We start from the raw sequence: 256,318 nt of genomic DNA, 5'->3' as shown, positions 1-256,318 counted from the left end.
TCTATCCAGGCAGGAGGGAGCAGGATTTAAACCCACAACCCTCTGGTCTTGATAGGAGTCTGCAGCAGAGTAGCCGGGCAACGAGCCAGAACCTTAAACATAAACACAGTGCTTTAGAGAAACGGTTCAGCCTTTGAATCACCTTTCGTTCTACCAGGCTGCCCATTCCCAATTGATCAGAACCAATATCATCTATTGATTTAGAAGGTTCTGCCCATGGCTCAACCTGGCATTTAGGATATGAAACCACGACCACCTGTTTTGATAAATCTTTTGGGTGAATTGTGAAATTGAGAATTTGTTTTCTTTTTCATTTTCATTGTTGACTGCATTCTGTATGTAAGCAAAATAAATCCCCTGGCAAATACACATGCACGCACACATGCACATGGACAACAAGCAGACGAACATGGCTCATGGTTTTAAAGTTATCAATGCGCAAATCAAAGATTCAGGGAAATCTACTGATCACAGCGCTGAACACAATCCCCTCGGCGGACCACTGGAGCTGTGACAGGCCCAGCGATTAACCTTCACATCCAGGCCTGGACAGCTTTAAACTGATTACCTCCACATCCAGTGGACGCTCTGGTTTAAGTGATTTTACCAAAAGGAAAGTCTTATGATACAAAAGTCCCAGACAATTTGTATTCACACTGAGAATCTCATAAACAGCCACATCAGATTCAGATTCAGAATCAGATTCCCAAACCCTGTTCACATTGACATTCCAATCACATTCCCCTTCCAATTCACTTTGGTGTTAATATGAGAGGGTTTAGCCCAGTTGGCAAAAGTTTGACACAAGTATATTCAACCCCATTTTGTGGCTTTACATTAGTGGAATACATTATGGTTCTTGTTCAGTCACTTTTAATTCTAATCATTTCAGCTGGCTAAAATACATACAAAGGAATAGTCCTGTGGATGAAAACAGCACAATATCTGTGTCTATTGTGAGGGTCTTCAATAATTGTTCATACACTTTCATGTGTATCTCTTTATGCTCACCAACATAACACTGGTGTCTTCAACTAGGGCCTTTTCTGGACTGCTCATTTGTGTCAAATCGTCCACAAAAATAATTTGTTTAAAAAACGAGTGCACTAACCACATCGGAAACATATCTTGTAGCAACCACCATAATTGCGTTCAAATGCCGTGTCAACACCAATGCAACGTTACTCCCTGTCTGAACAAAGACCACGCAGGTCAAAGACGCCACACGTCTGTTTCCCCCTGATCTGCATTTCCATAACTTTAAGTTTAAGGCTTAAACCTAAACTTAAAGCTAACCAGGCAGCGCACAGAACCCCCCCCCGTGCGCTGAGACGAAGCGGGGGGGTTAGTCTTCTGGCCCCTCTAGCGAGCAGGTCCCGAGAATCTGTTGTGCGACGAGGCGACCCCCTAAACGCGAGTTTGTACATAACCCCCCGACGGCTGCTAAACGTCACCGCGGCCCCTAGAGGGCGATCTCCTCGCCGTGCTTTGGCCGCCTGGTCCTCCAGCGCGCCCGCAGCTTGAGCAGGATACGGCTGGCCGGGTCGGTGTACTGCCGGTTGGCCATGCCCAGCACCAGTGGCACCACCGCCATGCTGGCGACGCCCGTGCACGACAGCACGATGTGCACGGTGGAGCTCCAGCGTGTCTCGCTCAGCAGGAATGCCACGCACACGTGCATGTAGATGACGTAGGGCAGCCAGCACGCCAGGAAGGTCAGCGACACGGCCGCCAGGCAGCGCGCGTACCGCAGCTGGAGCCGCTGCTCCCGGTCCGACGCCGTTGCGCCGCGCTCCAGCGAGCGGTGCAGCCGGCAGATGTCGCGCAGCTGGCCGCGCGTGATCCACAACACGCGGCCCGTCATGCCGGCGATGGCCAGGATGGCGGGCAGCACTAGGCCGTACACCTCCAGATAGATGAAGGCGTTGGGGAACACGCGGCGGTACGAGCAGCAGAAGGACGAGGTGGCATTGGCCGCGCACGGCGCCTCCGCCCGCCTCTCCTCCATCCGCCCCCCGACGCCTGTGGGGCAGCAGTAGTCCCAGTCCGGGGCGGACCAGTTGTTCCAGCCAAAGGCGGGCAGGGCGGCGTACAGCAGTGGCGGCGCCCACACCACCAGCAGCGCCAGCGGGAAGCGGCGGTGCACCCACAGCCGGCTGTAGTGCAGTGGGCTGGCGATGCAGGTGTAGCGCTCGTAGTGCACCATCACCAGGTTGAGCAGGAAGGCCAGGAACAGGAAGTTGGGGAAGACGTGCGCTACCAGGCAGGAGCTGAAGCTGAGCTGGCGGTTGAGGCCCATCCAGGGGATGAAGGGCAGGGCCACGCCCGTGCACAGGTCGGCCACCAGCAGGCTGAGGAAGAAGTAGTTGGGCGTGTTGTGCAGCTTGCGGTTCAGCGCGATGCCCAGGATGATGAGCAGGTTGGCCAGGATGATGGAGGTGGACAGCGGCACGGTGATGGCGTAGATCAGCTGCTTGGCCGAGAGCAGGGGGGAGGGGGAGGAGGGGGCAGAGGGGGCGGAGCGGTTGAGCTCCATGCCCGGGGCGGAGACCTCGCCACGGGACGGACGGGGCAGGACGGTAGGGGGTTGTTCTCGGACAGGGGGTTGGGGAACGGGAAAGGTTGACCCATTCAGAGGGCGTCTGTCCGTCTGGCCGTCGAGGTTTTGGACACCTGGAGGGAAGCATGGATATGATTTGTTTATATTTTTAAATAAACAATATTAAGGTAAAACAACAATCAGGCCAATAGCAAAACGGCAACATTTTCCAGCCAATTGATTTTTTTCTATTGCATGTGAATTCTACTACAAATACATGATCAAACTGATAATGAGGAGCACAGGTGAACAGAATGAGTGATCAACACAGCTGGCCCTCAGTACCCATCCAAACACTGCTTTACATTTACATTTACATTCGGGGCATGTAGGAGGCTTTTATCCAAAGCTACGTACGTTTGTCAGAAGAAGGAGAAACAGTAAGGATGTTCATAGAACCACAACAATCACTAGGTTAACCCATTTCCCATATACAACAGAGATAGCTAGGATAAAATGCTACACAACTAAGTACTATAACTAAGTGCAATACTAAACTGAAAGTGTTTGGCTCAAGCACCGGTCAACTATCCAGCGGAGTTAACCCCGCAACCCAGTCTCTCTGCAAAACAGACCATATATATAGACAGTATATATATATATATATATATATATATATATATATATGTTTTCATCCATTCAGCCTTTAATGTTGCTTTGTGTTTTGTGTTATTTTATTTGTTAAGTCAATGGTGTTCTGAATCATGGTGGACAAGGGAACGCCAACCATGTGTTTCACCTGGACCCGGTCACCATGGGGACGACAGAACAGCAGGTCATGGGGTGCAGGTAAGGGCCCGGGGCCATCAGAGTCCTACAAGTGACACTGAAGACTCTGGGGTTTAAACCCAGAGCCTTCGGGCTGGGAGGGGAACAGCCCTGACCTCTGGAACATTCACGTCTCTGACCGCCACCCACCCTCGTACACCACTGCCTTTCCTTTTGGCTGCTGAACACGTTACACGCGGGTTGTTTCGCAATGATGAAATAATCGTGAATTAACCAAAGGTTGTGTAATTTGGCGGGTAGAATAAAAAAAGTGGATTGGCTTGCAAAACGATAGATTACGGAAAACAAAATTACGAAATGGTGACACGTGTCACATTTTTCCGGGGGAGGAGGATGTGGTTGAAGGAAGTCAGATATAGGACAAGCTAGCGATAGATTTCACATTAAGATGAAGAGATAATTGATGTGTTAACGTAGAAAAGAATGTCGTTAACACATAAACCCAGAACGACACTAATATATGAATACCGGTGATGCCAGACACCCATGTGATACAAACACAGCAGCGAGGTTATTATTCAGAAAAGTTTTAAATATAGCAGCAGTGTTTATGCTCCACGCAGCAACATAGCCGGACTGTTCCACCATTAATCACATGATACCATTCTGTTACAAGACCCTCTGCCACCAATGCCCTCCCAGTCACACCACACACATTGTTCTGTCGTAAATCTCTCTCTCTCTCTTTCTCGCTCTATTTCTCTACCATTCTCTCGGCCTACTTAGTCATGGCTGACATGTTAGTGTGTGTGCACAAATAATTGTGTGTGTGTGTGTGTGTGTGTGTGTGTGTGTGTGGTGTGTGTGTGTGTGTGTGTGTGTTTTTGTGTGTGTGTGTGTGTGTGTGTGTGTGTGTGTTTGTGTGTCCACATGTGAGTACATTACGTCAACCAGAGTAACATGCGGAATCTCGACAAAAACTGGGGACAGGAAAATATGGACCATTAATTAAAGATTAATCTGTACTCTGGAGTTACATTCAGCTTTCTGTATGTTGTCCGTTACGAAGCCACTACAGACCTTTGCAGGAGGAGGCTACTGCATCAAGCACTTTGATATCACACAACACACACACACGGGCGGGCGGGCAGATCTCTGACCATCCAGTCCTTTGATAGGAACACAAACGCGTCTGTGTTACCAGAGCAACAGTGTTTGAACAAGAATAAATATGGGTAAAGCTTTGAGAATTAACACATTATTACAGAGTTGAGGTCTAAATCAACATTCTGTAAAGAAAATAAATGGTCTACATTATATTTGATATAATGTATTTTGTATCCATATAATTGATATACATTATATAAAGGTTTATTTGTCTTTATTTGTTTAAACCCCTGGAGTCAAGACTGGATATTGGAATAAGAAATAATAATTGCTCCTCTTAAAAATGTTATTATTAAGACTCATTTCTAGAAGAAGAAACAAAAGTTTGCTGTTGGTCTTATTGTATGTTGATAAACAGTTTATTTTTCTGTATGCTTGCCTCGCTTCATTTGATCACCGCTTTATAATCTCAATACTCGTCTGCTGTCTCCTGTGATGTATTGCTCCAGTTTAAAACCAACCAATGTTTTTTCAACCAGCTACAAAGCCTACTATACAAAAGCACAATATATGCTTAAAAAAACACAGTTACTGTCTTCAGTACTGTTCACCGTAGTTATTATATTCAACAAACTAGTACACCCTTACCTTCAAAGGGGTAGATTCCGCCTGCATATAACTTTTAAGAAGTATAAAACATCCAGAATTCAGGGCAAAATTTCAAAGAGTCCCTCGGTCCCCATCCAGACACTTCCTTCTGCTGCAGCACTAAACTGAAAGGGTTTGGCTCAAGAGCCGGTCAACTATCAAACGGAGTTAACCCCCGCAACCCGGTCTCTCTGCCAAACAGACCTATCGAGATCCTGAGAGAGAGCGGGACAGAGAGAGAGAGAGAGAGAGAGAGAGAGACAGAGAGACATAGAGACGGATGGAGCTATGATAGAGGTGTGTGTTTGTGTGTCTGTGTAGGTGTGTGTGTCTGTGTGTGTGTGTGTGTGTGTGTGTGAGAGAGAATGTGTTTGTGTGTGTGTGTTTGCGTGTGTGTGTGTATGTGTGTGTATTGTGTGTGTGTGTGTGTGTGTGTGTGTGTGTGTGTTTTTGTACGTGCGTGTGTGTGCTTGCGAGTGTGTGTGTGAGATGTATATATATATATATGGAGATAGAGACAGAGGTATGCAAGAGGGAGGGTAGTTCCATGCGGAGAGACTGTCTGAAAGAGGAAGTGCCCACTAGAGCACGAGGGGCACTTCCCCCTCATGCATCCTCATCCCCCTCAGGAAGAGCACCTAAACAATGTTGTTTTGGGTCCGACCGGGGCAGAAGACATGTCCCGCTGGGTGTGTGTGTGTGGGGGGGGGGGGGGGGCAGGCCTGGTCGGGAGACACAAGGCAGCATCCCCGTGTGACGCAGGCTGCACCTCTATCAGATCTGGATATGTTTGTGTGTGTGTGTGTGTGTGTGTGTGTGTTTGTGTGTGTGTGTGTGTGTGTGTGCGTGTGCCTGCGTTCGTGTGCACACGTGTGCTTGTGCGTGCCTGTGTGTGCGTGTGCGTGCATGGGTGAAAGCTTGTGTTTGTGTGTCACATCTGTGCTACTGTCTAGTGCTCGGGATGACTTCGACTCCATGAGCTGACAGGTTGTGGGTTGAAGCCCCAAGCGTCCACAGGTCTCCATGTAGACATCCTTAACGAGCAGGAGGCTTGTTAAGGATGGCCCAATCCTCTACCGGCTGCTTGATACAGTCATTGATAGTCATATGGCTTAGTCCTATGAGAGGGCTTCATATCTTATTCACTGTCTTTATCTGTCGAGGTCTACTGTATCTTACCCCCTTACCACCAACGCAAACCTGGTGCTGGTTCAGGGTTGGTTCTATACTCCAACTCCCCAAGAACCAGCTTGATTTTCCACAGACTTTAGGGCTAGAGTAGAGTCACGTCAAAGCGTCAGAGCTTACAACCCGTTGTCCTAGCAACGCGCCAGGACGTTAAAATTCACGATAAATTAACGTGTAAAATTACGCTAACCCAGTACTAGACATTACTGGTTCTTGTTTCTGGACCAGCGTGGAGTTGGTGCTGAGTTGGAACCTTTTTGTCTGGCCCGGAGCCAGGCTTATTTATGTGGAAAAGCCAATAACCGGTTTGAGATTGGCACTGGCTCCGAACCAGCAGTGGAATCGCATTGGTGGAAAAGCCTTTAGCCTTAGCTCGTAATGCAGTACTATGGACCCTTGTCCGCATTGGCTAGCCAAGTTATTTTTCCTTGCATACCCTGTTGCTTTATGTGTTCCCTAATTGTTGACCGTCTCTGCGACGCTTGACGATTGTCATTTCGTCATTTTGTAGAGGGAATGTAGTTGCGTTACCAATAGTGGTCCTTAACGGTTAACATGGCCGTCTCTACTAATGACCTTGCCTGTATCAACAAAGGGGTTTCAATAGCAGCTCTGCTAAATGACTAAATAGTTCAAAGTAAATAGGGACTGTAGGTTGGTGGTTATGTTTGTGTGTGTGTGTGTGTGTGTGTGTGTGTGTGTGTGTGTGTGTGTGTGTGTGTGTGTGTGTGTGCGTGCGTGCGTGAGTGCGTGCGTGTGTGTGCACGCAGCTGCGCGGGTTTGTGCCTGTGCTTGTGCATGTGTGTGTGTGTGCACGCGCATGTGTGCGTGCAAGTGTGTGTGTGCCTTTGGGGGTTGTACAATGTGTGGGTGTAAGGGAGAGGGGGTTAGATCCCAGCATTATCTCCAGACCCTCTGGTTACTGAATCAGGTCTGCAGGTAGAGGCTGGGATCCTGCTCTGGATTGCCTACACAGTAGATTGTGGGCATTTTGGTTCAGAATCCAGATTGTTGATAAGAGTCTGCCAAATGCACTAAATGTATATGTCAATTTGGTATTATGATTACAATATGTAGCCATAATATCTTTGTTCATATAATGCACACCATTTCTAAATTTGACCAAACAAAAAGTTTCCCTGCTTGATCTTCAAGCCAAAGACGAAGATGATTCGGGCAACGTATCGTGTACTCAGACGCAGACGCTTTTATCCAGAGCGACTAACAATAAGTACATTTGTCAGAAGAATGAGAAACAACAATATATCGCTGTCTGAGAAGGTGAATGTTTCATACACACTCTAAGGTCCTAGATGTTGATGATAAGCTGTGTTTCCCTTCAGGGAGATAACTCATTCATACCCCATTCATCAAAGCAAACATTTAGTCTTTACCATGTCCACGTCCTGTGTAGTCGTACACGTGTGTGTGGTGTGTGTGTGAGTTTGTGTGCATGTATGGGTGTGTGTGTGTTTGTGTGTGCGTGTATGTGTGTGTGTGTGTGTAAACCTAAACACAAATTAATAACAGTTGTCAAACATGGCTGATATTTAAACATACCGGATGGAATGGCCAGGAATGGTGGACGGTTGTGTGTTGATGGCCAGACGTGGCCATAGTTTGGACTGGGGGAGATGGACCTGTTCTGGTTAGATAGCGTTATGTATACACCCTACACACACACACACACACACACACACACCACTCTCCTCAGATGAGACAGAGGAATTTTACCCTGGATGGTGAAGTCTGGAAACAACAGCAGATGTTGAATTCCTTTGCTAACCGTCGGCTGTTGTTTGGCATTACGTTGGTAACCAACTTACTAAGTTTGATGTAAAGTGAATTACGGGTAAATATGTTTATTCGAAAAGCCTCCATATGTTGTTAACAAAGCTAAACTGGTCGGTAGCTAGTGGGTTTTGTGGGTTTACAAAGAACATTTGCAGCACAGCATTTCAGTTGTTTTCCGTTATTACGTTCCACACTTTAACTGAATTAAAACCTGAGTTTGTCCTTGCTCCTTCTTTCTCATGTTGTAATGTGGAACTGATCTCTCAGCCCATACAGGATGTGGCCACGCCGGGCTGAGAGAGCTGCAGTGTGCAACATGGTGATAACCCCAGTCTTACATCATCCTCCCACGCTGACCTGGCTCTAACCTCTGACCCCGACACAGTCACAGACCATGGGAAAGAATGAGAGGAGAATGAGAGTCTTTACACCCACATAGTGTACTCCCTCCGGTTTATAATGCATTTCCACTGGAGGGTGCGGTTCGGTTCGGTTCGCCTCAGTCCGGTAGTGAGGGTGCGGTATAGCCCAGCTGAGTTCCGAGGTCGCGTTTCCACCACCGACAGTACCCTGGTAGGCAGCCGGATGTCGATTGCCCGGCAGCTACTTAAACATCGTGACATCATAGCAAAGCGACGCAGTGTAGCCTGCTCAATAAAAACAATGGAAAAGAGGACCGCAACACATTAAACCAAGAGCTACCATGGAAGTCGTCCAGCAACAGTTTCAGAACGTCTCCACCTCCTTGTTCGCCCAAGCTAAAGTTTTGCGCGACATGTCTATTGTCCAGAATAATACCTTGTGGGTACTGTTTGGAGGGCGTGTGTAGCTCGAACTTGCCAGCACCCTTTCAGGCGTCTCAGTACCCCAATGGAGGAGTACTGTGAGACGAGTGCTAGACGAGTACGGCTCAGTACGGCTCAGGCCGGGTCACGCCAACTTTTGGCGGTGGAAACGCGATCCGTGCCGCACCATTGCGAACCGAACCGCACCCTCCGGTGGAAACGCGCCATAAGGCTGTCTTCTAATTGGGCCACTTGTGCACTAGATAGGGCATGATATAGTGCCCTATATAGGGCACTATCAGAATCAGAGTCAGCGTTACTTTTATTACATCTCATTGTACACAAGAGTCAACTGCTTAGGTCTGGCTCCCAAACAGCCACATAGCAGCAACAATACAAGATAAACTAAATAAAGATAAGTAAATACAAATATGTAAAAAAAAAAACATGTAAAAATAAGGAGCAGCATATAGATCACAATAATAAATAATAATACAATTAAATTAAATAAAGTAAGTAATAATAAGATAAGCTAAAACAATGGTAATAATAACAGGTAATGAGGTGTAGTAAAGTTTAAAGTGTAGGGTAGAGTGTTTAAGTTGTAGTGGTAGCAGCCACAGTTGATTGTAGTGCAGTAATACTGTGCAAATTACAGAAAAATATCTAGTGCAGTATATTTTTGTAATGATTTTTCCGAAATATGATAGTCCTCGGCTGGCTGCCTATGAAATGCCCTTCTTTGCTGCAAGTGCACCGTAGAATAAGTGTTCACCCCGTGCACACTTATCTGCCCTCTAAATCCCGTGATGCCTCGCTGTATACAATTAGATAATTCCAAAAGAATCATCCCATCAGGGCTTGCCACTACACACTGATATACTTCATATAGTAACATCTGCAAAGTGTACTAAATAGTGTTAACTAGATACTAGGGAACGAGAGAATAAGTCAAAAGGAACCAAGCCCTCGTCTTGGGCCAGGTCAGATGCATCCGGGAGGACGAGAAAAGACTTGATCCACTTTATTGTGTTTATACAAATAATAGGTGAGGCCAACGTGAGAGAGCAGCAGATCACACAGGATGTATGTGAGGAGATACCATTGCTTATCTTGTCTCTAAAGGTCCCATGGCATACTACTTTATGGATGCTTTAATATAGACATTAGTGGTCCCCAAACACAGTATTTGAAGACGTTCCCGAAATTCAGCCGTGGTGCAGAATTACAGCCACTACGAGCCAGTCGCAAACTGAGCTTTCCCCAAACGTAACGTTTCGGTGTCTGTAGCTTTAATGCAAATGAGGAGGAGAGAGGCGGGTCAAGGAGGAAGGTGGGGGTGTGGCCCGGAGCAGCTTGCTGACACTGTACCATGCGCTCTGTTTACAGTGGATGTATCGCAATAGCGAGGCGCACACAGCCTTTGGCCGTGTTCTGTAAATATTCTAGAACACTCTGGGTGCTCCGGCGGGAGTCCTGGAGCTCTATATCTAAATAATATCATATTATACATAGATATCTATATCATATAATATATATTATCACGGCCAAAAGCTGTGAGCCTCCAGACGATAATATCTCAAACGACTGCGTTGGGTTCTCCGACGTCTCTGGTTCTTCCACGTCCACATCAATCTGAAGTAGACTGAACCACGACATGGAGGAGAAAGGAATTGTTTTCTCCCGCAGGAGCCTCACTGCCGAGGGACCACTGCCTGGGCAGCGGTCAGCACTTAGGCACCACCGCCTCCTGCAGCATGTAGCGCCGAGGCGGTGGTCCCTCGGTAGCGGGAAGCGGGGCTCAAGCGGGAGACATTTGCGGGCAACAATCCCTTTCTCCTCCATGTCGTGGTTCATGTACTTCAGGGAGTCAAAGCCAAAGTTCCTTTTCCCCAATTCCTTCTCAACCATGGCTGAGATAACCCCCACTACGAGTCTCATTGTGGAAATACCAGAGACGAGAGTCCGACGTGTTATGAGCCATAACACATATGTGGCGCTCGCATGGTCGTATCTCATTGGTGGGCCAAATTCTCTGGGCTGGCAACATACGGGGAAAATTCCAAAACGGCGCGTCTGAGCTTCGTTCTTTCAAAGGCGGAGCAGAATGCCTAGTGCTCGATTTACACTCAACAAAATTTCTAGCTACTGGGGGAGCATAGGTAGGCTAGGGGAACTCATATTAATGTTAGAAAACCTCAGAAAGTGAAATTTTCATGCCATGGGATCTTTAATTCAGCCCGAGTGGCCTATTCCATGTAATAAAGCCATAAAACATATTGAGATTACCTCAGTGTATATAGGCCACATAGCTGTTCTCTGGGTCCTATTAAAGAATAACCAAACGTTTTTGGAATACATTCGTACAATTATATACCAAGACGACCACAGTGGTTGTCTGTACTGCGGAAAATAGGTGACATGCAACACGCACATGCGCACGAACACACCCGCACGTACACACAAGCACACACACACACACACAAACACAGACACATGCACACACGCATGCACGTATGCAAACTCGCACACACACACACACACGCACGACGTACGGACACACACACACACACACACACACACACACAGATGAAATATGCAGCGGGCCACTCTAAACAGATGTAGGTAAACCCACTGACAGCTGACACGCGTTTCCTTTAATTGTGCAGAAATAGGCACGTAAGACATATGCACGAAAGTAACAAGTGGCTTCCTTCTTAATCTTGGCCGAAAAACCCATAATCTATCTGCCTGCATAGACAATTAAATATTAATGCATGACGGATAAATATATGTTGGCTACATGTAAGTTTAAATATTGGAGGTTCAGGTTCAGATACATTTTCCACATGTTTTAATATGAAGAGGGGGTCCAGTGTATTTGTATATACATTAGTTTTAAACAAGGTTGCCTCCACAAACCAGATCCTGTGTGAACTTATAAACAGAAAGGTTAACAAGTTGCCATTCTTTATACACACGTGTTAAACCTTTACCCTCGTCTGGAAATCCAGTCTGATTAAAAGCATTGTCTTGGCAACAAGCCCTCACATCCGGGTACGCATTTTCTGCCTGAATGTCTGCCTGTCTGCCTGCCTGTGTGTGTGTCTTTCCAGGGCATAAGGCATTGTATTGGACAAATACTTCCTTTGCGATTTGCAATTCAATAAGTCATTACATTATGCAATTGACAATTCATTATGCAATTTATTTGTAAATACGTTATTCAAAGTGTATTTTAATATGCAAAGTGACAATGAAATCCTCAATAAAATTTGCAAAAGTTATAACAATAAAAATAGAATAACATTGTCAAAAATTTTGAGTTCCTTTATTCAAATTGAAAAGCTATAGCGTCCCCGTGATTGCAATGCACTTCGCCACGCTCCGTGTTTTGCGAAATTTAAATAACATTTCAATCCTTAAACCACTTTGCTAAATCTTTTGCGGATTGAAATGTAATTTGAATTTCGCAAATTGCATTGCCATTTGAATTTTGCTACATATATGCTTCCATAGTGGAAGTGTGGAAAGTACAAGTCTTGTAAACAAAATGAGGTTAATCAAAGTGATATGAGTTAAAGGGTGTGGCTTTATTGATAGCATTATTGTAATCAGTGTCGATCAGCATTGGCTACAGGGTCGTCCAGGCTATAAGTTACGAGCTAGTCGATGGCTTCTTGAAGCCATTCTGTCCTGATGTGAAGCAGCACCATTGACTTAAGGCCACATTTGGTTTACAAGTGAGTGCATATTTTATGATGCTGAGGACTTGAGGACGAGTGCTTGGTTTCCAGTAAAGCCAAACTAGGATCACACTACTCCATGACGCGATGGTCAAATAAGTACATGGATTACTTGGTATCGCTAGTGAGTCTATTATACATACTACTAAACTGACCCCCATTTACAACCCACCAAAATGTGCTGTTACTCGAAGAAAAGGTAAATCGAACAATGTACTAATGTAATAACGTAATGAGATTAAAGGCAAGCTAGAAGTTGTTTCTTTGATGCCGTCCATAGCTAAACTGAACCAATTGAGATTTAACTTCAAGAACCAGAAGGAACAAGACAGAAAAGATTCTTAAAACAAAGCTAAGTTGCAGGCTAAACTGAATTAAGTACAACTAAAGTGTACTTCTGTATTTCTATAATCGTTGCCTTGTGCTACCCCTGATGACTAAAACCGCTGAAATGACTAAAAGCGTTTATGTCTGGCCTCAGTCTGTTAATTGAGCCACTTGGAGCAAATGACAACATTCACTTATAACATCGTTTTTCACGGAGGGAAACTTAAACGCTGGCTAAGAGCTTCAGGACAAACAGACTAGCCAGGTTTAGCTAGAGTGGCACTTATTTGGGATGGATAAGGAAGAGACAGAGACGGTCGGTATGCTAAGTATTTTAATTGCTTTTCAATGAGGACAGAGATCAATATTTACACTGGAGTTGCGCTGAAGTTAAAGGGGGGGGGGGGGGGGGGGGAGTATGGTGGTCAGAAGCGAGTGGACAGTTTGTGCTGAATCATCGTTGAACACGTCGAACACATCTTTTGGTGGAGGATTTCAAATGAAAGAATGGGAACTCAATGTTTTGGGGGTTTGTTTATTTAAAATGATATGAGCAAAGAATGAGCACTTTAGAGTTATGATCGCCGGTAAAACATCTTGAAGAGTTACAGAGTGATGCTGAGTCACTGGGGACAGGAAGAGAGCAGGTTTCCCTCCTTCAGTTTCACCGCTCAACTTATTATTTAGATGATCTCTAGCTACAGAGAAAAAATAGAAAAAATACTGAGCGGTTTGACGCTGTGTGGCTAGGACCCGGTTACCACAGCAACCCCATTTTCTGTTGTGTTGGGGAAATTTCAAATGAACCCCAACGACATGTAAGACCCTCACAAGCAGTGTTGCCAGATTGGGCCAGAATCTGGCCCAATCTGGAAACACTGCTCACAAGAACACTATGAGAGGAGAGGAAGAGGGGGGCGGGGAATGAAATGATGAAGAGCTCTTCTCCACAGAAAGCCGTCCGTTGTGGTCTTTCCTCACGGACCTTTGGATCTGGTCCACCACCCCACCCCCCTCCCCAAGGCAAGGCCTCCTGATCCCCCACCAGGTGGGACGCGATGAGTGGATTTTAATGGTGGATCGACGTCACACCTGGTGGTGAATGAGTTGGAGGGGCCTATAATCTACAGTCAAAGGCCCCTCCCCCCAAACTTTATCGGTCTGGGCGTTGGAGGCAGAAGACCTTCGCCTGGTGGTCCCCCGACGCCGTCACCACCATGGAGGAATCCCTACACACAGAGACAGACATACATTTTTGTTCAAATTTGGCTCCCTTATGAATATAAAAGTATGTAAAAATCTAAAAATAAATAAATAAAATTTAAAATAAATGTTAGTCAAAAAAAAAAAAATCGAATTATATATATTTATTACACGGGTCTTCTCAATGCTGTGGAACGCTAAGCATATAATGACGGCTGTCAAGGAAAGTGGATTTTTTGCCTCTGATTCACGTCTTTGGTATCACTCCGCAATATTTAGTCATTTATCAACCCCAGTGTATTCGGTTGCTAAGCGACGTCAACGTCTTTGGAGGACTATTTCTCTGCTGATCAACACTACGAATGGTAATTGTAAAAAGACACACGTGTGAAGTTATTTTTTCGTTTTGGCAAGTAGCCGTGTAATAAGCGGGATAATGTATAGAACATCGCCGGTAATTCAAGGTGAAGCAAGACACCTCCGCTTCGCGTCGGTGTCCTGTTTGCCCTGTCGGGGCTTATTTTCCCAATAATGACCAGCGTTCTATACATTATCCCTTACATACTAGTAGCGTAACGATTAATGCGATGCATCGATGAATCGATTGTCAGTCCTACCGATTCAACTAAATCGATCTGCTAAAATAAATAAATAGAATGAATCGCTTTGGCTTCACCAATAATCGATATAAATGCTTTTAATCGTATGAATCGCGATTCTTAATTATGATTAATGTTTTAAGACTTAGTTTATACATTTTTTTTGTGAAATGCAGTTCGGTAATCCGTAACTCTGTCATCACCTAGGCAGCCTGCAAGGAAGTACCGCCAAGAGTTTTTTTTCCCCCTCACCCTCTGCTGGTGCATTTCAAACATGGCAGGGAGCGGCAGCGAGATTGTTAATGCACCAGCAAACTTGAAATCAAAAGTGTGGAAGCATTTTGGCTTCGCAAAGAAAAATGGTGAAGTTGACAAAACGTCTGCAGTGTGTCGAATTTGTAAAAGTGCAATTAAATACCACGGGAACACTATAAATCTAGCCAGCCACCTTTTAAGGCAACACGGTATCACAGAAGCGTCTGCTTCAGTAGCTGCAGCTAGTTCGGCTAACCCTTCTGCTAGCGGTAACGTTGCTGCTAACCTTTTTGAGCAAAAGCTCGGAATAAATACGCCACGGGCTAAAGCCATCACTGCGTCGATTGCAAAATTTATTTGCACAGATTTACGTCCTTACAGCGTAGTAGAAAATGCTGGATTTAGGGAAATGGTAAAAACACTCGAGCCAAGGTACAAGATACCCAGCCGCCAATTATTCAGTGACACATGCATTCTGAAGATGTACGAAGACGTCAAAACGAGGTGAAGCAGTCCCTCTTTGAAGCGGACCGGGTGGCTATCACCACAGACGGATCGACGAGCTGCTCTACAGAGGGGTATGTCACCATAACCGCACATCTCATTAACAAAAAATGGGCCATGCAAAACATAGTTCTCCAGACCAGAGTGCTGAACGAATCGCACACCGGAATAAACATTGAAGGCTTACTTCGTGACGCCTGCCAGGAATGGAACATCACGGACAAGAGTCCGGCTCTAGTTACGGACAATGCCCGCAACATGATTTTGGCTAGAAGAGCTGCTGAGTTCAGTCCCCATATTCCCTGCTTTGCACACACTTTAAATTTGGCATCGCAGAAGGCAATGCGATTGAACAGTGATGATCGATTGTTAGGGAGAGTGAGGAAAGTGGTCTCATTTTTTCATCTAAGTCCTTTGGCTACCAACTCCATGCGAGAGAAGCAAAGATTGCTCGCCTCGCCACAGCACAAGCTGAAAACTGATGTTTGCACTCGATGGAACAGTTCCTGCGAGATGCTGGAACATTTTCTCGAGCAACAAGCGGCAGTGGAGGCAACACTGATGTCTAAAGATTTCCGAAAGGGAGAAGAGGCAAACACCCTGAAAACTGTGACATCAGTAACGCAGAAGATGCAGTGCAACTTATGACTCTAATCAAGTTTGCCACCACCGTCATGTGTGAAGTGCAGCAGCCGACCGTGTCTGTGATTGCCCCCCTCAAGGCTAAACTCCTGAGCCATCTTAAGCCTAATGAAGACAACTATGCCATTGTTAAAGAAATGAAGAATGTGATGGTCAAGGACCTCTCTGACAGATACTCAGATGTCAATGATAGTCTTTACAAAGGTATGCCTAAGTTATGCATTTTTGTCATGAATAACTTCTGCCTTACCATATTTTATAATGTGTGTTTGGTTGTGTGTGCACATATGCTCAAAAATGTCTGTTTTTAATCAGCATCAGCGTTGGATCCGCGCTTCAAGGAATTGCCTTTCCTTGAATTTGAGGACAGAGAATATACTTATGCTAAAGTAGCTGTTGAGGCGGCTGACATCCATACCAAGGTAGGCCTGCTACAACAGATCTTGTAGATTTTCTCTAAAATGCTAGAAATTGGCCACAATTTAGCTACTTTTGAAATGGCTCATTAGGCTCTCTCAGAACCTACTGTAGGAGCATGACAGTATATGTATGTGCTAGACCTGATTTGGTAGACTTGTTAGAGTTGTTTGTTCAATTTTGTTAGAGCTTAAACATTTTAACCAATATTCAACCAATCTTATATATTGATTAGATACCAGGAGATGTGGAAGAGGGATGCTCACAATTGCCTGAGCCTGAGGGAGAGACAGGTGTGCTATTAGTATATCTTTAAGTCAGTATATGATATTGCAACTGTGGCTCAGATCTGGTCTGGCTAAACTAGGCCTGGCTTGTCTTTTCTTTTTTCTCAAACACTGTGATCTACCATGTTAAGCAGCAACTAAGAAAAAACTGTTCCAGTATAATTAAACAAACAATTCTGGTTTCCATCATATATTTGCCAAATGTATAAAGTTTACCATATGTTTTAATTTTTATGATGTTTTTTCTTTTGTTTGTTTTGTTTTTCAGATGAGCCGTGTCCCAAAAAAGCAAAGTCATTGGACATGCTTTTTGAGACACATTTATTCAGGTGCAGGAGAGCAGGTCCACTGCTGATAGGACCAGGGAAGAGGTTGTCAGATACCGAGCAGAGGCTCCACTCGCACTGACAGGGAGTGTCATGGACTGGTGGAAGTCTCACGAGGGGGAACTGCCATTCTTAGCTAAGCTAGCTAAAAGATACCTTTGTATCCCAGGCACAAGTGTCCCCTCCGAAAAGGTGTTTAGCACCGCAGGTGACATAGTGTCTTCTCAGAGAAGCACTCTTAAACCTGAACATGTTCCTGAAGAAAAATCTGAAGTAGAAGTACAGACTGTAGCCTATTGATAAGTAGGCTACTAGTACAAATTTTCAAAATAGCTTTGTTACAGGGCTGAGCAATTCATTTGTTTAATTACATTTTTGTATTCAGCATAAAATATTATGCAGGCCTACATTAGTAGTAGAAGTACTTGTGTAGAATCTACCCACCCACTCACTCACTCACCCACCCACTCTCTCCCCTGCCAGCATGTAGCTTATTGAAATTTTTTCAAAATAACTGAGCAATATTTAATTACATTTTTGTATTCAGCATAAAATATTATGCAGGACTACTTTTTTTATAGAATAAATATGTTTAATAAGTAATTCTGCTGTCTGTTTATTTTTTCACCTTTCAGAAGAATACAGATAGTCTCACTCACATTATTGCATGTTTATTTCATGGATATAGAATTTTGGTTGAAAGTTACTGAATCGAATCGTGGTTTACAGAATCGAATCGAATCGTTAAAAAAAAAAAGAAATCCTTGAACCGAATCGCCAACTACTAAATCGTTAATCGAATCGAATCACTGAAGCCAAAGATTCACACCCCTATTACACATATATATATATATATAAACTTAGAACAAAAAGTAAGGAAATTTGTGTTTCGTTGATTATTCCTCTGTGGTAACAATGCTTTTTGGCAATAAATGCGCATATATGAAAAATTGCCAAATCTTCTCTGCCAATGCCAAACAGCTTATTCTGCCATTGACTCGTTTGGTGTTTGGTGGATTGGATGATTGAAGTTTGAAGAAACAAGACATATTGGCAATTTAACAATTTATTCATCTCACAAACAGGAGCCTCAGTAGCGTGTGGAAAAACCATACACAGCCACAACAGCCTGGCACCTCCTCCTCATGCTGGTCACCAGCCTGGTCACACACTGCTGTGGGATGGCATCCCATTCTTCAACCAGCATTTGTCGCAAGTCAGCCAACGTGGTTGTGTTGGTCACTCTGGCACGAACAGCACGCCCAAGCTGATCCCACAAGTTTTCAATGGGGTTGAGGTCAGGACTGCTAGCAGGCCATTCCATCCTCTCCACTCCCATATTCTGGAGGTAGTCCCTGATAAAACCCGCCCTGTGGGGGCGAGCGTTGTCATCTTGGAGGATAGAGTTTGGTCCCAGACTGTGGAGATATGGGATTGCCACTGGTTGCAGAATCGCATCTCTATATCTCTCTGCATTGAGATTGCCTCCAATGATGACAAGCCTCGATTTTCCAGTGTGGGAGAGGCCGCCCCACACCATCACACTGCCTCCACCAAAATATGTTATTCTATCGGTGCAGCAATCAGCATAGCGTTCTCCAAGTCTTCTCCACACTTTGACACTTTGATCCAACTGCCGTAGGCAGAATCTGGACTCATCACTGAACATAACGTTCTTCCACAAGTTCAGGTTCCAGTGCATGTGTTGCCGACACCAGCGCAAACGGGCCTGACGGTGAAGGGCAGTCATGGCAGGACTCCTGGCAGCCCTATGAGGCCCGAGATTGGCTGCGTGCAGTCTGTTCCAGATTGTCTGGGCAGAGAGCGGTCGGCCATATCGTCCTGCAAACCTTGACTGCAAATCTGTAGAAGACAGCCTACGGCACCTAAGTGCTGACAGGGTGATGAAATGGTCTCTTGGGATGCCCACTTCGCGGCCTGTCTTTGACATCCCCCGTTATATGGAACTTGGCCTTCAGTTTGGAGAGGGTACCAGGGCTCACTCCAAATAATGCTGCAACTTGGTTTTGCGGAACACCAGCTTGAAGTTGCCCTATCGCAAGGACCCTATCCAGATCAGTCAAACGCGGCATGCCGATTCTTGGAGCAGACACTTACTGACTTAAAGGGTAATTCCGGTGTAAAATGGATTTGGGATATGTTTTGTATGATAACGAGTTGAAATGTTCGTTTTGGAGCACAAAAAACTTATATAGTCGCTTTCTTCAGTTGGCTGTTTATAGCCGATTCATCAAAACACTATAAACTTAGAACGATGGGGGCACTGGTTAAGGTAAAAACTAAATCGCTATTTTAAACCACTTAAAAGGCTAAAAGTAGCCCGACACGTCTTTGGTAGTATAATAAGGGTCTTAACATATAAAACGAGGCATTGAGAACTTTGTAAGTGTACAGATTGTCTATTAAAAAATACATTTTATACACACAATACCATCAGTAGATCACCCATCGACGCCATTTTGTTTTTAAGACTCGATAGGTAGATTGACGAACACAGAGATTGTGACATCGGTCAGCAACACGCAAGCTCTGTGTTCGCCAATCTACTTATCGAGTCTTATTTATCATGGGCGCAACCCACATACTCAGTGTTGCTGCTCATCCCACAAATGCATGTTCCTTACAAATGGGGCACCATTTGAAAGGGAACTAAACAGGCTTTCCAACGGTATAAGATTTATTGCCAAAAAGCATTGTTACCACAGAGAAATAATCTACCAAACACAAATTTCCTTACTTTTTGTGCTAAGTTTATATATGTATATGTTGAAAAATGCAACTTTATGAAGTACCATTTCATTTAGTTTCTAATGTGTGTTTCGAGGCCCATTGGTCGGTGGGCTGGTTGCTAGGTTACCGATTGAGGGCGAAGGCGAGGACCTCGGCAGCGTGCCCGCGGTACTCCGACACCAGGTTCCCGGAGCGCCCGTCCCACTGCCGCAGGGCGCCGTCCAAACCGCACGTCGACACCAGCGCGGACGACTCCTCCCACTGCATGTGCACGATGCCCGCCTTGGGGGGGAGAGAAGAATCAACCTGATCCCCTGTGTGTGTGTGTGTGTGTGTGTGTGTGTGTGTGTGTGTGTGTGTGTGTGTGTGTATGTGTGTGTGTGTGTGTGTGTGTGTGTGTGTGTGTGTGTGTGTGTGTATGTGTGTGTGTGTGTGTGTGTGCCCTCACCTCGTGTCTGCACCGGTTTCGGACCGTCTGGGTGGCGAGGTCATAGATGACCAGGGTTCCGTCCAGATAGGCCACGCCCACCAGAGGCAGGCTAGTGGGGGGAGGAACAGGAAGTGAGTGACTGATGATGTACCCTGACCCTTTCTCCACAGACCCAAACACACACTTATTTAGTATTCATTACTCAGAGGGGTCCTTTAGGATTGTTTATATTGCTGGGTCAGTTCTAAGCTGTAGACAACTTCTGTATGCCTGCATACAGAAGTTGTCCTCAATTTGTGAACTGTAAACAAAGTCAGGGATCCAGTATCTTGCTTAACAAAGCCCTCATTGAGATTCACACCTTCAGGTCAGGTGTCTTTGAGGAAGGTTTGAGTCTGGTCCCCTTCCCACCTCATGGTGGCAAACAGAACACCCCAAGGAACACTCTAAGAAGCATACCAAGGAACACGCTAAGGAACACGCTTATGGAACACACTAAGGAACATGCCAGGGAACACGCTAAGGAACACACCAAGGAACACGTCAGGGAACACGCTAAGGAACATGCCAGGGAACACGCTAAGGAACACGCCAGGGAACACATCAGGAAACACGCTAAGGAACATGGCAGGGAACACGCTAAGGAACAATTCAAGGAATACGCTAAGGAACACTCACGACACACTAAGGAACACGCTAAGGAACACACTGAGGTACACACTAGGGCTGGGCGATATGGACCAGAAGTCATATCTCGATATATCTTCAAGCAGAATATCGATATAAGATAAATATCGATATTTGTCGACGGGGGGCGGCACGCCCTGCGTGCTGCGCGCCAATTTACCATTACTATTCCTACTAGGGCTGCTCGATTATGGCAAAAATGATAATCATGATTATTTTGATTGATATCGTAATCACGATTATTAAAGATGATTTTTTTTAAAATTTTATTTTATTGAGAACAAGCATTTATTGAACTTTTAACACTGGTATTTCTTTTAACACGATAAGTTTGAACTGAAAAACAAGAAAAATGCAAATAAAGAGAAAAATATATTAGTAAAATGAATTAAATATGTAAAAATATACACAAAAATAAACACTATTCAACCTTTCAGCCTCTTCTGAGGCTGAAAGGTTGCTAAGGTTACTTGTTTATGTTTTATGTTTGGGTCTCGCGGAGTGAGAAACCTTGAAGTTAGTTACTGTGGAGTTACCGTTATTACTATACCTACCTACCGTTTGGATTTACCATTACTATTCCTACCCATCAGAATTGAATACAGTTTGATGGTTGAATAAACCGTGGACTAGACACTGCCTCCGCCTCGTATTTGAGAACATTATAATATATAATATCACGGCCAAAAGCTGTGTGCGCCTCCGGAATATTATGCACAGAATTTCAACCCTTTGGTTGCGACAGTTTTTAAGCACTCTCTACAAATTACGTGATTTTGTAATTCGTCAGACACCTTATATCCAAACCATTTCCATACTATGGAGCCGTTGGTCTTTCGCTTACAAACAAGCGCCGCTTGTGCAGGCGGATTCCATGTTTCGCGATTTCAAAAAGTGACGTGAGTGGAAGGGGGGGGGGGGGGAGGGGCAGAGACTGTGTGTGTGAGCCGGAGGCCGAGCGGGAGAGACATAAGCAGAGTTACGAAATAGCAGGCGGGGTTCGAAACTGCTGTTATTTGGAACAAATGTGCTGTAATTTCAACGCAAATTAAATTATATCGATGTTGACGATATGGTCTCGTTCCATATCGCGTTTGAATAAATATCAATATATTTTAAATATCGATATATCGCCCAACCCTAGTACACACTAAGGAACATACTCAGGAACACACTAAGGAACACGCTAAAGACCAAGCCAGGAAACACGACACAGAACACGCTAAGGAACACGCTCAGGAACACGCTAAAGACCAAGCCAGGAAACACGACACAGAACACGCTAAGGAACACGCTCAGGAACACGCTCAGGAACACGCCAGGGAACACGCTAAGGTAAATGCTAAGGAACACGGCAGGGAACACGCTAAGGAACACGCTAAAGAACACGCTAAGGAATACGCTCAGGAACATGCTAAGGAACACGCCAGAGAACACACTAAGGAACACGCTAAGGAACATACTCAGGAACACGCTCAGGAACACACTAAGGAACACGCTAAAGAACAAGCCAGGAGACACGACACAGAACACGCTAAGGAACACGCTACAGAACACACTTAAGAACACGCCACAGAACACGCTCAGGAACAGGCTAAGGAACACGCCAGGGAACACGCTAAAGGAACACGCTCAGGAACACACTAAGGAACACGCCAGGGAACACACTAAGGAACACTCTCAGGAAAACGCTCAGGAACACACTCAGGAACACGCTCAGGAACACGCTAAGGTACAGGCTGGGGAACACCCCGCTTCTCTCGTCCTGAACCTCCCAGGTTATCTGAACGCTGGAGTCCTTGCTTCCGTTGGGAGCTCTATAAAGTTTTAACAGCTGAATCAATAATGTTCAGGTGGGGGCTTTAAACGTTTGCTCTGTGTGTTCTGAGTTTTTATTAGGGTGGTCCGCGGCGAGGGGAGGATTTCAACACAGGGAGAACAAAAAACAATGGCTTTTATTTTACTGTTATTCTTTTTGCTGCAAGTGCATGTCAGCCACTTTAAAAACACACGTCTATCGAAATTATTGTCACGAGAACCGGCGAATTAAAATGATTCAAATAGATTTATAGATTTATTATATAGATTTATACAGAAATGTTTTAAAAAATGTATATGGGCCAGCAAGATACCCAAGCACAATTAAAAGCACTTTCATCATTAAATCATCTCCAAAATCTTTAATTTCATATCATATCAAGGTCTAGTTTCATTTTGTTTAAAAGAAAACCGTTATCCAGAGCATTGGGAATCAAACCCCTAACCTGGCAGTATTAATGCCTTGCTCAACCAGTTGTTGCTAGATGCAACTATATTACTAAAACCAAGACCCTTTTACACACACGTGCACAGTGTTGAAGTGCACTTGGTTCACGTGCACAGTGTTGACGTGCACTGGGTTCAAGTGCACTACTCACATGTTGCAGAAGCCCACAGACTCCACAGAGTTGGGCTCCTCCTGGCTGGTGGACCCAGTGCCCCTGAGCCCGTCAGCGGAGAACACACTCACCATCTGACACACACACACACACACACACACACACACACACAAACACACGTTTGTATACATACAGATGGATGCTTATGCACCAAAACACAAAATGACTCCTATAGTGATTAATACAGGGTTTATACAAAAATTCTTAAGTTGAATTTACTACCTTTTTTAATACTTCACCATATTTTGTAATACCAGCCCGACTTCAAGAGAGACCGTAGGAGTTAGATTAATCAAGATGTCCCAACGGGACTTAGTCCATAGTTTTTAATCAATATGTCACAAAGTAGACATAGACAGAGAGTGCCAGAGAGAGAGAGTTTTTGTGGCCAGTGTTGAAGTTAAGTTATAATTACCTTGTTAAAGATTGTTATTACAGTGTAAAGGTTTTACATGAAAAAGTACCGCGTAGTAACATGTTACACACAACACTAGCCGTGTTTACATGGACACTTCTGATGCGATTATATTTCTAATCGGAATAGATCTATTCCTATCATGCAATCCGAATGTACTGTATATAGGCCTATGGCATTTACAAAAGTGGTAAGCTTACGTTCGTATGTCTCTCGCGCACAACCGTTATGTTGGTCTGGACTTATATGATATATGTTAGGGATAAAGTTGTAGTACAGAACGCCGGTCATTATCGGGTAAATAAGCCCCGACAGGGCGAACCGGGCCGCGATGCGAAGCGGAGGTGTCTTGCTTCGCCCTGAAGGGAATTATTTTCGATATTGACTGGCGACGTTCTATACGTTATTACACGGCTCCTTGCCAAAACAACAGAGAAATAGTCTGCCAAAGACGTTGACGTTGCTTAGAAACCGGACGTGCTGGGGTTGATAAGTTACCGGACTACTTACGGAGTGCTAAGAAAGACGTGAATCAGGCAAAAAATCCACTTTCCTTGACAGCGGTCAAGTTCGGTATGCATAAAAGTACCGACTGACCAATTGCGAAATACTGCAACTGCTGATGCCATCTCTCTAAGTTAAAAAGTAGTCGCACCCACCCCAAACCAATCGGAATAAGTGTATACATTTCAATTATAGCGGACTACACCACCTCTTCTATTCCGCATGGAATTATATTCCGATCAGAGAATTGTATTCCGAATGAGCTGTTACTTCCACTTCTAATCAGATCAGAAGTGTCCATGTAAACGCGGCTGTCTACCGGTCACACAGTAATGTCAAAATCCATACTGTAGCACAAATTCACACCAGTGTACTTTCTATAAAGGGATTATCAGTCTACGTCACTCATCGCTCTACGAGCATGTCATATGCAGAAAGAGACGAGAGCGACAAGAGCCGCAATCATGTCTTGTTGTGTGGTTGGTTGCACAAACCGTTTTAATAAGACTGATTATCCCATTTATTCTACTTCTTGCTTGCCAACATAATGAAACCATTCAAATACTTTAATAATTATGCTTTTTCTTATTCGTATTGCATGCTTATTAAATGTATACTCTGTTTGAGTTCATCTCCCACAAAAAGTAGTCCCCTTGAATTACGATCGATCAAACATTTTTTTGACACCTCGAAGGGCATTATCCTGCTTATACCATGGTCACTTGCCAAAGAAAAGAAATTAAGATCATTCATTTATATTTTTATGCGTTTTACAATCCAAATATAACAATTTTCACATAAATAGGACGGACCTTAGCTATGACTTGGCAACGGGAGGTATTTTAGTCAGCTGAGCTATGAGAGCTAACGTTATGGTTTGTACATATTTATAATTCAAAATTCTTCCCAGCCTTTATACCACAGATACTCTAGGGTCTATAGCATATATAGCGTTGTCTGATTACAGTTTAATTCATTTTTCACAATTGACCAGCTCTCATTTTGAAGAATAATCACTGCGCCATTCGATCCATGGAAATCGCGACGTCTATACTTTCAACATAAAGTGTACATATTTATAATTCGAAATTCGTCCCAGCCTTTATACCACAGATACTATAGGGTCTATAGACATCATTGATATCGCTCAGGTCCTACTCGCAACATAAAAATAAATCCACGCAAGTTTTAGTAATTTTAGGAGATAGGCCTGCACGTAAATTACACAAATTGAAAACCTCATAGGCCTTGTTAGAAATGTAATACCTCGTCAGATGACGTTTATTACTTTTTAATGGCCTTAATTTGGGCTTATTTGATTTACTACCTTTTAATACCTATAACAACCCTGTTGAAACCCTGTAATAACAGGGTTACGGTTTAAATATCTATCAGAAAAAAAACGACTTGTTTTATAAACCCTTACAATAAATCCAGCGAATGATCCCCTTAACATGAATAGTAATTGACATCCACTCATTCACTATGTAATGAGTTGATGAGGGTGAGTCACCCAGACTCACCTTGCCTGTAGCGGTATTGATCAGCTTGGCAGAGCCGTCCACCGACCCCGTCACCACCAGAGAGCCGTCCTTATTGGACGCCAGGCACGTCACCGCCCCCTGGTGCCCGTCGCGACCTGGTGCACAGAAATGTTACAATCGTTTAGGGTCGTCCAAACAACTCCGCACTATTAGACTAACGACATAGATCAGAACGCTAGTTTGCCGAGTTTAGGAAAATACACATTTATCAATAATATAAATGACGCAAATGGATTCAGAAACATAAATCATAACGTTTAATAATATTTCCAGGTCAAATTGAAAGCTCGATTTAGTCTTCTACGTTTTCTGGTTCATATAAGAGAGTTGTACAATACGTCATCCGCACATGGTTAACATCCCCAGAGGTCACTTAATTATTGGACGTTTGGCTCAGAATCGCAGAAGAAGAACCAAACAAGTAGTTTTAAGCAGAGTTATAATTCTTTTAGACCCAGTGTCTCTCTCCTCACCTTTGATGACGTGGAGGGAGTTCCCCTTCTTCAGGTCCCACACGCGGACCGAGCCGTCCTCGTAGCCCACCACCGCTCGCTTACCTAAAGACACATACCATCAGGCCCTGAGTTTGAGAAAGTCTTTCTGAGTTAACTAGTTCAAAAAAAAAATCTGATAAAAAGAAAAAAAGAAAAAACCCTTTTTATATGTTAGGAATAAGAAACATCTTTCTGATGGCCTCCCTCTCGTACCGTCCGGGAGGATCTTCCCGTTGCCGTGGCAGGCGGGGCTGGGGAAGGTCTTGCACTCGCCTCCCGGAACCTTCCACATCCACATGTTCCCGTCGTCTGTTCCCGCCAGCAGCACTGGCGCGCACGGGTGCCACTCCAACCACTGCGGCGGCCGCACACACGGTTAGAAAGAGCGTTAGTACATTTGACTTCCCGGGTCGTTTCAGCGGTTGAATCCAAGGCGGGTCACAGTGAGTACAGATACATGTGGTTCAGGTTCAGGGAATCCATCTCACCTTTCAAACACAAGTGTGTGAAGGGAGGGAGCAGAGAGGGAGGGAGCAGAGAAGGAGGGATGGAGGGAGCAGAGAGGGAGGGCAGTAGCTCAGGAGGTAGAGCTGGTTGCCTTGTAACCGGAAGATTGCTAGTTTGATCCCCGGCTCGAGGTGTCGAGTGTCGAGGTGTCCCTGAGCAAGACACCGCACCCTGACTGCTCCCGACGAACTGGCTGTCGCCCTGCGTGGTCGACACCGCCGTCGGTGTGTGAATGTGTGCATGAATGGTTGTAAATCACTTTGGATAAAAGTGTCAGCAACATCCACTAAATGTAAATGTAATGTATACTGGTTCAGGTTTCAAAATGTTGCTCTCTTCTGCTCCCTCTCACACACACGTGCACCCGCCTACCTCCAGGTCGCTGACTTCGAAGGACCACACCTCCTCCTTGGTGTCCACCTGCCACACCTTGATGATTCCGCTCATGTCCCCCGACGCTACCAGCGCTGAGTCGAAGCTGAAGCACACACACGTCACAGAGTCCTTGTGTCCTGAGAGAGAGAGAGTCTTGATCCATTATTATCGTTGATTGATAATTTATCATTATTAAGTCGTCAATAGAGTTTGTGTGAGAGCGAGAGCGAGAGAAAGAGAACAGGGGTAACCCACCGGTACACTCAAAGAGCACCTCTCCATCGCTGATCCTCCACACGTACGCCTTGTCGTCTTCACCCCCGGTGACGGCCATGGTGTTGGTCGCCGGGTCGAGACCCACGCAGAACACGGACCCTGCAGGGACCCACGGAGGTGTACTGATGTTTACTGGGTGAGCGATTATTACAGACGGTTCTATTCGCTCAGTGTAGCCCTTTATTCTGATAAGCTCAGGGGCAGGATACTGGTTAGGGTGATCCTGCCAGCCAAAAGGTTCTGAGTTCGATGCCCAATCTCCAGTCTAATTCTAGGCATGCTTGAGCAAGTTCCTCTAACACCTCAGAACAGTAATAGCCAAGTACTGTAAAATTGGTTACAGTAGTAGTTTTTCAACTGTAAAATAAAACACAATAATTAACTGTTCAGAAACATAGTAAATCACTGTGGATTTCACAGCCACTTTTTACAGCGAGGGCCATATCCTGGGGAGATGTGTATGGTAAAGTGAGGGGAGAGAAGCATTTACATTTACATTTAGGGGATTTTGCTGACGCTTTTATCCAAAGCGACTTACAACCATTCCTTCACACATTCACACACCGACAGCGGAGTCAGCCACGCAGGGCAACAGCCAGCTTGTCAGGAGCAGTCAGGGTGCAGCGTCTTGCTCAGGGACACCTCGACAATCTAGCTAGGAGGAGCCGGGGATCGAAATAGCAACCTTCCGGTTACCAGTCAACCTGCTCTACCTCCTGAGCTACTGCCCCCCCGGAGCAGGGGGTCGTACCGGTGTGTTTTGAGAAGGTGAGCTCGCTGTCGTCCTGCTCCACCTCCTCCATCTCGTCCTCCGTCTCCCAGCCCTCGTTGTCCTCACCATCGCCGCCGTCCTCGAAGTCCACGTCCTCAAGGTCGTCTGCCAGATCACCTGAGGGGAGGGAGAGGGGAGAGAGAGAGGGAGGGAGGGAAAGGGAGAGAGAGGAAGCGAGGGAGAGGGAGAGAAAGAGAAAGGGGAGAGATGGGGAAGGAGGCGTCAAATTGTGAAAAATCGTTGATTATTAAAACAGTTGGCTGACCTTTTGGACTAGCAATGACTGTCGTGTCAGGTTCATCAAGATCTAGATATTTTTGTGTCTACCTAGGTTAGGTAAACGGTTCGTATTTTGTTATGTTAAAAACAACTTATAGAGTTGTTTTTACTTTTATAAATATAAACAGTAGGTCAAACAACCAGAACATTTCAATAAATATACATGGGACAATTAGGAAAGACATTTAAAACACGAGCAATCCTTATTTAATGAGACTTCAGTCATCCCCTTGACCGTCTTCATTGAGACCAGTTGCTCCAGTTTGAGTCCTGAAGTTTATTCCATCTGTCAGGAGCATAGAAGTTAAATTCAATCTTTCCTGAGTTGCTACTGATGGAATGACCAGTCTGATGTGGGACTGAGAGTTTGATATGATGTACTGGTGACATTATATAGCAGTGAATATAAGGACATAGGGAGCTCTCCACTTAAGGCCTTGTCAATAAATAAAATACAACAGGTGAACACATACCAGGTCCGGGCTCTGTGTCGTTCAGCTCGATCACTTCGACGATCTCCTCATCCCCGTGCAGCATTATCGAGTCTTGATCCATTTTTTAGCTGGATTGATAATAAATCGGTATTAAAGTTCGATCAAACTTGACCCACGAGACAATCCTACCTCCCGTTACACGTGTAAGACGTCAAAAGAGTTTAAGCAGAATAATGGAATAAATACGACTACATGTCAACCACTATGAACCCATGTTCTGCATCACGCGTGTGTATGTGTGTGTGTGTGTGTGTGTGTGTGTGTGTGTGTTGTACCTTGTGGACAGCCCACGAAGCTGTCGCGCAAGTATGACGTGAAGGACGTGGAATTGGTGTAGTATTCTTTCCAGCCGCTAGAGGGCGCCGCGGTGCACCACAGATGGGTTTCTGCAACCGAGGTTTTTGTCAGCGTCAAACTGACAAAAAAAAATAGCATATTTTGTTTTATTTCCTTAATAATTATTATTATTTTTTAAGAGAGGATTTCCTCAATCGGAGTCTGTATTTTAGTCTTTTTATTTTCCTTAACTTCAAGTGGCAATCGAATAGTTGGCAAACATCTGCTGCCACCGCAGGCGTGTGATTGTGTGTACCTGTGTGTTTGCGAGTGTGCATCTGTGTATGTGTTTGTGTGTATGTGCGTTTTTACGTGCGCGTCTGTCAGTGTGTGTGAGTCATGTGGTCCAAGTTGTGTGTGTGTGTGTGTATGTGTGTGTGCACCTTTGTGTGTGTTGAATTGTTTGTGTGTGTGTGTGTGTGAGTTGAGTGGTTTATGAATCTGTGTGTGTTGGTTTTTGTTTGTTTGTGTGTGTGTGTGTGTGTGTGTGTGTGTGTGTGTGTGTGTGTGTGTGTGTGTGTGTGTGTGTGTGTGTCTGTCTGTCTGTGTTTGTGTCTGTGTCTGTCTGTATGGGTCTCTTCTGTTACTGTAATTTGAATGGTCTGGTCTGTGTGTGTGTGTGTGTGTGTGTGTGTGTGTGTGTGTGTGTGTGTGTGTGTGTGTGTGTGTGTGTATACTTAGATATGCTTATAGACTCAGATACTGACATATTGTATACTTAGATACAGTTACATGTACTAAGAAATACTCAGGTATTGGAGACACACAAACACACACACAAACACAGACACATACACCCACACACACACACACACACACACACACACACACCTACACACTCACAAACAGGCACAGGATATTATATTGTCATTGTTGATATATTAAAGCTACCAAGCCCATTCACATATGATGATGATGATGGATGGTTGTTGGACGAGTGATGGACGGACGGATGAAAAGAGACAGATGGTTGGGTGTGTGGGTTGAGGAGTCAATTGACAACTGCATGCGATGAAGGGGAGACAGCCTTCCATCAATGATCATACTATTGTATGTTCCGGGCGACATGTAGTCCATAAATAAAATAAACATGTCCGCCTAGTCTCTTCTTCTTCTTCCCCTTTAAGATTCTCAGGGTCAAGAGAACACTGTAAACAACAAGGAGTACGATGGGAATCCACACACACTCGACCCAGGCCACCGTATGTAGACAGTATATAGTATAGTGCAGGGGCGTAGGAATGAGTTTAACATTGGGGGAGACACATATCGGAAACCTGACAGATCCGGTATAATTTTTAGGTGGGACAAATGTGCCTGTCTCCGATATTGGAGGGGACACGTCCCCTCCGTCCCCCCCCCCGGTTCCTACGCCCTTGGTATAGTGTATACTGTATATACAGACCAGCAGGGGGGGAATTAACCATTAAACTCAGAACCCATGAAACCATTACAGTGTGTCACCGCACACCGGCCCGCTAGACAGGAGCACTAGAACAGAACAGGACCACTAGAACAGGACCACTAGAACAGAACCACTAGACCAGAACCCCTAGAACAGGACAGGACGACTAGGACAGGACCACTAGGACAGGAACAATAGAACAGGACCACTAGGACAGGACCACTAGAACAGGACCACTAGAACAGAACCACTAAGAAAGGACCAGTAGAACAGAACAGGACCACTAGACAGAACAGGACCACTAGAACAGAGCAGGACCACTAGAACAGAACCACTAGAACAGGACCACTAGAACAGAACCACTAGGACAGAACCACTAGAACAGAACAGGACCACTAGAACAAAACCACTAGAACAGGACCACTAGAACAGAACCACTAGGAAAGGACCACTAGAACAGAACAGGACCACTAGACAGAACAGGACCACTAGAACAGAACAAGTAGAACTTGACAGGACCACTGGAACAGAACAGGACCACTAGAACAGAACCACTAGAACAGGACCACTAGAACAGAACCACTAGGAAAGGACCACTAGAAAAGAACAGGACCACTACAACAGGACCAGTAGAACTGGACAGGACCACTAGAACAGAACAGGACCACTAGAACAGAACAGGACCACTAGAACAGGACCAGTAGACAGAACAGGACCACTAGACAGAACAGGACCACTAGACAGAACAGGACCACTAGAACAGAACAGGACCACTAGAACAGGACCAGTAGACAGAACTGGACCACTAGACAGAACACGACCACAAGAACAGAACAGGACCACTAGAACAGGACCAGTAGACAGAACAGGACCACTAGAACAGAACAGGACCACTAGAACAGGACCAGTAGAACTGGACAGGACCACTAGAACAGAACAGGACCACTAGAACAAAACCACTAGAACAGGACCACTAGAACAGAACCAATACGAAAGGACCACTAGAACAGAACAGGACCACTAGAACAGGACCAGTAGAACTGGACCAGTAGAACTGGACAGGACCACTAGAACAGGACAGGACCACTAGAACAGAACCACTAAAACACAAGAAGTTTTTTTGTGGGTGATTTAGATGTAAGCGTATGATCAAATACAACATAATAGACAGCCATGCAATACCAGGGCAGAGCTGCATGCAATATACATATTTATTTTGTTGTGTGTAATAATTTTGTTTTTTTATTCAATTTTTTGGTTGTACTAATTTAGTTTTTTAATTTTATTTTGTTGTGTGTAGTGTAATAATGCAATATATATTTCAGAAGATGTTTGAGGGATGGATTTAGTGATTTGATGTATCCCGGACAGTGTTAGGGTAACAACTGCATAATGACAATGCACAAATTGAATACAACTATTACAAATAATAGATTTCAATGACAGAATTAATACACCAACATTTCCCCCAATCTCTCTAATCTGTCTAAACTGTCGAAACATAATATGATAAATATTGTGAAACTCTCATAATATTATATTTACAATACACTGCAGTAGCTGCTGCATACTATAAAACCTATATACGCCACGTTTTGTAAATAGTACATTATAACATCACTGTAGCCCTATTTACTTCATCCACCAAGGATTAAGTAATTTAACTAATGTTTGGAGAAGCGTCCGGAGCCTGTCCTGTTTTACACCACACACACTCTTTATTTCCACTGTTCAGTGTGAAGGGGAGACCTTGAACCCATGTGTTTAAATAGACTACTACAGTACATCTGATCAGTATTACAACAGCAGTGTTTGTTACGCACACTGCTGCACACTACAACCGACTATTTAAATACTAAATACAGCATTTTTGCACGAAAATCAACCTTTTACACTTTACACCTTATTTCCACCTCATTACTTATTATGATTATTATTACTTATTGTCACTGTCTTAGTCTCTTATTATTACTTTTTTATTTTATTATTATTATTTATTATTGTAATCTATGCTGCTACTTATTTTTACTTAATCTTTACATATTTTAATTGTATTATGTTTTTTACTTTATCTTGTATTGTTGCTGCTATGTGGCAGTTGAGGAACCAAGCCTAAGAATTTTTCTCATGTGGACTTGTACAATAAGATGTAATAAAAGTAATTCTGATTCTGATTCTATTCATCCTCAAACCACATAGACAACTATTACACCCCACAAGCCACGCCCCTGTGGTGACGTCAGAGCGCGAGAGAGGAAAAAAAAAAATCCAGTATGGCGGAATCTGTCAGAAGATGATTCTTCTCCTCGCGCTGCGAAACCTTTACTGATGCACGAGGATTGAAGGCGTGAGACATGTCGGAACACCTGGCCCGCGCGCGGCCCGTCTAGGGGAGCACAGGTGCGTTTTTACGGCGGGACGGTTGGGTTTAGGTGCGTTATGATAGAGCGAAGGGGATGCGAAGAACAAGAGAGAGAGAGAGAGAGAGAGAGAGAGAGAGAGAGAGAGAGAGGGAGAGGGAGAGGGAGGGAGGGAGAGAGAGGGGGAGAGAGAGAGGGAGAGAAATAGAGATACAGAGAGAGAGAAAGGGAGGCAGAGAGACGCGAGGATTCATCAAAACAATGTCCGGTTGGAAGTTTCCACTGGGGCTGTTTTCGCCGACCTTTCGCCGGAACTGTTTACCGTACGTTTCCTTTACGTTATTTGTTAGTAACGTGTATTAACGTAGCGCGAGCGGTACGGTTGTTCGGGTTCAACGGGACTGGGCGGGAAGTGTGCGGGCTTCACGAGACGGCGGCGCGCGGTATTTATGATGCACGCTCCGTACGCCGATTGTTCGCGAGCTATTTTTAGACCTCGCTCGGGCGTTGCAAGTTGAACGTGATAAACGCGTCCCGCTGTGCGCCAAACACCCGACACACGCTAAAGCTCGCAGTCTGGGAACGAAATTAGGTTTTAGAGCGGAGATAAAGGCCTATTTAGCGGTACGTGTGTGTGTGTGTGTGTGTGTGTGTGTGTGTGTGTGAGTGAGTGTGTGTGAGTGTGAGTGTTTGTGAATGGTAGGAGATGGGCGGTGGTAATTCTCTGCATGCGTCAATCTTTTTTTTTTGTGAATGGAGGAGTGCGGGACATGAATATTGAATACGGAGAGCTGTTTTTCAGTCAGAGATAACAGCCCATAGTCTCGGCTGGCGTCAGCTTTAGCTAGACTAAGACTATAATAATAATACATATATATATAATTAATATTTATGAATAGTTAAAGGGAAATGATAAGTTAAACAACGTAAATGCCCGTTGCCTCATTTTTACTTAAGGACTCTCGGCTTGTCTCCCCAAATCTGTCACCCCAAATCAAGAGACAATAGGACACAAACACATACACACACACACACACACACACACACACACACACACACACACACACACACACACACACACACACACACACACACACACACTCCCCCGCACTCTACAGACAACTAAAGACACTTAAGGTGTGTGTGTGTGTGTGTGTGTGTGTGTGTGTGTGTGTGTGTGTGCACGGGCACACATGTGCGTGTGCGCTGACCGACTTCTGGCAATTTGTCCTGGGGCTTGTGCTGTCTGGGCCTCTGTTGTCTTGAGAACGCGATGTCAAACACACACACACACACACACACACACACACACACTCCGTGCCCTTGGGCGGTTTGCCCCCCCCCCCGTGGAGGGCCTATCCAGAGGCCACGGCCTTGTCGCTTCTCGCATTTAAAGTCAAAAGAACTACACACAGGTTACACACACACACACACACACACACACACACACACACACACACGCTCTCACACACATACACACATGTCTCACACACAATCTCATACACACAGGTCACTCACACAAACAAGTCAGACACACGCACACACACACTCTCACACACACAGGTCATACACACACACATACACACGTCAGACACACACACACACACACACACACAAACACACGGATATAAACGATTAAAGTAAATCTTTCTTCACAGCTGTCATCGAAGGCCTTCCGGCGGAATGCGTCTAAATAATGCATCGGGGGTCGGGTTTGGTGGCGGAGCGTCTAGAAGACTTTAGTCCTGCTGGCTGTCTTCAGTAATCTCAAATGGTTCATATGACAGTAGGACTTCAGTGATGTAAATTGTATTCCCTGCTGTGCTCGTTTGTGATGTGACAACGGTGTATACCGGTTATTTACTGTTGAAATGGAATATGCTTGTTAGCTTAAATAGCAGCCAACTAATTACATATTATTTGGGACCAAGGAACGCTGAATTAGCTCACCGTTCATGCATATAACACCAATACTTTTACGATCTGTGAAAACTATGAACAACGTAGAGGTTGTGCGAAAAGACGCAGTGCGGGAGAAAGCTACCGAATTAACCCGTATTCCGAACTCCAAAAGATTCTGTGGTTCGACCGATGTGTCTTCTTTAAAGGGACACTGTGTAGGAATTTCTCCCATCTTGAGGTTACATTTTATTTTGCATTCAAACGAATAGTGCTCTCCAGCACATCCGTTTTTGGGATGCGCTGTGCGTTGCAACCTGGTTGCAACTACTGTAGGCGGAGAGTCTATGACAACATGACACGTTTTCTGAATTTGCCGGTCACGTTGCCTTTTTAATTCACTTTTTGTCTTTTTGGCAACGAGGAACCCTTCTCCTGTGGCATGGCATAAGCCTGATTTTGCATTATGAACGAAAGTGCAGTGCAGGCTTTCAAATTTGCCGGGGCAGCGACAGGTACGTCTCGCTGAGCTCCTGCGTTTCAGTCACGCTGTCTCTGAGCGAAAACACATTTAGCCTGCTAGTACCACCTAGTGCTTTATGTCCCTCTCGGCCGTTATAGTTTTTCATAGTCCAGAAGAACATGGATGCCTCCTTAGGACATACCCGTTCAATGTTAATACAGATAAGAAATTCTTCGCTCAGGAGGATAAGTCAGATTATTTGGCAGAGGTGATTTTACACCAATGTGGACATTACTTAAAACTGTACACAGTGTCCCTTTAAGTCAGGACAAAAGTGTAATTATCTTCTGGGGCGGCAGTAGCTCAGGAGGTAGCACGGGTTGGGTGTCGAGGTGTCCTTGAGCACCTAGGCACCTAACCCTAACTGCTCCCGACGAGCTGGCCGTCGCCTTGCATGTCTGACTCCACCGGCGGTGTGTGAATGTGTGCATGAATGGGGAATGTGAGGCAAAATTGTAAAGCGCTTTGGGTGGCCAATGGTTAGTAAAGCGCTAAATAAATATCGTCCATTTACATTCGGCAAATCAATCATATTCCTGCTTATCTCTGATAAGCGAGCGTGTGGCTTCCATCCGTAATGAAGTGGTCCAACTCTATGATGCTTCTCTGCCGTTAGGCTGGACAGCGACACAGCCCACCCATTGGATTACCTCAATGAACCGCTGAACGGGATTGGCCGGCCGCTGGACATCTGCTTCCTGTTATAAACCACCGGGAGGGATTCTTCATCCTTGAGGGTCTGTCCCGCACAGCTGAGGACCTGTGTGTGTGTGGTGTGTGGTGTGTGTCCAGCAGGAACAAATACACTAAACTTAACAAACACTTAGCAAACACACACGTTTATCCACACACACACACACACACACACATAGAAGCAGGCACCAAGTCCACTCCAATCATCAGTGCAACTCAAAAATTCACGCAATTATTCCTATCCCTCACACACACACACACACACACACACACACACACACACACACACACACACACACACACACACACACACGCATCCTGTACAGCTGAACGACCATAGATAGGCCCCGCCCCCCTCACGCCCCTCCTCTCGACGGTGGACCCCTGGGTGTCAGCCATGACTTCTCACACTCATCATTCAGGTAAGCTATGGATCCCCATCAAGCTCTCCTCCGTGCATTCTCTCACAACTCTGTTTCTTTTTTCCGAAGCAAAAACTAGCAGCCTTGAGCTCCAGTGTCCCCCCCCCAATCCCTGCTCCTTCACCTTGTTTCACTCAAGTCACTGCCCGAGCCTCTTTATCCAATCTTTGAATAACGCTTTAGTGCTCTGTCACCAGCAGATGCTTTTATATTTAGCTGTTGCATTTTAGCAGGTAGGGGTTAGGGGGCATCTTGCCCTAGGATGCCTGTAAGTAGACTGTGGACATTCAGTGGTTCAAACCAAGAACATTTACATTTAGGGGATTTTGCTGACGCTTATCCAAAGCGACTTACAACCATTCATTCATGCATTCACACACTGACGGCGGAGTCAACCACGCAGGTCGACAGCCAGTCGTGGTCACCTGGTGCCCGGCCGCTGCTCAGTCAATAAGACGGAGAGGCTGCTGGCGTTTGAAGGATGGTCAACAGTATGGGCTTGAGTAGATTAGGAGGTTTGCTGGTTTGATTTGGACTAGCGCAATTAGCTCTGGCTACTTTTCCTCACAGTGCGGAATGATACGTGGTGGTGGAGTCTGATACATGCTGACGTGGCCGGTGGTTGCGTTTAGGTATATTGGTATCAGTGTTGGAGGTCTGGTGTTGAAGTCCTTCTGTTTCTGGGGAGGGTTGCGGTGTAAAGGGTATAGATTAACTTTTAGGTAGATCCTTTATTGTTTTCCTGCAAGAGTCACTTTGAAAAGTGAACTTCGATGTAGACCAGAGTTTATGGGGTCAGTTGTTTTGTGTTTGCATTCCTTTTTTTGTCGTACTGTGATTCTAACCGGGGCTGGTGTGTTTATAGGTATCATATACTTCCTGTGGTGTCTTATATTGTTCGGTCAACCATTAAGGAAGCTCTGCGTCACCGTTTACTACACTACCGTTCAAAAGTTTGGGGACACTTTTTTTTCAATGAAGAAAACATTAAATTGTCTACAGTCTACAGTCTAGACATTGTTAAAGGTCCCATGGCATGAAAATCTCACTTTATGAGGTTTTCATGCATAAATATGAGTTCCCCCTATGGTCCCCCAGTGGCTAAAACTTGCGTTCGGTGTAAAATGAGCACTAGCGGCCCTATTTTAATGGTCTGAAATGCAAGTGAGAAGCGCGAAGCGCAAGTAGCTTTGTGGGCGGTTCTATGGTGATGTTGCTATTTTACCGGCGCATAAATGACTCTTGCGCCCGGCGCAAATCTAAAAAGAGTTGGTCTAAAGTTGAAGTAGCCTAATTACCTGTAGGTGTGGTTTGGGCGTAACTTGCAATAAACCAATGCGAGTGCCATCTCCCATAAATTTCGGCAAAGAAAACTTAACACACATATGATATGCGGTAACTGTGGTTCTATTTAATGATATACCCAATACATTAACAAACATCGTTTCTTACCAGTATTGTATGCATTATCGTTATCAACTTGTGTTCCTAATATGCATGTGTCCTCCCGTTAATATACCTACATTACCATGGACTGTATTATGCGTTACGTGTTTAGTTTGCGTGTGTTTAAACAAATGGATGCACACACGCGCGCCCGCTTTTATTAATTATTTTACACATACACACACGCGTGCCCGCATTCATTCATTCTTTTTAACACTCACTCGTGGTAAAAAACAATGTTTTCTCACGATCAAATACTCATCAATCCTAAAAGTTATGGGCTTGTACACGATGTCTGTGTCAAGAAAATATGTGTTTGCTGTACAGTGTTTGCAGCATTGATTTAAAAGTAAAACTTATAACCGCTGTATCAGCTGTTCTTTCCCAAATAATTTACCAAGAATGTGTGGCTAGGTAGATGAGAGAAGCAAAGTGTATGCGCGAGGTGCACAAGCAACATTATGCATGCGCCCTTAAAATAGCATCTGAACAACGTGCCACTGACTTTAAACCAGCTATTTCCTGGTTTGTGGCGCAATTGTTTTCTGAAACTGCAAAATAGCACCAGGGATGTGGCAGAACACGCCTCCTCCTTTCGCCGAACCGCCCCTTGGGCAGCAAGATCATTCCCTACTTTACAGACGCGTGGCGGTGGAGGAAAAAGAACGCTCTGCGCCAGTTGCAAACTAGCAACGACACATGCGTCAGTGTAGAAAGTCAATTGCGCCGGATGCAAGATAGGGCCCTAGGTGTTCTGCTTGCCTTTGAAAGAACGGAGGTTCAAGCGCGCTGATTTGGAATGTGGTCCCTTATGTCGTCATAAGGGACCACATTCTCTGCCTTGCCAGCCCAGAGAATTTGGCCCGCCAATGAGACATGACCGTGCGAGCACCACATGTGTGTGTTTGTGTTTACACACACTGTAACGCAAGTGTTTGCTGTTGGTATTATGGCGCATAACACGTCGGTTCTTTGACGTCTCTGTTATTTCCATAACGAGACTGTAGTTGGGGTTATCTCAGCCATGGTTGAGAAGGAATTGGGGGAAAAGAACTTTGGCTTTGACTCCCTTAAGTACATGAACTGCGACATGCTGCCTGCCGCCGGTTGCCGCGAGGCACAACCGCCGTGAAGCACCACCACTTGGCAGCGGGCAGCGGGCAGCAGGCAGCGCGCGGTTCAGTCTACTTCAGATTGATGTGGAAGTGGAAGAACCAGAGACGTCGGAGAACCAGACAAAGTCGTTTGTGATTCATAATATTGTCTGGAGGCGCACACAGCTTTTGGCCCTGATCATATGTATTATATGATATATATATATATATGTATTATATGATATTATTTAGATATAGAGCCCCAGGACTGTAACGCAAGTGTTGTATACTTCCTTGTTATTTGGATAACCGTTCTGCTGTTGTTGTTATGGCGCATAACACGTCAGACTCTCGTCTCTGGTATTTTCACAACGAGACTCGTAGTGGGGGTTATCTCAGCCATGGTTGAGAATGAATTGGGGGAAAGGAACTTTGGCTTTGACTCCCTGAAGTACATGAAACACGACATGGAGGAGAAAGGGATTGTTTGCCGCGAATGTCTCCCGCTTGAGCCCCGCTTCCCGCTGCTGAGGGACCACCGCCTCGGCGCTGCAGGAGGCAGTGGTGCCTAAGCGTTGACCGCTGCCAAGGCAGGGGTCCCTCGCCAGTGAGGCTCCGGCGGGAGACAATCGCGGGCAACAATCCCTTTCTCCTCCATGTCGTGGTTCAGTCTACTTCAGATTGATGTGGATGTGCAAGAACCAGAGACGTCGGAGAACCCGACGCGGTCGTTTGAGATTCATAAAATCATCTGGTGGCTCAAACAGCTTTTGGCCGTGATAATATATATTATATGATATACATATCTATGTATAGTATGATATTATTCAGATATAGAGCTCCAGGACTCCCGCCGGAGCACCCGGAATGTTCTAGAATATTTACAGAATACAGCTAAAGGCTGTGTGCGCCTCGCCATTGCCATACATCCACTGTAAACTCATAGTGCTCATAGTGGCTGTAATTCTGCACCAAGGCTGAATTTCGGGAACTTCTTCAAATACTATGTTTGGCGCCTACTAATATCTATATTAAAGCATCCATAAAGTAGCATGCCATGGGACTTTAATGTGGTAAATGACATGAAATAAAATTCTTGCTGGAAATGCAGATTTTTAATGGAATATCTATGGCCCATTTCCAGCAACCATCACTCCTGTGTTCTAATGGTACATTGTTTAGCTCATGAGTTTTAATGGAAGCATTAAACTCTCTGGTTGAGCCCAAACTTTTGAGCTGTAGTTTGTAATCTTAGAAAGTAAGAAGGAGAGAAAGGAAAACAATTCAAGGTGAGCTTGCGAAAACCCTTAAGTTATAGCTAATAAAGTGGTATCTGGCTCTGCGGCCTCTGCTAGCTGGACGGTCAGTAGACCTAGTGAGGCACCGCTGACAATCTGGTCTGGTTCCGACTGGCCACAGCCTGATTGGTTTAGGGCTCTCCCCTGACCGACGAGGTCCACTTCCTCCTCTCCGGTCTGCGGTGAGCGGGGCCGCTGTCGGCCATGTTTGCTCTGCTCTTACAGTGTGTGCACTATAAATACCATTGCACAGTAACGGCCGGGAGGCCCGTGGGAGTGGCATGGCAACAAGTGTCTGCTCGACGTACTCATCTCTCAGGACGGGTTTCCTGAGAGATGGAGAGACGAGACCCTGACTCATTTGTATTACAATTTTATGAATCATATAAATTCTAATTCAATCTTAATTAAAAGCATAAAGCAGTGTTTCCCCTATATGCATTCAGCAGCGGCGCACCGTCTGCGCTGGATTGTCAGCCACTCCAAACATTTTTTTTTTTTTAATTATTTTTCTTTTTGCAAAAAACAATATTGCAAAAAAATAATAATTCAAGGGACATTTTCTCTCAGCAGATACCTTGACTGTTGGTTGTTATGTCATATTTGGAAGCTTAATCTGTACATTTTTCCCAAGAAAATCTCACTAGAAGTAACCATTTAAAGGGTTATTTTTCAAAATTGTCTTCGGGGGGGCATGTCGCCGGACCCCCCTAGGATTGCTAGGTTACCAACTAACAGCACCACTGCTACAAAAAAGTCTGGGGGATACACTGCATAAAGTATTCAGAAACTTTTGTTCTGTACCTGCTGTTTTGAGTTAATCTGGGAGTTGTTGTTCAACCCTTCATCACACTGTTCCACCGGTGAAACCGCTTGTGAATACAAAAATAACTCCTGGTTTAACAAATGGGTACTTTAAATAAATTTCATGAAGAGGACCTTAAGGCCTGACATCATGAGGACTCTTTTGAGGAAGGTCCTTGGTAGGAGTGTGAATAACAGGGTACTTCACGATATGCAATAAATGGCCCCGCGATACCGATGATATCGCGATACAGCGATTCTGCAATAATCAATATATTGTTAGACAATCCTATAACGATACGTCACGATGGTTGTCTAACGATGAATACCAAATGACTGGGAAAAGGTGAAGTGCTGGATTTCAGCCTTTATTCACGGTCCAAACTGTGTTTTTCAGTGACTCGTCAATGGTAATTTAACTTCAGTTCAAGTTTCCTTCTTTCATGTGTAGTGATCGACTGACATATCGGCTGGTCGATATTATCAGCTGATATTTGAGTTTTTTACGTGTGTCGGCATCGGCCGATTTTTTCGCAGATTTTATTTTTATTTTGTAATTATTATTTTTTCTGTATATATTTTTCCCGCAATGATTTACAGACAGTTTAATAAATGTTCCTTTTTTAAATTGAGACTTGTAACATTTGTTATCATCATTGTGTAATTTTTATGATGTAAATTGAGGGAAAGGCAAAAGCAGTATTGGCTCCAAATATCGGCTCAAGGAAATCGGTATCGGCGTATTGGCCAATACCGATACGCCTGTATAAGGCTAAATGTAAATGTTCGGCTAAGGCTGATGAAAAAATCGGCTTTATAAAGGCCCTAAAAAATCCATATCGGTCGATACCTATGTGATGAGCGAGCACCACCTCGAGAAGCAGGGAAATATATTCAGAGCGCCTTTTTTTATTGATTAAAATATAGATATTTGTGGGGAACGTGTGAATGAATGCTTGTAAGTCACTTTGGATAAAAGCGTCAGCAAAATCCCCTAAATGTAAATGTAAATGGATACAGGTGAGGCCTGTATCCACGACGACGAAGCCGTCCATGCTTCCATTTTAAACGACTTTGTTATCGATCGTCACCAGAGGCAACAGAGATCTTGGGAGGACAGGAAGTTATCACTGTTTGTGAACTGATCAATGTGTACCATTCTGAATGCGACAATTGTTTATCGTCCTTAACAATGCAGGCCGGCCTTTGAGGGAAGCTAAATGTATTAACCATCTGTTGGATTACAACAGCATTTGTGTAGACATCACTAGTCAGCAGGGGATTCACTGTGTGTGTATTCATTAGCAGTGTTTACCTTTGTTATATCCTTGATTCATCTTTTAATCTTCCTCTTTTGCTGTCGACTTTCCTTTTGTGTATTCGTTTTATATATATATACATTTTTTTTTTTTCACACAGTCGTGTGTGTAGTGTACACATAGGACATTTTAACCTGTTTGCCTTTATGTTATTTATTAAATGATGAGATCGTATTTTCTGTTTACTATTTTCTATTTACGCTGCTCAAAAAGCAATCTGTTATGTTGTCAGTGAGGGATGTTTGATCATTGTTTCGTAAGTAATCATGAAAGGATTCGTGATTATTGGGAGACATTGTTGTGTTTGCAACTGCCACAGCATTTCTCATGCGAGACACAAACAAGCCAAAAATCCCATGATGCACTCTGCATCATGGGATTCCCCATAGACCTACCCTAAAAAGTATTTGTGCAAAAAAAACAAACACACAATATATTCAATAGACTCTGAGAAAGTCCTTCCCACGTGCAGGCTACATTTAATTCCTTTTATTAATTATTCTGCATGCTGAGTAAGCAGAGCGCTTGGTCTGCTGGCGTCAGCAGGGCTGTCTTTGTGTGTTTGTGTTTTTGTGTTGGCGTTGCCGTGGGTTGGGTTTCTGAATGTGTTGTGTCGCTACACCTGGATGTTTGTAATGTGTTGAGAAACCACATAGGTGCACGCCTCTGACTGTAGAATAACTGTGTTACTGCACAGGCGTGAAACACTAGCCGCCCTGAAAAGGGATCGATACACAGGACACACGCATAGTGTACACACTGCCGGGCTGACACAGACACTGCTGCACTCACACACGCACACAAACACACACACAAACAGACACACACTCAATCACACACACACACACACACACACACACACACACACACACACACACACACACACACACACACACACACACAGACTTGGACCTCCCTCTGACTGGCGGTCCGGGTTGTTCCGTCAGCTTGATGTTGTCATTCTGCTCTGTGTGGTTCCCACATCACAGCGGCAAATCCATCCAGACACTATTTCCCAGCAGATATCCAGAAAAAACCTTCTTAAAACAGGGTTCATAGAGAATACGGATCCAGAACAGTCCCCCTCGCTCAGACCGGTTAGATTTTCAAAGAGTTCTGGTGACCAGAGCCAAATCATTGTTTAGCATTCGGTTCTGATGTCTTTCATTCTAACCTACAGTAATTTTTTTTTTATCGGTTAGTAACCCCCAACCCTTCTCTAGTAGTCCATACATTACTTTTCCTCTACACGTTATATGTTTGTTGTTTTCTGATTTCTGTATCTTCTGTTGACGGTTCTACATAGAGATGCTCCGATGGAAACCCTTTTCCTTACATTTCCTTACTTGTTTACATGTGCGTGTGCGCGTGAATGTGTGTGTGTAGTCTGCGTGTGTGTGTGTGCGCATGTGTGTGTGTGCGAAGTGTGTGTGTGTGTGTGCGTGTGTGTGTGTGTCGGGGGCCCCTGTTCACTTGGACATTGCACAGCAGAAGGTTGCGCTCGTAAACTGGATGCATTTCTTGCTGTGAATGGGAGAGATGACTTACTCATGTAGTGATGGGTGGTGGTGGTGGAGGAGGAAAGGAAGGGTGGTGGTGGTGGTGGTGGTGAGCGCTGGAGAAGCTGTGGTGGAGGAGGTGAAGGATGGAGGGGGGGGTGGAGGTGGTGAGGCCAAAACCGACGACAAGCCGTTGAACTACAATCCGCAGCGTTCCTGGAGGTTTGCCGAGCAGATCAAACCAATATGGTGGCCGTGGCTCCCCTCCATCATGCTTCGGTTGGGCTGTGATCCTCTGTCCCACAACCCCACCCCTCCTCTCCCCCTTGTCTCTCCCCCTTCCTCCCTTGAAAGCCACAATCAAGGTCTGTTTTAATTCTTTATTTATGTGTACTAGTCCTGTAATCCCATCGTAGGTGACATAATGCACTGCTGGCAAACCGGCCAAAAAAGGGTTAAAATCCTGCTTGGGTGCAATAAAGCACCCAAAACGCCCGACTGATCCCGTGTCTATTTATAGACGCACGTGCACACATGTGTGCGCACAAAAGGCCTGGTCTGGTGCGAGGTGCGCAGAGTGCACGTATCTGAGACTGCTTCATTATTCCTCGTATCGCATCCTCCTCGCCGCTCGCCGTGCTCAGAGGCATGTCGGAAGCCCTGCCCCCCCCCCCCCGCCGAACTAGTGGTGGCACACAGTTTTACTTTAACACCCCGGCGCCGTTTGTACTGGCACAGTCCAAGTTCTGACCGCATTATCTTCTGCTGTTGTGTTCTTTCATTTATTCAAACTCAATTCTTTTTCGTGGGAGGGGGGGAACTTTGATATTTGCCGCCATTTAATGGTGATTTAATGGGATTCTGGTTTATGGGACATTCCCACATTTTCCTCTCTCTCTCTCGCTCTCTCTCTCTCTCTCTCTCTCTCTTTCGCTCTCTCTCTCTCTCACTCCATCCCTCGCTGACGGTACAGACTTCACGTGCGTGTCTCAGCAGACCCCAACAAGCCCCACTCTGTGATGGCCTGCGTCCTCAGTCTGGACATCGTCTCCATTGTCCCCCCACCCCCCCCCCCCCTCTCAGGAGAACGTTTGTGTGTGTGTGCTCCAGCCAAGAGCCAGCTGTACGTTGTGCTATATATTGGTCCCAGGATCGGGGGGACAGGCTCTGCGGCCCGCCAGAGAGTGGCTCCTGGGGACGGGAACCAGAGAGCCAGACCCGGACGTTCTGTCTGGGGCCTTCTTGGCCCGGTTTGGGGTTTGGGGGGGAGGGAGGGGGGTACACGGGGCTCCGGTACACGGTGACGATATGTTCTGCCAGCACGCTGTCACCGGCGATTAGGCTCTGCATCGAAGGCCACCCCCCCCACTTGTGAAAGGCAGAGCCCTTGTTGTTGTGGTAGTGTGCTATTGAGGGCTGACAGTCCCCGGGCCGATCAGGCTCTGACAGAAGCCCCCTCCCCATGGTGTAGCATGTTGGTTGGCTTTTGGTTTTATAGGGATGTCTGCGGGAGCAGGAAAGAAATGGGAGTTTGGCAACATGGAGATGTCTGGGAGGATTAGACCTTTCACTGGGGAGGGAAATCTTCATGAAATGAGTAGAAAATAAAAAATAAAGCAATGTTTTTGATCTGCTTTATTAAGTGTCTACATTTACATTTACATCTAGGGCATTTAGCAGACGCTTTTATCCAAGCGACTTACAATAAGAACATTTGTCCGAAGAAGGAGAAACAATATATCGCTGTCGGATAGTAAGGATATTCATAGAACCAAGTGCCAAGCATTATCAATCGCTAGGTTAACCCATTCCCGTATACAACAAAGATAGCTAGGAAAAGATGCTACACAACTAAGAACTATAACTAAGTATTACTTACCATAAGTGCGTACGTTAAGTGCCAGGACGTACAACATAGAATAAGTCCGTACATTAAGTGCCAGGACGTACCACATACAAGTAAGAGTGGGAGGGGGTGGCTATGCAGAATCTAGGTGAAGTATCTCTTCTACAAAATGTTTTTTACCGTCCAGTACTTTCTGCACGATGTGACACTAATTTTACCATCGTGGATTAATAAGCTGGCGTCTTATTTTATTCATTTAGCGAAACTACGAGGAACATTTGTAAAATAAAGAAAAAATTAAGCAAACTAACGTTGAATACTCCCTCTCTCACACACACCATAAGCAGTCCTTCTGTCGCGGGTGGAATATTAAAGTAAACCGTGACTTCAGAGGTTTTTATTTTACGAGGGCAAGCTGTTCTTTTCTGTATTAGTGTTCTTGTTCTTCTGCTTTTCATACACGTTGTACAGAGGAAGGGGTCACCTTTCTGTTGGCTAGCATCCTTCACCTGTGCCTCAGCTCACTCTCTCTCTCTCTCTCTCTCTCTCTCTCTCTCTCTCTCTCTCTCTCTCTCTTCATCTCTTTATCCTTCTCTGTGTGCGTCTCTAAGAGCCTGTTTCTCACTGCAACCCTGAACATATCTAGACCTTACCTGGAGGAGCCATGTACCAACGCAATCGTGACTGGACCAGACATTAAACACATTGGTCCCTGGCGGCGCCTTGGTTACAACGTCTTGTGTAATATCCAGCTTGAGTCCCCAGCTTGAGCCCCCACCGGTACCATAGGGGGCGCTGTGCTGCCAAGGCAAAGCGGAAAAGGACTTCCCAACAAGCACGGCTGACATTTCTATCAGGCTACTAGCGCGGAACCGGGAGAATAGGATATTTCGGATACTTTCAAATACATATAGTATTGATATCAACTCAAAAACCGCCATCCTTACGGATCAGTCCAAAGTCTGACTGACAACGTTGCGGTTTCGCAGTGTTGTGGTTACAATATTTCAGACTCATCCTTATGGATGGGTCCGAAGTCTGGTCCGCCATCTTGGATGCGCTTTCACCAAAACACTGGGATTTCTGCGGCATACTGCTGTGTCATGGCCGGAATCAGGCAGGCTCCACACGCCCCTCACCTTAACCAAACTAAGGACTTCAGGACACGTCTGACACAGACGCTCTCCAGTTTTATGCTCCGTGTGTGAAAAGGCAGCTCAGGACAACGTCCGATGAGATTTACTGGCCGAATGTAAAATTGAACCTGCATATGTAATGCAGGGCACATGCATGTGTGTGCTACGTGTGTCTGTATGCTATGGTGTGTATGCTACGTGTGTATGCTATGTTTGTGTATGCTACGTGAGTGTATGCAACTTCAGTGTATGCTACGTGCGTGTGGAGAGAGAGAGAGAGAGAGAGAGAGAGAGAGAGAGAGACTACGAGTTGCTAGGCTGCTTTCTACACTATGTAACAGAAATTTGTATTTTACAAAATGTTGAATAAGAGAGTGAGAGGTAGAGAGAGGTAGAGGGAGAGAGAAAGAGAGAGAGAGATAGAGAGAGAGAGAGAGAGAGACTACGAGGTGCTAGGCTGCTTTCAACACTTTGGATAGTGCAGTGTGTGTGTGGGGCACTCCCTTTATGAATGTGTGAGTAGGCAGCTCTCCTTCGCTCTTTTTCTGTGTCCCATTGTATGTGTGTGTGGGGTGATGTGCCACCTCTGTGGGTTCTGTGGGTGTGTATGTGTGTGTGTTCAGTATTTTTTTGCCCTGCTACATTTCCATCAATCTCTTGCTTGCCTTCTCTCAATCCATTCCTTATGTTAAGTTTCTTCATTTGCATGTTCCCTCTCTCTCACTCTCCTGCTTTCACTCTCTCTCACTCTCTCAGAGTGAGAGAGAGTGAGTGAGTGTGTGTGTGTGTATGTGTGTGTGTGTGTCTGAGAGACAGACCCCCCCCCCCCCCCCCCCACACACACACACACACACACACACACACACACACACACACACACACACACACACACAAAAACACATACCTGTGTGTCCTGTGTACCAGGCTTAGGTATAAGGTGTGTTTAGTAATGAAAGTCTCTTTACACACACACACACATACACACACACACACACACACACACACACACACACACACACACACACCATGTTTAAAAAACCCACAAGCGCCCTCCTTCTCCGCAATGGCTTTTAATTTAACCCAGGCGTAGCGCCACCACACACACTGTAAGCCTACACCTGGCGCATTATTGTTATTATTATTACACACACACGGCCACACACTCGCTGCTTTCCATTGCAAATGTTGACCCTGGAGTGGCCGGCGGTGCACTGGACTGGGGAACTGGAGAGGAAGGAGCATCTAGAGTAACACCACAGGGGGGCTACAGACGGGATTCCCTCCGCCCGCACGTTTCAGCGCTTCTTACACAAAAACAACATCAATAATTCATGAGAGCCCCGCAAAGAGCAGTGTGTGTGTGTGTGTGCATGTGCGTGCGTATGGGTATGCGTATGTGTATGCGTGCATCTACGTGCATGTGTGGTGAACAAGGCATGTAGTGAACACGTCCCAGCCTGGATCCATGTTGGATGAAAATGACCCCCCGGGGGGACGAGGCGCAGCCATAAATAGAAAGACAAGAGAGACAGGAATAGAGCTCGTAAGTCCGCCCCTTCCGGGAGACCCCCATGGGACCTCTGAGCTAGGAAAATTAGAATGGGTTTCAGTGGAGAGAAAGTAATTATTTTCTGGTCCCAGTCTTTGTATGCCATGGATTATACATATGTTGTTTGTGGATTTAAATTACAATTTTTCAAGCCAAAAAAACAAAAAAGAATTGCGAAGAAGTTTGATAATGTTAGGTTTAGTGTGAGGCCGCTTTGTGAACTACAGCCCCTCGCTGCTCTTGACGCAAATGATATGCGTCACCACCACTCTGGTACAGACATGGCGATCTCTCTGCTCCACTTCACTGCTTTTTTCCATTGGGAGGATAACAGCATCGAAAGAGGAGAAAAAACCATTATAAGTCGGGGCATGTGTAGATTTTCAGTTATGCCGATGGGGAGATTGTCCACGCCAGTCGCAGGGAGCGTGACGTCACATACGAGACGTGTAGTCTTTCTCATCGTGTTTTCTCTACAGCCTTTAACTGAACAATTGCACAATAAACGGTCAAAATCTTTACGTGAAAAATGAGTATTTGGACCCACACAAAACATATGTGTAATCCAAGGCACTTAATAACTGGGATCAGAAAATAATACATTTTTTCCATCGACTCCCATTCAAATTTTCCTTGCCCAGAGGTTCCATGAGGGGTCTACCGGAAGGGGCGAGCTCACGAGCTCTATAGAGCGCCGGCAGTGAGACGAGCCTCCTGATTGGACACCGGGCGGCGGCGACCTCATTCTTTTGTTGTGCAGGTAACACAGGTGACTGTGAGTGTCTGACTTATAGGGCCTGGTGCCGGATACAGCAAGACTTGTTTACCTCCAGCCAATCTATCCACCTATCACACTCAATCACGCACTCACATGTACATCCACACATACACACACTGACACGCACACGTGAACATACCCATACACACGTACATACACGTACTGTGGTAATCTTCGTGGTGCCGTCGTGCCCCGCCTCCCCCCAATCAATCCAAGCCTTTGATGCGAAAACGGCCGGCAACGGCGCATTTATTCAGGGGAAAATAATACAACAAGGGGATTCTCCCATCCCGGTAAAACTATAAATCAAAAGTCCGGGCTCCGTGAGCCTCGGGGGACGTTCCTGGCGCTATGGATGATAATATCATCTATGTAGGCGGTAGCGTAGGCCTGGTGTGGTCGCAGGAGACAGTCCATCATGCGCTGGAAGGGGGCCGGGGCTTCATGTACGCCGAAGGGGAGTACCTTGTACTGGTATAGTCCTCTGGGGGTGGCCAACGCCGTTTTCTCCCGGGCGGTTCTAGTGAGGGGGACCTGCCAATGTCCCTTGGTGAGGTCGAGGGTGGTGGTGTAGCGGGCGGGCCCAAACCGCTCTATGAGTTCATCGACCCGTGGCATGGGGTATGCATTAAACTCCGAGACCTCGTTCAGTCTCCTAAAGTCATTGCAAAATCTAAACGTACCGTCTGGTTTCGGAACCAGGACGACTGGGCTGGACCAGGCGCTGTTGGATTCCTCGATCACTCGGAGCTGGAGCATCTTTGCGACCTCCGCGCATGGCGACCCGGCAGGCCTCTGGAACCCGGTACGGTGGTACGCGCAACGTGACGCCGGCCGCCGTTCAGATGTTGTGTTGAGCGACCGTTGTTCTCCCGGGGATCTCCGAGAATACTTCCTGGTGCTGCAGCACGACTTCGGTGAGGTCCTGTCTCTGGGCGGGCTGAAGTCCTCTCCCATCGGGACCTCCGGCACCCTGTGCCGGGCGACAAGGACCAAGGGAGCCGGAACCGGTGGGGTTGTCCCGGCCTTCCACTGTTTGAGGAGGTTGATATGGTATAACTGAGTGGGTTTACACCTCCCCGGCTGCCTCACCCGGTAGTTCACCTCCCGCACGCGGTCGACCACCTGATACGGTCCCTGCCACTTGGCCAGGAATTTGCATTCCGCTGTCGGAATGAGGACCAGAACCTGCTCACCTGGTCGGAAGAGGCGCAGCTGGGCCCCGCGGTTGTAGGTCCGAGCCTGGGCCTGTCGTGCCTTTTGAAGGTGTTCCCGGAATATGGGCCAGACCTGAGCCATTCTCTCCCGTACCTGTTTGACGTGCCACAGTGCGCACAGACACACACACACACACACACACACACACACTACGACACGTGTGTTCTCCATGGGTGTGAAATTCCCCAAAAAAGTCTGTGTGCACAAAATAGCATATGCGTGTGTGTATGTCTGGGTGCAAACATGTATATTTGTGCGTGTATCTATGTGTGTTTGCAAGTGTGTGTGTTTGCAGGTGTGTGTTTGTGTGTTTGCAAGTGTGTTTGTGTTTTTGAGTGTATCTGTGTGTGTATCTGTGTGTGTTTGTGTATGTGTGTGTGTGCAGGTGTGTGAGTGTGTGTGTTTGTGTGTGTTTGAGTGCAGGTGTATGTATGTTGTAACTATTTTTTATTTATGAAGCGCTTTTTGTGTGCTTACCTGTTTTTGTAGGTGTGTGTGTTTTTGCAGGTATGTGTGTTTATGTGAGTTTGCAGTTGAGTGTGCGTGTGTTGAGTGTGTATGTGCTTGCGGAGTGGAAGTGTGTGGGTGTGTGTGTATTTGTGTGTGTGTTCATGTGTGTGTGTCTCTGGCGTGTGCTCTTGAGAGGGCTCCAAGAATAGACTGTAGTGAGATATCAGCTCCTCTCCTGCAGGGATGGACCCCCCCCCCCCCCCCATCGCAGAAAATAGCCTTGTGTTCTCCTCCATCTCCGCCTTTCCCCTCTCTCTTTTCCTCACCCTCTCTCGTCTCTCTCGCACATCTATCTCGATCACCCTATTTCCCCTCTCTCCATCCTTTCTCTCTCCGTCCCTCTCCATCTCTCACTCTTTTGTCTCTCTCTCGCTCTCTTTACCTTTCTCCCTCTTCTCTCTCTTCATTGCCGTGTGTTTGTGTGATTGTGTGTGTGCGTGTGCATACGTGGGTGTGGGTGTTTGTGAGTGTGTGTGCGTGAGTGTGTGTGTCTGTGTGGGTGTTTGTGTGCCTGTTGAAGAGTCGATTCATAATTGTATTCCACTCTTTGAGTAATGCAGAGCTTTCAGATGGGATGCTTGGGAAGCGTGCTGACGTTTCTATGACAACCCTTGTTTGTGTGTGTGTGTGTGCGCACACACAACCCCTCCTTCCCCCTCCCTCCTTCATCTCTCTCCCTCTCCTCCTCCTCCCTCTCCTCCACCTCCCTCTCCTCCTCCTCCCTCTCCTCCACCTCCCTCTCCTCCTCCTCCCTCTGCTTTTTATAGACCCGTCTTGCCTGAGCTCGGCACCTTCAAAAGCCTTTTCATGTTGGCACTATAATTACACAAGCACACACACGCACACACACTCAAACACACACGCACACACACGCACACACGCAAACACACACTCACACACACGCACACACACACACACACTCAAACACATAATAATACACGCATACACACACTTACACACACGAACACAGAAATCGAAACGGGGAAATTAGCGTGTGTGTGTATGTGTGTGTATATACTGCTATACAAAAAACTGTGATCTATTTTTACCTCCACTCCCTCTCTCTCCCCCTCTCTCTCTCTCCCTCTCTCTCTCTCTCCCCCCATCTCTCTCCTCCTGCTGCTGCCGCCACATTTGCTATGCTGAGCTGCATCCCTCGCATCGCCCTCTCCTCCGAAACACACATACTCAGACTTAACCCCTTCACACACACCACACACACACGGACACACACACACGCACACACATGGGCACACATGCGAGGGTACACACAGAAACAAACACACTTTCATGAACACAGACACACACACAAAAACACAACCCTTGTTCTCTGCACACACACCCCCACTTGTGTGTCTGTGGTACGATCTTCAGTCTGTGAGGGTCCGGGCTCGTTAGACATCTGTACCGGGCTCTTTGGTTTCCCTGGGGATACGGAGGGAAGGGGGAGGCGTGGGTCGGAGGAGGTCTACCTCTGCCATGGCCATGACGGGTCTCCGGGGCGACCGGACGCCAACCCGGAACTTTACAGATTATTTTTCTTCCCCTTCACCTTGTTTGGGAGCGCAGGCCGTGGGGGGGGCGGAGTCTGAGGGTCTGAGGACGGTCTGTTGATGTTGCGGACCATATTTGAAACAGAGTGTCCTCCTCCCCCTCCCTCCCTGTCCCCCACAGAGGGCCTCATGGCCACGGAGCACCAGCCTCTGGACGCCCTGAAGACCTCCGCACTCAACCACATCCCCACAGGTAGGACCTGGGGCCGGGGGGCCGGGGGGAGGGTTGTGTGTGGGTTGGTGCAAGTTCGAGTGTTGTCAGTTTGTGTCAGTGTGTGTGTGTGTGTGTGTGTGTGTGTGTGTGTGTGTGTGTGTGTGTGTGTGTGTGTGTATGTGTCTGTGTGTGTGTGTGTGTGTGTGTGTGTGAAAATAAGCATGTTTTTGCATACATGTAGGCTAGTGTGTGCATTCTTTACTGTAAGTAGGTGCATTTGTGAAAGTGTGTGTGTGCATGCGTTTCTGCAAGTGTATGTGTTGGTGCAAGTGTGTGTGAGCATGCATTTGTGCAAGTGTGTGTGAGGGCCCGGGGCAAGTGTGTGTCTTGGTGCAAGTGTGTGTGTGCATGCGTTCCTGCAAGTGTGTGCGTGTTGGTGCAAGTGTGTGCATTGGTGCAAGTGTGTGTGTGCATGGGTTTCTGCAAGTGTGTGTGTTGGTGCAAGTAAGTGTGTGAGTGTGTTTGTGCAAATGTGTGTGTTTGTGCTTGTTTGCGTATGCATTTGTGATTATGTGTGTGTTTTGGGGTGTATTTCTTTTCCTGCAGTGTGTGTGTGTGTGTGTGTGTGTGTGTGTGTGTGTATGTGCCCCTGTTGAGGATCCGTGTGTCTGTTATTCTACTGTGTTGTGCTGGGCTGCATCCCGCGAGCATAAGAGAGACTTTCCCTTATCCCGTATCCAGAGGTTAAAACGTAAACTCTCTTGATAAGCAACGGTAGCATTCACTGTTTCTGCTGGACTCCTATAGCTCACCTGTACTCTGTGTCCTTGATGGGGTTATTTTTACTTTATGCCGCAGGCCGCAGTCTCGAACAGGTATCTCCTCTCCAAAACGTGCTAAGAACAATACAAATCAGAACTAGCGACATCAAGTTGAACGCCATGACATTGAATTCTGTAGCTGTAAGGATTTATCGGACGTGCCTTGCAAGTCAAATTTGCGAGGTCCAGCCTAGGGTTAATCCGATGTTTCGGAAATCCGATACATCAGTCCGATATTTGCGTATTGTAAATTAATCGGATATCGGCTTGTGAATGTCATCCACCTCTGATATTAAAAATAATGAGTGTCCCCTGGGCCTATGAATTAAACTGCAGCACTGCATTGTACTGCACTGTACTGCACTGCTCACTTTACTGTACTGCACTTCTCTCTGCTAAATGCACTGTACTGTTCTGCACTGCTCACTGTACTTTACTGCACTGCACTGCTCACTGTACTGTACTGTATTGTACTGCACTGCACTGTACTGCACTGTAGTGTACTGTACACACTGAACTGTACTGTACTGTACTGTACTGTACTGTACTGCTCACTGCCACTGCTCACTGCCACTGCTCACTGCCACTTCTGGAATATGATAGGCTCTCCTCACTTTGTCTTTTATTGCTCATTTTCACGCAATGCATCTACCAAACATAACGCAAGCACGGTTCCATCTCTGTGGTCGGGTGTCATTCAACATTAGGGGAAATCATTGAATAAAGGAGTTTCTTTGACATTGTGTTTAACTAAATACTTCCAAATCAGCCGTTACTTAAACAGCATATAACGGTATCTTAACCTGCTGTTCATTGGTTAATCAATATCATCCATGAAGTGCTCTCATTATATCCTGATGGGATGAAAGGAAAACATGAATAGCGAGAGAACAGAAGAGGTTGTTGTGTCTTCATCCAGCGAGGGGTTAATCGTTTTAGCGTCCCCCTCGCTCCCTCGCTCCCTCGCTCTCCACAGCACTTCAGGACATTGGTGAGGAATGATATTTCAGACTGATGACCTCAGTTTAATTAAAATCATTAGCAGGCCATTGAAGTGAACTTGCATAAGTCTGAATCACGTCGACACCTTGTTATGACTCATCCATGATCCGTCACAATAAAAGCCCCCACTCTGAGGCTCAAAGGAAAGTTTGGATAAATGACTCTCGGGGCCCTTGAAGTCTGCTTAATTAGTTATTTCTATTTTATTAAGTGTTTAGAAAAACAAGGATGAATAAAAAAATCAATAAAGTAATTTCTTATACCAAAAACAAAAATTGTCGGCATTGTTTGTTTTGCCTTTAATAATATTTAATATCGGCCCGGAATACGTAATACTGACGTTACAGTGTTCAATGTTAGCATGCTCAATGTTAGCATATTGTCTTTGACAATTTGCCTTGGATATGCATATTAGCACATATAGAGTCATTATACAGCTCTCCTTTAGCTGGGGAGAGAGAGAGAGAGAGAGAGAGAGAGAGAGAGAGAGAGAGAGAGAGAGAGAGAGAGAGAGAGAGAGAGAGAGAGAGAGAGAGAGAGAGAGAGAGAGAGAGAGAGAGAGAGAGAGAGAGAGAGAGAGAGAGAGAGAGAGAGAGAGAGAGAGAGAGAGAGAGCAAAACGGACACTTATTTTATGTTGTACATCCTGGCACTTAATGTACGCACTTATTGTATGTCATACTTAGTTATTGTACTTAGTTGTGTAGCATCTTATCCTAGCTATCTTTTTTGTATACAGGGAATGGGTTAACCTAGCGATTGTTAGTGCTTGGCCCTTGGTTCTATGAACATCCTTACTGTACCAACAGATATATTGTTGTTTCTCCTTCTTCTGACAAATGTACTTATTGTAAGTCCCTTTCTAAATGCCCTACATTTAAATGTAAAAGTCCCCTTCGGACCCTGATCACACTCCGGTCACCCGAGTAGGGATCCTCTCTGAGCTGTTCAGACTCGCCCCGCGCGTGGCTCGGATTCAAATGTGTTGTGTGTGTTTGCCCAATATTCCCGGCTCATTTTCCGACGTGTTTTCCATACGGCGTGTCTGTGACATCTTTACTAGCCGCACTGGGTTCATCCCATTGATGTGTTAGTCTTTCGGCCGGTAACCACGGCGATGCCTTACGACCACAGACAAATGTAAGTGGATGCCATTGATTTGACCTCGTAAGCGCAAATAGGCGGGGGTGGGGGGGGATGCAAATCCAGCGGCGGCCGACCACGCCCATTGCAACGGCCCCGGTCCCCCCCCCCCCTGCGTGCGGTAACATGACACCAGCCGGGTCTGACCGCAGCTGCTGGTCCCACTCCCTTCACCCGTGATTGGTTGGTTTTTGGTTGGATGCCGGCGGTAAGGCGTGGCCTAATTCACCGTAGAGAACAATGGAAGCTTTGGTCTAGTTTTTGGTCTCTTGGTCTTTGGTCTCTGGTCTTTGGTCTTTGGTGTCTTTGGTCCCTGGTCTCTGGTCTCTGGTCTTTGGTCTTTGGCGTCTTTGGTCTTTGGTCTCTGGTCTCTGGTCTTTGGTCTTTGGTGTCTTTGGTCTTTGGTATCTGGTCTCTGGTCTTTGGTCTCTTTGGTCTTTGGTCTTTGGTCTCTGGTCTCTGATCTTTGGTGTCTTTGGTCTTTGGTGTCTTTGGTCTTTGGTCTCTGGTCTCTGGTCTCTGATCTTTGGTGTCTTTGGTCTTTGGTGTCTTTGGTCTTTGGTCTCTGGTCTTTGGTCTCTGATGTCTGGTCTTTGGTCTCTTTGGTCTTTGGTCTCTGGTCTCTGGTCTTTGGTCTCTGGTTTCTGGTCTCTGGTGTCTGGTCTCTGGTCTTTGGTCTTTGTCTCTGGTCTCTGGTCTGTGGTCTTTGGTTTTTGTTTTTTTGTACAGAAAGATGACTGAATAATAATTACTATTTAGGATTTATTTGAACAGACGTCCTGTCCAAAGCGACCTGCAGTGAACACAGACACAGGTGGTTAAAGAGCAGATTGGGGGTTGGGAGTTAGGGGGCTATGGACATTGGGGATCGAACCCAGTACCTTTCTGTTGGGAGCCCAACAACCTAATGACCATTACAAACCCCTAAAGCAACCATGCCTTGCTCAATACAATCCTCCTGTAAAAAAGAAAAATACCATGGGGTACCCAGCATAAGGTACCTTGAAGGGCTGGGCCGGGGGCGTCAGAGCTGCTGTGTGAGGCGTGTATATATAGGGCCCCAGTCACCGCACAGGGGCGCTGGGCGGGAGCGTGTCCGGGTGTGTAAGGGCTTGTGTTGGCCAGCTGTCAGTCAGCCTCACAAGTTGTGGGTCCACATGCCTGCTCCTCAGTGGTGTTTGGGGCGGCCCGCCCGCCAGGACGGCTCTTGGGTCAGGACCTCTAGGGCGGCGCCTCGCTCTTCTCTCTGATGTTTTCCTCGATTGCTTTGGTTTTTCTACATTTTCACATGAGTTTTGATCATTGGAACCGGATATCGTTTGTTTTCTTCACAGAGAGAGAGAGAGAGAGAGAGGGAGAGAGAGAGAGAGAGAGAGAGAGAGAGAGAGGCCTCGACACATGGTTAGGAATTCCCAATCTGCCATTATTTGAGAAAAATTGTATTTATTTATTTATTTTCATCCACTGAATTCCCAAATAATAACCGAAGGACTCCACTCCACTTATCCTTTTCTCCCCTCTCCTTTGGTTTATTCCTGCATTTATTCCTGCAGGGCAAGTCACACTGTCTTCCAGAGCGATATTTCAACGATAAAGTCCTCAGGTGCCACAACCACCTCTATGGCTCATCACGTCCATCGTCAAGGCAACCTGGACGTGGCCAGCTGGCTCAAAGAGGAGACGGGTGGTCTTATGACATGTACTAGTCACACACACACACTTACACACAAACACACACACGCACGTACACACACACACACACACACACACACACACACACACACACACACACACACACACACACACACACACACACACACATTCCATCACAGACGTGATAACAACCCCATATGCCTTTATCTGCATCTACGGATGGTTGCGATGGTTGTGTAAAAAGATATGCCTCACCAGAAATTATTTTGATAAACCTAACGATTCCCAGAACCGACTCACAGCGTCCTACATGCGGGAAAAATGGAATACAGTTGGCCAACACTGATTGCTGTCCCTCCCATCTTAAGTCGTCTAAGGGCGCCATTTTACGTGTTCCTCGGAATGGCTGATTTTAAACCGCACTCCTCTCTCACCGGGGTATTGGGAGGGGGGTTCGATCCCAGAGATAGTCGGATCGCCAACGATTCCAACATGGAAAAACTCACACAAGCCAGCTTTAAACTTCAGGCTGAAGTGGCCAAAGATTGGTAACACTTTATAAATAATACACATACTACTCTCACATACTACTCTCACACACACACACACACGCACACACACACACACACTCATATGCATACACACACGTTATCACACGAAGATAATGTGCCATTATCTTCCTCTACAGATCTCTGCGATGCGTTTATCAGAAACAAGCCTTCCCAGACCGTTTCCGATAAGCGTAATGAGTCCCAGAATCGACTAATCATCCTATAAGCGGGTAGAATACAATACAGTCAACAACCATGATGAGTGTCCCATTGGAGGCCTTTTCATTTTAGGTGTTCCTCTGGCTTGTTATTGGCCCGGCGCTTTTTGTATTGACAGTGAAGTTTGGACAACAAAGTATGAAATCATGACCTTACTATGGAGAACTTGTGGGCTACCTCCTCCTCCACCATGGGGCTACAACCTGGGATGGCCCTTAAATGATTTGCAGGCTGTTATTACATGCTGTGTGTGTGTGTGTGTGTGTGTGTGTGTGTGCGTGTGCATGGTTGGGGCAACCCCCTGCCTTACCGGTAGCTATTTTGTGTTTTTTTATTTGTTTGGGAAATAATACATAATTAATAATAATACGGGCAAATACCATTAAAGAAACCTGAGAGCAATGTAGTAAACCACAGGAGGTGTATGTGTGTGTGTGTGTGTGTGTGTGTGTGTAAATAGGGGGATGAGGTCCATTCAAACCGTAGGGCTTTTCCTGTGAGAGAGAGAGAGAGAGAGAGAGGCATGGGATAAAAGATCGAGAGAGGAAGAAAATGAGAGAGGGTCAGAATAAGAGCGAGGGCGAGAGGGAGAAAGAGTAAGGTAGAGTGAGGTAAAGGGAATGTAGGATAAAATATTAAGAGATGAAGCACATGAGAACAGTGTGTGTGTGTGTGTGTGTGTGTGTGTGTGTGTGTGTGTGTGTGTGTGTGTGCTCTGCGCATGTGACGTAGCTTCCCAGAAAATCCCAGAGTAAACATGCTGGCAACGGAGAGACCTCCTGTGACGTCATGATAGAGAGAGAGAGAGAGAGAGAGAGAGAGAGAGAGAGGACACTTATTGGGTTTAAACAGAGAGGGAGGGGGCAGGCAGTGAGCCTGTTAGGGGGGAGAGGAAGGGGAAGCCTGCTGTCACTGTCCGTGCTTGTATACTCTCTGGGGGAGGAGGAGAGAGGAGGAGGAAGCAAAAGTAGAGGAGTCTCAGAGAGCAAGAGAGGGAGAGAGTGCAGTGAACACAGATGGGTAGGTGCAAAGGTGTCTCCTCTCTCTCTCTCTCTCTCTCTCTCTCTCTCTCTGTCTCTCTTTGTGACAGTGGCAGCCGAAGGACGCAATATGAATGAACAAAATATGCTTAGTGTGTGTGTGTCTTCTGCTAGATGTACCAGCATGGGTTTGTGTGTGTTAATTCCCAGTGTGTATGCAGTGTCTGTGTCTGTCAAGGCTTATGTGTGTGTGTATGTGTGTTTTTCCACCGGTACTGCCGTTATCACTAGAACATTGTGTCCAGTGCGACCAGGGCTCAGACTCTGAGATGCGATGGCCTGAGAACCAGAGGCGAGTTGAGCCGATGGAGTTGATGTCCTGTTGCCTTGTTTTGGTTTATCCTCTAGGAATCAATGTGGGCTCGCACTGGCGTCTAGCAGGCGGTTATCAATGGGGAAGCGAGGCTGTGGGATGACTTTGATTCGTTCAGTGATTCGATTTGATTTGATTCGATCAGTTCTGCTGTTGTTTTGTTGTGTTCGAAGCATTTGTTTTAAAGGCGCAGTGTGTATTGTTTAGTGCCATCTAGTGGTGTGGTTGCAGATGGCCACTAACTGAATACCTGCTATGGTAGTCTAGCTACGGTAGCCTAGCACTCCATAATATGTTATCGTGTCTGACAGCATCGAGAAGTCAAGTGTAAAGGGAGGATTCCTTGATAGGTTATTTAGTCTATAAAACTTTAGGTCATAGCTTACAAGTAAAATTTCTGGTTCAAAGTTTAAAACATGTTCTCTCTAGAAGCTCTTGTCTGTTCTGGGCGACTGTAAAAACAAACCATGTCATCTGAGCTATGGGGGCAACACTTCGATGTCTGAGGATATTTGGCAACAGATTTTAGCATTTCTTTGTACATTTGTCCAACGCCATCTGCCTTCATGGTTTGTTACTGCTACTATTACTGTTCACTATTTAAAATGGGAAAAATTGCAACAAGCTGTCTGTGAATAGTTCCTCCTCTACGTGCACACGCTGATCAAAACATGATCAGCGTGAGAGGAAGCATTGTTGGCTTTTTCCCCGCAGATAAGGCCGCCGGCCGAACTCCTGAGTGGAAACAATCATGGGTTCACCAATGAGGGAGGCCGGACATACCTTAGCTCATCCAACACAGCACCTCATTCGCCATGACTTCTCGGACACTCTTATGGTGAAAAAAGTAGATAAAATGAATCAGAGGTCCTTAACTTTCATATAAATACATTGTTCACATTTTATTGAGTGACAATTGATGGTTATGTTGAGGTTTGGGTATTAGGGTTAGGGTATTTTTATGTCAAGAAAGCAAATTATTAATTTAGTTGATCTGGCCGCCGCAAAGTTGGAAACCTCTGCAAGGTGGAAAGATGATCATTGGTTGCTTAGAGCATCCACCGAACACACAAGAGACAGGAAGTCACTCCTTCTTCATGGGAAACACCAGTGAAACTTAGAGGAGACAGCAAAACCCAGCACCAAACGAAAAGTTCAGAAAAGTATTTGAGACGTGGAGCAGTGAAATTCTGGCCTGAACCCAAGACAAACATGCATACTTTAATGAAGTTCAATTAATTATTTTAACGCTCAAGACTATTTGTACAAAAACATCGTCTGGAGTGTACCACAGGTCCTCATTGTGTGACTTTTGGTGGGAACAAGGTTGCGTTCTGCTCCCCCTGCCTGGGCGAGTAACGCGATGTGTGCGAGCCTTACTAGCATTCTCGCTCAAAAGGAGTTAATGAGGGACAAGATATTCACAGGGACCCCTTCAGTCGCTTCCACCTCTTCTCCAGTAGTGTCCACTGCCTCACCAGACCACATCATATCTGGGGTGGGCTGGAGTGAGAGACACCAGACCTCATATCTGAGGTGGACTGGAGTGAGAGACACCAGACCACATCATATCTGCAGGACCGCCGCTCCCAATACGCAGAGTAAGCAGAGCACGCAGAGCACGTAGGGCCCCAAGTACCTGGCGGGGGCCCCAATGATAAAGGTTGCTAAAAAAAATGTCATGATAATTATTACATTACAAAATATATAAATTAGTTATGAACAGGCCCACTGTTGTTTTTTCTTAATTGTGTACCCTATCACTCGATTCGGGCAAATTACATGTTTTTACCTAATATATAAAAAGATTCCCCCTCCCCGCCTACCTGAAATGGTACAGCCTATCAAAGCTCTCGTCTTTTCGCATCGGAGGCGGATCATCCTTTCTCAGCGCAGTTTTTCTAAACTGAAACTCATTAAAATATATCTACGGTCATTAATGGGACAAGACGATTAAGTGGCACATAAGGTGTATCATGATGACTTGATTAGCGATTTTGCTGCCAGGACCTTTGCACCTTTGTAAAGCCTCATGCACCTGCTGAGAATGCACACGCAATTTAGTATTTTACAATTTCCAACAGTTCCAGTTCTGCATCGTGTAGGGAAAATATTTTGATTAGGACAATACTGCACTTTGAGGTAGTTTTAGGGTGTGTGAAAAATAGTTGTGTGTGTGTGTGTTTGTTTATTTTGATGACTTCCTTTTATACCTTATTCATGTGCATATTTTTTTCCGTTTATCTTTCAAGCCTTCAGTTGTTTTTATAATGTAATGCTGCTGTTAAGAAAGTTGTATGTATTACTTATATATTATTTATATATTACTGATGGTTACTGTTATTTTGATACTCTATGATGACATGTGGGGGGAGGGCTCCCTGACCAATTTATGACAAATTATGCTTAGTGCCTCAAAAAGCTTAGCAGCGGGCCTGGGAGTGAGAGACACCAGACCACATCATATCTGAGGTGGACTGGAGTGAGAGACACCAGACCACATCACATCAGGGCGGGACTGGAGTGAGAGACACCAGACACTCCGCTAATGGCTTTGGCCCGTCGCGGCATCTCATGTTGGGAGCTCAGCATGTTGGGAGCTCAGTTAATTTGTCATTTGAAAACACTATGTGTTTTCACATGTAATTGCATGTGTTTGGTGTGTGTGTGAGTGTGTTGTGAGTGTGTGTGTTAATGTGTGTGTGTGTGTATGTGTGTACACGTGTGTGTGTATGCTAGCTTATTAACCTCAGAGGCAAGTGTTTCTGGCTCATGGCGTGCTCCCCAACAAACAAGTAAATAATCGGCCTATCGGCTGGCTGTTTATTTGGCTTTAGCGGCGGAGGAGGCCGTGTGATTGGCCCACTCCGGGTCAATGCACACCTTGTCCGTCGACTCACACTCGTTTCTGACCGTCGCCGTCCGCTCGCCCCGGCAACTGTAACATACTAAAGCTCAGTGCTGCTGACCAATAGGAAGGCAGAGTACCAATGTACGTGCGTCAGCAGATTTTAACTTCCTGCCAGAGCTGATTTATAACGGGTCAGATGATACTGTTAACCATAGCGTGGCTCTCACGGTGTTCAGCTTCTATCCTGAGCAGACTTAAGGCCCTCATGCAGGGTTGACAGGAGCTTGAAGATCAGGAGATGATCTGTAGCTTGGGCGGCATGTGGCTCAGGAGGTAGAGTGGGTTTGTTGGTAACCGGAAGGTTATTGGTTAGATCCCCGGCTCCTCCAGTGTCAAGGTGTCCCTGAGCAAGACACCTCAGACTGCTCCTGACGAGCTGGCTGTGACCTTGCATGGCTGACAGTGTGTGAATGTGTGCATGACTGGGTGAATGTGAGGCAATATTGTAAAGAACTTTGAGTGGCTGCTGGTTAGGAAAGCGCTTTATAAATTCCGTTTACCATTAAGGTTGGTGTGTTCACGGCTCTCACCCGTTCTTCTCTTTGGTTTGATGAACACCAATCCAGCTCCTGAATACCGGTCAAAACCGGTTCAGCCACAGTGAACAGCTCTGTTATTCTAACTCCATAGGTATGTCTTTAGAAATAGGATAATATAACATGTGCTATTTGCACTTCTAAGGCTTGTGCCGTGAGTTCATAGGTTGAGAGCATGGTTGGCCTTCGTGGGTGTTAACCACTTGAAGAAAACAAAACATAATAAATGTGTTGTGCCAAAAGTCCACCTTTATTGCTCACATTCGATCAGGTGTTTTCAGCATACAGGACGACATCTCCCTTACCCTTATATAATCACAGTAAAGTCCCATCAGGATGTAAAGGTCCAGGTACCAGACTACCCTGTGCTGCAGCATGTGACGCAAGGCCACGGTGTGAAGTTGTGAGATGCATTACAACAAGCATTAGCTTGTTTTGATGACGCTGATGTTAGCTGCCCACAGGGATCGCTGTCCACAGTGTAGGAAGAGCTTTCCCAGGAGGCACTGTGTTTTTAAATGTGATGCGATGGTGTTTGACAAACTCTGATAGTTGTTCTTTTACAACTTGTTTAGTCTGTTTATTCCAAGCTCTCCACAGCATAACATTAGAGCATTGCCACAACGGCGGGAAACTCATGGCACACACACCAAGGACGCCCTTATCACTGAGCGCTCTCTAGTAACACGTAAATAGCTACCGTAAATAATAAAATAGAGGCGCTCACAAATATAACATGACTCAATTCATGCATTGTTCCAAGACTCTCAAGGTCTCATCATGCTTTGGGTTGCTGTATTCTGTGTACAGTACACTTTTGGAAGCCTCGTGTTTCAGGCACATTACGTGATATGAATGAAAAACACTAAATAATTGAATGGAGGGTAAAGAGATGCCCAGTTTGATCTGAAACCCCAATGAGACAAGGATGACTCCTGGACGGTGCTGCATCTCGCCGCCATGCGTCTCATGTCGTGTGGTAGCTTGTTAGGAGAGAGAGTGCTACAGAGATGGTTCATTAAGGAGCACCGTCCAGGTGGAACGTTTAGCACTTCCCCTCCGCTGTGGGAATGATCTGCGTGGTTGCTAAGCATCAACTGTTACCGTCTGCTCAGACTTCTCCCAAAGCCCCTCTCTCACTCTCGCTCTCGCTCTCGCTCTTGCTCTCTCTATCTCACTCTCTCTACCTTTCTCTATCTCTCTATTTCTTTCTCTCTCCATCCATCTTTAACTCTTTCTCTCTGCATCCATTGCTCTCACCCCCCCCCTCTCTCTCTCTCTATATATCTCTCTCGCTCTCTCTCTCTCTTTATCTCCACTCACCTGTAACCTCTCTCTCTCTCGCTCTCTCTCTCTCTCTCTCTCTCTCTCCAGTGGACATCAACTCCGCCCTCCCGCTGCGTCTCCCTCCGGCCGCCATCCCCATGGACCTCCGGGTGGACCAACAGCACCACCACCACCAACACCATCCACACCAGCAGCTGTCTCCCATGTCCCCCCTGGGCCAGCAGGGCTCCCTGGGCCCTGGGGCCCCGAGCGGGGGCTCCAGCCCGGGGCGGGAGCAGCAGCTGCAGCAGGAGCTGCTGACCCTGAAGCAGAAGCAGCAGATCCAGAGGCAGATCCTCATCGCCGAGTTTCAGCGGCAGCATGAGCAGCTGTCCCGCCAGCACGAGGCCCAGCTCCAGGAGCACATCAAGGTACGCTGGGAGGGCCGGGTAGGGGTCACTGATTTCATAGGTGGATTGTCTGGATGTTATTGGTTGATTTTGATTGGTTGATTGGCGGGGTGATTTGATTGGTTGAATGGCGAGTGAATTTGATTGGTTGATTGGTGGGTTGACTTGATTGGTGGATTGTTTTGATTGGTTGATTGGTAGGTGGATTTCATTGGCTTATTGGGGACTTGACTTGATCGGTGGGTCATTTTGATTGGTTGATCGGTAAGTGGATTTGAAAGCTTGAGTGGTGGCTTGATGGATAGATTGATTGTTGGGATGATGTGATGGGTTGATTTGATTGGTACGTTATTGATTTTATTGATTAATTTCTCAAAAAGCTGGAGATATTGGGTTACCCTGATAGTTAGTTCTCCTTGTGATTGGTTGATTATCTGATTGGTTAATTGGTTCGGTGGATTGATTGATTGAACAAGCGGTGCACACCCCATGTATCAACATCTTGATGGTGACTCCAGGCTGTGTCATACGAGGGCCAGCCTGTTTGTTTGTGCAGCTCCATAGTTGACCTTCTGTTGTCATTGGCGTAGTCCTGAGTCCTACGGCCTTTACAGCAATGCATGTTTTGGCATATTTCCTGTGGAGGGCCGGCCGACTGGGTGGGCTGCACCATCAAACCAGCTGATCCTCCTCTTCCTGGCAGCCTTGTGTTTTCGTCTACCAGTGTGTGTGCCACATGCGTTTATAAGGCATCACCACTCAGACCCTGAGGTTGTCCTTAACGTGAAAGCCGGTGTGTTATGCTGATAAATTCATTCCGCTCATGTTCTCCCACAATGGTTAGCGTGATAGTGAGTAAACTACCCCTTAATGGTGGGACGGATGTGGGAACACATAGGAGCAACAGTAGCTCAGGAGGTAGTGCGGGTTGACTGGTCACCAGAAGGTTGCTAGTTTGAGTGAAGACGCCTCACCCTGACTGCTCCTGACGAGCTGGCTGTCGCCCTGTGTGGATGATTCCGCCGTCAGTGTGTGAATGTGTGAATGAATGGTTGTAAGTCGCTTTGGATAAAGTCACAAAATCCCCTAAATGTTAATGTAGGTGCTCATAAAGATGTGTTCCCATGTATCTATTATATACGTAACATTACTACATATTCAACCATCTTTGGACCGGCCGGTCGTCCTGGTTCCAGGGAGCGGGGCAGTGGGGTGGGGTGAGGGGTAGTAGGGAGGCGGGTGTAGGGGTGTCTCTCCAGTCTGTGGTGGGGCTGGCCCGTGACGCACAGACGAGCCTGGGAGGCCCTCTTTGAATCAGCCCCATTCACAGCCTGTGTGTACACACGCAACACACAGGGACACACAGACGCACACACACACGCACGGACACACAGGCACACACACACACACACACACACGCACGGACACACAGGCACACACACGCACGGACGAACACACACACAGGCACAGACACACACACACACGGCCACACAGGCACACATACACGGACACACACGCAACACACACAGAAACACACGCAACACACATACGCACGTTGACGCACAATCAAACACTTGCGTTTGCACACTCGCACAGACACACACACACACACACACGCATGCAAATACACGCACACACATATGAGGGGCCGTCTGGGACAGAATTCATACTTGGTCTTACACACACTATTATAATCTCACATATACACCAGTATACTCATACACACACACTATTATACTCCTTTTACATGTATGTATGAGAGTGTATAGTCTTGTATGTGAGAGCGAATAGTAGTGTATGTGAGAGTATAGTAGTGTGTGAGAGAGTATAGTAATGTATGTGAGAGAGTATAGTAGTGTATGTGAGAGTATAGTAGTGTGTGAGAGAGAATAGTAGTGTATGTGAGAGTATAGTAGTGTGTGAGAGAGTATAGTAGTGTGTGAGAGAGTATAGTTGTTTATGCAAGAGAGTATAGTAGTGTGTGTGAGAGAGAATAGTTGTGTATGTGAGAGAGTATAGTTGTTTATGCCAGATAATATAGTAGTATGTGTGAGAGAGAATAGTAGTGTATGTGAGAGAGTATAGTAGTGTGTGTGAGAGTATAGATGTTTATGCAAGAGAATATACTAGTGTGTGGGAGACAGTATATATGTTTATGCAAGAGAATATAGTAGTGTGTTTGAGAGAGTATAGTTGTAAATGCAAGAGACTATAGTAGTAAGTGTGAGAGAGTATAGTAGTGTGTGTGAGTTTAAATGAAACGGAAGTGAGTTTGAATGAAACGGAAGAGAGTTTGAATGAAATGGAAGAGAGTTTGAATGAAAAGGAAGTGAGTTTGAATGAAACGGAAGTGAGTTTGATTCCTCAGTTCCTGATTGGCTGACAGAAGAGGCGGTAGCTTCTGGCACTCAAAATCATTCATTTCACTCTTGAATCTCCAGCGCACCAAAAAAACATTTGGTCGCTTGTTCGCGTGGTCGCCTGAGTTTAAGAGAGGCTTCCTCTTGTGACCGCCAATTCATTCTCAACCATGGCCAGTCCCTACGTGTTGTGGAAGTACCAGAGACGTCGGAAAAACCGACGCAGTCTATTGGGATTCATAATATCATCCGTTCCATAAAATATTCTAATCTAGAACACTCCGGGAGCTCCGCCGGGGGGTCCTTAAGATCTATATCTATCTGTATAATATATCTTAACGACTGCGTCGGGTTCTCGGACGTCTCTGGTCCTTCCACATCAATCTGTAGTCCAGGTTGAACCACGACGTGGAGGAGAAAGGGATTGTTGCCGTTTGCGGACCCCCGAAGCTCCTCCGGCGAGGAGGTGCAGGAGATCCCGCAGGCCCCCGGAACTGAGCTCCCGGTCCCCGCCGGAGAAGCTCAGAGAGTCCGCAAACGTCAACAACGCCCTTTCTCCTCCATGTCGTGGTTGAATTGTAATGACCAAGGAAGAGGCAGTGAATGAAGTATTGCTAAGAAAGCGATTTATCATGACCGGTAAGCGATTTCACATGACCGGTAACCACGACAACACCGGTAACCACAACAAATCCTGCGAAACCGAATCCCATTCCCCACGAGAGCTCCCCGCTAAGGCCCGCCCCCATCTCCGAAACCCCTGTGACGCTACAATATTATATTATAAAGATATGTATATATTATATCATCTTATATTATTTAGATATAGAGCTCCTGGACTCACGCCGGAGTTCCCAGAGGTTTCTAGGTTAGAATATTTTATAGAACGGGTGATATTATGAATCCTAAACGACTGCGTTGTTTTTTTCCGACGTCTCTGGTTCTTCCACAACACGTAGAGACCGGCCATGGTTGAGAATGAATTGGCGGTCACAAGAGGAAGCCTCTCGCAATCTCAGGCGGCCACTTGAGCAGCATAACAACATCGCTGGAGATTCAAGAGTGAAATGACAGCGCAGTATTTTGAGCACCAGAAGCTACCGCCTCTTCTCTCAGCCAATCAGGAACTGAGGAATCAAACTCACTTCCGCTTCAGTCAAACCCTCACACATGCTACTCTACTCCCTCACACACAATACTATTCTCTCTCACACACTACTATAGTCTCTTTCATAAACAACTATACTCCCTCACATACACTAATATACTCTCTCACATACACTACTATTCTCTCTCACAAACTATACTCTTTCACATACCCAACTATACTCTATCTCATACACTACTATACTCTCATAAACGCTTCTATACTCTCACATACACTACTATTCTCTCTCACATACACTACTATACTCTCTCACATACATGACTATACACTCTCATACATACATGTAAAATGAGTATAATAGTGTGTGTGTATGAGTATAGTGGTATATATGCGAGGTTATAATAGTGTGTGTAAGACTAAGTATGAATTCTGTCCTTGGCGGCCCCTTATACACACACACTCACGCACATACACACACACATGAATGCTCACACTTCCACACGCATGCATGCACACTTTTTGAGGATGTGTGCTAATGCTTTCATGTACACACACACTAATGCACACACACACACAAACACACACACACACACGCATGCACGCACACACACACACACACACACAATGAGATGCAACAGTGTACACAGATCTTACACCAACACTGGCACACATGACTGCACACAGAAACGTAGACACATACAAACACATACACAAACACACACATGCATGCATAAAAGGTACACACACATACCTGCAAGCAGACAGAAAACATACACACACACACATTCATGCAGAGAGACACTAAACACACACACAGATGCACACAACCCCCCCCCCCCACACACACACACACGCACACGCAGGCTGACACAAAAACACACAGATGCTAAGATCATACACACAGTTTCTCTCATTCTGTGTCACATGCAGAACCCACACCCCAGAACACACACACACACACACACACACACACACACACACACACACAAACACACACACACACACACACATACACACACACACACACACACACACACAGACACACACAGACACATTGCAGTTGCGCACAAGGCAGAGCAAATAGTGGTGCAGCCCAGCAACAGGTAAAGAGAATATTCCAAAGCACTCTGAGAGTGGAGCAGTAAGGGGATGAAGGAGGGCTGTGTCTAATCTGCCCAGCCGAGCCCTGGGTACCAGAGACTTTAAGGTCTGCACAGCCCCACCACCACCACCCCCAACTCCACCACCATCACCACCAACACCCCCACCACCACACCCACCAACACCGCCCCCACCATCTCAACCACCGCCACCACCTCCAACTTCCACACCACCACCACTTCCAGAAACTGCCACCATTACCTTACCTCCTCCTCCATCAGCATTCCCCAGACGTCAAGACACTAGCCTACCTTCTCCACCACCACCAGAAAACCCCTATCACCAGAACCCCATCGCTATCCTACCTCTACCACCACCGCCCCTACCTCAAGACTCCACCACCACCATCACCACACACCACCCTGATGCTGAGTCGATCAAAACCACTTTCCACTATCAAACACCACTACTAGCCCAGAAATCGGCCCGCAATCTATTCCCTGTAACCTCTGTTAGATAATCCTTCTTCAGCCTGATGGTGAGGGGTCTCTCCCTGGTCATCCTCCCAATGAGAGACTTGCTGTCCCTGAGTGCTGCAGGCCAGAGACAATAACACGCAGTGGGCCTCCTGGCCAGGCGTCACTAAAACACTCCTGGGCCGCACTTTGTCATCATCATGGATGCTGCCATATCGTCCACCTCCCTCTTAACTAAAGCACAGGGAGGGAGGGAGTAGGGGGAGAGAGGGAGGGAGGGCAGAGACAGTGGTAGTGAGGGATGGAGGGAAAGAGGAAAATGAGGGATAGGGAGGGAGGGAGAGGGAGATAGAGAGGGAGGGGAGAAAGAGGGAGCAAGGGAGGGAGAGACGAGGGGGACAGAGGGAGGAGAGAGAGAGGGACAGAGAGATGGAGACGAAGGGAGGGGAGAAAGTGGGCGGGAGGGAGAGAGAGAGGCTCCTAAATCTGCTTTTATAAAATCTTGCAGATGACATTTTAAAGACATACTGTTTAGATGTAAAGTTGAAATCCTCTTTCCACACAGCGGTGTTGGGAGACCCACATCTGGGACATAACACTAATCAACAGACAGGAGAATATCTCCATCATTGATCTCAACTGGTGTAATCTGCTGGTAACGGATACCGTCTGTCTTCTTCCTGCCATCTCGCACTCTCAGATGGTGGCTTTAAGTTCTGCTCTTGACAGGGACATGTCCCCGACCTGGGTACGGTCCACCATGAGGGGCCCAGGTGGGGCCCAGCTACTACCCTATGGGGCGGCATGTGGCTCAGGAGGTGGAGCTGGTCGGCTGGTAACTGGAAGGTTGCGAGCTTGATCACCGGCTCTTCCTAGCTGTGTGTCGAGGTGTCCCTGAGCAAGACGCCTCAGCCTGACTGCTCTTGATGAGCTGGCTGTCGCCCTGCGTGGTTGACTCCGCCGTCGGTGTGTGGATTTGTGCATGAATGGTTGAATATTAGGCAGTATTGTAAAGCGCTTTGAGTGGCCACTGGTTCAAAAAGCACTGTATAAATCCAGTCCATTTACCATTTACCATTTACCCTAGCCGACTACTGTACAGGCTGTTTATTCAGTTAGGTGCGGGGCTGTTGTTGTTCAGGCTGATCAGTCATATCTGGGGTGTGTAGCCAGATCATAGACATGTTTACAACTTTGTGCTTCAAATTAAGATCTGGAGCAGGTTCAATCCATTGTGCTGCTGTGTGACACACTACATCCCTTTAATGTAAAATAAAGTGTTTAAGGGCTTGTATTTCCATGAAAGAGCGATCCTCACAGAAGCAGACAACACAACGTTGGAAGTGTGTGTCCCCACGGCGGTGTTGCGTGCTCCATGCCTGGGGTTGGCCTGAGCAGCCTGTGATTGCCTGTTTGTATGTATGGCTTTGTTGTTCGTGATGGCTTCTCATTGTCGCGCTTCAAACACCTGTTGGCTGTAGCGCTCCAGATGCTCAGCCCACGAGGCCGGCGGATAGAAACGGTAGATAAAATAGAGCTGAGGCATTTTATGGCTCCCCGTTAAGGTAAAGCACGTGTTCATTGAAAAAGTGTTCCAGTAAACGCCCAGAGAACTGCAGTTTTCGGGCGTCAGTAGCTTAGGAGGTAGAGCGGGTTGACTGGTAACCGGAAGGTTGCTATTTTATCCCCGGCTCCTCCTAGCTGAGTGTCGAGTTGTCCCTGAGCGCCTCACCCTGACTGCTCCTGACGAGCTGGCTGTCGCCCTGCGTGGTTGACTCCGCCGTCGGTGTGTGAATGTGTGAATGAATTCTGTGTGTGTTGGAGGCATCAGAATGGTCTGCTTGTTTATAGACCCCTCTCCACTCCAGGGGTGCTCCTGCTCTGCTATGAATGAGTAAATGGACAAAGAGATGAAGGGATACATTACAAATGGATGAAGACATCAATGAAGAAAGGATTTATTGATTACTTGTTTAAGGATTGAATGACTGAAGAGCTGAAGGAATGAAAGGGTGAATGAATGAAGAAATTAATTAAAGGGATGACCGGCTAGGTTAATTATTGAGAGGGTGATATAAAGGATGAATGAAGGGATGAATGTTTGAATGAAGGGATTAATTATTTAATTAGTAATTTAATGAAAGGATGAATGATTGAAAACAGGGATGATTGAATAATGTAAGAAATTTAAGATAAGGAAAGCCTATTTATTTATATGTTTATTTCCTCATTTATTTTATTTCATAGCATTTCATTCATCTTATTTATTTATTTATTTATTTATTTATTCAATCTTGACTCAAATGGCTTTCTTAGAAAGAAGGGAAAATTCAATTCTCGTACAGAAGAATGAAGGAATGAATGAATGGAAGAAAAAATGAACAGCAAAGCCTCCTTCCTCTGAAATTGAATGAAAGGTGTTTATGTGTGTCATGAATATACTTATCTACATTACTCACGACTGTCCTCTGTCTCTCTCCCCTCTCTCCTGTCCCCTATCTCTCTCTCTTTCCCATGTCTCTGTCTCTGTCATCGCTCTCTCTCTCTGTCTCCACTCTCTCTCTCTCTCTCTCTCTCTCTCTCTCTCTCTCTCTCTCTCTCTCTCCCTCTGTCTCTGTCTCTGTCCTCTATCTATCTCCCCTCTCTTTCTGTCCCATTTCTCCTTCCCTGTCTGAGCAGCAGCAGCAGGAGCTGCTGGCCTTGAAGCACCAGCAGGAGCTGCTGGAGCACCAGAGGAAGATGGAGAGCCACCGGATGGAGCAGGAGATGGAGAAGCAGCAGCGGGAGCAGAAGCTGCTGCTGCTGAAGAACAAGGAGCGGGGACAAGAGAGTAGGTTCAGCGCAACCCACACTACAGTGTCCTGCATACTGTATTATACCGTATTATACCATGTAGACTAATGAGGAGCGGGGACAAGAGAGTAGGTCCACCCCCACCCACACTATAGTGCAGTGTTTTTCAACCTTTTTTGTACCACGGCACACTTCAGACAAGGAAAAAATCCCACGGCACACCAACATGTTATCAAACACGAAATTTATTTTAAAAAATAAAATAAAATACAGTAGCCTTTACATTTATTGTTCAAAGACTTAAAACTCACTCAGTGTGAAATATGGACCTGTTTAGATGCATACAAACGTGGTATCCTGGCAGAAATTGATGAGAGGCAGAGGTTGTTCCTCATCAATTGATCGCAGATGTTCTCTGTTTTTAGTCTTTATTGCAGTTAGACTTGAAAAGCCAAGCTCGCAGAGGTATGTTGTGGAGAAAGGGAGCAATGTTGAGATAGCCTTGGTTGCCACGATTGGGTATTCTTTGGCAGCAGTCAACCAAAAACTATCCAGCTGTAGGTCTGCATGGAGCAGTTTTAATGTGCGATCTTCTTTCAATTTAATTAGTTGTTCTTGCTCCTGCAATCAAATTTGTGTCTTTATCAACCACAGACCTATATGGGTCCCTGACCCAGTCAAATTAGTTGGTGTTGGCTGAGGGAAAATAAAAGGATATTTTCTCTTCAACTGATTTCAGGTGTTTTTTGATCAATTCGCACAAGGCTGAAGTGTTGACCTGTTCTTGCCATTTTTGGGCGAGGGGGAACATTTCGAGAGTGTCACCACTTTCCAAATCGCCAGAGGGAGATCCTTGAACAGAATCTGTTTGCATTTTGTCCATGCTTGAAAGAAGGTTTTCATCTCGACCTTGCATTCGCGCATTGAGTTCATTCAGATATGCAAACGTATCTGCCATGTATGCAAGCCGCTCACACCATTCATCACTTGCAAGCAGCTTTTCGTCATCAAACCTCTTCTCTTCAGTCAAAAATATTTTTAATTCCTCCCTCAATTCATATACGCGGACCAGAACTTTTCCCCGGGACAATCACCGGACCTCTGTATGGAGCAATAAGGCCTTATGCTCCGCTCTCATCTCCTCACACAAAATTGCAAACAGTCGGCTTTTCAGGGGTCTAGTTTTAATGTAGTTCACCATGCTCACAACGTTATCCAACACACTGGCCAGCTACGTTCGCAAAGTTTTGGCAACAAGTGCCTCGTGATGTAAAAAGCAACGCGTGACTACAACATTAGGGTTCTTCTGTCGAACTCTGCTCACGAAGCCTTTGATGTGCCCGACCATGGCTGCAGCGCCGTCAGTGCACACACTTACACAACTCAACCACTGAAGTCCTCCTTGTTCAAGGTACTCTGATGTGACCCGAAAGATTTCCTCTCCTGTGGTTTTATAAGATAAGATAAGATAAGATAAGATATACTTTATTCATCTCAGCAGAGAAATTTAGCTGTTCAAGCAGCCAGCATACAAACACAACACAACACAACACAACTCAACACAACATGTATACATACATATCCCACCTAAACAAAACCATGCACCCACAATACCTAGCCTAGGATAGAAAAAGTGGAATGGATGGTCCATGTGCATAAGTAGAAGTAGCTGTTACTCAGACAAACAGTACAAAATGTACTAAATACTGTACTAATACTACTAATGTACTAATACTGTACTAATGTATGTCACTGATATCTGTGGCTTCATCCAGTTGCAAAGCATATTTCTCACTATAACGTATCTTCTCCAAAACCACACTCTCTATGTCCGCAGACATATCATCAATTCATCTCGCTATGGTGTTATCTGAGATGGGGACTTTAACCACTTCTTTCTCTGCATCTGGGCCTAGAATGGCATTGACAATGGCTTTGCAGGCTGGTAATATTAATGTTTCCCCAACAGTTTGTGGCTTTTTTGATTTAGCCACAAGTTCAGCTACTAAATAGTGGCTTTCCTCATCAAAGTTGTCTGTGTCCCAGTGCTGTCATGCAAACGAACAAAATAGTCAGAAGGCTTATTTTGGAGGGATGGGTGTTTGGTTTGCAGGTGTCGCTTAAGCTTGCTAGGGTACATGGCACTGTTTGATAGCTTCTCCCCACATACTACGCACAACGTACACGGTGCAACAGGATCCCCAGTAAAGGAAAAACCAAATGACAGACGTGTCACTGTACAGCCTTGAGCTCACCGTTTTTGCTTTCTTTTGAACCCCACTTGTTGTGGGCTCATCGACTGGATTGGTTATGGGGGCACTTTGATCAGGAGTGGGTTATTTTCTTTTCAAATACTTATCCATGTTTGCGTTGCGTTACTCTCGTGTATATCAATCACACCAACAGGCATATGGGAGTATTTACGTTGCATACCACCAACAGCGTGACCAGGCACACTCGGCTCAGACTGACTTACACGGAGTAGACCAATCTATGTATTTTTTAACCAATGAAGTGAATTCACATAATTCGCACCTGTCCATCTCTCATGGCACAGCAGTGTGCCGCGACACAGTGGTTGAAAACACTGCTATAGTGTACTATATTATACTGTATTATACCATGCAGGTAGACTATACTAGATACTCGACTATAATATACCGTATTATACCATGTAGACCAGGGGTCAGCAACTGGCTGACCCGCGGGCAATAACTGGCCCGCAAGACATAATATCTGGCCTGCCAGATTATTCAGAAGTTTTTTAGAATATTGAATATCTTTATTTGTTAGCTTAAATGTAAAGGGCCAGGTACAGTGAACTTTTTTTTTCTTTCACAACCGTTTTTGAATTTAAATGTATCAAGTCCTTCTACTACTCCCGGAAGGTTAGAGACACACTCGTCACGGTCACGAGTAAGCTGCGAGGGGCTGAGCGGGAGTTATTGGAAACTATGCAATATTAAATGAAACGGAACCCCCCTCTTTACAACAACCATGGCGACCCAACATTACATATTTTTCTGTGATACTGCACGCAGAGAAAGGCAGGAGCTGTTGATAAAAGTCCACAAAAGATTTAAGATGTCGAGCTCTGAGACTTTGCTGTTTAACGCAAGTAGAGTCTCTGATGAGGCTACTTCGCCTACAGCTCTTCTAAAGGTGAGTAGGCTAGGAACGGAGGTTTGTGTGTGTGCCAGTCAGTCAGCATCCGTCATGGTGTGTGTGTATATGTGCGTGTGCAGTCAATCAGCACCCGCCGTGATGTGTGTGTGTGTGTGTGTGTGTGTGTGTGTGTGTGTGTGTGTGTGCAGTCAGTCAGCACCCGCCGTGGTGTGTGTGTGTGGGTGTTGTGTTGTGTTGTGTGAAGTGTTTTAAGAATGGTTGGCTGCTTTTTTAGCTGCGCACTACTGCCCTCTCTCTCCAGCATAAGGCCTTTCTACACTGCCAAGCCGGTTCGGTCGAGGCTTGGCACGCCCGGCGATTTCACCGTCTTATCCCAAGTGTCCTGTGTAAAACCGAGGGGGTAAAATCCACCGTTCGTCACGGAGCGGGCTTTCTTGGTTTACTGGAGATGGTGGGGCTGCACACGGAGTCTAGACCTCTTTAGAATAATTTGCATATTCCGAATGTTTTTATTTTATTATGAATGAAGACACCCGCATGCAGGAATGACTTCACACCTGAGTGTAGGCTACAAACACGATAACTATTTACAAGTGCAAAAACGCCAACATATTCTTTATTTTGCTGACCACTTGTTTTTTATCCCGACAAAAGGCTCATATGGACAGTTCCTCTGCGTCTCTCTCGTAGATCGCACCATCTTTCACCGTCTTTGTTTAATACGACTGCATCACCTTCCCTCACATGATCAGCAGCTCGCGGATTTCACTTTATCTTTAGTTGGAACTGCTCATGTTGATATCGCTGCGTTGTCTCTGTGGTGACAGTGCGGTAACCTCTACCCAAGCCCGAAAAATTGGCCCGAGGGCAAACTTAGTTGCCGACCCCTGATGTAGACTATACTAGATACTCTACTATATTGTACCGTAGTATACTATGTAGACTATACTAGATACTCGACTATATTATAAGCCATGTAGACTATACTAGACTGTACTAAACAGATGATGCTGCTGCTGAAGAACAAGGAGCGAAGAAAAGAGAGTATGTCCTCAAACACACACACACGCACACACACACACACAAAACACACGCACACACAGACGCACACACACAAACGTATGACATATGCCAACACAAATAATTTAACTGTCATCTCTTTTTCCTAAACATGATGAACTGACGAACTGTCAGCTAATGAGAGTTGGGGTTTTAGTTTGTACCGTGCGCAAGAAGTGTATGTGTGCAAGTGTATTGTAGCATGTGCATGTGTTGTGGTTTGTGCGGCATGCATGTTTTGAGTGTGAAAGTGTTACATGAGTGCGCACATGTGAGCGTTTGCAAGTTCTTCAAGGATATTTTCCAACGGCGTCCCATAGAGGCTGCTGAATGATCCCTCTGCCCTTGGCTGCTGGCCCCAATCTCTCTCTCGATCGCGCTCTTTTTTTTTCTCTCTCTCTCTCTGTCTCTCTCTCTCTCTCTCTCTCTCTCTCTCTCTCGGGCCGGTAGACCTAGGCTGAACACTTAGGGTCTGTGTGTGTGTGTGTTTTGTGTGTGTGTGTTTGGGTGTGTGTCTGTTGCCTCTCTCCGTCAATGTTACGTTGTCCACATCTTTAATGCACCATTGTCCCCGGGCGACAGGGTTACGTTTTGTCAACCTCCGATGATGTCATCGTCGTGGGGCCCTGTCTCGCCTGTCCCTGTCTCACATGTCCCTGTCTCACCTGTGTCCCTCTCCAGGTGCGGTGGCAAGCACCGAGGTGAAGATGCGTCTGCAGGAGTTCGTCCTGAACAAGAAGAAAGCCCTGGCCCAGCGCAGCATCAACCAGGGAGGAATCCCCAACGATGCCCCCTACTGGTACCGGTGAGAGTAACACTGCTTTAAATATCATGCCATACCTTTTAAGGTTCATAATTGCATTTGGGGGTACTACTAGAATAGGGTTACGTGCCTGTATGTTAGAAATAACCCTTATTATTCTCACAGTGTAGTCTGGCTATTTCAAGACCAAGCTCAATCGTAGATTGCACGTTGGTCTGGGGAAGCTGCTGTCATTTTCTTCAGCAGAAGAGGCGTGATCAACGGGCCTAGTTCAACTGACTCTGTACGCGATTGGCTGCTTGCTGTCGCTTCCCTGTCGTCATTGTGTTAAACAAGCCAATTGCACGCCAAGGGGAAAAGCCAGCTTGGTGATTGGCTCCCGCAAAAACTTATCGGAAGCAGAAAGAAATGTATTGCTCTTCTCCAGACCCTTGTGCAGGGCGAACTCAAATCGCACGCAGAATTCGCGGTGCTACCCAGTCTACTCACAGTGCTCATTTCAGTAAAACCAATTTCAGCGTCTTTCAAAAACGGTCTGATTTGTTTCATGGCGCTTTAAGGCCCACCTCCCGGTTAGCCCAGTCTGCTGTGATTGGTCAGCACGACCACTCTGTTGTGATTGGTCGAACGTTCACAAGTCGAAAAAGCATGATATCACCACTTTAACCCTTTTCACCACCAGAACCTAGTGTACTGTACTAAGAGGGTCTGCCCCCTACTGGTACCACTGAGAGAAACACTCCTTTATGTGATACTTTCAAGTAGGCATTTATAGAATAACTATCTTCCAAACTTGAAAATAATGACGATCGAAACGTAGGTATGCAAAAGCACTAGTTCAGTGTTGTTTCTCGTATGCTTGGTAGTGAATGAAAAAGTGCAAAAATAAGAATGCAAATCCCTGGTGTAATACACCAGGAAGAGGAGCTGATCTAAACACATAATAGCGTTGGGGGGACTCACCAGTTCTGAGTGTGTTCTGCTTGTGTTTCCCTCCAGGAAAACCCAGCACAGTTCTCTGGACCAGAGCTCGCCCCCCCAGACGGGCCTGTCTCCCTACAACCACCCCGTCCTGGGGGTGTACAACCCCCGAGACGACTTCCCCCTGCGCAAGACCGGTAGGCCGCGGGGACCCCACTCACACACATACACACACGTACGCACGCACAAACACACATGCACACACACAGATGCACTACGACAAACACACACAGATGCACACAAACAAACATACACACACAGACACAGATGCACATAAACACAAACACAGACACACACAAAGATACACATAAACACTAACACACACACTCCCACAGATGCACATAAACACACACACACAAACACACAGATGCCCGTAAACATTAACACACACGTGCACATAAACACACACATACATAAACAAATATGCACACACCCACATACTTCAACCCTTACACACAAACACACACACATGCACAAACCCATGCACATAACAACTAATGCACACATACACAGAAACAGGCACACACATACACACCCATACACACACACATGCATACGCACTTGAACACCCATGCATCTATCTTTACACACATCACATGTGACACAACACACATTAGTCTACCTGATTCCAAATATGGTCATGCACTAAACTCACTCACACACACCCATGCTTGAGTGTGGGTGTGTGTGTTTGTCAGTGTGTTTTTTTGGGAGAATTGTACCTCATAACCGATTCTCTACACACCTCCTCTCAGTAGTCACGTTTCCATCAAAAAGGTGAAGCGAATTTTCAGAAAAGAAATTCGAATTAGGTGCGTTTCCATCAAGTGGTTGGAGCGGAAAACTACACACATTCCAGGGCTTGTCGTATCCTTTTGATAACATCATCTCTTAGGTCCTGATATATAGTGGAATTGCGTTGTTTTCCATCTAAAATAGCTGTAATGTTTTTTTCTTCGATGAGAGCAAGGAAAAGTTTTACCTCTTCAGCGGTCCACAACAGAGATGTGGACTCGAGTCACATGGCTTGGACTCGAGTCATGATTTTGATGACTTCAGACTCGACTTGACAAAATTACGCATGACTTGCGACTCGACTTAGACTTGACTGCTATTGACTTGAGATTTGACTCAGACTTTGCCTCTTTGACTTGTAATGACTCGACATGTCTTGAGTCAAAAACATTTATTGTTTTAGATATCTAACCTATTTCCCGCCTAGAGGGCTAGACACCCAAGACGCATTCACTTCCGTGAAGATGAAAGAAAAAACAGCGAGCGAAGACAAATCTACACTTCAATAATATCAAAACGAAATTTCGATATTGTTTATACTTTATTCAGAATAACAGTTTTAGTTTCATATCAGCTGCGTTTTGAGTTGGTCCCATTGAAGCCTCTGACACTTAGGACATTGTAACTAACTCATTGTTCAACCATTTACCTTTGTTCAAAAAATATAACAAATCTACACACTCGTATCTTCAATAATATCTAAACTGAATTTCGATATCATTTATGCTTTCTTCAGAATTTTAACACCGTTTAAGTTTCATATTGGCTTTGTTTCAGTTGGTCTCATTGATTTACGTTGACGCTGGAGGTGAGGACGTTCAGCAGTGTTGCCAGATTGGGCGTTTTTTACCGACCTATTGGCCTACTTTTAAAAACATAAGATTTAAGCGCATGCGCATATCATAACACATTTGAAGACAGAAACAATGAACAAATTATAACTGTATTGATAAGAAATGACTGTACATTGCAGTGATATTTTGAAATTATGATCAACAGCCTAATAATGAAATTATTAAGTAAAAATACATGGTGACTTGTTCAAGACTTGAAAAAGTTTGGGACTTGGACTTGGACTCCACTTGGCTTTGGTGTGACTTTGACTTGGACTCGACTTGGCTTTGGTGTGACTTTGACTTGGACTCGACTTGCCTTTCCCTGTCTTGACTTGGGACTCGACTCGGACTTGAATGCTAAGACTTGGGACTTGCTTGGGACTTGCCAAACAGTGACTTTGTCCCATCTCTGGTCCACGCGTATCTATTATTCACATTGGCCATCAGTTCCATGGACGTATTTAAAGGATACATTGTACATATTTATAATTCGAAATTCGTTGCAGCCTTTATACCACAGATACTCCAGGGTCTATAGCATATAACCGCATTTTCTGATTACAGTTTAATGCATTTTCCACAATGTACCAGCTCTCGTTTTGAAGGCTGAACAGACAATTTGACTGGAATTACTTAGTAGGTATCCATATATCAGGGATTAATGGACATGGTATAATTAAAGGATATGCAAACATAGACATCTTATATCATACAGTGGGGCAAAAAAGTATTTAGTCAGCCACCAATTGTGCAAGTTCTCCCACTTAAAAAGACGAGAGAGGCCTGTAATTTTCATCATTGGTAAACCTCAGCTATGAGAGACAAAATGAAAAAGAAAAATCCAGAAAATCACATTGTCTGATTTTTTAAGAATTTATTTGCAAATTATGGTGGAAAATAAGTATTTGGTCACCTACAAACCAGCAAGATTTCTGGCTGTCACAGACCTGTAACTTCTTCTTTAAGAGGCTCCTCTGTCCTCCACTTGTTACCTGTATTAATGGCACCTGTTTGAACTCCTTATCAGTATAAAAGACACCTGTCCACAACCTCAAACAGTCACACTCCAAACTCCACTATGACCAAGACCAAAGAGCTGTCAAAGGACACCAGAAACACAATTGTAGACCTGCACCAGGCTGGGAAGTCTGAATCTGCAATAGGTAAGCAGCTTGGTGTGAAGAAATCAACTGTGGGAGCAATTATTAGGAAATGGAATACATACAAGACCACTGATAATCTCCCTCGATCTGGGGCTCCACGCAAGATCTCACCCTGTAGGGTCAAAATGATCACAAGAACGGTGAACAAAAATCCCAGAACCACATGGGGGGACCTAGTGAATGACCTCCAGAGAGCTGGGACCAAAGTAACAAAGGCTACCAATACCAGCAGCAGTGTGTGAAAACCTTGTAAAGACTTACAGAAAACGTTTGACCTCTGTCATTGCCAACAAAGGGCATGTAACAAAGTATTGAGATGACCTTTGGTTATTGACCAAATACTTATTTTCCACCATAATTTGCAAATAAATTCTTTAAAAATCAGACAATGTGATTTTCTAGATTTTTTTTTTTCATTTTGTCTCTCATAGCTGAGGTATACCTATGATGAAAATTACAGGCCTCTCTCATCTTTTTAAGTGGGAGAACTTGCACAATTGGAGGCTGACTAAATACTTTTTGCCCCACTGTATATATATGATATAGGATGTCTTTGTATACAAACAATTAAAAATATATATATATATTGACGCTACAAGTAGATGTCGGCAGGGTTGCTATGGCCGGTCGTTATGTGGAAATCGGAAGGACGTCAGTCCTGTGTGTTCAATGTTCGCTACGTCACAGCTGTTTCGAAAAGTGTGTTTCCATCTCCCATTTTGCGCATTTACTCTCTTTCACATTTCTCAAATACCACCTCAAGCGAGCGGATAAACTTTTTTGCGATTTAGAGGATTTTTATGCAAATTTTGGTGTTTCCATCACTGTTTACTGATTCAATACTTCAAAATCTGCATGAAATCAGGGGGATGGAAACGCAGCTAGTGTCTCTCGCTCTCTCTCTCTCTCGCTCTCTCTCTCTCTCTCTCTCTCTCACTCTCTTTCTCTCTCTCTCGCTCTCTCTCGCTCTGTCTCTCTCTCTGTCTGTCTCTCCATGTTCATTAATGAGCCCTTTACGTTTTTCACGCTTCCTAAGTAGGGCATCTATCCATAGAGTGGTGCAATGCACACACACACACACACTCACTCACACACACAACATTAAATACATTTGTTGTGTTGCTCTTTTCAAATGAAGCCCCCCTCCTCTCCCTCTATAGTGGGCCCTTGTTTTGATTTATGCCCCCCCCCCCACACACTTTATCCAGATATACTTCAACACAGTCTAGTTTGATGTTCCTTCATAGTTTATGACCCTTGGTCACCTAGCAGCCATCTGGGTTCCAGAGGCCGGCCGGGTGGTGGGGAGGGAAGGCATAATTCCAGAGGCATGTTGGTCTGCGCCTGTAGGTTCCAGATGAATTGCATTATGCAATTAGACCACCCCCTATCCCTGAACGGGATTGGTGACATGATGAGCTGACGGATCCCAGCTGTCAGTTAATGAGAGTTGGGGTTTATTTTTGTACCGTGCGCAAGAAGTGTGTGTGTGCAAGAGTAATGTAGCATGTGCAAGTGGTGTGGTTTGTGCGGCATGCATGTTTTGAGTGTAAAAGTGTTAAATGTGTGCGATGACCTCATGACACGATTCTCTACACACCTCCTCAGTGTCTCTCTCTCTCTCTCTCTCTCTCTCTCTCTCTCTCTCTTTCTCTCTCCCTCTCTCTCTGTCTCTCTCTCTGTCTGTCTGTCCATGTCCTATCCCTGAACGTGATTGGTTACAATGCTGCCGGACAAGTCCAAACCTTTCTGGAAGTGCTTGGACGGTTTCTTTCATTGCCTGACGGCATCCTGTGTTCCTGTGATCCTGTCGTCCTGTGAGCCTGTGATCCTGTGATCCTGTGGTCCTGTGATCCTGTGATCCTGTGAGGGCCAGGGTCCGAGTCGTAGCAGAAGTAGCAGAAACACGCTGTCGGTTCGGTTTTTCTCCCAATAGACTAGAACTAAAAGTGTGTTTCCCTTGGGATACTATGAGCGGTTTCAAAGCCGGGTTATTTTTATGCCTACAGTTGGGAGTAGATGACATTGAACCGAACTGACAATTGTTGAACAGTGTTGCAGCCGCAGAGAGGTGGGACAGAGGTGAAAACCGATTTGGAAAAAGGACAGGCATGAATACAGTTGAATCATACAAGTCCTTCATCACACTCCATTGAAAGTATGAGCACTCGCCGGGGGGCCGTCATGGTGGTCAAGTAGCCCTCTCTCTACAGCTATCGGATCACTCTAGGTCAACAGGATTGTTGTTAATTGAACATGAGGATTTTAATTAGGATCATTGATCTCTCTCTTGTATTGCAGTTTAATTTATCTCCTCTCTCTTTACCACAACCCTCTCTGTCTCTGTCCCTCTCTTTTTCTCTTTCTCCCCACCGCCCCCTCTCCACCCACTCTCCTCCATCTGCCTCCCTCTTCGCCCCTCATCTCTCTCTCTCCATCCATTTCCTCTCTCCTCCCATGCCTCCCCCACTCTCTCCTTCTCCCTTTCTTTCTCTCTCCTTCCCCATCTCTTTCTCTCACACTCTCCCCCTGCACTCTCGGTGCTCACTCCCTACTCCCGTTCTCTCTTCTCTCTTCCTCTCTCTCCCTTCCATCTTCCTCAATCTCTCTCTTCCCCACTCTCTCTCTCTCTCTCTCCCTCCGAATGAAATGTATGTGTCCTTTCAATATGCGTAACCCAACAGGAAAACGATGACGAAGTGTAACAAGAGAGCGACATGTCAATGTCACCTTTACATATATTGGCACACGACACAAACCTGAGCTGCTGCTGCCTAGGAAACCCTTGTTGAAGCTATCATGGGTCCATCTGTGAGCTCTGTGTCCCCACACACCTCAGGGTCTCCGTCCCCACACACCTCATGCTCTCTGTCCTCACACACCTCAAGGTCTGTGTCCCCACACACCTCATGCTCTCTTTCCCCACGCTCAGGGTCTATTGATGCTTTCACAGATAGGATGTTTGTTCTCAGGAACACACCTTCAATTCTTTACAATTTTAGTTGAAATCCAATCACAGCTTTGCGCATGACTAAGTTGTTTTAGTTATCCATTTGCATTAGCGGAAAAAAAAAGCAGCTGTTTGTGTTGGGTTGCTGTTATATGTGATCATAGATGCATTGTGAGTTATATTTATTTTTACACCTAGTGTAGCTTATCAAAATGTCTGAGATGTCTCCCTGAGAGGTTACCTGTTGACCGTCGTCCATCAACTCCGTCCATCTGTCTCTGTCTGTTAGCGTCTCTGTCCTCCACCCCTCTCTCAGAAATGAGGTCTGGCAGACTGAGAGATGAGTAGGGAGTCTCCATCGCACCCTCTTTTCCTAATGCTCTGAAGATAGAGATCAAGAAGCTCTCTGAACCACAACAAACAACCGCATCATCCGTCAAACAGCAACAACTACATCATATATATATGTATATATATATATATATATACATATATATATATATATATATATATATATATATATAGTATATTCACTGTTGAATGATGACCAATTTGCCCAAGAACCTCCGCCTGCCCTGCTGAGGTTATTGAGTGTAGACAATGCATCAACTACACCAATGCTAAATGTCTCTCTCTCTTTCGCTCTCTCACTCTCTCTCTCTCAATCTCTCTCTCTTTCTCTCTCTCTCTCTCTCTCTCTCTCTCTCTCTCTCTCTCTCTCTCTCTCTCTCTCTCTCTGTCTCTCGCCCAGCATCGGAGCCCAACCTGAAGCTACGTTCCAGGCTGAAGCAGAAGGTGAGTGAGAGGCGGAGCAGCCCGCTCCTCCGGCGCCGCGACAGCCCCATCACCGCCGCCAAGAAACGCTCGCTGGATATGGCAGGCAAGCACACACAAACTCACACACACATGCACACACACGCGCACACTTGCACAAGCAAACACTCGCACCTATGCTCAACACACACACATACACACAGGCACAGACACACACACGTACACACACACGTACACACACACACACCCACACACACACACACACACACACACCAGCACACACCAGCACACACCAGCACACACTCCCACTCAGATCTGATCTGTATGCTGAATGCCTCTTACTTTCATTTAGTATTTATAATGTACTAGAATCTGAGAGCCTTCGGATCTTTTCTTTTGCATTTTGTAATAACTTCAGTTCAGAACTGTGTAACTAAATGTGTGTTTCTGTGCGTTTTTATATGTGTATGTGTGTAAATGTGTGTGTGTGTGTATCTGTGTGTATGTCTGTGTGTTTCTACATGTGTGTGTGTGTGTGTGAGTGCGTTTGTATGTCCATGTGTGTGTGGATGTGTGTTTCTACCTCTGTGCGTTTCTACATGTGTGTTTAGACTCTGTTTGTAGCAGTGCTCCCGGCTCTGGCCCCAGCTCCCCGAACAACAACAGCTCCTCTAATATCCCCAACGAGAACGGCATTGCTGTGTGCTCCAGCGCCGAGGTAAGACACACACACACACACACACACACACACACACACACACACACACACACACACACACACACACACACACACACACACACACACACACACACACACACACACAAACATCCCAACACACTGTGGCGACCCAGCCCCAGCAATGTCTCTATTTCTCAAGAATTACCAAACACTCAGGTCCGTTCAAAGCCAAAAGAGGCATTTATTCAATGAATAACAGAAAACGCGTGGGTCGGTGCCCAACGCGGGATAAACGAAAATAATACTAATGGCTCCGTGAGCCATGGTAATGTCAATGTGATTGTCTCTCCGGCTGGGCCAGTCTTGTCCCTGGAGAGGGAGGTCGCTCCCGTATGGAACGCTGTGCCGGCCAGGCGTTCCTCATCGGCGAACGTAGTCTGTGTGTACGGGCTCCCTCGGGAACGCTGGGGAAAGGTCCACGACCCGTCCGTATCGGGTCCTGGAGGTTCCCTGGTTCTCTCGTGCTCCCAGTTCTCCTTCCTAAGAGAACCTGTCACAGCCTTTTAAAAGGTACCTGTTCTTCCTCGTCCTCCACAGGTGCTCCATTGCGCCGATTAGGGTGACGCAATGGACGCTCTCTGGCTCCGACTGGTGGATATCGGCGGTATACGCCATCCACCATCTCTCCCTCGAGGGTTTGGGACCGGGTTGCCACACTCCTCCACTGCTGGTTGAAGCCTTGGGTTGTCTCTGACCGACCAGAGACAAGCATCTTGGCGGGACAGAGCGTCAGCGTTGGCGTGTTCCCTGCCCGGCCTGTGGTCCACCTGAAACCTAAAATCCTGTAGGGCCAGGAACCACCTCGTCACCCGTGCATTAGTGTCCTTCGCACTGGCTATCCACTTGAGTGGTGCATGGTCGCTGACCAGTGTGAACTCCCGGCCCAGGAGGTAGTCTCTTAGCTTGTCTAGGGCCCATTTGATGGCCAGGGGCTCCTTCTCCATGGTGGAGTAGTTCTTTTTGTTGGAGTTTCCTACTAATGTAGGTTACCGGGTGTTCCTCTCCCACCCGGACCTGTGAGAGTACCGCTCCCAGTCCCACTTCGGACGTTTCGGTGTGGACTATTTAGGGGCAGAGAGAAATCAGGTATTATCAGGACGGGCTCTGAGCAGAGGGCTCATCTAAGGGTACCGAATGCTCTCTCTGCTGCCTCCGACCACGTTACCCGGTCTGGCAGGGCCTTCCGGGTCATATCATTCAGGGGGCTGGCCAGAGTGGCGAAGCCGGGGATAAACCCTTGGTGGTACCCTACCAGACCAAGAAACAATTTAACCTGTTTTTTGGATCTGGGGCGGGGCCAGTCCCGGATGGCTGCGACCTTGCTCTCCTGGGGTCGGACGTTCCCCCGTCCTACTTGATACTCCAGGTATGACGTCTCCTCCAGACCCAGTTGGCGGGGCTGGCTGTGAGTCCGGCCCTCCTCAACTCCGCCAGGACTGCCCGCAGCTGTCGGAAGTGGACATCCCAGCTGGCGCTGTGGATAATAACGTTGTCTATATAGGCTGCTGCGTACGCCTGGTGAGGCCGAAGGAGCTGGTCCATCATCCTCTGGAACGTGGCGGGTGCTCCATGGACGCCGAATGGGAGGACCGTATATTGGTATATACCCCCCGGGGTCGCAAACGCCGTTTTTTCCCAAGCGGTTCTCGTGAGCGGCACCTGCCAGTACCCCTAGGTGAGGTCCAGGGTAGTGAGGAAGCGGGCGGGACCGAGCCACTCAATCAGTTCGTCAACGCAGGGCATGGGGTAGGCGTCAAAGTCTGAGTCCTCATTGAGACTCCGGAAGTCATTGCAGAATCTAAAAGTCCCATCGGGTTTGAAGAACAGCACGACAGGGCTAGACCAGGCACTGCTTGACTCCTCGATGACTCGGAGCTGGAGCATTCTGGCGACCTCCTCCCGGATGGCGTTCCTACGGGCTTCCCGGGACCTGGTAGGGGGGAACGCCGTAACGCCTGGCGCCGTCTTGATGTCTTGTTGTGTGACCCTGGTCCTCCCGGGTACTTCTGAAAAGACATCCTGGTGCTGTAGGATGACTTCCTCGAGGTCTTGCTTCTGGGCTGGGCTGAGGTCTTCTCCCACGGGGTACCACCAGTATGTTGCGTCGGGCGGCCAGAACCAGGGGTGTCGGTGCCGGTGGGGTAGCTCCCGTCCGCCACTGCTTCAGCAGGTTGACGTGATAGAGTTGGGTGGGTTTGCGTCTCCCGGGCTGCCGTACCCTGTAGTTCACCTCCCCCACCCTGTTGACCACCTCGTAGGGCCCCTGCCACTTGGCCAAGAACTTGCACTCTGCCGTTGGTATGAGGACCAGGACCAGGTCGCCGGGCCGAAATATGTGCAGCTGGGCTCCCCGGTTGTAGACCCCGGCTTGAGCTTGCTGGGCCTGTTGGAGATGGTCCCGGACGATGGGCCAGACCTGCGCCATGCAGTCCCGCACCTGCCTCCTGTCCACCATAGTGCGATGAGGGGATGGCCGACTCTCCCACGCCTCCTTGGCGAGGTCGAGGAGTCCCCTTGGTCTTCTCCCATACAGCAGCTCAAAGGGGGAGAAACCCGTGGAGGCTTGGGGCACTTCACGGATTGTGAACAGGACGTGGGGCAGGAGCTGGTCCCAATTCTTCCCGTCGGTGTCCATGGCCTTCTTGAGCATTTGTTTTAGGGTCTTGTTGAAACGTTCCACAAGCCCGTCTGTCTGGGGCTGGTACACCGATGTCCAGAGATGCTTTACCTGGAGGAGGCTAAGCAGTTCCTTCATTACCCGTGACATGAAACAAGACCCCTGGTCTGTGAGTACCTCCCTGGCTATCCCTACCCGACTGAACAGGAGCATAAGCTCCTTAGCGACCGCCTTGGCGGTGGCGGCGCGGAGTGGTAGGGCTTTCGGATACCTGGTAGCGTAGTGCACTAATACTAAAATGTACCTATGTCCCCGACTGGTCTTCGGGAGAGGCCCGACAATGTCCAGAGCTAACCGGTCGAACGGTACTTCGATAATGGGCATGGGTATTAAAGGGTGCCGAACCGAGGGTCTCGGGGCAGTACGCTGACAGTAGGGGCATGTCTGACAGTACTGAACATCGTCTTTTTTCACCCCGGGCCAATAAAAACGGTCTAAAATCTGGTCCCTGGTTTTGTCCATGCCTAAGTGGGCTCCTAACAGATGGGAGTGTGCCATAAACAGTACTTTGCTGTTATAAGGTCGGGGTACCACCAGTTGCTCGGTCAGTACCCCCCCCTCTCTACTCAATACAGCAGACCCCCCCCTGGTGCTGAAGTGAGGGTGTGGCAAGCAAATCACAGACTCCCTCGCTTGGCCGTCGTGGGCGAGTACGTGACTCCAGGCGTGCTTCAAGACGTCTGGGCTGGGCACTGGCGAACTGTCCGGGTCGATCTGTTCCTCTCCCCCCTCCCCCCCCCATCGGAAAAAAATCTGAAAACGCGGTGAGAGGGGAGCTCTCAGCTTCTCCTGGTGGGCCGGTCTGCTCGGTAGCCGTCAGGGTATCCAGAGTGTCCAGGGGTGGCCCTGTGGGTCCCGCTCAGGGGGTTCCTCCCGTTGAGTGGCCTGGGGTACCCGGTGGGGTGGGGCCATCTCCCTCGGGTCCTTCGTCCTCGGCAGACGATTCTGCTGGGGTCGAGTGAACCACCCAAGCCCCATAAGCGGGTCTGCCTGTTCGTCCGTGCCGTCGTGGCGGGTCTCGCGGTGGTCGGTAACCTGGTTCGGGGTTCAACAGTCTGTGGAATATGGGGCAGTCCCTCCCAATTAGTAGGGGTACGGGGAGGTGGGGCACGATCCCGGCCCGTGCCGTAAACACCCCTCTGCGGCTGCGGCGGCAGCTCCATCGGGGTTCTGCATTGGCGGCTGGGTTGGTAATCCTGAGTAGTCCGTAGCGTGGTCAGAGTGCCTGCATTCTGCAAGGAATGTCTCTATTTCTCAGGAATTACCAAACGCCCAGGTCTGTTCAAAGCCAAAAGAGGCATTTATTTAATGAATAACAGAAAACGCGTGGGTCGGTGCCCAACGCGGGATAAACGAATATAATGCTAATGGCTCCGTGAGCCATTGTAATGTCAATGCGATTGTCTCTCCAGCCGGGCCGGTCTTGTCCCTGGAGAGGGAGGTCGCTCCTGTCTGGAACACTGTGCCGGCGGGGCGTTCCTCGTCTGTGAACGTAGTCCGTGTGTACGGGCTCCCTTGGGAACGCTGGGGATGGTTCGCTAGACCCCCTTGACGACCCGTCCGTATCGGGTCCTGGAGGTTTCCTGGTTTTCTCATGTTCCCAGTTCTCCTCCCTAAGAGAACCTGTCACAGCCTTTTGAACGGTACCTGTTCTTCCTCGTCCTCCGCCACAGGTGTTCTCCATTGCGCCGTTTAGGGTGACGCAATGGACACTCTCTGGCTCCGTCTGGTGGATATCGGCGGTATACGCCATCCCCACCTCTCTTTGGGACCGAGTTGCCACAACACACACACACGCACACACACACACACCGGACACACACACTCACACACACACACACACAAACCCCCCCGCCCGCTCACACGCACACACACACACACACACCAGACACACAAACGCACACCATCAAACCAACACGCACGCACATACGCACACACACACACACACACACCCAGCTCTTTCCATATCTCCATATATTCAATCTCTTTAAATTTGCCCGCATTGCTAAATCGGTATTCATCCCAAGCCGACAGTGTGTGTCCATCAACACAGTCCCTCTAGCCTCGCACCCATACCACACTTCCATATTTAAGCTACTAGTGTCCCATTAGCCTGGATGCTAAATAATGCTATTGCTAAGGAGATATCCCATTAATATTCATGCTAGTGAGTTCAGATGTATTATTGAGGAGCAGGAGAAGGGATTAGGGGATCGTCTTGCTCCAGGACGCCTGGAGCAACAGCATTAAGTGGGATAGAACCAGAAACCTTCCGGCGGGGGGGTCTGACACCAGTGTTGCCAGATTTCCCGCCCAATCTGGCAACCAACAAGATGCCAGATGGGGCAAGATTTCTGGCCCAATCTGGCAACAATGTCCGACACCCTAACCCCTTGCCTGCCCCCCCCAGGTGTCCTTGGCCGGGCGGCTGAGCAGCAGCAGTGCAGACGGGGGCTCCCTCAGCCAGCTGTCCCTCTACACCTCCCCCTCCCTGCCAAACATCACCCTGGGCCTGCCCGCCACCGCCACGCCCAGTCCCGCCGCCAACGTAAGGAGGGAGTGGTTCACGTTAAGAGCTGAGGCCTGGTCTGTCCGTCTGTCCATCTGTCTGTCTGTCTGTCTGTCCATCTGTCTGTCTCTCTGACGGTCCATCAGTCTGTCTGTCTGGCTCTCTGTCAGTCCATCGGTCTGTCTTTCCTTCTGTCTCTCTGTCAGTCCATCTGTCTCTGTCTGTCTATCAGTCCATCGGTCTGTCTGTCTGTCAGTCCATCTGTCTCTCTGTCAGTCCATCGGTCTGTCTGTCAGTCCATCGGTCTATTTGTCTTTCTCTCTGTCAGTCCATCGGTCTGTCTCTCTGTCAGTCCATCGGTCTGTCTGTTTGTCTGTCCCCCTCGCAGCTAACCCTTCAATCCCCCCCCCCCCCCCCCAGGTTACCTCGTCTCCGCAGGACGGGGGAGGTCTGCAGCCGGCGCTGTCCCTGAGCCCCCCCTTCCTGTCCGGTGCCCACCTGACCCCCTACATGACGGAGGCCGGCTCCGGGGCCCACAGTCCCCTGCTGCAGCACATGGTCCTCATGGAGCAGGGTCCCCCCCAGAGCCCCCTGCTGACAGGTACCAGAGCCATTAGCGTGATGCCCTCTGTGTGTTAGCGTGATGCTCTCTGTTTGTTAGCGTGATGCTCTCTGTGTGTTAGCTTGATGCTCTCTGTGTGTTAGCGTGATGCTCTCTGTTTGTTAGCGTGATGCTCTCTGTGTGTTAGCTTGATGCTCTCTGTGTGTTAGCGTGATGCTCTCTGTTTGTTAGCGTGATGCTCTCTGTTTGTTAGCGTGATGCTCTCTGTGTGTTAGTGTGATGCTCTCCGTGTGTTAGCGTGATGCTCTCTGTGTGTTAGTGTGATGCTCTGTGTGTTAGCGTGATGCTCTCTCTGCGTTAGCGTGATGCTCTCTGTGTGCTAGCGTGATGCTCTCTGTGTGTTAGCGTGAGGCTCTCTTTGTGTTAGCGTGATGCTCTCTGTGTTAGCGTGATGCTCTCTGTGCGTTAGCATGATGCTCTCTGTGTGCTAGCGTGATGCTCTCTGTGTGTTAGCGTGATGCTCTCTGTGTGTAAGCGTGATGCTCTATGTGTGTTAGGTGATTGAATCGGTCCAAATTGGAATCAAGTGTTCATGTAGTCCAGAGAAATCAGTTAATTTAGATAATAATTAGGGTGTGCTCTTCTGCACAATGGGCATGGGGGTCGTTTGGACGGGTCAGTGGACACAGCAAACAAACAAAATCCCAGGGAAGACGTTTCTCTAAAAAAAGATTAACACAAAATCAGGTTCTGTTAATTAAAAATATGACCACACGTATGCAACTTGTCAGGTGACTAACACACACACACACAGACAACACCCCCCCCCCCCCCCCCCCCCCCCCCCCCCCCACCCCGGATGCGCTCATTAGCTCAGCTAACGAGCGGTGGTTGGTATGTCAGCGCTGGCGGCGGGGGGACAGAGGAGTGTGTGACACCCATTCAGTGGCTGTCAGCACTCGTTAGCCCACCGCCAATCACAGCGCCTGGGCTATTTTTGGACTGATGAACTGTGTGTGTGTGTGTGTGTGTGTGTGTGTGTGTGTGTGTGGTACGTGCGTGCACATGACAATCCCAACTCATCCATTGGGATGAGCCTTTCATTTTGCTGTGATGGTTTAGTGTTGAAGTGTTCTTTGTGTTGTGTAGCGTAGTGGGTGAGTGAGTACTGTGTTGTTCTTAACGTTGGCTGACTGTAGGGTAAGGGCACCGTTAAGGAAGTTCTGAAACACCGTTTTCATAACACCACCTCCTTTCATTGGGTTGAAATCAATTAAACTGCCTGTCTCCTATCTCCACTTCCCTCCACCACTCCCTCTCTCCCGTCTCCACCTCACACCCTTTCCCCCTCCTCCCCTTCTACCCCTCCTCCTCTCTCTCCTCTCCCTTCTCCCCTCCCTCCCTTTTTCCCATCTCCACCTCACACCCTTTTCCCCTCTTCCCTTCTTCCCCCTCCTCCTCCTCCTCTCCCTCCTCCCCCTCCTCCTTTCCTCTCCCTCCTCCCCCTCCCTCCCCCCCCCCAGGCCTCTCCATCCCGGCGGCCTCCATGTCTAAGCTCCAGCGGCAGCACCGGCCCCTGGGGCGGACCCAGTCGGCCCCCCTGCCCCAGGGCAGCGGGGCCCCTTCCAACCACGCCCCCGGCCACGCCCCCAGCCACGCCCAGGTGCTGGCCCTGCAGCAGCTGGTGGTGCAGCAGCAGCACCAGCAGTTCCTGGAGAAACACAAGCAGCAGTTCCAGCACCAGCAGCTCCACCTCAACAAGGTGGAGCGGGTGGGGGTCGGAGCGTGTGTGTGTGTGTGTGTGTGTGTGTGTGTGTGTGTCTGTCTGTGGCTGTGTGTGTGTGTGTGTGTGTGTGTGTGTGTGTGTGTGTGTTTGTTTGTGTGAGAGTTTTTGTGTACGTGTGTGCGTGTGTGTTTGCATGTGTGCGTGTCTGCATGTGTGCGTGTGTCAGCAAAGACACCTTGACTCTGTTAAGGTGTTATTTTCCCTCTGTTATTTTCCCGCCTTTGTGTCTTCCTGTGTCACAAGTTGTTGTGTGCTTGGTCGTTTTCCCTATGACCTGTGCTGCCATGGCAACGCGGTGGAAGCCCCTGCCTTATATGGCCACAGGAGGAAGTGGGTTGGCAGCTGCGGCTCCATTCACTTCATCCATTGCCTAGCGCCTGGCTTACTACCGAGAAGTGTTGAAAGTTGGAAGTGGTCCCTTTGGAGGGAAACACACTGAAGCTCTGTGGTCAATAGTTGATGAACCTGTCCCAGACCACGCAGCTCTGTTATGAGGCTGTAGAACCTCATTATACCATTCAGTTCAAATAGAGACACGGCCTCACACACGCACAGACACACAGACACACAGACACACACACACACACACACACACACACACTTAGACACCATGTTCTGGTGCCAGTACATGAGACACGATGGCTAGGAGATCAGAGGAACTCTGGAACTTAAACGCAGTAGTTTCCTACACCAAATGCTGCTTTCTTTTGATAGCGTGATGATAGATATGTTTCTATCCAGCAAGCAACAGTTCGAGCAATGGGCTATTTCTTTGTCTGACTAGCAATGAGCTACATTTTAACAAACCCATTAGCAGCAAGATAACTATGAGCGCACTCATGAGTAATAAGCTAGTGGACATTACCAAAATTAATACCTAACTGATGAGGAATTTGCTTACTACAACCTTACTGACTAGCAACAAGCTGACATTATGCGACCTGGTCTAACTCTGATGCAACGGGCTGGCTGCGAGCTAACCGTGTGCTAACAGACTAGCAGTGAGCCAGCTATAATCTTACGAACTCACAGAAAGCTTACGATGAGCTAAATGACTAGCAGCAAGCTAACATTGGGCAAACTCTATAATTCTGATGCACCGGGCTGGCAGCAAGCTAACCATGGGCTAACAGACTCACATTGAGCCAGCTATGATCTAACCGACTTGCAGTAAGCTTACGAAGAGCTAAATGTCCAGCGACGAGCCAGCTGTGATTTAACTGACTCGCAGTAAGCTTACGATGAGCTAACGGACTAGCGACGAGCTAACCCCTACCCCTGTATCTCCGGCAGATGATGGGTAAGCCGTGCGAGGCGGGCGTGGTCCGGCAGCACCAGAGCCACCCAGAGGAGACGGAGGAGGAGCTGAGGGAGCAGCAGGACATCGAGGGGGGAGCCCTCCCCGCCGGGGTCAGCGTCAAACAGGAGCCTCCCGACCCCCAGGAGCTCCAGGAGGAGGGGCCCTGGGACATGGAGAGGCAGTCGGACCATGAGCTGCTCTTCAGACAGGTAGCTGGGGGAAGGGGGGTGAGGGGGAGAGGTAAAGGGGGGAGAGATGGGAGAGGGGAGGATAAGAGGTGAGAGGGGAAGGGGGGAAGAAAAGAGGGGAGAGGAGACAGGGGGAGAGGTGAAGGGGGGAAGAGAGAGGGCAAGGTTGGAGGAGAAGAGGGCAGAGGGGACAGAGGGAGAGGTGAAGGGGGGAAAGGGGGGGAGGAGAGAGGTGAAGGTTGGAGGAGAAGAGGACAGAGGGGAAAGAGGGAGAGGTGATGGCGGGAGAAGAGGGCAGAGGGGACAGAGGGAGAAGTGAAGGGCGAAGGAGAAGAGGGCAGAGGGGACAGAGGGAGAGGTGAAGGGGGGAGGAGAAGAGGGCAGAGGGGACAGAGTGAGTGGTGAAGGGGGAAGGAGAAGACGGCAGAGGGGACAGAGGGAGAGGTGAAGGGGAGGAGAAGAGGGCAGAGGGGACAGAGTGAGTGGTGAAGGGGGAAGGAGAAGACGGCAGAGGGGACAGAGGGAGAGGTGAAGGGGGAGGAGGGGAGGGCAGAGGGGACAGAGGGAGACACAAGGATATGGACCCCTCTGTGTACCAGGATGAGATAGACCTATTTATTAAGTGGTGTGACACCAACCATCTTATTCTAAATGTGACCAAAACACAGAAAATGGTTTTGGATCCGAGGCAAGTGACTGACCATGAGCCAGTGGTCATCAATAATCAGGAAATCACCCAGGTATCCTCATATAAGTATTTCATATTGATAATCTTCTCTGCTGGAAGACACATATTGACAACCTGTGCAATAGACTGCAACAGAGGCTATATTTTTTGCGATGATTAAGATTGTACGGCGTAAGCAGCCACATCATGATGATTTTCTACCGTGCCATTGTAGAGAGCATCATTAGATATGGGATCACCTCATGGTTTGGCAACCTAACTGTTAATTAGGTTGAGAAGCAAACTGGCCGGCATGCACAAAACAGCAATGAAAATCGTAGGGAGGAAAGAATATGAGCCTATGCAGAGCATCTATGAGCAGGCAGTTAGGAAAAAAGCAAAGAAAAATAATTTTCAACTCCCATCACCCACTCTTCCCTGAATATGAAACCCTGCCATCAGGGAGAAGACTCCGGGTGCCGCTATGCAAATCTAACCGCCTTAAATTATCATTTTTCCCAGTCTCCATTAAGCTGACGAACAATGTGCAATAGAATAATGCGCAATAAATAGGTTAGCACTTTTACACATAGCACTTTAGCGCAGAACTAAGCACTTTAGCACATAGCACAATATTCATAAGTTCTAGTGCAATAAACACTTGCACTTTATCCCCATACTGTAGATTTCTATGTTATACAGCAAGGGGCAATTTAAGTCTATCAAGCTCCATGTTCTCGATGTTAAAATGTTGGTTTGTCTGGTTGTGTTTGTGTCTGTGGTTGTGTTTTTTGTTCTTTTGTACTCTGTGTATGTTGAGAAAGCAATGATGCACTATGCCCGAGACAAATTTCCCCACGGGGACAATAAAGTTTAACCTTGACCTTGACCTTGAGAAGAGGGCAGAGGGGACAGAGGGAGAGGTGAAGGTGGGAGAAGAGGGCAGAGGGGACAGAGGGAGAGGTGAAGGTGGGAGAAGAGGGCAGAGGGGACAGAGGGAGAGGTGAAGGGGGAGCAGGAGAGTGTACCTGACGTGGAAAGAGGATCATAAAGTGCGGTTTAGCTGCCCTCTCATGGCGGTTCAGCTTGGAGGTGGCAGTGGGATGACTTTAGACCTGAATGAGATGTGGAGACTAACCTTTCATAATTTTCATTGTGTTCTTTTGTGTGTGCGTGTGTGTGTGTGTGTGTGTGCGGGCGTGCGTGCGCGTGTGTGCGTGCGTGCATACGTGTGTGTGTGTGTGTGTGTGAGCAGCAGGCCCTCCTATTGGAGCAGCAGAGGATCCACCAGCTGAGGAACTACCAGGCGTCCATGGAGGCTGCCGGCCTGTCAATCACCTTCCCTGGGCACCGCCCCCTCTCCCGCGCCCAATCATCTCCCGCCTCCGCCCCCTCCTTCCCCCTCAGTGTCGCGCCCCCGGACCCACCCACCAAAACTCACTTCACTACAGGTCAGTCATAATGATATAAATGTAATAATGGTGTTAATGTTATAGATGAAGGGGATGAGGGTGATTGTGATTATTTTGCGAGATGCTCTGACAACAAGGCAGTAGGGTTTTAATCCAGAGGAGAAAGAATACGAATAAATCAAATAGGATAAATTAAGATCTATGTGCCTCTGCCTGTGTGTGTGTCTGGCTTCTTTTCTGTGGGTGTTTGTCTATGTGCATCTGTCTGTGTCTATTTGCCTCTGCCTGTGTGTGTGTCTGTCTTATTTTCTGTGGGTGTTTGTCTATGTGTGTCTGTCTTTGTATGTGTGTGTCTGTGTGTGTGTGTGTGTGTGTGTGTGTGTGTGTGTGTGTGTGTGTGTGTGTCTGTCTGTCTCTCTATGTGCATTTGTCTTTCTGGTTGTGTGTTTCTGTCTGCCTGTGTGTGTCCAGGCCTGGTGTACGACTCCCTGATGCAGAAGCACCAGTGCATGTGTGGGAACACCAACAGCCACCCGGAGCACGCTGGGCGCATCCAGAGCATCTGGTCGCGACTGCAGGAGACGGGGCTGCGGGCGCAGTGTGAGGTATGCACAACACTAACTTTATTTATTTATTTTATTTCAGGACAATGCACATTAATAAACATGTAAAGCAGTACACGTAAATGTGCCAGATTGTAGCCCGGGGGCTAATTTCCATCTGTGTCCCATTAGGCAGGTTGATGTTACAGTACAAATGACAAACGATATACAATAGTAAAATTTGCTATATAAAACAGGGAGAAACAGAAAGAAAGAAAAACAGGACAATTCGTTAGTATGTGTTAAAAGGGAGACACAATTCATTAGTATGCTCTACTGGGCTAATACGGTACAGCATACAGTTAGAGGTGGTTGCACGTTTGTTTGGTTCTAAGCCAGACCTTTACTTGGCTCTTGAGGGACATTCCCTTATAGGGGGTAGTGTGTTCCATAATGCACTACCTTTAATAGAAGGAGGTTTTTCAAAGTCCCTGTTTACAACAGCTCTGGTGATCCGAGTCTGTCTGTATTTAATAAAGTCTTGCACCGGGGGTGGCGCCAGGCCATATAGTAATTTATAAATTAAGCAAATAGAGGATAATTTACAAAAATTATCAAAAATGATGATAAGAGAAAGGTTTTTTATCTAGAGTTTTTAGTGCCTTTTTGTACAGAAGCTCAACTGGTTTTAGGATAGTACAACCCGACATAGACCAGCTGGTGATGCAGTAGTTCTGACATGAAAGTATCATTTAATGCAGAAACATCAGAGCAGCTGCATCTGACAGAGATCCTTTGATTTGCTTAAAATTACAAAGATTGAATAACATTTTTTTGGATATCATTTTAACATGGTTTTTGAAAGAGAGTCTGGAGTCTATAGTCACGCCTAAGCATTTAAACTCATTAACAACTTCCAACTCTTCTGTGCCCAAGAACACCCCAGATTGAGAACAGTGAACAGTTTTTTTTGCATTTAAGATAAGACACAATCTATTGAGCCATGTTTGTATGTGTGTAAGAGCTGCTGAGAGCACATGTGCCACCTCCTCAGGATTTTTTACTTTAGTAAAAGTTACAGTGTCGTCGGCGTAAAGCTGGACATGGACATGTAAACAGTATTCCGGTAAATCATTAATATATAATGAAAATAAAATGGGCCCCAGTCTGGATCCTTGGGGGACTCCTACTGGACAACCCATATAAGCAGAACTTGCCCCGCCCACCACAGTGTATTGTTCTCTGTGTGACAGGTATGAGTCAAACCACGGCTGATGGATGGTCGTGGCTACTGGCCACGGCTGAGTTAGCCAGTGAGAGTGGGCCAACTGAGCCTGTTGCGGGGCTAAATTAGCCTGGAAGTTAATGTTTAAGAGATGTGGGCCAGGGTTGATCTCCACGTCGCCTGCCATTAATGCCATAAATGCCAGATGTGAGAGTCTCATAGTTTTACTGGCTGGGTTCATGTTTCCTTGTAGCGTGGATGGCACTTTGGCTCGCCCATTGTTTAGGAAGGTAGAGTACAGGAGCTGTGACTTCCGTATGACAGAGCGCACTTACTGTTGTCGATAGGTAAACGCTGCCGTGTGGTTAGTAAAAGCAGACATATGATAAAAACAGCGTAAGGTATCCAACCTGAAGATGGAAAAGCTTTTTTGATGGCTTTAACCGGGTTAGACAGCACACACTGGGCACCTGTTGAACCACGCGTGTGATCGGCATACATCTTACCACAACACCGACCGGGATCCAGAGCCCCACACAGAGGTGGTTCAGGAAGTGTGGGGCTCTGGATTGGGGCTCTGGATTACAATTGATTGGTTAGCCCACAGTTAGCTCGCTGCTAGTCTGTAAGCCCACAGTTAGCTCGCTACTAGGCCGTTACACCAGGTCGCTCAATGTTAGCTTGTTGCTAGTCAGTTAGCTCATAGTAAGCTTGTTGCTAGTCAGTAAGCTCATATTCACCACACAGAGGTGGTTGAGGCTTCCTCAGAAAGGGTTGGAATAACAGGGTACCTCACGATTCAATTCGATATACAATATATGGCCTGAGATACCGATAATTTCTCTTTTTGTAAAATTAGTTAATTTCATTTCAAGTTCTCCTCATTGATGTGTTGAGCGCCGTCTCGAGGAGGAGGGAAATCTGGTTAGAGTGCCTTACTTTATTAATTAAAATAACTAACTAACTCTTCAGGAATAAAGCATAAAATTGCAAAATAAATGTAAAAACATATATATATAAATTAAAAACAAATATATAGTCATTATATCGATATTTGGCGGCAGTAAATCGATTCTCGTGTCGCACGAAGAAGGGCGACGATATATATCGGCGTATAGATATTTTGTCCCAACGCTAGTCCTCAGTGGCCGCTGCCTCCTCGACCTCCTCTGTGTCGAGCTTTGGATTCAGTCATCCCCGGGTTACGCTGACGTCCACGGTAGCTCAACACAGTGTTTTAGTGAATTTTTGATGAATTCATGAATGTTCCAGATTTCCCTGTTGTTCAGGCGTTTAGTTGTGAGTTGTGAATTTACGCCCGGCTGTATTCGCGCCATGTGAGGCTTTCTATTTTGGGGGCACGCTACAGATATGAAGCAAAATACTCCATGTGCTCTTGGCTTCAGGCAAGGTCATGCTTCACTTTAACATGTTTCTGTAGCAACTCCTCTTTGATTGGAAGCTTTGATTGTTTTTGATTGTTTGTGCGTGTGTGTTTTTGTGTGTGTGTGTGTGTGTGTGTGTGTTTATATGTGTGTGTGTGTGCATGTGTGTGTGCGTGTGTGTGTGTGTATGTTTGTGTATGTGTATGTGTGTATATCTGTGTGTGTGCATGTGTGTGTGTGTGTGTGTGTGTGTGTGTGTGTGTGTGTGTAGTGCATCAGGGGGAGGAAGGCGACTCTGGAGGAGCTGCAGACAGTCCACTCAGAGGCCCACGTCCTGCTGTACGGAACCAACCCCCTGAGACAGAAGATAGACTGTAGGGACACACACACACACACACAAACACACTCACACACACACATACAGACACACACACACACACACACACACACACACACACACTACCCTCTGAGACAGAAGATAGAGTGTAGTAACACACACACACACACACACACACACACACACACACACACACACACACACACACACTACCCTCTGAGACAGATCATAGACTGTAGGAACACACACACACACAAACACACACACTACCCTCTTAGACAGAAGAGAGACTGTAAGAACACACACACACACACACACACACGTATGCACATACACACACACACTACACTCTGAGAGAGAACATACACACATGTTTTAAAGGAAGGGGTTTTAACACAGAGGGATGCTGCTGTGTTTCACAGGCTGAGCAGGATTATTATCTCTCTCTCTCTCTCCCCCCAGGCTCTGTCACGCCCATGTTCGTCAGGCTGCCCTGCGGAGGAGTGGGGGTAGGTCGTTTCTCTCTCTCTCTGTCCCTCTCTCGGTCTCTCGGCCTCTCTCTCTCTCTCTCTCTCTCTCTGTTTCTCTCTCCATCCCTCTCTCTCTCCGTCTCTCTCTGCCTTACGCACACACGCAGTGACTTTATAACAACCTCCATCGCTGGTGTCTCCTCCAAATGTCTGGTATGTGGATCACCTTCGTGTGTCCCTAGATCATCACTGTCTCCTCAGACCCGTCGTAGAGGTGACCACATCAAGGTGGACCTCATCCTTGTGTGCGATAGTTTAGCACTGAGAGGGGAGGAGTCTTGTTCAGCGGATTTTGTAATGTAAATGGTAAATGGACTGCATTTCTACAGCGCTTACCTGACCAATGGCGACTCAAAGCGCTTTACTATATCGCCTTACATTCACCCATTCATGCACACATTTTGTGCTGCTGTTTACATATTTTACAGGACAAATATTTAACAATATTTAAAGATTACTGCTCATAGTATATTGTTTCTTCTTTGTGTGTGTGTGCGTTCATGCGTGTGTGCGTGTGTTTGTGTGTGTGTGTGTGTGTGTGGTCGTGTGTGTGTGTGGTGTGTGTGTTTGTTTGTGTGCAGGTTGACAGTGACACCATATGGAATGAGGTGCACTCATCCAGCGCAGCACGGCTAGCTGTCGGCTCTGTGGTGGAGCTGGTGCTGAAGGTGGCCACCGGGGAGCTGAAGGTACACACACACTCACACACAGGGAGCTGAAGGTACACACACACTCCCCCCCACACACACAGGGAGCTCAAGGTACACACACAAACACTGTGGAAGCCTGTTTCCCCAAGTGTCAGGTGCCCGGTAGGAATTACACGGAAAGCTAGGGTTAAGCCGCAGTCGGCGTTTATTCCACAAGAATCAAAAGTCTGTATCCTCGTGCTAGGGTCTCCGTGAGCCTCTAGATCGCCGGCGTGGTGCGTACTACCTCCGTGTCACTTGGTCTCCTTCTCCCGGTCCAGTGCTTTTTTTTATGGTGGCTCCTGGTCCTTTTCCTCCCGCCGGCCAGGTGTCCCCTATCACGCTGATTGGGCGGAGAGTCGTGGTGCTCTCTGTCGCCGGCTGGAGGGTGGCGATGGTATACCCCATCTACTACGGATCCTCGGACCCGACCAGTCCGAGGTCCCGCGGGGGGGATGCCACAACACACACACACACACACACACACACAGAGGGCACTCAAGGTACAAACACACACACACACACACACACACACACACACACACACACACACACACACAGGGAGCTCAAGGTACACGCACACGAACGCACACACCAGAAGTTCAGTCATGCACGTGCACGCAAACTATGTGTCTCTTTCTGGCTTCCTCTTTATCTCTCTCTATCTTAACCCTTCTGTTGCAATCTATCTCTCTCTCCCTCTCTCTCTCTTAGTTTTTTATGTCTTTCTGTCTCTTTCTAATTGTTTAAGGTTTGTGTCTCACGCTCTAGACCATTTTCTAACTTTCTATTTCCATCCATCTCTCTTTCTATATCCGTCTCTGTTTATATCTCTTTGTCGCTCTGTTTACATCTCTCTCCCTCTCTCTTCATCCCTCCCTCTGTCTGTTTATGTTTCTCTCGCTTTTTATCTCTCGCCCTGCCTCTCTGTGCTTGAGGCTCTTTTTCTCTCTCTCTCTCTATGGTCATAGTAATCTATGTCATTTCGTCACTGCTTTTGTCACACACCAATTTTGAGAAAAAAGGGGAAAAAATCCTTTGTTTGTTTCTCCCCAAAACACTGCATGAACATTCCACTCTGCTTAACCCAGGTGGCGTTCTTATCGTGACGTCAGACTTCCTTTACCCGAGGTAGTCTTACATCACGACCAAGGGACACCGGGGGCTAGGTTTGTGTGGACGTGTGGAGCTCTGTCTGGGTAGCGGTGGACTGCGGTGTCAGCGAGAAAGTTGAGCTTTTCGGACACTTACGGTGTAACACCACGCTGGGTGTGGAGGGTGAAGCTCCGTCTGAGCAGCGGTTTATTTAAAGGGGTGATATCATGCTACCTGTTTGAGTGTGATTAGCCATTGCAAGCCGTTTGAAAATCTGCCCCTTCAGACATCACAGGTGGGCATGTCCACCTTGATGTATGATGGATAGATAAGCAACATTTGCTACAGTCCACTGGGTAGGTCGGTGGACTGATCTATCAAGCATACATCTAGGTGGATATTCCCACTAATGACGTCACTAGGGCACAGGGAAAGGACGATTTTCAAACGGATTGTAATGGCTAATTACACCCAAAACTGGCGGCATAATATCACCCCTTTAATACCTGCATCTTCCCGGAAACATGTAGTGTAACGCTACGGTGTGTGACGTGTGTCAGATACAGCAATGCTCATTATAATGCTCATACACAACGACGGAACTAAAGAAGTATCACAAATACGCCTTGGGTCATAACCATGGGGATAACACCTCCCCCCTCCTATCTAGAACAAGGTTCACTGGCTCTTCAAGTCGAGTCGATGAATTGCTTGGTCGGTGTTGTCATATCGTCAAAACACATAGTAAATATATAGATGAGCGTAATTAAATGCAAAGATCATCTATTATGAATGTGAATATTAATATTACATATGAACTCACCTTTTGGGAAACCATGGCAACTTGAAAGATCCTAGAAGGTTTCCCAAACCCAAGGATCCATCATGGCTGCCGTACTGATGCCTCCTTTTGTCCCCCCCCCCCCGGAACCAATGGGCCCAAGAGAGAAGGGCAAAACAAAAGTAGCTTTGTGGGCGGGTCTCTGGCGCTGTTGCTATTATACGGGCGGATAAATGACTCGTTCGCCCGACGCAAATCTAAAATGGGTTGGTCTGAATAGGTGTGTTTTTGGGCGTAACATCCAATAAACCAATGAGAGTGCCATCTCCCATCCCCTTTAAGAGCCATGAGTGCAATTGAAACTGACGAGTTGATATTTTCATATTTTGCGTTTGCAGTCTCCGCTGAGACAGATGCATGACCACATGAATTTCAAACTCAAATGGCTCAGTTTATGTCCAAATAATATGGCCTAATTCACACATGGAATAGCGTTTTCTTTCTTCTTTTCAGAAACACTGAGTCGTAAATTTCCGCGAAGAGAACTTAACACATATGATATGTGGCCCTGTGGCCGCAACTGTGGGCCTATTTAATGATATGCGGCAATACATTAACAAACATTGTTTCTTACCAGTATTGTATACATTATCGTTATCAACTTGTGTTCATAATATGCATGTGTCCCCCTGTTAATATACATTGCCATGGACTGTATTATGCGTTAGCGTGTTAAGTTTGCGTGTGTTTAAACAGACACACGTGCGCCAAGCATCACCCGCATTCATTCATGCTTTTAAACACTCACTCGCGGTAAAACTATGTTTCCTCACAATCAAATACTCATCAATCCAAAAAGTTATGGGCTTGTACATGATGTCTGTGTCAAGAAAATATGTGTTTGTTGTACGGTGTTTGCGGATGCATTGATTTAAAAGTACAACTTCTTATCAGCTGTTCTTTCCTAAATAATTTAACCAACGTTATCATTTACCCTAAAAGGAGATTTTGTTTAAGAAGGCTGGGATATATTTTGCTCGAGTTTATTTATGTTATTATTATTATTTTAACGCATGGCATAGCCTACTACAGTCTTCATTCATGCAGCCCCTATGGAAAAAAATGTTTCCACAATCCACATGCAATTTCTATGCAGTTTCACACAAATGAACATTCTTTGACATCATAATATTGAAATTAGGCTAATTGTGTGCATGTTTGTGCTGTGTATAGCCTACGTGTGTGTAAGCTTATGTTACAGTTCCGACCTGCCTAGGCACGTCAAAATAGCAACACCAACTGTGCTATACGCTTGGGCACTTAAATCAGGATTTTTTTGGTCAATGGCGCAGTTGCAAAATCGATCTGTAAGATAGCACAATATATCATTTGCACCGGAACTCGCCTCTCCTCTCAGGGTGCAAGTGTAGTGGCGCGAGTTTGCTGCGGGGGAAAAATCAGCTTTGCAAACTAGCAACGATACATGCGTCGGTGTAGAAAGTAAATTGCGCTGGGTGCAAGAAAGGGCCCATTATGTTATACGCTCTACATAGGTGCACTTCTACTGGATTGACTCCATATAGATGTGTTGTTATTATAATGTACACCTAGGACCCAGAAAGAAGTGGAAGAGAGGAATAGAGGGAGGTCATGATGAAGGAGGGACGTTGTCGGGATGTTGCTGTTCATGTATTTTTTATGATTCTGTTATTGTGTCCCTCCTCAGCAGTGACGACCCTGAACATGGTCCTGTAGTGAGCGATTTTATGAACTGGTGTGAATCATCCTTTTTAAATATTAATGTGGCAAAAACTAAGGGGATGTGCATTGATTTTAGAAAAACTCCATCTGTCATCTCCCCTTTTTTAATGAACGATCAGCCTGTTGAACTGGTGCAGCAGTATAATTATTATCTATGGACTGTGGTCGAAAACAAATAAAGATTTGAGCCCCATGTGGATGCTGTGTGCAAGAAAACACATCAGCGTATGTACTTTTATCGGAAGCTCTGCAGTTTTCATGTTGACACCACTTTTATGTAAATGATTTATTCTTGTTTTATTGAATATGTTCTCACCTTTTTTTTTATCTGCTGGCATGGGGCACTTTCTGTTGAACAGAGAAATCGGCTGCAGGCGATCTTGAAAGTGGGCAGCAAGATTGCTGGCACTCAAATGAGCAACCTTAATGACCTATATTAGGTCAGGTCATTGAGGAAGGCCTGCTCAATCGTGGCTGACGCAACCCATCCCCTGTACTTTGAATTTTCCTTGCTGCCATCAGGGCGCAAATAAAGGCTGACACTTTGCCGAACAAACCAGTTGAAAAAAAAAAGTAAGCCTGCAGCCATCAGTCTGGTCAATGATCACATCTAACGAGTGTGATCTGTTTTGTGTTGTGATCTGTTTTGCGTTAATTGTTGTCTTATCCGTTATGTGTTTGCTGTTTCTTTTTTACTGCTGGCTGTGCATCAAATTACCCCTCAGGGATAATAAAGATACCTTGTACCTTGTACCTTGTATTGTTGGTAGGCAACAACTTCTTCTTCTCTTGTGTCTTCCAGAACGGCTTCGCGGTCGTCCGACCTCCCGGACATCACGCCGAGGAGAGCACTCCCATGTAAGGACCCTGCTGAGGTGGCCCAGACCTGCCTTTCAGGAATTACATGTGTTTGGTTTTATTATCATGTTTTTTTTAAACAGGAGAGTATATGTTTATTCTTTCTGAACAGTCTCGCTTTTGCTTTGACAGCCGTTAGTTTATTACTCGTTGCTTGTCAAGAGTGCACTTCAAATGTATTGAAACCCAGACATAAATCCACCATTTTAACTCTCCCCATCTCTCTCCATCTCTCTCTACCGCTGTCTGTTGGTCAATTGAATTCAGAGAGCTTTATTAGCATAGGAAACGTGCATTGTCAACACACAAAATAATACAATTACAGACAAGAATTGGTTTAAAAATATAACTAACTATTTCTCTGTCCATCCATCCCTCTCTCTCTACCTATCTGTCTCTGTCTCTATGTCTCTCACTCTCTCTCTCTATGTCTCTATGTGTCCCTCTCTCTCTCTCTCCCAATCGCCCTCTCTCTCTCCATGTGTCTCTACCTCTCTCGCCTAGGGGATTCTGTTATTTCAACTCAGTGGCGATCGCCGCAAAGCTGCTGCAGCAGCGACTCAGTGTCAACAGAATCCTCATCGTGGACTGGGTCAGTAAACACACACACACACATACACACACACACACACATGCACACGCACACACACACGTAACACTCCAAGGACTTCATATTACAGCACACTTAAGGGTAAATTATGGTTCTGCATTGAACGGCCCAGAGGTCCACAGCTTCTGAAGGACAGAACAGAACAGTTTGATCTTTTATTTTGGGACAGGGAGCCATACACGAGTTCAATGAACATGAGTTAACCAGGCCCTTCAATCATTTGGATTCATCTCAATGAGCCGTAATTCATTAGAATTGCCATAAGGACACAATTGATTCTGAGGCAATTAAAGGGCAACCAAACACTAGATAACATCCATTTATTACAATTTCTATGATGGCACCAAACGGAGTAAACAAGTGCGTTTTTCGACCTGATGACCTGACTTGTTGACAGTTGTTGATAAAGTGACCATGTGGCATCAACTGACATCACCTCCAGTCACCCAATCAGAGAGAAGATGCCGAATCAGTTTGACAGAACTGGTAACCCAGTTTCAGTTCCTGTCATCGAGATATTCAACAACCAAAGAATAAATATAAATAATCATTGGCATTGACGATTTACAACACAGATTATTAAACCGATAACTTGTACAAAACACAAAAAGCTCTTTGTGTTTCTGTTTAGTTTGTGTCAGCTAGCATACGTCTTGTGCTTGTAGCTAGCAATCAGGCAAACGATCCAAATACACTTAAGCACTCAGGGCACTACGGAGCTTTAGTTAATCCTGTACGGGAAATTAAAACAAACTTAAATCACTATTTTTAGTATTTTACTCATTACATTTATTTTTTATTACACTAGTGTTGCTCTTTTATGAACTCTCGTAATGCTCTGAGAATAACTGATGCTGATTGGTCAAAGATGGTTAAGTGATCGGTTGTGCGCTGCTCTGCTTACTGCCTCTCAGGACGTTCACCATGGCAATGGCACCCAGCAGGCATTCTACGACGACCCCAACGTCCTCTACCTGTCCATCCATCGCTATGACGACGGGAACTTCTTCCCCGGCAGCGGAGCACCCGATGAGGTGAGGTAGAGAGAGAAAGAGAGAGAGAGAGAGAGAGAGAGAGAGAGAGAGAGAGAGATGGGGAGACTTAGTAGAAGAGATCCAAAGAGATATCCCTCAATAAAGAGATCAGAGATTTTGTTCACATCTCTAATCCTGACCAAAGCACTCCGGAAGAGATGTGTGTGTGTTTGTGCGTGTTCCTGCGTGTTTGTGCGTGTGCATGTAAGAATCTGTTTTGGTCAATTAGCGTCTTCATAGTCATAGTGTGTTTTCTAATGTGCACGTATACGTGTGTGTTTGTGCAGGTGGGCAGTGGTGCAGGGGTGGGTTTCAACGTCAACGTAGCGTTTACCGGGGGTCTGGACCCCCCCATGGGAGACGCAGAGTACCTGGCTGCCTTCAGGTAACTCACCTATTCACACGAGACACAAACACACACACACACCTATACACACACATTTACAAACACACACACTCACATGTACACACACAAAATTCAAATTGAGCAATAAATCTACAATAAAAACAGTTCTTGTTCACAGCACACGGCCATTTGAATACACAGTGTGACATTGCTCATCCACATCCCCCTGCCCACCCGCCTTTTCTTGCCACCATGACATCACTTCTCCTCCTCTCTCTCTATGACATCGCTTCTCCTCCTCTCTCTCCATGACATCACTTCTCCTCTCTCTACATGACATCACTTCTCCTCCTCTCTCTCCATGACATCACTTCTCCTCCTCTTTCTCCATGACATCACTTCTCCGTCTCTCTCCATGACATCACTTCTCCTCTCGCTCTATGATATCACTTCTCCTCTGTCTCGTGACATCACTTCTCCTCCTTTCTCTCCATAACATCACTTCCCCTCTCTCTCTCTATGACATCACTTCTCCTCTTTTCTCTCCATGACATCACTTCTCCTCTTCTCTCTCTCAATGACATCACTCCTCTTCTCGCTCCATGACATCACTTCTCCTCTCTCTCTCCATGACATCACTTCCCCACTCTCTCCCTATGACATCACTTCTCCTCTTTTCTCTCCATGACATCAATTCTCTTCCTCTCTCTCTCAATGACATCACTCCTCTCTCTCTCTCAATGCCACCCCTCCTCTTCTCTCTCTCTGTGACATCACTTCCTCTCTCCGTTACATAACTTCCTCTATGGTCCTTAGGACGGTGGTGATGCCCATCGCCAGTGAGTTCTCCCCCGACGTGGTGCTCATCTCGTCGGGCTTCGACGCTGTGGAGGGACATCCTCCTCCGCTGGGGGGCTACATGCTCACCTCCAAATGTGAGTTGAACCTGCCCAGGGACAGCTCCGTGGAGAGAGGGGTGGTGGGCGGATCCTGCAGGGTTCACTGATACATTCAGTCCATCCCAGCTGTAACAGCGCTGCACTTGCTAGTGCAGATCAACCACTGGAGAGATGGCAGAGCAACCAGTGGTGGACCGCCTTAGTCAACAGTTTAGACCTGCGTAAATAAAGTTTTTGAGATTGCTATTGACGTCTATCGTGCTCTGCATGTATTTGTCTTTGATGCTCTCTTTCTATCTCTCTCTCACACACTCTCTTCTCTCCCTGTCTAACTCTCTCCACTCTTTCTCTTACTCCCTTGCTCCATCTCTCTCTTTCTTGTTCTCTGTTATGGTCTCTCTCTCTGTCATTGTCTCTAATTCTCTCCCTCCCTCTCTCTCTCTCCCTCTCTCTCTCTCTCGCTCTCTCTCTCTCTCTCTCTCTCTCTCTCTCTCTCTCTCTCTCTCTAATGCCCTCTTGTGCCCCCAGGTTTCGGTCACCTGACCCGTCAGCTGATGACCCTCGCCGGGGGGAGGGTCATTCTGGCATTGGAGGGGGGTCACGACCTCACTGCCATCTGCGACGCTTCGGAGGCTTGTGTGGCTGCCCTGCTGGGCCAGGAGGTAACAAAAGGTTCCGGGTTCAATTCCCCACGTCTGCAGTCTCTTCTGTAGAGGTTCCTTGAGCAAAATGGCCCCTGTTTGTATCGTTATCAATGAGCTGATTCTGCTTCGGCTCCCTTTTGCTCCGGTGTGACACTGACCCCTGGTGGAAAGTACTAGAACTACAACAGAAACGCAAAATAACTGTAATACTACATCCCATGGCCTGGGAATGGATAGAGAAAATTCAGCAACACAAATGATGATTAATAGAATATAATATGATTACAATAATTTACATCAAAATACAAGTATAATACTTTTAATACAAAACCCGATTTCCCTTCTTTTGAATTATTAATAAAGAACAATGAGGTCATCAACTGTTTTTGTGTTTCTGTCCCCAGCTGGATCCGCTGCCCAAGGCGGTCCTGGAGCAGCGGCCCAACCCCAACGCCGTCCGCTCCCTGGAGAAGGTCATCGAGATGCACAGTAGGTCCAACCGCCGCTGGAACCACCCCTAACCGCACTACTACACATTAAGAGACCCTACTAAACAATAAGAGTCACTACTACACAATAAGAGGCACTAATACAAAATAAGAGACACTACTACACAATAAGACACAAGACTAAACAATAAGAGACACTACTACACAATAAGAGACACTACTACACAATAAGAGACAAGACTACACAATAAGAGACACTAATAATAATAATAATAATAATATATTTAATTTGTAGAGCATTTTACATTCAGACTTTACATTCAGAAATCTCAAAGTGCTACAGAGTTTAAGAGAGAGAAAAAATAAAATGAAAGGAGTTGTTAAAACAAATAATACATAAACAGTAAAAGGGAAATTAGCAAAAGGCTTTTTTATAAAGATAAGTCTTAAGTTTTTTTTTTAAAAAACAGCTGTAGTCTGTGGGGCCTTCAGGTGGTCAGGGAGGGCGTTCCATAATCTTGGGGCAGCAGCGGAGAAAGCCCGATCGCCCATGGTGCGGATCTTGGTCTTGGGTGGCCTGTGGCTGTGTGCTGATGCAGAGCGAAGGGTGCGTGAGGTGGTCTGGAGGATGAGGAGCTCCTGGAGGTAGGGGGGGGCATGTCCGTGGATGCAATGGTGGGTGAGGAGGGAGACCTTGAATTCAATTCTGAATGCAACAGGGAGCCAGTGAAGGGATTTGAGGATGGGGGTGATGTGTACTACACAATAAGAGATACGACTACATGATAAGATACACGACTTCAAATTAAGAAACACTATGACAGAATAAGAGACCATAGTAGTACACAATAAGAAACACTACGACACAATAATAGACACGATTGCACGATAAAAGACATGACTTCAAATTAAGAAACACTAATTCAATATATGAGACACTACCACACAATAACACACAATCTTTGTACACAATAAGAGGCACTACTACACAATAATATATACAATTACAAAATAAGACATCATAGTAGTACACAATTAGAGACACTACTACACAATAGGAGACATTAGTCCAAAATAAGAAACCAAAGTAGAACACAATAAGAGACACTACTACACAATAATAAAAGACCCAACTGTTACTCTTATTGTGTTGTTGTGTCTCTTATTCTGTGATAGTGTCTTATCTTGTTGTGGACGTCTACATATTTTTTATCAGGCCACTACAATATAAGAGACCATACAAGAAGAAAAAAAAATTAAATAAAGAGAGACGCAACCAAAAATGAAGAGACACTGCGAAAAATAAGAAATAGTAAAAAATAAGAGACACATTGAAGCAAAATGGGAGGGACTTTAACAAAGATTTTCACGGTTGGTGTCGGCTCACATTTCACACACATTCAGAGGCGTATTGCAAAATAGCATACAAGGAATACAACAAGGCTTCTCTTCTCTCAGTTTTATTCTCAAACAAGACCACACACAACATTTGTAAAGAACAAATATGCTTAAAACAAATGTATATACTTTAAATATAAATGCAAAAACGTTTTAACTAAATCTTTGTACAAGTCTGTACTACGATGCTATAAAGTAAAGTGTTCACATGGGAAAAGGTCCACTTAGGACATCTCCTGGTGTAAACTTCGACACCGTTTATACATATGACAGCATTTGCGACACACACACACACACACACACGTCAACAGACATGCACAAGGGCAGGTTTACTGGTCATTATGTGATATCCGCATGAGGGAACACAGAACCATGACAGGGTGTTGGCTCACACACTACAGCCTGCGGGGGGCAGAGAGAGGAGAGGTGGAGGAGTTGGGGGAGAGAGAGGAGTGGGGGCAGAGCGAGAGAGAGGAGTGGGGGGAGAGAGAGAGGAGTCTCTCGCCCACCACTGGGAGAGAGGGCCGCTCAGAAGACTCCTCTGGGCGGACCCTTTTAAATACTCCTCCCGTCTTCACTAGCTTTGGGGTTGTAAACGCTATACTGCCCCCTTGTGTGTGAATTGGTTATCCTATTGTTTGAAGGCCAGGATCACCACACCATGTGTTCTGGGGGTGTGGCCGGTCCCACATCACACTGGGATGGTCTCTTGGGTCCTGAGATGGAAGAGCCACTGGTGTCGTGGTGTAGGGGTGATCGACTCCAAGCTGGAAAGATACTGGGCTTCACTAAATGTTTATAAAGATGAAACGCCCTAATTTTTTCCAAACATCTATCTGTCTCTTTCCCTACCTCTACCTCCTATCTCTCTCTCTCTCCCTATCCCTCTCTCCCGCTCTCAATCTATCACTTTCTCTCTCCCTCTCAATCTGTATCTGTCACCCACCACCATCTCTCCCTCCTCCCTATGTCCCCTCTTCTTTCTCTCTCTCTCTACGAACCCATCTATCCCCCACCAACTCTACCTCTCTGTCTCCATTCTCTCCCCTCTGCCCTCTCTGTCTCCCTCCCTCTCTCTCTTTCTCTCTTCCTCCCGCTCTCTCTCCCTCCCTCTCACTCCCACTCCCTTCCCCTCCCTCTCTGTCTCCCCCCCTCCCCCTCCAGGTAAGTACTGGCGTGCTGTGCAGAGGTCTGCAACCAGACTGGGTCTCTCCCTGCTGGAGGCCAAGCGAGGCGACTCGGAGGAGGCAGAGACCGTCCACGCCATGGCCTCGCTCTCCGTCGCCAATAGCAACGCCATGGAGCACAGGTGAGGCCCCCGTGCTGCACGGAATTGTGGGAGTTGTAGTAGAGTGTGTATGTACAAACAAGAGAACAAATGTTGGTGAATAAAATATCAGTAGGACGACGATGGTAACATGAATTAATGAACACAAAACAATTAAATCTATTTGCAATCTTTTCGTTCATACTAGGGCTGCAACAACAAATCGATAAAATTGATAAAAACTATTACTAAAAGCCGTGGCAACTAATTAAGTCATCGATTCGTTGAGTCACGCAATTAATACCTCACTCGTAGGCGCGGAACTGTTTACAGAAGCCGACGCCGACATGTCCATGCTTCATGCGCGCCCACAGTGAGCCTTCCGCTGGCTATAGCGTGAGCAATCACAGCTTGTATTTTGGGCATGAAACATGCCCGAGGCTGAGAAAACGGTTAAACCGAAATCTTCCAAAGTGTGGGAGCACTTGCATAAAGCTTAAAAGTGTGTTAGTTGCAACCTTTGCAAAACCGAAATGGCATGGCACGGAAGCACCACGGTGATGATACAACATCTGAAAAATGTCGGAGTCATCCGTGACGAGGAAGGGGGCTCGACAGCATGGTAAATGTGGATTTATAGTCCTCCGTAAAGTGCTGTGCGTAGACACGGAGAGCCCTCTCCGTCGATGGAGAGCCTGTCGGAGACCCTCTCCGTAGCTCTACGTGTGAATCCAATATTTATTAACTATCCGTCGATGCGTACGAAGACGGACAGAGACGCAAGGGCTGTGATTGGTCCTCTAACAAAATCTTCCAGAATCCCTTTTACCGGTTTGACTCAAACAACTGAAAACCTCATTTTGTGCACTTTATTTACATTTACATTTACATTTAGGGTATTTAGCAGACGCTTTTATCCAAAGCAACTTACAATAAGTGCATTTGTTACAATAAGTACATTTGTCATAAGAAGTGAAACAATATATCGCTGTCGGTACAGTAAAGATGTTCATAGAACCAAGTGCAAGTATTGCAATCGCTAGGCTAACCCATTCCCTGTGTAAAGCAATGATAGCAGCTACTGTAGATGCTACACAATGAAGTACCTTGAATAAGTGCAATGTACAAGTGCCAGGACGTACAACATTCAATGGTGGCTGTGCATTGGTTTCTATGCAGAGTCGAGGTGAACTCTGAACAGGTGAGTTTTGAGTCTTTTGCGGAAGCTGGTGAGCGACTCTGCGATCCTGACATCGGTAGGGAGCTCGTTCCACCACTGAGGTCCCAAAACAGAGAAAAGTTGTGACTTCGCTGATCGACCTTTGCTTGCTCTTAGCGATGGTGGTACCAGACGTCCAGCTGAGGTAGTTGAGCGGAGGGATCGAGCTGGGGTGTGTGGCTTTACTAATGCTTGGAGGTAGGCAGGGGCAGTTCCATCGACTGCCTTGCATGCCATTACCATCATTTTAAATCTGATGCAAGCTATTACAGGGAGCCAGTGGAGGTCTCGGAAGAGGGGGGTTACATGTGAGAACTTTGGTAGGTTGAACACGAGGTGCGCTGCCGCATTCTGGATGCGCTGCAAGGGTTTAATCGCAGAGGCAGGGAGTCCAGCCAGGAGCGAGTTGCAGTAGTCGAGGCGGGAGATGACCAGTGATTGGACTAGAAGCTGAGCTGCTTCCCTTGTGAGGAAGGGCCGGATCCTGCGGATGTTGTAAAGTGCAAATCTGCAGGATCGGGCCACCGCAGTGATGTTTGCGGTGCAGCATAACTGATTGTCCAACACTACACCAAGGTTTTTGGCAGTTGGAGAAGGAGATACAGTGATGTTCTCAACAGTGACCAGTAAGTCCATGTGTGGGCAATCTTTCCCTGGTATTAGGAGGAGCTCAGTCTTGTTGAGGTTAAGCCTCAGGTGATGGGCAGTTGTACAGGTGCTGACTTCTGCCAGACATTCAGATATGCGTGTTGGAATCAGGGCTTTGTCAGATGAGGGAAAAGAGAGAAATAGCTGAGTGTCGTCAGCATAGCAGTGATAGGAAAAGCCGTGGGATGTAATTACAGAGCCCAGAGATCTGGTGTAGAGGGAGAACAGAAGAGGCCCCAGTACAGAGCCTTGAGGGACACCTGTATCAAGCGTGCAAGGTTTGGACAAGGAGCCATTCCATGTTACCTGATAAGTGTGATTTATCAGGTAGGATGTGAACCAGTAAAGGGCAGATTCAGCTATGCCAAGTTCGGCGAGAGTGGCGAGGAGGATCTGGTGGTTCACAGTGTCAAATGCTGCAGACAGGTCAAGGAGAATGAGAACCGATGAGAGGGACGAGGCTCTGGCCGCACGGAGGGACTCAGTCACCGCGAGGAGAGCCTTCTCAGTGGAGTGTGCTTTTTTGAAGCCTGACTGGTGAGGGTCAAGCAGGTTGTTAGATGAGAGATAGGAGGACAGTTGGTTAGCTACGTTCCAATGTTTTAGAGAGGAATGAAAGAAGAGATACCGGCCTGTAATTCTGGATGTCAGTGGTATCAAGGGTTGGTTTTTTGAGGAGAGGCTTTATTCTGGCAGTCTTGAAAGACGTTGGAACAATGCCAGAAGTGAGGGAGCAGTTAATAAGTGCGGTGAGAAATGGCAGGATGTCGTTTGACACAACCTGGAGGAGGGAGGAAGGCATAGGTGTCAAGGGGGCAGGTGGTGGCATGGTTAGATGTTATAATTCTGTTGACCTCGTCTGAGGTGAGAGGGATGAATTGGGTAAAGACAGAGGTGGGGGTGGGGGGAGGGAGTATGGTGGCAGTGATAAAAGAGGAGCTAATGTCCTTTACTTTCTGGGTAAAGTAGGTAACAAAGTCATCAGCAGTGAGGCAGGAAGGAGGAGGAGGGGAGGGAGGGTTGAGGAGGGAAGAGAACAAGGAAAACAGTTTCCTGGGGTTTGAGGCGGAGGAGTTAATTTTGGTCCGGTAGAAGGCAGATTTGGCTGTTGACACAGTGGAGGTGAAATCAGAGAGAAGAAAGAGATAGTGAGATAGATCATTAGGACAGTCTGATCTCTTCCATTTCCTCTCAGCTGCCCGCAACTCTGCTCTATGGGTCCGCAGAGATTCAGACAGCCAAGGAGGGGGGGGTGAAGATTGCGCCGGTCTGGAGTGGAAGGGACAGAGGGAGTCCAAAGAGGAGGAGAGGGAGAATAGCAGAGTGTCAGAGGATTCCTCTGTGGATAGTTGAGAGAATTGTTCAATAGAAGGTAGTGAAGACAGAAGAGTTGAGGCAAACGTAGAGGGAGAAAGAGTTTTGAGGTTGCGGCGGGTGGTGACAATGTGGGGACTAGAGAGGGGGGGGGGGGAGAGGACTTTAAGGGGAGAGAAAAAGCAACAAAGTGATGGTCAGACACGGGGAGTGGGGTAACAGGGAGAGCAGAGGTGCCACAGGACCTTGTGAATATCAGGTCAAGCTGGTTCCCTGCCCTGTGTGTGGGAGGAGAAGGGGATAGTGTTAAGTCAAAGGTGGCAAAAAAGTTGGTTAATTCAGGTGAGTGCAACTTCTCTGGCAGGATGTTAAAGTCGCCAAGTATAACGAGTGGTGTGCCATTTTCAGGAAAGCAGCTGAGAAGGGCATCCATTTCGTCATAGAAGTCACGAAGGGGACCAGGGGGACGGTAGATTACCACAATGAAGAGATTAATAGGAAGGGTGACAGTGACAGCGTGGAGTTCAAATGCAGATCTGGCCAAGAGTTCTAGTGGAAGGACCTGATAGGACCACATCGGAGAGATGAGGAGTCCAGTCCCTCCTCCTCGCCCCGAAGGTCTAGGGGTGTGTGAGAATGAGTAAACAGTGGAAAGGGCAGCAGGAGTGGCAGAGTTCTTTGAAGTGATCCAGGTCTCTGTCAGGGCCAGGAAATGGAGGGTATTGAGGGACGTGTAGGCCGAAATAGAGTCTGCCTTTTTGACCGCTGACTGGCAATTCCAGAGTCCTCCCATCACTTCAAGGTCAGTGATGGCGAGGGTGGGTAAATGGCATAGATTGGATGGGTTACGACGCCGAGCAGAGGATCTATTGTGGCGTCGTCTATGAGTAGAGATTCTAACGATAATTGAAGTACGACACATAACTACAATACCGTGGCCTCTAAGGTCTTCCTCGAGGGACTTCCACAGAGAGACTCCCTTAGTCTTTGTTTCCCGGGTCTTAGTTTACTGGGTCCTGACACTAAAGCTGACGCTACTAACACTTAGCCTTTAAATCCACATGGTAGCACAGGCAGCCTTAGCTCCGCCCAGTCAATCAAGCCTATTGTTCACATCTTGTGACCGAAACTAGACTCAACGACCTTACTATCAACAACAACACAGCAAAAACCAACACTGCAGAAACTAGGGTTAAAGTTAGTACAACCAATTGCAATGCCAAACACTAGAATTCTTACCTTCAAGACTCACCACATCTAGACTTTATAAAAGAAAGGAGTCTTTTCATTTTTGTAGATATATACATAAATGTATATAATACATTTTATGTTTTTTTTGTGTTATTCCAGTTATGTTTTTATACTTTTTTTATCATTTAATATTGCTTTTAATGGCTCAGGGATGTTGAAGCAATAACCTGTTGTTTTTACATTTCAGTCTGCACTGTGAATTTGAAGTAATGTAATCGATGAATCTGGATTCATCGATTAATCGAAGAAATAATCGACAATTAATTGATTATTGAAATTATTGTTAGTTGCAGCCCTAGTTCATTAAGTATGTTTTATACATTTGAAAGGTATAACTTATTTACTCTGTAAAGTTATCACCCTCTGTTTAAACTGTATTGTAAAGGTTGTGGTTTGTGGCCTACATTACACTACAAGTGTACATTCATGCTAAGATACACGATGATTGCCTAACCATAAATTACACTAAATAACCCTTTTATTTTTTAAACAGTTTGTTTTAATCATGTTTGTTTTAAAACAGGATTAAGCTTAACTCTTTCAACTGGTTTAAAAAATATGGAATGCAGGGTCACTTTTGGACACTCACTCCCTGTCTGCTCTTATTTATATTGATTATCGGTTCAAAGTCTGCGATGACTTTTCTCTAGCTACCGCTCGCTTGATTGAACTAATGCTAGCGAGCTATCTTTTCTTAGTGATCAATTAGCGAACAACAAAAGGAAAGATCAAAGGTTATAGGGTCATGTTGCGCTTGTGTTTTGAAATGCACTTTTCTTTGTTGTCCCCTAGGCAACAGGAGGAACCAATGGAAGAGGGGGAACCACTGTAGCAGAGGGGAGCCATCTCTGTGTTACACCGCCCTCATCGGCCGCTCTGGAGAAACGCCTCCTTCGATTTTTTTCGAAAGAGCCTCGACCGTTCCCTTCATTTAGCGCCTATAAGCCCCGCCCGCCACATCAGTCACCTTGATGGGCGGCCCCTCTAACCAATGAGAGGGCGTGCGCGGGCTCAGCCTCACGAGTAGGGAGCCAATCAGAAGATGGCAGACTCAAAATCGATAAAAGGAAACAAAAAAAATACATCCTCAAGCTTGCGTGTGTTGCTTAGCAACACTCGCTTGGTCACACACATTTTGTGCCAGTCTTAGCAACCAATCCCCAGCCCCCCCCCCCCCCATGTTAGCATTTGCGACGATGGCTAGTGGCGTGGCCCGGCCTGAAGGCTAGGGTGCTAGTCCATTTGAAGTCTCGAGGCGGCGGAGGAGAGCTGTAAAAGACTCACGGTGCAGAGTACGGTGGACGTGTGGCCATTGCCACGGGAACCCTCTGGCCAACACACTCTGACAGTTGGTCAGTCCTTTGATTCATTGGTACCATTATTTTCTCAACAAATTTTGCCTACAAAAACAATCCCCCGGCCGCTGCGCCCATGACGACCGGCCTGGGAGCTCGTTGGCGTTCTGTAACGAGATGCGTTCACTGTGGACTTTGAGACGGGTCCTGGCGCCGCCGCCGCCGCACCGCACCGTCCCCATGGCAACCGCCGCCATTGGATGAGCTGTTGCCCTGGACGACGGTCGGGGCCCTAGACACAGGGGACCGGCGTGCGAGTCCCGGAAGCGATCAGTCCAATAAGGACGGACTGGAGGAGTGCCTTGGTGCAGATCCACCGGGTTTCAGGAAAATCCGGTGGATTCAGGAAAAGAAGATTGCCTTAAGTCACAAGATACTACTTAGTTTTGTGGCCCCTGTGGCTAAAGAATGCAGGTCCCTGCAGCGCAGAATGAGATGATGACAAGAGGAGCGGTCAGCATGTTTACGTGGAACATTTATTTCTTTCAAAGACTTGGTCTGTGGAGGGTGTGGTTTTGGTTTGGATTTTTTCATTCCCTTGGAATGAATCTTTTTCTGTGAGAAAAATGAGAAGACACTCATTGCTTAAGGAGGGTAGAGGCAGGCTTCAGTGGTGGGAGGGAATAAAAAGGGGTTGACAGGTCGCTCGCTGGAAGACGCTAGATTGATGCTCAATTTTAGGGAAATGAAAGTTCAGCCTTCTATGTAGCCCAGCCCTTTATAAACCCCTCCCCCTTCCTGAGTGATGGCTTTGTACGAAAAACACAATCCAACAGCCTACCAGCATGCATTGGGGCGGAAAGGCCCCATATTTTCCCAGAAGATTCTTTGAATGTTACCCCAAAACAAAAACGCAAACACAAAAAAAAATAAAAAGCCAAGCCACTGAAGCCAAAGCATGAATTTGCATTTCCAACCCCACCCCATCCCTCCCATACATGGCTAGTAAACACTGGTGGACAAGCACTCCTAACTGAGGAACCATCTCTCTACCATGTTCCTGTACTTGACGCGGTGGAGCCATCACCACTTTCTAAGCAGCTCCTGGCTGCGACCCCCTGGGTCCCTGGCCCAACGTCCAGGCGTGTACATCGAGTTCAATATGTTTTACGGAGCAGCGTAGAACATGTTGCCTGTTTGTAGACTTTTACGTCTACCATTGTTCTTTATTTTTCACCGATTTGGTGCTGTTTTTGTTTTTTCCATATCAAATGTGTGTTGTAAATGTGTTTTTTTATTTGATTATTTTTCTAACTTTTTTCATGGCATTCAACCCGTGACCTGTCCTCTTTTTCTGGATGGGCAAGGGAATCGCAACCAGTGCTGTCGTTACTTTATTAGTCGTTTACTCTTCATTTTTTCCTTCTTTCTGACTTTACTCTATCCATCTTTGTTTCTGTACATCCATCTTTCTCCTACATCTCTCTTTCTTGCCGTCTCTCTATCTGTCTATCAGTCTTCCCCTGTCTCTCCCTCTTTCTCTCCCCTTCTTTTTCTCTCCCTCTCTCTCTCTCTCTCTCTCTTTCTCTCTCTCCCTCCCTCTTCCTCTCTCTCTTTTTCTTTCATAGAGAAGGGACACCCCTGCTCCTATCCCCCCTCGTCGTTCCTCGGGCCTCATCCCGGCTGTGGGTCCCAGTCTTGTGTGTATTTATAAACCTTGCTGTATGACGTTGGCCTCTTACTTAGTGGAACGTTTATTTGCAGGAAACCTCTAGTTTGTCTGAGAAGAAGGTCGGCTTGTCGTAATGTTAGTGAACAATGACCTTGGCACTCGTCATTGACTGCACTGTTTTATTTCAAGAGTATAAGAGTTGAGTTTAATTTAAACACTTATTCTGTTTTTTTACATTTGATCTCTCTGTTGCCAATCCGCATGACGCAATGTTATCAGCCATCGGAAGGGCCAGCATTGTGTCGCGGGAAAACGGATTGCACTTCGCTAGTTTCGGGAAATAAATCCACAACGTAACGATACCCTGATGACAATTTATTTAAAGGAGCGGGATATGTGCAGTCAGACCAGTCAGACAATGGGAGGTGGCTACTTTAGACTGTCACTGCGGTCCGGCTTATTTTTTATAACAATTCTACTTTTCGATTTTTCACAAAAACGGTAACGATTAATAGCAACCATCGTTGTTAATGTGGTCGTAGAGTAAATTTTTGGTTTGTTGTTGTTCCCCGTATGGTTTTTAATTTCTTAACAAAACATTCCAACTGTTAGTTTGATTTGGCTTAACTTTGTTGTTGTTAGCGTTATTTTTTTGCTTTATTTTAGCGTTTCGTAGGAAGTTTTTTGGGGTTTTTTGCTGTCTACTCGCGCCAACTTTAACTCTTTGCATGGTTTGTGCGTCAGCATGCCTGCTTGTCTATGTAACGAAAATAACGTATTTGCACAATAGAAGAAGAACACTGGGCGGAGGAGGGGGGCGGGAACCCGGTCTCCCATGGCAATCAAGTATCTATGGGAAACAGGGCCGACTCCGCCTTCCTCGCTGTGCAACAGAATTCAGAAAAACAACTTTGTCCAACACGACTAACAGAGATAGAGAAAAGAAGAAGAAGAAAAAAAACATTTGATATTGTTCTTAATCAATATTTTTTTCAATTAAGTGATTTCACCAGAATCCAGCACTAAGATAAACAATGTATGGACAAATGAGAAAATGTATTTAAGAGAATAGTGCTCTGCCTTCTCAGACGTGGACTCTCACAAAGAATGTTCCTCTGGCATTTTACACCGGCACTAAATTAACCCCTGGAGAGAGAGAGAGAGAGAGAGAGAGAGAGCGAGAGAGAGAGAGAGAGAGAGAGATTGGGGAGAAAGTGAGATTGGGGAAGAGAGACAGAGAGAGATTGGGGGCGAGAGATAGAGACAGAGAGGGAGAGAGAGAGACAGAGAGAGAGAGAAAGAGGAGGAGAAAGTTCAGAAACTGGGCATCTCGGTTCAACTGTCGACAACCGCCTCGGCCAGTTCTATCTAAATACCACTGTGGCTCAAGAGTTATTCTTGGTTTTCATGTAAACGGAAAATAATGTTATTTTTAGTTTGTTGTTTGTCTCTGTATTGATTAAAAAAAGTTAACATTCTTTGGGACCTACGCTTCGGACATTTCATCCCTTCATCTATAAAATATATTTCAGAAAGATGATGAGAGTATTTGATCATTGTGTTTGGTAATTTTCTCTTGAAATTATGTGTTTGATTTAATTAAGAATTAACATAGGGAGTTCTATTTCGAGGGGTTTTGAGTGGTACATAGTCTACAGAGATGCTCCTGTTGCTGTCTAGTTTATGTTCCACACCACCAGGATAATCGTGGTCGGCTCATATGAGGATCGTGAACCGACGTAAAATAACTAGATATGTCTTAAGAAAACAACTTACGATGGCCAGCCATCTTATTTATTTCGATGGAAAATGAAAAAATACAAATACGTTTTCACTGGAAGTAAATTTCCTTCTTTAGGAAATCCATGTGTATGTACAATTATGTATGTACAACGATACATATGTACATTATACATATGTACATATTATATATACATATTATACATATGTATGTACAATTATGTGTATGTCCTAATTAACTATTATAATTATAAGCATGTGGACGGCAGGTCCATGGTGTACTCAGTGGTGATCAGGCCCTGGTTATACACTGCATGTGGTCTCGGTGGTAATCAGGCCCTGGTTATACACTGCATGTGGATTCAGTGGTGTTCAGGCCCTACACTGCATGTAGAATCGGTGGTGATCAGGCCCTGGTTATTATACATCATAATGAACTAACTCGTTCCTCGAGGGGTATTGCTGCTAAAACTGCTCTCCTGATCACAAGAGAGCAACGTGCGGTCTCGTGATCAGCTGTACAAGTCAGAGAGCGCCCTCGAGGAACCCGTCCGGGGGCGTGTCCTCTGAACGGAAATAGTGGGCGTGTCCTGGAACCTTAAGCAAGCCAATCACGTGAGGCCACTTCCACTTCCATTTACCGAGCAAACACAAACTTGTCACTCGTGCCACCGCCATGCCAACTCCGCGACACTAGTCCTATCTTTCACTCTTATCTGACCCTTCACTGCGGGGGTCGTGGAAGAAGAAGAGCCACCCGGTCTGGACCCTCTTTTCTTTTAATCACCGTAGAAGTGTGTTCTGTCCCGTCGGCGCTATGCCCAACATCGTGCTTTTTAGCGGGAGCTCTCACCACGACCTGTCGCAGAAGGTGGCCGACAGGCTGGGGCTGGAGCTGGGCAAAGTCATCACCAAGAAGTTCAGCAACCAGGAGACTTGGTGAGCACCGCGTCCCACAGTGCTACACGGTCGGGTTGTGTGTGTGTGTGTGTCATGTGTCGTGGCATTGTAGACTCGTGATATGGTGTGTAGGTGGTGTGTGTCCCATGTGCGCTGGTTAGCTTCAAAGCTAACAATAGTTTAGCGCATAGGCAGCGGAGACACGTGACCCGCTAGCCGCTAGTAAACACGGGGAGCTAACAGGCTAACGGAGGCTAACGGTGGACCGCTAACCACTAGTAAACACGGGGAGCTACCGGCGGAGCGCTAGCGGGCTGACCCCGCGGGCCGCAGGTTCATGCAGGGCCCAGACGACACGTTACTCACTGGCCCGTACAGCCAAGTCCAATCATGTACATGTCGTTTCAAGATTCATGTTATATTTTTTTGATCTACTTATTTAACCGTTACCTGAAACAAAGATACGGAACGTAGCGAGTGTAGCTGTCTTCATTCTTTTCCAGTAGAAGTTGGGGCTTTTTTACCATGTATGGTTTTTACAGACTTGTTGAAACGATGACATTTCGCCATAGTTGCATTCTATCTGAGCATTAACTCGACTATATTGAGATATTTGGGTTATTATCTGTAATGCCAATGTTTTATTAACATATGGCAGTTGCACAATACAAAAATATGTGTTACCGTAGTTTAATGTACAAAATGTAGGGGTGTGATTTGAAGTGCAATTTCTATAACTCTTATTTGATTAGTTCATTTTCTTGTAGATTAACACTAATCTACAATCTTTTCAGATTTAAAGATTAATATATTAACATGATTTAAGGGGTCCTTCAAAGGCAACTTTATGCGGAGGGAAAATTCTTTACAATGACTTTTCAGTGTGTAAATCTTCAACCAAGAGTGTACAGCAACAAGGGTCTGATTATTTTCTCAACCCTACGAAACTAAAGTAAACACGGGCTAATCAGTTGTGTTCTCAAAACTGTACACACTCTTTTAGCAGTTGACATTTGGCTCCCAAGGACAAATGCAATAGTGCAACAATAGAGAAGTACTTGTTTCATGGGAATCAGAAGGTGGGCGAAGCATTTCACACACAGTTATGTGTATTGATGCAACATTGCTGTGTCTGTGTAGTGCACTATATGGCCTGGCAGATGGCTGGATTAAGATGACCAGTGGCTTAATCTAAACTCCAATGGATTTGATAACTAAGCCTTTATGTGCTATTTATAATAAACACTCAAAAAACACTAAAAACAATGATTGTGAAACTGCATCTCAGTCCGCATCAACATTCTTTGGTTTTATTAGCATTTCTTCTAGTCGTTGGTACTATGTGGAGTCCTGGCTTGTGTTTCCAGATGCATCCTAGTCTCCAGTTGTGTGACTGGGGCCTTGTGCGAGGGGCCGCAGTCTCAGGTTTTTAATTAACACCACAGAGCCTCCAGACCAGCGGTCACATGAGCTGAAGTCTTCTCCACCCGTCTCTGGAATGTTAGAAACATGTTGTGGCGGGCGGCCGTCCTGTGTAGCACCGTGGAGAGTTTTCCTTTTTATTGTATTTCCCTAATACAACATCCAAGGTAGACTTGAAGATTAGATGTATTTTCCCAAACGACCATCACATTGTTGTTCATATAAATAAACCAACGGACCTCTCGTCCTCGTCAAAATCTATACAGGTCTGAATTTCTGTTGGTCACCTCCATGGCCATGGAAATCAGCTGCTTGTTTTCGGGGTGTTGGCGACTAGACGTTGCCGCACTTTGTGGTACAAAATACTAGTTGGTTTAAAGCTTTTCTTTTTTTTTTTCTTGATTTGAGAAAAGCATTTCTATATAAATTGCAAAAGCATGCCATTCACTCTTGATGGAAATATATGTACACTAGGGCTTTAACTTTTGCCAAAAATTCATATTCGAAGTTCGTTTGTTTATTCATTTTAATATTCGAATATTTATTAATAATATTTCGACCATTAAATGCCTTCAGTAAGACCTATATGGTATAAAACTTGTATATGTTTTGTCCACCAGAGGGCAGTGTAGCAGTCAACGTCAAATTGACGTTGACTGCAGCTTGCCGGGATGTAGTGTAGACAGGTGGGCTCTCAAGTTGCTGGTTGTCCCGTGGTATGAGAGTTTGGTTCTACATATTACTTTATCCTTACCAATTATTTTTCCTTGTATTTTTTTGAACAAAAACTGGCGCCACACTTTACTTGTGAAATGGTCAGGAATGTAAATTTCGATCTACTCCTCTGGGCTGGTGTCGGTGGTGATGCGGCCATTGTTTTGCTAAAAAATACAAAATTGGCGCAAACCAGGACGCAACGCCACCTACAGGAGCCCAGATGACCAATAGCCTTGCTAATGAGCTCGCGATTCAGACTTCACCAGGTGTGAAAAAGCCTTGGAATCTTAATTGAAAACGTCATTCAAGCTAGGGGTGTGCACGGGTACTCGTGTACATGTGTAATCGGTTAGTAAATTGAAACGGTTTAGGAAAAATCAGTAAACGAAAACCGTAAAAAAATCAAATTAATCACCGCGCCATTGTTTCAATGGGAATCGCGATGGTCCATACTTTCAACATAAAGTTAACATATTTATAATTCGAAATTCGTCCCAGCCTTTATACCACGGATACTCTAGGGCAGTGGTTCCCAACCTGGGGTCCGCGCCCCCCAGTAGGGGGCGCCAGAGATCGCAAGGGGGGCGCACAAGTGTGTCTGCGCTGAGGTTGTGACTTGTGAAAAAAAATAAATCCACATTAAATGTATAAAACCCCAATAACATCCAATTGGATAATCGAAACGATGTTTAATGCCAGTTAAAACATATCATTGGTCCACATTTAAATTCATAATTATGTGACCTCTGAACTTGCGTAAGCAACCTTCCGGTCAGCTCGTGGGTGGCGGGCAATGCTGATTGTTTCCCTCATTAGTCGGCCTCACTTTACACAGAAAGAAAATGTCTGTGAAACGTAAATATACAGATGGTTCGTCTGTACCAAAGAAGAAAACAAAGCAATATCTCGAGAGATACATCGATTTTGGTTTTATGGAAGGACTGGACAGTTTTCGGCCAGAATGCGTCATTTGTGGCGAGAAGCTAGCTAATCAAAGCATGAAACCATGCAAACTGAAACGACACCAGGAGACCAAACACCCCGAGACTATTGGTGAAAGTCGAGAATATTTTGAGAGAAAGAAGCAATTGGCACTATCAAGAAGATCCACGGACATCAGAAAAGCTTTTGAAAAAGCAGGTACTGATTTACACAGAGCCACGGAGGCGTCATTTGACTGTTCACTGTTAATTGCGAAGGCTAAAAAGCCGCACAATATTGGAGAGCAGCTAATCAAACCCGCCCTCCTGAAAATTGTAGAGAGGATGTGTGGACCGCAAGCAGCTGATAAAGTGAAAACTGTCCCACTCTCGGACAACACTGTGAAAGACAGAATTGATAAAATGGCTGCAGATTGCCAAAACCAGCTCCACGAGAAGCTGAGGAATGCTAACTTTGCCATTCAGCTGGACGAAACAACAACCGTGTCAGACGAGGCCGTTCTCATTGTTTATGTGCAGTATATTGATGGCGAGGACTTGAAACAAGACATTCTTATGTCTACAAATCTATCAACAACAACAACCGGCCAGGATATATTTCTGGCTGTGGACTCATATCTCTCATCCAACAATCTGCCCTACGAAAACCTGGTTGCATGTTGCACTGACAGAGCCGCAGCAATGATGGGAAAGAACAAGGGGTTTAACAGCCGACTGAAGGAAAAAGTCCCAGGGTGCGTGATTTTCCACTGCATGATACATCGGCAAGCACTGGCGAGTAAAAAACTTTCCGAAGACCTTAGTAACACCCTGTCAACTGTTGTTAAAGTTGTAAACTTTATTAAAGCTCGCCCAACAAACAAGAGACTCTTTGCCCAGCTGTGCGAGGATGAAGCGCATCAAACACTTCTTCTACATACGGAGGTGCGCTGGCTATCGCGTGGACAATTGCTTGTGCGTTTTATGGAACTGCAAGAAAAAATTAAGGAATTCTTACAAGATCACAATCGACCACTGTGTGAACAGCTGACTGATGCGTTTTGGATTAAAACGGCGTACCTGGCGGACACGTTCGCGCTCTACAATGAGACGAACAAGCGAATGCAGGGACCTGAATCAAACGTCATGCAGTGCAAAGACGCCCTGGACGCTTTCTCGCGCAAACTGGATTACAGAGTTCAAAAAATGTCAAACGGGGAATTACATCACTTTCCACTGCTGCTGAAACAGTCTGTTGGCACTGTGTGTGCGTCTTTACGCACCGAGTTTACCCGCCACCTGAACCTGCTACGCGAGGAGATTCAAAGCCGCTTCGCAGACATCAGTGAGTACTTATCAAAGGAAGCGTGGGTAGTGGACCCCTACACTTTCACCCTCAAGGATGTGGAATACCTCGGCTGTGAAGATGAGCTTTGTGATCTTCAGGCTGACTCTGTGGCAAAATAATACTTACAGGAGAACGGATTCAAAAAGTTTTGGATTGTCAAAGGACAAGCTGTTGCTCCCAGACTGGCCAAACACGCAGTAAGGAGGGTTATTCTGCCATTCAGCACTACATACCTGTCTGAGACAGCATTCAGTGCCCTTGTGACAATAAAAACAAGAGCCAGAAACAGACTTGATGTCCACCAGGACTTTAGACTGGCTGTCACAACCATCACACCTGACATCGCATCCCTGGTCAAAGGTATGCAAGTCCAAGGTAGCCATTAGTTTATGAATTAATTTACTGGCACAGAGTAAAAAAACGTAAGGAATAACTTGTTTACTGTTATTGATGTTTACTGTTATTATTACACATAAACGTGTATAGCTGTGTTCTATAGCTGTTCTGTTCATATTTTTATACACTTTGTGTGTGTGTGTGTGTGTGTGTGTGTGTGTGTGTGAGAGTCCATGTGTCTATATACAGTGTAAAAGCAGGAGAATAAGAACAAAAGCCTACAACTGCTGTTTATTTTTGCAAATAAAAGTTTGTAATTAATCACTCTATTCTTTTATTGTGTGTATGTGGGTCGGAGTTAGGGTTTGGGGGGCCTTGCTTGTCTTGGACCCTGGCAGGGGGGTCCTCAAGGAAAAAAGTTTGGGAACCACTGCTCTAGGGTGTATAGCGTATAACCGCGTTGTCTGATTACAGTTTAATTCATTTTTCACAATTTACCAGCTCTCGTTTGAAGAATAATCACAGCACCATTCGTTTCACTGGGAATTGTGACGGTCTATACTTTCAACATAAAGTGTACATATTTATAATTTGAAATTCGTCCCAGCCTTTATACCACAGATACAATAGGGTCGATAGCATATAACCGTGTTTTCTGATTACAGTTTAATGTAACAGTAAGCTGACAACATCCTAATTAACACCGCAACTGCAAATTAACCACACGGAGATAACCATGGCAACCGGTCAAACAAATTTTCTTTTTGCGATCATTTTGCTCACACATCTGCCGTGTGGATAATCCCCCTATAGCGCGACTGCGGTCCACTTAAAAAAAAAAAAAATCATAAATGAATAAAAAAAAACGGTTAACCATGTACACGAAAAAAAAAATGGGTCATGTAACGTTTACAATTTTTTGTAACCATTCACACACCTAGTTCAAGCAAAGACATTTACAAAAAATAATGCCCATAACAGGTTTGAATATTAAGGACTGCCTAATATTCATTCGAATATTGATTTATTTTTTGATATTCGAATAACGAAGTTCGGAGTCGAAGCCCTAATGCACATGAGAATACCTTTTCATTCATTTGATATAATGGGACTCATAATCCTTGCGCAGCCGAAATGTACCGATCAAACGCTACGTCACAAGGCAACCCTCTGACAAGGCATAAAATCAGATGATTTCATTGCTCTTGTGTGGGCAGTCGCTTTCGAGCTGCACTTGCTGTCTCCCTCTGATTTTAATTAAACCATCGTGGTTAAAATGTCCTCATATTGATCAATAACAGAAGACATACTTTAGCCTACACGAATCATGCTGAGACCAGCGGGTGTCTGAGAATTTATGCAGGTGTTTTTTGTTGTGATTGTTTGCCATAAAGCAATGTTGGCACTCCAGTGAGGCTGTGATGAAGTTCATTATTTATTGGACCGTGTCTAGACAGTTACAAGTGCTCCATCGCCATATTGAGAGAGTGGTTTCTGCAGTGAACGTAGACAAATGCGGGAAACTGTGCTGCGCTGCGTGCCTGAACGCTGCACGCTTTCCCGCTTACATTACCAGCACCATCATAAGGCGTTTTGGGTTTCATTCTGAAGTAAATGCGATGGCTCCCCAGTAGGCCTTCATGATAAATCGTTATAATATCGCGATCTCGATTCACACCTCTGTGGATTAAATTTTTTAATTAATTAGATTTTTTAATTTATTTTTATTTCTAAAAATCATTTTTTCATTTTTGTGGCAGAGAATCGTGTTATCAATTCTAAGCTAAAAAATCGTGACTCATATTTTTCCCAGAATCGTGCAGGCCTACTCCGCGGTCCGGGGGGGGCATGGGTATTGCTGCGTTGCGATATCATCATGAACAGTTCTAACTGTAGAGAAAGTGATATCCTTGAGCTGCTGGATCATGTGAGCGTAGGTTATGCAGTCGGATTAAACAAAGACCTTGAAAGATGGTGAGATCTATAAGAGAGACGCAGAGGAACTTTCCTTACGAGGCTTTTGTCGAAGAAAAAAAACAGTTGGTCAGCAAAATAAATAATATGTTGGCGTTTTTCCACTTGTAAATAGTTAATCGCGTTTGTAGCCTACACTCAGACGTGAACTCATTTTTGCATGCGGGGGTCTTCATTCATAAAAAAATAAAAACATTCGGGAGTAGGATATGCGAATCATTCTAAAGAGGTCTAGACTCTGTCTGCAGCCCCGCCTTCTCCAGTGAACCAAGAAAGCACGCGCCGTGACAAACGAGGGATTTGACCCCCTCAGTTTTGCAAAGGAAACTTGAGATGAGTCGGTGAAATCGCAGGACGTGCCAAGCTGCAACCAAACCGGCTTGGCAGTGTAAAAACGCGTCGGGCAGGATCTAGACCAAGCTCTCCTAATCGGGTCAGCAATAGCCTTGTGTCAATGCCCAGCCTCTGCGTTTGAATAATAATGTATTAATTAGGGCTGTAACTAACGATTATTTTAATAATCGATTAATCTGTCGATTATTTTTTTCGATGAATCGGTTAAAAAAAAGAAACATTTGTAATTGGTGGATCTTTATTCAAAAACTGAACATTACTTCAAATTCACAGTGCAGACTAAAGTGTAAAAACACCAGGTTATTGCTCCAACGTCCCGAAACTATTAAAAGTAATATTAAATGATAAAAAAACTTAACTGGGATAACACAAAAATACATACTATGTATGTGTGTGTGTGTGTGTGTGTGTGTGTGTGTATACACACACACACACACACACACACACACACACACACACACACACACACACACACACACACACACACAGTATATAAGGGATGTCCATGGTTAACCGATAAGATCTTTAACGGTTAAAACGGTTCTCTCAGATGACAGGAGATTGTTAATATTTATTGATATCATTTTCGAGACTCCTTAACGATCCAAGTCAATATTGATACTACTATTGATACTTTTCTATTATTTTGTTTAAATAGAACTTGTATTATTGCTTTAATTGCTGATAAGATGATCATAGCTCAAGATAGGACGTTAAACAGGTCATAATACCATCTTCACTATCTATTTTATATTGCTGGGAAAACAAGTTTTCGTCAAATTTCATTTCTTTGTGTTGCATTTGTGTTGCAACACATCAGTCATATTCAGTGTTTCCCCTAGGATGGAGTTGCAGCAGCGGAGGTGAAATGTTTTTTTTTCGCTCGCAAATATTTTGGTTTGCTCACAAAGCGCACCCTGCCGAGAGGTTTCTATGTGTCTGCCGGCAACATACCCACAGTACATTTGTGAACAGTAACGAGCATGGGAAATATGGAGAGATTGAACATATTACAAGTATAATCTTTAAAACCATTATTTACATTTATTTAACAAAAATATATTATATCAACAACCACCCTATACAGTAAAATCACATAGCCCAAATACTACAACAATCGAAAAGGTCTGTGCCTCAAACCAATGCATCTTCCCACTCCCTCCCCTCTCCCCTCCACAAAGGTTGTAGTAGGACTATAAAGAGGCCATGCCTCTATTGAACAAGTATTGGGACTCTAGAGTCAATAATGGTGACGCTATTGAAATTGTTGCTCAATAAAGAATCCTCAAAAATAAGAAGAGATATATTTTTCAAAACTAAAGGTTGTAGTAAGACCATGAAGAGGCCATACCTCTATGGAACAAGTTTTGGGGCTCTAGAGTCTATAATGGCGACGCTATTGAAATTTTACCATTGTGGTCGTTTTCAGTTTTGCACTTTGCAGACGGTCCCTAAACTCGCGGCTGAAAGTCGACAGCTCATAGAAGCCAATGCAATTCACCGTTCGCTAAAGGCGACTCATTTGGATGAAAACAATGTTGTAGCTGGTTCTCTGGCTTACTACACTAAATTGTTTTGCAACGATGTTTCACTGATGATCTATTGAACCGCAAACTCAGTATCCGCCAATTTATTTCCAACTTTACGGAAGTTCCTCTCCGTTTATGCTTTGCTCACAGCGTGAATTGACCTGGATATGAAGTGTCCTTAGCGCAAAATAACATTTGTTTCTAAAGAGAAGACGGAGCTCTCCTCTCTGTTTATATGCTTTACTCAGGTGTGTGAATTGACCTTGTTATGAAGCGTCCGTAGCATAAAATAATATAACATTCGTAATTTAAAGAGATAAGCTGAAGCTCTCCTCTCCTCTTGTTAAAAGAAAGAAATTCAGCAGCATATTTCAGCTAAGTGCATATAGGGGAAACACTGATATTACTGAGCCGACCTGAACACATCACATTTGACACTGTTTGCTACTTTTTTTAAGCTAACTAGCTTTATATCCTGCCGATTTTAACATGGATTTAAAAACTGGATTACTATTTTTAACTGACGGGACTTTCTACACCGTACGGTTGTGTGATTACTACCACTGATTTGAATGACTGTTGATGCACGTGGTGCCGACTCCGAGCCCGTCTGCACACCGTCTGCAGCAGCAGCTGACTAGACTGGTTGGACTAGACGGATACTGAGTTGAAGGAGTTTTTTTTTAACCCAAAGACAGTGAAGGTACTACACTTTTATATAGGCCTACAGTCCAGTGATAAGATATGACCAAAATACAAGCTGTGGTCGCTCACACTAAAGTTCGCTGTGGGTGTGCTTGAACCATGAACCAACCTGTCGGCGGTTGGCTGTAAACAGTGCCGCGCCTACGAGTGAAGTATTAATCGCGAGACTCAACGGATCGATGACCAAATTCGTTGCCAACGTTTTTAGTAATCGATTTTTATCGATTCGTTGTTGCAGCCCTAGAATTAATGGAATGTTGCATTTTTAATGGTTACACCAAAGATTCTAGACTAGAGTGCGCGCCAAACAATGAAACTTTATGACGAATCAGATAAAGTCGGCTCTCCTTGCTGCGCAAAGCATGTTTCACAAATCAGCACATTAAGATAAATTCACACAAGCTATTTTAGATTTTTGTAATATGGAATTATTTCAGGGGGAAAATGCAGTGATAAACTGTACGCACAGGATTAGGACTGATATAGCATAGTGTTTCCCATACATAGACCAATGTGTGGCGCAGCCACACATTGGCCACAGAATCAACACCGAGCGCCACAAATTGATGCTGCTTTTTTTTTTTTTGATTTTTAAATATAAATATAGTTCCGTTCATTCATCTTCGCATAGCACTCTTTCTCCCTGTCATTCTCGTTCACACACGCACACAGACAAGCGCACATACATGCCAATGGTGCGCGGGTACAATACCACTTATTGGATAAACCCGCGTATAATACATGCACATGCACTGACAGCGGATTTGCCCGCTCTTCCTCTCAATGCGCTTTCAAAGGTAAACCCGAAGCAGCGGGATAATGTATAAAACGCCGGTCATTATCGGGGAAAATAGGCCCCAACAGGGCGAACAGGACACCATCGCGCAGCGGAGGTGTCTTGCTTCACCCTGAAGGGGCTTATTTTCGATAATGACCGGAGATGTTCTATGCATTATCCCGCTTATTACACGGCTACTTGCCAAAACGAAAAAATAACTTCACATGGTGTCTTTTTTCAATTTATTTGTTGCCAGCATTCGTAGTGTTGATCAGCGGAGAAATAGTCCGCCAAAGAAGTTGACGTTGCTTAGCAACCGAAGAGGGTTGACAGGTTACTGGTACTTGCAGAGTGATACCAAAGACGTCATTAGAGGCAAAAATCTTTTTTTTTTCCTTGACAGCGGTAAATTATACTCATGATTATACTTAGCCACGGTGAATTATGTAATTCACCGCCGGAAGTTGTGAAGGGCCCATGCAAGTTAACGGAACGTTCCATGGCATTGAGAAGACCCGTGTAATAATTGCGATTAATGTGAAATGCGGTTATAGTTTATATATATTACGGTGTTAGACCCCCAGGCGAACACTAGGCGAACAGACTCGCTACATGAGGGCTTACTGCAGTAATCCACGTATCGAAACGTCCTGCTTTCAGCCTAATTTAAAATTGTTTTTGGTTCTGAAAACAAACAAGCATCACATTTAAGCTCTTGTCATACACACTATTTTCTGACCGTGTTGGCCCTCTAAGTTTGTAACATGCCTATTGTTGACAGATTCTGCTGCATTTTAGACTAATCTAATGGTTCACAAAATAAACACTACCAGTTTATGTGTGAGAGTGTGTGAACATGCTGGTCGACCTATTTTAGGGGCCCAGGTTCGAACAAAGCTCCTTAATTGTGCTGACGTATGTAATATAATGACAGTTTAAGAGTGGTAAAGAGGACCACGTTAAAAAAGTAAAACCCAGAAGAACATCCCTCCGTTAGTTTCTCCCCTCACTGTAAAGTGTTTCATTTCATCCCCTGTGGTGGAGCAATGGTAATGAGTATTTACCAGAAGTCGTACGAAAATAAAATTAATTTTAAATTAGTGTTCATAAGCAAACCAGTGAAAGGGATGTCTTCATTGGTCAGAAAACAGAATGAATCTAGCAGGACCAGCCAAACCTGACGCAACAGCAATAGGTGATTTATCCACAGAACGGGTCTGAAAACAAACGTTGTAACCACACTCACTCTGTGCCCCCCGCCAATTGTAACCAAACTCACTCTGCCCCCCCCACCAACCAGTGTTGAAATCGGGGAGAGCGTGCGTGGCGAGGACGTGTACATCATCCAGAGCGGCTGCGGGGAGATCAACGACAACCTGATGGAGCTGCTCATCATGATCAACGCATGCAAGATCGCCTCGTCGTCCCGTGTCACCGCAGTTATCCCATGCTTCCCCTACGCCCGCCAGGACAAGAAGGACAAGGTGGGGGTATGGGCACACGCTTCACACTGGTCACACGGTGCAAAGTCCCCCTCCTGAATCTGGTGGTCCCCTCACTAACTCTGGAGGTCAAAGGACCTGATTCTGGGGGTCAGGGGACCTAAATCTGGAGGTCCCCTCACTAACTTTGGATGTCAGAGGACCTGAATCTGGAGGTCCCCTCACTTACTCTGGAGGTCAGAAGACCTGAATCTGGAGGTCCAGGCACTAACTCTGGAGTCGCAATACTTGTATTCCCATTGATACATTTCCTCAGGGACAATATTCATAGAACTCAATAAATCAATGTTCAGCAGGAAAGTTTGAAATCGGTACGTAGGCGAGAATATCCAAGATGCTTAAGCTGTGTGTACTAAAACGGTACCAGGTTTTCTGTTTTTACATACCACTACACCAGTGTTTACGCTAGAAAAAATTGGTGCCGGTCATCATGTGACCTGGAAGGTTTAATTTTAACGTTTTTATTGTTTTTTAACTTATATTTGGCATCTGTGAAGAGTGCTGCTGACTTAAAGTCAAATGTATCGAGAGTGTCTATGCTGCTTGCAATGTGCATAAGCCTCGTGACTCTTCCTTCCCCAAGGCGGCTTCGCTGAGCAGTCTTTATTAGAGCTTAGATCGGGCCCAGAAAATCAAGCCCAACCCGGCCCGAGCCCGTGCACATTCTGTCCGAGCCCGGCCCGGCCTGACACATTAACTGTAATGATGAGCCCGAGCCCGATTTCAACCCGAAATTTTTTTTAATGCATGTGTAACTTTGTACACAGTTGTTACTTAGGCCTACCCTGCTAAATATATATGTAAGGGATAATGTATGCAACGCCGGTCATTATCGGGAAAATAAGCCCCGAAAGGGCGACCAGGACACCGATGCACAGCGTCGCCCTGAAGGGGCTTATTTTCGATAATGACCGGCGACGTTCTATACGTTATCCCAACGTCGCTTAGCAACCGAAGACGCTGGGGTTGACAAGTTACCGGACTACTACCCATGCAAGTGAACGGAGTGTTCCACGCCATTGAGAAGACCCAAGTAATAAAGGTCTATAATATTTCTGTTTATTGCATAGATTTTTCCTCAGATTAGGACAATAAAGCAATGATTAAAAAAAACCAAAAAGAAACACAAACGCTCGATCAAAGGCCCGACCCGACCCGGCTCGAGGATAGTGGTGGGAAATATCGGCCCGACCCGCATAGTTTTACATGAATTGGCTAAACAAATGACCACTGTAGCATATTTAAACACAATTCAAATTGTGCAGAGAGAATTATTTCCATTGGTCATTCTGACCGTAGACATTTAGAATTTTCGGTCCTACTCATTTTTTTCCGGTCAATGACCGGTAATTACTAGACAACGGAAACTATGCACTACACTCTCTACAAATGTAATCGTACAGCCCTGTGATTGGTCAGTTCCCATTGTTTTGTCCTTGACGGTGTTGACACGTGGACCTCAAGGCCATTATTAACCAAACTTGGTTCTAGGAACGCCCATTATTTGCTGGATTTCCCAATTAACTGATGGCTCATTCAGAATCTTGAGAAAATGTCAAAAGCCGTCAAATTTCATTGATTACATTTGGGGAGAGCAGTTGCCAAGTTGTGTTGTTATAGTTGGCCTGTGCATCTTCAGTGTACAGTTATTGAATGCAGCACGTGGCGTCTAGGGGGCAGAAAGTTGCCTCCTCCTCTTATTAATTTGTATTGATCTATTTTTCTTTATTAACTTGGTAGATGTATTTGTAACACGTGCTTGCTGGTGTCTGTCTAGAGCCGGGCCCCCATCTCAGCGAAACTGGTGGCCAACATGCTGTCGGTTGCCGGGGCTGACCACATCATCACCATGGACCTGCACGCCTCGCAGATCCAGGTCAGTGGTCCTCACACCCAACACAATGTGTGTAACAACTTGATGAGGTCCCAGAGCTTTGTCTGCCTTAAATGGGACATTTTCTTTTGTCCTAGTCCTCTAGTCCTCCATATTATAAGAGGGCAACATATTTCTAGAAAGTTGAGTCGTTTTTAGGGTTAGGGTCCCCCACTGGAAACATCTCCGCCAAGCACCACAAAAGTTGGTCCACAAAATCGTATTTATGCTCTGATGGGAGGGGGATGGGGAAGTGGGTGGTAATATTCGGGTTGACACTAACGGTTGCCCGCTTGCCCGGGGCAACCAAAAATAATATTTGGGCAAATTGAGATTGATTTCTGGTTGCCCGAACGGACAAGTGGATTTTTGAGTTTTTTTTTAATATAAAGGCTATTTATATTAAAAAAAACCTTTTTTCTTCTGTAAAATCACACAAAATAGATATATTTGCAATTGAACAGTGTGCTGTCTTCTCTTCTCTCTGACACCGAGTTAAAAGACACGCATCACTACAGCGCGAACATAGTCCTGCCTCCTGTCACTCACTGGCGGTGCAGTCTATGGCAGTGATTCGGCACTAGTCTGTGTTGGCTAAAGGTTAGCCAACACAGCTAGCATCTGAAGTGCAGCGCCGCCGCTGTCACACCAAATGTGTACCGGGTACGTAATCCATTCCAAACTTGCCTGGCAACAGATGATCGCGGACGATCGCGTCGATTGACGTAGGAAGGTTCAAGAACATTCGCGAAGTCTTTCATTGAGTTCAAGAACATTCGCGAAGTCGTTCATTGAGCGCGACAAGACAGATAGCCCTAACTTTACAAATTACATTTATTAGCGTTCCTAACTTTATATTTGTATTGCATTTAATTGTTTAATCGAATTTAGCTAGTAACCTCTGTGTTTAATGTGTAGTAAACCGAGTGTTTAACCGCGAATGTTCTTGAACCTTCCTACGTCAATCGACGCGATCGTCCGCGATCATGTGTTGCCAGGCAGGTTTGGAATGGATTACGTATGGATTACGTACCCGGTACAAATTTGGCACCCGGTACAAATTTGGTGTGACACCGCCACCAGTTTAGGTAGAGAAGGAAGACGGAGTTGTGATGGAGGAGTGCTGTTTGGAAGTACTTTGGATTGAAGCAAATTACCAAGGAAAGTCAAAAGACTGATTTAAAATCATATGCAAATGCAAGAACACGGTATTGGGTTTCATAACTGCACAGCAATAGCGATCTTTTTCACGAAATTGGACCTGTGCAAACTATATTTTTTATGAAAGCTTAGCCTCCACTGATTCCGACATTCCAAACCATATCATTCTGGGACTAAAACTCGCAAATAACAACTTAAGAAGAAACTTTTCTTTTAACAACCAAAAATGAAGTTTTACCTTAGATTTTTGTCCACAAAATTGAATCTGATCTCATAAAACCACCATAAACAGATAATCCAGTGTCTGGGACAAATTTTGCATCTAAACACGGTGTTAACAATCAATGACTAAGAGAAGGTTTCTTAGGAAAAAGGTATATGCCTTCAATCAGAACACATGTTCAGTGCGATCTAGTGGCCATATGTGTATTTGCGAGTGTTTGGCTTGGTGTCATTCGATTATATTTGCCCTGAACTTTAAATAGAGGTGTCAAAATGGTAAGATACATACAATTGTGTCTCATAGTAGGACAGTGTTATCAACTGATAATGACCAACTGATAACTATTTCATGTGGAAATGTAATCTTCCACTTATGCCGTGTTCCAGCTTTATTCACTTTGACTAAGCTATCCACATTGAATATTTCACTTACACAACAATCTTTCTATTGACAACAAGATGACATATTGTAGACCTTGCAGTTTTGGAGATAGACTATTTACTTTGTTTTCCCCTGGTATCGAAAATGGTATAGAATATCGTATTGAAGTTAGAAAATTCAGTATTCGTGACAACACTACTATAAACGCGATTGTGATTATTCAGTTAGACCTACAAGAAACATGAAAGTTAAAAAATACATATGTTTGCTACTACCTTGGACATTTTGTTATGCACATTTGCATAAAATCCAGATAAAAGTATGCATGTCTCCATATAACTGGGCGATAGCTTTAATAGGTTGCAACGGTGGACTGAAATCACTTCATGGCACGATATGACCATTTGGTCAATAAGTAAACAGAAGTTTGCTATTTTTTTAAACGCCTACATATGTGGAAGCTAACATTCAGCTTCAGTCTAGTTTCATGAGCTCCCTTAAACCAGGCCAGGTGCCTGGCAAAAAGAGGCCCGTTCACTATTCTGATTTTAATTTGGGCAAGTGAACATGACGTTCGGGCAAGTCGAACATGACATGTACTTGCCTGATGGGCAAATGCTTTTGAAACCTTAGTTTTTCAACCCCTGATATACAAATGTGCCTTCTTCCTACGAAAGAGTCCGCGCCGAAACTGACTCGCTCATCTGAAAATGGGGTACTTTCACAAATGCATATCTCACTCAAAAAAGAATGTATGGACTTATTTCAAAGTTTGTATGCGTGTGGGAGCACCAGAGACCCAAAACAATCAAATTTCGTCTTTACAACCACCAGGTGATGATGACATTAACTGCTATTGATAAAATGGCCAGTACACACAGTCCATTTAGCTTTCCACTGGAGGGGACCCCGAAGGAAATGATGCAACAACACAGGAAGTGATGAGGATCACGTAAGCCGGCATCGTTAAACTCCAACCCGGGTTTTCCCGTTGCCCGTGTTCTCCAGGGTTTCTTCGACATCGCTGTGGACAACCTGTACGCAGAGCCCGCTGTGCTGCAGTGGATCAGGGAGAACATTCCGGAGTGGAAGAACTGCATCATCGTGTCCCCGGACGCTGGCGGAGCCAAACGGTAAAACCGTGGGTCGCATCTTATCAAAGGGACTGTTTGAAGTGGTCGATGCCTGGGAGGGCATTTACATTTAGGGCTTTTATCCAAAGCGACTTACAACCATTCATGCACACATTGACACACTGATGGCGGAGTCAACCATGCAGGGCGACAGTCAGCTTGTCAGGAGCAGTCAGGGTGAGGCCTCTTGCTCAGGGACACCTTGACACTCAGCTAGGAGGAGCCGGGGATCGAACTAGTAACCTTCTGGTTACAAGTCAACCTGCTCTACCTCCTGAGCTCAGCCAACCCTATTATGTGGCCATTGTTGGGATGATGCCTCTGTTTGACCTTCTAGAGGGCATTCCTAATCTCTGAACCTGAATACGTGACTCTGTGGGAGAACATGTACAATCGCTGGCTATACGATGAAGGAGCCACAAAGCCCTTACTGTGCCTCGTCATGCGGTGGACACAAAGGGTTTGAGGCGCTAGGCATGACGGAACAAACTGTTTAGGGCTAAACTCTTGAGGCCACTCCTCTGCCTCGGTCCTCTCTTTTAAAGGTCCCATGGCATGAAAATCTCACTTTATGATGTTTTCATCATTTATTATGAGTTGCCCTAGCCTGCCTATCGTCCCCAAGTGGCTAAAACTTGCGTTTGGTGTAAAACGAGCACTAGGTATTCTGCTCGCCTTTGGAAAAAAACGGGAGCTCAGGCGAGCTGATTTGGAACTTGGCCCCATATGTCGTCATAAGAGGCCAAGTTACCTCCCCTTTCTCTGCCTTGCCCGCCCAGAGAATTTGGCCCGCCAATGAGACAATGACAGGGTTTCCGCGGGGTTGTTAGTATAAAAAAAAAGTATTAAAAATGAATAAACGTCATCTGACGAGGTATTACATTTTCGAACCCCCATCCAACTAGGCCTGAGTTCTATCAATTTATGTAACTTGCGTGAAGGCCTATCTCCTAAAATTACTAAAACTTGTCACGCGGTGTTCGTTCGAACAAACCTCGCCCGTGCGCTGAAACAAACTGGGTACCCGACTGGCTTGCTGCCTATCCTCTCCGCGAGCTCGCTTCTGTTAGTTATACTATTAGTAATTTGAAAGACATTATTGGGAAATGCACATTTCCCATAAAATGGCTTGTCGTGCCGCTTGACAGGACGCTGCGCCATCTCTCTGCCCACTAGGGATGGGCCGATGGTCGATTCTATCGACTATTGACGATAGATGGATTCCATCGTCGATCGTCTCAGATGAAAAGGCGTTGGTTTTTTTTCGTAATTTTTTTTATTGCCAGAAAAAAAGCGCTGTGGTGTGGTGGCTAATTTTACAGCTTAAAAAGACCCGCAAATTGTAATTGAAGTTAACTGGCACAGGTGGAAACACACTCTGTAGCGCTGAACCGACATATTCACTCACTGCTACGAAAGGAGAGGGGAGGGGCTCTAAACCTACCGGTCTGCTCCCACGGCGAGATGACATCACACTCCGCTGCATGTCACTTTGAAAAACTGATGGTCGCTCATCTCTCGTGTGTGTGTGTGTGTGTGTGTGTGTGTGTGTTATGACAATGGGGGAGCCATTGCGTGTGTGTCTAAGCCGCGTTAACATGGACACTTCTGATCATTCGATTAGATTTCTAAGCGGAATAGATCTATTCCTATCATGCAATCCGAATGTAATGTATGTATGGCATTTACAAAAGTGGTAAGCGTACGTCCGTATGTCTCGCGCACAACCGTTATGTTGGTCTGGACTTATATGATGTAAGGAATATATTATATTATACATTATCCTTATTACACGGCTCCTTGCCAAAACGAGACAATATATTGAATTCACACGGTGTGTCTTTGTACAATTACCATTCGTAGTGTTGATCAGCAGAGAAATAGTCAGCCAAAGACGTTGACGTCGCTTAAGCAGCCGGACATGCTGGGGTTGATAAGTTACCGGGACATGGAATTCTATTCCGATCAGAGAATTTTATTCTGATTGAGGCAAATGAGCATTTTTCATTCCGATTGAGCTGTTCTTCTAATCGGATCAGAAGTGCCCATAAATACGGCTATGTGGCGGAGCTATTGCGTGTGTGTGTATGCATGAACGTCCTCACGCTCTGACGTCAAAGAAAATCAATGAGAGCAACTGAAAACTATGCTGGTAAGAAACTAAAACTGTGATTCGGAAAAAAGTATAAAAGCTATTGACATAGCTTTTATACACGGCTATTCGTTTATATATTATTGAAGATACAAGTGTGTAGATTTGTTCAACGGTTTGAACGAAGGTAAACTGTTGAAAATGAATTGGTTATAATGTGTTGAATTGTCAGAGGTTGACCAGACGGCTTCAATGAAACCAACTGAAAGTAGTAGAAAGGAGTAGTTGCATCCGGCATTACATGAAACGGTGATATTGACGACCCCCTAGATAATAGTTTTTAAAGATTTTTTTAATAGTTAAAGATAATAGTTTTTAAAAATTTCACTGGTGGAAACATGAATATGTATTGAAATTGGGTCCTATATGTAGTCCAATAATAAAATAGATAACAAATTTGGTGCCGTCTTGACCGAGAAAAGGCAGAAAGTGACTTCTTGGCGCTTGTGGATTGAAGAAAACAACTCCCACGATGCACCACGATGCACAGCTTCGCAGGCCACTCCCAATGATCTAGATCTCCGCCTATCAGAGACCTCGCGGTTCCATCTACCAAGCTGATACCACAAAACAGCTTGAAAATCAATTCACACAACATTCCTAGTGAAGAGTATTAGTTGGTGAACTCATTAGTGAATTACTCCTCGTTTGTATTTCTTTCGAAATGGTGAACTTTTGCATGGTGCGGGGATGTTCAAGCAGGACAAGGAAAGGACAAGCAGTAAGTTTTCATCTCCTACCTAGAGATTTGGAGCGTTGCTAACAGTGGCTACGGGCTATCAATCATCCGAAGTTTGGAGAAGACACAGCCTTGGAAGCCGTAAAACAAAAGGTTTGCAGTCTCGATTTCAAGCCAGAAGACTTCGAATTAAATTTCCTGGGAATGAAGAGAGCCGCTCTTTTGAACACCGCAATTCCGTCAATATTTACCTTTCCATATGACGACGAACTGCATGGGACGTCTGCAACTAGCAGCGCCAAACGAGGGTTGCTCAAACGAACACTGCGTGACAAGTTTTAGTAATTTTAGGAGATAGGCCTGCACGCAAGTTACACAAATTGACAAACTCAGGCCTAGTTGGATGGGGGTTCGAAAATGTAATACCTCGTCAGATGACGTTTATTAATTTTTAATACTTTTTTTTTAATACTAACAACCCCGCGGAAACCCTGTCATTGTCTCATTGGCGGGCCAAATTCTCTGGGCGGGCAAGGCAGAGAAAGGGGAGGTAACTTGGCCTCTTATGACGACATATGGGGCGCTATTGAAAACAATCTTCACGCTACACACCACCCAGTTTATCGGACATCTAATCAAGAGGGTCATGGACAGATGACCCTAACATCAAGTTCAAAGTCCCAACCTCCTCACTCACCATGCCATAACCTGCTCTGTCACCCAACACCTCTTCCCATTGCACCCAACTCCATCTCTCTCTACTCTACTCTTCTGGGACACCTCCAGTAGGGCCTTTTCAGATTCTCCCTCTACTGTATATATATTATAATTTATTTAGTTTTACCCTGTTTATTTTAATTTGTTGTCTACCCGTGACACAATTCTTTCATTTGTGAATAAAAAATATAATGTAACTCCTGCTCTCTGTCTACACCAAAGTTCAACATTATAAACTTGGAAGGAGGAAACTGATATGCAACTAACTTATAGTGCAATTTAGACTTACAATACTTTATAAAAATGATGTATGACCGTTATTCTGCTATTTTCATCCAAGGCAACAGTAGCTTAGTAGCTCCACTTGTGAAATGTTGGTCGTCAATAATATTATTTCTCAAATATACACTTGGAGCAACACTACTAAGGACTACAACAACGTGAATTTGAACCATTTATTTCAAGAAATATAAACAAAATGTATGTAAACAATGAAACTTATAGTGCCTCCTGAGCGTCATCAGCTTCTTGGTGCATGCAGTACTGGCTGTCTGGAGCTGGATATTTTAGTCGGATGGTCTGCATGATGCAAGTAGGTAAAACGACACGACAGCCCCTGCCCAATCTCTCGCCTTGCAGGACCAATTCCAGAAAGTGTCTGTAGGCTGTTAGGCAATATTGTCTAGACAAAACATTGAGCACAAAGTTAGCGATAGATGGTCTTTATGCAGTTAACATGCCACGATAGCAACAGAAAAAAACAAAACAAACAAAAAAACGCTCACTTTACCGTCATACGTCCGTTCGTCCCTGCTGGCTTTGGCTGACATTTCCAGTTCACCTTTGGGATTCTGAAATAGGTCTCCAGGTCGCCGCTGTCCATATGCGGTGCGAAACTAGGATGCTCCACAACACATACGTCCGTTTCCCCATCTGATACAGAGATTTCGTCCAGAAGAAATCTACATCTTTGAAATTCTTTGCAGCAGATGGACTCTACCTCTGCGTCCATAGGCGCACACTGAGAGCACAGGCACCACCAATCCGCCCCGGCTCGAGCCATTACGGGCTCCTTGTCCGCGACAGGCAGGTCTTCTGCCTCGGCTATAGCAGCTGCAGCAGCCGTCTCCTGTTCCTCTAACAGCTTCAGCTGCTCTTCGCTATATTGCGGCTCGTAAAGGTAGCCAAGAACATCTGATTCGAGCATCAGATCTTCGAAATCCCCATCTTCTATATCAGATCCAGTACCTTCCGCCGTTGTCGTTAAGTTAGGTTTCTCCACAGCGTCTGTTAGCTTAGCTTCAGACGCTGTGGATTTTAGTTTCTGCTGGTGAAGTCCCACCCACTGGCCCTGATCGAATAGGTCTGTAGCGTCAGTGGGTCCCACCGATGGACATATGAAAGTCTTGTAGTCTTACGCTAAAGTGCTTGTAGTCTTACGAGAATCCACCCCTCTTACACTTCCTGTTTTAAATGACGCAAAAATCGTCATATTGCGTCATTTAAAACAGGAAGTGTTAGGGTTCGATACGGATCTCTCCGGTCTCAGGGGAAAATAAGGGAATGATGCACAACCATTCAAAAATATGAGTGGGTTTCTAACGATGCAAAGCTTAATGGAAATGGGTGAACTTTCCCTTTAAGAAAAAATGAGAAAATAAAACGGCAATTTTATAATGTAATAACTCAGCTTAAAAAGTGAATGAGCGGAGTTAGTTGCATCCGGCGTTACATGAAACAGTGATATTGATGACCACGACCCCCCCCCCCCCCCCCCCCAGGTTTCACTATTGAGACACCGACTGTGTCATCAAGACAGCGCTGCCGGCACCAATGTATCGAAACTTAAATCAGCGGAGGCTCGCGCTGGTCCAAGGGGAAGACCAGCCTTATTGTTTTCAAGAAAAAATTAGAAAAATAAAACGGCAATTTTATAATGTGATGAATCAGTGACCCCCCCCCCCATCGGCGATCGCTAGGGGGCGCAATCGGACGATGAAAGCTTGTAGACAATCGCCCAACCTTACTGCCCACTCACCTCTCCATGGAGAATGCATTAGCAGCCGCGACAAACGCCTCCCGTGTGAAAAGCCCTTAATGGCACCTGAAGCAGAGTCCTGCAACCGTCAACAGTGGATGATGTGTTTCTTTTGCACAGCAATCGAAACAACCACGCCAAACAGCAGATTGTGTAATTCTCCGGCTTTCCATCTAATGTGTCTAATGGTGTGTTCCTGAATCCTCAGACGCCAGCCTTCCGAGTTGCACGTTTGACGTCACATCCGGTCTCGGAGCATTCATAGCATTCCAGTTCGTCTTTGTGATTGTGGCATGAATTTGGCTAGTTGTTTATTGTTAGCTACTTAGCCTCTTTAGCAAACCAAAAACAAACAACACAACATTACATTGTATTGCACGCACAGCAAGACCATGCAATATATAAATTGGTGACCGGAATAAAGTAGCAATATAATCAAGTCCGAGAGCATTTAAAATCAACATTAAAATGACCTAGGTGGTACAAATACAAAAAAAGAAAAATCTCTTCACGGGCGCAGCCATTTTGTTGAGAGCTTCATCCCTGCTCTCGGTCTACTCTCAGATTTTCAAAAGATGAAGACAAAAAGGGGGCGTGCCTTCGAGAAATGCCCAAGAAAGCTGGGGTATCTTTGACTTTCGACTCGGAAGTCTGGCGTTCAAGGATTCAGGAACACACCGTGATTTTCCATCGGGTGCAGGTCGGTCGTCGATATCAATTTATGGTCGGGTGCGGAATGTAATTCGCGCTACTGTCGGGACACGGGTTGGATGCGGTTTTAAGTATTGCGGGTGCGGGTTTGCAAAATAAGACCTGTGCAGTGGCAAGAACTGGCACTGGCACACTAGCCGTGTGCCAGTGCCAGTCAGAGTCCAGGTCGGAAGAACGAGTCAATAGTTCGCTTGCTTATTGTTCAAACGCACGTAGCAGGTTGTTGTGAAATTACGCACCCTCGATAATCTCTAGGACCCTCCCCCTCCACACATTAGCCACTAACAGTGGCCATTCCCCATCCTTCTCACACTTATTGGCCTGCTTCAGATTCCGGATTCATTGACACGGCCCTTCCACGTTTAACGTGTCAAAATAAAAAAGGGCAAATCTACTGGTCACACATGTGCGACCAGATGTAAAATTCAGTCGCACACTCAAATTTTGGTCGCAAAATGCGACCATTTGGTCGCAGTCTGGAGGCCTGCCTATGTAAGGACATGGTTCCCTTTCAAAATGTCGATAGAAAGGGCTTTAAAGAGGTGGTCCAAACACTCGATCCCAGGTACGCGTTACCTGCCCCCACACACACGGCAAGGAGAACTTGAGAAAAGATTTTGCATTTTTTTTCTGTGCAGTTTTGCTGCCTAACCAGTATTTTACACCTTCAGAAGCATTTATACTGAAATTAGAAGATAAAATTAACTAGGGTTGCCACGGATCACAAAACTCACGGTTCGGATCGTGTCACGGTTTTTGAGTCACGGGTCGGATCATTTTCGGATCAAAAACAACAAAAAAGATAAAAAGGCAAATGTGAGTTTAAATAAAATCTACAAATGTGTAAAAAACAAATAAAGTGAAAAATTTGGTAATAATCCTGCTTCCTTTAAGCATAGTAAATATTTTAAAAAATATTGTAAAACAAAACAAAGTGCAATCTGAGGCATTATTCCTTCTTTTTAACATACTGTATGCCATACTGTACAGCGCTACATAGGGGACATTGTTTGCATTTGAACATTTTCATGGATTTGTGATCATTTTATCTATTAAGCCTACTGTTGATTTTCTGTTATAGTAGCTATAATATTGGAAAATGTATCTAATTAAAAAAGGCTGTATCAGCCAACAAAGCTCTACTCTACTCTCTACTCCCAAAAGGTCAAGTCTTTCTCTAAATATTTGACTCTCAATCTTTCTCCTTATCTTTCTCTTTCCTTTTCTGTCTCCCCCTTTCTGTCTCTTCCTCCGTCTTCCTCTCGCTCCCTCACCCCCTCAGGGTGACGTCCATAGCGGACCGCCTCAACGTGGAGTTCGCCCTCATCCACAAGGAGCGCAAGAAGGCCAATGAGGTGGACCGCATGGTGCTGGTGGGCGACGTCAAGGACCGCGTGGCCATCCTGGTGGACGACATGGCCGACACCTGCGGCACCATCTGCCATGCCGCCGACAAGTAGGCTCCGCCCCTCCTCGCTGTGCGCCGGCCTCCCGGTGGTCTGTTGTTTGGGCTGAGGGGGGAGGGGGGCTTAAGATTGTAGCCTTACGCCTCGTGCCCACTGCATCATCCGTCAACGGACGTCGGAAGGCGTGGCTGACAGATGGGGGAGCTTCCCAGGGTCGTCAGAGCCCGAGTAGTGTCACAGTGCTTAAATTTGCATACGCGATCTGATTGGATGACGGATCCGTCACTGCCGAAAAAGTTTAACATTTTTCAACTTTTTGACGGCGCCGACGGATCCAACGGGATGGACGGATCCACAATGCATTGCGCGTCTATCCCCATTCAAAGTCAATGGGATCCGTCAACGAACGGTGCAGTGGGCACGAGGCGTTATGCCGGTCTACCACGTGGTGATTAGCGGTTGTCATAATTCCTATGATACGTTTTACGCCACTGAACAGAAGAATAACATGACCAGAGTGTGTGTGTGTGTGTGTGTGTGTTACTCAAGGATAGTAGTAGGGGTGGGAAGAATAATAGATTCTTCGATGCATCGAGATTCTCTCTAGAACGATTCCATCTTGATGCAGATAAATTAATAATCAGAATTTTAATTTTTAAAAAAAAATGCTTCAACATTCTATTCGCTAGAGAGGCATCATTTTAGAATGATTTAATTCATCTTCAGTGTGTATTGGACAATCTGATTTGTCTTGACACAATTCCATTTCAGCCTACACATAGCATGCACGCAAACTCACAGCCAGACACAAGAACTGCTTCTAATTGACTGAGTAGCTTTTTCTTTAATGACATAGAAAAGAAAGATTAGAAAGAAAAGAAAACTGAATATGTTTTATTTTTTACATTCTTCCATATTGTGTTGTAATGCAAGCTGCATTGATTATTGCATTGTCCATTTCCATGCATGATTTTCAGAGATATATATATATATATATATATATATACACACACACACACATCTGAGTTTGCTACTTTAGAGTTTGCTAATCACTTCCTACTTTTTCGATGATCATTAAAGACATCAACAGATGAATTAACTTATCTAATATTTTATTAGAGAAAAAGCTTTTGTCACAAATATGACTTTCTATGAACAATGCAATAATCAATGCAGCCTGAATTACAACTAGTGCTGTCAAGCGATTAAAATATTTAATTGCGATTAATGTCATAGTTAACTTGCGATTAACCACACATTTTTTTTTCCCTTGATTTCGTGCTGCTAGCCTTTTAGTGAGATCAGAGAGTGTTGAGAAGGACAGTAATAAAGTATATTTGGTAAGATGGATATAAGATAGACCCGCAGTGAATTCAACCCAGTCCACTTGACATCGGGTAGGTGCATGACAGTGGTAGGCCTACCGTAAAACTTCAATAGCCCAGGCTTTTATTTGTTTGAATCACTGAACTTTCGAACAAAACTCTGGCTCAGCAAAGATGGGAAATACTATAACATTTACACACACACACATGGTGGCGGATTGGTAATCGGGAGAGTCGGGAGAATTCCCGGTGGGCCGTTAACGTTTCGAGGCTGTCGGGCTGATTACTGCGGGATAACAATATTGGATTTATAAAAGTTCCTTGCAGCGCCGTCCGGCAGCCTGAGCTGTGCGCCCGCAACCTCTCACTCACTCAACAGACGCAACACTCACAAACTGTCAACGTGGCAACCAAGTCGATTTTGTCTAGAGGGGAGTAACTGAGCGGCCCCTCCCGAAGTGGTACAGCCCAGGGTGGCCTTGAACTGCGATTGGTCAGAAAGAATTAATAGCTAATGACAACATTGAACTCTCGTGCAGGCTCGTAAAGAGTGACACACACACACACTTTTAAGGAGTTTTTCACCCACTCCGTATCCTTGCTTGCCCCACCAAGTTTGTGCGGCGTGCTTGTTTTGTTTCCGGTGTAGCTAGATCCGATGTGGTGTTGTAATTTTTCTAACGTGACTAGTTGTTGCTAGACAGTAGGTGAAAAAACTACAACGTTTGCCAAGCCATAAGAGCGTTAATCACACGATAAAAAAATGAACGCTGTTAAAATTGGTTTGCGGTAACGCCATTAATAACGCGTTGAAGATGAACTGAACTGAAATAATCAACATCGATAACGTGTTACTTATGACCATTATGAAAAAAAATATTTTAAAAATCAATATATAGCTCTTTTTTTTAGCAACAAAAGAAAATGCGTATTTTAGTATTAGAGCGCCGATGACGTCACTGGCATGGTAGGACTAGGTTGTTGCTGCAGACACGCAAACGTCTTCTACACTCGGAAGAAAATAGTGATTTTAATATGGCTGGTTATGCGTTTGAGCCTGTGAGGGACATGCCTGTAGTGTCCGACTGCAACCGGTGGAGAGGGATCAATTTCAGGCTCCAGCTCCACCTTCGGATCGTGTGACTGGTGTGCGTGTGGCTGCTGCCGGAGCATGGACACTGCCATTGAATCGGTCTGCTGCCGAGAGGTCCCAGTCAACCTTGACCATCTAATGGTGGGATTTGGTTGCATAACCATGCATAGGGCATTTCGGATGCTGTGCGGCGAGAGAGAGGTTTTGGAAGTGGCCATGCTCTCTCTAAGGGACATCCCAGCGGAGACACTGGAGCGCCCCATAAATAGCAACCAAGTAACAAGGCGAAAGCGTTTTCCTTTGATGCGTTTCAGGAATATCTCTGTAAAGACGGACTCATTGCGGAAACGCAACGAGCTGTACAAACGCTGTATTACCTACATATTCAAGGCGCTGGTTCTCCACAAAAAAAAGTGGAGCGCATCAAGCCTGCGCGCATCCAGCCCGCGCGCTGTATAAAAACATTCAAGTCAAGGAGGAGATAGTAGTTGTTTAACCTTTTAGATTGAGTAGAAATACTTTTCAATGTACAGTTTGTAATTAAATTGAGCAAGGGGCTGTATTTAAACCAAAATAATACAAAAAAAACTAACTTTCAACGCAACTCTAACGTCGCTTCAGGCTTCTACGTGAATCCTAACACGAAACCGCATAGGTCCAGTTTTATTTGGAACCACCCTGGGACCATGGACCTATTAAAGCACATGGTTTATTATCTCTCTAATAAAATTGTTATTAAAGACATGGTTTCACAAAAAAATCGTCTGGAAAAAAAAAAATCGGGTGGACGGGACCTGAAAGACATGTTAGATGCACTTTGGGAAATACATCCGCGTATGAGCATAGATGCGAGGCGGATTCACGAGTGTCCATCTGGATCTCGAAACTAAATACATTGTTACAAATTCTTAATTCAAACAAAAGGTCAAGGTATTAAATGTTAAATATTCACAGAGTGCAACAACAAAGAAAGAATTTAGTGCGACAACAAAATAATATACATATTTTTTCTTTGATCAAAATTTATTTGTTATTTCCTAATAATTCTAAGACACAACTTTAAAAATAATGCACACATTGGGTTTGACAATTAGCACCGACAATCCGAGTATTGAGTATTGGATAATGCGTTGGCATGTTTTACTGTGGTGTACATGAGTCTCCACATGAGGGATGACAGGACGAACCAATAATAACCATAGCATACCAACAACCAAATGGTGAAGGACATAAACGGAAGAAGGAATGTTAACCGTATGCATCACCTGATGATGATTCCCCGGTGTTGTAGTACTATGGGCTGTGTCTGGGCCTGGCTAATGGTGTACTGGGCGACAAATCTGTATTTCTTATGCATCTTTGAGATCTATAATACCATCTTTAAACGCTTCAATGTGATTTAAATAACTGCCTTCTGACGAATTCAAACCTTTTTTGAAATGACTCAAAACTATAAAGATCTTTAACAATTAAGTTGTCAAACATGAACTTGAAGGATGGAATATGTCAAATGAATGTCTTTACAATAATACAGTCCTAAAAACTAATTATAATCAGCTGCTGCTGAGTTGTATCTTTAAAGGCAAATTCGTAACAGGTTTACCTTTAAACGCCAAACCATGTGTTTTTCTGACCGCATGCTTTATAGTTTGTCTGTAGACCTGTTTGAGGCCAACGTAATGAATGGCACACATTTGCGTGGAGAGGATAAGACTGATTTGAGTAAACTGGTGGAACCATTTTAGGATTCTATTAATCGTTAAGTGTTTGCTTCTTCATCACATTTCTTTAAATGTAATCTTTAGAGACCATCGCAGCCCACGGCCTTCCATTGCAGGACGGAAGATAATGCATTTTATTTATACAAAGGTCAAAATGGTCAGACACGGACAGAACAGCAAATATCCATTGATCACATTAACCTTTCAAATCTACAAATTAAGAGGCAGAAAGAAGTGAAAGTTTGGTGTTAAAGGCTATTTTGGCAGGGTGTTTTCAGCGACACTGAGAACCAACGGACAACGCAAACCCTGTCCCTGAAGTAAATAGTATAGTTTCCCTCGTTTCTGGAAAAACACTCAATGTTGCAGGCAGATTTGCTTTGTTTTCATCACATTCACATTTAAGGCATTTTGCAGACGCTTTTATCCAAAGCAACTTACAATTGTTCATACACACAAGGAGACAGCCAGCTTGCGGGAGCAGTTAGGGTGAGGTGTCTTGCTCAGGGACACCTCGACACTCAGATAGCAGGAGCCGGGGATCAAAGTAGCAACCCCCTCTACCTCCTGAGCTCACGAACGCTGTAAGCAGCCTTGCGTCAGAAACCATCTGAGCTGTGTTTCCCTCTGCGTCCTCCAGGTTGATCGATGCCGGCGCCACCAAAGTCTACGCAATCCTGACGCACGGCATCTTCTCGGGGCCAGCCATCTCGCGCATCAACATCGCCCCCTTTGAGGCGGTGGTGGTCACCAACACCATCCCTCAGGAGGAGAAGATGAAGTCCTGTGAGAAGATCCAGGTATGGTCGACCTGCTCCTACCCTTCTATTTGTTTTTCTGGTTATCTCCCTTGTGCTGTAAAGCTCGGGTTACAAGTGAGGCCAGGACCTACCGGGATGAACTGATGACCAATCGGGAAGGGAAAAACTTAACGAAATGGCTGGCTTGACTGTTAAACGGCTCGTTTAACCCTGGGGTTCATACTGTGATGGTTTAACCCTGGGATTCATACTGTGATGGTTTAAGATGGATTTCAGACTGTGATGTTTTAAGCTGGTTTAACCCTGGTGTTCAGACTGTGATGGTTCAACTGGTTTAAGCTTGTCTAACCCTGTTGTTGTTGCAGGTGATTGACATCTCCATGATCCTGGCGGAGGCCATCAGGAGGACTCACAACGGAGAGTCTGTCTCCTACCTCTTCAGCCACGTGCCTTTGTAGGAGGGGGGGTGAGGCTGTGATCGGGGGGAGGTCTCCATGGTAACCTCACATCCTGCATGCACCTTTTTTTTGTTCACGTGCAGAATGTACGTTTTGTGAACCCACCGGCGATTGGGGTCAATCACGTGGGACCCCCTCGAGAAAAGGGTCATGCCCACACCACTCTTCCACTGAGAATTCCAACCGACGCCATGATGACGTCACTTCCTTTTGTATTTATGAATAAAGTAGATTTTTTTTGGGTTGTTTGGTGAAGAGGATTAATTTGCCAGCCTCGGTAGCCGGGGTCAGACGTTTAACCCGAGGTACCGTCGGCCAACAGTATTTCGTTTGTCTTCAATTGACCTCACACTTGAATTTGAAATGTTGACATTATGAACCCTTTTCCACAAACAAAATGACATTTGTTTAAAAAACACAATCATTCTCGCCCAACGAGTAATTCCAAGGTATCTTACTGTTAGTCTTTTGACACTTTTTTCTTTTTTCTTTGACACTTCCAAAGAGAGTGAGAACCGGTCTCTGACACTTTTTTCAGGTAAAAACAGGATCCCAGAACCTAGCCACTACTATAATTAACCTAAAATATACATTTATTTTCCACTGGCACGCCTGGCCATTTACTAACATACCAGGGAACTGCTTCAAGTATTTCTCCTGTGTCCGAAAATAGCAGCGTGTCGAGAGTTCTCTTTTTTTTTTCTTTTGTTTTATCCTGACCAAGCAAGAGAAAGAAGCAAGAGGGTCTAGCCAATCCTCTGTGCCATTTGCCAGGTCATGGCACAGACGTGACCTGGAGACCGCGTCGCCTCCGCAGACTTTGAGGCTGAATGCCGCCCCCAGACCTAGAAGATGTAAGACTGGTAATCAGTGGTGAAAACGTATTCATCAGTCATACGTTGTGCATCGTGTTCCAGAAGGAGACATCTTAAACGACAAGTCATTCCTTTGTTTTGTATGTATTTCTACACGGTCATGATATCACTGGTTTCAAACTGTAGGTCATTTTCAAATAAAGGATTGATATGCATTCAGACGTGTTGGTCTTTGATTACAGTCATCAGTTTGTGTGAAATTTACTTAAATGACGTGTCTCAAGCTCTAATTTGATAGTCTGTTAACGCCCCCCAGTGGCGACTCACTGCTATTACTGATGTATTACCCTGTTCAAATGCAGTTTGGCTTTCAATATATTTGCTACATTAAACTGCTCCGAGGTTTGTTTTACCAGCTTTCAATTTGAAAACAAACGTTCAAAGTTGCTAAATAATTGGGTTAATATAAGTTACAATTAACCTCGTAAAAATAGTCAGGTACTATTAGCGAAGGTATTTGACTGAAGATTGTTTGAGTTTCTGAAACTGACAATGGGGTCATGTTATTTGAAACGACAAATCCAAATATTCACCTAGTCTAAAAAGGAGAATTACACCAGATTGGCTTTAGTATAGAGCCAGAAGATACACTTAAAATAATGTGGCTGGTCAAGACTAGGATTACAAGGCTGCTCCAACCTATGTAGGTCAGGGTTTTCCAAGCTATTGGAAGTATCAACACCTGGTTAAAGCGTGTTTGGCTTGGTTGCTGGAGCACAGCGATTCCCAACCGGTGTATCTGCGCCAGCACAGGTCTTTTAGAGTACCCGGACCGGATCTGTTAAAACCGGGCCTTGAAATAATTCCAGAAAAGTCATATTTTATAACTCGGGCTATATGAGTCATGTTATTTACTCCAACACAGACTCCATACACTTATTTGTAGTGGAGAAAAGGGAAACATTTTGGGAATTATTGGTAAATTCAATTCATACAATTAGCCTTTGTTGCCACCTAGTTCATAATATGCAACTAAACCACAGTGAATTAAGCACTGTAAATGCAGTGTGTCTTTGCACCACTTTTGTTTTTATTGAAGTCTCAGGTGACTTTTCTTGTGTTTCTCTTAAAATTTTAGTTTTGATATTATTCCATTGTTGAAGGGAGCCTGAGACTGATAATTGTTGTGAATATGGCACGTAAACCATCTGGAAAAAACAGATGCATCTTAAAATGAAGGCATTAAAATGGACAACCGGTCCTCAAAATTTATTGATGAATATGCCGGTGCTTAGAACAAAAAAGGTTGGGAACCCCTGCTGGAGTAGATCAGCGTGGAGTTTCAGAACACCACTGTGGCGACCAGGGGGCGCACGGGGCCGCCGATGGGGAACCAATAACCTTTTAAACATCCTAGTGTCATATGCACTTTCCTTCCTTTTTCTGGCTGAAATTATACATAAAAAAGTGCTTTGAGGACTATTTGATTTGAAAGCTGTGTTGAAGACACAACATCTCATCTGTGTTCGGCAGGCAGCAACACGTACAGCTTCATGTTCAACAACTGTATCCATACCAACGGTAATGACAGACACCCATCCCACACAATTATTATTCCAAGCGGGATTTCTCTCATCTAGGAAATCCTTTCAGAAGCTCACAATTGTGAAACGATACGAATGGTCCAAAGTGGAGGAAATTATGTTTAAAAACAACCGAATCCGGGATGGGGTTCAGTTTACGCCGGAAATGGCTCCGGAAGTGACGCGACTCCCCAGATGTGCGGCTCATAGTAGAGACATGTGACACTTTGAATGTATATTTCTATAATAAGTAACAATAATTTATTCTATAATAAAGGTGTATTATTATTAATGAATGTACATTATTATTAATGTATGTTCCGTGCTGACAGTCTCTTGTCACCCTCCTCATTATGTGTGTAATTCACTCGTGTAGTGAGACCTGAGGATTACAAGCTGCTCTTTACTGGCAAACCAGTCATGTTCATTATTAAACAAATATGTTTAACTTGGTCCAATATCGTATATAGCCTACAGAAACGTGTCTTATGATCGTGAACTGAAGTGGGATAAGTATCAGGAATCATGATAATCAGGTTATTTGGCTTCTCTTTAAGGAATGTGTGAGAGGTTGATTCGCAGACCGGTCAGCTGTCATGATGGTCCAATGAACATGCTATAGCTTTAGCTCCTCCTCACCCTATGAATGTGTTCACCTCACTGTTGATTTCCGCTGACTCGTTGAACGCATAATACATAACTGTGTAGCAAGAAGACACTTTAAAGGAAGTAATTAAGCAAGTGGATACTTTATTCATGCCATTGGGGAAATTCAGGTATCCAGTAGCAACAGACAGTACAGTACAGTTGACAAAGAAAAAAATTGACATACAGTAAAAGTCACCAAAATTAGTCAATAAAAGTCAGTAGAAGTCAGTGTGTGTGTGTGTGTGTGTGTGTGTGTGTGTGTGTGTGTGTGTGTGTGTGTGTGTGTGTGTGTGAGTGAGTGAGTGAGTGTGAGTGTGTGTGTGTGTGTCTTTAAGAAAAAGCAAGCCGGTGCGTGATTAAAAATAGCCCAATAGAGCGGGAAAAATACCCCGATCTGGCAACACTGCCTGAACGTCCTCCAAATGTTGCCCAATCTGGCGGGAAAAACCGCCCAATCTGGCAACACTGCTGAACGTCCTCACGCTCCAGCGTCAACGTAAATCAATGAGACAAACTGAAAACGACGCCGGTATGAAACTAAAATTGTGATTCTGAATAAAGTATAAATTATATTGAAATTCCGTTTGGATATTATTGAAGATACAAGTGTGAAGATTTGTTAAATGGTTTGAAGGAAGGTAAATGGTTGAAATTTGACCTAGTTATGATGTCTTACGTAATTTAAATGTCAGAATGGGCAGAGGGCTTTAATGGGACCAACTGTAGAATATGACGGTTTGAAACTAAAACTGTCATTCTAAAGAAAGTATTAATGATATCGAAATTCCGTTTGGATATTATTGAAGATACAAGTGTGTAGGTTTGTTAAATGGTTTGAACGAAGATAAATGGTTGAAAATTGATTTGGTTACGTCTTAAACACTTTGAAGTACCAGAGGACGGCTCTGCCGTCCTCCCATTGATTCCCATGTTAAAAAATATATAGTATTTTAAAAGTAGAATAACTTAAAAAGTATAAAATATTTAAAAAAACGCGATTCCAAGCTATTCTGAACATTTTTAAAATTTGAATGGGGTCTCTAGGTGAAAAATTGAGGAAGTAGATAGGTCCCAAAGTTTGTAGAGAATAATAAAGAGGAAAGAAAGAACTAGAAATTGCATTTCCTGCAGAAAACGCGTGTGAATTCTACCCGTAAAGGGACATGGGGTAAAAAAAATGCACGAGAAAATATGTCGTACGCACGAGAAAGTATCTCGTGAGCACGAGAAGGTATCGTACGCATATCACTGGCTGTGTGTGTGTGTGTGTGTGTGTGTGTGTGTGTGTGTGTGTGTGTGTGTGTGTGTGTGTGTGTGTGTGTGTGTGTGTGTGTGTGTGTGTGTGTGTGTGTGTGTGTGTGACAGCGAGTGAGTGGACGAGCGAGGAGGGCGAGTGTCAGTTTAGTGAAGTAATGAACGTGTCCGGTTGTGTGTAACAATAAAGTACCCTGCCTGTCAAGAATCGGTGGCCGCTTCAATCCGACCATATTCCGACCTATAAGAAGACCCACTGCCAGTCAAAGTGAAGGGTGTTGCCCCAGAAAGAGCATCGGCCCTGGAGGGAACGTCTCCCCTGTGCTCCTCGGTCTGGGAGCCGACAGCAGGAAAGGTGTAATACTAACCATCTCGTAGTTGGAGGCAAGAGAGTATACATGCTCCAATTAATAAGGAACATTAATTTGAATTATTTTAGCTTGTGTGTGCCCGTGCCCGCGATAAATCACACACACACTATCATTAAAATTAATGTGCTTTATCTTTATCTCGCACTATTGGAGCATGTATACTCTCTTGCGCTCCGCCTCCACGAGATGGTTAGTTACAAACACGCACACACAAACACAAACATTACCCCTCACAAACAATACCCCTCACAAACATGCACACACACATTGCCACTGATATGCGTTCGATACTTTCTCGTGCTCACGGGATACTTTCTCGTGCGCACCAGATACTTTCTCGTGCTCACGAGATACTTTCTCGCGCGCACCAGATACTTTCTCGCGCTCACCATATACTTTCTCGTGCTCAAGAGAAACGTTAACAATTTTTTTTTTACCCCATGTCCCTTTACGGGTTCCGTAGAATGCTGACGGCTGAATGAAAAGCACAAAGCATTGCTGAAAATTAAGAAATGTAAAATGAATTGAACCGAAGAGTCTGAAAGTAGTAGCTGAAGTAGTAGTAGTAGCTGAAGTATAAGTAGTAATAGCTGAAGTATAAGTAGCTGAAGTATAAGTAGTAATAGCTGAAGTAGTAGTAGTAGTAGTAGTTGCTGTAGTATTAGTAGATGAAGTAGTCGTAGAAGATGAAGTTGTAGCAGTAGCTGAAGTAGTAGAAGCTGAAGTAGCAGGTAGTAGCTGAAGTATGCGTGTGTATGTGTGTGGGTGTGTGTGTGTGTGTGTGTGTGTGTGTGTGTGTGTGTGTGTGTGTGTGTGTCTTAAGAGAATGGCGGAGACATTGCGTGTGTGTCTCTTTCAGAGAATGGCGGAGCCATTGCGTGTGTGTGTCTCTTTAAGAGAATGGCGTGGCTAATGTGTGTGTGTGTGTGTGTGTGTGTGTGTGTGTGTGTGTGTGTGTGTGTGTGTGTGTGTGTGCGTCAACGGAAATCAAAGAGAACAACTGAAAACTATGCCGGTTTGAAAATAAAACTGATTCTGAAGAAAGTTTAAATGATATTGAAATTCCGTTTGGATATTATTGAAGATACAAGTGTGTAGATTTGTTAAATGGTTTGAACAATGACAAATGGTTGGAAATCGATTGAGTTACGTCTTAAACAGTTGAAGTACCAGAGGAAATGGGACTCCCATGTTAAAAAAAAAGTGGAAAGAGCTGAATAGTTTAAAAAGTTGAAAGAGTTGAAAAACACTGAATAACAGCCATCATATCGTTAAAAAGCTGAACGTTTTAATAGTTGAATGGTTTCTGTAGCTGAGAGTATGGCGGAGGAGTTGAAGACCCAAAAACGGGAGGAAGAAGAATAAAAATAAGAATAAAGATTTCAATATCTAGAGTGTGAATGCTACAGCATTCACACTAATAATAACGATTTCAATATCTAGAGTGGGAATGCTACAGCATTCACACTAATAATAAAGATTTCAATATCTAGAGTATTCTTATTCTTATCTAGAGTATTCTTATTAGTGTGAATGCTACAGCATTCACACTAATAAGAATAATAAAGATTTACAATATCTAGAGTGTGAATGCTACAGCATTCACACTAATAAAACTTATGAAGAACAATAGTTGAGCGCTGCATGCAGCACTCACATAATAATAATAATAATAATAATAATAATAATAATAAAAATAAAAACAATGCAATAATAATAACAATATAATTATATATAATAATAATAATAATAATAATAATAATAATAATAATAATAGTCGGGAAAGGGGCAAGAGATGACGGGTGACGTCACACATCCTCATTGGCATATTACAGCGGCTTACGTCACATGTCAGTATTAGCATACGGAGGACTATAATTGACACGCGCGCCGTCGCCGCGCCACACTGCTGCAGACACCACACCTTGGACCGTAACTCTCAACGTCAGTCAGACTCCGGTAAGCACCGTGATATAAGAATAAAGTTTGCTTTCGGGTGGAGCAGGAGGTTAACGTTTCACTTTGATGCGTGCTACACGGTGCGCGGTAGTGGAAGTGGGGTTTTATCCAGTTAGATTCAGTTTGTGGTGCCGACGGTGGACAATGGGGTTCACGTGCGGCTCGGACCCGAGCAGTGAGTCGGTGAACGGGACCGGGAATAACTGCGTTTAACCGGGACGGTCCGCGGACCTGGGGAACGGATGACCGTCTCCGGTGGGCTTCTTCACAGACACCCCGCAGTGCTCTTTGTTGTGATATCTGTGGTGTAACACGCAGACGCGTCAGTGTCGGTATTTAAACCCGCTTTTGTGTTTTTAAATACACGTTTTAAGCTCATCACCTGGTTGATTCGGTAACGTGTAAGAACACAACCTGATCTCGTCTGGTGATCGGGTTCTCGCCGATGGGTGAGGTCGGATCATGACTGAATCAGGGCGGTGGTCCTCCAGACAGACCCTCTTGTATCTTAAGAGAGCGTACGTGACCAGAGGACTGAGTCGGGTCTGCACGTGGCACGTCCGCCACACGGGGGACCCCCTTATGAAGTGATCGCCCCCTATTTCTAACTAATAAGGCTTTGGAATCCATCATCGATCATTGGTGTTCGACGGATCCTTAACGCCCATCCCTCCACCCTCATGTGGTCAGATTTTTAAGATGGACGAGGTGGGTTCTGCGCTCTGTCGCATGCATGGAACCCCTTTTGTTATGCAAATGTTTTGAACGTCTTGGGTGTTGCTCATTGTGTGTGTGTGTGTGTGTGCGCGCGCGCGTGCGCGCAACATTGGCCGCTGGGTTATGGGAAGACCGGGAGAGGAGGGCGAATCACATGGAGGAGGAGGAGGAGGAGGAGGAGGAGGAGGAGGGCGACTCCTCAAGCTACACTGAACAAAAGGCCTGGTGCATTTCTGCGCCAGTACATGTTAACCATTAATCCCAGTTGAGAAGTTACCCTCCCAGTTGGCTATTCGTCTGTTAAAACATGGGTTTTTGCTCTCCTCTCCTGCAGACTCAAATCGCAAACATGTCCGACAAGCCCAAGCTCGAAGAGGTGACGTCTTTCGACAAGACCAAGCTGAAGAAGACCGAGACCAAGGAGAAGAACGTTCTCCCCTCGCAAGAAAGTAAGTGTGAGGGTCTGGGAGCACGGGGCTCTTAAGGGAAGGTGAAAAGCCTTTCCTTAGGAAGGGTCTTTCACCTTCCGTTAAAGGGCCTTTTGCTCCAAGCAAGATGACATTCACTATAAACGTTGTGTCGTATTGTGCCAGCGGTTCCTTGACTCTCTCTCCCTCTCCAGTCATCGACCAGGAGAAGAAGGCAGAGTGATGTCCTCCTTCCAGCCCTCTCTGCCCCCCCCCAGCCCACCACCTCCTCCCAACTCCCACCCTCCATTGCCTTTCTGTCACTTCTGATGTTATTTTTTTTATTTAGCTGTATAACTTTGTAACCGAAAATATGAAAGGAAGGCCAAAAATACACCACAGAGCGGGCTAGAGCGCCCTCCCCTGCATGGATCCACCCCCTGCTGTCATCGCCAAGCCCACCGCCGGACGTCCAAGATGTCTGCCACCTGGGTTGCGGCGTGACGCTACAGGAGGGGAGGAGGCCTGAGAGGAAGAAGAGGATGAAGAGGCCCCCCCCCCCTTCTGTTGGGCTTGTGGCATTCGAGGACCGGAGGGCGGGTGTCCGTGTTCAGAATGTAATGAGGGCGTGGCCTTCATGTCACCGGAAGCTCCTCTTCCTCGTCTCGCCCTTATCACTTCCTGCTTCTGGCCGCTTCTGCTGACCCGCCGTAACCATGGCGACTAGCGTCTCTTTCGTTTCTATGTTTCGGAGATGCACAATCTTTTTTTTTTTTACACTGGTTAAAATGTTATACATCATGAAACGGATGAGATGGAAGCCATCTAGATCTGGGAAAACGAAAATCAAACCACTGACTTCACTTACATTGGCTTCTGTAGGACTTCAGGAGAGATAATTCTACTTTATTCGTCTCTCCGTTGCAATTGTGTATATATATATAGTACCGTTTTGCACCCTATATCGCCCACCCAATAATGCAGAAACAACGCATGCTGGGAATTGGTTCCACATGTCAACTGTTGGTCTAAATTCACAAAATTGAAAAAATTTTGGGGGGTTTCTGTAAGCAGCCATGTTAAGCCACAAACCATTACCAGTACTGGCAAACCGTTAAATGTTGTAATAAAAAAAATATTTGATAATACAAAGACTGCAGTTGTGTTATCTTTCCCCTTCGACCCTTGTAGAAAACGACTGGTCCATGGATGGCATCTTGTCATCAATTGGAAATATGTTCATTAGATGCATATTTAGCTTTTTCTTTAGTCAGCTAATCTCAAAAGCTGAACCCAAACTTTTGTTTAAACAAAGGCGGTGATTCATGAAGGGAATAGTTACAGTAGATTTAACAGTTTTTTGGTTTTGATTCATAAATGAGTCATTTTTCATGTTTGAACTTTAGAAATCTAAAAAATGTAAACCCAAAATGCATGTTGCAGTCAGACTGATCCAGGAAGTGGGACTTGGACAACCCTGCCTACTTGGGCCTAGATCCTCTTCCCACTGACGAGCAGGTCTTCACTGACACTGATAAGGGAGGGCATTTATTGATTGTATCTGAGGTGGTAACACATTAAGGGCCTTGTAACTCATACAGAGGAGATTGGGATGGCCTCGCTGCCCTAATAGCGGCCTGACCTTAAGGTGTGTGCTGGCGTCTCGCCACGTGAGGTTTAGCCGACTATCTCTGTCCTGAATTAGCAAAGCCCTCGTGGTATTACCTGGACATGACATCAACGTCACACCCCCTCTTAAACAAATATCAAACATTAATCGTGGGAATTATGTAATATGAGCAAGCTAAATATGAAATACATCTATTTGTCTCCAGTGTATCCAACTCTGTCACTTTGTTTACAACATAGCATCCGTTTTCCATAATTCATAGCAATTCATTCATAGCGAAAGAGACAAGAATTTATAACAAAAAGGTATTTCCCCACCTATTTTATATATTTATACAGCAATTATGCATCTCTCTCCATATATATATGTTATATTTTTGTTTCATTTGTTTTAGTGTTCTTTAGTGGTCTTCTTTGGTATTTTATCCTGTCTTTTTGTCATTTGTTTTTGTCTCTTTTCCACAGCAATGCAATTCTGGAGGATTAACATTTCTGGTATCTCGGTGACTGGGCCTGTGGTTTCATTGGGTTAATCATGCATGTTAGAGTAAGTGGATTGGTGTTAATTCAGTTACTCTTAATAAGTAAATAAGGTATTAATCTGGAGAGGGGGAGGGGGGGGGTGGGTCAGCTCACACTGGCCGGATTATCTCTCTCCATGTGTCCCTCTCCCTGTATCGCTCTCTTTAACCTTCTCTCTCTCTCTCTCTCTCTCTCTCTCTCTCTCTCTCTCTCTCTCATTATCTCTCTCTCCCTCTCTCTCTCTCTCTCCCTCTCTCTCTACCAGCGTGGGCATGGCCGCTGAGTCACTACCACGTTCCAAACGAACATGCGGCCAGTCAAAAGAGGGCCATGAATCGCCGCCCTCTCTGTCCCTTGTTGTTGGTGTTCCCTGGAAATGTCCCTCCGCTACTCCCGTAAGCCTGGTTAGCTCGCCCGCCACGCCGTTAGCTTAGCGATTGATTGATTACCGGCGGCCCTGGCTGGCCCTCGTACGGGCCAATCCTGTTAGCCTTTCACAGGCTTCTGCACAGAGGCATTCTGGGTCAGCTGTCTCATGGCGATCTAACAGAGGAGGAGGAGGAGGTGATCTATTGGCAGTTATTTATTGGCCTATTGGCATGCATTTATGGCCGGGTAATAAACAAACAGCTTTTCTTCCTCTACGCTTTGTTTATTGGTTTTTGATTCCGCTTGACCGACCGCTCTCGCCTAGCTAGGGCCGCGGAGCCGCGCTCGTTGCCGTGTTGTAGCCTGGGGGCAGAAGCTAATGCCTAATGAAGCCTTGTTTCTGGTTTGATATCTCGGTTTGCCGCCAGTTCGCCATCTCGATTAGCTCTGAGCTAGGGTGGCCGGTTGTGTGTGACAGTCATATTTCTCTGGTGCAAGCCAATATAAAACACACACATACACACTTCCTCCCACTGGCGGTCCGGCTGGTGTTTCCATGGTATCCCCCCTCGTGGGCATGTAGCTATGGTTCCTGGCCGTTTTTTGAGATTTGAAAATTTGTTAGGTTTAATTCTGGTGTGGTGTGGCCGACATGTCTTCCACCTGACTGATATCTTCTCTCTCCTCGGAGGATGGATTTGTGGTTGTGCTTTGGTCAGAAAAAGGCACCGTAATATGGGGTCCTTACTGACTGCGTCACACACACACACACACACACGCACACACACACACACACACAGACTCCCAACAACAGGACATTACGCCTTTCTCCATCAGTAACCCCCTGGTGATGGTCAGGTGGGGGGTTTGGAGGAGTGTGGATGTGCTGTGGAAGGAGAGAATCTGTGTTTGCGTGAAAGACTGGTATACACAACCACACACAGACACACACAAACACACATACACACAAACACACACACACACGCAGGCGCGCACACACACACACACACACTCAAACTCAAATGTACTGCTAACAGTGATACAGGCAATTCCTGGCTCCGAATGAGCCTAGCCTGTTAGCATGTCTCCGGATCTGGCAGGAAGTCGGAAGGCCCAGAGGAAACTGGGGAACAATGCAGCACACGTTTATAAATGGTCGACCACCGTTATTATCTATTGAATCGGTAAAAACATGTGAGGTGATCTCTCCAGGCAACTGACTGCAACATCCAGCATCAGATGAATGCCTTCATGTCCATAAGTAACAGAGCTTTAAGACAGTGTGACGGTGCACATAGAGACCAACCCCTGCACCACCAAAACCTACACCTACTTCATCCTCCCACCACGCACCACCTCCACATCCCCCTCCCACTAAGCACCACCTATACCTCACCACCCCACCACCAACACCTCACCGCACCATAGCTGCACCTCCTACACCCCACGACCCACCACCTAGACCTCACCCTCCCACGACGCACCACCTACACCTCACAATCTCCCGCTGTTGTGTCGCTAAATTACATCGACAGTCTCTCAGATGCTGCTGAGTGCCTGAATAGACAGCAGATGGGGGGTGTTCAGACCACTGACCATCCTGGTCTCTCTGAGATAGCTGAAGGGGGTCTGGGGTCTAGTAATGCTTCCCTAAATGTGTTATATTTGGATTCATGTTGCTGTTGTTTAGGTATTTTAGTAAGCTGTGCGTTGGATCAAACCTGTCTCAAAGAAAAATTTAAAAGCACATATATGTAAGAGAGCCAGCTGGAGCGGCAGCTCGTCCAATCAAGTGGATGTAAAAAAGCAGAAAGTGATAAAGATATTCAACAGTGGAGAATAACTTCATCAACAACGTCGACCGCACCATTTCCTGCCCAGACCGGCAGCAGTAGCTCAGGAGGTAGAGCGGGTTGACGAGTAAACAGAAGGTTGCTAGTTTGATCCCCGGAGTGTCGAGGTGTCCCTGAGCAAGACACCTCTGCTCCTGACGAACTAGCTGTCGCCGTGCGTGGTTGACTCAACCGTCAGTGTGTGAATGTGTAAATGAATGCTTGTAAGTCACTTTGGAAAAAAGCGTCACCAGAATCCACTAAATGTAAAATGTAATTGTACAGCCTGAACCCAACGGGATCACATAGCCTCAGATGGTGCTGTACAAAGTACAGAGAAACCTAGCCCCCTCCACTGATCAGCCAGGATCGATGGAGACACGCTGTGAGCTTTGAGTCTGTTTCTGCTCGAGGGTGAGCACAGAGCAGCCCTGAGAGGTGTCTACTTGGTGGATCTCATAAACACCTGACAGAAACACACTGTGGTTTCGCCAATGTGTCCCCAATGACACAAAGTAGCAGTACAGGTGGGATGGATGGGCTGCGCGGGCGGCGCTGAGCACTCACAGATGAAGTCACCCAGCCGAGTGGGTGGACCTCCAGGAGCGGTCTGTCGAGAGGAGTGACGCACACTTCTGCTTACGCACTGCATGAATAGTTGATTTGTATGTGTTGCATATCCAAACTCACACATATGTACGCTCACATACACAATATGGCACACATGGATACATTCTCGCTTTATCCCACACACACACACAAACAACCACCCCAGTGTTCCTGACTGCAGCAGGGTCCATGTTGTCTGCTCCTCTTCTCCTGACTCTACGCTGCTCCTTCTCCTCCTGTCCTTCAGCCACCACAGGGGAGGGGGGGACGCTGTGAGCACCAACATCCCCAGCAGCAAAACCACCAGCCATTAGCTAGTGTGTTTTGTTTTTACAAAGGAAATATGCTTAAAGGGGACATATTATGAAAGCAACACTTCCTGGGATTAGGGGTGTTGTTTTGGGTCTCTGGTGCTCCCACACGCATACAAACTTTGATTTTTTGAGTGAGATATGCATTTCTGAAAGTACCCCGCCTACAGTTACCAAACGAGCGAGTCAGTTTCGGCGCGCCCTCCTACGTAGGAAGGGGGCACAGTTGAATATTACCTCCCACTTCCCCACTCCCCTCCAATTAGACCATAGTTGGGATTTTGTGGAGCAGTGGACGAGCAGCTCCGGCAGGGGTAACTGTCCGAGCCTGCACGAGAGTTCAATGTTGTCATTAGCTGTTACGTCTTTCTGACCAATCGCAGTTTAAGGCCCGCCTGGGCTGTACCACTTCGGGAGGGGCCGCTCAGTTACTCCCCTCTAGACTAAATCGACTTGGTTGCGATGTTGACAGTTTGTGAGTGTTGCGTCTGTTGAGTGAGTGAGAGGTTGCGGGCACACAGCTCAGGCTGCCAGACGGCGCTGCAAGGAACTTTTATAAACGCAATATTGTTATCCCGCAGTAATCAGCCCGACAGCCCGACAGCTCGACAGCCCCGAAACGTTAACGGCCCACCGGGAATTCTCCCGACTCTCCCGATTACCACTCCGCCACCGTGTGTGTGTGTGTGTGTGTGTGTGTGTGTGTGTGTGTGTGTGTGTGTGTGTGTGTGTGTTTGTAGGCGTTATAAGATAGCCTGGTAATGTGTATAGGCCTACGTACGGTAGGAATATTCATACTGGTTTAAATAATAAATGTTATAGTATTTCCCATCTTTGCTGAGCAAGAGTTTTGTTCGAAAGTTCAGTGATTGAAATAAATAAAAGCCTGGGCTATTGAAGTTTTACGGTAGGCCTACCACTGTCATGCACCTACCCGATGTCAAGTGGACCGGGTTGAATTCCCTGCGGGTCTCTCTTCTTACTGTCCTTCTCGACACTCTCTGATCTCACTAAAATGTTAGCAGCACGAAATCAAGGGATATTTAGAATAGAAAAAAATGTGATTAATCGCGATTAATCGCGAGTAAACTTTGACATTAATGCGATTAATCGTAATTAAATATTTTAATCGCTTGACAGCACTAATTCGATTATATGATATAGTTATAGAGCTCCAGGAGTCCGCAAACGGCAACAATCCCTTCTCCTCCATGCTGTGGTTCAGTATGACAGCTCATTGGTCAATGGGCAGCAGCTTATTTGCATTAAAGCTACAGACACCAGAAACAGTGCATTCTGAAGGGATAGCGGTAGGCAGGATTTTTTTTCCCTAAAAGTTATTCCCAGCAAACTTCAAAAACATGTTTTCTGGAACTCAAATACTATGTTTACTTGTTGGGAAAGCACAATAATATGTCTCCTTTAAGGGACTCTTTTCTTTTGTGTGAGTCATGTCTCTCTGGTTGTGATGGCAGCCGGTTTTGTGTGTATGTGTGTGTGTGTGTGTGTGTGTGTGGGGGGGGGGGGGGTGTGTGTGTGTGTGTGTGTGTTGGAAGAAAAACAAGAAAAACTCAACTGCACAACTTTTGGGATCATTGTTTGTTTGGAGCAGCTAGGGTGGTGGTTGGGAAGGTTGGGAGTTTGTGTACTACAGGTGGTTTCTTGTGTGTCAGGTGACTCCATATCTTATACCGCTGTGGGCGGAGGCAGGGTTAATGTGTGGCCTTGGGTCTGGCTCTCTGCATGAAGACCTTTCCCCTAGATGTGGAATGCGTTCCCTCAGGACATGTTCCCATATGTTCCATAGCTGGGTCTTTTACCAGCACCTGACACTGTTATGACCTGTGAATCAACGTTAGTGACACAAACCGCTAGTGCGCTAACCAAGTATAGGAGTATACCCCCCTATAATGACCCGGGTTAGATTCCTTACTCTTCATTCAGTCAAATTTGACTCCAGTTTTACTTTGTATTTTGACGATGCAATCTACTTATCGCAGAAGTTTGATAAAACCGAAATAATGACTCCCTCTCGCTTTCAGGCAACTTCTGTGTTCTGCGGGTGAAATGAAGATGTGGTCACCGCTCGCGGTCAGACAAGGCCTCGCTTCGCTCTCTTCCAAAGAGAAAATGAAAACAAGTTCTGGCTCTTCCTATCAGTATCTTTTCCACACAAAAAGTGTGAACATGTTAAAAATATGAAGGATAAAGTTGAATTAGAAATTCAGCAGAGGCCTTTATCCAATATCCAGTTGAGGAAGACTAAGCCTCGTCTGCTGTCCCTCTCTCTCTCTCTCTCTCTCTCTCTCTTTCTCTCTCTCTTTCTCTCTTTCAGCATCTGGTGTCTGTTGCTCAACACACCAACCTATCCCATCAGCCCACTGAGCTCTTTTGCATGTTACCAATCAGATCTTCACACACATACCCACCCACCCACACACACACACACGCACACACACACCCGCACAAGCCCACACACATACACGCATGCACACACCCACACACACGCATGCACACACACCCGCACAAGCCCACACACGTACACGCATGCACACACCCACACACACGCATGCACACACCCCCCACACACCAACACAAGCACGTACACACATACAAACACACAGGCACACACACACACGCACACAGACACACAGAGTAGCGTTCTGAGACAGTGCTGCAGGTGATATTTGTGTTACTGCCGTCTCCAGTGTTCAAAGCATTTGATAGCCAGGCTGGGCTGTGTTTGGGTGGGGGATGGGCAGGACAGACGGAGCACTTTGCAGCACTTTGCGTGTGTGTGTGTTTGTGTGTGTGTGTGTGTGTGTGTGTGTGTGAGTGTGTGTGTGTGTGTGTTTGCATCCACCAGTGTGTCCGCTCGTCAGTTTATGTGTGTGTGGGGGTGCCTTGTTATCTTATCTTATAAGCCGTCTTTGCGGCGTCTCAGCGATTGTGGGAATATGTCTAACTGTTTGTGTGTTTGTGTGGGTAGGGGCGGGGGATGGTGACATCATTTGGGACTTACTCTCAATGAGTCCATGAACTGTTGTCATTGTGCAACTCCAGATCTTGTGTGTGTGTGTGTGTGTGTGTGTGTGTGTGTGTGTGTGTGTGTGTGTGTGTGTGTGTGTGTGTGTGTGTGTGTGTCTTAGAGGCTGGAGTGGTGAGTCATGGGATATATGGATGTATGGGGGAGAGGGAGAGAGAGAGGGAAAGGGGGAGAGGAAGAGAGGTAGAGAATGCAAAAAGCACAATGAACGGATACACAAAAATATCACCTTTTGTTTTTTTTCTACAGCAGAAAAAGACACAGTGTTTGTTTCACACAACAAGGTTGATCAACTGAATAAGTGTGATAAGATGCAAAAGCGACATTGGCAGTTACTCACAGTGGCATAGCACAACAGCAAGAAAAACAGCAAGTCCTTCTCCCTATGAGCATTAACGCTGTTAAGCTCTCCCCCCGCCCCGATACAACACATCCAGAGACCCACACTGACGTGCCCAGTCGGTTGGCCCCTTGGTCCCTCCGTCACTAGCTCACCGTTAAGATAACACTTGGGTAGGAACAGGGACACTTATCGTCCGGAGACCAAGGGCCGTGGCATGTGTTGGTCAACAAGCTGAATCGTGATGAGTTTCACCTTGGGAAAAATCATTTCAGCTGAGGGTCAACCACACTCGGCGGCGCTCAGCTGTGCTGTGCATAATGTGTATTAAGTTTTGCACTTTGTTGGGAACCAGATTTTTACCCTGAAACTTTGGATGCTACACATCGGTGACGCCCAGTGCGCTGTACAGTGCGCTGTACAGGGCCCCAAGTGTACCAATCGGAACACAGCCCCTGCTCTTCCTGTTTTCAGTTGGTCTCATTGATTTATGTTGAGGCTAGAGCGCGGAGGACGTGCAGGCAGTGTTGCCAGATTGGGTTTTTTTTCCTGCCGAATTTGACTACTTTTTACGACGTTCAGGCAGCAGTGACACTCTCGCAGTTCGTTAGTACGAAACACATTCTAGTTTTACTCTAACATCTTTAATAAGGCACTCTTCTAAAGATGCAAAGGCGCAAAATGAGACATGAAATACAATAATGAAAAGAGTGGGGAAAAAGACTAAGAGTGTAAAAGCCCTGTATAAAAAGTAATATAAAAGTAATCAAATTTTTAAAAGTATGCACATTGTTTGCGTGCGTGCAGTTTGTTTCAAAAGTGTAAAGTTTACACACATACATATATACACATACATAGCCTTAAAGGTATGGTAGGCACTTTCCCTCCCTCATAAGCCTATCCCCCAAAACACCGGACTAGCTCGCTAGTTTTAGCCAGAGGTCTGCCTAGTCAAAGTGCGTGCAGGTAGCCAAGTAGCTAGGCAGTACGACAGGTTAGCCATCCACTCATTTCATTCGGGCCGGACGGGCTTATTACAGAAATGCGACAACCACACATACAGGCTTTGGTATTTCAGGGACTTTGACTTTGCCCTTGTTGTCTGGACAACACGTTGGCGACAGGCATCCCAGGAATCCCGGAGCTCGTGTTTTGTCTGTGCTGTAGCCAGTGTGAAACACTACAGTTGATTGGGAAAATCCAATGGAAGACTAAAAGACACCACAGGACAAATGTTATAGGAAAGGGAACGGATTACACTTTACACACGGTGCTTTCTGATACGATGACTGACTGAACATATCTCAAGGGTCTTTGGCAGAAGAGAAAATCTCTACATCTCGGTAGAAAATGGATATCATTCATTTTTTTACATATCTTTTTCCTTTGAAACATACACAATAAAAGATGACATGGATTCAGTGATTTTCTCTTCTGCCAAAGACCCTTAACTTTCACATAATATCACAGAGGCCTTTTCAGCTTGAAAGCTGTAGACCTCCAGAACCTTCTGCCCCCCCTAGCCGTGCCTGAAGCAGGGATCCTGACCCGGGTTCCTTCTCTGGGTTCTTTCTCTGGGTTATGGGGAACCTTACCTTGTCCTTGAGTGGGCTCAGGGTTGGGGGGGGGGGGCTCAGGGTTAGGGGGTGGCTCAGGGCTGGGGGTGGGGGACGATCAGGGTTAGGTGGGAGGGGGCTCAGGGTTGGGGAGGCTCAGGGTAAGGGAGTGGGCTCAGGGTTAGTGGGGAGGGGGCTCAGGGTTGGGGGGGGCTCAGAGTTAGGGGGGCTCAGGGTTAGAGGGTGGTCAGGGTTGGGGGGGGGGGATCAGGGTTAGAGGGTGGTCAGGGTTTGGGGGGGGGGGGCTCAGGGTTAGGTGGGAGGGGGCTCAGGGTTAGGGGGGCCTCAGGGTTAGTGGGTGGGCTCAGGGTTAGAGGGTGGTCAGGGTTGGGGGGGGGGGATCAGGGTTAGAGGGTGGGCTCAGGGTTAGAGGGTGGTCAGGGTTGGGGGGGGGGCTCAGGGTTAGAGGGTGGTCAGGGTTGGGGGGGGGGGGATCAGGGTAAGGGGGCGGGATCAGGGTTTGGGGTGGGCTTAAGACCTCTACCAAAGTCCCGCCCATGGTACTGCGATGCCGTCTAATCAAATTTACATGAAAATGAAAGCCCCAATATGTGTAGGGTTCGAGAGGGTAAATTGCGGTGCGAAATCAAGACGGTATATTACCTCGGTCAGTGTAAGAGTGCGGACAATTCCGGGAAAATTTTTCAAATGAGACAGGCATATTTGGCAGTGTAGAAACGCTTTGTGATTTAGAAAAACACTATTCACTTTGACTCGACCAGACCAGACTTGAACCATCAACCTCATTCCAGCTCAGAGGTCGGGGGTCAACCCCCTGCCGTCGGGACGTACTCTGGATGGAGCCAGCGTTGGGCTTTACTTCCTGGAGGCCTGGGGAGACGTGACCATTCCAGCATGCTCTTCCTGCTGCGGGAGGGGGCGTGGCCAAGCGGCGGGCAATGGGAGATGATGGAGATCTTTTGTGTTTCACGTTCTCTCGTCTCCGTGAAAAATGCAGAAGTGGGAAGTTTGGGATTCTTTTGTGCTTTCATGGCTACAGAGCCGCCGCTTGCTGTGCAGGAAATTTACATTCAGGGCATTCAGCAGACGCTTTTATCGAATGTACTTACAATAAGTACTGTGACGACCCCTCCGGGGTTGCGCAGGGGATCCTGGGAGTTAAGTGTTTTCAGTTGATGTAAGGGGTTTTGGAAGTCTTTGTTTATTGCTGGGTTGAGTGGGGTTGATGGGTTCGGGGTGTTGTTTAGTTGTGTGTTGTTCAATGCTTACATGTGTGTTTATCGTTGTCGCCACCATCACTGACTGTGTCATGTTTGTTCATTGGGTGTGCTGTTTTCTTGTGTGTTTGTGTGTGGAATAAAAAGCATCCTGCAGTCGTGAGGGGTATGGGACGCAGAGCTACAGTTGAGCTAAAACCTGACTCTGTGTGCTTCTTGGTCGCCGCTACATTGGTGTCAGAAGTGGGATTTATTGGAACCAGGGGAATGAAGAAAAACACCTTTCCTGAGTGGGGTTTGTCCACAGCGCGTCCTAAGGAGGAGGACACGGAGGAATGGCCCGGCGCGACAGTGGCGCAATACCACCCAGCTGCTGCTGGCAGTGCCACAGGACCAGTGGCGGCCGACCGACACCCTGTAGCCAGGCTGCCGAAATTTTCCGGGGCGACGCCACTGGAGCCTTACCTGGCGCAGTTCAACATCGCCGCGCGGTACTACGGCTGGAGCATGGACGAGTCCGCCTCCCAGCTTGCCCTTGTGTTGGAGGAAACGGCGGTGCAGGCTCTGCTGGACCTGGCCCCAGCAGACCGACGGGACCTCCGGGCCCTGACCCCGGCCTTGGGGAGTCGTTTCGGGCAGCGGGTGGTCGTGAACCACAGCCGGGAGTTGCTGTCCAGCCGCCGCCGCCGGGAAGGGGAACGGTTGGGGGCCTACGCAGTGGACGTACAGCTGTACGCCCAGCAGGGTTATCCCGATTTCCCAGCTGCGGCTAAGGAGGAACTGGCCCTTCTTTCGTTCCTTCAGGGACTTGCCCCGCTGCGGCTGGGTCAGCACGTGTGCCCCAGCGTCCCCGACAGTCCCCTGGTGCGTCCGGGTGTTTTTCCGGGCACCACCGGCGCACTCTCGGGGGGGTGGACGGTGACCAGCGTCCGCCTGACGACCATGACGGGACAGGAGACCGGAATGAGGGGGAGGAAGCGGCTGGCCATCCGGATGGGTGACCAGGAGATCCGGGACATCCGACGTCCGGGACTCATGCATTATCGGCCTGGACCTGCTGACCTATTGGGGTGCCAGGGTGGACATGGCCGGAGCAACAATCACCGTTGGTGCAGAGACTGTGGCGCTCCAGTCCGAACGGGGAGAGAAGGGGGCTCTGGCGGCCAGCGGAGTAGTCGCCAGGTTGTGCTCCGGGAGCCTCGGCCTCTGCCCGGTTTCTGCATTCCCCGCGGGTCTGTGTCTGCCATCTTTCCTTCCCCCGAGACCGCCGAGGTCGTCAACGCGCTTTGGCTGCGCAGTGGAGTTGGCCTTGACGTACAGCAGAGTCGACAGCTGAGGCTGTTACTTGAGGAGTACAGGGACATTTTCGCAGACCGGGATGAGGACTGCAGGCGGACAGGGCTGGTGCAGCATGCCATCGACACCGGCTCTGCTCAGCCCATCCGCCTGCGGCCCCACCGATTAGCACTGGCCAAACGACAGGCGGCGGAGGAGAAGGTTCGCAAGATGGCTGCCGGGAGGGTGATCGAGCCCTCGTCCAGTCCATGGGCGGCTCCGGCCGTCTTGGTGGGGAAGAAGGATGGCAGCTGGAGGTTCTGCGTGGACTACCAGCGCCTCAACAAGGTCACCCGGAAGGACTCGTATCCGCTTCCACGGATCAACGATGCCCTGGACTACATCGGGGGGTCTAGCTGGTTCAGCTCCCTGGACTTGTGTAGCGGCTACTGGCAGGTGGAGTTTGCGCCCGAGGCCAGACCTAAGACTGCGTTCACCATCAGGCAGGGGCTGTGGCAGTTTCGGGTCATGCCGTTCGGACTATGCAACGCGCCGGCAACGTTTGAGTGGATGATGGAGAGGGTGCTGGCGAACATCCCCCGGAGTCGTTGTGTCGTGTACCTAGATGACTTATTGGTGCACGCCTGCGATTTCGGCAGGGCGCTGGCGAACCTGTGGGAGGTTCTTGAAGCCATCTGCCGGGCCGGGTTGCAGCTGAACCCTGCCAAATTTTCCCTTCTGGCCAGGGAAACGTTGTTCTTGGGGCACGTGGTGAACGAGCATGGCATAGCCACTAACCCGGCCAAGGCGGCAGCCGTCCGGGACTGGCCGACCCCCGCCAACACAGGCGAACTGCAGAGTTTTCTGGGCCTGGCGGGGTACTACCGCCGATTCGTTAAGGAAAGTACATTTGTCAGAAGAATAGAAACAACAATATATTGCTGTCTGTACAGTAAGGTTGTTCATAGAACCAAGTGCAAAGCACTAACAATCACTAGGTTAACCCATTCCCGATATACAGAGTCTCACTGAAACGTATTGTGTTTTTCAGAATCTAATGGATTAGAATATACATATTCCATGTAACTGTGCGTTCACACCAAAAGCTGTAAAGCGTTTTGAGCGAAAAACGCCCATTCACTTTCTATTAGACATGAGCGATTAAAGCGATAGGAGCGATAAATCGCTTGAGCGATAGCTGTAAAGCTGTAAATGAGAGTTGAAAACAGCTCAACACTATGCAAATGAGCTAGTAGCATTTCGGCTGTAAATGACCGCCAGCCAATCGGAATGTAGATGTCTCTCGCCGGCGTGGGTCCCAGTAAACATACGCAAGAACTTTAGTTCCTAGTTCCTATCACACATTTGTTCCTTCATCATGGTGCGTGAGAGAATAATTGCGGCTATTGCAGGGCATCGTATTTGTCCGCGATTGCATAGCCAACGTGGTCTTATTATAGCCCGATCATTAACTAAAAAACAAATAGAAAAAATAAAGCATCCAGCATATGATTTCAACAATGTATGAGGGCAAACGCAATCCGCAATCCGCAAAAGGGATGGTGTCTGCCTGGCACAAATGCTCCCGTTGAGTGGATTTTTTCTTTAATAAACAATATACACACACACACACAAACACACAGACACAATAGCGATCAACTAAGCTTTAATCTAGCATCTAAGCAATTGCTCCATTAATTAGTTATTCATTGTTTCATGTATTTATGTTTATTATTCTTTTTCTATTGACCAAACTTATGACTATCTTGTGTTTTTGTGGCTCGGCATCAGCAGCAGCACTTGCCTCAACTACGAGCGTGCAGGCAAAAAGCGCGGCTCCTTTAAATGGAATAGAAAAAATCGCAAGAGCGATTAGGAGCTGTAAATATTTTGGACAGCGTTGCGTTTTGAGTTATTCTGCGATTTTGCATCTTTTACAGCTTTTGGTGTGAACGTACAGTAAGAACTGAAATGGTATATATCTGAGATGTGTTGTTAATACTATCTGAAGGGAGTGTATATCTCCAACAAGAGGCCATGGGTCGTCTAGTGGGTTGTGTGGTCGTCTCCCAGCAAACAGTTATTAAAACACTTGTTTCTTTATTATTTAGAAAAGTGTCAAGGGACAACTTAGTAAACAGGAAAGTTAAAAGTTATGTTATGTGTAACTCTAAATCTGTTTTTTTTGCATCCCTAGACAATTTGACTGCACGATTTTTCTAGTTTGTGTGTGTGTGTGTGTGTGTGTGGACTATGTTAGAGGAAATACAAGCTTCTATTGTAAGCGTCTGACCCATTCCACAGGGTCAAAGTGTGCTGTGAACTTCCACTGACCAAAAAACAGTTGATATAGTAGAGACTATATGGGCCTTTAAGGAAGTGCAAACACATGCACGCTCAACACTCACATACAGACACACACGCACACACACAACACTCACATACACACAAACACACACACACACACATGCACACATACAAGCACACACATACACTCACAATCACACACACACGCACACAGACAGACACAACATGCACATACACACACACATATACACACACACACACACACACACTTAAATACAATGACAACGTGCATATACACACACACGCACACACACACAAATACAACGTGCAAACACACACACACACACACACAGACACACAGGCACATTAGACTGACTTGTGGGGTATGATGTGAAGAGCTGTGTCCTGTTTGTCTTGTTTATTGATGTGTTTGTGGTATCCTCTGTTGGTTGTGTTGGGTTTATGGCCAAACTATTTCTCTTTTCTCAGGTAAATCTAATCATCTGACCTTGAGACTCTGGCACTACTACGCATATCTGCCCTGATAACAACACCTACAGCCAAAATTTAGGTTGGTGTGTGTGTGTGTGTGTGTGTGTGTGTGTATGTGTGTGTGTGTGTGTGTGTGTGTGTGTGTGTGTGTGTGTACGTGTACTGTATGTAGATCAGGTGTGTGTTTTTCTGTGATGTCATTGCCGATAGCGATAGCATACATGACTCATCAATAGAAAAACTATGTTATCAGAGAAATTAAGAGCAAATAATTGTGCCTCAAGGGTTTTTTTATGTGTGTGTGTTTGTGTATGTCTGTGTGTATTTACTTGTGTAGACATGTTTATCTGCAGTGTGTTGGTTTGGACTTCACTCCAATAGAAGAGGAGGGGTCAGCGATGTCTAGTTTAGTATATACTTTGAGTGTGTCTTATATGTGAATCTTGAGAACCAGGTCCAATATTTTACATTATCTATCCTAAGCGACATACAATAAGTACATTGGTCAGAAGAAGTATATACCGCTGTCGGTACCGTAAGGATGTTCATAGAACCAAGTGCCAAGCACCAACAATTTCTAGATTAACCCATTCCCTGTATACAACAAAGATAGCTAGGATAAGTACTATAACTAAGTGTGACATTATATAAGTGCTTACATTAAGTGCCAGGACGTACAACATACAGTAAGTAGGATGGGTATTTTCAATACTAAAGCAGCAGTACTAGCACTATGAAAACATGTTTCCCTGCTACAAGAGTTATGATTGTTTGTCGCTGGCTCAGGTCTTTCGCGGCTCTAGACGCTTCTCCTGTGTACCGCTCTGCATGAGGAAGTGAATAAGCTGCTTTTCCTCTTCCTGTTTTTTTCTGGCACAGTGGAGAATGTTTGTCCCGGCCACACAATGCACCCTTCTGCTTTCAGCCAACTTTCCATGGGCTGAATATCAGAAGGTTAACTCCAGCGCTTGAGAGGTCCATTCTGTTGTGTTCTGGGGGAAATATACTGAGGTGTGGGAGGGGAGGTACCGGTACACACGTCAAACCCGGGTACAGCGCATTTAACTGTTGAGCACAAAAATAAGGCAAGGCAACTTTATTTTACATAGCACTTTTCATACAAGAGGCATAAAAACATCGTAATACAATAAAAATGAAATAATAAAAGAAAATAGATCAAATCAATTAAATGCAAAGGGGAAAATGCATGTAGAAAAACTGCAAAAGTTAAAAGTGCAATGTATTTATGATTTAGCAGAAAGCTAAAGTATACATGAAATTCTTCAATCTTGTTTTAAATGTGGTCAGAGTTGGGACAAGTCTTAAATCCTCAGGGAGTTTATTCCAGCTAATAACCGTTTTTATCAAAAGTAAGAGACACATATTGGGCATCTTGTTTTTTCTTAAACCTAAAATGTTTTTCATCTGGGAGTTGTCGCTTCGAACGTCTGGAGGAGAAAAACACTTAAAAACATCAACACCTCCCCTCACAGAAACACCAGCCAACCACCAATGAGACACGTTGAACACACTATCTGCTTCTGCCTCCACCTGGCTGTTGAGTGACGTAGAAGAACCTTTTATCCAGAGCAACATGGTGAGTTCAGACTATTGAGAGACATTACAGAAGCTTTATCCAGAGCAGTGTTGCCAGATTTCCCGCCCAATCTGGCCCAATCAGGCCCAATCAGGCAACACAGATCCAGAGAAACGTGGTGAGTTCAGACTATTGAGTGATGTAGTCAAAACTCTTATCCAGAGAAGCGTAGTGAACTCAGACAGAGGTCAGCTCTCCACTTTGTGTCAGTGACGGGTTTGTTGGTCGGTTCCCTTTGAGGCCTGAGATGAAAGTATCAAGAACTTTTCTCCACCAAAGAAGAAACAAACGGTTTGTACTCCGACAAGGCTGACCGGCACAGCCTGAATCTAATTATACCCAACGCCCGCGCACTACAGACGGCAACCGTTGCCAGGGGTTGAATGGGACCATAGATGCCATGGGATGGCGGTTGGGAGCAGTTTGGCGCAAGCCCTCCCTTTATGTGATGGCCCCTGGAACGCTGCCCCCCCCCCCCCCCCCCCCCACACACACACACACACATTACAGAATAGTCTCTGGTCAGCCCGCACCCCCCACCCCCCCACCCCCCCACCCTGGTGGCTTGGACCTGATCCCAGTCTGGGGTACCAAGTCTCCCTCTGTTTCCACCACCACCACCGGCCCCACCACCACCATCACCACCAGCCTGGCACCTGCCGCCGCCGGAAAAAACGGCCGCCAAGCTGTTGGGGTTTGGTTGTGTGTTTGGGTGTTTCCCCTGAAAGGCCGCGTGGCCGCTCAGTGTGACTGCCTGGAGGTCCACAGGATGACACAGAGCAGCTTGCATATTCTGCCTTAGACTCTAAACCAAAAACATGTCCATTACTTTAGGATATTATCTATAAATGTATATATATTTAAGATTAAAACCTACAGATATTCAGATATTCCTACAGATATCCCCCTCAAGGCATTGTGGGGCCTGAGATCAATGTTTTCGATCACAGCCCCTCAAACAAGACCAGCATTTCCACCTCTTCCTCCTCCTACTCCCCTTCCTCCACCTCCTCCTCCTCCTCCTCCTCTGTTCATGTTGAGTTGTCTCCTGGGGTGGGGGTCTCAGTTGGGTGGAGGAGAATGTCAGTGGTCCAGACGCCTGGGCTGATCCTGACAGGACCTGGTGAGGTTGGGGGGGGATGTACAGAGGACAAACATTTTATGTCTTCATGTCTGTACACGCCGAGAGGGTGAGAGGCACTGTGAAAGCCTAAGGCCTCCTTCTGTTTTCATTCTCCTGTTAGCCCCTGTTTTGGGGGGGGTTCACCTGACATGTGGCGCACGCTGTGGGGACACTCAGACAGAGGGCTTTTCCTTTGTGGTCCGGTCCCACGCGTCCACCATGCGTACGTTTCCCTTTGCTGTGAAGCGCTTCTTCTTTGTATATTTTTGTTATGTAAGTTAAAAATAAAAGCCTTCAGGCGGACCTGCTCAGACTGGTGTCCACGTCGGGCCACTATTGGGAGTTCTGCGTCATTTTGGTCACTACAGGGTCCTTCTGTGACCGATGGGGCTGGACTTTGAACTGGTCCTGAATATGAGCTGGCGTGAGGCCTCAGACCTTAGTGTTCACTCTGAATAGCTTCCTGCTCGGGAGGCTGTTTCTGAGAGTTTTTTTTCTTGCTCTATGGACACACGTTTCTTTCTATGTTTCTGTGTCTTCTACTCGGTTCAAGTAAAGTTTTCTTGCTTTGTTTTTTTCTGGTAGAGATTCCAATAAAGTTTTTTGGGTTACTTTCAATGACTTGTGATCTTGCCTGTCTATTATTCTGTATTTGGGTCTGCACACAAATACAAAATAATAGACAGCAGGAAGCAGACTCAACCACTAGAGATATACCCTACTACTGTTGAGGCATTAGTGGAGCAGAGAGAGCAAAACAGAGAGCGGGAGAGAGAGAGAGAGAGAGAGAGAGAGAGAGAGAGAGAGAGAGCAAGAGAGAGAGAGAGAGAGGGAGAGAGAGAGAGAGAGAGAGGCGTACGTGTGCTGAAATGTTAAAAAAGAGGGCGGATGCAACAATTCTTTCTATTCCTCCAAAGTTCCTCCCAGCCCCCAAACCTTCTCCCCGCCCCCATCCAGAAAGGTCAAATCAAGGATTTCTTCCCAGAAAAACCTCTCCTCTCCTCCCCTTTGGGCCCCGCCTACACATTCTCTTTCCATAACAAACTCTCTCTCTCTCTCTCTCTCTCTCTCTCTCTCTCTCTCTCTCTCTCTCTCTCTCTCTCTCTCCGGGGGTTAGGTTGGGGAATGTGCCATGAGTGTGTGAGCAGCAGCACTAATGTGTCTTCCGTTTGGCACGTCTTGTTTTTTTCACACGTCATGTGCTGTTCTCAAAAGTGTTTTGCGGTCTCTGTGTCATTACTCGTGTGTGTGTTTGTGTCTATGTTTGTGTGTGTGTATGTCTATGTGTGTGTGTGTGTGTATGTGTGTCTATGTGTGTGTGTGTGTGTGTCTATGTGTGTGTGTGGGTGTGTGTTTGTGTGTGTGTCTATGTGTATGTATGTGTATGTGTGTGTGTGCGTGTGTGCCTATGTATTTCTGTGTGTGTGTGTGTCTATGTGTGTGTGTGTGTGTGTGTGTGTGTGTGTGTGTGTGTGTGTGTGTGTGGGATGTGGGTTTTCGGTTTGTATTCACTGGTCAACCCCCACTAGAATGATTCCGACGTCCTGAATTAGGTTCAATTATATTCAAAGCCCCGGACACGATGATCAACGATGCACTGGACCGAGGTCATCACATTTGCCTTGGATAGAACAGTGTTCCCCCTAAAGGGTAAGGTCAAAGGTCAGATGTTATACAGAGAAGGGCTCCCTCTCCAGCTGGAAGGAGATCCTGGCCGCCATGCACAGCAGGACCCACGATACACACCAGATATACTGTAACGGGGATACGCTTCCTGGTATATTGGACAGAATGTATGGGGTAACAGTGGTGCGCGTGAGAACGGGAAGAGTTAACGGGGAGAGTCAACGGAAGAGTAGGAGAGAAGACGAAAAAGTGTACAACCCAGATAGAAAACAATGATAACGAAGGCCCTAGAGAATATGTTTCAACAAGTTGGTATATCATACAGTAGACGTGTAGTCGTTTGAGTCATCCACGGTCGTTTGTCGTTTATCATTCCTTCGTCATTTAATCAATTGGCAGTTTCAAGTTCAACAGTGTGTCGCAGAGTAAAAACCGCCACAAACTCCACCCGACTGAAGCTGTGTTTATAGAGTAGTATTAACTAGTTCCGACGATATGCTTGATTAGATGTGGGCATCCATTTAAAGTAAATATCTCTGTGAAATCAAGTCTACTCAGCGAGAAGAAGCTCTAGCTTGCAGTTTCCCTGGCAACAACAGATGCGTAGCCCTGGGTTTAGCCTACCTGCAGACTGACGCTGTTTGCCCTGTCATCGACGGACATCTCGGGGACCCATCTCTCCGGACCATCCCGGTACTGGGTTCCAGTTTTATTGCATTGCCATCTTGACATCACACGCACATATAAAAGAGGAGCTCCTTCTGGACTGTCCGGCTCACTCACACCGCATCCACAGCCGCTTGCGGGAACGGTATTGAACTCTTGCAGGACAATTACGTCATCATATATGTTCTGAACATTGAACCAACTCACATCTAAACAAAGGACTGTACAAATAGAATCCGGATTGATGAATTGTTGTATTGCTATTTCTATGGTGGAGTTGTTTTTTTAATTGTATATTTATTGCAGAGTTTATAGTAAGCGTGAGTGAGAGTGTGATTGGGCATTAGGCCACCAATATTGAATGGGTATATTGTAACAGTTATTTAAGTAAATATTTAAAGTAGGTCTACTGAATTGTCTTTATCTATTTATTATATTTAATCTTAGTCAATATCTTATTTAGTACTGGATTGTTTTTATCTATTTATTATATTTAATATTAGTCAATATCTTATTAAATACATACTGGACAGAATAATAAATGTTCTCTGCATTTTGCAATGGCATCCTCAGATACTGGCTCTAGTGAGTGTCTTCATTAATTAGGTTACACAGGTAACATACAGGGAAGTGGGGTCTCAGTAACACTCATAATTTTAGAAGCAGATTAACGCTCCCGCTACAATACATTTACATTCAGGGCATTTAGCAGAATGGCTGTCGGTACAGTAAGGATGATTGTGGAACCAAGTGCTAAGCCCTAACAACCTCTAGATTATCCCATTCCCCGAACACAACAAAGCTAGCTAGGCTAAAACGCTACACAACTACTATTTTTAAGTGCAAGGACGTACAAGAAGAGCTATGCTCTGATAGACACCAATAATAAAGCGCTGATAAAGTCATCAGATACCAATAATAACCATCAGTGGCAGATAAAAGCTCAGATAAAACCGTGAAACAGATGTGGTTCGGGGGAGCAAACATGCTTCTCTACACAGGCGGGTTAATGACCTGTTAAGCTAAAAAAATGAGGGGGTTTAGTGGAGTCCAGAACACACCTGACACACCACCCCCCGCCCCCTACCTTACTTTTCGGCCATCTTTATGCTGCAGCGCTAACTCCTCAAAACTAATTCCACAAAGAGCTCCTAATGGTTTGTTGATGGGGTGTCGTGATAAAACAAAGACAAACAACAGACCACGTTTATGCCGTTAACGGCCACGCAGTTGACTTGAGGAGAGCACTAGCTAGCAGCTAGCTTGGATGATAGCGACAGGAGCGTTGTTTCCCTCCTAAACAATTGGCTCTCTATCAGGGAACAATGGTCGGCTGGTCAGGGGCCGAGGGCCACGCGGACGCCCGCCTCCCTGATGGACATTCTGCAGCCATTACGCTAATGGGGGCAGAAGGGATTTGTAACAGAGCTGGGAAGTGCTGCCACATTAAAACTAGAAGTGCTCTCTCCCTCTCTCTCTCTCTCTCTCTCTCTATCTCTCTCTCTCTCTCTCTCTCTCGTTGACATGTGACCTGAGGCCAGCGGGTTATGAGCAGGTTTTGGTGGAGTGCTCTGGACCGTAGAGATGTAGGGCCCTGGGTGTTTCTGGGGCTGATGTGTTAGTTCCTCAGGTTCCCCTGCTGTTCACCTGCCCACCTGTAGCCGCTACGTCGCTACCAGGGACCACCGCTGTGTGGTTGTGGCTTTGTGGCGTTGAGGGAGTAATGTGTGGTCTTTCAAATGTTTAACATTTTTGTGTTGATATTAGTTCTTTTCTGCCCTTTTTGTTATAGGGGATTGTCTTCTTCTGTTCGTTGGTTAGTGTACACTTTTATCCCGCCTGCCTTAGTGCTGTTGGCGTGGATACTGTACGGCCATACCCCCTTTAGGGACTCGGGTCGCCCCCAGGATAAGGAGGCTGTCTGGCCAGCTTGATACCCGTGGACTTTGGACAGTTGGAATCGAGGAAAGTGCAATATTTCTAAAGATTTGGAGAGGCTTTTGTGTCCACGCGCAGGGGGAATTTTGATTTGTCGGGAGGGTTTTCATTTCATGGAGGAGGCGGCTGGGATAGGGCTCGAGGAACATCTCTTGGGGATGCAGAAGAAGGGGTTTGAAAGCACTCACATAAGCACACTATACAACTCAAGTGCTCAATATTAGAGGAAGGGTTCACCTCCGGACTAGAGCTTCATACATGGAGAACGATGCTCATGGTTACCATTCAGGAGAACTATTACCCATCCCAGGAGTTAACTCACCTTGAGTTCAGCTCACTCGCATTACACACACACAGACACAGATACACAAACAAAAACACACACACACACAAATACTTAATCTATTCTGTACACAAACAAGCATACATGCAGAGATGCCAACATAAACATTGCCTCTCACACACACACACACACACACACACACACAAACACACACACACACACACTCACACACACACATAGCTCCATGCTGCAAGTTGCTGATCCAGTGAGAATGCCTGATATGCAGGTTTTGTTGTGTGTGTGTGTGTGTGTGTATGTGTGTGTGTGTGTGTGTTTCCTCAGGCTGAGGAATTGGAGCGATGGGAGTTGTCTCTCTTACGTAACGTCAGACTGAGCCTCAAGTCCTTTGTTTCCATCAAGCCCATTGGAGGGATCCGATCATGTGACCTGCAGTTCCTTAAAAGAAGCCCAGGCCGCCATCTCGGTTCTTCTCCACAAAACATTCTAGAATGACAAAGCAACTAGTTGTCATTCTTATTATAATAATGTTGCAAGAGTGCCAAGATGGCGCCGTGGGGGTTGGGTGACATCATGTGAAACCCTTCCATAGGCTGTCCTCATCTTAGGAAGCCACAGGTCCACATCATGCATATCCGCCTACTAGTGGTTATGCTGTTTCACTCCCGGGTCCAAAGGTTCCATGCTCGATTCCTCCAGGTCCACAGCCTATCCTGCAACCATCCCAGAGCAGGAGACCCTAGCTAGCTAAAGTTCATTGAAAGACACTTTGGATAAAAGCCCCATCCTCCATCTTTGAATCCAATTTGGCCTCCTACACAAACACAGTGTTTCTGGGGTCGCTGAAAACGAGCTTATGGGAAACACCGGCCAAAGTAGAGTTTTTACAAAACTAAATGTTCTGTGTTTTTCGTGTGGACGCGTGAAAACTGATATTTTTGAAAACGTTGGCATCATTTACATTGAGGGGATTTTGCTGACGCTTTTATCCAAAGTGTCTTACGACCGTTCATGCACACATTGGACACCAAGCTGGAACTAGCAACCTTCTGGTAACCAGTCAACCTGCTATACCTCCTGAGCTACTACCGTCCCCATCATGACCTCAATTTGCTCAAGCAAATAGTTGCATCGTGCGAGCCTGGGGGTGTAGGTGGTGATGGGGAGTGGTGGTAGTGATGGTGGTGGTTAGTGGAGTCCAGAACACACCTGACACACCACCCCCCGCCCCCTACCTTACTTTACGGCCATCTTTATGCTGCAGCGCTAACTCCTCAAAACTAATTCCACAAAGAGCTCCTAATGGTTTGTTGATGGGGTGTCGTGACAAAACAAAAACAAACAACAGACCACGTTTATGCCGTTAACGGCCACGCAGTTGACTTAAAGAGACCACTAGCTAGCAGCTAGCTTGGATGATAGCGACAGGAGCGTTGTTTCCCTCCTAAACAATTGGCTCTCTATCAGGGAACAATGGTCGGCTGGTCAGGGGCCGAGGGCCACGCGGACGCCCGCCTCCCTGATGGACATTCTGCAGCCATTACGCACACACACACACACACACACACACACACACACACACACACACACACACACACACACACACACACACACATAGCTCCATGCTGCAAGTTGCTGATCCAGTGAGAATGCCTGATATGCAGGTTTTGTTGTGTGTGTTTTTGTGTGTGTGTGTGTTTCCTCAGTCTGAGGAATTGGAGAGATGGGAGTTGTCTCTCTTATGTAACGTCAGACTGAGCCTCAAGTCCTTTGTTTCCATCAAGCCCATTGGAGGGATCCAATCATGTGACCTGCAGTTCCTTAAAAGAAGCCCAGGCCGCTATCTTGGTTCTTCTCCACAAAACATTCTAGAATGACAACGCAACTAGTTGTCATTCTTATTATAATAATGTTGGAAGAGTGCCAAGATGGTGCCGTGGGGGTTGGGTGACATCATGTGAAACCCTTCCATAGGCCGTCCTCATCTTAGGAAGCCACAGGTCCACATCATGCATACCCGTCTTCTAGTGGTTATGCTGTTTCACTCCCGGGTCCAAAGGTTCCATGTTCGAATCCTCCAGGTCCACAGCCTATCCCGCCACCATCCCAGAGCAGGAGACCCTAGCTAGCTAAAGTTCATTGAAAGACACTTTGGATAAAAGCCCCATCCTCCATCTTTGAATCCAATTTTGCCTCCTACACAAACACAGTGTTTCTGGGGTCGCTGAAAACGGGCTTATGGGAAACACCGGCCAAAGTAGAGTTTTTACAAAACTAAATGTTCTGTGTTTTCGTGTGGACACGTGAAAACTGATATTTTTGAAAACGTTGGCATCAATTACATTGAGGGGATTTTGCTGACGCTTTTATCCAAAGCGACTTACGACCATTCATGCACACATTGGACACCAACCCGGAACTAGCAACCTTCTGGTAACCAGTCAACCTGCTATACCTCCTGAGCTACTACCGTCCCCATCATGACCTCAATTTGCTCAAGCGAATAGTTGCATCGTGCGAGCCTCCACCTTGTCTTTCGTCTGAGCAGGTATTTCTTAGGGTCGCCGTACGCCGTTTGAAGAAGAAGATGTTGATGATCTTCTGCATCGCCCCCTTTTGGTCTGGCCTGTTCAATCGCTTTCACGCGTTTCCATGGACATGAGTGAGGGAATGAGTCATCCTCCTACGCCTGTCTTAATTTACCCCACCTGTCGCATAAACAACACCACCCTGGAGGTATAGCTAATGACTTTTACCTTGTAAAGCATGAATTAACCAACAGTTTTTAGCAATGATGTGTCGGCCCTAGCGGAGACACTTGCTGTGAGATCATGTTCCCCACCTGGAGGCCTGCTGGAGGAAAAATTTCCGCTTAGAAACACAAAGGACTTCCCCCTGGGGAGGAGGGGGGGGGGTACGGAAGCCCCTACAGACCAAGAAGTGTGAAAATAGAGAAGATCATCAGAAGAAAGAAGATCTTTAAGAACAACCTGTTCTAGTCTTTCTCTCTTTCTTGAGAACTGGGTGAACATTTTGACTCTGTTGACTTAACATGGTAACGTTGTTTTTGTTAGTTGAGTCTCAAGATAGACCCATAAAATTACTTAAATAACACCTTGACAATAAGTTTGTCAAAGTGTGAGTTTAACCGTACAGGGAGAGCAGCAACACGCTGTTAGAGAGGGGGTGCATGCAGATTTATCAGTTTTGTTGTGGTAAAACATCAGAGGGGGTCAGCTCAGAGCCTGGGCCGACACCAGGAAGGCAAGAGGCGGACCAACGCCTGGGTACCTGTTCCTTCAAGGAGGGGTTCTACAGAAGAACACTGATTTGAGAGGATTAAGCCTTTACAAGGGGACTTTAGTATGTGTATTACGTGTATTTTATTCATGGTGTTCATTTGAAACCTTTACAGGTATTTTTATTTTATTTTACTCTTTTGTTTATCGTATTATCGTATTTGTTCATTAGATAAGATACAACTTTTGTCCAATTGCACAGAAATGTGTTTAGCATTAAATGCTACCGCAACACAAACACCAATGAACACATGAAAGAGAATACAAAATACACATAACAGGAACCACATTAAAAACAACATACAAATTATATTAATACCATTGTACCATGTACTACTTACACTACAGTAATATTTCCTACCTGCGCAGTAGAATATGGCTAGAAACACGCACACACACACGCACACACACACACACACACACACACACACACACACACACACACACACACACACACACACACACACACATACACACTCACACACGTTTGCGGAGGTGTCCAGGTAAATCATGTAGGCTAATGAGAGATTATATTGAATATTACAGATTAAAGATTATAGATATTGTATGGATTATATTAAGACGATTACTCTTCCACGAATGTATTCCTAAAGGATCAAAGCATGTGTGTGAGAGAGAGAGAGGGAGAAAGAGAGAGAGAGAGCGAGACCATCTGTTAATATACGTATTTTCAACAAGGAAAACACAACAATGTCCCATTAATCTCAACCCGTAGATTAGAGTCGTGCCGAGATGCAGAATTATTAATAAAAGACCCATGCACTGTAACTACAGAGCTATAAACAGTGTGGTCTGCGATGGCGGCAACATATAATGACCAAGTAGTTGTTGGCATAGGTACAGAACAGTCGCCACGGTGACGCGTAGCACAGTGTCCCGCGCTCGCGCGCTGGGAGACTCCTCATCAATCTCCTTTAATGAGGATAGCTTCAAACAGCATTGTTATTGTGTGAGCTAACAGTAGCATGTATCTACACACTCGTTATGTCTGCATTATCTCATCACAGTATTTGTATGAAAGATAATGGTAGCTTTTATGTGTGAGCATACAAACATGGATGTCTAAGTTTAGAAGCATTATATGTATAAGCTAATACTAGATGTTAAATTATGCTACCCAAAGTTAGTTATCTCTTTTAAGCTAGTTATTTCTATTCTGAGGATAGTCTAAGCGTGTATATCTATCCACGGGGCATTCGACCATAAACTAGAAACAGGTTTCATGTCTAACAGAGCATGTTTGTCTGAACTGATGAAGTGATTCTGTAGCCATTATATGAAGCAGCTTTCATCCTACTGTCCCAGTATTTAGTGGTTTAGTGGTGGTGGTGGGGATGTAGGTGGTGATGGGGAGTGGTGGTAGTTATGGTGGAGGTGGAGGTGGATGTGGTGATTGTGGGTGTTGTGGTGAAGGTGGTGCTGGTGGTGGTGCTGGTGGAGTGGTGGTGGTGGAGTGGTGATGGTGGTGGTGGGGGTGGTGCTGGTTGTGGTGGTGGTGGGGGTAGTGGTGCTGGTGGTGCTGGTGGTGTTGGTGATGGAGGTGGTGGTGGTGGTTGAGTTGGTGGTGGTGATAGTGGTGTGGTGATGGAGGTGGTGGTGGTGATGGGGGTGGTGGTGGTGGTGGTGGTGGTGGAGGTGCTGGTGCTGGTGGTGCTGGAGGTGGGTGTTGTGGTGGTGCTGCTGGTGGTAGTGTTGGTGGTGGTGGTGTTGGTGGTGGTTCGGCTGGCGCTGGTGGTGGTGATGTTTGTGGTGGTGGAGGTGGTGGTGGTGGCGTTGGTGGTGGTGACGATGTTGGTGTTGGTGGTGTTGGTGATGGGGGTGGTGGTGGTGGTTGAGTTGGTGGTGGTGATGGTGGTGGTGGTGATGGAGGTGGTGGTGGTGGTGAGGGTGGTGGTGGAGGTGGTGGTGCTGGTCCTGGTGCTGGTGGTGATGGGGGTGCTGGTGGTGGTGGAGGTGGGTGTTGTGGTGCTGCTGCTAGTGGTAGTGTTGGTGGTGGTGGTGGTGGTGCGGGTGGAGGTGGAGGTGGGGATGGTGGTGGTGGTGGTGTTGGGACCCATTATAATATAATGAAGACACTAGTTGTGTCCTGACTGGCCGTGACGCTCCACCAGAGGAAACCAGAGCAGCAGAGATGGATTTTCACCGCAAACACCACGAAGCATAACGAACAGATTGGCTCCTGAAATAAGAGTCTCACTTGTATCGACAAGGGGTTGTCATGGAAACAGATGGAGGGGGCACATACAAAAGAAAAAAAAACGAGCAGATGGCTTAAGAGGAAAAAAAACAAATCAATGGACAAACGGGCTAATCTGATGTGGTCCACCACACTCTGCGAGCCTGTTTGCACTCAGGCTTGGAGTGTGTGTGTGTGTGTTTGTGGGGGGGCTGTCTGTGTGTGTGTGTGTGTGTGTGTGTGTGTGTGTGTGTGTGTGTGTGTGTGTGTGTGTGTGTGTTTGTGTGTGTGTGTGTTGTGGCAAACCGGTCCCAAACCCGAGTGGTGATGGATGGCGTATACCACCGACATCCCCCTGTCGGAGCCAGAGAGTGTCCAGTGCGTCACGCTAATCGGCGCAATGGGGAACACCTGCGGCGGAGGACGAGGAAGACGAGGTACCCTTTAAAAGGATGTTTCATGTTCTCGTAGGGCAGAGAACTGGAGCCCGAAAGGAGCCGGGAACCACCAGGACCCGATATGGACGGGTAGACGAGTGGATTTATTGGACCTTTCCCCAGCGGTCCCGAGGAAACCCGCACACCCGGACGACGTACGCCGACAAGGAAAGCACCGCTGGAACAGCGCTACCAACGGGAGCGACCTCCCTCTCCAGGGACGAGACCGGCCCGGCCAGAGAGACAATCCCCTGGACTTTACCGTGGCTCACAGAGTCATTAGTATAATATTTGGTTTCCCCGCGTTGGGCACAGACCCACGCGTTTTTCCGTTGTTCAATGAATAAACGCCTTATTGGGCTTTGAACGGACCTTGGCGTGTAGTGATTTCCTGAGTGATAGAGACATTCCTGGGACCGGGTCGCCAGATATGCTGGAGAATGCAGTCAACCTGACCACGCTACGGACTACTCAGGTTACCCAAACCACCCGCCAATGCAGAACCATGATGGAGCCACCGCCGCGGCCGCCGCCCAGCGTCAGCAACGGGACCAAGCCCTGGCAGCCGCCACCCAGAGGGACACCGCCGAGAGCCTCGTCCTTCTCCGGGAGGCGGTACTACGCCTCACCCCAGACCTCCGCGCTGACCAGCCGCCTCATCAAACTCGGTCCGGACGACGACATGGAGGCCTACCCCTCCGCGCCACCACCATCAAGGCTGTAGCTGAGCTTATGCTGCTATTCAGTCGGGTAGGGATAGCCAGAGAAGTCCTAACCGACCAGGGGTTCTGTTTCATGTCCCGGGTGATGAAAGAACTGCTTAGCCTCCTCCAGGTGAAACAGCTCCGAACCTCGATGTACCACCCCCAGACCGATGGACTCGTGGAACGCTTCAATAAGACCCTCAAGCAAATGCTAAGGAAGGTCATGGACACAGATGGGACGAATTGGGACCAGCTCCTGCCCCAGGTACTATTCGCCGTCCGCGAAGTACCCCAAGCCTCCAAGGGCTTCTCACCCTTCGAGCTGCTGTATGGGAGAAGACCAACGGGACTCCCCGACCTTGCCAACGAGGCGTGGGAGAGCCGGCCATCCCCCCATCGCACCATGGTGGATCACGTGGAGCAGGTGAGGGGCCGCATGGCGCAGGGCTGGCCCATCACCCGGGACCACCTCCGACAGGCCCAGCAGGCCCAGGCCCGGGTCTACAACAGGGGTGCCCAGCTGCGCATATTTCAGCCGAGAGACCTGGTCATGGCACTCATACCAATGGCGGAGTGCAAATTCCTGGCCAAGTGGCAGGGGCCTTACGAGGTCGTCGACAGGGTGGGGGAGGTGAACTACCGGGTACAGCAGCCCGGGAGACGCAAACCTACCCAACTCTACCATATCAACCTGCTGAAGCAGTGGCGGTCGGATACCTCCCCAGCGGTACCAGCTCCCCTGGGTCTGATCGCCTGGCGCGACATACCGGTGGTCCCCGTGGGAGACGACCTCAGCCCCGCCCAGAAGCAGGACCTTGAAGAAGTCATCCTGCAACACCAGGATGACTTCTCAGAAGTACCATGCAGGACCACGGTGGCCCAACACGACATTTGGACGGCGCCAGGCATCACGGTACGTGTCCCCCCCTACCGGGTTCCGGAAGCCCGTAGGAACACTATCCGGGAGGAGATCACCAGAATGCTCCGGCTCCAAGTCATTGGGGACTCCTCTATGACTCAGAGCCTGACACAGCGCCTTGTCTAGTCCCGTCGTCCTGGTCCCCAAACCTGATGGGAGGTTCAGGTTTTGCAATGACTTCCGGAGACTCAATGAGGTCTCGGACTTCGACGCCTACCCCATGCCCAGGGTCGATGAAGTAATTGAGCGGCTCGGTCCCGCCCGCTACTTCACCACCCTGGACCTCACCAAGGGGTACTGGCAGGTGCCGCTCACCAGAACCTCTCGGGAGAAAACAGCGTTTGCGACCCCGGGGGGTCTATACCAATACACGCTGCGGGCAGTCCTGGGGGAGTTGAGGAGGGCCGGGCTCACAGCCAACCCCGCCAAGTGCCGCTTGGGGCTGGAGGAGACGTCATACCTGGGGTATCAAGTAGGAAGGGGGAACACCCGACCCCAGGACAGTAAGGTTGCAGCCATCCGGGACTGGCCCCGCCCCACCTCCAAAAAACAGGTGAAATCATTTCTTGGTCTGGTAGGGTACTACCAGAGGTTCATCCCCGGCTTCTCCACTCTGGCCAGTCCCCTAAATGACCTGACCCGGAAGACCCTGCCAGACCGGGTAACATGGTCGGAGGCAGCAGAGAGAGCCTTCGGTACCCTTAGACGAGCCCTCTGCTCGGAACCTGTCCTGATAACCCCTGAATCCTCTCTGCCCCTAATAGTCCACACCAACGCGTCTGAAGTGGGACTGGGAGCGGTACTTTCTCAGGTCCAGGGGTGAGAGGAACACCCAGTGACCTACATTAGCAGAATGCTCCTCTTCAACGAGAATAACAATTCCACTGTGGAGAAGGAGGCCCTGGCCATCAAGTGGGCCCTGGACAAGCTGAGGTACTATCTCCTGGGCAGGGAGTTCACACTCGTCACCGATCAGGCGCCACTCAAGTGGATGGCCAGCGCGAAGGACTACAACGCCCGGTGACGAGGTGGTTCCTGGCCCTCCAGGATTTCAGGTTCCAGGTGGACCACAGGCCGGGCAGAGAACACGCCAACACCAACGCTCTGTCCCACCGAGATGCTTGTCTTTGGTCGGTCAAAGGCAACCCGAGGCATCAGCCAGCGGTGGAGGAGTGTGGCAACCCGGTCCAAAACTGGCCCGAGGAAGTGGTGGTGGATGGCGTATACCGCCGACATCCCCCAGTCGGAGCCAGAGAGCAACCAGTGCGTCACGCTAATCGGCGCAATGGGGAACACCTGCGGCGGAGGACGAGGAAGACGAGGTACCCTTTAAAAGGATGTTTCATGTTCTCATAGGGCAGAGAACTGGGAGCCCGAGCGGAGCAGGGAACCACCAGGACCCGATACGGCCAGGTAGATGAGTGGATTTAGCGGACCTTTCCCCAGCGGTCCCGAGGGAACCCGCACACCCGGACGACGTACGCCGACAAAGAACACACCGCTGGAACAGCGCGCTACCGACGGGAGCAACCTCCCTCTCCAGGGACGAGACCGGCCCGGCCGGAGAGACAATCCCCTGGACTTTACCTTGGCTCACGGAGTCATTGGTATAATTTTCGGTTTCCCCGCGTTGGGCACAGACCCACGATTTCTCTGTTGTTCAATGAATAAACGCCTTATTGGGCTTTGAACGGACCTTGGCGTGTGGTGATTTCCTGAATGATAGAGACATTCCTGGGACCGGGTCGCCACAGTGACCTTCGCCACCTTCGCCACCTGGATTTATGTTACATTTATTTAAAACAAGACACATTTGTGTGTGGATCAGAATTGTGTTTGTGAAACGTATTTTTGTTTATGGATTTATTTTACATTTATACATACCGATATCCATTTGTGTGGGCATTGAAATGTATTTGTGAGAAGAGAGTCATTTATATATAAATCACAAAATACATTTGTGAATCCTTCTCTGTGCATTCATTATTAATGAGACTGTTCTGACCCCATACATTAAGGCTCCGCTTCTGAAATCTCCCAAATGAACAGTTAAAGTAATTTCCCCTAATGTAATGTGCGCATGTGTGTGTGTGTGTCTGAATGTGTGTTTGTGTTGTCATGTGTCTCCACATGTCTGTGTGAATGCATGCACGAGTGACAGCGGTTGTGACAGAGAGAGAGAGTGTGAGTGTGAGATGCGTGAGAGTGAAGGGAGGAGCATGTCTAATGACTAGGTGTCTGAAGGTCTTCTGCCCTCTGCTCCGACCCTCCTCGCCCAGGCTCTGTGTGAACTGGGGGGATTGGGACCTCCAATCAGGGCTTGGAAAACATATTGTTTTTACCATGTCGTTTGGTTTGCAAGCAGAACCCATATCATAAACGGTAACCCTAGAATGAAATAATAACATTGTTTCTAGAATTAATATATTTGATTTTAGAATCCAATTACGGTACTGTTCCAGGACGATAACTCTGTTTCAGTTTATGTTCACTCATTCTTTCAAATCAAAATATCGATTGTCTCCCAATTTTGTTCCTCCAAAGAAATAGTACAATAGTGCCAGATTATTTTGTTTATTTCATGGGTCCTCCTTATGTTTTTTCGTGAGTTGAGAATCTAAACTAAACAACGGTAAACACTAGTGTAAGCCACAAGGTCCAACACACACACACATTTTAATTTGTGTGTGTCCATGTGTGTGTGTTTTGGATGACAATGACAATAATGTTACCAAATTATGGTTTATCAAATACTTTCTGTATTTGTTCCCCTTTCCTGATCTCTCCAGTGTGTTAGTAGTGTGTGTGAGTGCGTGGGCGTGTGTGTTTGCGTGTGTGTGTGCTTTAGGTCTCTCCTCTGATAGGTCGAGTCCAACTCCAAGCATGACAACTAGTGGTGTGTCCACAGATGCACCGCCTGGATTATGGTACATTCCCATATTTAGTGGCTGGAGCTGTCAAGGAATGCAATGTGGAGCCTTATTAAATATAAGCACATGAGCAGAAAATGGACTGAGTGAGCTGTTGTACAGGATAGACATATATATGTATGTATTCAGGGTGCGATTTGTGAAAAAACAAGAGGGGGGGATAATTTTGAGAAACATTTTAAAATGTTTCAAAATGAAGACGGACCCTGTGTATTTTGGTTGTTAATTATTACGATGTAATGGTGAAAATACTTTGGGTGGGGGGGATAATTTTTATTGGGTAGGACGTGTAAACCAGAGGGGGGGATAATCCCCACCATCCCCACCGGCAAATCGCACCCTGTATGTATTTACTGTACATACGTATATCACACCAACCTATGTTACAAAACACATGATATGAGCATAAAACACACATTCTTTATCACCTCCTTGAAGCCCTTTGACGGACGTTTAAACCACTTCAGGCACTGTTCACTAAATCGATGGCCACTAAATCAACTGCATAACAAGGCGTTTCCTTTAAAAGCCGGCCAATTAAGCGCTTTAGTGCTGTTTGAAGTAGTGTTAAAACTTGACGGCACTTTCAAACAGCACTAAAGCGCTTTTATTTTTTTTAAAAAATCAAATGGAATATACTTTTATAAATGAACAGTGGTATTGTATTTTATTGGTTGCATTGGGTCAGGTTGTTTTGTCTCATGTCTTTTTATATGTTGTATTTGAGTCTTTAAAAAGAGGGTTGGAGCACACATCCAAAGGTAATCCACAGGTGCTACACAATAGTGTTGAATATAAGAGAAAGGGGGGTCTGCACACTGTTTTAATGCTCCAGAAGTGGATTTATTAACAGGCAACATTTCGATTGCTAGGGATCTTCATCAGGCCATCACGCCTGAGGAAGATCGCTAGCGATCGAAATGTTGCCCGTTTATAAATCCAATTATTATTAACAGGCAATGATCGCTAAGGATCTTCATCAGGCCATCACGCCTGATGAAGATCCCTAGCGATCGAAACGTTGGCTGTTTATAAATCCAATTCTGGAGAATTAAAATTGTGTGCAGACCCTCCTTTCTATCATATTTGTGTCTTTACCACTGCTGTCAACCAAATTCCCCTTTCGGGACAAATAAAGCACTGAACTGAACTGAATTAGCTAACAGATACTCAGTAGTTGTGAATTGTGAGAAAGTGTCCGGTTTCAAACCCACTGTGCCAAGCGGCCGCTGTAGAACTACTAATTTCTAAACCCCTGCTGAAGGCTTCATCCAGTCACGCTACAGACCTTTCTCTGGAAGACAATCTGTGTAGAGAAACCTGAGCCAGGGCGTGTCTCCGCCCCTCTCAGGCTGTGGTTGCCGACCCCGGCTCAGTGCCGTCTCCCCCCAGAATGTCTGCTGTTGGACCGCTGGATCGCAGATCCCTTCAGCAGCAACAAGGGCCTGTAGAGCCAAGGTGATTCGATCACTCAGCGATTGCTTGACATCATCGCGCAACATTAGCGCTGAGGCGAAGCCAATGGCAACTAATGATGCAGTCAGCTAATCCTGTCAACTAACAGATGCAAACCATTATGTGTGTGTGTGTGTGTAAACACGTAGAAACACACGCACATGCACACACACACAGACATGCACACACACACACACACACACACACACACACACACACACGCACACACACAGTTAACTGGCGAGGACACGACATTGGTGGAGACAAAGCATGAAAGGTATTTGTGGGGACCAACAAAAAACGAATGCTATTTGATAACCAAAAATATTGTAACACAACTCTGTCCATGCACACACACAGACACAGACTGACAAGGCCCCAGCCCCGATCAGGAGCATTCCTGTCGGCCGTGTGTGCTCGCTGTTGCATTCCTCAGATGTGACACCAGCCCCCCGCCGCATATGGGGTATTAAACAGCATTACGTCACCACGGCAAGACACTCGCCGCAACACACTCCACACCCAGGCAGGGCAAGGGGCTGGCCCCTCCCCTGGTCTCCAAGAACCAATCAAAACGGAGCGGAGGAAAATGGTACAAAAAAGGCTGCTTTGCTGTTTATAGGATTATTACTACTACTAATATTACTGTAGTAGTAGTAGTGATAGTAATAATAGTAATAGTAGTAGTAGTTCAAGTATAGTAGTAGTAGTAGTAGTAGGCGTAATAGTTATAGTAGTAGTAGTAGTAGTATAAGTAGTAGTCGTGGTAGAAGTAGTAGTAGTAGTAGTAGTAAAAGAATAGTTATAGTAGTAGTAGTTAAAGTATACTAGTAGTAGCAGGAATTGTAATAGTAATGTAGTAACAGTATTGAAAGTAGTAGTAGTAGTAGTTGTAGTATTAGTAGTTAAAGTAGTAATTATAGTAGTTAAATATTTATAGTATTCTTTTATCACAGACACATATACTGGTAGATGTTATTTTCTTTACCTTGACATGTTTCGACGGATATATTTCCGTCTTCCTCAGAAGGTCACACGGGTGTATTTGTGTGGCGCGTTCTTCTCTGATGTTAACGGAGATGTGATCCACCTGTCAACTTTTTGAATGGTGAACCACACCTCCTGCTGTCAGTCCGCCGCCCCCCACGACGGCACTCTAGGTATAGGAGAGCATATATGCTCCCTCATCTCTGTTCATCGTCTTCGGGCTCTGCTTTCTTATTTCAAATGCATCCTTTATCCAACAGTGGTATCGGTTGTTTTCCTGCTTAATGACTCTGGCATTGTCCCAATCCATGATATGGTTCTCTCTTTTGCAATGATCCGTCATGGCTGATTTGACGTTTTCTTGCTGGGCCTTGTCCTTTATTGCTCTTTTTGTCTCTGAGCTATCTCCTTTTCACATTCCTTTTTATGCTTTTTTTTTCGTGTGGTAAAACTCCTTCCCGTCTCCCCAATGTAGGCTTTATTGCATGATTGACATGGTATTTCATATATGATGTTGCATTTATTGTGTTGATCAATTTTGTCCTTTAGGTGAACTAGCAGCTGTCGTAGTTTTGTGTGTGGTTTTACCGGTGTGTTGATTTGGTGCTTTTTCATGACCCTCTGGATGCGCTCAGTGACCCCTCTGATGTACGGCAGTGTCACTGCTCCTCTGCTCTCCCTTTTTTGTTCCTTATGTTTTTTCCTTTTCTTTGTTTGTGTTTCCTCTTTTTCTTTTACCTGTTGCGTTCCTTTCTGTATTGCCCATTGTGGATACTGACATGTTTTCAGTGCATTCTGTATAATTTGCTCCTCCTGTGCTCTGTCCTTGGGATCCGTTGTTAAAGCTGCCCGTTCATGTAGTGTTCTAACCACTGATAGTTTATATGCTATTGGGTGTTCTGATGTCCAAAGTAGGTATTGGTCTGTGTACGTTGGTTTCCTATAGATTTTTATTTTGATGTCTCCTTCAGTCGTGTGGTGGATTTTTCTGTCCCAAAAAGCTATGGATCTGGCTGTTTCTTCTTCACGTGTGAACTTTATGTTGCCAGTGTGGTCAATGAAATTGAGGTGATCTGTGATTTCTTGTGTATGTCCTCTCTTTACCTTTTCCAGAATGTCGTCCACGTACCGCTTCCATAGTGTGGGCCTGTACTCCTCCGGTGCTGATGTTATTGCTTCCTTCTCCAGGTGTTCCATAAAGAAGCCACACATTATGGCTGATAGTGGATCCCCGATGGCGAATCCCTCTTTCTGCCTGTATATCAAATTTGTGCGTTTCTTGAGGTTTGTTTCCTTTTGTAAGCGTTGCTGTACTATTTGCAAAGTTTCTTCTACTGGTGTTTTGGTGAAGAGTGAGACGACGTCATGTGATATTAATATTTCGTCCTTACCCACTTTGATATTTTGAAGTTCTTTTGCCAGCTCTTTTGAGTTTTTGCAATGTTGTTCCGTTTGACCTAGTAATGGTTTCATTATTTCTGTGAGAGATTTAGATAGGTTGTATGTTACAGACCCGATGCTGTCCACAATTTGGCGTAAAAGTGCTCCGGGTTTGTGAATTTTTGGTATGCCATAGATCTGGGGTGTTATGTTTGCTGTTGATATGAGGTGATTGTATGACTGGTTATCGATTTTGTTGGTTTCCTGTAATGGTTTCAATCATTTTTTGAGAGTGTTTTTCTTGTCTTCTGTGGGGTCTTTCCTGAGAACCTCATATGTGTTTGTGTCTGCTAGCATTTCATTAATTAATTTTTCTTATTTTTCCTTATCCATTACTACAGTGGTTCTGCCTTTGTCTGCCGGTAGTTTTGTGACGTCTTTATTTTTGTCTAGTGTTTTTATGGCCTTTGCTTCATGTTTGGTTATATTGCTTGGTGGTAACTTGGCTGTTTTTAAATGCTTTGAATTGAATTTTGGATGGTTTCTTTGGCGTGCCCGTTTTTTTGGTGAGGTGTTCCAAGCGGCGGAGCTCTTTTACGCACGTTCTTCCATAACTTTTGTTTAATAGTTGTAATGTAATTGTGTCTACACTTGAGATAAATATTTATAGTTATAGTATATTTATAAAAACTGACAGGTGGATCACATCTCCGTTAAAATCAGCTGATAAGAACGCGTCACACTAATACACCCGTGTGACCTTCTGATGAAGACGGAAGTATATTCGTCAAAACATGTCAAGGTAAAGAAAATAACATCTACCAATGTATGTGTCTGTGATAAAAGAAAATTATAAATATTTATCGCAAGTGTAGACACAATGAATGCATTACCACTATGTAGTAGAAGTATAGTAGTAGTGGTAGTAGTAGTAGTAGTTAAAGTAGTATTAGTAGTACTCGCAGTAGAGTAGTAGTTGTTAAAGTAGTATAGTACTAGTAGTACTTAAAGTAGTAGTAGTAGTAGCAATAGTAGTAGTAGTACTAGTAGTAGTATATTAGTAGTAGTAGTTAAAGTAGTAGTAGTAGTACAGTAGTAGTAGTAGTAGTTAAAGTATAGAAGAAGTTGTATTAGTAGTTAAAGTATAGTAGGCAGTGACAAGTATATCACACAATTTAACGAGAATAAACGCTATGTATTTTTGTTGATTTATTTCGTATTGATAATAGTTGATTAATAGTTGGCAGATATATTCAAGTGAATATTTCACGAGGGGCGGCGCCCTAGCGCCCTATATTGACCCACCACCACTGAGTAGTAGTAGTAGTGGTAGTAGTAGTAGTAGAAGTAGTAGTAGTGGTAGTAGTAGCAGTAGTAGCAGTAGTAGTATAAGTATCAGTAGTAACAGTACTTTTTACAGTCTACTGTTGTTCTGATGTATTGTGGATAGTGCATAACGGACACATCTCCAGACAGAGTGAGTGTGATCTGAGTTCACCATGAGCCCTGCCTGTGTTTCTGACATGAAGGAAGTGAATCCCTTCCTGCTTGGTACAGTATCCACACTCCAATGGCGGGAAACACCGGCCGGGGTCTTTTGTCTGGGGGGGCGCTGATCGCCACGGCAACGACAGCCAACCAATATGAGGACTCCCTGCTGTCAGAGCTCGACAGATCTGAGGGCACGGCTGCTCATTAGCGGCCTTTGTTGTGCATGTGTGTGTTTGTGTGTGTGTGTGTGTGTGTGTCTCAGAGGGAACGTACATTTTTTTGTGCGTGCTTCATTGACCAGTTGTGTGAGTGTGTGTGTGTGTGTGTGTGTGCGTGTGTGTGTGTGTCAGAGGGAATGTGTATGTGTTTTGTGTGTGCATCGTTGACCAGTTGTGTGTGTCTCTGATTGATGAATGAAGACATTGGAAGGTGTGTTGTGAAGGAAAAGGTTTGTGGTATGTAAAGAGTCAGGCCCCTGGGTGTGTGTGTGTTTGTGTGTGTGTGTGTGTGTCGCACAACTTTGCCCTGGACAAAAGGAATGATATTGTATCCCTTCAGTGCTGTGTGTGTGTGTGTGTGTGTGTGTGTGTGTGTGTGTATGTGTGTGTGTGTGTGTGTGTGTGTGTGTGTGTGTTTTAAAAAGCCATTCACAGTTCCACAAAAGTGCACTTCCCCCACCTGGGGTGACAGAGGGGCATTCCTTGTTTTTATACCCCCCCCCACACACACACACACACGCACACACACACACACACACACGCACACACACACCCACACACACACAGCCTCTTACCACATTTCTTTGCCTCACCAGGCTGCTAGGCCCATATTTGGATGTGAAAGAGCAAGTCCTGCACTCCCTGCTGCAGGAATGTCTGTTTTCCGCCCCGAAGAACGAGATACCAAGTAACCACAGCACAGAGAGAGAGGGAGAGAGACGGGGGAGAGAAAGAAAGGGGGAGAGACAGAGAGTGTAAGACATGGATAGAGTGAGGGGAGCATGAAGGGATAGAGAGAGACTGTGTGTGGGAAGGAGAGATACAGAGATAATACAAATAAACAGAACATAGAGGAAGAGTTAATTCCAGAGAGAAAGTTGGACTGGAACTTTGGTGATCTTGCCAGTCTAAATAGGGGGCGATATAACCGAGTCTAACGGGGGGCGTTAGTAGCTCAGGAGGTACAGTGGGTTGACTGGTAACCGGAAGGTTGCTAGTTAGATCCCCGGCTCCTCCTAGCTTGTGTTGATTTGTCCCTGAGCAAGACGCCTTGCCCTGACTGCTCCTGAAGAGCTGGCCGTCGCCCTGTATGGTTGACTCCGCCGTAGGTGTGTGAATGAATGGTTGTAAGTCACTTTGGATAAAAGCGTCAGCAAAATCCCCTCAATGTAAAATATAAATGTAACGTAAAGAGCAGGAGGTGTAATGTGCTGCCATGCAGGAGAGCTCCCTGAGTGTGTATGGTGATGCTGGTTGAACCTGTGAAAGCTGATTACTCAACGCACAACAGGTGTGCAGCCTCAACCAGCCCAAGAGTCAAGGCCATTTAACTCAGGCCAGGTGAGGCTGCTTCAACCAGCCGTCATCCACACTCACTCCACACAAGGTGACTTCAACATAACAATGAACTTCAGAAAACCCGAAAAGAGTTAAAAAAAGACATGCTCTGCATCGTTGGTGAACCCGTAGTGACACAGGAATGACCACGCCTTGTTGTACTTGTGCGCTGCAACGCCACAGGTATTTATAGAGTAATTCGTCACAATTATGGCGGATGGCTTAGTGGGCCCCACGCTCCCTGTGATGAGCTGACACCCTGTTGCTATGCACTCACCCGGGCAGAGAGGAAAGAAAAACAGAAGGGACAGACCGACAGAGAAGAAAGCTTGAGTGAAAGGACAGACGACAGCCAACTGTCGCCTGTGCTTAGGATACGGCGTGTTTGGCCGGTTATAATCACACAAAGGACCCTAATGTCATTATGATATGGTCATGGTCAGTGAGTATACTTTGCTGACCAAAACTTCAATGTTCATTTTGTATGATAAATGTTTCTATTCTTTGCCTTGACACAACTTTGCGTTGGCTCAAATGTGTGAAATGTGACAAAGAAAGAGACAGAAAGAAATAGCAATGTGTGTTGTGTGCTGAAGTGTTGCTGTTTCCGACGGTGCACAAAGCAGATTGAAAACATTGAGACAGGAAGAGAAACTTTTCACAGCAGACAATTTCTGCCATTTCCTCCACTTGTTAAAACCCAAAAACAAGAACCCTGATTAACACACGCACACATTCTAAAAGATCCCCTTGTTGGGAAACCTTTTACCAAACATATGAGTTCATTAAATCCACACAAGGTGTGTGTGTGTGTGTGTGTGTGTGTGTGTGTGGGTGTGTGTGTGTGTGTGTGTGTGTGTGTGTGTGTGTGTGTGCGCGGAGGACACACGTTTGTCAAAACACACACACACACACATATACAAACACACAAGCACACATACACAAACACACAAATACCTTTAAACCCTGTTTAAAAATGTCCGGTTACTCATTGACGGACAGCTGCAGCAGCAAAAGCGGTGATCCAGACAGCAGCTAGCCACAATGGCTGTGCAGCATGAGATCAGAGAGGAAGAATGCAGCCTCCCCCTCCTCCGTCTCCCCCCCTCCCCCTCCTCCCTCTTCTCAAGACATCGAAACTATTTAGATAAGATGGTGGAACGGCATCACGAGAGAACCTCCTCTGTGCAGAACACCAACTGGTGGTTGGTTGTTTTTGGTAGAGAGAGCACTCATTGTTTTGCAGAATGTGTGTCTTGGTTTGTTTCTTTGTATGTGTTTTTGTGTGTGTGTGAGGGGATTTGTAACAGCAATATTTATGTGATACAGGTTTATGTGTGTGTGTGTGTGTGTGTGTATGAGGGGTTTTGCAACAGCACAATATCTGTGACACAGGTTTACTTCTTTGATGTCTGCAAAGGTTTCTTTTGTTGTCGCAAACGTGAGGTTTTCGTGTCATGGAGGCGGAGTTATGTAACTTAACCGTGCCGACTTAAATAATAAAATGCTTGTGAGTATTTGAGCTATTTCCTTATAACCATCGTTCCGTCTCCCTGGCTCACAGCTGTTAGCATACAGGATGCCCAAGGCTAGCAGCTATGTGTACGCAGCACATCAGAACGCCACCAGGGAACCAAAAGCGGCTATAGGAGGGTTTCACATGACGTAACTCACACGCCAAGTCGCCATCCCGGTGCTTTTTCATCCACACAATAACGGGACAAAAACAATCGGTTCTTCTAGAATGTTTGGTTAAGCACCATCGAGATGTAGATAGAAACCACCACTTTCAAGGGGATTAATAAAGCTGTTTATAAAGTTGTTATCTATCTTATTTTTGGTGGGCTGGAGCTCATCTTATGGAACCGCCCATCACGTGATCTGATCCCTCCTCAAGATGACCCATATAGATCTAGGCGGTCACATGAACGCCCTGGCTCCAGAACGGAGTGTGGGGAACCACATTGTGTTATCATCTGATGAAGAACTGAGAGACTGGTCCCTTCCCCGTCTCTCGCTCCTCTTCCCAGTCTCACTTCCCCTGACCCCCCCCCCCCCCCCCCCCCCCGAGCCATGTCGGAGGAAGTGGGGGGGAGACCTAGTGTGCGCTATGGAGATGGACAGGAAGTCTGACTTTGGTTGGAGTTGGTGAGTGTGGGAGTCTAGGGCTAGCGAGGACAGTTGGGTGTGTGTGTGTGTGTGTGTGTGTGTGTGTGTGTATGTGTGTGTGTGTGCGCGTGTGTGTGCGTGTATGTGTGTGTGTGTGATTTCCGCTCAGTTGTGTATTTAGATGGCAGGCAGATCGCAGTGGGATCAGGGATTGTTTGGCGTGTCGGTAAACATTGAGAGTTGATAGAGCGGGCTCTGAAGCAGCCTGTATCTGACTGGACGCTATCAACATGTGGGCCACAGAAATATGAAACAGGTTTGGAGTGTGGGGGGGGGGGGGTGTCAGCTGGTGTGTGTCTGTGTGCTGCATGATGGCCCGTCTCGCTGCTCGGTCTCTCCATCTGTTTGTCCCCTGGTTTCAACATCTGGTCGTCGGAAAAGCAGTTTTCCCCAGCAGTTGATAGCTAACATGCTACGCAAACAAGCGCAGCTCAACAAGCTAAATACGCTATCACGTCACTCTGGGAGCTGTTGGGAGGTCTGAATTCCCCCCTAACGCCGACCCCGTTGTGGTTTCATCCGTGAGGCCATCGAAGGTCCTTCAGCACGACCGAGCACAGGCCACCCGGCAGCGCTGAGGACGTTCTTATTATTCTGCTTCTGCTTCTCCTTCTTCTGCTTCTGCTTCTTCTTCTTCTGCTTCTCCTTCTTCTCCTCCTCCTCCTCCTCCTCTTCCTTCTTCTTCTTCTTCTTCTTCTTCTTCATCTTCTGATGCAGTCTCTGACGTCAACTGATCCTGTGTTGATAGAAACCTGCTGTGGAATCCTGGCTCTTGTCTCTTTCTTCCTTCCTTCCGTCCTTTATTTCATTTTCTCTACTCTGTTAAGCCAAATATGGCCTGTGTGCCCATCAGCTGAAGCATGAAGCAGGGGCCTTCGTTACCAAACCCATCCAAAACTACCTCTCTCTGCCTCTCTCTCTCTCTCTCTGCCTCTCTCCCTCTCTCTGCCTCTCTCCCTCTCTCTGCCTTTCTCTCTCTCTCTCTCTCTGCCACTCTCCTTTCTGCCTCTCTCTCTCTCTCTCTCTCTCTCTCTCTCTCTCTCTCTCTATATATATATATATATATATATATATATATATATATATATATATATATATGTCTCTATCCCTCTCTGGGTCAAGGGTCAGGGATCAGAAGTACCTTTTCACTAGGCACAACCAGCCAAACGAGAAACGACATATGACGCGAAACAACAACAGTAAAAAGACTTCAAGAGAAAACAGAAACCCATCAACTTGGGTGAGTATACAAAATGAGATGGGAAGGCTGATGTATACTGAGGACACGGTCAGGATAGGGGAGAGAAGATCAAACTTTTCCCTGGGATGTCTCTCTCTCTTTGCTGCTATGCATTATTCACCAGACCAGCACATGCTCAAAGCTGTTGCGTGTCACAGTCTCTGCCAAGGAGCGTGTTGGGGGGAGGGGGCTACATTCAAGACTATTGGTATAAAATGGATGACATAATTTCTCCTCACTCACGCCCCTCTCCGTCACTCTCTCTCTCTCTCTCTCTCTCTCTTTCTCTCTCTGTTTTTTCATCATCTGTCCTTTCACATGTTCTCTGTTATGCAACTCCATCCTGACGAGGCCTCACGTAGTAAGGCTTTGCACAGTGAAGGAAAACACAAAGACACACACACACACACACACACACAAACACATATATAATCACTCATATCTGAATGTCTGGCAGACGTCAGCACTTGGACAACTGCCCATCACCTGAGGCTTAACCTTAACAAGACTGAGCTCCTCCTAATGCCAGGGAAAGATTGCCCACACATGGACTTACTGGTCACTGTTGAGAACATCATTGTATCTCCTTCTCCAACTGCCAGAAACCTTGGTGTGGTACTGGACAATCAGTTCTGCTGCACCGCAAACATCACTGTGGTGGCCCGATCCTGCAGATTTGCACTTTACAACATCCGCAGGATCCGGCCTTTCCTCACAAGGGAAGCAGCTCGGCTTCTAGTCCAATCACTGGTCATCTCCCGCCTCGACTACTGCAACTCGCTCCTGGCTGGACTCCCTGCCTCTGTGATTAAACCTTTGCAGCGCATCCAGAATGCGGCAGCGCGCCTCGTGTACAAGCTACCGAAGTTCTCCCATGTGACCCCCCTCTTCCGGGACCTCCACTCGCTCCCTGTAGTAGCTCGCATCAGATTCAAGATGATGGTACTGGCATACAAGGCAGTCGATGGAACTGCCCACCTCCAAGCATTGGTAAAGTCACACACCCCAGCTCGATCCCTTCGCTCAACAACCTCAGTTGGACGTCTGGTACCACCATCGCTAAGAGCAAGCAAAGGTCACAACTTTTCTCTGTTTTGGGACCTCAGTGGTGGAATGAGCTCCCTGCCGATGTCAGGATCGCAGAGTCGCTCACCAGCTTTCGGAAAAGACACAAAACTCACCTGTTCAGAGTTCACCTCGACTCTGCATAGCTACCCAGCCCCTTCTGGCCACCATTGTATGTTGTACGTCCTGGCACTTAATGTACGCACTTATTGTACGCACTTAATCTACATTGCACTTATTCATAGTACTTGATTGTGTAAGATCTGCAGTAGCTGCTAGCATTGCTGTACACGGGGAATGGGTTAGCCTAGCGATTGTTAGTACTTGCACTTGGCTCTATGAACATCTTTACTGTACTGACAGCGATATATTGTTCCACTTCTTATGACAAATGTACTTATTGTAAGTCGCTTTGGATAAAAGCATCTGCTTAATGCCCTAAATGTAAATGTAAACACAAACCCACACACACAAATACACATTTCCCATTTTTCCAGCCAATTCACAGCTGCTGTTTCCCTGGCTGTGTGTGTGTATGTGTGTGTGTGTGCGTGTGCCTGTGTGCGTGTGCGTGTGTGTGTGTGTGTGTGTTTTGTCCATTGCTGTCAGTACACAACATCAAAGTACACAACATCAGGCCCAGATGAACATTCATCTCTTCTCTGGCAGTAGAGCGATTGGGAAGAAAAGGACAACCATTCAGCAATAACAAACGGCTTGTGCTGAAACCAAAAACCATTTGAAATGTGCTCCGAGGTCCTTTCAGAACACCAGGGCTATCCAAACGTCAACCAAATGAACAGTTTGGTTATATGTTTGTTTTCTTAAAGAGATTATGTCCCCAAAGAAAATAAACAAACTGCATCCAAATCAGAGTGCTGTTGGCTGAAGGCCCACTTTATTAAAAACCCATGGAGCAGAGTTTATTTTCAAGGTCGGGGCTGGATGGCAGCACAGCGATTCTTAAACTACGGGTCGGGACCCAAAGCAGGTTGCGTCCCAGTTTAGGTGGGTCGTGATCTGACAACGTAGAACTCACCCTGACTGCTCCTGAAGAGCTGGCTGTCGCCCTGCATGGTTGACACCGCCGTCAGTGAATGAATGTGTTAAGAAATGGGTGAATGTTTGGCAGTATTGTAAAGCGCATTGAGTGGCCACTGGTTAGAAACGCGCTGTAGAAATGCAGTCCTTCCGGTTTTGACATGGCCAAGTGAGGACGTGCTACGAAGCCTCTCCACTGAATTCTCAAATATTGTTTTATAAATATAGCTACTATATCTTCGGAACGTTACACGTAATTGCTTTAAACAAGTATTAACTAGTTATTGATGTCTGGGAGAAATAAAAGCCGTAGGGGAAGCAGTAGGTCAACGAAATTGACCGACGACTCTTTGCAAGCCAAACAACAGGTGAAATGGCGGAGAACATTGGAGAAGGCATGATCGCCACCATCTGCACTTAGGTGAAAGCGCTACATGCGGAGATTATGGCTGATTTCCGTGCAACAGCTCTAACTATGCACAAAGAAATTGTCAAACAACTTCGTTCTACAATGGCTTCACTACAGACAACAGTGAATGTCCATACAAGCAAAATCGATGCCCTGGAAACTTCACAGAATGAGGTTACGGATAGGCTGGTGGAGCTCGAGGCTCAATGCGCTGCCCTGGTTGCTGATAACGTTAAACTCATAGCTGCAGTGGACGACCAAGAAAATCGCTCCCACCGACAGAATATAAGTGTGATTGGCTTGCCTGAGGGTGAAGAGGGCGCCAATCCGACTGCCTTCATGGGACCCTTCCTGAAGGAAATCCTGGTTGAAGAATCATTCGCCAACACGCCTGTTGTAGACAGAGCGCATCGTACCATCGCAGCCAAGCCACCTCCGGGCAAACCTCCGAGAGCAATGCTAGTGAGGCTGCACTATTACCAGACGAATGAGCTGATTCTCTGCACATCTCGCAAACGTGGACAACTGTCCTATAAAGGGAGAATGATCCACATATTCCCTGACTACTCTGCAGCATTGGCCTGACTCAGAGCGGAGTTTAGGGATGTGAAGGCACAACTCCACCGGGCGGGTGTTAAGTTTGGTCTCATCCATCCTGCCAAGCTACGGCTTACCTTCCAGGGAACTGTCCACACTTTTGAAAACCCTGACGCGGCGCTTCTCTTCTTCCAGAAAACTATCCAACCTACGACTGAATGACTGGACAACAGATATTGTAACCTACTTAAGGATATTACTTGGACTACTTGTATATATATTTTTTTTTCAACAGAAAGTTGAAATACGCAGACGTTAACCTAGTTTGACAGTGCGCGATGGTAAGCTAACCCACTGCTTTTGTCCCAAGTATAGCCAATGTTTACGTAATTGTATAATATAGCAGAGCATACTTTGTGGCACTTCTGATGTTCATATGCTGGTTGTGACAGGGTTTGGGATTCAAAGTGCCTTGTTTGGGAAGGCATTAGGGGCGAGCGGGAGGGGGCGGGACTGGGGGCAGAGAATTTGTCATTTTTATTTTCCTTCGTTTTTCCTTCACTTGTGTGTGTATCGAGTACATGGCTTTGTTTGCAATGGCAATATGCTGAACATTACTTCTCCTACATTCCAAATGGCTGATTTAAACATTACTCAGGGTATCCGCTTTGGGTCTTGGAATGTCAAGGGTTCAAACAAGGTTACTAAATTAAACAAAATAATGACCCATTTACAACATCTTTAGGCCGACATAGCTTTTCTCCAGGAGACGCACCTGTGTGCCTCTGATGTTCAGCGACTCAAAAACGGATGGGTTGGGCACTTATTCCACTCAAAGTTTAATGTCAAAGCGAGGGGTGCCACCATTTTAATTTGTAAAATCATTGCTTTTGAACTACTCAGCTCTATTGCCGACTCCAACGGCCACTATGTTATTGTGTCAGGTCTCATCCAAAACACTCCTGTAGTCCTTGCCTGCGTGTACGCACCTAATTGGGATGACAATTTATCACCAAATTATTTTCTACATTACCAGGTCTCGACAACAGTTTCTTAATCATAGGGGGGGATTTTAATATGGTCCAAGACACCACTCTTGATAGGTCATCTACCAGAGACGCTGTCCTTTCTAGCTCTGCTAGGGTTATGGGTTCCTATGCTGAGCAACTGGGCTTGTCTGACCCCTGGAGGTTCAACTTCCCATCAACCAAGGCATATTCATTCTTCTGCCACGTACACCGTACATATTCTCGGATAGATTTCTTTGTTGTGGATGATAGACTTTTATCAAAGGTTGATCCTTGCAAGTACCAAAGCATTGTTATATCGGACCAAGCCCCCACCTCCATGGTGGTCAACCTACCTAGAAGCTATGCTCCTTCAAGGTAGTGGCGCTTTAACTCCCAAATGCTGTCCGATGATAATTTTAAGGAGTTCCTTACCTCTCAAATTGGATTTTTCTTTGAAATTAATAAAACCCCTGACGTCTCCAAGTCCACTGTATGGGAAGCATTCAAAGCTTACTTACGAGGTCAAACAATCTCTTATGTCTCACACGCCAAAACATTAGAAGCAATTAAATTGTCTGGGATCTCTGAGGAAATTTTACAGTTTGACAACCAATATGCAGTATAATAGACGCCTTCACCTCCAGGCCGAGTTTGATGTGTTATCAACAAGTAAGGCTAAATTACTTCTGCTTAAATCCAGACAACTTATTTTTGAGACAGGGGACAAAGCAAGTAAACTTCTCGCCTATCAAGCACGTTCAGTTGCAGCTTCTAGACTGATCAAAATAAAATCACCGACTGGTGATGTTCTCACAGATACAAGAGATATAAACAAAACCCTTTTAAACTTCTATTCCGATCTTTACTTCTCTGAATGCCCTCCAGATATTTGGGACCATGACAACCCTCTTGAAAATATTTGCTACCCAGCTCTTGATGAAACGCTTTCCGGCAACCTTGGTGGACCAATTTCACTTCTTGAGATCCAAGAAGCCATAAAAGTCATGAAAAATGGCAAGTCCCCAGGGCCTGACGGATACACTGTGGAATTTTATAAAACATTTTCTCCCCTTATATCCCCCGAATTACAATGCATGTATAATGAATCATTTCTGAATGGTCGGCTGCCAGGAACACTATCTAAAGCCTCTATAACCCTGTTGCTTAAGAAAGATAAGGACCCGCTTCTTTTTAGCAGTAGGAGACCAATCTCACTTCTAAACGTGGACCAGAAAATTTTTGCCAAAGTCCTTTATAACCGTCTCTGACAAGTGGTCCCAGACCTGATATCGACTGATTGTCCTTTGACCCCATTGCTGTTCACGATTGCCATTGAACCTTTAGCTATCTGGCTTGGTAGTGAGGCAGGGTTTGAAGGGTATTGCGAGAGGTGGGGTCACCCACAAAGTGTCCTTGTATGCAGATGACTTACTTTTGTATATATCTAATCCAACCTCTTCCATTCCTATTATTATGTCTATACTGGGGCAGTTTGGTAGATTTTCAGGGTACAAGCTGAACTTTCAGGAAAGTGAACTTTTCCCTATAAAACCAATGGCCACTGGAATGCCTCATTCACTCTTTCCTTTTAAACGGATGTACACTGGGTTTAAATACCTGGGCGTCGTCATTACTAAATCATTCCCTCATATTTTCAAGGAAAATTTTCTCCCATTACTAAAACGATGTAAAGACGATTTTAAGCATTGGTCCACTCTGCCCCTTTCACTGACTGGCGTTATTAACCTTGTCAAAATGACTGTCCTACCCAAATTTTTATATCTCTTCCAACATATCCCAGTATTTATTAGGAAAAGCTTCTTCTCAAAATTTGACCAGACTATATCCTCCTTTCTATGGGGAAACAAACCATGGCGCATTAAGAAAGTGTATCTCCGATGGCCCTTCCAAATTTTCTTAATTACTATTGGGCATGCAATATTCAGAAGCTTCTCTACTGGTCTAATCTGGAGAACACTCCTCTTTGGGCGCAAATGGAGATGTCCTTTTCCCAGCAGTCTCTTTATTCCTTAGTGTGTTCAAGCTTGCCGCTTGTCTCTGTCATCAGCTCGATGCCCACTGTTACACACACTGTAAAGATTTGGACGCAATTCAGGAGGCACTTCGGTCTTAACAGACCATCCTCTCACTCCCCAATATGTCGTAATCATTTTTAACCAATTTAACCATCCGTTTTAACCATTGTGTTATGATCTCACCTTCCAAACCTGGTCTGACAAGGGAATCAGAACTGTTGATGATCTGTACAGCAAAGGGACTTTCTCATCATTTTCAGACTTATCTGAAAGAGTCGATTTACCTCGATCTCATCTATTTCGCTACTTCCAGATTAGACATTTTTAACAAAAGCAATATCCAGAATTTCCAAATCACCCTATTCATTCTGAAATTGATTCCATTCTCTATTTGAACCCCAATGTAAAGAGCCTAATTTCAATTGTACACATTGAAATAGATTTTATTAGGCCCGAAACTCGCATTCATTATACTAATGCTTGACTAGCAAGGATATTTCCTGGCACAAGTGATGCATTTAACCGTTGTGGAAAATCACCTGCTGACCTGGTTCACATGTTTTGGACCTGTCCCCGCCGATCTGATTTCTGGACGGACATTTTTAAAACCTTTAGGGATATTTTATGGTGTGGACGTTCCACCTGATCCTCTTACAGCCCTGTTTGGTGCTCCCCCTGGGACCAATGCTCCCTTGCATCTTAATGGGATTATGTATTTTACCTCTCTCTTAGCTAGACGCCTCATACTTCTTAAATGGAAACACGTATTCTCACCTACCCATTCTAGATGGATCAAGGATATATTACATTTCATCAAGCTAGAGAAGATTAGATTATTCCTGAAAGGTTCAATGAGAAACTTTAAGAAAACATGGACACCTTTTCTAGACTATGCATAGACCTTAACATTTGCTTCAGAGGATGGGGATAACTAAAGCCATACAATGTTAGATAGAATGTTCTGTATACATACATTGTTATTGTAATTTTATTTTATTTTTGTTTTGTTTCATGTCTTCTTTGTTTTTGCATTCTGCCAATTACCTATTTTGTATTTGAAGGGGGTGGGAGGGGGGGAAAGCGAGCGGCACGGCGGTCTAAATCCGTTTCTGGTTGGACTCCCAGCCCAAAGGTTCTGGGTTCGTTCCCCCGATGTCCAAAGTGTAAGCAGAGTGTGCGATGTACGCCTGCATGTCCTTCAGCGGCCCGTGTGAAAACATGCTCTCACTCTGTCTCTCTCTCACTCTCTCTCTCTCTCTCTCTCTCTCTCTCTCTCTCTCTCTCCCTCTAGGAACACCAGAGGCCTCGAGCGTTTTCATCTGATGTGCCTCCTTTTGCATTTTCTGCTGACCGCTCTGCAGTTCACTGCATACAGGAGTATGCATGAAGAGAGAGAGGAGAGGAGAGAGAGAGGATGAGAGAGAGAGAGAGAGAGAGAGAGAAAGAGAGAGAGAGAGAGAGAGAGGGATGGAGGGAGGGAGGTAGGTAGGGAGAGAGCGGGAGGGAGGACGGGAGAGTGAGACGATAATACCGAGGCGAGTGAGACCATCGATGTCTACGTGCGTGTGTTTGTGTGTGTGCATGCGCGTTTGTGCATGTTTGTGTGGAGGAGGTGCACCATATAATTGAAAGTTGCAATCCAGTGAAAACAAGTGATGAGGAAAAGTCTGTTCATGGTAGTTTTTCAACAGTGAAATTAAGTTTGTTGTACACAAAGTGTAGCTTCTCTCCCTCTCTGCCATGTACCCGTCTCACCCAAGCTCGGGTAAAGTTCAGTTTCTGTCATGAAACACAGTCACGACCTGTTTAGCCCCGGCTCAGAGATCGGGTAACACAACACAAATGTGCACGCTGAATGGGGGGGTGTTTTCTTGTGTTTTATCACAATGACCCTTGCTTATTAGGCGCCTCCCTAGCTGAACAAAGCTCCCTTGTTCTGCCCCTTATCGCTATGTCTGGCCCAGAACACACCTGTGTACACCCCCCCCGCCCGCCCCACACACACACACACACACACACACACACACACACACACACACACACATACACGGGCAGAAAGTCATAAAAGCCTACTGATCAGACAGGAAACATTTTGAAGTTGAGTTTTAGTTTACATTGTTTGGTTAACTTGTCCAATGTGAATGCAAAGCGCCCCAAATGAGAAATGCAACAAAGAGGGCAACTCATTGGCATTCAGGTGTGTAAACGACATTAAATTCAGGTCATTCTTTTGTTCTATTTATGTTTTGCCCCGCCCTTCCAACAATTTAAAAAATGTATTGGCCAGAGTCCAAACTAACTCACCGACCCTGACAAAGACTTCTGAAACCCCCTACGATAACGACATCTACCACATGACGAAATAGTACTGAATACTTTATTAGTACTTTACTTTACTTTACCCATCCCAGTGTTTGCCTCCTGTACGAGATGTATAACAGCACTTTATTAATGCTGTAGTCAGACCGTCGGAGGCTGGGGAGCCTGACCCCGGGTTAAGACCCTCCCCAACATTTACATTTAGGGCATTTAGCAGACGCTTTAATCCAAAGCGACTTACAATAAGTGCATTTGTTACAATAAGTACATTTGTCATAAGAAGTGAAACAATATATCGCTGTCGGTACAGTAAAGATGTTCATAGAACCAAGTGCAAGTATTACAATTGCTAGGCTAACCCATTCCCCGTGTAAAGCAGCGATAGCAGCTACTGTAGATGCTACACAATTAAGTACCTTGAATAAGTGCAATGTACAAGTGCCAGGCCGTACAACATTCAATGGTGGCTGTGCATTGGTTTCGATGCAGAGTCGAGATGAACTCTGAACAGGTGAGTTTTGAGTCTTTTGCGGAAGCTGGTGAGCGACTCTGCGGTGCTGACATCGGTAGGGAGCTCGTTCCACCACTGAGGTCCCAAAACAGAGAAAAGTTGTGACTTCGCTGATCGACCTTTGCTTGCTCTTAGCGATGGCGGTACCAGACGTCCAGCTGAGGTAGTTGAGCGGAGGGATCGAGCTGGGGTGTGTGGCTTTACTAATGCTTGGAGGTAGGCAGGGGCAGTTCCACTGACTGCCTTGTATGCCAGCACCATCATCTTGAATCTGATGCGAGCTATTACAGGGAGCCAGTGGAGGTCTCGGAAGAGGGGGGTTACATGTGAGAACTTTGGTAGGTTGAACACGAGGCGCGCTGCCGCATTCTGGATGCGCTGCAAGGGTTTAATCGCAGAGGCAGGGAGTCCAGCCAGGAGCGAGTTGCAGTAGTCGAGGCGGGAGATGACCAGTGATTGGACTAGAAGCTGAGCTGCTTCCCTTGTGAGGAAGGGCCGGATCCTGCGGATGTTGTAAAGTGCAAATCTGCAAGATCGGGCCACCGCAGTGATGTTTGCGGTGCAAAATAACTGATTGTCCAACATTACACCAAGGTTTTTGGCAGTTGGAGAAGGAGATACAGTGATGTTCTCAACAGTGACCAGTAAGTCCATGTGTGGGCAATCTTTCCCTGGTATTAGGAGGAGCTCAGTCTTGTTGAGGTTAAGCCTCAGGTGACGGGCAGTTGTCCAGGTGCTGACTTCTGCCAGACATTCAGATATGCGTGTTGCAATCAGGGCTTTGTCAGATGAGGGAAAGGAGAGAAATAGCTGAGTGTCGTCAGCATAGCAGTGATAGGAAAAGCCGTGGGATGTAATTACAGAGCCCAGAGATCTGGTGTAGAGGGAGAACAGAAGAGGCCCCAGTACCGAGCCTTGAGGCACACCTGTATCAAGCGTGCAAGGTTTGGACAAGGAGCCATTCCATGTTACCTGATAAGTGCGATTCATCAGGTAGGACGTGAACCAGGAAAGGGCAGATTCAGCTATGCCAAGCTCGGCGAGAGTGGCGAGGAGGATCTGGTGGTTGACAGTGTCAAATGCTGCAGACAAGTCAAGGAGAATGAGAACCGATGAGAGGGACGAGGCTCTGGCCGCCCGGAGGGACTCAGTCACCGCGAGGAGAGCCGTCTCAGTGGAGTGTGCTTTTTTGAAGCCTGACTGGTGAGGGTCAAGCAGGTTGCTAGATGAGAGATAGAAGGACAGTTGGTTAGCGACGGCACGTTCCAATGTTTTAGAGAGGAATGAAAGAAGAGATACCGGTCTGTAATTCTGGATGTCAGTGGTATCAAGCGTTGGTTTTTTGAGGAGAGGCTTTATTCTGGCAGTCTTGAAAGACGTTGGAACAATGCCAGAAGTGAGGGAGGAGTTAATAAGTGCGGTTACAAATGGCAGGATGTCGTTTGACACAGCCTGGAGGAGGGAGGAAGGGATGGTGTCAAGGGGGTAGGTGGTGGCATGGTTAGATGTTATAATTCTGTTGACCTCGTCTGAGGTGAGAGGGATGAATTGGGTAAAGACAGAGGTCGGGGTCGGGGGAGGGAGGATGGTGGCAGTGATAAAAGAGGAGCTAATGTCCTTTACTTTCGGGGTAAAGTAGGTAACAAAGTCATCAGCAGTGAGGCAGGAAGGAGGAGGAGGGGAGGGAGGGTTGAGGAGGGAAGAGAACAAGGAAAACAGTTTCCTGGGGTTTGAGGCGGAGGAGTTAATTTTGGTCCGGTAGAAGGCAGATTTGGCTGTTGACACAGTGGAGGTGAAACCTGAGAGAAGAAGGAGATAGTGAGATAGATCATTAGGACAGTCTGATTTCTTCCATTTCCTCTCAGCTGCCCGCAACTCTGCTCTATGGGTCCGCAGAGATTCAGACAGCCAAGGAGGGGGGGGTGAAGATCGTGCCGGTCTGGAGTGGAAGGGACAGAGGGAGTCCAAAGAGGAGGAGAGGGAGGATAGCAGAGTGTCAGAGGATTCCTCTGTGGATAGTTGAGAGAATTGTTCAATAGAAGGTAGTGAAGACAGAACAGTTGAGGCAAACGTAGAGGGAGAGAGAGTTTTGAGGTTGCGGCGGGTGGTGACAATGTGGGGACTAGAAAGGAGGGGGGAGAGGACTTTAAGCATCACAACACTTGTGCGCATCTCCGACTGGTGGGCGTGGTCCACGCGGGGCATCCTCAGCAAATGCTAGCGACAACGGGGAGGATGTGGTGGTCCGCTATGCAGGCTGGGGGGATTCCCCTAGTTCCCCCGTGCCGAGCAGGGGTCCAGTGCGTGGGGGGATTCAGAAAAAATGGTGTGGGTCGGTTATTATCTGCGTGATCAGGGAGTACACAGGCAGGCCTCACCCAAAAGGTTGTGGCACGGCATTCTGGGTAAGAATCCCAGGAAGAATACCAGCTCCAAGGAACTCTGTGGTCCTGTGGGCGATTACATTTGATCACATTTGAGACGTACCATTTGGGCTAGATGGCTTGATGCTTTCATATCTTATTGATAACATTGATTATGTTCCGTGATTTAGTCTCTTCATTTCAGGTTCTTACAGCCAAGCTACTTACTAGCATACTAGCTTACTGTTATTCACTTATCTTAGCTAACATATCATTTATCATTTATCTTACAAGAACAAAACAATGATGACAGACATTTCAAAGTGCTGCACATGTTCCACACAAACGAGTGGTAACTGTGTGACAGAGAGGGCCAGGGAAGTAGAGCGGTAAGTTGATGTGGTTTATCATGTCTACGACGTTATGGCTGTTTCCTAGTGTTTCTGTCCTGTCAATGCCTCTGATTGATTTTATGAGTGAGGTCGATATGCAGGGGGGTTTAAGCAGGTCAATCATTACTAACAAACGGCCCATCAGTCCTGTCCACCGTCTCCTCGCTCTTTATCAGTGATGGATGAATCAGAACTTGTGCTAACCTTGTGGGTAAACGGTCGTAAAGACCGCTCCTTTAAAACGGTCCTACGACGCATGTCGTGTAATGTGTTGGATAAGTCAACGATCTCTCTGTTTTTACTGTTTTTTGCACTGTTTGCCTTGTGACTTTAGTTCCAAAAAAGCCCTGGCACTATGTGATCTGATAAGGAATCAAGGTTGAGCATTCCTCCGGTACAAACCAAACATGTGCCACCAAGCTGATTAAATACTTTGATTTATTTATCTTGAAATGCTGCGAAACATTCCCATGTGACTTTAGCAATCATTGGTCCTCTTTGACTTGGAAAATGGACTGCACAAGCACCTTTTAGTGCTTCCCTGATATGCGGCCATGTGCTAAGTGCTGCCCTATTAACACATTTACACACAGATGGAAGTGAAGACGACCCACGGCTTGTTGTGCCTGCAACAACCTCTAAACAGATGCCTTGCTCCAAGTTGACTTGGGCCAGGAAGGAGCCTTCTGTGAATATGACTTTTGGTTAGGTATCATCCTCAAGGGTGGCCTCACGCTAAACTATGGACATCGGAACCGAGGAACCTTGATTGGGATACAGACACCCCATCTTCTATACTAGGGGATCTTAACAGGCTCATATAAGGACAGTTTCATAGTGTCCGTGAGCCCCAATCGGCATCACGAGCCAAGCTCTAAGGGTTAGGGTTAGTTTTCTAAGTACGCTCTCTCAAGTCTCTCAAGCTACTTAGTTGTGTAGCATCTTATCTTAGCTATCTTTGTTGTATTCAGGGAATGGGTTAACCTAGCGATTGTTATTGCTTGTCACTTGGATCTATGAACATCCTTACTGTACTGACTACCGACAGCCATATTATTGGCCTTATTGTCGTTTTGGATAAAAGCGTCTGCTAAATGCTCTGAATGTAAATGTAAATGTACAACCCCCTCACTCCACCAACCAGGAAGAGGGAATCACAGGCAGGAGCTGATAGTCATGTTCCCCACTACCCAATAATATTATGGTTGTCTTTGGCAGACTATAATATTATGATCCACTCCCACTAGACCAAATACTGGCCTGTAGGGTCTGGATACCAATCTGAAAGATGCAGACACACAGCAGCCAGACGGGCACCTCTGATGGATGAGACACTTTACAACGAAAGGGAGGGAATAAATAAATAAAACACTCAAGACATTAGGAGGAGATGTCCGCCCTCATTTACACAAAGAGGATGGTCCTGGTTATAATGGAGGGGAATAAGGCCCCCCTTCCACACGGGCGAAAACAATGCGTTTTTCTTTGATGCGGTTCAGGAATATCTCTGTAAAGACGGATTCATTGTGAAACCGCATCGAGCTGTAGAAACACTGTAGTACACATTCCAGGCCCATAAGGGGCGCAGCTTCTGCTACAGTGTGTGTGTGTGTATGTGGTGGTGGTGGGGGGGGGGGGGATGTAGAGAAATGGTGTTGCATTGCATTACACACACATACATACAAACACACACACCAAAAGTCCAATCATCTGTGCCCACCCTCCTTCGAGGTCATGTGTTGACATTACGACACACACACACACACACACACACACACAGAAAGCAGTGCCTGGTCATGCTGTGTTGAGCCTTGGGGACTTTAGTATTACACCATGAACAAACACACTCTCCAAGTCTAAACCAGGCTATCGAATCACCCAAAACTCTAACAGGAAATTAAATCTACACCGTTTACCCCCCCTGCTTGTGATTTCAAATATGTTTCTCTCGAACAAAGAACCAGAGGGATGGAAAGCCTCGCTCTTGCTTCTAGTTGCTCAGTCTGAGATACTGGGTGGGGCAGGGTACTCTGAGTGTGTGCCTGCGTGCATGTATGTTGCGTGTGTATGCGTGCACGTGTGTGCTCATGCATGCAGGCTACTAATGTGGCGTGGTCACAGGGAGGAGAGGGGCAGAGAGGCAGGATGTGCTGTGCTTCCTCCACCCCCCGACCCTGCCCACTGCTCGATTTAAATAATCACGATGACGGAGGGCGACATCCCCTGGCGGCCAGGGGGTACTGCGGCAAAAGTCCTGGTAAAATTCCATTCCTACGCTTAGAAAAATGGAACGGACAAGAACGGTCAGGCGCCGACACACACGGCAGGGAGGGGGAGCCGGGGAGGGGGAGCCGGGGAGGGGGAGCCGGGGAGGAGGGAGGGCGGAGGGGGAGCCGGGGTGGGCGGAGGAGGCAAGTGTTTCAGTGGAATCCTTAATTTTCTTTGGAATTCACAGCATCTCTGCCAAGGCCTGCTGCAGCACTTCATACTGCAGCGGCACAGCTTCCGGCCTGAAGTTCCCCCCCCAACACACACACACACACAATCCGACCGCACCCATCTGTTGCAGCACTAACAGACCTCCATGTTGCTTGGTTCACCCCAGCACCATTAAAAGCGTTAGTAAAGCACTGATAAGACGTAACAGGTCAAAGGTGGAGTGACACAGTGCTGCTTGAGGTCGGTCTGACCTACGACCCCCCCCACCCACCCCCCTCTCCTCCACTATCTGGTTGTTGATCCATCCTAAAGCTGGAGGGTAAAATTAGAACTTAATGTACGAATTGGCAGACCCACTGGCGGTCATAAAAACCATGGCAGGCTGTCCGTCTGACCAGATGAAAGCTCCAAATCGAAATATCCAGACTCAGTAATAACTGAACTCTAATACTTAATCCATGAAGCCATGCCAGAGCAGGAGCCATCTCCGTCACACAGTGCACTCTGGGAAGGAAAGGTTACATATTAACATTCTGAGGCCTGCTGAAGCTTGTTAGGAAACAGCAAATCAATCCGCTTCCCTGGAGCCGGTGCGTCCCATTGGCTGTGGCTGCTCTGTTCCTGGGACTGTCTTACGCTTGATTCCTCAAAGCTAGTCAGTCCTATTTGAGTACAAAGAGCATGATGTCATCAGTGAACCAGACTAGCCTTTGTGCTGATACTGCGTGAGATAAGAACTCTTATCAGCTTCGTTTTCCTAGTGGCAGTCTTGATTCCACCTTGGTTCTAAATGGTAGATGGGTGGGGGAACTGAGTGCTGAAGTTTGCATTAGTTCCCTCATCTAAGCTAGTGGTCAGACCCAAGATGGCGGCTGCGTGAATAGGGCCCGAAACGTTTGGGCCCTATAGAGCACCAGAGTTCAGCATGCAAATGTGCCAGATTTAGCCATGCAGGCTCATTTTCATCTGTAGTCCCCTGTCCTGAAAAGCTTTGTTTTCATGGCTTGGAAGAGGACACTTCCAACATTCTGTCACCATTTAGGATGAAAATAGACGTGTGTTTCTTGTTTTGAGATTTATTTCCCCTTCATGTCTGTTACATCTACAACAGACACAATGACACAGTGTGTGTCACCCCAAGACAGAGGCGGCCATAAAACACATCCTTTAAACTAAGGTCTACGAGAAGAGCCGTGCATCAGAGGGTTTGAAGGGTCAGCTTGGATGTGAAGGACACCCTGCATGGCACTGACCGCACAGGGGAGAAACCTCTAGGGTCTGGGTGTGAAAGAGAGATTCTGTTTCCCGATGATAAACAAGGCCGGGAAAGAAAGAGAGAGAGAACAGGTATTGCTCAACTTAATATACACAGCAAAATGAGTCCCACTGTTCTTCCTGAAAGCGGCAGATGGTGTGATATGGTATCTACGCCTTTGTTTGATTATTCAGTCCTGCTCTCACACGGTTAAATCTCTTTTGGTGGAGGATTAGATGTGTAGGCTGCCTTATTTGTATCATGCCATATGACATATGAGCTTTTAATTCAATAACACACAGGTTTGCAAACACTCTTCCAAGGAAGACAAAGGTGTATTATAATGACAAACAGATGCCACGAAAAAATGTTATGGACATCATATAACAGCTGTGAATTACTGACTCAGAGCACATGCATTGCATTGCTCCATAAATAGCATGTAATTATGTAGGAGCAGGGGCGTGCCCGGGCCAGCTGTGTGTGTTAGGGTTTCATGTTGTCCTCCTAGGGTCTGCAGTAGATCCCTATCTACCAAACAGACAACGTGCACCAACACCTCTGCATTCCACCTCCATTATCAAAGCACAGAAAGGGGCGTGGTTTGGTTTTGCAGAAGAGTTGCGTAAAGTAACATTGCTTCGTCTTTTACAGTTGATTACTTTAGATATAGCCCAAACACAATTAATTTGAACCAATACAACTATCGATGTCTTCAAAGTACTTCATATTGAATCAGTTATGAGAAAAATAATAACTTCAAAAACCACGACAATAGGATTACTGCATATATGACAGAGATAGTTTGGTTCAGACCCTCTGGAGTGAAAATATAAAGCTTTTGAGAGTGGTATGTGAACCGTATCCTATGTCAAATGGGCCTATATGCATTTCTAAGAGATTAGGTCTGTGTTGATTGGCCTTGCAGGCTTGTGTTTTCACTTGAGGCCCGCAGCTCCACAATAACCTCACAGCTGCAGTCACGGAGAAAGCATTTTACTAGTGTTAGATTGTGATAAAACAATTGTAGGTACCAGGATATTTCTTACTTTCCATAAAGAGAACAATATGTTTTTCCTTTCTGTTTTAATACATAGATACTCTCTCCAAAGGTTAAGAAAAACACAGATTTATGTGCAAAATGATCACATTAGACGCATGAAAAAACGCCGTTATTTATGTTGTTCTACGGTGACCCCTGGCGGAAGAAGCGCCAAAGTTCGGCGGTTATTTATCTAGTCCTGCGGCGGCCCCTGGCGGAAGAAGGGCTGAAGTCAGCCCTTCTTCATGATGTGAAAACATGGCCGCTTACAAGACAGTCCGTTTCTTACTGGCAAACAAATACCCTGCGAAATAAGGTAATAATATACCACATGAACCATGTGACCCACAGGTTTTAAAGTACCACTATACTATAGGTTTTATTGTTCGTTATCCCGCATTATGCTTAACGCATTCTGTAACAATGGACTGAACTTGAAGATTGTTTGTACATTACATTCGACATATTTTCTACTTTTCAGTGTGCAACAAAGTTAATAATTGTGTTCGACTGCCATAAAAAGCCATCAATGTATATCTATTAATTCTCCTCGACACACAAATGGATACAAAGGAGCAGATAAGGCACTGTGCTTTTCAGATCCAAAGGCTGAACACTGAGGGGTCTTATGGGGCCATGACGGCCCTCCTCCGAGAACTTGATGGGCCATCAGTCCCGGTGGCCCTCCTACAGGCTACAGACATTGTCACGGTTCTCTACCGCATTCTGAAAACAGAATGCTCAGACGCACATGTTAAAAAAAAATCAAGGGTATTTTGTCGAAATGGAAGAAACAATATTCCCAGAGCTACAGGAATGACACACTCCCTCCCAGTGACTGTGTAGAAGCTCAAAGCCTGGTTAGGGACACGACAGGGCCAGCAGATTCAGAGCTAGGTTCATCACAGGCAGATTCTCGACCGGGACGTCTGTGGGGGGGCGGGGGAGGAGGGGGGCGGGCTGGGCCTCTTGCCGATGAAAAACCACTCGCTCTGATGACGGAGTCACCTCACCAACCCCCTCCAGAGAAGACCCACCGAATGCCCACACCAGACGACCCCTGTACATCCGGCCATCTCCCAGGCGTCCGGGCCAAATGCCTCCAGCTTCTCCTCACGGCCCTGTGCTCCCAGGGGCCCCCCGACCGGCCACAGGAGGAGGACGAGGGCCTCGCCAGGGACATCGATGGCCACATCCATGCGCTCTGTGGGGCCAGCCTGCTGAAATACAAAGCCTGCGTGCGGAGCAGGGCAGCCAACCTCAGGAGGGAACCCCACCTCTGCAGGGGCCTCCTGGAGGGCTCCCTGCAGCCCCAAGAGCTGGCCCGCATGACCCCCCAGGGGATGGCCGGCCCGGACCTGCGGCGCTTGAGGCGGGAGCACGCAGTGCGGGCCGTGAGCGAGCGCCAGCTCCCCCAGCCCCCTGAGGGGACCCCCACGCAGAAGGTGCGGTGCCGGCGCTGCGAGGCCTCGGACTGCAGGGTGAGCCAGCTGTCCCGCGGGGCACTCTTCCTGCCTGGCTGGGTGAAGCCCGGGGGCCCGGACCACGACGGCGTGACCTTTGTGACCTGCAGTGTGTGCGGGGAGCAGTGGTACCACCGCCATACTTATTGATATTTAGTGCAGTAAAATAAAGAAATATATTGTCAATATACTGTGCTCATTAGAACATTTCTAAAGTGCACTGTTAATCATTAAAGTACTCTCTTTTTTAGTCTTCAGCCGATTAATGATCAAATAATTCTTATTTTCTTGCAAAAAAAATATATTGGCCTTCCCTCCGCCGACTTGGTCACCATCTTTGACCCACTTTTGAGTCTCCGGACCTGCAGAAACTTTATTCTAGGGTCAGAGATACGTATAGGAGACAAACTCAGGAACAGAAAAGACAATGATGTTACATTCACATTTGCATTCAGGCATTTAGCAGACGCTTTTATTCAAAGCGACTAAAAATAGGGTTAGAAGAAGGAGAAACAACCATATATATCGCTGTCCGTACAGTAAGGATGTTCATAGAACCAAGCGCCAAGCACCAACAATCGCTAGGTTAACCCATTCCCATATACTCGGATAAGATGTGGATATGGATATGATGTGGCGGTAAAAGTCTCTTGGTCAGAGTGCAGACCAAGTATGACTCCATGTCAGTTACTCCATACAGGAAATAGGTGTTGGCAGTTGCAGCTCAGACTACTGATCCACTCACCAGTCCAGTGGGGGGCGGTAATGAGCCCTAATGGTGGTCTAGGAACACCAATCAACAAGAAGATTCCCCCCCTGGTCTTCGACCTAGGTGGTTTTCCATAGGTCAGGCAGCCATGGGGCTCAAGGTAGCTACGATGCACCCTGGTTGGTGAGACAACACACGCTATATTGTTTGAAGATAGCATGCACAAGCAAAGTATGTGACACACACATACACACTACCCCATTCATGTGGAGCAGGGAGACATGTGATGGAGAGAATTGGTGGAGCATGTGAGTCGCTCATCTGACCCTAATGCTCCTCGTGCTCTACAGTCTGCCGAATACAATTCCTTTAAGTCGTCACACGTTTTGTGTTAGTTTTTGTGTTACTTTTGTGTTTAATGTTACATTTTGAATTACTTTACATGTTTTGTGTCATTATTTAACATTATCACGTTGAGATGTAATGTTGTTTTATAACTTTTGAGTTTTTGAAGCAGACCCATGCATCAATTGTTGTATTATCCACTATGTGGCACCAAGCGGGAACCGACTGGAATTTGGCTTTAGTTTTAAATATAATCTTGTTTTGAACGAGGCCAACAATATGTGCATGTTGTGATATTTAATAACACTATTGTTATTGTTGTATAATTACTCTCACATGAAATGTAAAATGTAATAATCATTAAAAAAAAAAAGTATTCCTTTTGGGGTCAAACTTAGCCTTTTGATTTAAAGCTTTATTTCAAGGGGAAATAAAATAAGGCTTATGTTGTCTGAAAACACAACTATTGAGATGTATTGATTAAGTGGCATCTTAACTGACATCAGACATGTGTCTGTCAAATGTCAAGTTCTCCAACCTGTCAGCTCTTTTTGTGAAAGGTCATGGCTCGCTCTCATACAACCACACACATTTACATTCGTACACATCCCAACCCTCCACACCACGGTTCGCATCATGGGAGCCTAGCCACACCCTAGTTCATGATGTACCGGATGCAGAAATATTCTTGTTTTTTAGCTATTGTTGGCATTGTAGCATCATAAGCGAGAGGTCTGAGCGATCGCAGTCGCATTGTTTACCGACCATGGAAGTATAAGTTAACTTCATAAATATGAAAGATTGCTCCATATAATATATAATACCAGCAACATAGTAAGTGTATGTTGGCCTAGAAAACAATACAGTTCAATGTTAATGCTTAAGAAACAGATTCCATCCAACTATTTACGAAAAATGCTATCAATAATTTCTATACAAATAAATGGTTACATATCGATCAGCAACGAGGTTGGAGTAGCCTATCCACATAAATATTTGTAATAGGTCTACACCAGGGGTGCTCACACTTTTTCAGCATGCAAGCTACTTATAAAATGCCCACGTCAAAATGATCTACCTACTACAAAAATGCTAAACATATTCATTCATGAATATATTGAGAAATCTCTATATGTACAATGTATGTTGATGTCCCTTGCATAACAGCATGAGCCCATATTGCACAACACAACACAATTAACCATGTACATTCTTTGTCATTACCATATTCTGATGACTTGCACTGAATGGAATCAGCCAGGGATGCATAGTCCGGACAGTAGCTGCTGACAGCCAGCCTCAATCACACTTCCAAATGATCATCAGTTATGGTGGAACGGTACTTGGACTTAATGATCTTGATGTGGGAAAAGGCTGACTCACATAAATAAGTGGAGCCGAATAAAGCAGTCAAGTAGGTAGCACATTACCTCATGTTGGGGTACTTTTCCTCTGTGAGTAAGTTCCAGAACTCTCCATGAGCTCTGGACTTCAGCTGAATGTCTGCTTGTAATGTCAAAATCTCATCTTCCACTCCAGAAGAGTTCAGGTGAAACAGTGTTGAAATTTTTGATGCGAGTGAATCAACCTCAGCATCTTCCCGAAAAGGATAGCACATGAATGTAGCGACTTGGCTCGAGCAAAGAAAAGTCTTGAACGCGTTTGTCAAACTCTGACAGACATTTGTCAATCTGCTCTGTGTAGCGTGCACTTTCAAGTTGCACACAGGCTTTCCCTTGCATCTCCAGCTCTGACGCCAGGTTCTGGACGTTTGCCAAATCATGGCGCTGCAGCTTTGAGGAGAGATGTTGCATCTTTCCTTTGAATGCATTAACTGAGCTGATCATATTAATCACTGTTTTTTTTTTCCCTGCAGCTCTAGATTAAGGTCATTCAATAGGTTTGTCAGATCAGTTAAAAATGCCAAGTCTAACAGTCACTGACCGTCATTTAGTTGCTTGTATTCTGCATGTCCAGCTACATGGAAAAACTCCTTAATCTCCGAACAGAGCTCTTGAAATCTTTGCAGGAATTTCCCTCGACTAAGCCATCTCACGTCAGTGTGTAGCAACTACTCAGAGTGGTCGCAGTAAGCCTGCTCCAGATGTGCACGGAATAGCCGTCTTTGAAGAGATCTGGCGCGAATAGAACAGGCGATCTTCATTGCCACATCCATGATCTCTTTCATGTTGAGTGTGCTCCATCCGTGGTGATGGACACAAATTTGTGCACTGGGAGCTGGGTTTTCGTGATAAAGTTATTGAAAGACTGAAATGTATTGTGGCGAGCAGCACGGGAAGGACGAGACGGGAGCCCAGGTTGAACAATTATGCAGTTCCGTGCCCCATACACCGCACGACTACGGACTGCCTTTATTAACGAACCGAACGTAACAGAAACACGGGACACCTGACCAACACACACAACACTCTCACTAATGGTCCCGATCACACTACATATCACACAACAATGGAACAACACACAATTAACACACATCATCCCGAGAAATTAGCCCCAACAACAGAACAAATCAACAAAACCCCCTTTGTCAACTGACTACCCTAACTCCCAGAATCCCCGCGGCTCCGGAACATGGCACCCACACCCGTGGTCGCCACACAGCCCCCACCTTAGGGGTCAGACGTCCCGTCGACCCCAACACCCAACACATAGTCCCGAATGTTCAGGGGGTCGGCGCCGCCGCCTTGGCCCCTGCCAGCGGTGGCCCCCTTGCGGCGCAGCTTTCCTCCCTGGTTGGGACGCCCGTCTCCAACAGTCCCTATTAGTCCTGGGGGTGTGGTCGGGGACCACCGCCATCGGGGCCCCCACCAGTTCCTGCCGTAGGGCGGCGCTGGAGCGCCGTCCGTTCACCCCATCCTCCGCCGCCCTCCGACGCCTGGCCCTCCGACGGCCACGCCGGCGCCCGCAATCCTTGACCCACCGACACTGCTCCGGCTCGAGGTCCGGTTTCCTGGGTTTCCGGACCCGGTCCTTTTCCTGCCCGGACTGGAACGTCACTGTGCCACGGGAGAGGGCTGTCCCAGCCGCGTCCTCCCGGGCACCACAGCGGCGGCAGCAGTACTTGGCCGGACCACACTGGTCCTGGCAATCATCCTCCCTGGACGGCTGCAGGCTGGGTTGGTCGCAAAACTCCCGCTCTGCCCGTTCCGCCACGTCGAGGGCCACATCGAGGGTCGGGGGCATGATGAGGCGGACGTGCTGCCCCAGCTGCGGCGGGGAAAGTCCCTGAAGGAACGCATGAAGGGCTAGTTCCTCCCTAGCCGCAGCAGGGAAGTCGGGGTAGCCCCGCTGGGCGTACTGCAGTACATCGGCTGCGTAGACCCCCAACCGTTCCCCCTCCTGGCGGCGGCGGCTGGTTAGCAGCTCCCGGCTGTCGTTCACGGCCGCCCGCTGCCCGAAACGCCTCTCCAACGCCCGGATCAAGGCCCGGAGGTCCCGTTGGTCCTCTGGGGCCAGGTCCAGGAGCGCCTGCACCGCCGTCCCCTCCAGCGCCAGGGCTAGGTGGACGACCGCCTCCCCGGCACCCCAGCCGTTGTGCCACTCAACAAGCCGGAACTGAGTAAGGTACGGCTCAAGCTGCGTTGCCCCGGAGAACTTCGGCAGCTTCACTGCCGTCCTTGCCACCAGGGGGCGGTTGACCGCTGCCATTTCTCTGTCCGTGGGCCGCTGCGCTCCCACAACGCAGGGTGCGTCGGCGTCGGTTGGCGTCAATATCCTCTCCTCGCGTGTGTTCTATCATGGGCAGTAGTGTTAACAGCTCCTCTTTTGCAGTCATGTCAGTAAACACCATCCGAATAGAAATGCACAACTGGGCTGTGTCACTCACGTCCGTAGATTCGTCCAACTGCAGTGAGAAGCACTCGCAATCTGCGATGTCCTTCCAAAGTTGCTGCCTCAAATCCTCGGCCATGGCTTCACTGCGCCGTGTAACTGTACTTCTTGACAGCTGGAGAGCTTTGATCGAAGATAATATTTCTGCCTTGTTTTTAAAGTCTCGGAACAATGAGTCAGCTGCTTCAACGAATGCCTCTTTTACCATCTCTCCGTCTTGGAAGGACTTCTTGTTCTTAACGATTAAGTGGCTCACCCGGAACGATGCTTCGGTGGCGGCTTTGGCTTTTAAAGTTAGCTGTGAGAAAAATGACTGCTGTCCGGACAACTGTCATTTTAGTTCCTTCACCTTTCTCTTTCTCAGCTCGCTTTTCGGCGGGAAGTTGGTGTCATAGTTTTTATGAGCAGTCCGAAAATGCCGCCCCACATTTCCCTTCTTCGGTATTGCGATGGCAGATGAGGCAAACGCACTTCGAAAATGACATAGTGAAAAAAACCTCCTCCTCCCATTCCGTATGAAAGTGATACGTTTTTGGCTTCTTACTCGGTCCAGCTCCCCCACTCATTTCTATACCCTTTCTTAAGATTAAGAGAAAAAACGAGGGCTAAAAATTGGAGGCTAACTAGGCAACTCGCAAGCTTTTTTTAAAATTTTCCCGCACTTAGCGCCGTAGTTTGCGCATGCGCAAATTTCATAAGTGCCATGGGATCTACCCACGCTACCTTCGCGATCGATCGACGTATTGGGCACCCCTGGTCTACACCAACATTAATAACTGTCATACATAGCTAAACAAGCAAATGAAAAATTTAATACTAACACAACCGAAATGTTTATTAAGCTATTAACAATATTATAAAAATGATACCGTAATGCACCCGTTCTTTGTCTTTGGATCTTTTGAATGAGTGGATCAATAAATGGTGAATCGCAATGATCGCAAGCAGAGGAACGTGAGAGTCATTGAGCAGCAGCTGAACCAGTCTAAACATCCCTTCATCACTAAAACACTTTTGGTGATAAAAAGTCACCACAAGTGCCTAAAAACCATCAACGTCATTGGCCCTCATTGACAGTCATTTTTTCATTGACAGTCATTTTTTGCGGAGACACATTCCTATTCCCCACTTGTATTGGAGTGAACGGAGATATCTGCTTCTGGGCCCTTTGAATCGAGGGACCTGTCCACAGCCCGCTTAAACAGCTGCAATACCAGGCTTGGCCGCTGAGCACTGGTGGATTGCGGAAGTATGCACTGTTCCTGGGGGCTTGGTCTCCACTCATGCTGTGGCACGGCGGGGGCTCAGAGCGCATGACGCCGGGGGAGGAGGCGCCACGCCGGGTCATATGACCGTCATCAGGGGAGAGCCAGTCCCACGGAGGAGAGCCAGTCCCACGGCACGGTGGAGACTGGAGAGTCAGTCCCTCTGAGGAGAGCCAGTCCCACCGAGGAGCCTGTCCCACGGAGGAGAGCCAGTCCCACGGATGAGAGCGCCGCTGCACCGCCTACCCACCGGGCCGCTTCCTCGGAGAAATGGAGGTCCGCCCGTGACCGCCAACACCAGAGGTAGGATTACATTTCGGGACCATCCTTAGTCTTGAGGTAACGATTTGGCGAACTTGCAAAGATGCGGTTTGTTTGGGGACATGCACAGTGAGCCCATCTGGCCGTATATTTGTATATATTTTATGTCTGTTTATTTAGGTTGTCGTTTTTCGCCAGACCGTTCATAGTCCACCATGCAGCCGAGTGAGCCGACTCTGATTCGACGGCTGCCCCCTTGTCAATCACACCTGTTTGTAGTGTTTCTTGACAGGATAAGTGTTCAGTCACACAGCCGGTTTGATTGTGGTCGACGGAAAGTGCATGAAACAGCGTGAAACCATTTCCTCAAGTGTCCCGTATTCACTGTGTAGCGGCGAGTGTGCGTGTGCATGCATGCGTGTGTGGGGGGTTCAGGAATGTTTAGACCCATGCCAGTGTTAGCGTTACGTCTCTATGGAAGCATTAAATGGCGCTTGATGGTTACTACAGGGAAAGAGAAGCCATGGTTTTGCTCTTGCGGGACGAGGCACATGACCGGCTGTGTGTTGGGTGTGGAGGAGAGAGGGGACGACAGAAAACATGACTGCTGCTACGACATTGTTCTTTATGAAGGCAATCCTTAGGGTCTGCGGAAGAAAAGGTTAATGGCCCAGAATGGCTTCGAGCAATTAAAAAACATTGATGCACCATATACATTAAGCCCTTTATAATTATGTTCTCAGTCATACCAAGCCCTAAGGGTCCATTGTGTTTTAACCTGTTGAGGATGTATTAGTTACTAGACATTTAGATATGGTTTTGCCTCATGGCATGAGAATCAAACATTTACACTCTGTCCCCTAATTTTAATTTATCTATGTGTATTCACCTCCATCGTGTTCCCATCCTCCTCCCTGCCAGTCCTCTGTCTCCAACCCCAAATGGCCCATCCCTTGTCTCACAGCCCAACGACAGATCCCCCGCATACCAGCAGGTCGGGGGTCCATCTTGCCCAGGTATCACTCCCCCCAAAAATCTTTAGTCCAGAGAGGGTGTAGGTGGTTCGTTATCGGCTTGATTTGAATAACGGTAACCCAATAGGAATCAGTGGGTTACACCTTTTTGTATGACAATGATTTGAGGTAACTGAGATCCCTGTCAATGTCAAGTGCTATATAATGTACTTTGTTATGTGATGATTCAGCATGGGAGAAGGAATCACGGGAGGATTAAGCTTTGAAGTTGTTGAACCGCGGAAGGACCCGGGGGTTGTTTTTGGTATCTTGCGAGACCCAAGGAACCAAGTATTAAACCATGTTTTGACTGATTCCTAACTTCTTCAAACCTAGTTAGCTTCATAATGGATGATTCACTCCCGTTGCAATAGGTCCTACACCCAGTCTGCATACAAATACTCATCCTTGACTGCTATATAGTAGGCATTTTGTAGTACGTCACAAATATAGCGCGTCCAAATGCTGTACGCATTGTGTAGTAGGCAAAAAGTTTCCGAATGCGTACTACCGCCACAGTATGCAATGGTAGGTCAGTACGCTATCCCACAATTCAGCCGGAGTCTGGTAACCGAAGAAGAAGAAATAATAAAAAATTTAAAAAATCGGTAAATTATCGCAGGTGGCTTTAATTTTGCCGGTATCTGATGTGCAGCGCACAGGGGGGAAATACGTAATCTCCAAACATCCAGTGGCGTTTCGGTGTTGTTCGGAAGCGTTCGGAGGCGTTCTATGCATAGCTGTAGAACATACTACATTATCGGTCAAGTAGTAGACACTGCACAGAAATAGTATATACTTAGTATTCAGATGCACCCCCAGTGTCTCCTGCTGCTGTCTCCCCCTCACCCTGTCGGCCCCTCTCCCCCATTAGCCCTTATCCAGGGTCAGGGTTGGTGGGGTTCACACTGTGTGAGAAGCAATTTCAATCCTAATTCTTCTCAACAGTCCTCAAGTCTCCTGAGTTAGAAGATCATGGTCATATGAGACCATTACATTTACATTTAGGGTATTTAACAGATCCAATGCGACTTACAATAAGTACATTTGTTATAAGAAGTGAAACATTATATTGCTGTTGGTACAGTAAAGATGTTCATAGAACCAAGTGCAAGTACTAACAATCGGTAGGCTAACCCATATCACGTATAGAGCAGTGATAGCAGCTACTGCAAATGCTACACAAGTAAATACAACGTACATTAAGTGTGTATAATAAGTGCATACATTAAGTGCCAGGACATACAACATACAATGGTGGGCGGAAGGGACTGGATGGCTATGCAGAGTCTAGATGAACTGAACAGGTGAGTTTTGAGTCTTTCGCGGAAGCTGGTGAGTGACTCTGCAATCCTGACATCGGCAGGGAGCTTGTTCCACCACTGAGGTCCCAAAACAGAGAAGAGTTGTGACTTTGATGATTGACCTTTGCTTGCTCTTAGCGATGGCAGTACCAGACGTCCAGCTGAGGTAGTTGAGCGGAGGGATCGAGCTGGGGTGTGTGGCTTGACCAAGCCTTAAACGTCCCGGAAGAGGTGGGTCACATGGGAGAATTTAGGTAGGTTGAACACGAGGCGCGCTGCTGCGTTCTGGAAACGCTGCAAAGGTTTAATCGCAGAGGCAGGGAGTCTAGCCAGCAAGTTGCAGTAGTCGAGGCGTGAGATGACTAGCGCATGGACTAGGAGCTTAGCTGCTTCCCTTCCGTGGAAGGGCCGGATCCTGCCGATGTTGTAGATTGCAAATCTGCATGATCGAGCCACCGCGGTGCTGTTTGTGGTGCAGCATAAGTGATTGTCCAGTACCACACCGAGGTTTCTGGCAGTTGGAGAAGGAGATGCAGTGACCAGTAAGTCCATGTGTGGGAAGTCTTTCCCTGGCATTAGGAGGGGCTCAGTCTTCTTGAGGTTAAAGGGGACATATCATACCACCAGGTGTGAGTGTGATTGGCCATTACAAGCAGGTTTGAAAATGTGCAGCATTGTGATATCACAGGTTGGCGTGTCCATCAATCCGTCACACATCTAGATGGACACGCCCACCTGTGATGTCACAATGCTGCACATTTTGAAAATGGCTTGTAATGGCTAATCACACTCACACCTGGTGGTATGATATGTCCCCTTTAAGCCTGAGGTGATGGGCAGTCGTCCAAGTGCTGACGTCTGCCAGACATTCAGATATGCGTGTTGCAATCGGTGCTTTGTCAAAGGAGGGGAAAGAGAGAATGTTGTCAGCGTAGCAGTGATAGGAAGAGCTGTGTGATGCAATTACAAAGCCCAGAGATCTGGTAAAGAGGGAGAACAGAAGGGGCCCCAGTACAGAGCCTTGAGGGACACCAGTGTCAAGCGTGCAAGGTTTGGACAAGGAGCCGTTCCATGTTACCTGATGGGTGCACTTCGTCAGGTAGGATGTGAACCAGGAAAGAACAGATTCAGCAATACCAAGTTCGGCGAGAGTGGCAAGGAGGATCTGGTGGTTCACCGTGTCAAATGCTGTGGGCAGTTTGAGGAAAATGAGAACCAATGAGAGGGACAAGGCTCTGGCAGCACAGAGGGACTCAGTCACCACGAGGAGAGCCGTCTCAGTGGAGTGTGCCTTCTTGAAGCCTGAATGTTGAGGGTCAAGCACCGAAGTCACGAAGGGGACCTGGTAGATCACCACAATGAAGAGCTTGATAGGAAGGGTGACGCGAGTTCAAAGGCAGATCTGGCCAAGTATTCTAGTGGAAGGACCTGGTAGGACCACTTCGGCGAGATGAGGAGTCCAATCCTTCCTCCTCGCCCCGATGGTCTTGGAGTGTGTGAGAATGAGTGAACGGTGGAGAGGGCAGCAGGAGTAGCAGAGTTCTCTGGAGTGATCCAAGTCTCTTTCAGGGCCAGGAAGTGGAGGGTCATAAGGGATGCGTAGGCCGAAATGGAGTCTGCCTTCTTGACCGCAGATTGGCAGTTCCAGAGTCCTCCCATCACTTCAAGGTCAGTGTAGGTAGGGGGCGGTTGGTGGCACAGACTTGATCGGTTGCTGCGCCGAGCAGAAGATCTATGGTGGCGTCTTCTATGGGTGGAAACTAGAGATAGACCGATATGTTTTTTTCAGGGCCGATAGCGATACCGATTATTAGTAGTCAAGGGGGCCAATAACCAATATTTGGAGCCGATATTAATTTACAGAAAAAGGGAAAACATTGGCGTCAAAATTTTGAATAATACAAACTCCAACACTTAACTTCATTTAAATGCCTTTTAAGCATATGTTTAATAAACACAACAGCTTATCAGATTTGCAACATAACACAATTTAAACAAATAAATGGCTCACTAAAATTTTCCTGAACTGAAATGTTTATCATTATCGAACATTTAAATAAATAAATAGTTCCCTAGTTAAACAGCCATTATTGCCCGACAGTTTTCTCTCAGACGGTGCTTTGCTGTCAGTTTCTGCAGCTTCTCATGTGGCTTACACACACACACACACACACACACACACACACACACACACACACACACACACACACACACACACACACACACACACACACACACACTATTCTCTAGCCATCCCCTCATCGTGCTTCCCTGCAATAAAACGAACTGAATTTTACTCTCTCTCTCTCTCTCTCTCTCTCTCTCTCTCTCTCTCTCTCTCTCTCTCTCTCTCTCTCTCTCTCTCGCACACACACACTTCTTACTTTTATCACGAGGGGGCTATTCCCCACTATTCACGAAGCCTGAGGTGAATAATTGTTTTAGTATATACTATACGTGAACACTCCAAAAATAAACAAGATGTCACTTTTTGCCGAGATTTATTTGTTTTTATTAGCGGTTTATTTATTGCAAAGCGGGACATTTTGCGATGAAAACAATATCCCGAGTTTGAGACCTCAATCATGGGATATTGCCCAATATCCCAACAGCGAATTTCCCTATCAATTTTATCAGCAACCTTGTTTCAAGTGATTAAACCGTTAAAAACACTGAATAGCCTACAGCATCTTCACTTTAATAATCAGTGTTTATCATAGGAACAGACAGCTGCTGCTAACGTATTGGGTCCTCACAGTAACATTAGTAGTCATGAGTTGTAGAGTTTCACTACAGTCTGCTGAGCGTCTAGAGCCAGAGAAGGAGAAAGCGGAGCGCTGGGCTAACGTTACGCTAAAAGCTAATCAGCCTTCACCTTAAAGCCTAAGGGCTCGAGGGGCTCCGTGGTTACGCAGTTGGATAGCGCATTATGCAGTTGTAGAAGTATAACCACCGCTTAACGTGCTTCCCTGCAACAAAACTGGACTGAATTGAGTTTATTAGGTTTTTACTCTCACTCACACACAGACTTCTACTATCACAGACTATTTCCATAGCGATATTATCAACACACCTTGTTTCGAGTGATTAACAGGCATGCCTGGACGCCGGACTGTGAGCAGAGCTGCCGCTTATGTTTATATAACGTTGATGGGCTCACAGTAATGTTACTAGTAGTTGTGAGTTGTAGAGGACTGGGATGTTTATTACAATTTCGGGAGAGTCTGCTGCCTTAACTTACCTCGAAACCAAACCAGACAAAACATTTTCTCCTCTCTGCCGTGTGTGTGTGAGCACTGTGCATACACACTTTTCACTGCTGATTAGCTGTTACCCGTCGTGGCTCTGCGTATAACCAATCAGATGGTGCTGTGGGTGGGACAATACTGGAGACCGCGTAGTGACAGCAGACAGAGAGGCACGGCTGCATCAGAGCCAAAATAACCCAGTTTTAAATTGATGCCGATATGCGTCAAAATGCCGAATATCGGCGCCGATAATCAGCCCGGCCGATAATCGGTCGATCCCTAGTGGAAACCCTGACGATGATTGAAGTACGACACATAGCTACAATAGGGGTGGATGCCCTGGTCTTCCTCGAGGGACTCCCGCAGAGAGACTCCCTTAGTCTTTGTTTCCCGGGTCTTGTCTCCCGCAGAGAAACTCCCTTAGTCTCTGTTTCCCGGGTCTTCGTTTTCAGGGTCCTGACGCTGAATTACTTACCTTTAAATGCACAAGGGAGCTCAGGCAGCCTTAGCTCCACCCAGCAATCAAGCCTATTGTTGTCACCTTGTGACTGAAACTAGCGTCAACAACCTCTTATTAACAGCAACAATAACAACAGCAGCCAAAACCAACACAGCAGAAACAAGCTTAAAGTTAGTACAACCAATTGTAATGCTAAACACTGAAGTTCTTAGTTTCAAGGCTCACCTACAGCCAGATATGGGACAACCTTCTTAAAGACAAATATAAATGTAACCATGCAGCCGTTTATGAATATGGATGGTTACTGCAGAGAGAACAGGTTAGGTGGTGGTCTGTTGCAGGCTGAGCAGATTAGCCCCTTCAACCACCACCTCAATATGCAGTGTTGGGAAAGTTCACTTTCTACGTGGACTAGTTAAAAGTTCAGTTCACAAATTTTAAAATTAACTAGTTCCAGGGCTCCAGAGTGCGGCAAAAATATTTAAGGGTGCGACTAATATTTTATATAGGTCGCACTGGTGCACCTGACGCTGCCCGGGTGAAAAAATAAATTTCCTTTGCAATCGCGTCATCTCTCTGTGTTCTCCTGTAATCAAACTCACACTCATGGTTAGGCATGGGGATCGTAACCCGGTTCTATCAAGGACCCGGTTCCACTTTTTTCAAAACCCAAAAATCATACAGTCCCGTCGTTCATTTATTTTTTTTTTGTCTTGTAGGTCCTGTAACGTAATGTTGTGTCCCTCGAGTCGCATCACGGCATTTAAATGAAATCAATCCAATCACTGCAGCGTGTCCACCAATGGTTTTGAATGGAGTTGTAAGTAAACAGGTATTACAAGTAAAACAAGTGAAGTCTGGCAGTTAACTTTGCTCGCGAGGATGGCTGAACGGGCGTATAGGGGGGAACACAACCTCAATGGTCAAGCACATTAGCATTGTGCATCAAATAATGACCAAATGCAGTACCTTCGACTGTCTCCGAGTTGAAAAGACTCCTCCTTCTCCTGTCGCACCACAGACGGGACCGTCTTAATTATCCACTCAAACTACGAGCGGTAATCGCACACACACACATTGTCGCTAGTCCCATCAGTTAAACATAGTAATCCAATTGTGAAATCGGTGTTGTAATCAGCAGCATACAAGCTAGTTATCTTAAAAAGTAAATAAAGTTTCAGATGTGCTGGGTGATGATGTGTTGAGGTTGGCTCAGTGAAATGACTGTCAGGTTATCATGATGCGTTCAAATGTATCATAAAGAAATGGTAAATTGAGTTTTTGGTGAGAAACATGGTAATACTGTATTACTCATAATTCTGTATTACTAAAACAGTTGTATAGTGCTCTAATCATTTTATTTTATATAACTAAAACTACTGATGTCAATATTTATTAAGAATTACATATTTAATTTAAAATTAAATTATTTATTTCCTTAACCCATTTGTACCGGCTGCTGCGCGGAGCAACATTGTATCTACTAGATACAATGTTGCGCCGCACAGCAGCCGGTACAAATGGGTTAATATTTTCCTCATCACTAAAAACGCTTCGTATTTCCACCAATTAATAGAAAAGTACGATAGTGGTATCGATAAAGAATCGGATCGTTAAGGAGTATCAAATGGTATCGATATCAATAAATATTAATGATCCCCATCCCTACTCATGACGGCACGGTAGGATCATATTGTGGTCTAAACCAATAAGAGAAAGAGCTTAGCACCAGAGTAACTGAAACGGATAAAGAAAATAAATGCGTCAAAAGAGGGGGAAAATTAAGCAAGGTAAAACCATAGTGTGGTGACCCACAACAACATAATAAAGACATTCACCAAGGGACTGTTCCTTTAAGGAAAAGGGTTTACGACAGTTCGGGTTTACGGGTGTTCTGGTTTACGGCTGTTACGTTTGAACTCATGCTGGAGTAACTTGTTTAGTTTTGAAGTGGAGAGTAAAGCTGACTCGACCCATCTCCGTCTCTTGTCTCGTCATTTACCGCACTCCACAATTGGTGACCCCCGACGCGAGTTGGATACGGCTGGATTATGTTGCATATCGACGGTGATAACAACGCACCCGCTGTGGCGCCGGCCGCCGCTGGCGGCGCGGCTACCGACGCGGCTACCGACGCGGCTAACGTTGGCGCTATCTATGCTGCCACCGTCAATTTACCGGACTTTTGGCAGCACAGCCCACGGTCGTGGTTCCAACACATCGAAGCCCAGTTCCAGCTGAGAGGAATAACGCAGGACGTCACAAAATATTTCCACGTGGTAGCAGCCTTAGATGCCGCGACGACGGCCAGGTCTATGGCGCGGTTGGAGGCTCCTCCAGCTGTCGGAGAGTACGACGCACTCAAGACGTTCCTCCTGGGCCTTTTTGAACTGTCGGAGCTGGAGAAGGCGGACCGCCTGCTTTCCCTGACCGGCCTGGGTGACGCCAAGCCGTCCGAGTTGATGGAGAGGATGCTGGCCGTGCTGGGCTCGGCGGATCCCTCCTTTCTTTTCGCCCACATATTCCTGCGGCAGCTTCCAGCACCCGTGCGCACCGCTCTGGCCAGCTCCCCCCTCTTTGCCTCCAAGGACTACCGGGCGGTGGCTGTGGAGGCCGACAGGATTTTCCTCGCCAGCAGGCAGCAGTTTGTCCATGCGCTGCTGCCCCCCCAGCACACGTCGGCCCCGCTTCCGCCCCCGGGGTACGACCCGGACACCGCAGCCGCTGTGACAGCCCGCCGACAGCGTGACGACGGGTGTTGTTACTACCATGCCAGGTTTGGGGCCAAGGCCAAGCAGTGTCGCCAGCCTTGCAGTTTTGGGGCCCCGGGAAACGTCCGGGCCAGTGCTCGTTAACAGCTGTGAGCTATGGTCGGGACTGCAAGCTGTTGTTCGTCACTGACGCCTTGTCCGGCCGGCGGCTGCTGGTCGATTCTGGGGCTCAGCGCAGCATCCTGCCGGCGACGCCTGTAGACACTGTGGCTAGCGGCCATGGCCCCCCGATGGACGCCGCCAACGGCACACCCATTCGTACCTATGGCACGAGGTATGTGGAGGTGTGTTTCGGCGGCCGGCGTTTCGGCTGGGATTTCGTCATGGCTGCCGTGTCTACACCACTCCTGGGAGCGGATGTCCTCTGCGCCTACAGGCTGCTGGTGGATGTAACGAACTGCCGCCTGATCGACGCCCTCTCTTTTGCTTTGTACCCCTGCACGCTGGGCGGGGTGGGGGGGCTTTGTCTTGCGAACACGTTCGCCACCGGGGACCTGTATTAACGCCTGCTGGCTGAGTTTCCCGACATCACCACGCCCACGTTTTCATCGGCTGTGGCTAAGCATGGTGTGGAGCACTACATCATCACGGTTGCCCCCCCGGTCTATGCACGGGCCCGGCGCCTCAACTCTGCCAAGCTCGCGATCGCCAGGGAGGAGTTCGCCACCATGGAGCGCCTCGGCATCGTACGCCGTTCCAACAGTCCGTGGGCCTCCCCCCTGCACATGGTGACCAAGGCTGATGGCGGTTGGCGGCCCTGTGGTGATTTCCGTCGCCTGAACAACGCCACCACCCCCGACCGGTACCCGGTACCGCACATTCAGGACTTCTCCGCACACCTGGCCGGCGCCGCCTTCTTTTCAAAGGTGGACCTGGTACGCGGTTACCATCAGGTGCCCGTCCGCCCGCAGGATGTCCCAAAGACGGCGGTCATCACGCCCTTTGGACTTTTTGAGTTTCTGAGGATGCCTTTCGGCCTCAAGGGCGCAGCACAGACGTTTCAGCGCCTCATGGACTCTGCGGTGCTGCGGGACATGCTGTTCCTGTTCGTCTACTTGGACGACATTCTCGTTGCCAGTGCGTCTGCAGACGACCATCTGACGCATCTACGGCAGCTGTTCGGTCGGCTCAGTGAGCATGGTCTCATTGTCAACCCGGCCAAGTGCGAGTTTGGCCGGTCCTCCATCACTTTCCTCGGCCACCACGTCACCCCGCAGGGGGCGGTTCCCCTCCCGGCCAAGGTGGACGCCATCGCCAGTTTCCCACGCCCGCGCACTGTGAAGTCCCTGCAGGAGTTCCTGGGCATGGTGAACTTCTACAACCGTTTCCTCCCCCATGCGGCCCAGCTCATGCCCTTGTCCGTTTCCTGTTGGAGGGCCGTCGGTTCACGGCTTTCGTTGACCACAAGCCGCTGACGTTCGCCATGGCCAAGTCTTCGGAGCCATGGTCTGGTCGGCAGCAGCGTCAGCTCTCCGCCATCTCTGAGTACACCACGGACATTCAGCATGTGGCCGGCAAGGACAATTTTGTAGCCGACTGCCTCTCTCGGGTGGTTATTGGTTCCGTCCACTTGGGCCTCGACTACGCAGCTATGGCTGGGGATCAGGCTACGGACTCTGAGGTACAGGCCTACAGGGCGGCCCCCACGGCGCTCCTAATGGAGGATGTGGTATTTGGCACGGCCAACACTACGCTCCTCTGTGACGTCTCCACTGGCCAACCGCGCCCCATGGTGCCTGCTGGCTGGCGGCGTAGGGTCTTTGAAACTGAGGTGGCCCGGGCGTTCGTTATGGCTTGGGTGGCCCGTTTTGGCACACCGTCCGACCTTTCCTCGGACCGGGGGCCGCAGTTCACGTCGGAGCTTTGGACTGCGGTCGCCAAGGTCCTGGGGGTGAAGGTCCACCGTACCACAGCCTATAACCCACAGAGCAATGGGCTTTGCGAGCGGTTTCATCGGGACATGAAGGCCGCGCTCAGGGCCAGCCTTACGGGCAGCGACTGGGCTGACCGCCTCCCATGGGTTATGCTGGGCCTTTGCTCCGCCCCCAAGGACGATCTTCCGGCCTCGTCGGCAGAGCTGGTGTACGGCCAGCCCCTGCGCGTCCCTGGGGAGTTTCTTCCGGACGCCACGGCCCCGTGGTCGGCTGCCTCCCATCGTGCTGCGTCCCGGGACATTGCGGACGCTTTCGTTCCCATTCCAACGTCTCACCATGGTCTCCCCCGGTGCTACGTTCCCAGGGATTTACCGTCAGCCAAGTACGTTTCCGTCCGCCACGACGGCCACCGTACCCCGCTGCGGCCCCCCTACGATGGCCCCTTCCGCGTCTTGGAGGGTGGGCCTAAGAACTTTGTTGTGGATATGGGGGGCAGGCCTGAGCGGGTGGCTATTGACCGGCTCAAGCCTGCTCATGTGGATGTTGGCGAACTGCTCCAGCTGGCTCAGCCCCCGCGGCCGGGGCCCCCGCGGCGGGGGCGCCCGCCTGCGGCACCCTCGACACCTGGCCCTGCGGCGGCCTCGGCACCTGCTCCTGCCTTTTGCCCTTCTCCTGTTAAGCGCAACTGTTCAGGCCGCCTGGTCCGCCCCCCTAGGCGTTGATTTTTCTGGGGACTGTTATATGCTAGCATGTTCTGTTTAACACTAGTGGGTGTCCATTGTTCTCTGTAGGTTCCCTGTCGGGTCTGGACCTGTTGGTTTGGGTGAATTCTGGGGGGGCCTGTGTGGTGACCCACAACAACATAATAAAGACATTCACCAAGGGACTGTTCCTTTAAGGAAAAGGGTTTACGACAGTTCGGGTTTACGGGTGTTCTGGTTTACGGCTGTTACGTTTGAACTCATGCTGGAGTAACTTGTTTAGTTTTGAAGTGGAGAGTAAAGCTGACTCGACCCATCTCCGTCTCTTGTCTCGTCATTTACCGCACTCCACAATAGAATGTTTTTTCAATCAAAAAAACTAAGCATACTGTTTCAACCTGCCCTACTACTGAGAGTAGTTATTCAGAGAGTCTGAATTACCTGCACAAGCCCTTTTATTTGGAAATGTTTTATTTTGCTTAATTTTTTAGCTTTTAATATTCCATTTCAGCTCAGTGAAAAACTTGAAACACTTTATTTTTATTTTTATATATAATTGTGCTTCAAATAAAGACAAGCATTTCTCCACACTTCATGCTGCGTTACAGGGACACTTTTTAGCCTGTAAGTTACGAGCTGGAACTGGGAGTGAATCGGTCTGGTACGAGTTCACGGGTAGTGAGTTGCGGGTTTGTCTGCCGTTCCAGGGCATTTTCATGGGTAGAAGGTTGTGAAAACACGGGTTACGGGTTGCCTGGAACGCACCATTATTCCTGGTCAAAAATCATTCACATTATATGAAAGTTATGGAGAGCGATAAAATGTGACCTTATGATGTTAAAGGCGACACAATGAAAAATTTGGTGCACCTAAATTTTGTGCTGGTTAGGTGCACCAGTGCAACCAAAGCATAAAGTTAGTCTGGAGCCCTGAGTTCAGTTAAACGTTCATAATTCAAAATTTTTAACCAAGTTCACAGTTCCAAAAAAGTTCTTTTTTTCAATATGCTACTGTGAGCGATTATTTTTTTCCGGTACTTGAACATTGAGCCCCCTTTTTGGTTTGTCTAGGATGAAATAGAGTGGTTGAATCAAGTATCGTAGCGAAATACATTTAGCTAGGGCTGGCCCGAATGCCATTTTTCAGGCTTTGAATACTCGTTGGTTTTTCCGAGCGAGTATTCGAATACTCGTTCCAGAAAAACAGCTGTTGTTTCGTTCCAAATCAGCTGTCCTTTCTGCCATGTCAGCCCTTACGGGAGCTTTTCAATTCATCCTGGAACGTGCATCTTTTCAGGGAATTTGTACAATAAATCCCTAACAAATACCGTATATTGATTGTCTTATGTGTCCATATTATATCCAATATGTTGACCGGGTATTCCCAAGACGCTCACGCTCTGCAGCAAGCCAGTCACAGTTGATGGGCGCGGCGCTGTACAGCGAACGTAAACAAACAGCTAAGCTAAGGTTAGCATTTCGCTAAGCATTACTTTTCCTCCCGAGATCCCGCTAATGTTGTGTTATAAAGTTAAGGGAAACAAGATATCCTTCCTCCACCTCTCTCGCTTCTCTGCTTGGTGTCGCTTATAGTTTGCCTCCCGCGCTCTGGTAACGTCACGTAGCATACAGCTGGTGTCTCACCGGTTACGCTTTGAAAGGTCAGCGGCCAACTAGGTCAAAGTTCAAAGACCGCCAGAAGGTGGTTCTGCCGTTCCCAAACTGAAGACTTTTGGGGCATTTTGAACCAGCTCGTTCAATGTCTATGTTGAAGTAAGTGCGCTCACTGCGCTGCGCTCGGAGGTGAGGTGATGGATGCGCTGTGACACTTAGTGATGTAATATCCTCCTAAATGAGCAATATACTACTACTACTACTACAATATTACAAACTTTTATATCCCAAAAAACGAAGCTCCAAATACTGATTTAAGCTTTGAATACTAATTTTCCGAACAAGTATTTGAATATTCGAATAATTCGGGCCAGCCCTACATTTAGCGCATTTTGTAAATCCCATTGATTTCTGTTGGAAGACTCATTGCTCGTTGGCCGGAAACGGAAAGGGGGCGTGTTCACGTTTGGTTGTAGTCTTTTCGCTCGGTCCTAGCCCTACTGTTGAGACGGAGAACTGAACGAAAAGACTACAACTAAACGTAAACAGCCCCCTTTCCATTTCCGGCCAACAAGCAATGATTCTAGGAGGTATTTTAGTCCACTGAGCTTTGAGCCAGAGAGCTATCGTTATGGATTGTACATATTTATAATTCGAGTTAACCATGGCAAGCCTTCAAACAAATTTTCTATTTGCGATCATTCTGCGTGCGCATCCGCCGTGTTGATAAACAACTACCCCCCCCTATTGAACGAAGTTGAACCGAGTGACTGTGCTGTTTACAGACACCAGAATGAACGAGTTCACAGTAACGTTCATCAGGCAGTAATACAATACATTCAGTTCACGTTTTCCCAAAATATGAACGAGGTCATGAACTATCATTCAATGAACGCGTTCAGGCACAACACTGTCAATATGTCTCTGTCTGTCTGTGTATCCAAGTTAATTGTAGTCAAGAAGAAAGGCAGACAGTATTCCCAGTGCTGTGAATTCTGCATATAACTGCTTTTTCCGGGGTCTACTCTCACTTTTCACACACTTTGGCAAGGTAATTCCTTCAGTACAGGGATGAATCACTTAAGCTTGTACAGTTTTTAGCTTCCTAGTTATTACTTGTTCATTTCTAAAGGCTTACATTTTACATTTCTGTTTTCTTTCTAAGGTGGAAGAGTTGTCCCTCAGGCGTGATTTGGGACAACCCAAATCACACCCCAATCCAGTTCCAGCCAGCCCAAACTGGTTCCCCTCCAGCCCAATCCGGTTCCGCTCCAGCCCAATCTGGTTCCTCCCCAGCCCAATCCGGTTCCATCCAGTCCAATCAGTTTCCACCCAGCCCAATTTGGTTCCGGCCAGCCTCCGCCTCGGTTCCTTCAGCTCCGGTTGGTGGGGCGCGGTGTGGAGGCTTAACAGCGTGCCGTTGCCATGGCCGCAGCCACCAAGTCGTCCCTGCTGAAGGTGATCCTGCTGGGCGATGGCGGCGTGGGCAAGTCGTCGCTGATGAACCGCTACGTCTCCAACAAGTTCGACACGCACCTCTTCCACACCATCGGCGTGGAGTTCCTAAATAAGGAACTTGTGGTGGACGGCCGCGCCGTCACGCTGCAGATCTGGGACACGGCAGGCCAGGAGCGCTTCCGCAGCCTGCGGACGCCCTTCTACCGCGGCTCGGACTGCTGCCTGCTGACCTTCAGCCTGGACGACGGCCAGAGCTTCGTCAACCTGGCCAACTGGAAGAAGGAGTTTGCTTACTACGCCGATGTGCGCGACCCCAACCGCTTCCCCTTCGTGGTGCTCGGCAACAAGGTGGACGCACCCGAGCGGCAGGTGGCCGGCGAGGACGTGCGGCACTGGTGCCGCGACAACGGCGGCCACGCCTACTTTGAGACCAGCGCAAAGGACGCCACCAATGTGACGTTGGCGTTCGAGGAGGCGGTGCGCCGCGTGCTGGCTACTAGCGACGAGCCTGCCGACCACCTGTTGCCGAGCGACGCAGTGGACCTGTGGCACAAGGACCCACGCGGTGGCGGCGGCAGCAGCATTGCCGATAGTGGTGAGGCGTGCTGCTGAACTGACACCCCCCCATCCACCTCCTGGGGTGCTCACGGGATGGGGAGCAGACCAAGGTGAATGCGGAGGTATCAGGTCCTGCTTGAGGTTAGCGTGTGTCGCCCGTCTATGCAGAGGTTTACATCCACTGATCGCTGATTGGTCGAGCAGGGGCCGCGTTGATCACAGCGAGCCAAGGCATACGGGATGAGAGGCAGCCGATCATGAGACTTGATGATAGGCCTTCCCTGCTTTTGTGTGCGTGGTAAACATCCACTAGGTAGGATACTGACTCATATGTTAAACCCCAACTGAACTCAACTGCCGCACTGAATCCAATATGTAGGAAACAATGTTGATAAAAAATTTAACAAAATGGCATCTCATCAGAGACTACTAAAAAACACTATCAAATTGCAGGTACTTATAGTATAAGTTTCATGTTTTTTTCATGTTTCATGACCATATCACTGACCTTGTTCACTAAGCCTTAAACACATTTTCGTTATTTTAAGAGGTTTCTCTTTTGTTTTTAATCTAAATTCCATAATGAAGATAATAATGTAGATTATAGTGCATAGGTTTTATAATGAATACATCTGCCAACACTTGAGATTGAACTGAAAATAGAACATGATTTGTAATGCAAAAGCACTGTGAAATGATGTCATGAAAATATATCGTAAAAAATGTTAATGAAATAAATTGACACAAAAACCGATTAATATTAAGGAGTATGATGATTATGCGTTATGGTTCAGAATGAATCAAGTTTGGACATGGAAGATGGTTAATCGTGTTTATGAACTGATAAACAGGATTAACCGTTGATTTTTTTTTTACAAGCATATCCCTGAACAAGCATGACTCCAGACGTTTTGATTTGAATTTGAATTTTAATTTGCTCGCATAATAACGATATGTAGATAAAGAAGTGTCATAACTTTAGCCACCAGAGGGATGCATTGTGCGGAAGGCCTGCCTGACCAACGCCCAGCCGACATTACATCATATCACCATAATGCCTGCTGTCACGTTGCACGCCAGCCATGTTTTAACAATTTACTGTGTTTAGCGTTTTATTTTACACATTGTAGGGACACAGTCATGCTGGAGTGTGTGAATTGTTTCCCAGAAGATTTACGACATAACGCACACTTGACATATAAAGTTAGAGTCGACCTTGCATGGATGACATCTGTCCATTTTATGGGGAACTGGCATTTTTTAAGAATAACGATATTATTTAGACTGATTCTTGATGGTATTCAGGCCTGACACTGATCCACATTGAGGACAGTGGTGGATAACTGTGCTTCGTGTTAACTGTGTGTCTAAAAGGTAAAAGTAGTAGTGAAACAGGCCAGGCTCATGGTGAATAAACCATCAGGCCCAGTTTCCAAACGTTCAGAAAAGCCAGACTCAAGAATGACGCACAGACAACGACGTCACGATAATAAAAAATATCGTTTTTTACTAGAGAAGGTTACAAAAATCATCACTATATGAGTCATAGAACTATTTCCCAACTTAAAAAATGAACCAATAATCATGTAACATCTACTGGGGAGTGAAGGGGGGGTCTAACAATGCCATCAAGTACAATGGAGGTCCTTTATAAAAGAGTGGGGGGCTTGGGGGTCAAAACACTGCCTATCACACTGGTCAGTACACTTGATTACACATCACCTGAACAAGACTGCAAAGACAGATTGAGTCTCCTTCATGCAAGTAACGAGGAGACGACGGCCGTCCTCGTCAACGCGGCGCCTCACGCGGGCCAAGCGTCCCTCGCGCCGACTCTGCGCTTCGCGCGGGGCCGCGTATCAAAGTGCGAGGCGCGCACTCATCCAACACCGCCGGCCGAAGCACGGATACCAAACAAAACACACATGGCAATATAGTCCTTTTTAATAACGGAACAGACAGCTGCACACGTGGACGATACTAACATGCTTTGTATTTTTTTTTTTTTATCTTGAATCTTTTTTTGTTGTAATTATCGTATCCTCCTGAACCCCCCCTCCCCCCCACACACACACACACAGAGTAGCTCCCAGGCTAACCTGTGAGGATTGGTCTAGAATACGGTTCATGGATATTAAACAATGTCCGATTATAAAATGAATAGTTATGAAAATTCCTGACTTGTATTTATACAACAGTGTAAACATCCAAAACAGTCACTGTGGCTCGTGAGAGGCGTGAGGGAGTGGCTTCCGTCTGGTCCTCATTGGGCTGGCCATTGTAAAATAAGCACAAACATGTTCCGTCACGGGTAGTACTGAATCACACCAAGAAGAACCCAGCTGCCTTTTAAAAAACGGAGAAAACATCGAGAAATCAATTCGATTTTAGGTAATTTTTTTGTCGCATGTATTTTTTTAATCCGTATGGTCACGAGCGCCCGAAGCCGTCATCAAAGATGCACCGTAACCCTTTCAAGACATTTAAAAGTCGTTACATTACAATTATATCAAATGCAGAACTACTTTTTTAATGCTAAATACGTAGGCCAAAAAATTAAATAAAATATTATGTTTAAGTTATTTGTGGGAGTGGGAGAGGTGCCCACTCAAATCCACTGGGGGCGGGAGTTAAATCTATGCACAGATAAGAACCTTTTTTGTTTACTATGGGCCTCGCCCACCTGGGGTCATCTTGGCTCTGACCGTGAGCTGTGAGGTTTAGTTCCAACCACCCAGTTTGCCCTTAAAACCAAGATGGCCGCTAGGCTTACTAAGGTTAGTTAGCAATTCAAAGTTCAGTTTGTTCTTATCTTTTGGGACCTTATCTTAACAACACCGTAACATTGGAGATTTGGTTTTGGTTCGAGTGTGTGTCATTAACTAAGCACACCCTTTTCTTCTCTCAGTAATGAAGCAAACTTGCAGGTAAGCGACAAGTCTAGAGAGGTGAAGTGATTAATGCGCTTACACCTCAGATCTAAACAAGTCATTGAATAATGGCTAACCTTGCTAATTTACATAACAAATTTTCCTTCACAGGTTTTTATCTTTAAGTGTTTCTTGTTTTATGTGGGCTTTTTTTTACATTTCTCCTTCATATTAATTCTTCTAAAATAGTACAACAACGCATCACCAATGAAAAACTCCATTAAAAGAGTAAAATAGGATAGAAAAGGAAAAGAAATCAAACAAGAAGATAAAATAATATCAAATCCGTCGCAGTACCTCGCGTACTCCAGTGTTTAAAAAAGAAAAGCAACCAAACCTGACAACATTCATACACATTCTCACAATATAATTATATTCATATATATTTATATATGCATATAAAACACCAAAAAGAAAGCAGGTGTGGGGAGGGGGAGGAGGGCTGGGGGGGGGGGGAGGAGGGGGTAGGGTAACGGTTGTGTGGGTTGCGTCTGCGGCCCCCAACACTAGACAGTGAACCAGTGGGTCTTCAGGGTGTCGGGAGGAGGATCAGAGAGAAACCGGCTGCTGCTGCTGCTCACTCAGGGCCCGGCGCCATGGTTACCGCAGTTACCATGGCGACCAAGCCGTCACAGCCGCCACCACCGCCACTCACTCAATGCACCTGAGTTCGACCTCAGAAAGGGGGCTTAGTGTAGAGAGTGTGTTTGTTTTTGTGTGTGTGTGTGTGTAACGGGAGGGGGGGGCTACAGCCTCCATAAGGAGGAGAAGGGGGTAGGGTGATGTCAAATTAGGGTCGGGGGTCACATCAGCAAACCCCGCCCATCTCCTCCTCCCTTAGCTTCCCCACCGATTGGATGCAGTTGGTGGAGGGGAGGAGGCAGAAGTGCGTGTGTGTGTGTGTGTGTGTGTGTGTGTGTGCGCGGAGAGATGGGGCATCACTTCCTTTGCGTTACACTTTCTTTACAGCGGGGTGGTTGGGGTTGGGGAGGGGGATAAGGAGGTGTGTTTGTGGAGGGAGAGGGGGTCGGGGCTGTGTAGGGGGTGGGCGGAGGGGGCCTCTTATGTGTAGGAGGAGGAGGAGTTTTGGCCGTCCTTCGCGCGGGCCTCCGCCTCCACGTCCTGGTCGTCCTTGGTCTTGATGTCCTGGTAGTCGTGCGTGGTGACGGCCGACTTAAGGTAGGCCCAGTTGGCCCCTAGGATCATAAGGTAGTGGATCTGCACACACCACACACAGCAGCATGAGGACCCGCCTGGTCATAAAGGAGCCTTTGGGCTGCTTTGACTCAATGAGGGTTTATTTTGAGTTCTTAATTTTTGTTACTAAATGACAACAATTATCTGAAAGGGTGTGTAGAATTTGAACACAGAGATATAAATACTTTTTGTTAGTAACAGTGCTATGATGAGATGTGATCTTCAACAAGATTGTATACGACATCACGTTTAAAACCAAAAATATAAATTTGATTAATATAATATTATTGTGTGTGTGTGCGTGTGTGTGAGAGAGTTAGATTCAGAAAGAGATAGAGAAAAAGAAAGAGAGATAGAGAGAGAGAGAGAACCTGTGTCGAGTCTCAGAGAGGGAAAGAGATGCAGCCAGGGATCATATGTGTATGTGTGTGAGAGTATGTGTGTGCTAGGTTGTCGTGCTGGGTGTGTTAATACGACGTGTGTGTTGAGTGTCTGCGTGTGTGTGTCTGGGACAGCGTTTCAATCCTCCGGAGAACATAGTCACATGGAGGGAGGTGGTGTTGCTATGGAAACCTTAAGCATACTGTAGTAACATTTTTTTTTTTTACCGTGTTCTTATCTGATGCATCAAAAATTCTCACCAAGGCGATTAGCGTAGCTCCGGCACCAGCGAACGCCACGATGTAGAGATGGTAAGACAGGTAGAACTGTGAAACACCAAGTACAAGAGTAAGAGTCTGGATTTGCATTGGTACAGAGAGACGAGACGAGAGGAAATGAATGGAGAAAGAGAAAAGATGAGATGAAAGGAGTGGAGAGGAGAAGAGATGAGAGGAAAGAAGTTGAATGGAGAGGAGAAGAGATGAGAGGAAAGGATTGAGTGCAAGTGTAACATTTGGGAGGCTGCCCCAGAGTTGTCAGGGGAGATCTTGGGACTGAAAATGGTCAAATACAAGATTTTCAGCTATTTGGAATGTTCCAGTACTGCCATTCAGCAAATGTAATATTTGTGGTGTTTCTTGCGAAAGGAATGCAAGGCATTTTGGATGTCCTTGTTTTTTGAATTCTCGAAAAGACAATGGTTTCTTTGCGAATTTCTGGACAAAAGCCGACTACAGTTCTGCTTTATGGGATTAATCCAAGTGAGTTGATTTGAATTAGTGTTGTTTTTTTTTCACTCAACATAATTTTTTACAGCCCAATTATTTTATATTAGTGCTGTCAAGCGATCAAAATATTTAATCGCGATTAACCGCATTAATGTCATAGTTAACTCGTGATTAATCGCACATTTTTTTGTATTCTAACTATCCCTTGATTTCGTGCTGCTAGCCTTTCAGTGAGATCAGAGAGTGATGAGAAGGACAGTAAGAAGAGAGACCCGCAGTGAATTCAACCCGGTCCACTTCACATCGGGTAGGTGCATGACAGTGGTAGGCCTACCGTAAAACTTCAATAGCCCAGGCTTTTATTTGTCTCAATCACTGAACTTTCTAACAAAACTCTTGCTCAGCAAAGATAGGCAATACTATAACATTTATTATTCAAACCTGTCAGAATATTCCTACCGTACGTAGGCCTATACACATTACCAGGCTATCAAATAACGCCTACACACACACACACACACACACACACACACACACACACACACACACACACGCGCGGTGGCGGAGTGGTAATCGGGAGAGTCGGGAGAATTCCCAGTGGGCCGTTAACGTTCCGGGGCTGTCGGGCTGATTACTGCGGGATAACAATATTGCGTTTATAAAAGTTCCTTGCAGCGCCGTCCGACAGCCTGAGCTGTGTGCCCGCAACCTCTCACTCACTCAACAGAAGCAACACTCACAAACTGTCAACATCGCAACCAAGTCGATTTTGTCTAGAGGGGAGTAACTGAGCGGCCCCTCCCGAAGTGGTACAGCCCAGGTGGGCCTTGAACTGCGATTGGTCAGAAAGACGTAACAGCTAATGACAACATTGAACTCTCATGCAGGCTCGAACACACATACACAAGGAGTTTTTCACCCACTCTGTATCCTTGATTGCCCCGTGCTTTGTGAAGTGTGCTTGTTGTTTTGTTTCCGGTGTAGATCCGGTATGGTGTTGTAGTTTTTCTAACGTGACTAGTTGTTGATAGACAGCAGGTGAAAAAACGACAACGTTTGCCAAGCCAAAAGAGCGTTAATCGCGCGATATATATATATTTTTTCGTCTACCCAGGTCCCTTGGGTTTTCCCTTAGTTTGCATGTAGGCTGCTGCCTGCATGTATGTCATGAAATGGCATAGCATTTTAGTGGAGTGGAGAAGAGATGAGAGGAAAGGAGTGGAGAGGAGAAGAGAAGAGATGAGAGGAGTGGAGTGGAGAGGAGAAGAGAGGAGTGGAGAGGAGAAGAGATGGGAGTAAAAGAGAGATTCTAGGAGGCGAGCGGTGTTGCGTTACTTCGCTGGTGTCACAGATCTCTCCCAGAGCCGCTCCGCAGGCTTTTCCCGGTGTGGCGTTCCAAGGAATGATACCTTGAGGACAAGGAAGATATGAAATGTCAGACAGGGACTTCTCTTGGCACAGGCCTAGCCTAGCTTAACACAGACCTAGGCTAACATTGCAAAGCACAGACCTAGCCTCGCCCATCCCAAGCACAGCACAGACCTTACATATCCTTACCTAGCATAACACAGAACTAGCATAGCATAGAACAGAACTAGCCAAACCTAGATGCAGAGCTTAGATCGGGCCCAGAAAATCAAGCCCGACCCGGCCCGAGCCCGTGAACATTCTGTCCGAGCCCGGCCCAACACATTAAAGGGGCCCTATTATGCCCTTTTTAACTGTTTATTATTTAATTTGTTTGACCTTATAGAATTCATTTACAACAATAAAGGGTTGTCTAGCACATTATTTTTTTTCCTACTTTAATGAGTATTACAACCCCTATGTGAAACACCCTGTTTCTTAGAATTTTGAGGCATTTAGAATCTTGGTGCTGACAGGGTGCTGACGTCTCTTCAGGCACTCTGTCACTCTGTCTACTATGGCTTCAGTGCTACCTTACCAATTTGAGCCTGAGTCAGACCCCGAAAGCGATAATGGAGCCGACGACGCTAATGACGAGCGCGATTTTAGTCGTAAAATGGACCAGGACATTTCACAGTGGTAAGTTTTTGTTTATGCTGTTATACACACATGCGATTTATCATGTATTTAGCGTAGCATTTTTGATTTAGCTTGCGGCTAGTAGACTACTCGTACTATTCAAGCGTCCGTAACAAGCTTTTTATGTCCAGACATGGCATATTGTTGACTACTGTTGTCTGTCAAAATACACCGTTATAACTTATAACATCTCTACTACCTAGGTGCACCTGTGGGAATTGTGCCACTATGCCCTCTGCTGTAGAGAAATCACAAAGGTATAACTGCTGAGCTTTAGGCTAAGCTACACCATTTGTTGAGAACGATGTCATGTCATATATCCATCATCTTCGGAGGATGTGTATATATATATATATATATATATATATATATATATAATTGGTGGTTCTCACTGTGTCCAAACAAAGTAATATATTATATATATATAATTTATATGTATAATTTATAAACAGTATTATGTCTTTCTGTCCATCTACTTCTCTATTCAAACTCTGTTTTGCAATCTGATCCATTCCCCCCGACCCCAGCGTGTCCAGGAACGCAGCAAAAGGTGATTGATGATGCTCTCCCATTGACTCCCAGCAAAAGTACACGCCATCACCTCGTACCGGAAGTAAAAGTAAGCCGCGGAGAGAATCCCAACTAGCCGTTTCTAGGCAGCTCGGTAACAGTGATTTGCGTCATTTACTCCCCCTTGCGGGAATGTTATGGTATTGTAACTTTGCCAACCATTTATATACCCAAAAACATATGTAAAGTGCAATAGGAGAAGGAAAAGACGGAATAGCATAACTGTAATTATGAGCCCGAGCCCGATTTCAACCCGACATTTGTTTTAATACATGTGTAACTTTGTACACATTTGTTACTTAGGCCTACTCCACTAAATATATATGTAAGGGATAATGTATAGAACGCCAGTCATTATCGGGAAAATAAGCCCCGACAGGTCGAACAGGACACCGACGCGCAGCGGAGGTGTCTTGCTTCGCCCTGAAGGGGCTTATTTTCGACAATGACCGGCGACGTTCTATACATTATCCCGCTTATTACATGGCTACTTGCCAAAACGAAAAAATAACTTCACATGGTGTGTCTTTTTACAATTTTTTCGTTACCAGCAGGGGCGTAGGAATGAGTTTAACATTGGGGGGGACACATATCTGAAACCTGATAGATCCGTTAATGGTTTGAACAGAAATATGTTATATTTTATTCTACTAAAAAGATAATTTTGTAAATGTAAAGGAAAACACATTTTGAATGGCAGTAATGAACTGATAAATATCAAATCAATTATTTAATTGCACGCTCAATCATCCAGTTTTTTAGAATAAGAAGCGGTGACAAGACGCTGTGTTGCGCTTTCAAAATAAAATAAAATATTTTTCTCCCCCCGGTATAATTTTTAGGTGGGACAAATGCGCCTGTCTCCAATATTGGAGGGGACACGTCCCCTCCGTCCCCCCCGGTTCCTACGCCCTTGGTTGCCAGAATTCGTAGTGTTGATCAGCAGAGAAATAATCCGTCAAAGACGTTGACGTCGCTTAGCAACCGAGACGCTGGGGTTGACAAGTTACCGGAGTACTACCCATGCAAGTGAACGGCACTCACTTGCATGGGTAGTGTGTTGTGTTCCACGGCATTGAGAAGACCCGTGTAATAAAGACCTATAATATTTCTGTTTATGACATAGATTTCTCCTCAGATTAGGCCAATAAAGCAATGATTTAAAAAAAAACAACAACCACAAACGCTCGATCAAAGGCCCGGGCCGACCCAGCCCGAGGATAGTGGTGGGAAATATCGGGTCAGCTCGGGCTCTGGCTCGGGCTTGGTCAGAAAATCTAAACTCTACCTAGATGTACCTAGGATAACCGACCAAGGGTGGTCTAACCTATCATACCACAGACCAAGCATACCATCGCCTTACCTATCATAACACAGACCTAGGGCAGCATGACCTAGCGTAACACTGACCTAGCAAATCATAACCTAGCATAAAACAGACCTGACCTTAGCTAGTTATTCAAGATACAAATAAAGAATCTTGAATAACACCGACCAGGCGAAGCATGAAACAATCTAAGTGTTACAAATTATTTTTTTTTACCAAAAATGGCAGCACCTAATGGACACCTTCACTTCTTTCATTAACGAGAATCAACCATCAAACAGGGAGCAAACAATCAGACAATCAAACAACATGTTGGCAATATGCATGCAATGCATGTTGGAATTCCTGGCATGGATACTTTTAATTGGGAAACTAGTCACAACACCCAGTAGTGTGTAACATTGGCTAACACAAACAAAATTTATCTTAGTCTCGCAATACCGGAAGGGCTTTGTAAGTTCAAGTTAGTGTTTGAACGGATGCTTTTACTGGAAATTGTGCCATACTGGATCTTAGCTCTCCAACCATTCTCCTCCGTATTGAAACAAACTGGAGCTCTAGTGAATCGCTTTGCTACACAGAGAGAGTGTTTCAAAACATTGAGAGTGGATGTAGTCTAGCAACGTTACATTATTTGATTATTTATTTGAACATGCTCCTAATTATCAAATGTGTTGTCACTGATGAAATACCAAAACAGCAAGAAAGGTTTTGAGCCATCCTATAATGGGCGTGTTTCTGGTACCACAGTGTTCTTCAGCACTGCTGCCCATCACAGCAACAATATGAAGGGCCAACCAGTTTTAGCAATGAAACCTGGTCGGTCTCTAGTTGAGCGAAGCGTTTACAGACTGACTGGTGAGTCTACGTTTACCTAGCCTAACACAAACTTAGTATAGCTTAATCTAACGAAACATAACAATAGTATAGCCTTACTCTCCCTAACACAGACCTAGCATAGCCCCAGACAGACCTAGCATATCCAAACCTAGCCTAACAAAGGCTCCACTTGCATGTGATTGGTTTGTCTGAAACGGGCCTCTGATGACCACTTGCTTGCACATAACATACGCTTGTTTGCGGTGCCATTGTCTTGTTGTACCATACAAGAGGATATCCTAGCGACTATGTTGTTCAAATGTTTGGGCTCTGTAAATGTCAGCTTGCTATAGTTTGTTTGTTCTTTGCTTTACCTGTGGTGTTGCTCGTCGATAACAACCCTTTTCAAACCATTGATTGTTTGTCGTTAAGATCACGGTGGCTCGTGTACCCACAATCCCCTTATCTTTGTGCAGCTACACGAACGTTGATGAGTGCCTTGACACAAGCGTCGTTTCACAGTCAAGCCTGGAAATCAGGTCCACATTTCTACGGATGATTGAGTTTCACCGTTTTACTTGAACTACTCTTACTATACATAGCCAATTTCTATGGGCATTACCCTATACCGAGACAATGCTGTGAATTTTGTGTTTTTATATGATAATAATATATAATATAGTATAATATACGAATTTTATGGGAAACGACCAAGTGAGGGATCATTTTTATTGAGTTGTGGTGGGATATCGAGGTCAACGATGGCTAACAGACAGCATCAGGGTGAAATGTATGTGATAATCACTGAAATATTGCCAGCTGGTTACTAATGTGGGTCACATACATGTTCATCAGACCGATAATGACGCATATAATCCAACTAAACAAAACCTAATTCTTACCGTACACGGCCAAAGGATTCTACTCCATGATGTGCAACCAGGAAATACATAATCTGTTCCATTCTAATCCATTGGAGAATTCACGCCTAATCTATGTGAGATTTGAGGCCCAGGCTATTTGAGACCCAGGCTATATGAATGAAATACAATCAGATGGTCGAAAGCAACAGGAATTTTAAAATTGTCTTGCATTTTAGAGCTCACGATTGGACTAAGGTGAAAGGTTAAGATACAGGCTGGTATGTAATAAACAAGGAGGAGGTTAATTTAAATTAGCACACAAAACAACAACTGTCACTAACTAACTACATTGAAGTGAAAGATACCTGTTCATTTTGTAAGCCCATTCTATTAATTTACTAAGGTTATAACATGGTAAGTAAAGGTTTTTAGCATGATGCATTAGAAAAGGGAAATAGAGAAGAACAAAGGTAAATATTGGTAAGAATAGCATATTTTCTTAAGGCGTAAGCATATTGTTTGTCCAGGGTGTTAGAAAAGGTAACTTTAATTGTGTGTTAGCATAGAGCATTAGCATAATTTACTAGCATAGCTGAACTGGTTGGAAAATGTGCATCATAGGTCATCAGAATTTGTGTGTTAGCATATTGTGTTAGCATCATGTACTAGCATAGGAGCTTACAAATGGGGGTAAAAGCATTGGGACATTAGGATGATGTGCTATCGTAAGCATTGAAAGGGGCTGTTTGCGTAGGGCATTAGAGTGGGGGTGTTCGGGTATTGCAGACATAAAGCTAACCATTAGCTAGCATAAAACACCTAAATTCATGTGAGTTGGCCCTCTACTGACCATACTGCCGGACGTCCACGCAGATCGAGTCGGGGGTGGTGATGTTGGCCAGGGGGGACTTCATGGCGGAGCAGGTGGTCCACATGTTGAAAAAGAGGAAGACGGGGATCGCCGTGAAGCCGAAGATGGCGAGGAAGACCAGCGCCAGGATATAGGTCAGGAACATGAACTGGGGGAGGGGAGGAATCATTATGTCAACCTTATTTGATAGATAGATAACAACTTTATTAATCCCCCGGAGGGGAAATCCCTTTGTTACAACAGCCAAGCAGCAGTGGAGTACCAAAATAAACGCTAAGGTAAAGACAAACCGAATAACAGAACTTGTTAAAAAGTTCACAAAAAGCGGTTACACTTTATAATGCTACTACCTGTTCCAGTGTAATAAAGCAATTAGTACTGTGTGATAAGCAATGTAACAACGTGTTACAGCATGTTCTTGATTTGTAATAACATTATCAATATGTCACTACACAGTGGGGTTAGGGCAAGTGTTGACAATATGAATGGAGGCAGAGATACTTTAACAAGAGGAAGAGATTGGCAAGAGGATGATTAAGAGGACAGGAAAGATCAGCAGAACAGAGGGGACGGAGATATTTACAAATTAGGATTATAAATTAAATCCACAACCATGCGGACTAAACAGCAAATTGGGAATCTTTCCATCCTCCAAATCCCAAAGAATTTCCACAATAAGGTTGATATTCCCTTGAAAGTACCTTTTAGGCCTGCAGTGCACTTACAAACACACAAAAACACACAGGCGTGCACACACACCCACGCGCACACAAACATAAATGGACATCTGAAGCAATTAGTGTAATCATGCTCACACGGGAAACTGTGCCAGAACGTCCCTAAGGGCTTATGTGGGTTAAGTGTGTGCACGTGAGTTAGTGTGCACGTGAGTGTGTCTGTGTGTGTGTGTGTGTGTGTGTGTAGGCTTGCATTTGTAGGCTTGCATTTGTACACATCTGACTCATTCCTCTCATTTTTATTTCAACGAAAGGCTTGTTTGAAACAAGGGTAGGAGGATTTGTTTGCTTTTGGTTGGATTTGTGCTCGCCTTTGACTGGGACACAGTTTGTGTGTTGTGTGTTTTTTGAGACTGGATTATGTTTGCGAGTGTTTGCATTGCATTTGTGGGTGTTTGCAAGTGTCTGCAAGTGTTTGTGAGTTTGTATTTCTGTGAGTGTTTGCGTGTGTAAGTAAGTGTTTGTGAGTTTGTGTTTGTGAGTATTTGTGAGTTTGTGTTTGTGTGTGTGTTTGCAAGTGTTTGTGAGTGCTTCGTGAGTGTTTGTGAGTTTGTGTTTGCGAGTGCTTGTGAGTATGTGTTTGCATGTGTGTTTGCGGGATTTTCTTACAAAGGCGGTGATGCAGCGTCCGCAGGCAGTGGTCTTGAAGTCGCTCTGCAGCTCCTTCTTGATGGCGCTGGTGGTGTAGAAGCCCTCAGCCAGCAGCACGATGGCGTACACGAAGAAGAATGAGGCGATCCCATAGATGATGTACTGAAAGATCTGGATCCTGGGAAACATGGCAACACGTACAAAAACATGAACATGCTTCGTCACAAGTGAAGTCATGTTGGCATACAAGCTGTGTAAACCTGAAGCAAATTTCTATAAGCTAAGGTTTTGTCAGATTTTCCGCCCATATCTGATTTGCGCATTTACACACCCTAAATGGTAAGATTTGGAATTTCAAGCTAGCTTAATAATTAAATAAACACTCGTCAC

General features: G+C 46.2%; 7 protein-coding genes across 10 annotated transcripts in view; 4 read left to right on the top strand and 3 right to left on the bottom strand.

The window, feature by feature from the left end:
* Positions 1-1,462: 1,462 nt before the first annotated feature.
* LOC307074493 (G-protein coupled bile acid receptor 1-like) lies at positions 1,463-2,631 on the bottom strand (the record flags this gene model as incomplete). The annotated part of the gene is given in 2 exon segments (XM_079734661.1): positions 1,463-2,607; positions 2,610-2,631. Coding segments are annotated over 2 exon segments (1,167 nt in total).
* A 10,655-nt stretch (positions 2,632-13,286) lies between these two features.
* Positions 13,287-29,357, bottom strand: aamp (angio-associated, migratory cell protein). Its single transcript, XM_079735759.1, has 11 exons — positions 29,102-29,357; positions 28,329-28,466; positions 27,557-27,676; positions 27,299-27,438; positions 26,633-26,774; positions 26,399-26,482; positions 25,905-26,020; positions 23,442-23,536; positions 20,356-20,446; positions 20,035-20,189; positions 13,287-14,152 (listed from the first exon to the last, which is right to left on the bottom strand). The coding sequence occupies exons 1-11, from the start codon at positions 29,181-29,183 to the stop codon at positions 14,077-14,079; spliced, it is 1,239 nt and encodes a 412-aa protein (XP_079591885.1). The 5' UTR covers positions 29,184-29,357; the 3' UTR covers positions 13,287-14,076.
* Positions 29,358-33,139: 3,782 nt separating this feature from the next.
* Positions 33,140-121,680, top strand: LOC307074631 (histone deacetylase 4-like; the record flags this gene model as incomplete). Of its 3 annotated transcripts, none has more annotated exons than XM_079734870.1 (27): positions 33,140-33,263; positions 36,262-36,760; positions 52,932-53,003; positions 64,527-64,849; positions 72,553-72,703; positions 77,533-77,656; positions 78,614-78,732; positions 85,091-85,219; positions 85,725-85,831; positions 90,940-91,077; positions 91,459-91,639; positions 93,124-93,362; positions 94,680-94,895; positions 96,797-96,992; positions 97,425-97,558; positions 100,377-100,479; positions 100,905-100,951; positions 101,554-101,661; positions 106,101-106,156; positions 106,661-106,748; positions 107,681-107,800; positions 108,088-108,185; positions 108,963-109,081; positions 109,574-109,707; positions 110,094-110,178; positions 112,701-112,845; positions 118,028-121,680. In XM_079734870.1, the coding sequence occupies 26 exons, from the start codon at positions 36,736-36,738 to the stop codon at positions 118,065-118,067; spliced, it is 3,297 nt and encodes a 1,098-aa protein (XP_079590996.1). In that variant the 3' UTR covers positions 118,068-121,680. The 3 variants fall into 3 exon arrangements, with proteins under 3 accessions (XP_079590996.1, XP_079590997.1, XP_079590995.1); XM_079734871.1 differs by lacking the exon at positions 33,140-33,263 and adding an exon at positions 33,423-33,546; XM_079734869.1 differs by lacking the exons at positions 33,140-33,263; positions 36,262-36,760 and having other exon boundaries at positions 52,871-53,003.
* Positions 121,681-122,591: 911 nt separating this feature from the next.
* LOC307074815 (ribose-phosphate pyrophosphokinase 2) lies at positions 122,592-153,283 on the top strand. 2 transcript variants are annotated; one of them, XM_079735180.1, is made up of 7 exons: positions 122,592-122,881; positions 134,226-134,409; positions 136,205-136,303; positions 139,074-139,198; positions 146,778-146,951; positions 151,681-151,840; positions 152,167-153,283. In XM_079735180.1, exons 1-7 carry the CDS (start codon positions 122,760-122,762, stop codon positions 152,257-152,259), a joined length of 957 nt encoding a protein of 318 aa, XP_079591306.1. In that variant the 5' UTR covers positions 122,592-122,759; the 3' UTR covers positions 152,260-153,283. The 2 variants fall into 2 exon arrangements, with proteins under 2 accessions (XP_079591306.1, XP_079591305.1); XM_079735179.1 differs by having other exon boundaries at positions 134,226-134,415.
* A 67,275-nt stretch (positions 153,284-220,558) lies between these two features.
* tceanc (transcription elongation factor A N-terminal and central domain containing) lies at positions 220,559-221,592 on the top strand. Its single transcript, XM_079734245.1, is given in 2 exon segments — positions 220,559-220,733; positions 220,736-221,592. Coding segments are annotated over 2 exon segments (975 nt in total). The 5' UTR covers positions 220,559-220,609; the 3' UTR covers positions 221,587-221,592.
* Positions 221,593-227,645: 6,053 nt separating this feature from the next.
* Positions 227,646-243,622, top strand: LOC307075395 (ras-related protein Rab-9A-like). The gene is made up of 2 exons (XM_079735986.1): positions 227,646-227,910; positions 242,018-243,622. Exon 2 carries the CDS (start codon positions 242,278-242,280, stop codon positions 242,920-242,922), a length of 645 nt encoding a protein of 214 aa, XP_079592112.1. The 5' UTR covers positions 227,646-227,910; positions 242,018-242,277; the 3' UTR covers positions 242,923-243,622.
* Positions 243,623-245,000: 1,378 nt separating this feature from the next.
* The window catches only part of LOC307074122 (neuronal membrane glycoprotein M6-b-like), a 28,445-nt gene continuing 17,127 nt past the window's right edge, over positions 245,001-256,318 (bottom strand). The window contains exons 3-7 of the mRNA XM_079734132.1: positions 255,947-256,106; positions 254,580-254,748; positions 249,440-249,513; positions 247,637-247,702; positions 245,001-247,016 (exon numbers count right to left, since the gene is read on the bottom strand). Of these exons, the coding sequence (XP_079590258.1) occupies positions 246,861-247,016; positions 247,637-247,702; positions 249,440-249,513; positions 254,580-254,748; positions 255,947-256,106 (625 nt within the window). The 3' untranslated portion in view covers positions 245,001-246,860. The remainder of the gene's footprint in view (positions 247,017-247,636; positions 247,703-249,439; positions 249,514-254,579; positions 254,749-255,946; positions 256,107-256,318) is intronic.

This window comes from Pollachius pollachius (assembly GCF_949987615.1).
Source record: "Pollachius pollachius genome assembly, chromosome: 4".
Taxonomy (NCBI): domain Eukaryota; kingdom Metazoa; phylum Chordata; class Actinopteri; order Gadiformes; family Gadidae; genus Pollachius; species Pollachius pollachius.
This window is presented reverse-complemented; position numbering and strand designations above follow the sequence as displayed.

What these genes read in the sequence shown, in the direction of transcription:
- LOC307075395 (XM_079735986.1), top strand. Translation starts at nt 242,278, where the DNA reads ATGGCCGCAGCCACCAAGTCGTCCCTGCTGAAGGTGATCCTGCTGGGC.
- LOC307074815 (XM_079735179.1), top strand. Translation starts at nt 122,760, where the DNA reads ATGCCCAACATCGTGCTTTTTAGCGGGAGCTCTCACCACGACCTGTCG. An exon ending in ACAAGAAGGACAAGGTGGGG is followed by an intron (nt 134,416 to 136,204) that starts GTATGGGCACAC and finishes GTGTCTGTCTAG; the next exon opens with AGCCGGGCCCCCATCTCAGC. An exon ending in GACGCTGGCGGAGCCAAACG is followed by an intron (nt 139,199 to 146,777) that starts GTAAAACCGTGG and finishes TCACCCCCTCAG; the next exon opens with GGTGACGTCCATAGCGGACC.
- aamp (XM_079735759.1), bottom strand. Translation starts at nt 29,183, where the DNA reads ATGGATCAAGACTCGATAATGCTGCACGGGGATGAGGAGATCGTCGAA. An exon ending in TCGAAGTCAGCGACCTGGAG is followed by an intron (nt 26,775 to 27,298) that starts GTAGGCGGGTGC and finishes CGGCCGCCGCAG; the next exon opens with TGGTTGGAGTGGCACCCGTG. An exon ending in TCAATACCGCTACAGGCAAG is followed by an intron (nt 23,537 to 25,904) that starts GTGAGTCTGGGT and finishes TGTGTGTGTCAG; the next exon opens with ATGGTGAGTGTGTTCTCCGC.